Source organism: Sarcophilus harrisii, chromosome 4 (genome assembly GCF_902635505.1).
Source record: "Sarcophilus harrisii chromosome 4, mSarHar1.11, whole genome shotgun sequence".
NCBI lineage: Eukaryota > Metazoa > Chordata > Mammalia > Dasyuromorphia > Dasyuridae > Sarcophilus > Sarcophilus harrisii.
Genome location: NC_045429.1, coordinates 130,962,361 through 131,250,718, shown reverse-complemented (window position 1 = coordinate 131,250,718; position 288,358 = coordinate 130,962,361). Strand labels below are relative to the sequence as shown.

General features: G+C 35.2%; 2 protein-coding genes across 2 annotated transcripts; both read left to right on the top strand.

The window, feature by feature from the left end:
• Positions 1–72,931: 72,931 nt before the first annotated feature.
• On the top strand, positions 72,932–208,504 carry IGF2R (insulin like growth factor 2 receptor). The gene is made up of 48 exons (XM_031937531.1): positions 72,932–73,284; positions 108,405–108,541; positions 117,524–117,648; positions 119,156–119,254; positions 126,030–126,162; positions 128,628–128,748; positions 130,627–130,732; positions 134,143–134,305; positions 134,521–134,698; positions 137,508–137,611; positions 139,822–139,986; positions 141,122–141,262; positions 148,776–148,919; positions 149,761–149,898; positions 150,851–150,998; positions 151,556–151,733; positions 152,363–152,478; positions 153,489–153,657; positions 157,532–157,708; positions 161,010–161,108; positions 163,123–163,224; positions 168,606–168,801; positions 171,465–171,635; positions 172,883–173,026; positions 173,151–173,326; positions 173,746–173,833; positions 174,218–174,433; positions 175,522–175,652; positions 175,996–176,093; positions 176,598–176,734; positions 177,194–177,387; positions 179,281–179,407; positions 180,171–180,290; positions 181,521–181,777; positions 182,106–182,321; positions 184,165–184,314; positions 187,278–187,439; positions 188,855–189,062; positions 189,433–189,579; positions 190,141–190,375; positions 191,253–191,389; positions 193,273–193,387; positions 195,751–195,897; positions 196,851–197,038; positions 198,138–198,324; positions 201,443–201,592; positions 206,337–206,406; positions 207,101–208,504. The coding sequence occupies exons 1-48, from the start codon at positions 73,088–73,090 to the stop codon at positions 207,515–207,517; spliced, it is 7,524 nt and encodes a 2,507-aa protein (XP_031793391.1). The 5' UTR covers positions 72,932–73,087; the 3' UTR covers positions 207,518–208,504.
• Positions 208,505–232,261: 23,757 nt separating this feature from the next.
• LOC100927176 (solute carrier family 22 member 1) lies at positions 232,262–279,532 on the top strand. The gene is made up of 11 exons (XM_031937530.1): positions 232,262–232,853; positions 251,847–251,950; positions 254,972–255,126; positions 255,988–256,156; positions 258,299–258,413; positions 258,954–259,063; positions 261,569–261,783; positions 264,117–264,225; positions 266,920–267,032; positions 275,839–275,935; positions 278,490–279,532. Exons 1-11 carry the CDS (start codon positions 232,443–232,445, stop codon positions 278,554–278,556), a joined length of 1,665 nt encoding a protein of 554 aa, XP_031793390.1. The 5' UTR covers positions 232,262–232,442; the 3' UTR covers positions 278,557–279,532.
• The last annotated feature ends 8,826 nt before the right edge of the window (positions 279,533–288,358 follow it).

Below are 288,358 nucleotides of genomic sequence, written 5' to 3'. Positions count from 1 at the left end.
GTGGGTAGTAGTAATCAGGTCTGACGAGTCTTGTGAGGTTCTGTGCCATGTCCTGGCCCTAGGAAGAATGGAAACCTGCTTTGCTATTATTATTATCAATTCAGCAATCTGAGAGCATAGATAAACAGTCTCTGTATGTACTACTGACAGGCATAAAACAAGGGGCAGGAAGGAGGGAGGAGAAAGAGAAGAAAGAGGAAAAGGAAGAATAATTGGAAAGGAAAAAAAGAAAATAGAGAAATGAGAAAGAAAGTTTATGTAAGAAGGGTAATGAGAAAAGTGGGTGTGGTATTCTAGCCTTCAGATGCCTCAAGTATCATTCCCTAGTCATTATTGTAAGAAATTGTCTGCCTTAGTCCACTGATGACTGGGGAAAAAATAACTCTTTGATCTTGTACCTGGGCCACAGAACACTCTGTGACCAGCTTCCAAAGTGATTTTACTATTAATTTTAGTCACCACATTTGGAAATGATTAGAAGAATGCACTTAAATGGCACAGTGAATAGAATGCCAGGCCTGAAGTTAGGAAGAGTCATCTTCCCGAGTTAAAATATGGCCTGACATTTACTAGCTATGTGATTCTGGGCAAATTACTTACCTTGTTTGCCTCAATTTCTTCATCTGTAAAATGAGCTGAAAAAGGAAATGGCAAACACTATCTTTGCCAAGAAAACCTGAAAATGAGATTATGAAGAGTCAGATGTGACTGAAATGATCAAACAACTCTACCTCCCTTAAGAAGAATCATGCAGCCTTCCTTCAGAACTCAGATTCATGCATATAATACTAGCAATTAAGAATGACTTTGAATCAATGCAGACAAGATTAGAAGGGAAGCAATAAACTGGGAAAACATTTTTACAGTCAAAGGCTCTGATAAAGGCCTCATTTCCAAAATATAAAGAGAATTGACGCTAATTTATAAGAAATCAAGCCATTCTCCAATTGATAAATGGTAAAAGGATATGAATAGACAATTCTCAGATGAAGAAATTGAAACTATTTCTAACCATATGAAAAAATGCTCCAAGTCATTATTAATTAGAGAAATGCAAATTAAGACAACTCTGAGATACCACTACACAAAATGTCAGATTGGCTAGAATGACAGGGAAAGATAATGCTCAATGTTGGAGGGGATGTGGGAAAACAGGGACATTGATACATCGTTGGTGGAGTTGTGAATACATCCAGCCATTCTGGAGAGCGATTTGGAACTATGCTCAAAAAGTTATCAAATTGTGCATACCCTTTGATTCAGCAGTGTTTCTACTGGGCTTATACCCCAAAGAGATACTAAAGATGGGAAAGGGACCTGTATGTGCACGAATGTTTGTGGCAGCCCTCTTTGTAGTGGCCAGAAACTGGAAACTGAATGGATGCCCATCAATTGGAGAATGTCTGAATAAATTGTGGTATATGAATATTATGGAATATTATTGTTCAGTAAGAAATGACCAACAGCTATCTGCCATATTACCTAGTTGTGTCACAAAACCTTAATAAGGAAAATAGTTCCTTACAAAATTAGAAATCGATAAGTGAAACATAATGACATAATGAGATGTCAAAAAATCATAAAAAGTGAAAAGAATGAAAAAATTAAAGAAATTGTTAAATTTTTTTTTGGAAAGCCAACTTACTAAGGAAATGGGTCAAGCAGACATCATTTAAAAATTGTTGGACTGCCTGCATTTTTTATTTCCTTCACAAGCTAATTGTACAATATTTCAGAGTCTGATTCTTTTTGTACAGCAAAATAACGGTTTAGTCATGTATAATTATTGTGTATCTAATTTATATTTTAATATATTGAACATCTACTGGTCATCCTGCCATCTGGGGGAGGGGATGGGGGGAAAGAGGAGAAAAATTGGAACAAGAGGTTTGGCAATTGTTAATGCTATAAAGTTACCCATGCATATAACCTGTAAATAAAAAGCTATTAAATAAAAAAAAAAAAAAAAAAAAAAAAGAAATGACCAACAGGATGATTTCAGAGAGGCCTGGAGAGACTTACACGAACTGAAGCTGAGTGAAATGATCAGGATACTATATGATGATCAATTCTGATGGACCTGGCCATCCTCAGCAATGAGATGAACCAAATCAGTTCCAGTGGAACAGTAATGAACTGAACCAGCTACGCCCAGCGAAAGAACTCTAGGAGATGACTAAGAACCATTACAATGAATTCCCAATCCCTATATTTTTGCCCATTTTGGATTTCCTTCACAAGCTAATTGTACAATATTTCAAAGTCCGATTCTTTTTGTACAGCAAAATCACGCTTTGGTCATGTATACTTATTTTGTATTTAATTTATGTTTTAATATATTTAACATGTATTGGTCATCCTGCCATCTAAGGGGGTGGGAGGAAGGAGGGGAAAAATTGGAACAAAAGGTTTGGCAATTGTCAATGCTGTAAAATTACCCGTGCATATAACTTGTAAATAAAAAGCTATTTAAAAAAGAAAGAAAGAAAGAATAACTTTTTTTTTCCTTTTTTTTTTTTTATTTAATAGCCTTTTATTTACAGGATATATACATGGGTAACTTTACAGCATTAACAATTGCCAAACCTCTTATTCCAATTTTTCACCTCTTACCCCCCCATCCCCTCCCCTAGATGGCAGGATGACCAGTAGATGTTAAATATATTAAAATATAACTTAGATACACAATAAGTATACATGACCAAAACATTATTTTGCTGTACAAAAAGAATCAGACTCTGAATTATTGTACAATTAGCTTGTGAAGGAAATCAAAAATGCATGTGTGTGCATAAATATAGGGATTGGGAATTTAATGTAATGGTTTTTAGTCATCTCCCAGAGTTATTTTTCTGGGCATAGCTAGTTCAGTTCATTACTGCTCCATTAGAAATGATTTGGTTGATCTCATTGCTGAGGATGGCCTGATCCATCAGAACTGGTCATCATCTAGTATTGTTGTTGAAGTATATAATGATCTCCTGGTCCTGCTCATTTCACTCAGCATCAGTTCGTGTAAGTCTCTCCAGGCCTAAGAAAGAATAACTTTGAGCAACTAAGTCATTTTAATTATTATAAGTATACAAATTAAATATGAAGAACATGTGAAGAAAGAAACTATCGATCTACAAAGAGAACTAATAAATAGAAGTATATTAAATAACTTTACATATATTTGTGGTACATAATTGACTTATAAATTCATCAATAAAGATGATTTTGAATCCTTTGGCTACAAGTGGGGATCCCTGAATGATACCCAGATTGTCTTATGCTTCCTGCTTCTTTATCCATTGGTCACTATCTTTACCAAATTTCTCACATAACATCAACAAGTAATGTCACTCTGTAAAACCAAATGCCACTGTATTTTCTGCCTGTATGTCCTGCTGGTGATACATGCTGAGAGGCATCTGTCTGATCTTTCATTCAATCTTGTTCTAATGCAGCTATTACAGGAACCCACCACCATTCCTGTTTTTCTTCTCTGTTCTCTTGGTGAGTCTATAAGAATAATTTGAGCTTTTATTTGAAATCTGAAAATAACATAAATAATAACATAAAAATCGTAAGAGCTTAGAGTTTGAAGGCATGTTAAAGGTCTAGTCAATCTCCTTTTTTAGCATACTAATGCTTATACATAATACTTTAAAGTTTGTAAAATATTTTACCTTTATTATCTTTTCTTTTTTGAAAATTACTTCTTATAATTCTGATTTTAAACATCAAAAAGGGCATTTTTCCATAAGAAAAGCAGAAAAAAAAATCAATTTTATACCACTTATTTTTTTAAAGTATATAATAAATTCCATGATCCTTTCATAACTGTTTACCTTGTTTGTGCTTCGTTAAGAATGTACTTCTATTTTTTCTGTGCATTTTTCAAGATATTTAAATGCTTCTTCTTTTTTTTTTTTTTTTGCATCACCATTACAAACTATTCCTTCCTTAATTAGATACCAAAAAACACAAACAAAACAAAAACACAAAAATCCCCAAAACTTTGTATTATATATGATCACATTTTGCCATTCCTTCTCTGATTCATTTTATAAATGAGGAAACTGAGACAGAGTTAAGTGACTTGCCTAGACAGTGTCTAAGTTCATATTTGAACTTAGGGCTTCTTGACTCCAGGCCCAGTATCTACTGGTTCACCTGGCTGCCCCTCAGGCTTCCCATAGAAGGTGGCAAGTGAACTGAGCTTTGATGGAAGCAGAGAAAGAGGCAGAAGAATACCTTCTAAGTACAAAGGGAAAACTTGTTCAAAGATAGTGATGAAGCTGTGTTATATATAAAACATTCAATGTTACACTAACATACTTTGTTTAATAAAATGACTAATCTCAGAGGTGCTGTACCATGGCTCCAAGGTTTCCCTTTCATTTCAATTATCTTAAGAGTGTACTTTTTGACTCCAAGTTGTATTTAGAAATATTGTATTAGTTTATGATTATACTAACAATAAAAAGAATGCTGGTTTTTGAAAATTATCCATGCATATGTTTTGAAAATAAAAAACTTTAATTAAAAAAAAAAAAAAAACAAAGAATGGTGGTTTGGAAGGAACTAAAATCTAAGCCATAAAATTAGCATAGCAATAGAATCCTGGAATTGATCTATTAGTAGCTTTCACAAAATTAACAAATCAAAGACTTTCTTTGAAACTAAATTCAAGCCATTGAAGTTAGTACCCTAACACCCTACTCTAAACAAACCCCCAAACCAAAAAACTTTTACCTCAATGAATAGTTTCCCCACTACTTCACTACTTTCTCTTTTAGAATCCAGCCTGTTGCTAATTATGTAATAATAAAATCTTTACCTCTTGATTTGGAGATGGCTTAAACCTACAAATTCTTTTGAGACAACTGGCGACACTGGACTAATACTCTATAGTATTTTGGGATTCAGCTTCTGGACTCCAACAAATATATTATCAAGTTGCATAGTCTGCTAGCTCGAATAAATCCAACCCTTGGTTTAAATATCCTAGTGTTAATATGAATTCATTGGAATTTATTTAGACTGTTTCAAAAGACTCTACTTGAAATTTTGTCCCCAGAACAGGATTCAATTTGTTCCTGTAATCAGTCCTTGTGATAATTAATTAAAAACAAAACCACAAATGTTTTCATCTTATATTTAATCACTTCATTCCTGATCTCTAAGAAATTATGTTTCTTTTGAATCTAAATTAGGATCATCATTCAGATACTTTGATTCAAGCACCCACACAGTTTGTCTGGAAGATGGAATATGCTGAATTTGGGGAACAGCTAGTTTGGTTGGACTGTTACAGGGTACGAGGGGTAATAACGAGAAATGGCTTTTCTTCAAGTAGATGGATGATGCATCACAACAATCAAGCTCGCCAAATTAGAGCAGCCAGTGTATGGGAAGCAGTAAGATGTGGAACTAAAAACCTAGACCTAACTCATTTGTGTGACAATTAGACAATCAAAACCTTCCTGATCTTTATTTTTCTGTTCTATAAAATGGATTGGATTAAATTAAAATAATGGTTAATTAAACCATTAATTAAATTAATTGTTGGATTAAATAAGCAAGTTTTCCAAACTCCCTTCCGGTACCAAATCCATATGAACTCAGCGAGTTAGCATCCCAAAATCTCCGCTCCCAATTCTGTAGTCCAAGCACAAGGAGAAATGTACTCATTTGGATAGATAAGAGAAGGATGGGTTACTCAATTGTCGTAGCACCTTCAATCTTTTTAGAAAATCCTGTCCTCCTAAAGGAAGCAAAGCTGTATGTAGCTAACCTGTTGTAACAAATATGTTTAATTTCTAACCCAGAGGTTCTCAAACTGTTTAGTCTCAGGATCTATATATGCTTAAAAATCATTGAAAATCGGACAATTCCAATAGACTTGTGATGGAAAATGCCATCCACACCCAGAGAGAGAACTATGAAAACTTAATATGGATCAAAGCATAATATTTTCACCTTTTTCTGTGTTTGTTTTTCCTTTCTTGTGTTTTTTTTTATTTGATTTTTTGTTTAGCATGATAAATATGGAAATATGTTTAGAAGAACTGCCCACATTTAAACCTATATTGGATTGCTTGCTGTCTTGGGGAAGGTGAGGGAGAAATATTTGGAACATAAGGCTTTGCAAAAATAAATGTTGAAAATTATCTTTACTTGTACTGGGGAAAATAAAATTCCATTAAAAATAAAATTAAATAAAATTCTTGAAATCCCTAAAGAGCTTTTGTTTTAATGAGTTTTATCTATCAATATTTACTACATCAGAAATTATATTGTCTTAATATTATTATGAAAATAGTTTTGACTTTGAGCCCTTTGAAAGGATCAAGGACCCCCAGGTGTTCCCAGACCACAATTTGAAAATTCCTATATTCAGATTTTTACTCTGTAAAACCAGAGAATTGATTGCTATTTCCCTACAATGAGTATTGTGAGAAATTATTTCACTCTTATATTAATAAAAATTATTGAAATTAAAATTGTAATGCCAGAGAAACTGAGGCAAGATAGATATTAGAGAACAATTTAATAGTTTATTAAATGAAGAGATTTACTGGGACCAAATGGATCCATGGTTTGGTCCCAGGGCTGAATGAATCATCTCCAAGAATCCAGCAGTGAATGTCGGATACAAAATTCTTTTATAGGGTAACAAGAATGATGACATAATGGGGGAGATACCTAGGATGAAGATGACCTAATGGGGGGAGGCACCACAGAAGCTCCTGATATTCTGATGATGTTTAAGATATAAGACCTTAATCTTAGCAAACATTAAGAGGGAATGGTTATAACCTGAGGCAGGGTAATTGAATAGGACAATTAGGGAAAATGGGTCAGGACATTAAAAGAGAACTGTGGCACAACAAAAATTTTCTTTTTTCTATTTTCTCATTCAGAAATCAGCTCCTTGTAGGCTATTCAATCAGCATCTGAAGAAGAAGGCTGGTGATGAGATTGGATTTAAAGTTCTCTTCTATCCAGATCCCACCCAACTGGGAAGTTTAGTTCTCAATAAAGAGTAAAAAGAGTCTAATCTGGGTAAATTTCTGCTCCATTGTGTCCTACTTAGACAGACTTGGATAGAAAGTTGATCTTTTTTGTATAAATTGCCCAGGGGAGTAGTTGAGATGAGTTTTTCTTTGTCCATGAGTAACATGATGAAAGAAAATCATGTACCCAAGTCCTCATTAGAATAGACCCACCCCTTGTTATAACATTCATCATCTAATTAATTAATTTCATCATATCAGGTTTTATAAGTATCAAGAAGCCCCCATGAGGGATTTTTGGTTTACTAAGAAAAACCAAATGACCATCTTTTTATTGATTATTCACTAATTATAATTCACAAAATGATTAATGACCCAGAATTATGTCTCTCAAACTTTGCACAGTTTAATAAATACCATGCTACCTCTCTACACTCTCCCAACTGCTTTGACCTTAGGTCCTATTTTTTTTTCAACTTTTAATTATTATTATTATTTTTATTTTAGATTGTCTACATTCCACCAAAAATAGTAGACAAGACTCCAGGAAGGGCCAGATCAATGCTGAGGATAACAAAGCTTACTTCTGATTTTTGTAGGTTATGATACACAAAACTTTCATCCTGTAATAAATAAGGTGCAGAAATTTCAAAATACAAATGGAGCTGCATTCTCAAGGATGCAGGTGTTTCCTCCAATTATACAGAACAACCAAGAATAGCATGCCTGTCCAATTCTTGTCTGTGTCTCTCCCAAAGTCTGACTTGGAAGATCTTCCCAACATGTGGGAGGCCTTCCTCATCTATTCCTGATATAGTCATGTCTTTTTCTGTCTTATATAGGCGAAGCTCATTTTTTCTGTGTTTTCCATCCTTCCCAGTTTTGTGAGAATAATAAGTAAACTTTTAAGTCAATAACCATTGATTAAGCACTTACTATTGCTAGGGATTATGCTAAGTGCTTGGAATAGAAACAAAAGCCAAAAAAAAGTCCCTATTCTCTTTTTTTTAATGCTTTTTTATTGGTTTTTATTTTAGCTTTTTATTTTCACAACATGTACATAGATAATTTTTGACATTCATCCCTACAAAACCCTGTGTTCTATTTTTACCCCTCTCTTTCCCCTTCTTTTTCAGTCAGCAAGTGATCCAATATATGTTAAACATGTGCAATTCCTCCATACATATTTCCACAAATATCATGAACAGTCCCTATTCTCAAGGAACTTTCAGTCTAAGAGGAGAGAACATATGAAAATAATTATGCACAAACAAGATAAATTGCAGCTTTCCCCATAGCAGTTTTGATATTATTTTGATCAATTTATTACTTGTAAAGTGAATAATGGATTGTAATAAGTAATAAATCTGCAGTACAAATGTTTATGAGTAGCTTCAATATGCAAAGCTGACAATTTCAACAATTATGGATAATAGAGGAAATTGTGCAATGATTTGGATTAAGAATGAGAAGAGGAAATGGAGGCTCAGGACTAAAGAGTTTTTTCCAGGTGTTGTGTTAAGAAAGGGAAGAAAGTGATATGAAAATAGCCAAGATGAGTAGCTTGTTACTAATTTTTTAAAAGGAAAACTTAATGATTAATCAATTGGTTTTTCTTTTTTGGCATCTTTACCAATCTGTAGTTCAAAATTGTTTTAATTTTTATTTTTCTAATTAGTAATTTGGAGGATTTTTGTATATGTTTTGTGGATAACTTGAATTCTTCTTTTGAAGGCTTTCTTCATTTGCTTAGAACATTTATCTACTGGGGAATGAATCTTGTTCTTATAAATTTGTACCATTAATCAACATGCATCTATTTTTTTTTTAAACCTATCATGTGCAAGGCATTGGGAATACAAAGTAAAAATTAGACAGTCCCTGCCCTTAAGCAGTTTACATTACAAGTGGAGAGGGAGAGACAATGCATGTACATTTAAGTATTTACAAAGTAAACATGAAATCAGGAGAGGGAACAGAGGCACTAGTACTGGGCAAATCCAGGAAGAGTTTTAGTGATAAGCCTCAGGGCATTGATCAAAGAAATTGAACACTTTCTCCTTGCTCCTCCCCTCCCATCACTGGGGAAATTATAAGACTTCCCTGGAACTTAATCGATTTCTAAGTGGTTCACTGTGAAGATTTTTAGTGATTAAGGAAATGAATTCTCTGTTCTGGCTAATGAGATTGTTCTCCTGTCTCCCTCCTCCAGCCCACCTGCTGTGATTTAGTGTGTTGTGGTTAAACTTTACTAAAGAAATGGAACAGAGCCTGTTCCAATGTTCTCATTCCAGTTTTTTAATGAAGATTCAACTTTTAGTTTCCCAGCTGCCTGTAGGATGCAGGATATGGGCAAAAGGCGAGACAGGAACAATGTAGTTGTTCTGGTACTTTGATGCTGCTTTTAGGGTGTTTCCAGGAAGTCTAGCCTTATAATCTTTCTTTGAGTTCAGATTGAAAACCAGGAAATAAAGTATACTGAAATAAGAATTCTAGTCCAGAACTTGATGATTTGTAGGATATAGATTAAAGACAGATGGGGTTAGAAATATGAAGGACAATTTAGCAGCATAATGAGACAAAAAAAAGAAAAAGGCAATTTGTAAAGGCTAAAAAAATTAACCTAAAGGATATGATATTCAATGAACTGAGGAAGTTGCTTTTGCTTGGAAAGTATAAAAATAAAAGGGTAGGCAAAGAAGTGTATGATAACATATAATAGGTGCTTAAAGTACACATTGTACAGAATAAGGCAAAAAGCAGAGTCCCTTCCTGAAAGGAGCTTAAATCATTAAAAAATAAATGAAATTTCTGTAAACATCAGGGTGATTAAAAACACACATGACTATAGCATTCTTCCCCCATGGCCTACAGACACTTAGCCATAGCGCAAGCCCTGTTACCCTCAGACCAGTTATTGCCCATTCAAGGAATTCAATAGGGAACTGCTTTTCAGACTGCCTTTGGCTTAATATCAGGATTCCTACTGTTGATATTGTTGCTGCTATTTAGGGTCCTTGCCAAGATGAATAAATCCCTGCTGCCATTTCTTTGTTTGAGTCACTGATCTCTGCTGTTCAGACCAATTACCTGTCCCTTAACCCATGCCTTATTCTGGACCTTAGCTTAAATGGAATTTATTTCCTAACCTCAGCTAGCTTTACCTCTAGCCATGGCTATTCCAGGCTTTTCTGTTTCCTCCATAATCATCCATGTCTTGCCACTGCTCATAGCACACATACCAGAGAGAGAGACATAGAGAGAGACAGACAGACAGAAACAGAGAAAGACAGAGACAGACAGACAGACAGACACACACACACACACACACACACACACATAGATGAAGAGAGGAAGGGAGGGAGGAGACAGGGAGGGAAGGAAGAAGAGGGAGAGGGAAAGGGAGAAGATAAGAGAAAGGGAGAGGGAGAGGGAAAAAGGGAAAAGGAGAGAGGGAGGGAGAGGGAAAGAGAAGGAAAGAGAGAGAGGGAGACCAATTACCTGTCCCTTAACCCATGCCTAATTCTGGACCTTAGAGTAAATGGAATTTATTTCCTAACCTTAGCTAGCTTTACCTCTAGCCATGGCTATTCCTGCCTTTCCTGTTTTCTCCATAATCATCCATGTCTTGCCACTGTTCATGGCACACACACTAGAGAGAAAGAGAGAGACAGAGACAGAGACAGAGAAAGACAGAGAGACAGAGAGAGACAGAGTCACAGAGAGAGAGAGAGCTGAAGAAAGGGAGGAAAGGAGGAGGAAGGGAGGGAAGGAAAGGAGGGAAGGAAGAAAGGAGGGAGAAAGAGAGAGACCAAAAGAAACAGAGACAGAGAGACAGAGAGAGATGGAGAAACGAAGACAGAGTTAGAGAAAGAGAAAGGTAGAGACAGATATAGAGCCAGACAGAAATAGAGAGACTGAGAATAGGGTAGACATTTTCCCAGTTTTCAAAAAGGGGTTAAGAATAGATTTTGCCAACAGATTGGTGAATTTGACCTAGATTATTGCAAAATTTTAGAACATAGGGTCATGATTAGTGAACATTTAGAAAAGGAAGGAAGGGTCCCAGAACAGCTTCAAGAACAGGTCATGACATATTACCCTTATCTTTAGCAAGGTATCAATCTGGTAGATTAGGTGAATCCTGGATATATAGCTGATGTTGATTTTAGTACAGTATTTGACATGTTTTTGTGGACAAAATTGCTTATGAGGATTTTCAAAATTGTCCAACCTGCAAGGAAACAAACTCATTGAGGTAGATATCTAAGCCAGTGACATTTTACTAAAGGATCAATAGTCCCTTCTAAGGAAGTGGACCTAAGATTTTCCTCATGATCTGAGTTGCCCTCTTCCTCCAGGGATTTAGTTTTATAGTGTCTAATACCCAGACAATACAGGTGGAACAGACCAAAAGATTAATAGACCTTGCCCTTGACCCTTCAGGAGAGCCTACACAAAATGCAAAATCCCATTGGTTGACAATTGGGCTAATGAGCAGATTTTTAACAAACCTATCTTGACCTTTTAGGAGGTCTTACCAAAGTAAATGTACAGACTAAGGGGGTTGAGCTGATGAGTGAATGTTAAAACAGATACATGGGCCAAGGAGAGATGATAACATTGCTGTACTCTGCCCTGATCGGACCACAGCTTGATGTCACTGTCAGTGCACATTGCAGAATGGTATTGATAAGCTGGAGAGTACACAGAAAGTCCAAGATAACATTTACTTGTTTAAGCTATAATTTCACACCATTGATTCATTTTGAGCTTTCAGTCCAATAAAATTCCTAGCTCTTTTTTCAAAGGAATGATTGCCTTGCCATGGTCTTCTCCCTTTGTGGACAGAGTTGATTTGATGAATTCAAGTGGTGACTTTGCTCTGATGACTATTAAAGTTGTTTAATTTAGTCTAATCTGTCAATGGCTTTTTGAATCTTGCCTACTGTCAAAATTCCATTTTGCACATTTAACTAGCGTGCCAGCTATACATTTATCCAAGTTACTGATAAAACTAGGAAACACAAGCATAAATTCCTGGGATACTCTTTCAAAAGACTCCCAAGATGATGGTGAACCATTAATTACTAATTTTTGAACCAAGCTAGTCAGTCAATAAATATTACTTAAGCATTTATTACATGTCAGGTGGGCAACTAGGTGATACAGTAGATGCTGGATCTGAAGTCTGGAACACCTGAGTTCAAATCTCACCTCAAGTACTTATTAACTGTGTGACCTTGGACAAGTCACTTAACCCTCAGTTTTCTCATCTTAAAATGAGTTGGAAAAGGAAATGGCAAAGTACTTTAGTATCATTGCAAAAAAAAACCCCAAATGGCTTGTGAAGAGTTAGACATTGCTGCCACAACTCTCAGCCATAGTACTAAATGCTAGGTATACACAAAAAAGTAACATTTCTTCCAGATTCTCTTGGAGTCTTTGTGGCCAGGATATTCTTTTCTCTATTGGAACTTGCTACGGAATTACTATCTTTTTCTTTTCTTTTCTTTTTTTAATTTACCTCTTGGGCTTCTCTCAGCCCTTAGTATTTTTTTTTGCTGAGACAATTGGGGTTAAGTGACTTGCCCAGGGTCACACAGCTAGGCAGTGTTACATGTCTGAGATCAGATTTGAACTCAGATCCTCCTGACTCTAAAGCTGATGCTCTATCCACTGCACCAGCTAACTGACCCCATCCCCAGAGTATTTTTTAAATAAAAAAATAAAAACAAAAACAAAAAAATGCATGCTGTCCTCAAGGAGCTCACTGTCTAATGGAGGAGACAACATGTTAGCAGTTCAGTAATATATGCAGAATAGATGGAAGTTAATTCAACCAGTTCCTAAATCTTCCTAATTGTATAACTATGATAGTTGTCAAATCTGAGACCAGATTTGAATTCAGGTCGTCCTGACATCAGGGCTAGTGCTCTATCCACTGCGCTATTTAACTGTCCCCCTCTTCTTTTTTTTTCCTCTATACTACTTCATCTGGTGGTCTCATCAACTTCCATAGATTTAATTAACATTTCTATGCTGAAAATTCTCGAGTCTACCTTTCTAATCCTGATCTCTCTGCTGGTCTCCAATCTCACAAATCCAGTGGCCTTTTAGACTATTTCAGACTGGATGTCCAGTAAGTAGACATCTTAAACTCAGTATGTCCAAAGTAAACCTCATTACCTTTCCCCCTAATCTGACCCCCTTTCCCCATATTCCTTATTGTTATAGAGGGCAACATCTTCCTCCCAGTCTCTCAGATTCTCAACCTAAAAGTCGCTCTGGATTCCTCATTATCTTTCCATATCTAAGCTGTTGCCAAGGCCCATCAATTTCACCTTTACAACAACTCCTAAACAAGTTCCCTTCTCTCCTCTCATACTACAACTACTCTAGTGCACGTTCTCATCTCCTCACTCTTTGATTGCAATAGCTTGCTAATGGGTCTGTATGTGACCCAAATCTCTCCTTCAGTTCATTCTCCATTCAGCACAAAAATAATTTTCCTAAATTACAGGTCTGATCATGTTACTCTCCCACTTAATAATTCCAGTGGCTCCTTATTATCTTCAAGATTAAATACAAAATGATCTGTTTGGCATTCAAAGACTTTTATAACTTAGTCTCCTACTATTTTTTCCAATCTTCTTATACTTTACTCCTCTATATTTATTTTCTGGTCCAATGATATTGGACTCCTGGATCTTCCATGAACAAGACACTCCTACTCTTGGCTTTAGGCATTGGCTGTCCCCCATGCCTGGAATACTCCTTCACCCACTTTTGATCATTGATCTCCCTGGCTTTCATTTAAGTCCCATTTAAAATCCCATCTGGAGTGTTCAATGAGGACTACTGTTTTCTTTAACATTATGCTTTGTATCCCTTGTTTCATTTCTTTTAGATTCTCTTGGAGTCTTTGTGGCCGAGACATTCTTTTCTCTAATGGAATTTGCTATGGAATTACTATATTTTTTTGGATTTATCTCTTGGGCTTCTCAGCCCAGCATATTTTAAAATTACTTTTGGCATTTTTTTCTGTATATTCATATCTACAATCTTAGTTTCTGGATTGGGCCTTAGCTCTTGAATCAGAAATTCTGCTTTCATTCTCTTGAAGCGTTTGGAAAAGACCCTGTTTGGTCTTGGATATAGTGGCTAAGAGAAGGTCACATCTTTTGCAAGACTGAAAGGTTACTTGTGAGTTAGATATTATTATTCACTCTTTTTTTTTTTAACCAATGAGGAAATGAGTTCTGAGAGCTTTAGTGATTTGCTCAGGGTTACACATCTCTGGGCAAGACAAATTGTAGAGAAAACACCTGCTTCTTTCAGTGGAAAGAATTTCCCCAGTGGATTTCTTCGACAAAGAGAAGATCTAATTCAGTTTCCATTGATCAAGGATGGACAGAAGCAGCTACACCCAAAGAAAGAACACTGGGAAATGATTATAAACTGTTTGCATTTTTAAAAAAAAGAAAGAAAGAAAGAAAGAATTTCCTCATCCAGGATTTTCCCTCAGCCACAAGTTTAGTTTCTTAATATAGTGTCTTGTGCTCAGTAAATTGCCACTTAATAAATGCTTTGATATATTAGACCCCTACTCACTAATCACCTGAACCCTAGGTTATCTCTAAGGGAATCTGAATCCCAGTATATGAGAGGAAGGAGTGGAGTCTCTCAATAGGGTATGGACTAAAAAAGCTACTAATACAAGAGGAAGAAGAAGAGGTAATTAAAACATTCTGAGATTACTTCATTTCCTGGGAATTGAGAGAGAAGTTTGTACACTGGACTAAAAGGCAGTCTCCCCAAGAGGCAAGTAAGGTCAGGAATCAAGGCCCCAGGGTCAAGTGAGAGGTCCAAACCCTGTTCCCAGGGCTTCAAAATAAAAGGGCTAAATAGTGCTGATTGCACGCTTCTTGGTTTGGACAGTGAGCAGCACTTGGAGAGAAGTTCAAAGGTTAGAATTACAGAGGGAATGAAGCAAGATGAGGAAGAGGGCTGATGAGTCATGGAGCTCAGAAGGCCAGAGATAGTTTATTGACACTAAAAATGGAAACAAGGTCAAGACCAGGAATCCAAACAAAGTTGAAGATAGAGCCTAGGGAAAGTAAATCCCCTGGGTTTGGGCTGTTCATATTTGGCAGTAGTCAAGCAATTGAGTTGTTTTAGCTTAGTGCTACTCAGTAGGTCTTGGGGCAAGTGCATATATTTACACTCATTGACTGCAGCTGCTCCGGTCATAACTTCCTTCTGATTGTGGCAGTGGATGACCAAGGCCTTTCTAAATTAAGGTCTTTCCTAGGCCTCAGTTTGTCTGAGCCATCACCCATTCAATGAGAGAAAATGGTCATCATTTACCATATCAATCTGGGAGGGGAAGACCCTCAACATTCTGTCCTTAGCAAGCAACAATCCTACTTACACTCATCCTAAGCCATCCTGGGCCATTGCCAGTTGTCCTGACTTGTATTTTTGTGTCAAGAAAAATACAAAAAAAATACAACAAAGTGTTGACTTAGTTTGACAGTTATAGCAGTTATGGTTTCACTCAGGAGTACAATGGCTGTTCAAACCCACTCTTACATAGCAGACAGAATTAGAGTAATAATAGTTAGCATTTATATACCACCGACTATATACCAAGAACTGTGCTAAGCACTTTACAAATATTGTCTCATTTTCTCCTCTTAGCAGTCCTGGGAGTGCTAATAGGTGCTATTGTTTTTCCTCATTCTACAGTTAAGGAACTTCAGAGATTAAGTGGCATACAACTAGCCAGTTTCTGAGGATGGATTTGAACTGGGTCTTCCAGGCTCCACTATACCATCTAGCTGCTAGAATTGGACTCAAGGGAGATTTGAATTTGAATCCCACCTTGAGGTACTTCCTAGCTGTGTTATTCTGGGTAAGTCATGGAACCTCTCAGAACCTCAGTTTTCTCATATATAAAATGGGGTGAACAATATCAGCATCTCATGCTGTTTATGAGGATGAGATGAGGTAATATAGGAAAGTGTTTTGCAAAACTTTAAATCTTGTATAAATGTCAATTACTACAATAATTATTATCCTGCCTCCCCAACTGCCAAATCCATTTATATTCTGCATCAAGAAGTGCTGCTGTTAGACAAGATTAGAAGGAAAGTTATAAACTGGGAAAATATTTTTACATTCAAGAGTTCTGATAAAGGCCACATTTTAAAAAATATATAGAGAATTAGCTCAAGTTTATAATAATTCAAGCCATTCTCCAATTGATAAATGATCAAAGGATATGAACAGTTTTCAAATGAAGAAATTGAAACCATTTCTAGTCATATGAAAAGGTGTTCTAAAATTATTATTAGATAAATCCAAATTGAGACAATTCTGAGATACCACTACACACTTCTCAGATTGGCTAGGATGACAGGAAAAGATAATGACAAATGTTGGAGGGAATGTGGGAAAACTGGGACACTGATGCATTGTTGGTGAAACTGTGAACAGATTCAGCCATTCTGGAGAGCAATTTGGAACTATACTCAAAAAATTATCAAACAGTGCATACCTTTTGACCCAGCAGTGTTACTACTGGGCTTATATCCCAAAGAGATCTTAAAAGAGGGAAAGGGACTCACGTGTGCAAAAATGTTTGTGGCAGCTCTCTTTGTAGAGGCTAGAAATTGGAAACTGAGTGGATGCCCATCAGTTGGAGAATGGCTGAATAAGTTATGGTATATGAATGCTATGAAATACTATTGTTCTATAAGAAATTACCAACAGGATGATTTCAGAGAGGTCTGGAGAGACTTACATGAACTGATGCTGAGTGAAACAAGCAGAACCAGAAGGTCATTGTATGTGGAAACATCAATATTTTACAATGATCAATTCTGATGGATGTGGTTCTTTTCAATAATGAGGGATTCGGGCCAAGTCCAGTGGTCTTGTGGTAAAGAGAACCATATTCACCCAGAGAGAGAACTGTAGGAACTGAGTGTGGACCACCACATAGTATTTTCACTTTTTTTATTGTTGTTTGCTTGCATTTTATTTTCTTTCTCATTTTTTTGATCTGATTTTTCTTGTGCAGCAAGATAATTGTATAAATATCCATACATAAATTAGATTTGACATGTATTTTTATGTTTAACAACAACAAAAAAAAGAAATGCTGCTGTTTTTTCATAGATGTATGTGTTATGGACACACAACAAAGTAATATAAATCAAGAAAATATAAAAGGAAATGGAAAAAATTAAGAAAATCTTTCAATACCAAGGTAAAGGCATAGGATACTAGAAAATATTAAAAAATTGAAGGTGTCTGTAATTAAATATGTCCGATAAAATAAAAAACCATAGCATATCTTAGGAAGAGAATATGTTAATCTACAAAGTTGAAAACTCATATAAGAAAGACTCATAAAAAAATAATTCATTTTGGGAAACTAGGTGGCACAGTCGATAGAGCACAGGCCCTGAAGTCCGAAGGGCCTGAGTTCAAATACAGACTCTGACACGTAAGAGCTCTGGACAAGTCACTTAACCCCAATTGCCTGCAAAACAATAATGATCACTTGAAACAAACATTATGTCTACTCTGTGGCAAAGCAAACAGTCAAGAGAATGTTTATCATTGGATGTATATTTAAAAAATAAATACTTTGAGAATTTGAGAATAAATACTTTGAGAATCTATGGTTTCATAGATGTGAGCAGCTTGCAACCTCTCCAGATGTTCTTGCCACGTCCACTTTACACATTTCTATAAGAGGTACAAACTATGTGCTCAGAGTTCTCTTTGAGATGTCTGAACACTGGGGAAGCACATAAGTTGTCCTTGGATCAAATGAGACAATAGTAAGGTACTTAGCACCATAGTAAGCACTACATAAATGTTAATTATTTATTACTGTTATTGTTATGTGAGCCCTTGCTTTTCCTATGTGACCAGATCATCACTTTTGTTGATTTTTTGTATCCCAGAAGTCCTTTATCAGCCAGACAATAACAAGTGACTGGATCTTCGACTTTCCAGTTACTTGTTTTGGTGAGATAGCCTAAAACTACAGAAATGCCAGTGGGAATATTTAGGGGTATCTATGCCATGCAGAGACACTGATTCTGACAAATATTTATAATGATTGCTGAGGCTAAAAAAAGGTCTTCATTCCTTCCTTTAAGAACTTATTAAGATGACAGGAAAAAATAATGATGATTGTTGGAGGGGATGTGGGAAAACTGGGACATTGATTCATTGTTGGTGGAGTTGTGAATGAATCCAACCATTTTGGAGAGTAGTTTGGAACTATGCTCAAAAAGTTATCAAACTGTGCATACCCTTTGATCCAGCAGTGTTACTACTGGGATTATATCCCAAAGAGATTATAAAGAAGGAAAGGGACCTGTATGTCACGAATGTTTGTGGCAGCCCTTTGTAGTGGTTAGAAACTGGAAACTGAATGGATGTCCACAGTTGGAGAATGCTGAATAAATTGTGGTATATGAAAATTATGGAATATTACTGTTCTGTAAGAAATGACCAACAGGATGATTTCAGAAAGGCCTGGAGAGACTTATACAACTGGATGCTGAAGGAAATGAGCAGGACCAGGAGATCATTATATCTTCAACAAAATACTAGATGATGACAGTTCTGATGGATCAGGCCATCCTCAGCAACGATCAACCAAATCATTTCTAATAGAGCAGAATGAACTAACTAGCTATACCAGAAAAGAACTCTGGAGATGACTAAACCATTACATTGAATTCCAATACCTATATTTATGCACACCTGCATCTTTGATTTCTTCACAAGCTAATTGTACAATAATTCAGAGTCTGATTCTTTTGTACAGCAAAATAATGTTTTGGTCATGTATACTTATTGTGTATCTAAGTTATATTTTAATATATTTAACATCTACTGGTCATCCTGCCATTTAGGGAGGGGTGGGGGGTAAGAGGTGAAAAATTGGAACAAGAGGTTTGGCAATTGTTAATGCTGTAAAGTTACCCATATATATATATCCTGTAAATAAAAGGCTATTAAATAAATAAAAAAAAAAAAGAGATTATAAAAAAGGGAAAGGGACCTGTATGTGCACGAATGTTTGTGGCAGCCCTTTTTGTAGTGGCTAAAAACTGGAAACTGAATGGATGTCCATCAGTTGGAGAATGGCTGAATAAATTGTGGTATATGAAAATTATGGAATATTACTTGTTCTGTAAGAAATGACCAACAGGATAATTTCAGAAAGGCCTGGAGAGACTTACATGAACTGATGCTGGAGGAAATGAGCAGGACCAGGAGATCATTATATACTAACAACAATACTATATGATGACCAGTTCTGATGGACCAGGACATCCTCAGCAATGAGATCAACCAAATCATTTCTAATGGAGCAGTAATGAACTGAACTAGCTATGCCCAGAAAAAGAACTCTGGGAGATGACTAAAAACCATTACATTGAATTCTAATCCCTATATTTATGCACACCTGCATTTTGATTTCCTTCACAAGCTAATTGTACAATATTTCAGAGTCTGATTCTTTTTGTACAGCAAAATAACGTTTGTCAGGTATACTTATTGTGTATCTAATTTATATTTTAATATATTTAACATCTACTGGTCATCCTGCCATCTAGGGGAGGGGGGGGGGTAAGAGGTGAAAAACTGGAACAAGAGGTTTGGCAATTGTTAATGCTGTAAAGTTACCCATGTATATATCCTGTAAATAAAAGGCTATTAAAAAAAAAAGAACTTATTGATGTATAAATATGTTTACACATATTGAATTTAACATACATTTTAACATGTCTAACATATTGGATTGCTTGCCATCTAGGGGAGGAGATAGGGAGAAAGAAGGGAAAATCTGAAACACAAAGCTATGCAAGAATCAATACTGAAGAATTATCCATTCATCTGTTTTGAAAATAAAAAGCTTTAATTAAAAAAAAACCCTTATTGAGCTAGTGCTAGGACAAAAGTATGTTATAAAAGAAGGGTAGCACAGGATTTGCTAGCCTGCAGGAACTAATAATTGAGTTGTAAAAGAAAGACATCTATATATAAAATAATGCAAGGCAATATCTAATTAAGCAGCAGAAAAAGTGACCTACAAAACAACTGTTCTACATGGCTCATGTGGAAATATGCTTTGCACAACTTCATGTGCATAATGAGGATCATATTTCTTGCCTTTTCAAGGAGGGACTAGAAGGAAGAAAAGAATTTGAAACTGAAAAAAAAGCAGAACAATAAAAAAAAAGAAAATAACTAATATGGGAGATAGAGGCCTGGGTGTAGCAACAGAAATGCAAAGAGTCTCCTCCAGAATTATGGGTTTGAGGCTTATAGAAAGTTCAAGGTAATTTTGCATGGGCCTGAGACTTACAAACAAGACTCAAGAAGAATGAATTTCAAATCTTCCCTCTCTTTCTGTCTGATGAGAGATACCTCCCCCTGGAGTAATTCACTTACTTCATTTGTAAACTGAGGAAATTAGACAATATGATTTCTAACGTCCCTTTTGTCTCTAAATCTAAGATTCTATGATGCATTTATCAGAAGTATACACATTCAGATCACCAAGTGGCAATATATTTTAAACAGTCAAGCATTTTTTTTTCCTGAGGGAATCTAGTATTAATTTCAGCCAAGAGAAAACTCTAAATGCTCAGTCTCTCAGGGAATAGAAGCAAAGATTTTTCCCAAATAAGTATGGACTTCAGCTAACTCTTATCAAGGTTTTACTTTTTTTTTCCCATCAGAATCTCAGAGTTGGAAGAGACCCAAGAGGCTATGTGGTCTAACCAGAATCCAAAAAAGGAATCTTCTCTACAACATACCAGGCAAGTGCTTATCTAATTTATTTGAAGACCATTATTAAGAGGGATCCCACTACCTAAAATCTCCATTAACCTTTGAGTTCCTTGAGAGAAGGGACTATTTTTTGTCTCTGTATTTTCAACTATATAGCAGTGTTTGAGCTACATGTGTGAATATGTGATGATATATATATATATGATCTATGTAAATATGTGATGACATATAGATATTATAAACACACATACACATACTACTGCTACTGCTGTCAGCCTTTGCTTTTCCAACATGACCAATCCACCTCCTTTGTATCTCTTAAGAGGTCCTTTATCACCCAAACCATAAGAGATGGCTCAATTTTCCATTTTTCAATTATCTGTTTTGGAGAGAAAGCTTAAAACTACAGAAATGCCAGAAGGAATATTCAGAGCATATCTATGCTACATAGGGACACTGAATATAACAAAGTATAATATGATTGCTGAAACTAAAAACGGTTTTCATTCCAGGTTCAAATCAGGCCTCGGATAATAAATGTGTGGTCCTGGGCAAGCCGCTTCTATAAAATGAGGATAAGAACAGCACCTACTTCTTGTTGTGAGGACAAAGTGACTTAATAATTTGTAAAATGTTAATTACTCTGTTAGCTTGCATTCTCTTGTCACAAGTTTGTCTTTATATTAAGCTTAAAATCATCTCTACATCACTTTCAACTTCTCGAGGTTCTCACCCAAGGAATCCTTTTGCCAGATGAAAACACTTTGAATAAGTAAAATAATGAAATCTTGGGGTTCTGACAATAAGAAGTTTTATTTGGCTATCAGGTAAAGATGATGCCTGATAAAGCAATTGTTGCACTTCAGCCTTTTCTTGAAAAAAACATAAATAGCATTTATAAGTTCTGCTTATTGTCTTTTGCATATAAAGAACATTAACTTTTTTCTATAATTTTTTATGAGACAGCATTTCTAAATATTAGCTGCAAAATAAACAAGAGGAGTAAAGGATCAGAGATCATGCTCCCTCCTATTTGATAACTTGATCCAGAAAATTAAGCTATTTTAAAAAATGATACAGCTTTGCCCTCTTCTGATCTAATTTATGTTTGTGCTTTGGCAACAAATCACAGAGTTATATAAGAGTACCACCCTATTTCTACCATGTAAGAGCTGGAAAAATTCTTTATTTAAATATAGAAATATAGAGTACTTTGTTAGGATGAATTTTTTTTTTCCTTCCTGATAAAATTTTAGTGATTTTGTACCATGTATAGTCTATGTGTCTTGCTCATATCCATAAAGAAGCCCCCCTTCAACACAGTGGGTAGAACTCTTGTGGTAACATGACAGGATGTAGATGAAAATCATAATGGTTAGGTAGGTGTGGCTGTGAAGAAATAGTTACTCTATTGAGATTATAGATAATTGAAATGTTACTTGTAAAGGAAAAACAGGCAACATAAGGCAGTATCCTCATTATTGTGTTTATTTAATAATCATAAAAATACCTGCAGTGGATAGAACACCAGCCCTGAAATCAGGAGGACCTGAGTTCAAATCTGTCCTCAGACACTTAACACTTCCTAGCTGTGTGACTCTGGGCAAGTCACTTAATCTCAATTGCCTCAGGGAAAAAAAAATAAAAATAACTAATATTTGCATAATTCCTTTTATGTGCCAAGTATCGTGTTAAGCACTTTGCAATTATTGTCTTATTAGATCCTCACAACAATATCATTATTTCTCAATTTATAAATAAGGAAACTGAGGCAAGCAGAGTTAATAACTTATTCAGACATAGCTAGCAAGTATCTGAGACTGGATTTGAACTGAGGGCTCTCTTATTCCAGGTCTAAATTCTATCTACGACACTGCTCCCGAGTTTTTTGCTGAAAGGAGGTAAAAAAGATGCCCTATAAAAGGAATGTTAAAAATCATCATTTAATAGGTGGGACATGTGTCTCTGCTCTATCTATGCAGACAAACCAAGAACAGGATCTTGGATGACAGATCCTAGGAAATTCCCTACCCTGCCATGTTCCAAGTCCCATTTTAAATTGGGTCAGAAAAGCTTAGAATGTAAAGACAATCTTTCCACCCACCCTATCACAACATGTCCCTGGGCTTTTTATAGGGCTGGGAATGAAATTTGTGAGGATGAGTGACAGGATTGATCAGAGTCAACTGCTCAGACTAGAACAGGAATTCTAGACTTTTTCTCTGACATAGACCCCATTAGCCCCTATAAACCCCCTCTCAGTATATTTGTTGCCCATATTCATATTGTAAACAAACACTAAGTCTTATTTCTAAGTTGGAAATATGATGCTTTTTTTTTCTTATCCAAGTTCATAGACTCCCTTGAAATCTAGGGATCCACAGATCTAATAATGGGTTAGTAAGGAACAAAGGACACGTGGGGTTGAACAGTAAGGCAGCCCAAATTAATAAAATAAAAATGATAATTCCACCTAAATTAATTTACTTAGTCAATGTCATACTAATCAAACTACCAAGATATTTTATGGAAATAGAAAAAAATAATAGCAAAATTCATCTGGAAGAACAAACAGATCAAGAATATCAAGGAAATCAATGGGGAAAAAATGTGAAGGAAGGTAGCCCAGCAGTACCAGATCCCAAATTGTATTACAAAGTGGTAATCATGGAAACAATCTGGAACTGGCTAAAAAATCTGGAACTGGACTATTGGAATAGTTAGTGGAATATTAATACAAAGTAGTAAATGACCATAGTAATCTAATTTCTGAGAAGTGCAAAGATCTAAGCTTTTTAAAGAAAAACTCACTATTATTTGACAAAAATTACTGGGAAAACTCAAAAGCATATTGGCAGGACCTAGGTATAGACCAATATCTCAAATGAGTATATCTGATATTATAAGAAAATTAAGGGAACCTGAAATATCTTATCTGTTAAGTCTATGGAGAAGGGAAGACTTTATGACAAAATAAGAGATAGAGATTATTATGAGAAGTAAAATGGATAATTTTGATTATATTAAATCAAAAAGGTTTTGCATAAACAAAATCAATGCAGTCACAATTAGAAGGAAATCAGAAAATTGGGGAAATTTTGTTTTTACAGTAGCTTTCTCTGATATATATTCTCAAATATATAGAGAACTGAGTCAAATATATAAAAATACAAGTCATAGGATGTGGCTTCAAAGATATCAAAGATAGGCAGTTTTCAGAAGAAGAAACCAAAGCTATCTATACTCATATGGAAAAAATGCTCTAAATCACATTGATTGTAGACATGCAAATTAAAACAGCTTTGTGGAGTCACCTCATACTTATCAGAATGACAAATATAACAAAAAAGGAAAATGACAAATGTTTGAAGGGATGTAGAAAACTAGGGACACTAACACACTGTTGATAGAATTGAGAATGATCCCAATTATTCGGGTAAGTGATTTGAAATGCCCAAAGGTCTATACAACTTTGATACACTTTGACCCAGCAATGTCATTACTAGATCTACATCCCAAAGAGATTATATAAAAAAGGGAAAGGATCTATAAGTACAAAAATATTTATGGCAGCTATTTTTGTGGTGGCAAAGCTCTAGAAATTGAGGGAATGTCCAACAATCGGGAAGTGGTCGAATAAGTTGTGGTATATGATTCTGGCAGAATACTACTGTGATATAAGGAATGATGAGCAGGATGGTTCCAGGAAAACCTGGCAAGGTTTAAATGAACTCATGCAAAGTGAAATGAGCAGAACAAGGAAAATATTGTATGCAGTAACAGCAATATTGTATGACAATCAACTGTGAATGACTTAGCTATTCTCAACAATATAAATTTGAAGGACTTGTGATGAAAAAACATTATTCACTTTCAGAGAAAGAACTAATGGAGTTTGAGTTCAGATCACTTTTTTTTTTTTACTTTTTTTCTTGTTTTTTTTTTTTGGGGGGGGGGTGTCTGAGTTTTCTTTTGCAATTCTTTTGGCTAAGATGGAAATACTTTTTGCATAACTGCACATGTGTAAGCTATACCAAATTTCTCCTTCTCAATGAGGGGAAAGAAATGGGAAGTGAGAGAATTTGGAACTCAAAATTTTAAAAAACTAATGTTAAAATTTGTTTTTATATGCAAATGGAAAAAAGACAATTTTTGAAAAAGAATTATTTTGAATGAAAGGGGGGGAAAGAAGAACAACAATGAAAAGCAGAAAGGGCAAGTAATAGGAAGGCCCTAGTTTATGAATTCCAGAATTTTATCTTTTGCTTTTAATTTTAAATAGTTGCTATAGACACTATGGTTTACACTGAATATGGAAAATTATATCTATTTTAGCCTGATAAAAGCTTTTTTGGAGGTTTGGGAGAATCAGGGCCATACTACACCACGTAGATTGTCTGATATTGCTTTTTTGAAATACCAGATGGTTACTCTTGACCTTAGTTGCTGAATTAGTATTTAGTATTTGCTCATATGGTGACATGAAGCAGTGTTTAATTTCAGTATTTTTTTTTAAATTTAGATAATCACAATATGTGATTATAACATTTTTAGGAAGAAAATTGACAAATTAGAGCATTCCTGAGAGGAAGGCAACAAGGATATCAAGAAAATTCAACCACAATCATGAATATTGGGTGAAAGAACCAGAGAAGAGAAAACTTTCAAAGTGACATGACTACTATTTATAAATGCTTAAAATGCTATCATATCAAAATAGCTTTAGATTTATTTGATGTGACCACAGAAGGCAGAATTAAAAATCAACTATCAGATTGTAGAGATCTGGAGACACCTCTTAAATATTAGACTGTCCAACAACGGACATCTTAGGTAATAAGTTCCCTGTCACTTTAAGTATCCAAGCACAGGTCACATGGCAAGTTGTCAGGGATGATGTAAAAGGACTCCAACACTCTGTTCATTGTACCACCAAACCAACCATTATCTTACCCAATCCTATCCCTCTAACCTTACAAAAAGATTATTGTTTAAATTAATTAATTAATTTTTATTAAAGATTTTTAATTTTCAAAGATATGCATAGATAAGTTTTCAACATTAACCCTTGCAAAACTTTGTGTTCCAATTCTCGCCCTTCTCCTTACCCCCTCCCCTTAGATAACAAGTAATCCATAAACATGGTAAAAATATATGTTAAATCCAATATATGCATACATATTTCTACAGTTATCTTGCTGCACAAGAAAAATCAAATCAAAAAGGAAAAAAATGAGAAGCAAAATAAAATGCAAACAAACAACAATAAAAAGAGTGAAAATGCTATGTTTTGAACCAGACTCAGTTCCCACAGGCCTCTCTCTGGGTGTAGATGGCTCTCTTCATCACTGAACAAGTGGAATTGGTTTGAATCATCTCAATGTTGAAGAGACCCACGTCTGTCAGAATTGATCGTCATATAATATTGATGTTGCCATGTACAATGATCTCCTGGTTCTGCTCATTTCATTTAGCACCAGTTCATGTAAGTCTCGCCAATCCTCTCTGAAATCATCCTGCTGGTAGTTTCTTAAAAACAATAATATTCCATAACATTCATATACCATAACTTATCCAGCCATTCCCCAACTGATGGGCATCCACTCAGTTTCCAGTTTCTTGCCACTACAAAGAGGGCTGCCACAAACATTTTTGCACATGTGGGTCCTTTTCCCTCCTTTATGATTTCTTTGGGATATAAACTCAGTAGAAACACCTTGCAAATAGATTCTAAATGAAATCCTTTGGGTAGACTAAGTTTTGCCCCAAAACTAGGCAAACAGGTTATTAAGAACTTTATGTCAGTTGTTCCCTGTCTCAGCAGTATCAGTCATGTTTTTGGTATTGTTCTGAAGTCCGTATCTCAATAAACAAGTTCTTACCATGTCCTCAGTTTCTCCTTTGGGCCCAGAAAGTACTTTCCCCTTTTTGTCTCCTCCAGCTTCATCCTTACCAATTCTTGATGACTGGGCTCTTGTCTGGTACTTTTACACCATTCCATCCAGAGCTGGCGAGTCCTCTGTCTCTGAATCCTACTCTCCTTATATTAGTGAACCTCAGAACTTTTTTTTTCTTGCTCCCTTTCCACTAGCTTGGAGGTTTCCCCCTGAGTTTAGGAAGTGAGCTAATGCTGTGGATTGACCACAGTATAGAACTAAGAAGTTCACATCCCACTTTTGACATTTATTAGCTGGTTGATTTTAGGCAAATCATTTAATCTGTTTTCCTCAGTTTCTTTTATTGTAAAATGAGAACAATAACCTACCTCCATTATTTAACAGATGTGGAAACTAAAACCCAGAAACATTAAATGACTAATTAAGGTCACAGAGGCAGAAATTAGTAGAACCAGGATTTAAATCTAGATCCTCTGACCCCAAATCCAATACTTTTAAATCTATTTCATGCTGGCATTAGCTTCTGCCTCCCCTTAAATCTCCAAACCATACAGCAGGTTTGTCTTCATTCCCAGTCATAGTATCCCCAGTCTAGACTCTTCTGTCTCAGCTTGAGCCCTGGCTTTTGGAAAAACATTAATTAAAGACTTTTCTAGGTTATCTCCAATATTGTAACTCAATATTAAAAATATCACAGTGCTGTTTTCCTTCAGGTAACTGATTAATTTAGGCAGAAATAAAATAGATTATTTAAAATAGGCATGAATGTAGAAATTTGCAGTGAAGTAACACTGCTTCCTCCAATTTCCTGCCTATTTTCCAAAGTAGGGACAAGATAGTGTGATGTAGTGAATAGAGAGATGGACTGGGATCCAAATTTATTTAGGTTCAGGCTTATTGTCTAACACACGATGGCTTTTGTGACCCTGGACAAATCATTTAACTCCTCAATGCCCCTAGTAATTCTCTAAAATGATGACCTGCATGAACTAAAGAGAATTTCCTCATTTAGAAGTTCCCCATACCAGAGAATCCATTTTTTTCCCAAAAAAGTTATTAATTGTGGTCCAACAGAATCATGCCCTGGGAAAGAACAATAGAATATCTCAGTTGTGGATTATTTCCCATAACCATCAATCGTAAACATTGGTTGTTTTGGGTTCCCTTGAGAATTCTAGAGGTAATGCTGAGAGGGCCAGAAGTATATTTTCTAGTATTGTTGATCATGAAACCATCTTGTATATTCTCCTCAATATCCTACTCTCCCATTGCATTTTTTTTATACTGACCTATGATTACATTAGGACACCTTGGTAGTAAAATGGATAGACTGCTGAGGTCAGAAAGATTCATCTTCCTGAATTCAAATCCATCCCCAGACACTGTTGTGTTACTGTGGAGAAACTTAAACCCTTTTTGTCTCATTTTCCTCATCTGTAAAATGAGTTAGAGAAAGAAATGGCAAACTACTCCAATATCTTTGCCAAGATCTGGTTGAAGATTCAGTGAAAAGGACTAAGAAGGAGCCCTAAGACAGGTATAAGAACATATAGCCACAAGAAGAGGAAAAAATCATCACAAAAACTTCGAGCGAAGAGAATATCAAGAAGAGATTAACAATGTGAAAAAGTTGAAAAAACTGAGGATTTAGAAAAGGCTTTTGGATTTGACAATTAAGAGATCAATAATTTTAAAGAGAGTAGTTTTGGTGGAATGATGAAGCTGGAAGCCAGTTTTTGTAGATTTTAGAAAAGAGTGAGAGGAAAGGAAGTAGAAGCACTTCTTGTAGACAGCCTTTTCAAGGATTTCAGCTACACAAGACTGAAAAGATATGGGCCAATAATTAGTGGGGAGCTTTTTAAGGAAGGAGTAGATATGGGCGTGTTTGCACATAGTAGGGCAGCAAACAGTAGACAAAGAGAGATCTAAGGTAAGTGAGATTGTGGAAATGATAGATATGTCAATCTTCTGTATATCAATAAAATAAGATATTCTTCTAAAAGAGAATTTCTACAATTGTCAATATTTAAATTAAAAAGACTTTCCTAGTCATCATCTTTGTGATTTAAAGAAGTAGATTAGTTTGTTCTCCTTAAGGAATGATAGTGGGCAACATAGTATGGAAATAGGATAGAAATAAGATGGAAAACTGATCTCAAGAAGATTGGATTCAGATCTTACCAACTCAAGGTAAGTGAAGTGATTGTGAAGAGATCACTTAACCTTTAAGTGCTCCAAGGCAACTCTGATGTTAAATCAGACTCAATAAACATTAAGTGTCAGGTACTGTGTTAAGTGCTAGGGATACAAAGTAGGCATAAAGCAATTCCTGTTCTCAAAGAATTCACAGTCTAATTAGGGAGAAAACACATTAAAAGAAGCTGAGAAATGGGAAAGTTATCTGTTCTGGGAGGTTGGAGATGGGGCATGAGGAATTAATGCAGCTGGGGTAGGAAATGATCTGAGGAGGTATGAGTTTATGAGTTGATTTCAACTTGCAGAATAATAAATTTCTGGAAATGATGAAATCCAGAAAGCCAACTGCATAGGAAATGAGAGAATTCCCTGTTTGCCCTCCTCAGCTAATGGAAGATCAGGAAGGAGCTCCCAGATGTCCACCTTTCAACTCTTCCAAGCAGAGGGTGACAGGGACCCAAGAAATAGGGGTTGCTGAGGAGATGTGAGTTTCTGAATTGATTAATCTCACAGAATAATGAGTTTCTGGAGATGACAAAGCATAGGGAAGTGTCTGGGTGGGAAAATGACAGGGAGAATTCCCTGATATAAAAAAGTCACAAAGAAGATGGTGACTTGCATTGGTAGAGGAAATTTTGAAGAAGGGAGTTCCCCACATTCAGAAAATATTTGCTACTTCTCTTTCTCAGATCTTATTGGCTAATCTGGAAGAACAAAAACTTTCCATTTGCAAAACCAGATAATCACAATGGGAGGGGGCGGGGATGAATTTATTCCTTTCTGTCTACATTTGAATCCTGGACTAGGAGAACCTACCAGGGTCTTAAAAGACCTTCTGAGAAAATCAAGGAAGAAAAAACATCACCAAAAACCCTTATCCTGTTCCTAACAATATAGCCTAAATCTGACTTGGAGAAAAGGCAGCCTAGATCTAGCAGACTGCCTACCACTTGGCTCAGCTCCACAGATCCTGATTTCACAGATGCCAGCTATGTTGGAGGAAAAGTACAATTCCTCCAACTCCACCTCCTCCACCATAATCCTACTAGAACATTAAAAAAAAAAAATCTCTGTGCCATAGTTAATTCAGTTTGGAGTGGAATTATTTTACAGGTACTTTACCTTTCCCCCTCAAAGCCTTATTGGCACATTAAGTTAATTTGAAGGGTCTATCACAGTGAAAGATCTAGGATCATAGAAGTAGAACTGGAAAGCCACTTAAAAACCCTCTAGTCCAAATCTCTCATTTCCAGATGAGAAACCTGAGACCCAGAGAGTTTAAGTAATTTCTGAGGGTCATGGAAATGGTATATAGTAGAACTGGGGCTTGAATGGTGAACTTACATCTGGTGCTCTATCCACTGCAGGAGGTTGACTTATTGGTTCCTGGAGCATTTTCCCTTCCAAATGAGGGGTTTCTTCAAGCTTCCCTTGCCCCATCAGTAACCAAGGGTAGGGTAAGACTCCCTCCTGTCCACATAATCACATGCTTATATATATAAAACTAAAAAGTATTGTTACTATAAGATAGATCATTAACATCCACATGTGCAAAAATGTTTGTGGCAGCCCTTTTTGTAGTGGCAAAAAATGGAAACTGAGTGGATGCCCATTAGTTGGGGAATGGCTGAATAAGTGATGGTACATGAATGTTATGGAATATTATTGTTCTATTGGAAACAACCATCAGGATGATTTCAGAGAGTCCTGGAGAGACCTCCATGAACTGATGTTGAGTGAAATGAGCAGAACCAGGAGAACATTGTACATGGCAACAACAAGACTATACGATGAACAATTCTGGTGGACGCGGCTCTTTTCAACAGTGAGAGGATTCAGGCCAGTTCCAATGATTGTGCTGGAGAGGGCCATCTACACCAGAGAGAGGTGTGGGGACTGAGTGTGGATCACAACATAGCACTTTTACCTTTTTGTTTTCTTCTCACTTTTTTTTCCTTTTTTTGATCTGATTTTTTCGTGTGTGTGTGCAGCATGATAAATATGGAAATATTTATAGAAGAACTGCACATTTAGCATATATTGTATTACTTGCTGTCTAGGGGATGGAGTAGGAGGAAGGGAGGGAGAAAAATTTGGAACACAAGGTTTTTCAAGGGTGAATGCTGAAAACTATCTTTTCATATATTTTAAAAACAAAAAGCTATTATTAAAAAAAGAGAGATCATTCACATTGCTCACTGATTTTAAGCACATAGTCTATATAGGCTATCTTTTGTCATCTCTTTCTGCTGTTTTCTTCTGGTTCCCCAAAAAATTTCTCTGTCATTCTGCCTTATTCCTAATAACAATTAATCTTAACTTTTCATCTTTCTCAGCATATAAACCAGAGTTCTATATGTTAAAAAAGTTTAATACATTTTTGTCATATGAATGAATAGCCTAATGCTACTCCCCTTTATCTACCATGGAGTTATGACTATTCTAGAGGATGTACATCAGTTAATTAATTAATTGAATTAATTACCTATGCCTACATAGGTTGTCTAAATATATGGATGTGACTTACAGATAATGTGAACAGATATGCCCATCATCACCCTTGTGGAAAGGAGAATATACTAACTAAAGCAGGAAGCAAAGAAGTAGGCATCAGAAAAATAGCTAAGACTCCTTTCCTCCCTTAGCCTCTGAGAGTGATATTGGACTCCCTTCAAATATAAGTAATCTAAGACATGATAAATTCAAAACAAAAAGTCTTATTATTCTAAAGGGAGGGAGGAATCTGTAGCTTACCTTTGTCAGTTTTGTTCCTTCTCATCAAATATTAGTTACACAAAAGATCATTACAAATAGTGAATATCAAACAAACACACTTATTGCAAATAAAATAAGAAATAGAAACTGGAGACTAGAATATACCAAAAAATAGGTAGAACATGAGAATAGATCCTAAATTTTCAAGGTGACCTTTTTTATCTTAGAAACTGATAAATATTACAAATCAGGGTTCTGGTTTTTTTTTTTTATATAATTTATTTACTGTTTTATTAATTGTCTAGATTTAAGAAGTGATGAAAATATTAATAATGCAGATTATACTTACAAGTATGTCAAACACTTCCCCAAGAGCTGGTTGTTAAACATTTACCAGAACATCTCTGATGGGGGTGGGATAGAATTTACTTTGAAACTGATCTTCCTTTGAATTGGAAAAATTGTCTATATCAAGAGTCAGAAAATATGCCCAAGGCCTTAGCTAGTGGTGCTCCTAAAATGACCTGCATTCCTTGCAGTGAGCTCCTTTTGTCTATGTTCTCAAAAGCACCTTTCTCCCATACTTCATATCTTTTACCCCAGTTGACCATTAAATAGTTGTCCCTCCTAGGAAGGAGCACTAGTAAGCATAGTTCTTCTGAGTTAGCTCCCTCCAAGTGCCAGTAGTTCTTCCTCTAAGGGCCCATTTCCTATCAAATCTCCAAACTTCTCAAGCCCTTTCCTCTCTGTTCTTAGCAATTTTATCCTCCTCACCCCTTTTCTCTTTAGGGCTTCATTTTTTTCTTCATCTCTTCACACACACACACACACACACACACACACACACACACACACTTCCTAGATACTTAAAAATACTACTGATTAGACTGATTTCTGTGCTTGTCTCCAAGATTAAATAAGAACTGAAAAAAATGGAACAAAACATTTTTTTTTAAATTTATGGAAGAATTGAACACTGTGCTAAAAATCACACTTCAAATACCATTATTTCAGTAACATCGATCAATAAGTATTTATTAAGCACCTACATTTGCCAGGTCTAGCTTGTGTTATCAAGACATGATATTCCTGCCTTTGAGGAGCTTTCATTCTAGTAGTAAATGTACATTTATAAATAGACTTGTAACAGACATGTAATTATAGGTGTCATTGTGGAGATATAGTTAGTCACCTTGTACTCCTTACTTGTTTATCCCATAAGAGATTTAATCAGCTAAAAAATGCTATAACAATTAGCCTTCATTTTTTGTGGGGTTTTTTAGCCTACATTTAGCAATGTAATGGCCCTTTGAATCCCTGTGATTCTTTCTTCTTTTGCTTCCTGAAGTTTATATTGGATAAAAAATTGGTTGTAAAAATCAAAATAGCTCTGATTATTCAGTTAGCAAAACCCCTAACATCCGGGAAGAAGTTTAGCTCTCTGCCTTCATTTAAATGTATATTTATCTCTGTCTATTACCAGACAGGAATTAGAGGGGAAGTTGGGGAAAGAGCAGACTTTTTCTTGGCATATCCCTTGGTCTTTGAAGATGTGTATTCAACGGTAGCTTCAGCCTGAGCCTTCTGCTCAAGATGCCTAGGAGATGGGGCCAACAATTCTTTTCATTTTCTCCTTTTGCCATTTTGCCAGCTGACTTCCATGGCTGTTGCTGCAGCTCAATTCTTGAAGTCTACACTCCTTTCTCTCAGCTTGTCTGCAGATCAAATAATACTTGTAAAACACTTAGGACTTAATTCTTCGCACATAGTAGGCTTAATAAATAATTATTCTCTCTCTGTCGCTCTTTGTCTCTGTCTCTCTAGTTCTGTCTCTCTGTCTCTGTCTCTGTGTTTCTGTCTCTTTCTATCTGTTTCTGTCTCTGTTTCTGTGTGTGTGTGTGTGTGTCTTTCTATCTCTGTCTCTGTCTCTATCTCTGTTTCTCTTTCTCAGTTCTCAAATTCCTAAAACATATGCATAATGAATACAGTATAACTGGAAGGGGAGCAGGAGAGAAGGAAGCAAGCAGTTGGGAAGATCCAGAAAGGCTTCCCATAAAAGATGATGCTTGAGTTATCTTGAGGAAAACCAAGGTTTCCAATGGGTAGAGAAGAGAAGAATGTCTATTGGTTTACAGGATAGGAAACCCCAGTGCAAAAAGAGGGTAAATGGGAGCTAGTCTTGTTATCCAGCCAGATGGTGACTATGTTTTTCCCATGGCTCCCTCTTCTACAGTAGCTGTTCCAATAAAACTCCAAGGGAGAAGAGAAACACTTTATTGGATCAGAAAGGCCATTCTTTTTTGTGCAGTACCACTTGAGTGAAGCCTGCCCAGCAGTCAGTAAGGAAGAAAAAGCTAACACAAAGAAAGGAAACATTACAAGCAACCCCACCTATCCACCTGCTTCCAATTCCAAGCCCAGTAGGAAGGAAACACTCATTAAATACTTGTTGATTTATTTATTAAATTTTAAAAATTACATTTAACAGGGAAGAAAGCAAAAAAGAGAAGTGGAAATTAAAGACTTAATTCTTTTGTTTTCTTTCTTTCTTATTAATAGGTTCACATGTGCTTTTCTGATGTTCTTGACTGTGGGAGTAATTTAAAGGACTAAGCATGTAAAAACCAGTTGGAGGTTTTTGAAAAGGGCAGCCAAATGGGAGTTTCTCTCCTTGTGCCTTGCTGAATGACAAATGAAAACTGTTGATTATTTCTTTTTTTTTATATGTACAAATCTTCATTCATTATTGCTTTGGTAACTTTTTTAATACTTTAAAAAATATGGTCAGATAGGTCTCAAGGACATTAGGCAATGTGCTATAGAAGAGAGGATTCCAGATTGGGATTCAAGGGACCTAGTTTCTCTGGTACTGGATTTCAGCTATGTGACTTTTGGCAAATCATTTAAATTGTTCTAGGACTCAGTTTCCTCATCTATAAAGTAAGAAGCCTGGATAATATGATTTCCAGTGTTTCTTCGAGAGCTAGTCTTCTTTCTATGATTCATTATTGTTTGTGTGTAGAGGGAAGCAGCAGTTATACCACTGGACTGTGAAAGGCCCTAAATTAATCATTTAAATTGTTCTAGGACTCAGTTTCCTCATCTATAAAGTAAGAAGGCTGGACAATATGATTTCCAGTGTTTCTTCGAGAGTTAGTCTTCTTTCTATGATTCAGAATTGTTTGTGTGTAGAGGGAAGCAGCAGTTATACCACTGGCCTGTGAAAAGCCCTAAATTTGCACTGAGGTTGTCCTTTTTGGTTGTTTTTTTTTTTTTTTTTTTTTTTTCTAGTGACTAAAAGCTTTTGAATGTAGTTCAGGAAAGAATGACTACAGATATCCTTTAATCTTGGAACAGTAGGAACTGTGGATATTGTCCCTTTTCTCCCCTTCCTTTTGGAAATATTTTGTAAAGCAGCTTTGGAATGATTTTAATTACAAAGTCCAGCTGCCCTAGAAGAATATAGGATACAGAAAGACAAAGGGGAAGAAAATGGGATATCCCTCCAAATTATTTCTAAGATTACAGGAGTTAATGATATAACTGGGTAGCTACTACATGGGGACTTTGGAGTCAAGGAGGTTTGCCTTATCAATCAAAAACAAAACTCATTTCAGTGGAGCAAGAAGGACTATTCCTATAACCCAATGAATGAACTTTTTGGTGTGTGCGGATAGTAGTTCTGTGATTCTTTTAAGAAGAGGGTTTCAAAAAGAAGAGAGAGAAACACTCTGACCTAGAACCAACCATGTTTTGAGCAGGTAAGGAGGTCCAGAGTAGTCCCTGTATACAAACTTAGGTTTTCTCTTGGAGAAGGTGATAATGTTATCTGTCAGACAGTTGAAAAACATTTATAAATCACTTACAGTGTACCAGGTCTTGAGGTAAGTGCTAGAAATACAAAGAAAGGCAAATAATGGCCCTTATGATGATTAAAACACACACACACACACACACACACACACACACACAGAAAAGATGAACTGATACAGAGTAGAGTGAACAGAACTAGGAGAATATTGTACACAGTAACAACAACATTGTGTGATGAATTGTGAATGACTTCGTTATTCTCAGTAATACAGTGATCCAAAACAGTATCAAAGGACTAATGATGAAAAATATCATCCACTATCACAACATAATATTTTCACTCTTTTTGTTGTTGTTTGCTTGCATTTTGTTTTCTTTTTCATTTTTCCCTTTTTGATCTGATTTTTCTTGTGCAGCAAGATAATTGTATAAATTATTTAAGACATATTTTAACATGTTTACCATATATTGGATTACTTGACATTTGGGGGGAAGGAGGGAAATTTTGGAACACAAGGTTTTGCAAGGGTCAATGTTGAAAAATTATCCATGCATATATTTTGAAAATAAAAAGCTTTAATAAAAAAAAAAAAAAAGAAAGAAAGAAAAATACTATCCATTTCCAGAGAAAGAACTGATGGTTTCTAAAAATAGACCAACATATTTTGTTTTTCTCTTTTTTTTCCTTTCTTCCTATCTTTCTTATTTTTTTTTTTTTGCTATCTTACCTCCCTTGTTCCCTCCCTTCCTTCTTCCTTTCTCCCTTCCTGTTTTGTTCAAATTTTTTTCACAAAATGATTAATATGGAAATATATTTTACATGATTGCACATGTATAAGCTACATCAGATAGCTTACCATCTCAGGGAGGTAGAGGGTAATGAAAGAATTTGAAACTCAAAACTTAAAAAAAAAATGTTAAAAATTGTTATTGAGGGATAAATAAAATATTATTTAAAAACAATAATAATAATAAAATATATTAAATAATAATAATAATTTCCCTGTGTCAAGAAAATCAGTCTAATGGAAAATGCCTATTTGCTGTAGAATGTTAGAAATCAAAGAAACTGAACCAGGAAAAGTAATGCTACAATAGTCAGTGACTAGTAGCAATTGATAATTGCTGCTAGAGAAAGAGCAACCTAGCACAAAGGAGTCTTTGAGACCTCAGTTTCCTCATCTGTAACATGAACTCATTGTTCAATGTTTGACTCTTCATGACCTCATTTGGGGTTGTTTTGGCAAAGATACTGGAATACTTTGACGTTTCCTTTTTCCAACTCATTTTAAAGATGGGGAAACTAGGGCAAACAGAGTTAAGTGACTTGTCCAGGGTCATACTGATAATAAGTGATTGAGAGGCCAGATTTGAACTCAAGAAGGTGAGTTTTCCTGCCTCCAGGCCCTATCTACTTAGCTACTCAGTTGCTCCCAAAAGGCCCCTAAAGTTCTTTCTAGTTCTAAATCTGTATTCACATGATCCTATCATTTCCAGCTTCCACCTACGTGGGGACCATGAACCAATAAGTGAGAGGTTCTTAACATGTATTTGGGTCCTTTTAATCCTGAGGGAGCCTTTGACTTCCATGACTCAGGAATCTACAGGCAACAGGAGCTGGATGCTTTGTATTTGTTATAGGAGAAAGAGTGCTGGATTTAAAGTCAGAAGTAAAGCCATGGAATACTTGTGTGAGGTCATCTCAGTTCCAGTTCAATTTGAGTTGAGGTCACACAAGTATGACCTTGAGCAAAGTTATTTTACCTCTCCAAATTTCAGTTTCCTCATTCATGTATTAAACTAAGGGTGAATTAGATGACCTCTACCATACTTTCTTGCTCTTTCACTCTTGTTCTATGCTCCTCTTTAATATCTATGTTTCTGGTTGGCTTCCTTCTGTGTAAAGCAGGTTCCCTCGAGTCACAGTGAACTAGTTCACTGGAGTTATCTCGGTCCTGTGGACTTCGTTTTTCTCTTCCCTTTGAGCCAAATGAATGAATTTCAGTAGTGTTCTTTTTACCAAGAAGCCTTGAACACTCAATTGGTTATCTTTTGAAATGTGACTAGATGTTGACAGAAGGTGGTGCTCAGGAATTTTCAACTTTCATTTCTAAAATGTTTTCCATCTTCCTCAACCACTGATCACCTCCTAATTCTCTACTTTGAAGACTTTCTCAATATTTTAAATTTTTTCTCATGTGTGATTTAACCAGGAAAGATGACACGAACAAGGTTGAAAGGGAGTGAGAAACAGATGGATGGGTGTCTGGAGAAAAGGCGAGGTTGGGGAATCACCAAAACAAACCCACTTCTGTTTCATGGATGAGTCTTAAAGCTATTTTTTTCAGCTTGTACAAAGAATTGTTTCTTTACTAAATTAAAAAAAAAATCATCAAACATATCTTGTCTGAATAACTGAGATGTTCAAAGCTCAAAGTTGGGAAGGAAATAATAGACAAATGCAAATGGTATCCTTTAGAACTGTAAGAAGTTTTCTCCTTTGCATTATTGTTTCTGTTGATATTTCCCAAGTGCCTACTTATGTTAATTAAAATGCAAATCCTATCAATATCATGATCCTTGGTTTGCACAAGAAATGAAATCTTACCCACCATCTCCTGCCCCATTTTAAAAAGGTAATCAATTATTAATTTCCATTATTAAGGAGATGTAAAGAAATACTATCCATGTATTTTCAGTACAAAATAACATTTTAGTCTTAAAGTTCAATCACTACTTCACCACACCTTTGATCATTCATTCATTTAATTATTCAACAATTATTCAAGGGGTCTCTATTTTGGGAGAGGCAGCCTAGTATCACTCCTCAGATCTATACTGCCCTGGTGACCAGAATTTTCTCACTGGGAGTTTATTATGCCAATGACCTTATAAGTCTAGTCCAATAATAATACTCATCCATTTTTGGAAGCAACTTGGAAAAGAAGAATGAATGCTAGATTTGGAGAGAGAAGGCTCAGGTTTGAGCCTTGGTTTCAAACTAACCAACTGTGGAAACTTAGGTAAGGCTCTTTCCCTTTTTGAATCTCATTTTCCTCAATTAAAAATCATCATGCAAAGAATACAGCAAAGAATAACATAAGGTCTGCTCTTGTGGAAACTAATAAAGGAGCTAAGAGAGTACAGAAATGTGTTTAATACAAGGTGTAATATATGGCAAAATATTGTTAATATAATGATAAAACTAGTTAATACCAAAGGTAATGATCCTAGTAATGTCAGAATTTCAGTAATGTCCTTACATTAAGATACTCTTGATTAGATTAAACTGGACCATGACCTAATTAAATCCCCTTATTTTGGGATTTTACCTTGTAAAGGAACTCAAATTGAACTGGATCTCAGTTCCTAAAGTCCTTATCCTGTACATTGAGATTTGTGGGGAGTTAGATCACAAAGGATAAATTTACTAGAAGTAGGTATTCTTGCTCTGATTGTCAAAGGCAAATGGGATCTCATGACCAGATCTTGCTATGTAAAGTGATCTCTTGCTTTCCTTCTCCTAAAAGTATAAGAACCATTTCCTTTGATTCTGCTGATTAGATATTCCCCTCAGGGTGGCAGGATGACCATCCTGTTTTCTCAAATAAAAATACTTTATTTCTTCACTTAAGAAGGATTTGTTGAATTCTATCAGCACTGGTGGCAAGTGACTAAATGGATTGGTTGATATTGGAAAGTGAATACATAATAAAGCCCTAGGAGGAAAAACTCCTCTCTTAAAGTAGCTTGCATGTTTAGATTACTTCTTGAATTAAATCAATCCAGAAGTACTGGGTGACTATGATTTGGCCATTGCAATATTTAGCTCTTTGTATTCAATTTCTGCTTGTCCCACAGGTTAGGAATCTTTTTGCTATGGCAGATGGGAAATTCTTTAAGGCCATCTTAGACACTTTGGGAGCAAAGAAGATTGGGGCAGAGCTTGTTTTCACTTCAGAATGGAAAGAAAGAATCAAGCTTAATATCTCAAAAACAGAATAAGTTAGAAGATGCAAAAACACTTTGCTCTTAAGTAAGAAAAGATTGTGGAAAATTAGCAGATATGGTTTTCGCATGGAAAAGAATTATTTAATGCTTTGAGATTTGCCAAGCATAGCACTTTATACATGTTAATTCATTTGATTCTCACAACAATCCTATAAGATGGATGCTACTATTATCATGATATCACAATTAAGGAAACTGAGGCAGAGACTGGTTAAATGATTGGCTCATAATCACACAACTAATAACTCATCCAGGTTTCAAACTCAGGTCTTCCTGACTCTGAATCATAGGCTTTAGAATTAGACCTGTATTGAATTAGCTGCCTCTATGATATCACAGTGGATTAAGTAGGAGGATATAGATACAGCAATTCTAGGTAGTATGATCAAGAATCTCAGATAAAGAAGGAAGAAGGAAAGAAATGCTTATGTGACCTAATATAAAAAATCACATCATGAAAAAAATATATAGGAGAATGAGATCACTGAAACGAGATACTCAGGTATCAATGAATGGTGAGAGCCAAAAGAAGAAAACATTGAAGAACACTGAAAGAGAATTAGAAACACTGAGAGAAATGTATAAGGGCCCTATTTAACATATTTTAAATAATTTTTTCACACCATCTGGATTTTAGCAAGTTCATGCTTCAGTTGAAATAAGGTCATTTCCCCAGATCTACAGATATGATAATAACTTGAGATTCTCTTCCTTGGAGCTATCCAATAGAAAAAGTGCTGAAAAAGCACTTTTCTAGATAGTGGTAGAGGTACAGAGTCAGGTAAGATAACATATGAGAAATTTTCCACTTCTTGGATTCAATCATCATTCTGTTTTCATCATCATAGGAATCATTGGTTACTGAGAAGTAAAGAAACCACTTTTTTTTGCAACATGACTTACCTAGGTGGAACAGAGAAGAATGAATGACTCGTGGCAGGATTTGCAAACAGACACATTTGCTCCTTGAGAAAGAACAACCACAGTGAGGTAAGAAGGAGGGGACACTCTAAGGATGCACTCAGCTCTAAATGTGGTAGAACTGTGGTATTCTGAGGAACCACAGATGGCAGATAGACCAGAGTAGCACCCATCCTTTCTAAGATAAAGGCCATCCTTTCTAAGAAAGGCAATCTGGTGAACCAAGAAATCCACTCACCCAGAGCTGTTGCTGCCCACACCCAAGACTGGTTTCCCATGAAATTTCCAACCATTGCCACACTTTAGGATAAGTAGTCAAGGCTGGCAGTATCATTTTCAAATACAAACAGACAATATGTAGGAGCTTGTTAGGGATTTTGTAGAAGATATATATATGTTTCCTGTAGGAGTTGGACTGGAAAAGGAAAGGCAAGAACACTAGATTTGGAATGAGAGAACTTTGGTTCAAGTTACCAATTACAAACTGGCAAATTACATAACCTCTCTGGGCTTCAGTTTTCTCAGTTATAAAATTAAGCCCAGAGAAATTCTATGCTTTCCTCAAAAAACTATGATCTCCAAGGTCCTTTCTGACTTCACATTCCTATGATTCTTTGACTCCAGTTATGTAAAATGCAGAGGATTAGGGAAGAAGCTCTTAGATTTAGGATCTGTAAGTGTTTTGAGGGATCTTTTCTCTCTTTGCAGCAGCTTAAAAATAGAAAATATGGTTTGGGGTGATTTAATTAGATCTGCTTTTCTTTCTCTTTTTCTTTCTTTCTCCCTTATTCCTTTCTTCCTGTTTTTCTTTCTCTCTTCTTTTCTTTCTTCCTTTTTTCCATCCATCATTCCTACCTTTCTTTCTCTCTCTTCCTTCTTTTCTTCCTTCCTTTCTCTATTTCTTCCATCCTTTCTTTTTATATTTTCTTTTTTTCTTCCTCCTTTCATCCCTCCTTATATCCTTCCCTCCCTCCCTTCCTCCCTCCTTTCCTCTCTTCCTCCCTCCTTTCCTCCCTCCCTTCCTCCTTTCCATCCTCCCTCCCTCCCTCCCTCCTTCCTCCCTCCCTCCCTCCTCCCTCCTTTCCTTCCTCCCTCCTTTCCTTCCTTCCTCCCTCTTTTCCTTCCTTCCTCCCTCCCTCCTTCCTTCTCACTCCCTCCCTCCCTTCCTTCCTTCCTTCCTTCCTTTCCTCCCTTCCTGCCTCCTTTCCTCCTTCCCTGCCTCCCTCCCTCCTTTAATTAAATTTTATTCTGTAAAAGGGTCTTAAGGCTTCACCAGATTTCTGAAAGGTTCATACAAAAATAAATTAAAAACCAGCTATAATTACGGTTTTTGCTACTTAAGATACTTCAGTTTGAGGTGTGGTTTTCCTACAGAGACCAAGACCTAGGGTTGATTTTCCTTAGTTGAGACTTCAGGACATTATAAGGCTGCTTCTGGGGAGATCATTATAATTGAGAGGAGTGGAACAGGATGGGGTTGGCCAAGAGTAACAACTAGGATGTAATCTCATCCAATAATTTCCCATTTAATTCATTTTTCATGCTAACTAGGTGTTCAGTTAAATTATTTCTATGTTACCAAGAGTTCAAGTGCTGTCAGATTTCTAAATTTCAGTACCCTACAATAAAACTCTAGTTGCTCTGTCCTAGCTATGCCTTTGACAATATTTTCTATATTTGACATTCTATAGTTACCAAAGTCATATAATAAAATCACAAATCATACATAAAAGAAAAAGTTTTGCAATATTGGAACTGAGAGGGACTTTAGAGTTTATTTCAAACTTCTTGTTTTACAGAACGAGGAAAGAATGCAGAAAAGAGGAAGTAAGAAAAAGGGAAGCTAATGATTAAGGAGAGGGACAGGAAGATCATATCTGCTGGTGTTAATCTCTAAAGACCACTAATGAAACAGGTAAGTAGGCAGGTCCCTAGAAGATAGGTCTTCGCAGGGGCTAGGCATGGAGTGGGGTGATGAGGAAACCACTAAGAAGGAAGGAAAATTTTTTATCATTTTGTGGTGGGGTCTTGTGGTATCTGAACTTGAAGTCATATGACCTAGGTCACAGTCCCATTTCTACTATTCATAACCTTGTGACTTTGAAACATTACTTAACCTGTGCTATGTCAACATTCTTAAATCTTTTTTATTTATTTAGATTTTCTTTCCCTAACTAGAAGCTTCCTTGTATATTTCATTCTTTCTTCACTCTGATTCTTACTCTATAGTATGGGACAGGTGCAAAATTAACGATTATTAGCTGACTAATTCCTATTGTTTTTGGCAAAGTAATACACATCAAAAAGAAAAAAATGTTAATTAAGAGAAGATAGCAGAGAGAGCCTGGTTATGGTATAAAGAATGTATTTTAAGGATATTATTGGTCTCCTGACCTACAGCAGATAGGGATGGAGATGGCGGGGAGAAGGTGATTAAGAATAGTTTAAAGATATTTATTTTTAGTAAAATTGGAATTTTTTTAAAAAAAACTGATGTACAATGTTATAATTCTGCCACCTTGTGGTCCATGATTTTTTTTTTTAACATTCTGGTTCATTGTATATATACTAGAAATAATAATTCACTTAGAGTCAGAAGACCTTGGCACAGTGCCTGGTTCATAGTAGGCACTTAATAATTGCTTACTGATTTAATTTGATTTGACTTGACTTGTATTCAAATCCCAGCTTTAATACTTACCAGCTGTGTGTCTATAGGTAACTCACTTGCCCTCTCTGAGTCTCCTTTTTCTCATCTGCAAAATGAAGATAAATAATACTTAGACTATTTGGCTCAGAGGGCTCTTGTGAGGAAAATACTTTGTAAATCTTAAAACTCCATGTAAATTTTTTTATTAATGTTATTATTACAGAGTGGGAATATTTCACATTTTTCTGATGAAGAGCAACTTTTGATTGACATAGTCTTATGATTTAGCAAGATCAACCATTTTTATGATGATTAGTGTAATTAAAGTGATTAAAGAGATCTTTCATATTATAAAAGTTTGGTGTGTAGTTGGTGAGATCCAGTCTCTCAAGACATCCAAGAGGTGGGGGTAGCAGAAGAAGAAAAAAAATAAAGAAAAAGGAGATTAAAGGAATTTAAATTGGAATGGGAAGGGGAATGAAAATGAGGACTCCTTCTAGAATGAAATTTGATTAATCTGTTCCCTCTTTAATATTTACCTAATCTAGGTAAATGGTGGAATTTTTCAGAGTCAAATGATTTGCCTCATTTTCATTTAAAAGTGTTTAAATTATTTTTATCTTTTATTGTTTTAATCTAGAATTGAAATAAAGTCCTTTTTTGTGGACTAGTTTTGTGACTGAAATTAATCTCTTAATCTTTGTTTTCTCACCTATAAAATGGAGATAACTTTTGCTTTGGGGATTTTTTTGTTTGTTTTTAGATTGAGTATTCCTTTCTTGCCCAGGTTGGAAGGGCATTGGTTACTTACAGGCTCACCCAATTTCACTACTCATAGATTATACGAACTTTGGCCTGTTCTGTTTCCAATCTGCACAAGTTGCTTAGCAGCCTGGTGGCCCATAGTTCCCAGGAACCTACCATATTAGTGCTGTACTCAATGAGGACACCTGTTTGGTTTAGAGGGGGGAGGAGAAAAGAAATCAGAGATCAACTAAGAAGATTAGTAGGAGAGAGGAAACGTGGAAAGGAGATGTACTGGATGTAAGACTGAACTACATAGTTTCAACTGCAGTTATTAGTAGACAGTTTGGGGTGAACCAAAAGATCTGTTAGCTAAAAATGGCTTTCTCTAGGCTACCAAAAGTATCTGAATATCCAGTTCTTTATTATAATAGCTAAAAAAGTCTCATATTGTAATGCCAGAGAAACTGTGGCAAGATAGAGATTAGAGAGTTTTTAATATTTTATTTGAAAGGGAGAGATTTACTGGGACCAAATGGATCCATGGGTTGGTCCCAGGGCTGAATAAAACTATTGTTTCCAAGAATCCAGCATCCAACCAGCATCCAGCCACCAATGTGAATTCTCAATGACATATTTCTACACAGTAGCTAAACAAAGGCAGGGGGTAGAGTCCAAACTTTGGTGAGCAGAAATCTCCAGACAGGAACCATCAATTTGATTCTGACAGGTTAGGGGGTAGGACCATAAATTCTAACAAGCTGGGAGTTAAGAAAGTGTCTGACTACAGACAGAAAGTCTAGATTCCCCCTTTCTGAGTTTACACATTGACAATTTATAACCTTAGAGCAAATAGTCCTGAATTATATCAGTCTTCATGAACCAGAGAGGGGTTTGAAACTAAGGGGATTGAGGCATAACAATTAGGGAAACTGAGGCAGGACCAATTAGGGAAACTGAGTCAGAACAATAAAAGAGAACTGTGGTATAGCAATATTGGTTGAGATGAATCCAAGTTGGATTGATCATCTAATTAATTGTGTAGAGGCCTGATCTTTGTGGTCAAAAGGCAAAAGGCTAGAATGAGAGCAAGGTAGACTACCCTGGCTGCTAGCTCCTTTTTCTTTCTACATAAATATAAATGTTATTCAAAGAGACTCTGTTTAATAAAGGGTCTGGATATTTATTTATTCAGTAAGAAAGGGTAAAATCTTTGTTGATGTTTTTTTTTTTTTTTTTTTTGGCTTGGGGCCCCATAATGAAAAAGATTATCTTATGAGCATCAGAAGAAAAGGGGAAGAGGAGTTTAGATTGAATTATTTCTTTTACTGAGTTAAAATAACAATTATAATATTCTTTCTTATAGAAACCTGTGGCATTTTTATGCCCTGTTATGAATGAAGAGAAAGATATGACTACTGGTTGGTAGGCCCATACTGAGCTGGTTCCAAAAACATTCCTTGGAGGCATTTCTTGGGAAGAAAACTGGACAGAGGCTACTGCAGGGAAGAGGGAAAGACTTTGGAATGGCAGATATATATATGAGAGACTGGCCCTGTTGGGTCTCTGGATTTGATTGAAATTCTAGAAATTACTAGAATGGTTCTCTTTGGATGAAATTACTCCTTTTCCCTTTAAGTTATCACATCCCTCCTAGCTGAAGAGCTTGTTCATTCTTGGATATTCTTTACTTGTAGTCTAATTTATGTAACATCTTCAATTTGTTTACTTTTTGCTTTGGTAAATGTATTTGCCTACTATCTGCTCTTTGTGATCATCTTCTGTGTAACCAGCATTTGATAGGAAGGAGTTAAGCTGGTTAAGTATAAACTAAGAGCTACTCTATTTTCTTAAAATGTTAATAATAATCATTATCCATACAAAATTATTCATATAATATATAATTATCCTATATAATATAATTAGATTACTAATATGCCATTATAATAATTATAGTGTAGTTACATATTATAATTTATATATATATATAAATATTGTATATATTAAATATATAAAATAAAATTATTTTTATACATTTATATAAGTATATCTATTATTTTAAAATATTATACTTATATTTTTATTATACAATTTTACATAAAATGACATATAATGATATAGAATTTGTATTATGTTTTATTAACAATTTATATATCATATAATCTTATTGTATATTACATAGTAATACTTAAAATAACAACTTGTTACTATTAATAGCAAGTTAGACTATAATATTAATAACAAGTTTTATCCCTTGAAGAATAGTATCTCCTTTGTCCTAAATTTTGTAATCCTAAAGGAGATAGATATATGGGATATAGTAGATGGATATCATTCTACCTGATACGAAAAATGTGTTTGGCCCCTGGAGATTTCCTGGAACTTACTTGCTGCTACCCAGCTATTGTGTTGGTGGTACAAGCACTGTCCTTGGCTCACTTTGCAAAGAGATAGAACTGGCTTCAAATCATATCATTCACTTTCAAGACATATCTGTACATTTAGACACATTAAATACTTTATAGTCTTGAGAGAGGAAGGATTGTGACAGTGATTACTAGAGCAGCTACATGGTATGATGCAGAGAATACCGTGCTGGACCTGAAATCAGAAAGATCCCTCTTCCTGAGTTCAAATCTGGCTTCAGACACTTACTAGCTATGTGACCATAGGCAAATCACTTAATCCTATTTGCCTCAGTTGCTTATCTGTAAAATAAGCTGGAGAAGGAAACAAATCACTATAGTATCTCTGCCAAGAAAACCCCAAATGGAGTCATGAAGAGTTGAACATGACTGGAAATGACTAAACAAAAAAGGAATGTAAGAGAATCAACTCAAGTCCTCCAGAAACTGGGGGATTTCCTGATTGACTGAAAGTGATTTTGTACTGTAAAACAAATCATCTCAGTCCAATGTCCCCTAATGAATGAAACCCAAATTAATGAAATTCATTGTGAAATGAAGATTGGTTTTTTGATTTTGAAGCCTTCAGGAAATGGCAAGAGGGTGTAGGGAGACTCTTAGACCACGTAAAATTAATTAAAATTTAGCTAAAGAATGGATAGGCTTACCAAGTTTGGGTACCATTTTGTCTTAGAAATGGACTCAAACATTCAACAGGAGAAGGGAGAAAAGTCTAGTTAGGAAGGATACATTCTATAATATTTGTAAAATGTTTTCAGATGCTATATAAATGCCATCTATTATTAAATCATAGAATTTCAGGACTAAAAGTGATCTCAGAGACTCTTTAGTTCCACTTATATTTTACTAACCCTATGCCACATCCTTAATAAGTTTTATCAGCATCAAGATGAAGACTTTTACTAAAATGTGGTACTCAGAACTGGGCACAATACTCCATATATGATCTGACACAGGATGGAATACAACAGCATTATTACCTTCTTTTTCTTATAAATTATGCTTTTCTAAATGCAATCTGTGATTATATTAGATCTTCTGGTTCTCTATCACACTATTGCTTCATATTATGTTTGAAATCTATTCTACCTCCAGATATTTTTAGACAAACTCCTTCTGTCAATAAAAAGTTATTAAAAACAAACAAAACAAAAAAAGACAAACTCCTACGTAGTCATACTACTTCCAGATTGTCCAGTAAATTGATATTTTTTCTTTCTAGAGACACTTTAGGGTATGTCCAATTACTGTATGGGATGTTGTGAAATTCTCAAGATGATATTAATTTCAGTTCAACTAAATAGAACACATTAATATTTGAAGGTGGGGAGGGAAGAGGAAGGAGTCATGAATCTGAAAAAACAAGGATAGGGTGTTGTCATTCTCAAAATAATTATATACTACATCTCATTGCTCTTTGTAACATATGTGTTGATCTTGTCTCTACAATTAAATTCTCTCAGGGCAGAGAACATGCCTTGGACTTTCTTTATTTCTCCATAGTGCTTAACATAGTGTTAGGAACTGGGTAGACTCGATAAATATTTATAGATTGGCCAAATTCCTTTATTTGGAACCAAGAAAAATCTAATTAGATAATTCCCAGATTGACAACCTCAACTCCACAATAGATATATCATAAAAAATTGTTCTAATAATCCCAGTTTAGAGCAGTCCCTAAAGTCAAGAAATTCTCCCAAATGTTTACTCTAAATCCCTCATGGTAAAATTTTCCCCTTTTTACTCATTCAACATTCATTCTAAATATGCATAGAAGTGTGCTAAATAATGTTGAACTTGGAATGGTAGATTACCCAGGGATATGACCTCACTCAGGCATTTGCTGCGTGGGACCCTTGTTTCATGACTTGTTTCTGTTTTCTCTTTGGTTACATTTTTAAATGTACTTCTTCCTAATATATCTATTACATGTAACTACTCCTTTGGTTGCATAACTAGAAAAATTTTGCATATTTTATGCTATCTTACATGCTTTTGCCAAATTAACAGACATCAAATCAAATGCTTTTACACTACACTATTGTGGTAGAAGGAATTGTGAAAAATCACCAATGGACTCAATATTCCAATTTTTAAAGATTTATAAATTAAGCAATAATCTATCAATTAAGATGTTTCATCATTCCTAATACATGCATTCCCAGACACAAACACAGTCATATACATAGTATGTAATGATGGAAAGAGTATTAGATCTGGATTTGAATCTTGGCTTGGCTAGTTACTATCTCAGTGACATTGGCAAGTCACTTTTTCTATGAATCCAAGTTTTGTCATCTGTAGAACAAAGGGGATTAGACTTATTGCTAATATCCTCTCTAGAATTAAGTCTAAAATCTGTGAATACACATATAATACTACTTACTTAGGATCAACTAGAGGCCATCTAATCCAACCCATTCATTTTGATTCATGGTCTCATTGGCTTGGAGGAGCTATCCACTAGAACAGATTATATAACCCATTCATGTCTTTTCATCTCATCATGTAATCCCTGCCTATGTTATTCTATAAATCCTCCTTAATGGATCTACCAAATATACTGGAACTTTTCTTTGATCCTTTCATCTTTTATGAAGGTGATTTTCATATCATAATGTGTGATGACTGCGTATTTAAAATCAGCCAAAGTCAGGAATTCAGGTTAAGGGAAAATCTTCGATCTTTATTCTCTGTGGAGGTGAAGAAGGATCAGAGGTGAAGGAGACTCAGAGGTGAAAGGGGGATCGCGATAGCAATGTGAGCAGCTGTGACAAGACGCCAGCCAGCAGTCTCTCTCTGCCTCTCTTCCTGCCCTTCTGCCTCTACCCACCAAAATCGTCATTTCCTATACAACACATCAGGACTTACACAAAGAGTGAGCGGGGGCCATTCTTTCTCCAAGCATATATATTAATATAGTCCAATTACTATTTAGCCTCACATGCTTGGGACCTCAGTGCATCAACTCGAGCTTCAGCCCATTACATCTCCCGCTTTCTTTTGTTTTAAAACACAGGTGGTCATGCCATCCCTGACTCCTCAGGGAGGTCAGGGCCCCCAAGGGGAGGTGATCACACCCTCCCTGACTTCTCAGGAAAGGAGGTGGAAGCACTGAAAAGGAGGTGATCATGACCCCCCCCCCCGACATCTCAGGAAGGATGATGAAAAGCACCAAAGGGAAGTGGGGGTTGCTAGTGGGGGGTCTTATTATGTACAAACCCATCAGCATGGGAGATATTACACAAGCACATATCAATAATGCAGAGGCTATTAGTAATGACCCTCCCCTCAGTCAGTGCAGGCTCGATGTGGTGTAACAAACATGAATTGTACACGCAAGTAGCAGAATAGCAAACAATATAAATCCACATGGTGTTGTAAAAGATCGCCAGAAGTCCTAGAAGGAGGGTATGTAAACAACAGTCACACATACACCTTCTTCAGCAGCCAAGAGATAGTCCAAAACCAATCTATTGTCCATTGCTTCACATGTCAGGGAATCCAATGATCCCCCTGAGTTTTTGAAGTCCTGCAAAAGTCTTTTTATGTGTTAGGGAATCCAATGATTCCAGCAGATTTTGAAGTCCTATAACAGTTTTATAATTTCTCAGAGAATCCAATGATTCCTGAGGGTTTTCAAGTCCTATGTCTCAGAGAATCTAATGATTCCTGAGGGTTTTCAAGTCCTACAACAATCTTATGTCTCAGAGAATCCAATGATTCCTGAGGGTTTTCAAGATCTACAACAGTCTTATGTCTCAGAGAATCCAATGATTCCTGAGGGTTTTCAAGATCTACAACAGTCTTATCATGTCTCAGAGAATGCAATGATTCCTGAGGGTTTTCAAGTTCTACAACAATCTTATGTCTCAGAGAATCCAATGATTCCTGAGGGTTTTCAAGTCCTACAACAATCTTATGTCTCAGAGAATCCAATGATTCCTGAGGGTTTTCAAGATCTACAATAGTCTTATCATGTCTCAGAGAATCCAATGATTCCTGAGGGTTTTAAAGTCCAGCAATTTTCGATGTCCATGATTCAAAGGCCATAACTGCCACACTCTTTCAATGGTGAGCACAATCAGTGCTCTGTTACAATCAGTAATAGAACCACCCAGTGTTTCTTGGGTCTCCTTTGTTTCAAGGGTCTGCTCCGTCTCTCTGCGATGGACAAGGCGAATATGGCTCGTTGGCACCCATCTGATTCCTTTTCCACCTGTAGAGATACAAGCAAACCCTCTTCCCCAAGCAGTTAACCTATCTGGTCCCTTCCATTCCCACTTTCTGGGTCTCTCCACATCATCTGGCGATTATCTAAAGATAGTGGAGCTGCTCGCATTGGATACTGCCCTTCTGGTGAGTTATAAAACCTGTCTGCCGGAGCCAGTGCATCTTTGTCAAAAATCAAGAAGTTAATAGTATAAAGGGTTAGATTTAGAAGTTCTTTAGGGTTACCTGTGGTCGTGCTTGGTACCTCAGTGCATCAACTTGAGCTTCAGCCCATTACAATAATGTAATGTGAAGACCTTTCCTCTTCCAAGCTCTCACCAACTCTGCCCCTCACATAGGGAAGGAACATTCAGTCTCCACCAGAGGGATGAATTTTATGCAAATAGGCTTAAACACAGTAATATATATATATTTACACACACACACACACACACACACACACACATATATATACATACAATTACAATATATCCAAAATTAAACCTATCATTCCCCTCCCCCCACCAAAAAAAACACTTTACTTCCAAAACTTTCCTATTATTATCCAAAGTATTCTTCCTCCCACTCAACCATGCTTGCAACTTTGGCATTATTATTCATTCTCACTCACCCCAGATATCCCATCCATTGCCAAGTCTTGTTTCTATCTAGAGAACATTTCTCATATACTTCTTTGATCCATTCATAATTCTGTTATCACTAACTTTTGCTGCATAATCAGATCATCTCCTCTTCTGATTATATATGGCTTTTTGGATGTCTTTTGTAGTATTTTTTTCTGTGTATGTCATCTTGGGTTATACATTTTAACTTGCTTATACTCATCCTCTGTCTTTTAACACCAGCCTTGCATTTTTTAATCATCTGCAATTATACTTTTTCTGAAATGATGGTATTCCATGTTTTGTGCCATGTGACATCACTAGAATATTATAGATGTTAAAAACAGAAAAGCTTTACAATTTGGAACTATACTCAGAAAGTTATCAAACTGTGCATACCCTTGGATCCAGCAGTGTTACTACTGGGCTTATATCCCAAAGAGATTTTAAAGAAGGGAAAGGGACCTGTATGTGCCAAAATGTTTGTTAGCAGCCCTTTTTGTTTTGTTTTGTTTTTGTTTTTTTAAGCAATTTTTTTTTTTATTTAATAGCCTTTTATTTACAGGATATATGCATGGGTAACTTTACAGCATTAACAATTGCCAAACCTCTTGTTCTAATTTTTCACCTCTTACCCCCCCACCCCCTCCCCTAGATGGCAGGATGACCAGTAGATGTTAAATATATTAAAATATAAATTAGATACACAATAAGTATACATGACCAAAACATTATTTTGCTGTACAAAAAGAATCAGACTCTAGAAGCCCTTTTTGTAATGGCTAGAAACTGGAAACTGGATGGATGCCCATCATTTGGAGAATGAATAAGTTATGGCATATGAATGTTGTGGAATATTACTGTTCTGAAAGAAATGACCAGCAGGATGATTTCAGAGAGGCCAGGAGAGAGTTACATCAATTGATGCTAAATGAAATGAGCAGAACTAGGAGATCAATTTAGAGGGCAACAATAAGATTACATGATGATCAATTCTGATGGACATGGCTCTCTTCAACAATGAGATGATTCAAACCAGTTCCAATTGTCCAGTAATGAAGAGAGTCATCTACACCCAGAAAGAGGACTATAGGAACCGAGTGTGGAACAGAACATAGCATTTTCACTCTTTTTGTTATTGTTTGTTGGCATTTTTGTTTTCCTTCTCAGTTTTTTTTTCTTTCTAGATCCGAATTTTCTTGTGCAGCAAGATAATTGTATAGATGTATATACATATTTTGGATTTAACATATAATTTAATATATTTAACATGTATTGGACTACCTGCCATCTAGGGGGTTTTGCCAGGGTCAATGTTGAAGAAATTACCCATGCATATGTTTTGTAATTAAAAAGATATAATTTTTAAAAAAAGAAAGAAAGGCTTTAGCAGACTCAAGCAACTTGGGAATTGCTGACATCACAAGAAAATTTCCCCAAAGTGATCCTCTTCCTTTTGTTTAATCTGGTTTATTTTATTCTCTATTTTATAGCTCCATGGTACATATATTGATACTAATTCAATGCTCAGACATTATGGCTGTATATCAAAATCCAGACAATATATGTTCTTTAGCCATTTTGATTTTTCTATGTAGTTAATGTAATCTCTTTTAACTGATGATATACCCTACAGTATTCTAGGACACAAAGCAGTCAACATAATATACTTCTGCAAAAGGACTAGTGTTCCCCATTTCTCCATTATAAAGATTGTTGTTGTTGAGTAATTTCAGTTGTCTGACTCTTCTTCATGACCCCTTTTGGAGTTTTCTTGGCAAAAATACTGGAGTGGTTTCCCATTTCCTTCTCTAACTCATTTTACAGATTATGAAATTGAGGCAAACAGGATTAAACGACTTGCCTAAGATCACATAGGTACTAAAATTGAAGCCAGATTTGAACTCAGGAAGATAAGTCTTCCTGACTTTAGGCCTGTCACTCTATAAACTGGGTCACCTTTAGCTTACCCTAAAGACAGGGTTCTTTATTAGCTCTTAACTTCCTTATGTAACTTCAGATTACCTAATGATATGAAAAGTAACATGGAAATTGAGTCCTGACACCTCTGACTTGGTAAATGTCTGATGACCAAATAAATCACTCTACCTGCCAAACAGATAGATATATTTGCATATGAATCCAGAGAACCTAAGTACCACTGTATCCTTGTTGCATATCTTGCTGTTTTGGGGCAAATTAAATCTCTTTTTGTTTGCTCTCCAATGATTTATGAATGCCTCATTTTGTCCTCAAGTTGAACCTGAAATAACAGGGTGTTGGTGTTGGGCCTGTCTCCAACACCTTCATAAATAGGAACAATTGTAAAGCCTATATTTCAAAGCTGTCTACAACTGGTATCTTCATTTCCTTTCCTTTTACTTTTTTCTAAAAGAGTAAATCTCAAATTTCAGTAAATCTGAAATCAGATTTACTTCATCATTCAATTGTCACTACCCTCTCTAAAGAAACTAGTAGTCTCTTAATTATAAATTCTAATGGCCTTTTTACAGTATTAATATTTTTTTACTTCTCTGTAATATGACACAGTTGATCACCTTTTTCTCCTGGACCATCTGTCCTCTCTAGCTTTTAATGGTTCTCAGCCTATGCCTGTAATCATTCTTTCTCAATCTCCCTTGCTGGTCCTTTATCCATATCATGGCCACTAAATGGTGGTTGCCCCCTAAAGCTCTGTCCTGGCCTTTTTCTCTTTTTACTCTATACCCAATGGTTCTTACTTTCTTTAAGTGTCATGTTCCCCTTTGGCAGTCTGGTCAAGCATGTGAACCTATTCTCAGAATTGTTTTTAAACAACTGAAGAAATGCTAAATTTCAGTTAGAAACTTAAGAAAAAGAAAGATATAATTTTTTCTCCCATCTAACTTTACAGATCCCTAGAGGGGATAGGGTCAATGGTTCATGGACCCGACCCCCTCTAGGGATCTCCACTCTGTATTATCTCATTTTGAATAGACATTGGTAAGCCAAGGTAAAATGTAAAATGATTAATTAGCAATTCTGCAAACTGCTTTATGTTTTAATGTGCTTTAAATATTAACCCCCCCCCCAAATTGTAACAATAGTTATAAATTAAGTTACTGAATTGTTAGTTTTGGTTAAACTTAGAAATGAGGTTTTTTTTTTTTTTAGTTTTCTTTTCTTTTGTGTGTGAAAGTAAATTACCTGTTTCACATCTGCTTTGTATTACTCCCCCATTTTGAGGAAATCCTTGACCTTTGAACCATAACTGAAATTATAAATGAAAACCATCCCTAGGGTCACCAAAGTGGGAGTTTCTTAATAAAGCAAAGAGTTTTAGAAAAGGGAGCTTCACTCCTTTACATAAAGGCATATTTTCTAGAACTAAACTTGGTCCAAACCACATGCCTGATTATAGAACAGAGAGCTCCTCAGTTTCCTAGCTGTTTTAGTACCTATAGCATTTCCCCATTGCTTATATTATGAGGCTTCATCTGGAATATATCCAGATCTTATATACCTTTGCAGGTATTCTCTAAAGAGATTGTATGATTCTTGTTCTGGAATATTCTTGCTTTATCTGGCTTCTTAGGGATACATCAGAGAGCAATTATATATTTTTTCTTCTTTCATTTAAAAAAAATTAATTGTTTTTCTGGGACAGCTGGATGGCACAGGGTATAAAATGCCAAGCCTAAAGTCAGGAAGCTTCATCCTCCCAAGTTCAAATTTGACCGCAGAAACTTGCCAGATGTGTGACCCCATTTGCCTCAGTTTCCTCAACTGTAAAATGAGCTAGAGAAGGGAATGGCAAACCACTTTAGTATCTCTGCCAAGAAAACCCCAAATGGGAATCACAAAGAGTTCAATTACCCTGAAATAACTGAAGAATAACAAAAAGTCTTTCAGTGTGTTCCTTTTTAAATCAGAGAAGTTTCTTTGAGACAACTTTTATTTATTTGAATATTTATGTACGTATATCTGTTGCATTACTGTATCCATTAGAAATATAGAAGCTATATGAGCAGTTTGATTTGTATCCCTAGAATACTAGTATCTAGTAATTTGCTCAAAGAATACTTTGGGTGCTCATTCATATTATTTTTGTTCAGAACTAGACTTTATTTGTGATATAAGTTCAGATAGTTTCTCTGATGTCTATATAAATATCAGATTCATATGATTAAGTTTATCTGCTGGCTTAATCCCTTTTGGGGAGTCCTATATCTCTGGGCCTTTCTGAGTTTGTTTTCTTTTTAAGATAACTGCTTATCCTGATGATTGATTTTAGAAACTTCATTTGGATTGGTTTCTGTATTGGCAGGAATGTTCCAAGGATATTTCAGATGTCCTGTGGTGCAGAGATCCAGAGAAAATGATTGTCTATACGTCCAGTTGGATTGCCCAATGTTTTCAGGGATCCCTGAGACATTTTGGTATATCCTATATATGAAACCTGAAGATGTTTTATCTGTATCTCTAGTGGGATCTCTCTATTTGTTAAAGAGAATCACAGAAGAATTTTTGTGCATCAGAGTTTGGCTTCTCACCTAAAAGTGAGGCACATAAATCTCTAATCCCTATGGGAGAGCCTCATATGCATTCTCAGAGCTCTGTAGGTTTTTCTAGATTTTTCTCTGAGTGGGAAAGCCCAATTTCCATTTCCTTTTTCTTTTTTTTTTCCCATTGTCTTTGGGTTAGAGAAGGCTTTTGCAAGTCCCAAGGGAGGCAGATGACATCTGTTTGTTAAATTGTAATTCCATGTGCTTGGGAGTATGGAAGAATGTAAATTTCTAATTATTTGGGAACAGTTCCACATGGACTCTTCTAAGACTCTTTAGTACAAAGCTCTGGGAGAAGGCACTCAAACAGACAATGCTTGAGCCTTCCTAAATCAATTAATCTCTATCCAGACTTGAAACTGTGGACTTTGCCAAAAGTACTCCAGGTGACTTGCTAAGAATAGCAAATATTTATCTGAGGAGAAAGCATAAGAGATAGAGTTCCCTGTCCTACTTTACAAAAGATCTAGAATGTAACTAGAAAGTATGAAGATGTTTAAAAAAATTTCTCATAATTCTACAATAATGCTTGAAACAATTCCTTCTATCAGCTTGAAAGGATTATTAGGGACTTGTTCATTGGCTGAAAGTGACTGACATCAAAAAGAAAATATCTTGTGATTGGTTAAGAGAATCAGTTATAGGGGCAGTAGGTGGTGCAGTGGGTAGAGCACCAGCCCTGAAGTGAAGAGGACCTGAGTCCATATATGGTCTCAGACACTTAATACTTCTTAGCTGTGTGACCCTGGGCAAAAAAAAGAAAAAAGAGAGAGAATCAGTTATATCTCATGTCTGAATAAATAGATGAGTTCTATCTATCACAAATTGAGCCATCCAGCTGTAGAGGATTACTTATTCTTCAGTAATGAGTCATCCATTAAATTAGACCCAAAGGTCAATTGTAACCAGTAAGGACATCCCTGAGCATGATTTATATGTAGGAAAATAACCCCTACTCCACTCACAAAAAAGGTTAATTTACATTCATCTAGTAACATATACTCATTCATTTTTATACAGGGCTATTTACCTGATGACCATAAACTCATATTTGCTGGAAGCAAACCCTGATTATAGTAAGAAGTAGAGGAATTTCAGGGATAAATCAGCTTTCGTTATGTACCTGGTGAAATCCTCAGAGAACTCCATTTTATGGGATCATCTTATATAAAAATTTCCTTGAAGTTTTGCTTCAGACTGTCATATTTATATTTTTTCCAATTCCATTGGAAATGCGAAGTCTGGGCCAATCAGCCCCCTCTTTTTGAAGAGTTTTTGTTTTCTTTTCCTTTGTTGATATGTGTGTTTTCCTTATTATGTGATTTATTTTATTCCTTTATCTGAGAATCTTGATAATATTGCTTTTCTTTTATTTATTTATTTATTTTTCTTTTCTTTTCTTTTTTTATTTATTTTTGATAATATTGCTTTTCAAAGATTATTATCCTATAAACTAATGTGAGCAAAATCATTGTACAGTTACCACAACACTCTAACTTCAATAGATTAAATAATACTCTAATTTGCCCTTGTGCTTATTTGCTAGCTTACTAATATGTTTAATTCTATGATGATTATAAAAATTCATTGTTGATGCAGTGGAAGAATAATAATTTCATTCTACTGTTATAATTGATTCATTAGTTATCAACTTATCATGGTCAATCACTTTCTATACTTATTTAAATATCTCAGGATCATATTTTCTCTATTGGTAAGTTACCTGAAAAGTTACCTGCCATTGTCCCAGTTGGCATCATTTTACAATAGCATTCTTACTGAAGTATTTTCAGCTAATCATCCATTTATAAAATTATTTTGCCACACTCTTAAAACTATGTATTATGAGCATTCATGGATAGTTTTAACTTCAATAGTGAGTCAATTGACATAATTAGCTTAAAATAAAGGCATTTATTAAAATAGCAAAGCATGAACATTAATAACAAAACATTCCCCTATCATTCTGGGAGTACTCTGCAATAAATGCACACAGCTGCAGTGGGAAGAATAGGTATACATTTAGAATACACTGATGAGAGAGGAATACATTTAGCCCAAAGTAACTATGGTCAAGGAAAATAATACTTCGAGTGCTGATGGGCCTTGATGGCTTTCCTTCTATTTTCCCCTCTAGGTGCAGTGGCTGTTTGATAGGATGTTCAGTGTTGGTCCTCTATCAGCTTAATTCCTGATTGCTGGGCTAACTCTTGACTCACTCCCATAGCTCCTTCTGTACTCTGCATCTAGATTTTGGGGGCCTATTCCTCAAAAGTATTTCCAAAGCAAGATATCATTGATTTGGGGAGGAAGAGGCAATGGGGAATCTCATCCTTACTGCTTTCCTCTTTTTCTTCCATTATTTGAGCTCACTCTTTCAGAACTGTGTCCCACCTTTTATGGTTCCTGGGATATGACAGATCTTTCAATCAACCAGGGATTGGCATCCTATAATTCTTTCAAGAACTTCTTCAAAAAGTTCAAGATTACCTTTCCTAAAGTAGTAATAGTATAAACACTTCTTTAAATTCCCTTTAAAACCTTAAAATCTCATTGATTCATAATCTTTTTTTCTTGCAAACTATCATTTCATTAAGTAGAACTGGAAAAACTGAACCCCCCTGTCCCCCTCCTAAACACAATTTAGGTTAATTTCAATCTCTGGCTGAATAATCAATAAAATCTCTAGGATAGACTTATAATTATTTTCTCTGAAGATGTAACTAATTTTAAAAAATTTAACTTGGAGTTAGGTGTAAAAAAACAATCTTGGAAATCAAGGTTGGTGTTTTGCCTTCAACAATAACCCATGCAAATTTCTGTATTGAGAAAATCATGGTATGGCCTACTTTCTTCATTTATAAGTACAAAAGGATAATCTCTATGGTGATTGCTTGAATCTAAATAAGTTATACCACTGGTGCATATGAACCTGGTCCTAAATTTCTTGGCTTTTCCCTTGCACACTTGTCCATGAAGCATGGAAAGCCACATGTTCTGCATTGAGTCAGCAGACAGTTATGATGCAATAACCTACAGACAATTCTCCCAAACTCCACCCTGTCTTTTCTAACATCCATAGTTGCTGGAGAAAACCCTGGGGAAAGAGGAAGTCACTATAATTGCTACCCCATAATTAGATCATAAATATTTCACAAGCTCCTAAGAGAAGTAAAGTACAACTTTTGTCTATGGCAAGGAGAATAAGTACCCAGATAAGGAAAACAATTAAAGCAGCTTATTTCCTGTGGTTTTGCTGTACTGTGGAAGACTGTGATTGTGAACGCTTTGGGAACATCAAGCTCATAGCTGAGCATATGCAACTAAACAGGCTGGCCTAGGAACTGAGTTCAGAAGATCCCCATTTGAGTCCTAGTTTAACTGTATATATTACCTATGTAACCTTGGGAATAGCACTGTCACTCTGGAACTCAGTTTCTTCATTGGTAAAACAAAGGGGTTGAATTAGTCGATTCCCACATTCTTTTCCAGATCTAAATCCTATGATTCAAATAGCACATCTTCATATTTATAGAGCACTTGAAAGTTTGTGTTCCAAACCTTGTGTTCCAATCCTATCCCCCTTCTCCCCACCTCCTCCCCTAAATGGCAAGTAATCCAATATATGTTAAACATGGTAAAAAATATATGTAAATTGATTATAGGCATACATATTTATACAATTAGTTTACTGCACAAGAAAAATCTGACCAAAAAGGAAGAAAAATGAGAAAGAAAATAAAATTCAAGTAAACAACAACAAAAGAAGTGAAAATGCTGTGTTGTGATCCCTCTTCAGTTCCCACAGTCCTTTCTCTGGATATAGATAGCTCTCATCATCACAAGATCACAAAACATACATATATTTCAAAATAGTCCCATGAGGTTAGCTGACCACTGCCATTCACAGGTACCCCATTTTTTGTTTGAGACAAACTGTAAGCCACTTTCTGCTGCTCCTACTCTGTAGGTTTTTTCCTGATTTCTATCCATACCAACCTCCTTTTGGCATTGGTCTTGTTTCTTTCAGTCTAAGTTCATGATTTTATGACTGGCTCTCTGCATTGGCCCCTTTTGTGAGCTCCCAACTTTGACCTCGACCTGATTTTCAATTTGTCCATTGGGATCCTGGCTTGGTCAACTTCTTTCTTTAATCAGGCACATCTCTCACTCTAGCTAATTAAGTGTTGCTAAACTCTAGCATTTGGAGGCCAAACTCTCTTAGTTTCCCCTGAAGGGAAAGCATGGCAAAGAGATAAAATATTTATTAAGATACTTAAAGGAGAGGCTGAACTTTGAGAAGATGTTGGGAATAGATTTTTGTAACTGTTTTTGTAGAGCAAATTAAATTTTAAAAATTGTTGTATCACTGTTGGCAACACATCTGAATCATACATTTTAGTGTCAGAAGACATCCTTACCTTTCTTTCATTAAACACAATAGCTAAGAAAGTAAAAATCTTACAGGAAATACAAGTATTGATATGAAGAAATGTGAATACTGATTGATTTCATATGTAAATATTTCTTAGCTCCTTGCTAGTACAATTCTGGTAGAAGATTCTTGTATCTAAGAAGTACAATGGATAGTGTCAGAACTAAAAAAGGATTTCAGATACCATTTAGATAATAGATTTAGAGCTGGAAGGGATCTTAAGAAGTCATCTAGTTCAGCCTCTCCCCTCCCCTCCCCCGCCCCCTTTTTTTAATAGCGGTAAAGAGAGGTGAGTTGATTTGCACAAGGTCACATAGGTAGTAAGTAGTAATTTGAATTCCTCTTAGGGTTCTCTTATTCCTAATCAATTTTTCATGTGCCACCTGCTCAGAGATTCTCTGATTTTCCCACCATACTCCAGAAAGCCCATTATTGGGACAACTTTATCGTCTTTCAAGATGCTATCAATTTTAGTACTCATTTGTTGCTGTTCAGTCATTTTTCAGACACGCCCAATTCTTTGGAATCCCATTTGGGGATTTCTTGGCAAAGATACTGGAGTACTTTGCTATTGCCTTCTGCAGCTCATTTTACAGATAAGGAAACAAGCAAACAAGGGAAAGTGACTTGCCTAGGGTTACATAGCTGTTAAGCATCTGGGACCAGATTTGATCTCAAGATGAGTCCTTTGGCTCTCAGATAGAAGGCAGAGCAATGAATGCCAAAATCTCCATTTAAAGGGAAGGCAATCCAATGATCTCTTCATTTTCCACTTGGTTGTACTATTTCAGGACTTCTAACTTCCCCAAAATGCGTCTCCTGGGATACTTTCCTCCTTTCCTGCCTTTTCAACTTCCTTAGATTGTAAGTGCCTTGAGGACAGGGAACATCTTTCATTTTTTATAAATATTTAATACAATGTCTGGCACATTGTAGTTGTTTAATAAATGTTTATTGACTATTGACAACTGATTTTCCTAAGGTCCGTAAATTGTGGATATTGGATTAGAAAACAGGTCTTTTGACAATTTTTATTCGTCAGTGTCTTTTTTTTTTTTTTTTGGTAACATTGAACTACTTTACATTAGCTTAAAATCTCTAATAAGAGTAAGGCGATTTGACTAGCAGATTTTCCTTAATATGGAAGATGAAACCTGCCTTGGGGGTGAGAGATTTGAAGAGAAGGATTGACCTTTATGGCCAAGCAGGAAGAGAGGACTAGAGAGATCTGAGATGAAAGTAAGCAAATGTTGAGAGTTAAGCTATGAAAATCTGGCTTGCTCCTGTCCTATTATATAGTGAAAGTGGGAGAATGCATAATTTTGGGGGAGAGCCAGTCCAATGGGTAGGAATGTTCTGAGTGTCCTTTCTCCTTCCTTGCAATGTTACCTTTTCTCTTTTCTGGCTATCCAGGTATGCTAACTGGTCTGATCTGTTTCTGTTGCTTTCAATACAGAACTTATTTACTTAATCTAAAACACTGTTGGATTGCAGATACATTAATCTTGTGTGTGCTTTATTTAAAGCTCGTAGATAGGGAAAAGATAAGGGAGACAAAAGATTTGGTCAGTGGTAGCTATCTAATCTTGGGGCGTGGTACCATTAGGATTAGAGTGATATAGGGCCATAAAAAGCCTGGACAAAAAAAAAAAAAAGAAAGAAAAAGAGAGAGAGATTCACATATTCTTAAATATATGAGCTAATGAGAGTGGCAAACTGTGAGGGAGCAATTAGAGAAGAAAATTCTCCCTTCTCCCTCGCACATTGGCAGCTTAGCCTACCTTTGCTTGACAGTGCCATCTGCTGCCGATAGAAAATAAAGTGGTCCCCCTTTTAAAAGGGCAAAAAATATATATTGAGGGATCAAGTTATTCTGTATTTTGAACAAGGTAGTTGTAAAACTGAGGGCAGGTAATACATAATGTAGGACCTGGGCAGTCTCATCATATGTGGTGCCTTCAGATTAGTTGCCCCAAATTCAAAGACCCAAATACTTGTGGGTCTAAATCTACTCAAAATTATAAATCATGAATACCCCCTGCATTTTTACTTTTTTTCCCTAGTTAACCAGAGAACATACAAAGCCCATAGAAAAGACATTTAATGAAGTAGCATAGCAGTAAAAGCCACAATAGAACACTCCCTCCATAAATTGGGGAGGTATTCTACCAATATACACACCATTAAAGGACAAAGTGGCACATATAAATATCATTGATGTGGGGCATACATATGGGGAACATCTGAAGCCAGACATCTGAGAGGAGGGAATAACTCCTTTCTCCCATACTGCAGGGCCATCCATATTGTCTGTTGATGTCATTGCCCTTTTCTTACTGAGTCTGTTCTCCACAAAATATAATGTTACTGCTGAGTACCCCTGGTATCTGTAAAACAACTGTCGTGATTTCTTAAGTTTTGATGTTCTTGCCATTCCTTCCACATAAGCACAGTGGAAGTGCTTCTCATCAACCAGCTGATATGCTCCAAGACTTTTCAATGGACAGAGGCAGAAGGCACAGCCCATCATCTCAATTACAGTTATGCTATAAGCCTTATCTTGAGTCCTTCAATTTTTAATACTCTAACTCCTCCACTTCTTTTATTTAAGTTTTGGATTTACGTTTAACTTTACATGCTATTTTCTCCCAGTAGAATTTGAGCTCTTTAAAGGCAAGGGTAACTTTTCTTTTGTTAGTTTATCCCAAGAGTCTAGGATAATACCTAGCAAAGGGCAGATACTTAATAAATGCTTGTTAAAGTGAACTCAGTTTAATTGAATCTATCTAACCTCATAATAATGGCTCATCATAAAATCATAATAATCTAGTGTTGCCCTTAGGCCCATCTTTTCATGGGCCACCCTGACTTTTATGCCCTGGTCCAGTTCTGTCTGAATCTAAAGATGGAATAGTTCTCACATATGAAAGGAAGTCAGTTTTTTAAAAAATGTTTTTTATTTTTCAAAACATATGCATAATACCCTTTCATCCAGCAGTGTTATTATTGGGCTTACATCCCAAAGAGATCTCAAAGAAGGGAAAGGGATCAGTATGTGCAAAAATGTTTGTGGCAGCCCTCTTTGTAGTGGCTAGAAACTGGAAATTGAATGGATGCCCAATAATTGGAGAATGGCTGAATAAACATTCATAAGAGATATGAATGTTGTGGAATATAATTGTTCTGTAAGAAACGACCAGCAGGATGATTTCAGAGAGGCCTGGAGAGACTTACATGAAGTGATGCTCAGTGAAATGAGCAGAACCAGGAGATCATTATACACTTCAACAACAGTAATATATGCTGATCAATTCTGACAGACATGCCTCTCTCTTCAACAATGAGATGATTCAAACCAGTTCCAATTGTTCAGTAACCAAGAGAATCAGCTACACCCAGAGAGAGAACTATGGGAAATGAATGTGGACCACAACACAGCATTTATACTCTTTTGGTTGTTGTTTGCTTGCATTTTTGTTTTCCCTCTCAGGTTGTTTTTACTTTGTCTAGATCTGATTTTTCTTGTGCAGCAAGATAACTGTATAAATATATATACATATATTGTATTTAACATGTACTTTAACATATTTAACATGTATTGGATTACTTGCCATCTAGGGGAAGGTGTGGGGAGAAGGAGGGGAAAAGTTGGAACAGAAGGTTTTGCAAAGGTCAATGTTGAAAAATTATCCATGCATATGTTTTGTAAATAAAAAGCTATAATTAAAAAATATACATAGATAATTTTTAACATTCACCCTTGCAAAATTTTGTGTTCTCCCTCCCTTCACCTTCCCCCACCTTTCCTAGACAGCAAATAATCCAATATATGTTAAACATGTGCAATTCTAAGGAAGTCAATTTCTTTATGAGCTCCTATACATGTGTTCACATTCATATATTCTTTTGGTGGTGCTAAATGGATAGCTAAAATTGTCCATGTAGAATTTATGTGAAATCCTACATATTATTAGCCAATCCTTTGGAGGCCATAAATGCAACATTAGGACTGCTTTTACTTCCATTCTTATAAAGTATGATTTTAGGGCCAAGGACCCTGTGGATAAGCTAGCAGGCTTGTTGCTATGTTTAAACGACTCACTTCTCTGTTCAGGGCTCTAAACTTTATCAAAAACCTGCCCTCTTCCCAGAGATATGACTAACACACCTAATACTGTTGGTTTTAATAAATAACAAATCAGAAGTTTCTACTTATATTTTTCAGATGCTAGGGAAAGAAATGATGGACATTTATGAGAGGCCCACTTTCTCCTGAAAATCCTTATCCCACAATTTCATTCTTAACCCACTCAACTTTTTTCTCAGCATGTGGAATCTCATCACACCCACAATGACTATTAGAATACTGTTTCCACATCATTTTGACAGGTTAATAATCACTACTACTTCCCACACACACTGGTTTTTCTTTGGTGTGGGTTGGGGAATTCAAACTAAGACACATAATAAAGACAATTTTGTGACTTTGTTTTTGTAATTGGAGAAAGAAAGATGTTAAAATATCCCAGTGGAATATAGATATGGAACATATAGTATGATTGTATTTGCTCCCCAGTGACTGGGTTGGGTTGAGAGATTTCTGATGACAATTCCCTAAGGTCACTTATGAGGTGCATAGGGTATTCAGGGAGGACTAGCATCTCTAATGTGAGGGTTTGCTGAACTCTTTTGAGGACCAATGATTCATCTTTGGTATCTACCTTCACCAACTCTCATCCATGGCTCCAAGAAGCTATAGAATTCACGGCTGCTACGACCAAATACACCTGAATCAGCAGATAGACTAAATCAATTTGAGGGAAACTAACAGACTGCATCCTGGATTATCTTGACTTTTGTCTTGCCAATGGATTTCAATGACTCTGGAAGAGAGAGTGAGGCTGATGACTTTGTCTGCCTCCCTTAAATCCAACTCACTGCATTTAAATAAAACCCACTGATGTCACTGGTCCTCTTCTAAACAAAGTACAAACAACAATCTCTCTGGTCTTCTGTACCAAGAAATGAGATTTCAATAAGTTCCTCATGGTGTTCTTAATATTGCATAAAGACTGAGAGCACCTCTAAAGTAGGTCAAATAACAACTAGATGGTAAGTTTGTTGACAACTGGATTTAGGGTCCTAGGATCTGGTTCAAATCCTAGTAATGATGCTTAAATCATTCCTTGCATGTCCTTGAGAAAGTCATAATATCTCTAGGTCTCAGTTCCTCATTTATAAAATTATAAGGGTAATAGGTGATCATTTTAAATTTTTTTGCATTCCCATAGTGCCTTGCACAGAACTCTATGAATTTTAAGAACCTTATAATGGTACTAATAACAGAGAATCTCAAATCCTATCCACAAGCTACAGAGCTCCATGGAGCTTTCCAAAGGATCAAAGAGGAAACAATTCTACAATTGGGGAGTCAGGGATTGAATGCTTCTAAAGCTTCTCTATATTTCACAACCATTCCCTACTTTAGGACTTCATTTTCTTAGCTGCTAAATGGGCCTATGTTTTCTCAGACTTATTTTTGTAAGGAGAGGCTTGGTAGAGATGAATGAAAATGCAATTAAGTGTTTATCATGTGCCAGGCACTATACGAAGGTATGAGAATAATTATAATTATAAAAAACTCAAGATAGTTTCTGCTCTTAAGGAATTTCTAATAGGAGAGGCCAGTAGATAGAAGGGAGGAATGAAAAAAGAGAGATGTTTTGGACTGGAGAATTACAGGGCTGGTGAGTTAAACTATAGAGAAACTAATTAATATGTTTTCTCTAGGAATGGTAATGTTAATTTGACTTATGTTCCCTCCTAGGAGGGGAAAGGAGGAAAGAAGGTACATTCAAGAATATTTTACATGAAGATGGTTGGAGAACAGCTGACAGAAGTTGGGAGTCTGAGAGGAGCTAATTATGGAGAACTCTCATAAATTAAGAGAAAGTAGAGCCCCAGGGTAGGAGCTGGTAGAGTCTTGGAGGCTAGAAGACATTACATGAAGATTGCTGTAGAGAATCAAGCAATAAATGTAGTTGATTTGGATTGAGCTAGTCTTGGAGTAGCTTATCAGGATAGAAAGTTTCTCCTGACTTCAGTGGTACTTCTCCTCTATCCAAGTGGAAGATTATATCTGCTTTCAAAACTGGAAGTTCTAATGAGAGAAGTTTCTCAAAGGCCTCTATCTTACATGTCTTTCTGAACAAGTCTCAGATTTTTACATTCTTTTTAGGTAAAATCTATAGCCACATCTTTGATGTCATTAATATTTCTCAACTGTAGCTAATTCTTTAAAATTGTCTTTATATTTTATTTTAAAAAATATTTTGTGGCATTTTTATTCACCTTTTTCAAATATATTTCCCCTTCCTAGAGAGCCACTTCTTGTAACAAAGAAGACTGAGCGGAAAAAAAGAGTTCAGCAAAACTTATAACAAGTCTTCATATTTTAAAAAAAATGTATTATAAATAATATAATGATTACTTCTGCATGATGCAGATTAGCAGAGCCAACTTGTTTATTTCTGTGTAGACTAAACATTTCTGGGGATTATTTCTTGATTTTTGTTTTTATTGGCAAGCTCTTTTTTTTTTTTTTTTTTAAAAGAAGAGCCTATTTTAAAGGTATGATCATAGTAGTTGGAAATCTATGAGATATGATTTGAAGGATGCTACTGCAAAATCCCATCTGTCTGTAAATAACAGAATCACAATTAGAAGAGTCTAGAATTTCAGAATTGGGAGAGACCTCAGTGGCAATCTAATCCATTTCACACCAGGAAAGAAATCTTTTCTATAATTCATATACAAGTGGCAACCCAACACATATAGAAGAGCCCATTTACTTTTGGACATCGCTAATTATTAGAGAGTTTTTCCTAACATCAAAACAAAATTTGCCTCTTTGTAGTTTTCACATGTTGGTCCTGATCTGTCCTCTGTGACTAAACAAACCTTTCTTTTACCCATTTCACTCATCAAATACTTGAAGACAGCCAGACTTGGGTCTCCTCCAGATCTTCTTTTCTCTAATTGAAATTTTTCCAGTTCTTTTCAGTCATCCTCATATGACAACTCCAAAGCCTTTCACCTATCCTTGTTTCCCTCTTCTGGACCCTTTCCAGCGTTTTAATGTCCTTATTAAACATAGTGCTCAGAATTGTACTGTTCCAGATGTGGTTTGACTGAGGTGGAGTCCAGAGAGACTTTCACTTCCTTATTCCTGGAAGCTTTGCTTCTCTTAATGCATCCCAAGATCTCATTAGCATTAGCTTTTTTGGCTACCACATCACACTGCTGACTCATGTTGAGTTTGTAGTCCACTAAAACCTTCAAATCTTTTTTTCAAAGAGCAGCTTAAGAATTCTTTTGTATGCTCCTTGACCTTGTTGTGTTGCTGTTCCTGGTGTCCCACTGATGGGGCTTTTGGGAATTTCAGCAATTGTCAAATAACCTGTTCTATCCATACAAAATTGCTAGTCAAGGAATTTAACACACGTGAGCCAAAAAGTTGTATAAAAGCCACTTGCTAGTGTTACTACTGGGATTATATCCCAAAGAGATTATAAAGAAGGGAAAGGGACCTGTATGTGCACGAATGTTTGTGGCAGCCCTTTTTGTAGTGGCTAAAACTGGAAACTGAATGGATGTCCATCAGTTGGAGAATGGCTGAATAAATTGTGGTATATGAAAATTATGGAATATTACTGTTCTGTAAGAAATGACCAACAGGATAATTTCAGAAAGGCCTGGAGAGACTTACATGAACTGATGCTGAGTGAAATGAGCAGGACCAGGAGATCATTATATACTTCAACAACAATACTAGATGATGACCAGTTCTGATGGATCAGGCCATCCTCAGCAACGAGATCAACCAAATCATTTCTAATGGAGCAGTAATGAACTGAACTAGCTATGCCCAGAAAAAGAACTCTGGGAGATGACTAAAACCATTACATTGAATTCCCAATCCCTATATTTATGCACACCTGCATTTTGATTTCCTTCACAAGCTAATTGTACAATATTTCAGAGTCTGATTCTTTTGTACAGCAAAATAACGTTTTGGTCAGGTATACTTATTGTGTATCTAATTTATATTTTAATATATTTAACATCTACTGGTCATCCTGCCATCTAGGGAGGGGTGGGGGGTAAGAGGTGAAAAATTGGAACAAGAGGTTTGGCAATTGTTAATGCTGTAAAGTTACCCATGTATATATCCTGTAAATAAAAGGCTATTAAATTAAAAAAAAAAAAAAGAAAAAAAAAGCCACTTGCTACAAATGAAGTTAGCACACTGGTAGAGGGTAGGTACTAGGGGTCTTCCCAAACTACACGTGGGCCTTTCTCAACCAGGCCATGCCATTCTTCTTCCTTCAGCCAAAGACTCTCCAGTAGTTGCTTTACTGTTTTCCTGGGTCTCTAGCTTGATAAGATATTCTATCCTGAATTCTGAGGTCTTCCTAAAGGTCTCCTCTTTCCTGTACTATGTTTGTTTTAAGTTAATTCATAGAACATTGTTCACCAATTACAAGGGAGCATGCCCATAGTAGTTTTTCAGGGTGCTATATCTTGGTAATTATCATTGAACACTCCATATTTGAGCTGTGCCAGCTTATTCAGTTGGGCTTGTGCAAAACAAGAATGTCTCTTTCTATCCTTGAACTATGAGCTTATAAATTCCACACATACAGAGGCACTGGCTTTCTCAATCTTCCAAACCTCTCAACCTCTATAAATTCTCTTATGCTTCTGAGAGTCTATAAAGGAGCAAGACTATAAAGGAAATGTTTAGGAGTTCCTTTAAATAATCCTAAACAACTCTACAATCACCTATGGGTCACTGCGAAACACTGACTAAACTGAAGAAGTTCCTCAATGAGCTTGAGCAATTATAAGACATTCACCATTGGATAAAGGCAACTGACATAACACGGGGAATGTCTCATTGGCTGACTCAAGGATTAGCTTTACTTTCTATGGTTTTTAAAAAGCAAGAATAAGGTCCAAAGAGTTTGCCTCCCATCTTTTTCCTTTGTGTCTCTTGAAAAATTTAGTAACCTGGGGATGTGGGTAGGGAAAAGAAAGTTTAAGGACATTGCTTCCTGAACTACAGTCTACCATGCAGAAAAGTGAGGATTCTTTGAGCAGAGGCAAAAAGGAGAGATTTTCAGGCTAGTACCAGATTTGAGACTTGCTTCATGCATAACTCCAAGTTCAAGAGTTCTTTAGTTCAAGTTCCAAGTATTAGATCTTCTATAGTGAGAATTCTTAACATTTTTGTGTTATAACATGACCCTTTTATCAGTCAGGTAAAGCCTATGAACCTGTTATTGAAATAATATTTTTAAATGCATAAAAAAATACAAGCTTATAAAAGAAATCAATTATGTAACAATAATAATATTAACAATAGCTAATGTTTATACAGCTCCTACTATGTGCCTGACACATAAAACACTGTTGTTTTTTAATAGCTTTTTATTTTCAAAATACTTGCAAAGATGGCTTTCAACATTCACTCTTGCAAAACCTTATGTTCCAAATTTGTCTCCTTTCCTTCCTCCCCACCCATCTCCTTCCTCTAGACTGCAAGTAATCCAATATAGGTTAAATATGTGCAATTCTTCTAAACATATTTCCATATTTATCATGTTTGTGCTAAGTGTTTTACAAAAACTATCTCATTTAATACTCATAATAATTCTGGAGGTAGGTGTTATTATTATCCCCATTTTACAGTTGAAGAAACTTAAGCAAAGACAGCTAGTCAATGTCTGAGACCAAATTTGAACTCAGTTATTAAGAGATAACTATTGAAATAATTATCAGAAATACTTTAAAAAACAAGTTCCCAGATCCTAGGTTAAGAACTCCTATTCTTAATGTGTCTTGCTCCTTGGAGAAGAAATAAGACAGTTGACATGGTTCCTATGCAGTGTTCTTGAACTTGAAGGATTTTGGCTAAGCCAGAAGCTTGAGACAGTCTCAACTACAGCCAAAAAATGTAATATGCATGGGAGTAACATAAAACAACATCCTGGGGAGCATTGTCTAGCAGTGACTAAGAGTAGCATCCAATAGAAACTTTGAGATCAAGATCAAAAAGTACAGATATTTGCGGGCCTTCATCTCTGCAGCATTAGAGGAGTGAAATGGCTCTTCTGAACTATACCTTCAAATATACCTTAATGTGAGTGCTCCCTATATGTCTGGCTACTTTTCACTTCTATGAGTAACAACTTTTCCTACTGATTTTAGAAGTATTTATTTGAGAATGAGCCCTAGATTTATGGGATATATTTTTACTGCTATTTTTAAAATAATATGGTATTTAAATAAATGCCCTTGTTTGGGGCTTATTGTGATCTCTGGTTAATTAGTAGAAAGGAAGGAAGACCTATCAGTCAATCTCATGAGCTACAGTTTCCAGAGTCTCAATCTCCAGAGTACCTTGAAGTTTGGGGTTGTTTGTTGTCTAGGTTACTCAGTCTGAGAGTATGAAGTGGGGAATAACCCAGAGAGGGTACTACATAGATATCCCTATAATAATTCATAATTCACATACATAGTTTACTGCCTTATGTATTGAATCTAAATATTTCTTTTCTACTTGGCATAGTCCTTATGGTGGGAGAAATATCTGTATTTCAGGTACACTTTTCCTTAAGAAGAATTGAAAATATTCTTAAATTAATTATGGGCCTAAGGCTTAGGCCATTGACATAGTTTTCTGGTTGCACAAGCACAAAAATCAGCCTCCCAAGTTACTCTGAGAGGACTCTAGCATAGCCAACATGGAAAAAGGGATGCCGTGTTCAACTGAATCAATACTATATCCTTACTGAGTATCCTTTCCATGCCACAGGCTGAATAAAGGTCCTTTTTGTTAGCTTCTCAATAGTCTACAAGTGTCTCCTCTTATACCACTTCTGAAGCTAAAGCACCAGACTGAACTTGAGTCAAACTCAGACAACTTGTTTTCCTTTTCTCTCCCCCAAATATTTTAACTGAACTTTAAATTAAGTCGTATTTAACTAACACAGCTAGAAGCCCATGGGGCTGTCATTTGCTTGTTAATTCCATAAACTGGCTCCCAGGAAAATTTCTCGATTCAGGCTTCCATATGGTCAAATGCCTGAGATTTCACAGTGTTGCAGCTGCCTCCTCACAACCCACCCCAGTTAGTAAGAGAAAAATGCCTGAATAACTAATGACATGAATCTATTCTTTTTAAAAGTTCTACCAAGCAATAAAAACATGATTCAACAGGTATCTTTTGCCACATCCCAAAGCCTTTTCCAATTCACACTTCTATTTCCCTTTGATACCCAAATATGTAATAACAGGCCTAGTAGGAGGCTGAAGCAACAATTGTTGCATCTTATCTGCTTTTTTTTTTTAATCCTTCCTATCTCTCCCATCTTCCAAGATCTTCCCAAGTTCACTGACATTTGCCAGTTCTTTCTGTAACAAGGGTGCAGTATATCTAGATCAGGTGACACTCATCAATGGTGTGGTGCTCTCATACCACCTCCTTACTTATCTTGGTTAATATCCCCCAATATGCATTTTTAAAAATTCTCTTTTCTGGTCCAAAGATCATTCTCCTTGGCACATAAGAGGAGGTAAATCAGCAGTGGGGCAATTCTATCTTTTCTTTTTCATGTCATTGCTGTCCTAACCCAGACATGGCTCTATCCCTTCTTTGTTCCTCCTCTTTCCCTCAATATAGCTTTAAGTAGTACAAACTAATTAAATTGAGTTGAATCCAGGATACTATTTGAACAGGGCAGACTTTCTTGTTCTGGATACTTTGTTTCTGTCACTGAAACCTTATATCCATATTTTTGGCTACCATACCATACAGAATTCACAGAGTGGGCGGCCTTAATTAAAATCCTCAGATCTTTTTTTTAATCCCCCCGAAACCACGACTCCAGGGTGCCTTTCTTATGGCTTTTTGGTAAAGTTTCCTATTTATTATTAAACCGCACCTTGTAAAGGTTTGCAACTTGGCGTTTATAACTGGACGCACGCTGAGAGGCCAGCTAACGCCAACCGGACACTTGTTAGACCAGGAGGGGCTCGGAGGGATTAAGCGGAGATAACTTGCCCACTTTCTCCCAGGGAGCCCCTAGCACGCGTGCCTCCGTTATCTTTCGGATTCCCGATCCGGTTATCCCTTTGTTAGCCTTCCAGATAGGCTCACGGTGTGAGGAACGAGCTTCGAGGTCGGGCTGTTTGGCTACAGGGGATAGAGACGCAGCCGGCCCGCAAGCATTTCGTAAGCGCTTCCCGTGCGACAGGCTCGGGCCATACAAAGAAGCCATAATAGCGCTTAAGTCGTCCTGTCAGGTTTTCATGCATTACCTCATCGCATCCTTACAGCATCCCCGGGACGTAGGGGCTAACCCCCCCCACGCGATCTGCGACTTCCCGGGGCCGGGCGATTACAAGCAGGGCTAGCTTTGGCTTCTAAGCCTGGGCCACGGAAGCCCCTCCGTGCGGCGTCCTGAGGCATCCTGGGAGGCCCGCCGCGAGCCATCCTGGGAGGCCACAGGAGCGGGGGCCACGCCGTTCCTCCATCCTCCCGCCCGATCGGGACTCGGGCGGCGCCCAGGTGCCCCCGGCTTCGCCTCGGGCGGGCCACCAGGGCGGCCCACGCAAGGCAGGACCTCTCCCCTCCTTCCCCGGGCTCCGGCCCCACGTGACCGGGGAGGCCCAGCACGAGCTAGGGGAGTGCGAGGATCACCTGAACAAGGCGGTCATGTGAGGCTGGTGGGAAGGCGGGGGGGGGGGCAGGGGAGGAGGGGAAAGAGAGGGGGCGGTGCCCAGGCGGCTGCGGGGTCATGTGACGCGCAGTTGCTGGGTCTCCGCCGCAGCCGCTGCTGCCGCGCTCTCCTCCTCCTCCTCCTTCACCTCCTCTTCTTTCCCTCCCTTTCCGGCCCTGGCGGCTCGAGCATGACCCGGGAGCAGCCCGGAGCCGTTGCGCGCCGCTAGCCCCCGGCCGCGCGTCCGAGTGCCCGATCCCGCCGGACCCCTGAGCACCATGGGAGGCGCCGCCGCGGCCGCTGCAGCCCTCTCGACCGTCGCCGCCCCGGCTCCCAGCGCCCACCTGCGGCCCTGGACTCGGCGTCCGCCTCGGCCGCTGCCGCCGCCGCCGCCGCTGCTGTTGCTGCTGCTGCTCCTCGTCTCGGCCAGAGGGATCGCCGAGGCCCAGAGCTTCGAGTTCCCGGAGCTGTGCGGGTAGGAAGGAGGCGGGGCGGGGGAGGGTGGGGGAGGGGGCATCGGCCGGGGGTGGGGGGGGCTGCTTCCAGGGCGGCCCTCCCCCCCCCCCCCCCGCTTCCCCGGGGCTGCGGGGGCGCGAGAGGCGTCTCCCTCCGCCGCCCCACGGCGCATCCTAGCCGAATTCACTCCTTTTTTACCTTTAAGTTGTAATCTTTGAGGATGGAGGTGGGGGAGGGGGAAATGCTGAAAATGTCTCTCCCCCAGCCTGGGGAAGAGGCCGAGTGCTGGAACTAGCTGCCCTGGGGCCCGGCCACTTGTGGCTGTCATTAAGTGCGGGGCTGCTTTGTGTGTGGGGGGAGGGGGGCTTTGGTCCGGCTGCCAGGGCCCATCTGGATGACAGGCGGCTGCTGTGTAGCTCCTGCTTTGCATCATGGTGCATCTGGGAAACTTGCTTCTTTGTGTGTGTGTGTGTGTGTGTGTGTGTGTGTGTGTGTGTATGTACGTACGTATGTAGGAGAGATGGGAAGAAGAGGGGGCAAGGCGAAGGGAAGAGTGTGCGTGTGTGGGAGAAGGAGGGGGGGAGGCAAGAAGCAGGGAGGAGTGTAGGAGGGGGAAGAAAAAAGGGGGAGGCATAGAGGGGGGGAGAAGGAAGAAAGAAGCTAGGAGAAGGGAGGGGTATGACTGTATGTGTGTAAGGAGAAAGAAGGGAGGAACTTATTTTCGGGGTTCATAAGTAGAGGCTCTGACTAAGAGACCAAGTTCTACCACAAATTCGTAATAGCTGCTTTTTGTTTCAGTTGCTCATTGCACCATGGATTTTTTTTTTTTTTTCAAGTAATTGGTGGGTTTCCTGTTTTAAGTGTGAAAATGGGTGAAGGAGGGCAAGAAGGAATCATTCTATCTGAACTCTGCCTTTCAGAAATTGTCCTTCATCCATCTGACAGCTATTTTCTTGCATCATGGCCAATAAGTCACTTGTTTAGATGAGGATTATTCAAGTTAGGGGACATTTGCCCTAAGAACTACAAATGTATTACTGACGTATCTGTTATGTGATGTTAAATGACTTGCATATTGGTAGGGTCTTTATTTGGGGTGATTTTTAAAATCATATTTCCCATTTGGGGCTCAATTTTTTTTAAACCTTGTTAAAATAAAATGGTATGAAGAGTTCTGAAAGGGTTTATGTAGTTTGAACCCACAAATGAGACCATTCTATTTATTCAGCAATTACTTATTGAGCACCTTCTATGTGTAACTTTTATACTTTAGTGATTGTTATTTGAAAAGGAGTTGGAAGGCTAACTGTAAACATAAAGTTACTAGGAATTGAGCATAATACAAAGGATCTGTGAAACATGGTCTTTGCAACCTGATAGAACTTTTCATCATATTAGTATTCAAGCTCCATTAGCTGGCTGCAATCTATCTTTTCCATTCCTTTTCTCTCCCCAGTTTTACCCATTACAGGTATTCCAGCCAAATTGTACTACTGCTCATTTCCAAATATTGTCCTGCTCTCTTACCACAATGCCTTTTTTTTAGGGGGGGGGGGGGAGGAGCAATCTCTTTTGCCTGTAATGGCTTCCTTCCTTTCATTCAGTTGATATACTTTCATTCCATTGGGATTAAATTTTTTCAGTTGAGTTGTTTCCTGTCTTAGAAGTGGTTCCTCTCTCCTTGAATCTCCATAGACATTCTATACTAAATTAGCTAGCTCTGTGTTACAGCACAGTAGGAATTTTATGAATGCTTGTTAGATCGTGGACTGTATACTTATGTATTGCTCCCTCCCTAGTGGATTATAAACTTGCCAGTAAAGATTATGCTATAGCCTCCTGGGTTCCATAGCTCCTTTCTAGCCTCAATTCAAGTATCACCTCCTCCTACAAAATATCTTTAATCTTCCAGTTGTTAGTCCCCTCTGTGTTTTTATTTTATATATTATGAGTTTGCTTATCTATAAAATGGGGATAATTGCACCTACCTCCCAGAATTGTTATGAGGATCAATTTGAGATATTTATAAGTACCAGATACATTTTAATTAAATGCTTCATAAGTGTTAACTATATTATTATTGATCTGTAACCAGGTATGTTCCTCATATAGATTGTAAGTTCCTTGAGGGAAGGGACTATCTTTTTTGGTTTGGGTAGTTGGCTCATTTTAAGGGGGGTAGAAGTGATGTAATTGGAAGGAACTGCTGAGAAAAGCTGGGTTCAAGTCCTGTCCCTGAACACACAAAGACTGTAGGATCTTGGGCAAGTCACTTATTTATCAGTGCTTAAAGAGTCAACTTTCTAAAATAAAAAAATTGCAGAGAAGTTGCTGATTAGCATTGGTACATAGAATTAGCCCTACTAGGGAGTTTCCTACATTGATGAAATTATAGGTACAATTTCTATTTCTATCCTGGCCTCTTAAGAGAATCTCACTCATAGTAAATGCTTACTGAGATTGTGATTTTTTTTTCTGAGCACCCATAACTTTACTTGTGGGAGTTTTCTTGTACAAGAAATCTTTCCTGGTCTCTTTAAATTCTATTTATTTCTGATTTCTGATTTATCGTGTATATATCTTGTTTGTACATAGTTGATTAAATGTTATTTCCCCCAATACATTGTGAGCTTCTGAAGAGCTGGAGATGATTGTTGTTTTTTTTGGGGGTTTTTTTTGGTCTTTGTAGTCCCAGTCTTTGTCCAAGTTCTTAACCACGGAGTAAGAGCTTAAGATTCTTTTGTTCATTGACTGACTTCTATTTTAGAAAGAATAGCGAGAATACTGTGGAGAAGTTCATTTCTGTTAGAGGCCATTATTTTATTGAGTTTATATTAGCATTTAAAGAAGTAGCTTATTGCTGACACAAAAATGCATAATGTTCTGTAGTGTAAGTACAGAAGATATATCTGAAATACTAAACAGTATGATATCATACTGCAATATATACATACATGCAAGGTCATGGTATCATTGGGATCATTGTAGTAAGAGCCTTAGACTTATCAACTGGGCAACCTTGAGTAATTAATTACTTTAGGTCCTTAGGTCTTGGTTTGCTCCTCAATCTAATGACATCAGGCTCAGTGATCTCGGATCTCTATAGCCCCTTCCACTGTGATTCTGTGACTTTGAAAGGAGATTAAAAAAAAAAAAAAAAGCCCAAGGCATTGTAATCTGTTGTAAACTGATTTGAAAAAAACCAAATACTTAAAAAGCTACTTAAGACTTGCTCACTCTAATGAATTTTCTAAGTTTGGATTTGGAAATATGCTAATGAATTTGAATCCTAAGGCCTGATAATTATACTTTTTTGTCTTGTAAATTTATAGGTGCATTTTTAGGGTAAAGCTCTGTACCATGTGTATAAAATACTTGATTTTACGTTGTGAGACTACCTTCTGCCTTTGGTAAATGAGATACTTGTTTTTACATTGTGATAATCACATGAGTGTATTAGCTCATACTCTTCTAGTGTTTCAATTAAGTAGGAAGTAATTTTTTTATCTTTAAAGGCTTCTGGTTACAATCCGACTTGTGCCTAAATTGAAGATCAGACTGTCCTGTAGATAAGTTTTATTAAAGTGTTCACATGATGAAAGTTTTAAAAAAAAATATTAAGTAAAAATTGAGTAAGCTATGTTATTGTTTTAGAGGTGTTCATGCATTTCTGCATGTCCACCTAATGTGAAAAAGAAAATAGCAATCCCACTAGCTTTCCTTACATTTTTCCATCCCAAAGAGTTTAATGCATATTTAGACAGCATTGTTATATATACACGTCCTGAGGTTATGGGAACATAACCATGAGAGACGAAGGTTATCCATTTTATATAAAAGTCAACCTTCAAAACAGAATTGTAATTAAAGGTTAACTGGCTTTGGCACTGACTTCCTATATTTTCCTCACTTGTTAAATGAGGGAGTTCACTAAGGATGATGCCTAAGGTTTGCCCTCACTTGTATGGCTTTTCTGTACTTACTATGGTGACTATTATCTCTCTTTTCCTTTAGCTTTGGACATGTACTCCATTTTTTTCAAAAATTAGTTTAGTTTTTCAGTTAACAAACATTTTTTATTCTTACCATTTATTGAATATTAAAAAGAAGAAAAATAAAATTTATAACAAATGTGCATTGTCAAACAAAGCAAATTCTTTCATTAGCTGCATCCGAAAATGTATGTCTTGCTCTGACTCCATCATCTCCCTGACAAGCAGTGGGGAGCATGTTTCATGTTCTGTCCTCTGGAAATAAGGATTATTATTTCATGGAGTGAAGTTTGTCAAAGTTGCTTTATCATGTTAGAATTCATACAACATTTTGTCTGACTCCATATCTCTCCAATATACGTATTTCATACCCCTGTGATATTTTGATTCTGGTAAGAAATGTTTGATCTTCAGGTTGTAGAACAACTAAGAATTTTTAAACTGCAATGTATTTTTGAAGAATGTGATCAGATGAGTTTTTTTAATCCAGGTGGCAATGCTGAGTGTTTACTGTACTGCTAAAGCAGGATGTGGTAAGATAGCTATTTGGTATAGTGATACAACGATGATAGTTGACATTAAAACATTTCGTACTTAGACTGCTTCTCATCTCCCAAACTAGCTACTAACTGTGGTTGGAAAGGTATCTTGCATTCTGCAAATGCCAAAATTGTTTCTGCAACTTATAATTTATGATCTGTTCCCAGTTTATTAATATATTCTAAAAGCTAGATAATTTGTTTTGCATTTGATATATGTGGACTCTTAATCTTCAGTCCTCATATTAGCCTGTAGTCCTCCTCCTTTGCCTTGCTGAGATAACAGTTAAGGATAGGTCACTAGCTCTGTAACTTGGAGGAAATAAATGGTAGAGCCAGCTTCTCCTCACTATCAGGTTATTAATCTTTCTATTAGTACATTGCATTTATAGATAAAATGAGACTTGAATTGGATATTGAAGGACTGATAATACTATATTTTCTGAGATTATAAAATACATTTTCTTCAGTCACTAAAAAGCAGGGTGCCAAGGTGCAGGTGTGTTGGAGTTGATAATCCACAATCAGCTATGTGTGGGTTCAGATGACAGTGTTGATGTGGGAGGGGATAGGATTTCAGAGTTTATAGTACTTTAGTAGTATACTGCTTCCTAAATGGTTCCTTAATGAATTGTCTCTTTCTGTACATATTCATTGAACCTTAAGGTTCACCTACTGAATTCTCCAAAGACCGGGTATCTACCTGAGTCTTGGTTGGGCGGACCTTTGTTCTATCTCCAGGGGAAACAGATCAGATATGACCTGTATAACTCCAGGAACTATACAGCCAACAAGTTTTTTCCATTCTCTCACTTTTAGAGTCTGTATTATACATATAGTACTGCATGTCTTGCACGTAAGGGAAATTCCTCTTCCTTAGGATAAGAGGAAAGTGCCCCAGTAATACTGGGCAGGAGAGAACTATAACTGCTCAGCCTTCAGCATGACCTCTGATTAAGAGATCATATGATACACATGAGTGCTCTGAGAAGTGGAGCCTGGGAGCCCCTGATGGCTTGCCCTTGTTATGTACAGGACCGGTTTTGCCAGTCCCTCATTCTTCAAGTTCACGGAGCTGGCCAGTGCTTTTTTATGTTTGTTGTCATCCCACAAAGATGTTCTGCTCCACAAGGTTGGCCTTTGTTAGTCTCTCTTTTTTGGTTTTAAACTTTTCCTTTAATTCCTTAAGATAGACCTCCAAATTTGTAGTCTATGTAATCCTTTAGGGATGACTTATCTACACTTAGCTAACCTTGTACCTATCTAGCTCTACTTTCTTTATGTTTTCTTCCTGCTTATTTATTCACCACCTAAACTCTTACTGTAATTGAATTTTACTATTAGAACTATAATTTCCTAGACCTGTGGAGGAAAATAGGTCTTGCCTACCTACATCTGGGAACTGAATAAACTGTCAATGTCATTTAGTAGGGTGTCTGGCATATAGTAGATACTGACACATTTCCTGACACATTTCCTCAGCCTTGAACTTCAGGAGCAGATTCCTTCAGTAGTGAGAGAAGATTCCTTCCTTCCATTCTTATAATATGTACAGATGTGAACCCCCAGTGGGGGAGAGGCTGTTGGCTCCCTGAGGGGTTTTGGCTGGGAAGGAAGAGGTATTAGAAGATAGGCCAGGAACTCTAGGACATTGGTAAGAAGATGTTTGAGAGTTTGTTGGCCTCTGGCAGTGATGGTAGGTGGAGGAGGGATGAGAGTTTCTGCTCCTCATATTGGGAAGCTGGAGCTGTTTATAGGAACAGAAGCTCTTAGCATTGCCAATTTAGGTGATGGTTAGAGACGTTGGTATCCCTGGTTGCAATGGTGGTGGGAAGGAGGGAAGATGTTACTGCACAATGAGTTCTCACAACCATGTCTGCCAGTTTATCAATAACAGATGCTGGTGAATGATTGAATTTTAGAGTTGGAAGGGACCTCTTAGGCTACTTCCATAATGTAGTTGACAAGTATCCAATCTTTGGTTGAAGATCTACTATGAGGGGGAGCTTCCTGAGGGTCTTTGGACATATTCCATTATACTTGTGGTTAACTCTAATTGTTTAGAAAATTTTTCCCAACATGAAACATGTTTGCCTTTTTGAAACTTCACACATTGTTCTTGTTCTCCCCTTTGGTACAAAGCAGAACAAGTTTCATTCTATTTCACATGATAGCCCTTCAGAAACTTGAACATAGTTATCATATTCTTTCCTGAGCCTTCTCTTCTCCAGGCTTAACATCCTCACTTTTTTGGACAGGTTCTCATTGCGTGGACTTGACTCTTCTTGGGGTGGGAGAATGCATTATGATTAATCGGAAATCAAAAAAAAAGTTTTCCTGGAGAATGCCTGACTTTGTAATACATAGATTTTGAATGTGTTTAATCTTTTAAAAGTAAATAAAAATTCTGCAGACTTTATTTATTGTTAAATACTATGCCCTTTAAGAGAATGATAATAACTAAGTAACATGTAGCTTTAATGCCTGCTGTGTGATCAGCACAATGCTAAACGCTTTCTCAGTGTGTGTGTGTGCGTGTGTGTGTATGTGTGACTGTAACTGTATGGTGGTGAAGATTATTAGAGGGGTAAAAGATAAAAAAAGAAAAGTATAATATCTCTAATTGTCAGGAGCATATACTAGTTAGGAAGGTAAGATTAACAATTAGAGCAATCCAAACTAGTATATAATTGAGTACGATACTGTTTAATAGGTGTTCAGAGAAGGAGATTTCAATGTGGGCTGAATGAATAGAATCATGAAATGCTAAAATTAGAAGGTACTTTCAAAAACTGTGCTGTATCCTGATGGTAACTCCATAAGGCAAATGTTTAGCTGATTAATGGTGGCGTGGGGATTTGAACTAAGGTCTCCTGATTTTCCATGTAAGGTGGAGAGAAATAAGCAGAGGCTTACTAAATTTATAAACATTTAGTTAGGAGCCACTATGTACCAGATACTTTGCTAAATGTTGGAGATAAAAAATGAAATAGCCTTTGCCTTCAAAGGGCTTATATGTTTTATGAAAGAGAATATGGACATCTAGATAATAAGAATGTTGAGGAGGAAGCACTGTTAGCTAGGGAATATCATGAAAGGCTATATATATATATATATGTATATACATATACATACAGTACTTGTGCTGAGTTTTGGAAGAAATTGGGAATTCCAAGATCTATGAGTAAGGAGTCTAGTTAAAGGGGACAGCCAGTACCTAGAGCAGGAAGAGGACATGATAAGTGTGGAAAGCAGGTTAGTTTAATTAGGGTAGGTAGCTTTTGATAGACAGCAATAAAGAAAAAAAGGAAGGAACAAGCAAGGGGGAACTATGCTAATCACTTTACAAGTATTATCTCATTTGATCCTTGAAATGTCCTGGGAAGGATGTCCTATTCTTATCTTCATTTTACAGTTGAGGAAACTGAGGCAGGAAAAGATTAAGTGACTTTGAACTCCCCTGATCTTTGTGACTTCAGGCCCACAGCTTTATCCATTGGCCCATCTAGCTTCCTCTAAAATACTTTGTAGAGTAGTGATAGGATGGTGGTTCTGTGTTATGGGAAAGTAATTTGGATATGTTTATGTAGATTCAAATAATTGCCAGTTCAACAAGCATATATTAAATGCCTACTAAAAAAGTGAAAAAAAAAATTGACAAATAGGGTTCTGTGTTTAAGTCTAAAGGTAATAGGGAGCCAGTTTGAATATTGCAGAAGGTACTTTCCAAAAATTGTTACTATTCAGGAGGGAAGGAGAATGTATAGGGTTACAAATTTACAACCAGGAAAGATTTTAGAGGCAGTCTAAACCTTCATTTAGTAGATTATGAAATTGAGGCACAGGAAAGTGGATCAAGGTCATAGAAGGTAGTAAAGAAGTGGAATTTGAGCCCATTTCTTCTTGATTTCAGATCTGTTTTTTCCCCTATTACAATTCCACACTGCATCAAAAGCTGACTAGAGGTCAAGGAAGATGAAGAAAAGGCCATTGGATTTACTTTTTTGGTGATTTTTTTTTTTTTTGGGGGGGGGGTGTTTTTAAAACCTCAGACAAATTATTTCCAAATTCCTTGTGAATTTTGGTATGTGTGGGAGCCTTCTGTCTTTGACCTTTTGGTACAAAAGACTATCAGGTTTAGCAATTAAAAGATCCTTTGATAACTCTGGACAAAGCTGTTTTGGTCCATTGCTGGAGTTAGAAGTCACATTGGAGGCAACTGAGAAATTTGTGATGTATGAGGAAAAAGGAGTTTGGCAGTAAATGAAAAGCTCACTTTCAGAGTAGAGCTTTTTGGGAAGGCCAGGACAATTTAAAATTTTATTTTTTTTATTTTTTATTATTATTATTATTTTTTTTACAATATATGTGTGCAGAACTGAACAGTTCTCTTGTTGCACAGGAAGAATTGGATTCAGAAGGTAAAAATAACCCGGGAAGAAAAACAAAAATGCAAACAGTTTACATTCATTTCCCAGTGTTCTTTCTTTGGGTATAGCTGCTTCTGTTCATCATTGATCGATTGAAACTGAGTTAGATCTCTTTGGAGAAGAAATCTATTTCCGTCAGAATACATCCTCATACAGTATTGTTGTTGAAGTGTATAATGATCTCCTGGTTCTGCTCATTTCATTCAGTATTAGTCCATGTAAGTCTCTCCAAGTCTCTCTGTATTCATCTTGCTGGTCATTTCTTAATAGAACAATAATATACCATAACATTCATATACCACAGTTTACCCAACCATTCTCCAATTGATGGGCATCCATTCATTTTCCGGTTTCTAGCCACTACAAACAGGGCTGCCACAAACATTTTGGCACATACAGGTCCCTTTCCCTTCTTTAGTATCTCTTTGGGGTATAAGCCCAGTAGTAGCACTGCTGGATCAAAGGGTATGCACAGTTTGATAACTTTTTGAGCATAGTCCAATTTAAAATTTTAAAAGAACTTAGTACTTGACTCTTTGCTAACAGTTAAAGAGAAATTGAAGATGAGAGACTTGAGTTGATCAAAGGAACTTGAATGATACTGAGTTGATGAGAAGGGTAGTGATCTGCTATCTAACTAGAAGGTTGGCCTAAATAAAGAAAAGGGCTATCTGTTAGATTGGTGCAAATGTTGAGCAAAATGGGCTTTTTTGGAAGTATGTAATGGAGAGAACTCACAATGGCTAGTTTGACTCCATTTTTCTCAGTAAAGTAGGAGGCAAAATCCTTTGCTCATAGGGAAGAGGGGCTAGTGGAGGGTTTGGAACAGCCTTGGCAGAGAATCAAAGAAAAAGAATTGCTCCGAAGTGGAGATGGCACAGTTGAAGTTAGATAAACTTTTATAGACCCAATTGGCAATTGACTTCTTCCATCTTCTTTGGAAAGCGGATTAAGAAGGGATGAGGTAGAGATAATACAAATGTTGAACTTTGCTATGATATAAATCATGCTAGGGCAAGAGATAAGGGACTCCAGGATGAAGATCTTTTTCCAAATTTTTTTTAAAAATGTATTTTATTTTATTTTATTTTATTTTTTTTTGCATTGTTTCTTTCTTTCTTTTTTAAAATAACTTTTTATTGACAGAGCCCATGCCTGGGTAATTTTTTTTTTTTTTTTTTACAACATTATCCCTTGCACTCATTTCTGTTCTGTCTTTTCCCCTCCTTCCCTTCACCCCCCTCATTTCTGTTCTGACTTTTTCCCTCCCTCCCTTCACCCCCTCCCCCAGATGGCAAGCAGGGGTGAAGATCTTGTATAGTTTAATGAATTATTTTATTAAGACTAAAGGAGTTTGAGGCTAGACTAGGAGTGATAGCCAAAACTGGGGGGAGGGGAAAAAGGGAAGAGGAGGGAGTGGCTAAAGTTGGTAATAAGGACAAAGAATAATTGGGAGCCATGGTTCTTAAACTGGGGAAGGAATATATTTAAAATTCTTGTTAAATTCTTTGATATATGGGATTACTCTTTGGAAGGGGAGAAGAGAAAGGATGCAGAGGGCACTTTAGGCAGCATAAAAACAAAAGATAAAAATTAAATAAAAAACTTTGCATTTTGTACTTTCTGGATATAAAGCTCTTTTGAGGAAAGAGAGAATGACCAAGTAAATGTCCCCACTCATTTTTATGAGATTCCACTGGCCTTTGGAAGGAAATTGTGATAGTTACAAAAAGGCTAAAACAATCAAAGTTTTATTTGGGCAGTTCTCAAAATACCTTTTTGGTTTCAGGCTTTTGCTGTAGTCATTTTTAATAAACCTTCTAATCCCCTTTTAAAATTTGTTTAGTCATTTTTTGCCAGGGTAAGTATTAGAAACATTGAAAATTGTCATGCTATTGTGAAAGATAAAATTTTACACAGACATAAATATATATTTAGTTCCTAAACAATATATATATATATATATATATAAAATGGGGGGAGGGGGAGGAAAACAAGAATTGGTAAAATACCTTGATTTAAAAAAAACTCATACTAAATTGGTCAGATTTCCAGTTCTCAGATGCAGTTATTGGAGAGCATAGATTATTTTTTTTAAAACAATTTGACCAGCTTTACTTGATTTTAACACTTTAGTTTGCCCTCATATAATTGAGTATAATTTTTGGACAAATAAGGGTATGCCTGGTTTATCTCGAAAGTGCATGGTATCCATCTTTACTACATTTAGACCAAACTGCTCTGATTTTTCAAGGCCATTTGTAATCTAGCCTTATTTAATCAGTCCAAAAGTTATTATCACCCTTGTGCCCTCCAGTATACTTTGTTTTGGGTCAAGCTCCTTGTTTCACATTACATCAAGGCACTTGTCTTATATTGTATCCCACATCTAAAATGTCTTTTTTTTCCTTTGTTGCTCTAGTTCTTATTTACACATCTTTTATACACACAGTAAGTAATACTTAATTATACAGTTCATGAATTCTCTAATTGTTGTCAGTTGAGGGGCAGTGCAACTTAATGGAAAGAGCCCTGAATTTGGAAATTGGAGGTTCCTGACTCTGCTGTTTACTTTTTCTATGACCTTGAGAAAGTAATTTTCAGTACTCTATAATGAGCTGGGTGAATAAAGCCCATGGGCCTGGACTGTGAAAGATTGCAATTCACATTTGGTCTCAGGCACTTAATAGCTCTGTGATCCCGGGCGAATCGCTTAACCACTGTCTAACTAGTTTCTTCCTCTGGAATTCAGAAAGCACTTGTCTTCCCTATGTCATTCTTTTGACTGACTATCCATCCAGCATTTCTCAGATATGTGGTAAATTGGAGAATTTTTCTGATTCTTTTAAAAGTTATGAAAGAAAGTTGCTTTCTGCAGTGTTCACTAATGCAAGCAATGATCAGATGCTCAATTTTGGAGAATACTCCTAATCTCTGGGATTTAACTATTGGAGAAAAGATAACACTGGTGAGTTTATAAGAAAAGACATGAAAAATCTAATTAGTTTGGAATTATGTCTCCCAGACAACATTTGAATGCGTGTGCAAATGTTAATATATGATGTTCCTTTAATATTTTGCTAAATTCTTATTTTATAATTTAAAAACATTTTTATGCTATCCCAGCAGAGGCATCTTAAGTTGTGCCAATTTTGGCTGAGTTCTTACAAAAAGATATTGGGGTTTAAATTCCTTAGAACTGAATTTTAAAGTATGGAAAAATTGAGCAGAATCCTAAGGATGTGAGAGTTTATTAAAATCATTATGTATTTGACATAGACATAAAATGAAGCAGAATTGAAAATTTCTAGGTAAGGGGATGGGAAGTAATTGAGAAGAGGCCTAATGGAGTTTGTCTAACATAGAAGGTGAAGTAGAGTAGAAAAGTTTGGCTTGGTTTGGAGTCCTGTTTTGGAAATTTGCTGGCTCTTTTATTGAATTATTTGTTTTACCTCTCTCAGCCTTAATTTTTTATTTGCAAAATAGGGATAATTATTTGATCCAGATTCAGTGAAGAAGTCACTTTGAAAACTTTAAAGAACTATGTAAATATGAGGCATTAGTTTTGTTTCTAGTCTCTTATTAACAACTAGTTGTATAACTGTGGGCAAGTTATTTAACCTCGCTGTTCTTTAGTTTCTCACCTGCATAATAAAGGGTAGGATCTGATAATTTCTAAGGTGGTTTTTAATTTTGAAATTCTTTGTTGTTTTCTTGTCTGTTGACTAAGACACTGTACTTTCCATTAAGGACCTCTCTGGTATGCCTGGAAGGGCTGGAGACAACGTTGAGTTGAAAGCACTGAAAAACCCATACAGGATTCAAGAAATAAGAAAAGACCTCCTTCAGTTTTCTATGTTAAATGGAACTAGATGCCATCCTTTCCAGCCCTTGATGTGAATAGGACAGTTTCTATATAATTTCTACACCAGAAGTTAATGGTTTTAATCCAAGACAGTTGAGTAGATGCCATAAACAATCCTTAGTTTGGACGGAAGGCAGTGTGTGAAATTATTATTCTACTAGGGCTTCTATTTGCTGTTTGTGGAATGAATTAATGACTAATTTATTATTGAAGTTACAAAATGCTACTTCCCCCCCAAAGTGCTTTGTTCCCCCAAAAAGTTTGGCTCTTATTTAGTGGTGACTGGGCAGTGGAGGTGGGGAAGGACTGAGGAGTGACCAATTCTTTGAATCGTCTGGCAGAATAAGTAACAGACTCCAGTAATTAAAAATTACTAGGTAAGCCAAGATTTCCCCCCCCCAACTACATATTATGTATCATAAAAAGCAAAAACAGACATTATGATCCATAATGTAGTTGGGAAAAACTTTACCCTACCTAGTAGTTTTAATTACTGGAGTCTGTTACTTATTCTGCCACTAACTTTAAGATTGAGCAAGTCACTTCATATCCCTAGATATGTTTCTTCACTTGTCAAATGAGAGGATTAAACTAGATCCAAAGTAAAGTCCCTTCTAGAGCATAAATGACATTGAATGACATAGGTCATTTTTTGGTTTTGAGAATGCCAGAAATCCTTTTAAATCAAGGTATTGATAAAATCTTTAATGAATGAGGATTTAATGGGGCTTATTATTTAAAACAAAGAGAATGTTATAAAGCCTATGCTTAATTTATATGAATTAAGCACATTTACATTTATTGGGGTGGGGGGATTGTCCTTTAAATTTTTTGGGGGAAAATACTAGAAGAAAATCTTACTGTTGTGAAGATGAGAGAATAAGTAATTCAGCTGGGAGTTGAGGTTGGTTTAGTTGTCTTCTCTGATGATCTCAGGACCATTTGCAAGAACAATGCAAGCATGTTGAATTTGAGCCACATGTTGAATGTGAACCACAACCTTTCATATATATGTTTCTTTAGAAAAGACTAAAATTGGTAATCATGGGTTCATTTACTCTGTTCTGATCCTCTCAATGAGTTTTGAGAACAGCTTCTCAACAATTCCCAACAGATTATTCCCAGTCAGACCTTCTTTCCCTTCTTTCTTTTGGAGAGGGAAGAGTTTTTATATGAGCAAAGTGGAGGAGAGAGACACTGGGAGGGGAATCCCTTGTAGAGATCATAGAGCTTAATCAAGTCCTACCTTTTACAGATAAGGAACTGCAGCTCAGAGGAAAAAAAACTTTACTTCATATCTCCTTGATGTTAATGGTAGCCTAATTGGAAGGGGAAGAACAAGCAAGGATTTCTAAATTTGGAAGGTTTACACAGAGTAGCTTAGCCTATCCTTCTTACCCAAAGTTCCCTTGGCTCAGTGTTGTCTTAGTGGTTTGCTTTCTAAATTAAATTATTCTGCTCTCCCTCCACAATTCCTTACTATGACTTGCTTTTCTACCCTTAGGTTCTATTACAGCCTTTTTGGGTTTCACCAGCTTTCATCTCTTCATCTTTTCTCTTCTCAGGTTCATTTCTTTTTTAATCGCCATCACCCTAACTTCAGGGCTGTAATTTATGCAGAGAATTATAAAGCATATCCAAATTTTTTGCTATGGTCACCTTTTTCTTCTGATAATTAGTTCTTTTTTCCACTGGTGAATTCTTCTTGAAACCTCCATTTTGAGGAAGGCTCCTAAACCAATCATTTGTGCTTCTCTGGGATTTATTCACTGTGTCTTTATTTGGGCTCTTTTTTTCTTTCCACTGTTCACTTTTCACTCTTTTTTATGAGTGATTGTCACTCATTAGAATGTAAGCTCTTTAGAGGGCAGGAATTGAATTCATTTTAGCTTTGATTTGTGCATCCCGCATTTAACCCAGGACCTGGCACTTTATATATGCTTCTCCAGCATAATCCTTGGGAGGGAAAAGAGGAATTTCTGTTTAATTGAGGTAAAGTGACAGAGTACAAAGGACTCTATTTCCAAAAATTTCCTCTTTCCCTCCCTCCTCCCCAAGACAGCAAGCAATATGATAGAGATTAAATATATTATTATGCAGATATTTATTATTTCTCTATATACTGTCTGGTGGAGATTAAGCATATTTCATATTTGTGATGTTAAACAAAACAAAAAAAAAAAAACAAAAGGGAAAAAAAACCAAGAAAGAAAAGCAAACAAACGAAAAAGGTGAAAATACTATATTTTGATCTACATCCAATCTCCATAGTTCTTACTTTGGATGCTGATGACATTTTTCCAAGTCTGTTGGAATTGTCTCAAGTCACTGCTGAATGTAAGTTTCTTAGAGACAAGGACTATCTTCTTTTGTTTGTGTCATAAGTTAGCATAGTCCATACCACATAATCACTGCTTCATGTATGCTTCATTATTCATTCATTTGCTATGTTTTGACCTTGTTCAAGTAACTTAATGCCCCTGAGCCTCAGTTTCTTCAGTTGCAAAATGGAAATAATACCTACCCTCCCTATGTCACAGTCTTGTTCTGAGGTTTCTGTGAGGTAATGAGTGTCAAATAAATGCTGTTCAGACATAAAGTTTTATTATTGTGTGTTTTCATTAGTTAAGTCAAACTATGGAGTCAGTTTTACTGAGATAAGGTATTTATTGTACTTTTCAGGATTGATAATCTTGAGATTGACAATTTCCATAGAAAGATCACATTATATCTCAAGAGATTCTTCATATCAAAGTGCCTACCCTCTAGGCAACAGCTGTTCAGGATAAGTTCATTTGAGCCAGTGATGTGATTTCCTATTCTCCTTTTTTTGTTTTCTCTACCAATGCTAATGCAATTCTTCTTTCCTAACTACTTCATTTATTGGCTTTATGTTTATTTTTTTATTAATTTTGTATCTACTTTGATGTATATATATATATATACATGTATACATGATGTATACATATGATGTATACATCATATACAAAATATATATACAATCTCATATATATATATATATATATATATATATATATGAGATTGTATATATATTTTTCCCTTTCATAATAGAATGTAATCTCTTTGATAATAAGGATAAAAGAAACTTTATTCCTAGTACTTAGCATAGTGCTTGGCACATAGTTAATGCTTAATAAATGCCTGTTGGTTGCAAAGAAGCATGGAAAGACTTAAACTGTTACAAAATGAAGTAAGCAGGGCCAAAGGAGCGGTATGCACAATGACATCAGAATAAATGGAAAGAGCAGCAATCAGATCTTTAAAATTTTTTTTTTTTGTTATCTATGTACATTGTGAATTATTGGAAGAGAAAAATCAGAACAACAGGGAAAAACCATAAGGAAAAAAAGAAGAAGAAAAAGGAAAAAAAGTGACTATAATATGAATTCATTTACCAGTCATTCTCCATATTTCTTTCTCTGAATTCAGATGGCATTTTCCATACAAAGTTTATTGAAATTTCCTTGGATCACTGAAATGCTGAGAAGAACCAACTTTCATAGTTGATTAATGCACAGTCTTGCTAGTGTGTGCAATGTTTTGGTTCTGCTTCACTCAGCATCAGTATGTAAATCTTTCTAAGTCTTTCTAAAATCAACTTGTTCATCATTTTTTATAGAAATAATATTTCATTATTTTTATATAGTATGTATTATATTCAACATGGGCATCTACTTATTTTCTAATTTTTTGCCACCACAAAAAGAGATTCTACAAACACTTAGCAACTAGATCCAATGAAGACAAATACTGCAATACTATAAAAAACAAGTTTGATTCTCAAAAGGAGTTTCAAGAAAATATTTTTTTGCAGAAATTGGGGATCATTGGGTATGACAGTGCAGATAATTTTAGATTCTTTGGATGCATGATTTGAATTGGGTTTTTTCTCCTTTTTTTTTTTCCCTTTAAGTGTCATAAGAGATGGCTCACTTGTAAAAAAACAAGGTATAACTACAGATTTTTGAAAAAAATATTTATTGATTTATCTTCACTAACTGAAATATTGTATGTAGGTGTGTGTATATTTATATGTTAAGGACCATGCCTAAGTTTGAAGGGGCAGATCAGTTCTCTAAAAGCCCCCACATCTGTGAATCATAACAACCCTGAAGGAATTGCAAATCAGCCTTTACTGACACAGATGTTGCTTGTGGATTGGGAATGAAATAAATTGGAGGCAAGAGAGAAGAGGAGACAGGTTAGAGACAATTGTCTCTCAGTCTTGTATCATTATCATCCTCTCACATGAAGGGATCCATTTTGCTGGGCTGAGTTTGGATCCTTAGCCACTGGCAGGTGGCTCCCATAACATCCAGCAGCCACTAGCAGGTTGCTCCTGTAACATTTATATAGTTTTTATATGACACATGATATCTAACTCAACAGATCCAGAACCAGATTGCAAATCCATTACATCTTTTCCCTAACCACCTTTGCCTCTAACTAAAGTGTTGAAAGTTCTTTTAGCCCTCCAGGTTTGAAACTGTTTTCAATTTTTTTTCTCTTTTATAAACATTTACAATTAATTGCAAAGTCTGGCTGTTATTACCTATGATATCTTTTACATCTTTGCACTCTTCTACTGTAGTTTGGACATTCATCATTTCTTGCCAGGACTATTATAGTGGGGCTCCTAATTATTCATTCTGCTGGAGAGATCTACTCCAATCTATATTCCAAAGTGTTTTTTTTTCCTAATGTAGCTATATCATTTTACTAATCTGCTCAACTTGTATGGCTCTTTATTGCCTCTAAGATAAAATGTAACCTCACCTCTGTCCCCTTCACTTAATAAGGATTTGTAAAAAAAAAAAAAAAAACAAAAAAAAAAAAAACAAAAAAACCCAACTCCATTTCTTTAGTTATTTTTCAGCATTAAAATTTTTTTTTGAGAGGGTCTAGATTCTCTGCCTCTCTTCAGCCATTCTCCCACCCATTAAAAAGGCAAGAAATATGACACCTATTAATACATGTGAAGTCCTGCAAAACATTTTTCCATATTAGCTGTGTTGCTAAAAAAAAAAAAAGAAAGAAAAAGGTGAAAAAAATGTACTTCAACTTTGCACAAGAATTCATCTGTTATCTTGCTGGAGGTGCATAGCCATTTTCTTCATGAGTTCTTTGGTATTATCTTGTATCATTGTATTGATCAGAATAGTAATGGTGAAGTCTTTTGTTATTGATCATTGTTAAAATATTGTTTACTATGTCCAATATTCTTCTGATTCTACTTCAGTGTGCATTAGTTTGTATATCTTTCTAGTTTTTATGAAACCATTCTACCCATTATTTCCTATAGCACAATAGTTTTGCATCACATCATATACTATAACCTATTCCACCATTTTCCTGATTGATGGACATCCCTTCAATTTCCAATTCTTAGCAACCAGAGAAAGAGCTGTTATAAATATTTTTGTACATATGGGTTTTTTTCCTTTTTTCTTCAATAAGCATGTATTGAATATTTATTGTCACATGCTGGAAACAGTGGGAAGATACAAAGAAGTGAAAGACATAATCCTTTTCCTCAAGAAACTTTTAGTTGGTTGGGGCATTATATATATTCCCACTATTATTTCTTGAACATAATAGACATGTAATAAAAAATTGTTGAATTGATCGATCATAAAAATATAAGCAAAATGATAAATCCAGTAAATGCTGGTGAACTTTACTTCAGTGATAACAGAGCCCTATTCAAATTTCAGGAGAGATTTCTTGTCCATAAGCCAAAAAAATCTGTAGCATTTAAAGAAGTTGATTTTATGTTTTCAAGGATCATGTGACAGAATATAAAAAGAACTTAGCTGAGTAAATATCTTAGTAGATTTCTGTTATGAATCCTATTTCAAATTGCAAATTTGGGGTTCATGGTACTTCTCTCTGGTCCTGGAACTATAAAAAGTCAAAAGTCTGCAAAATCAGAATCTTTGCAGTTTTCTTTCTGTTTGTCTTTACATTTTCATCCTTAAGTGATTTTGGATGACTATATAAATTCTATATATATTTTTTAAACCCTTCATTCCCTGGGCCCAACCTATTTTTCCAGTGTCTTTATACTTTTTTTCTCTCACTGTTCAGTTCAGCCAAATTGGCCTCCATTCCCTTCACATGGCACTCTTATTTCTTATGTCCATACTTTATGTTGGCTGTGTCTCATATCTGGAATGTACTTTCTTCTCACCTCATAAAATCACTCTTTCCTTCATGACTTCACTAAAGCACCACTGTCTTATACTGGAATATTTTCTTGATAATTCCCATTTCTATTGGCCTTTCTCTATAATTACCTTATCCTAAATTATCTTCCCTATATACATAACATAAGTCTGTGATCTCCCTTGATAGAACTTTAAGATATTTTAGAATAAAGATTGGGTTTTTTTGGTTTGTTTTTATGTTTGTGTTGTGTTGTGTGTGTTTGTTTTTTTTTTTCCTCCTAATGCCAGTCATGGGACCTTGTACTCGGGTACTCAGTAAATATTTGTTGATTGAATATAGTGCAAAGAGAAGTGTATTGGGAATCTGGAGACCTTGTCTTAGCACTTGTGACCCTGGGCAAATCATGGCATAATGTAGGGTCTGTGTTTCCAAAGTTCCTTCCAGTTCTGTCATTCTAATGATTTTAAATTACTCCTTTCTGAGTCTGTTTCCTCATCTATTAATCTAGTCCATCCAATACATCTAGACTATTAAAATAGTCATCTATTTTACATATAAAATTTTAGAAAATACAGAAATTCTTGGCTGATAGTGCTGCTGTTTGATTCTTTTCTTATATTTATTGGAGTAATTTAGTTAGCTTTGTTCCTGTCATACTGATTTGGGATCTTGATAGATGCCTATCCTTTGAAGAGAAACTCCTTAAAAATACTTTTCTTTATGTGTGGTCTGGGACCTTTTGAGTCTTCTGTAGTTTGACAGTTAAAAATGGGGAGAGTGTTCTGTTGTGGGGAGGAGCCAGATGCCTTTAGTTAATGGTATTCATTGAGTTGTAGAGGAGGGTAAGAGCCTGAGTAGGGTTATTTAATTGGCATACTTTAGGGAATCTTTGTGTTTGGATAGGAAAATTTCTTTTTATTTTTATTTTCACCAACCTTTGATTTTTCTTTGTAATTCGTTGCGTTTTATTGTGTGCATTTAGAAACATCTGACTGGGGGAGGCTGAGGAGACTTAAAAGTGTCTCTTGATGCAAAAAAAAAAAAAAAAGTTATTAAGGAAATATAGAGATTGAGTTTGTGTTAATGAAGCATTGGTTTGAGAGTAGGGGAAACTAATTACTATGCATCTGAAGGAGACCTTTGTAATTCAGATATCAAAAGGAGACTTTGGCTGAAAATTTAGAAAGTGCCAGAGTAAGCTTGTAACTTTTGTCCTCTAGAAGTGGATCTTAACTTGGGATAACTCCTCCAGAATTAATTATTGGATTTTGAAAGTTGTCTTTTTAAACCTCAATTTTAATTTTTTGAGTTTTTTTTCCCCATTAAAACTTAAATATTTTCTTTAAAAACATTAGGAAGGAGTTGTTTTTCACAAATCCATTCTGGCTAAAATTAGTCATCTTTTTTTGTTGGTATGAGGACTTAGTTTTTCCACTTGTCCTTTAAATATTTCACTCACAAGACAGATGTAGATTTTAAGCCTTCTTTTGGTATTCTTTATAGAGCAAGCTCAGCTTTGGCAAGGCTGGTCTGTTAGTTTCATGACAGCTTTTGATCGTTCCATTATACATTTAATAATAGTAACTGTAATAGCTGGCATTTTACGTTGCAAATTAAGATTTGTAAAGCATTTTATGTCATCTCATGTCTGCCCTTACCACAACCTTGTGAGGTAGGTGCTACTAATTATCCCCATTTTACAGATGAAATTGAGGTTGAAAGGCTAATTGCTTACTCACATAGTTAATGTTTGAGGCAAGTTTTGATCTCAAGTTTTTCAGATTCCTAAGTCCAGGGCCCTATTTACTGTGCCTCCTAGTTGCTACCAAATCACTTATCTAACTTTTAAGGTTGAATTATAGATTTCAAGTTAGAAGTGTCCTTAAATTACTTAGTTCAATAACTTCATTTTATAGATGAAGATACTGAAATCCAAAAAGTTGAAGTATCTGGTCACAAAAATAGTAAGTGGCAGAATGGAATGTAAACTTGGGTCTTCTAACTTCAAAACTTGTTCACTTTGTTGCCTTCTAAGAATGGCTCTATTAGTAATCCAATACATCTTTTTCTGTTAAGGTTTATTATATGTTATTTGTTTATCTAAAGTCTTGTTAGCATGGACATTTGTAAGTGTATAACTGTTTTAAGGCGGTCATCAAATGACTGTAATAGCTGTTTACCATCAGAGCATCTCCTCTTGTATTTTGCTGTGGTTAGCCATCCATGTTGTGTTGTCCTCCTTGTGAACAACCTACTTGCATGGAGCGGAGTTTTTCTTTTCTATGAAGCTAATTGGGCTTTATGGAGATAGAGCACCTGACCTGGGCCTCATTAACATCACTCTGAGCCAGTTGGTCCAGAGAGATAACCAAACCTGATATTAGACATGAAAAACAGAAAAGTTAATGGAAAGGTTGTGTCACAGAAGAGGTCCTCATCTTCCTCTTACATGATTTGTTGTCAGATTGGTCATTGTTTTCCTTTGCCTCAGTGCTTTTATTGGCACACTGGGGTATATTTAGCCACTGGGCCAAATTAGTTTCTTGTATGTTCGTTTCTTAAAACTGTTGAAACTTTTCTGTTGTCTGGAAGGAAAAATTGGTTATTTACATTACTAACGTGAAGAATGAAAGACAATCAGGAGTCCTATATTAAGGTAATAATAGATAGCATTTTTTTTAGATTTGCAAAAAATTTGTGTTTTTGAACTCATGATTTTCACAACAATCTTGTGAAGTAAATATTGTTATTTCCTTTTTACAAATCTGGGAACTGACACAGAAGGAGATTAGATGTCTTCCTAATGGTCACATACCAACTAATTACTAAGTGTCTAGGCAGGCTTTGAGCTTAGGTTTTCACTACTGGTCTACTGCTCCATTCACTGTGCTACCTAATCAGAACACTAGTCTTATATTTTTGATTACCAGCTTGATAGTTTACCTGAATGTGATTGGTTCCTAAGGAGTTAATCATCTTTTTTAACCTTGCTTTTCCCTTGGTTCGCTTTTTTTTTTTTTTTTTTTTTTTTTGTCCAGAGGATAACCTCAGAATTATGTTTGCCTCTTTGTTTTCCCTTACTTCCCATATACATTGAGTTCACTTTTCCATTTCCATTGCAAGCAACTTAATTCAGTTCCTTAAGTCTTACCTAGATATTTATAGTCTCTATGTGAATCTTCCTGCTTCAATTGTAACTCTTTTTCACAACACTATGATATATCATTATGATCACTTACTTGTCTTTCTAAAAACATTGTTTGCCTATCACATGAAGTAGGAATTTCATATCTTTGATATTCAAGGTGCTTCATTATATAGGAATACTCTAACTTTCTAAATCCAACTAAAACGGATTCTTCATCTTCTTTCCTTGTCACCTTCTATTCCATCTTTGATCCTTTCTTTACATTGTATCTTTTCCCAATGTCTGGAAAGAATGACCTTTTCTATTCTTAATCTCCCCAAATTCTACTTTTTGATGGTATTACCTTCCCTTGACATTCAGTTCAGATGGCAAGCTTTTCCATGGAGTCTTAACTGATTCTACTTGAAATTTCTTTCTTTCTTTCTTTAAGAGATTTATTGTAACATTTTACCTAGATCTTTCCCTTATTTATCACCTCATCCTTTATGTTATCATTATTTGTGTCATTCTTCTACATTAAATTTTAAACTCCTTGATACTATGGTTTATTTGCCTTTGTATTCCAATTGCCTAACCCAGCTTCTTGCCCATAGCAGGTGCTTGATACAATGTTTTAAATTGATGAAAAACTCATTTCATAATTACTTTTTGAAATATATTACCATAAAAATTATATAATGAACTATATCTTTAAAAGAAGATATTTAAAAAGAAGAAAAACAATTTTTACTTATTTTCTTTGTTCTTACACTATATTTGAAGGTAATTTCTGACTTGGGATTTCAAATCCTGGTTTACACTACTTATGTGTCCCAATTCTTGACTCTGCATAGTTTCCCATGGAAATTGAAGATTAATAATGTCTTATGTTTCCTTGCCTTTCTCTTTAGATCATATATCTCTATATTCAGCTTTGTGGGTTTGTTTAAAAAAAAAAAAAGGAAGTGAATTATTTCCTTTATGAGTGTTGTTAGCTGCTGTTTTGCATTGTTTTCATAACCCCCAGATCAGGGCAGAAATCCATCATTCCCAATAAGGTAGTTTTTTTTTTCCTCCTCCCTGGGTATTATTCTTTTCTCTCTTGGCTCTTTACTGACAGCATTGAATATATCATGACCTGGACACAATGCTGTAAATGTCTATTCTAGCTCTCTTCTCTCTTTTTCTTCTTTCCCTGGAATCTTCCCTTGGAAGATTCATCTGTTCTTTTTCTCTCTCCATTTTCCCTTCTCTCCCTTTCCCTTTTCTTCTCTGTTCTCCTCTTCTTTTCCCCTCCCCTTCCTCTTTTCTCTCTGTTCCTTAAGCCAGTAAGTTGGAAGACTAAATGTGAAAAAGGGCAGCACTAAGCAAATTGCTTTGATGAGTAACTTATTTCACTAGCTTATGTAATAAGGAGTGTCAAAAACTTAGGGGATATTCAAGTGAAAATTAAAATTCTAAACATTTAGATTTATTAAATAAGATGACAAGATAATCTTGGCACATAGTTTATGTGGAGTGCCCTCTTTTTTTTTAAATTTTAATAGTATTTTATTTTTCCAAATACATGCAAAGATAGTTTTCAACATTCATTATTTTTTGTAGGACTTTGTGTTCCATATTTTTTCCCTTTATTTTCCATGTGCATATTTTCCTCCACGCATTTCCATATTTGTCATATTGTGAAAAATCGAATCAAAAGGGGAAAAAACCACAAGAAAGGAAAAACAAACAGAAAAAAAGGGTAAAAATACTATGCTTTGGTCTGTATTCAGTCTTCATTGTTTTCTCTCTGGATGTGGATGACATTTCCCATCCTAAGTCTATTGGAATTGTCTTGAAATACCTCATTGTTGAGAAGAGCCCAGGCCATTACAACTCATTATCACATAATCTATTATTACTGTACACATTATTTTCTTGGTTCTCACTTCACTCAGCATCAGTTCATGTAAATCTTTCCAGACATTTCTGAAATAATCCTGCTGATCATTTCTTATAGAACAATATTAAAATTACATTCATATATTTATGTATAACTTATTCATATATATAGCTTATATATGTAATATATATATTATACAATACATATAATACATATTATATAAATTATATATATATATATAATACATATACAATACATAGAATATAAGTCCAATTGGTGGACATCTATTCAATTTCCAGTTTTTTGCCATTACAAAAAAGGGCTGTTGCAAACATTTTTGCACAGATGGGCCCTTTTTGCTCTTATGATCTTTTTGGGGTACAGATACAGTTGTAGAGTGTCCTGTGTGAATTTACTTAATAGACACCTGGGATTGTATGTTGTTTTGTGACCTAAGTGTTCATAATTTGACATTCTATATCATTAATAATTGTTTCCTTCTTTTATGTCATTTTTCTTTTCTTTCTCTGCATGTTGCTGGAATAAGAACACACAAGTTGAGAGGCATAAATAAGATACATTTGGTTCTTTTTTTTTCCCCCCCAGATCTTTGGGACAACTCACATTTATTCGAGTTTTTAGAACTGTGAGCAGTGGTGTACAGAATGTTATCAAGTCTTGTTCATTCTATCTTTTCCACACCTCTAGTATATATCTTTTTCTCTCCTTTGACACGGCCACCACTCCTCAGATTCCCATCATCTCATGATTAGACAACTTTAGTAGTCTACTGATGTTTGCCTGCCTTAAGACTCTCTCTATTTCATTCCTTTCATTCCATCTTCCACTCACCCCTCAAATTAATTTTGCTATAATGTAGATCTGACAATCTCCCTGTTCAATAAATTTCATTGGTTCCCTATCACATCCAGGATCTAATAAAATCCTGTGTAATCTTTGTAAAGTGCTTAGCACTGTGCCTGGCACATAGTAAGCTTTTAGCAAAATACTTGTTTTCTTTCCTTCCCTTTCCCCTTACATTGAATGAGTCTTGTTATGCAGCCATGTTTTTATATTAAATATGGTATCCAGGTTGTGGCAATATCAAGAAAGGAGTAACTTTTTCCTTCCTCTAAATTGGTTGTCAGTGTAGGACTTGTGTATTTCCATCCACTTGGCATTCTCCCAACATCGTCAGGATGTTATGAAATTTAAACTAAATAGGATTAAAATGAAACCCTTGTGCTCTGCACACAGATGTTGATTGGCAATCACACCTACTGGGACAGTTTCAGCAGAAGTAAGGAAATTGGAATTGGAGAGGAAAAGGTGTTACTTCAGAGCTAGCAAGATTTAGAGAAAGCTTGTTGGCTTAGGTTGCATGTGAAATGATGTCTTAGAATACCTTTGCAACCACAAGACTTCTGGATATTAGAGGAGCTTTTAGTTACATTCCTCTTTTTTTCTTTATTTTTGAACTTTTGCCTCCTGTGCCTGATGTATTGGCCAAAAGGAAGTTTCCCAAATTATTGAAGACAGTTGTGACTTGGCCCATTAGGTTGGACTTATCAGTTAGTAGCTAACCAGTTATCTTTCTGCAAAGTGAATTTGAGATGGCTAAGGTAAATTTGGATATGTTCTTCCCTCTAGGGCTCAGAGCCTAAATTTGGATGCAAATGATGGTGAAAATGCAGTCAGTGAGAGAAAGGGAATAAGCTATTAGTTATTTTAGAGAGGGCAATTATGGGTTAGTAACAAAGGCCTCTCTTAAGAGGTTTGGCTATTTGAGGTGTGAGGAGAAAGCAAAACTGCCTCAGGAGCCAGTAGTAAAATATGCTGTCAGGGGAAGAAAGAACTTGAGAAAAAAATAGCATGTGATCTCTAAGTCAATATGATCTAATAAGGTTTTCCTTTTTTTTTTTTTTTTTTTTGCTGAGGCAACTGAGGTTAAGTGACTTGCCCAGGGTCACACAGCCAGAAAGTGTTAAGTGTCTGAGGTCAAATTTGAACTTGGGTGCTCTTGACTTCAGGGCTGGTGCTCTAATTGCAGTGCTACCTACCTGCCCCTAAAGTTTTCTTTAAGAGAGGATTTGTCACATTGAACCAAGCCAGTGTTATTTGCAATCTTCTCACTCAAGACTTTGAAAGGATAGAGAAGATCATATATCATAACAAACTCTGAAGAATTGGCCTAATTTTTGCCATTGCATAGGAATTTTATTGTGGTAACCATTTGTTACATTCTATCAACAGAGTGGAAATTGCTTCTGCTGTATAAAAAGTTATGGTATAGTGGAAAAAGTGTTGGATTCTGAGTCAGAGTCTAGGTTCAAAGCAAAATAAAATGAATTTGAATCGGGTGATTAATCAATAAGCACTTATTAAATGTCTTCTATGTACTAGGTCCTGGGGTCTATGATTCTCTCTAGCTCCAGACTAAGATCTTCATGATATCTCACCTCAGTTATATTATAAATTCCCATTTGGAATCTGTCCAACACTTTGAAATTATCAGAGCTGTTGGTGAGATTTTGTCATGTCAAGTGTCCCAGCTGTTTGTTTGTTTTTTTCCAATTCAATATTATTAAAAATTTATCGAACAACTTCTGTGTTCTGGGTGCCATAGGAGAAAAAAAGGTAATGAAACAATCATACATTTGAGGAGTTTTATATACATGAGAAAGATAATTGAGTACATGAGGCAAATGTATAGTGAGGGATATTTAGAGAGCAAATGCCATAGAAAAAGGAAAATTCAAGTGACATGAAGAGATATGACCTGTTATCTGTTTGAAATAAGCAGGTTCAGTTTTTGGAATAGGCTTATGTTTTTGTGTGCTTAAATGTGTTCAGTGCTGGGCTACAAAAATTTTTGCTTATCTTTGTGAATTCCAAAGCCAGGCTCACGCAACAACTCCTTGAATAGGTCCTTTTAAGCTCAGGAGAGCAGGGTTTCTAAAAAGTTTATTTTAGGTTTTTTTTTTTTTTAATTTAATAGTTTTTTTATTTTAAAAATATATAAAAAGATAGTTTTCAGCATTCACCCGTGCAAAACTCGGTGCTCCAAATTCCTCTCCTTCCCTTCCTCCCACTCCCTCTCCCAGACAATAAGCAATCCAATATATGTTAAACATGTGCAACTCTTCTATACATATCTCTATATTTATCATGCTGTACAAGAACAAGTAGACCAAAAAGAAAAAAGAATGAGGGGGTGGGGGTGGGGAAAGGCAAGCAAGCAACAGCAATAAAGACGAAAATACTTTTGTGATCCACATTCAGTCCCCATAGTCCTCTTTCTGGATATAGATGGCTCTCTCCAACACAAGTTTATTGGATTTGACCTGAATTACCTCATTGTTGAAAAGAGCCAAATCCATCAGAATTGGTCATCACATAATCTTGTTTCTGTGTACAATGTTCTCTTGGTTCTTCTCCCTTCACTCAGCATCATTTCATATAAATCTTTCCAGGCTTCCCTGAAATCATACTGATTATCATTTCTTATAGAACAGTAGTATTCCATAACATTCATATACCATTCCCCAGCTTTTGGGTAATCCATTCACTTTCCAGGTTCTTGCCACTGCAAAAACGGCTGCTATAAACATTTTTGCACATGTGGGTCATTTTCCCTTTTTAATGATCTTTTTGGGAATACAGTCAGTGGTACAGTTCTAATTAGGATTAAATTACTACTGGATAAATTGAGCAAAATTTCATAGTCCTAGGGCACTGGACAGGATTTGGAGGAGGAATGGTAGATTGAAAAGGAGGTTTTAAAATCAAACTGTCCTAGCAGTGTTTGCTATGTATATGGGCATTTGAGAAGTTGTTGCTTCAATTTTTTTTCTCCAATTTGAGGTGGGGGGTGGAGAAATTATTTAATTTATTTAATACAGTTACAATTTTAATATTTAAAAAATTTAAAAATTATTTAATTTAATACAGTTACAATTTTAATATTTAAAAAATTTAAAAAAATCAATAATATCAGGATTTTACTTCTTGTGTTTCATATCATGTTTCAGTTCCTTTATATGTTGGTTAGATATTTTTTCCAATCATTTCCCTTTTGCCTGCTTATGTTGTGACTCAGATAATGTTTGCATAGATGTCACCCTCATCTATGCAGTTTGTGGCCATTGACTAGTAAGCAATTAAATTGCACTTGAGCAAAGATTTGCCTATGTCAGAGAATAATAGGATTGAGAACTAGAAGACTCAATAAGTTCAGTTCTCCCATTTTCTAGATGGAGGAAATTGAGGTTCAAGAAAGGTGAAGTAAGTTATTGAAATTACTGGTCTTTTAATGAGCTAACAGGGCCCAGGAAAAATAAGGGGAAGAAATGATTTCATGAAGAAAGGGAAGCAGGAGAAAAACTGCAGCAGCCATTTCCCAAAAGCATGTCCATTCAACTAGAAAATATTACTAAGCAGTTTTGTCACTTTGAAATCTCTCCTTTAAACTCCCTCACTTTTCATTTCCCAAACTAAGACTAACACATGAAATGATTTAATCAAGGTTTCTCCACCTTGTGTCTGGAGCACAATTTAAACTTAGTTTAATTTGTAGTTTGACCCACGATGTCACTAGAGACTAGCCAAATTTCATCATTTTATTGCTTCCCTGTCCTGGGATCAATTTGGTATTAGTTTCCCTTTCTTTTCATTTGATACCTTCCCCAATTCTGAGGCATTAGTACTTCTTGTATGTGTTTTAGTCGAAAATTGTCTATGTGCTTGTTTGAATAGGCTTGTTTCCTCTTCTAAAAAGTGTAAATGTCACAGTAGATAATTGTCAGGAAGACCCAATTCAATTTTTCCTACTAGCTAGACTTGGGGTAAATCACTTAACATGTTAGTCTTAGTTTCCTAATCAGTAAAAATCTTAAAATGTTAACTACCTCATAGAATTGAGAACAACAACAAAAAAAAGGATAACATGCAAAGCATTTTGCAAATTAAAAAAATTTTTTTCTTTCTCTCAAATGTAAAGACAATTTTAAATACTAATTAAAAAACAAAAACAAAAAAACCTTAGTGAGACTAACTCAAGAACTGCATAGCTTTTTAGGAGATCTGCTTGTTGTTGATCCTCTATATTCAAGTTCCAAATTCTTTCTTCCCTTCAGTTCCCCCTCCTTGAGATGGAAAGCAATTTGATGTAGATTATATATGTTCAGTTATGCAAAACATTACTATATTATTGTGAAAGAAGATACCCAAAGGAAAAAAAAAGCCCCACAAAAATACAGAAAGTGAAAAATTGTATGCTTTGATCTTGAGAGGTTCCATTAGTTGTTTCTTTTTGGAGGAGGAGATAGCATTTTTCAACATGAGTCCTTTGGAATTGTCTTATATCATTGTACTGCTGAGAATAACCATGTCATTTTCAGGTGTTTATCATGCATTATTGATGTTAATGTGTGGAGGGTTCTCACTTCACTTTGCATCAGTTAATATAATCTTTCTGGGTTTTTCTGAGCTCAGCCTGCTCATCATTTCTGATAGCATGGTCATATTCATCCTTCTCCAGTTGATGGGCAGCTCCTCAAATTCAAAAAAAAATTTTTTTTTTTTTACCATTCCAAAGGAGTTGCTTATGAATATTTTTGTACTAATAAGTTCTCCCGCTTCTTTTTATTTCTTTGAGATACAAACCTAGCAGTGCTATTGCTGGATCAAAAGATAGGCAGTTTTATAAAGCCTTTTGGACAAAGTTATAAATTGCTCTCCAGAATGGTTGGATCAGTTCACAATTCCACTAATTAGTACTTAGTGTACCAATATATCTCATTTATCCCTTCCAACATTTATTGTTTTTCTTTTCTGTCATATTAGCCAATCTGATAGGTGTGAGGTAGTACCTGGGATATGTGTTAATTTGCATTTTTCAGATCAATAGTGAATTAGAACTTTTTTTTTCATATAACTTTGATGTCTTCATCTGAAATCTACCTGTTCCTTATCCTTTGACCATTTATTAGTTGCTCCATTTTATACATCCTAAAACACAGTGTAAATGCTTTTTTGTTGTTATTCCTTTCCAGTCCTTTGGCTCTAGATTTTCCATTCAGGAGCTTCACGGCTCCTCAAGGAATGAAATGTAGAGTAGACAAATTTAGGGGGGGGGGGGATCAGATATCTGACCAGGGAAATAGTATCTTGTATGAGCATAGCAGTGACTATTTCAGTTTACCAGGTTTTATATATCAGTTGATTTGTCTTTGTTCATTGCTTTTTCAGTGAACTTGCCCTCCAGATTTTTGGGGAGAGCTTTTTCAGATGTCTTGGATATGACATTCATATTCCTATACAAATATGGATTAGTACATAAATCTATATATCTAATGGTGGGCCCAGACCAGTGATTTCATTGGTGCAAAGAGAGGAAGCTATCACTAATAATGCGTATCTGCCACATTTAGTTTTAGGTGTGTAGGGGCACTGAATCTAAAGGACTTGTGTGTGTTAGAGGTGAGATTTGAACCTAGACCATTGAGATTAGCTTTCTAACCACTACATTGTGTTTTCTATCTGTAAAAAAAAATCTGTAATCTGACGAATTCTAGGACAGTTGAGGCATTTTATGGAATAACTTTTCAGTATTGTCTGTAGGAATCATTTTCTTGCTGAATTTCTGTTTCAGACATAATTCATAAGTGCTGTCAATGATATCATTTAGGTGTTTGTTCTCCATGTAGCTATTAAATGTCTTGAAACCTTCCTTATTAATTTTTCTCATATGACTGTGGTCTGGATTCATTTTCATCCTCCAAGCTACATGACATGACAATAATCTACTTCCCAAAAGGAAGTACTTTTGCCATCTCTTACAGAAAAGCATCCCAAAGCCAATTTAATGAGACCCCTAAAAACCAGGAATTTTTTGAGGGGAAATTTTTTTTTTTGATGATTTGTACCTTGTCTGCTTTCAAAAAGATGAAAGTTTATTTAGAGTGTTTTAAATTCAAATAGTGGTAATGTTTATCCTTCTATTGCTCAGTTTCTGTGATCAGAGTTAGACTTCTTATCCTCTTCTCCCCTAATCGGAGTAATCTTTATTGCCTTCTGCCTCCCCAGCTATGAACACTGACTAATCAGTCAGTTCTAAAAGATTGTCTTTTCACTTGTTCTGTTGTCATGCATGTAAAAAAATACACATGTTAATATACATAATATATTAATATTTGCAGATTGATCAGAGATTTCGGGGCTGTGTATAACAGCAAGATTCTAAGTTGTAAAAGGGAATATATACATGTATATGTAGAAATGTTATGTGTCTATACATTTTTTTCTTGCTCTGGCATCATCTGTTTTCTTTAAAAAAAATTTTTCTGTCCTAAACTTAAATGCCAAGAGTTTTGCCCATATATATCTATATCTGTGCATCTCACAAGTTAAAAAATAATTGTATTTCAAACTGAATTTCATGTTGCTTGCTTTTTAAAAAAAAATGTAATAACCATGTATTACTTATAAAACTGCCCTGCTTATCAGTGTTTCCTTCTGTTCTGTGCATTTAAAAAAAAAGATTTTACTGTCTCTTTTGACATCACTTTTGATACCTCTCCTACTTATCCTGCCATCACGTTACAAACCACTCATGTACCTTAAATTGTGTAAAACAATTTAGTGATTCAACCCTCTAAAATTTTTTTGTTTGTTAGGAAGTTGCTTCCTCCCTTCTCCCCTCTCCCTCCCCCCCCCCCCCCCCCCCCCCCCCCCGCCCCTCCTTAGTTTGTAAGGATCTTAATATTCTTGAAGTGCACATGAACTTTTGAATATTAGTTTTGGTATTCCTTGAGGATTATTCAGGTTCAGCTAATTGGGCAAATGTTTTGCCACTACAATGTCTAGAGTGTATATTGCATTCTTAAAACTTTGCTTATGATGTATTTTTCTGATTGCCATCTAAGTCTTCTTGGCTCCAGGAGTAATGCTTGGAGTACTCCCTAGCTTAACTAACTATTGATATTTAAACTCACTGCTCAGTATATTGGTATAGACAGGGACTAGGTATCTAGATGATGAAGAGGATGTTGTTGCCTGGTGGCTTTGCACCAGGCTTAATGCTAAATGAAAGATAGGTTGGGATGGGACACCTGGCCAGGGGTATCTAAATTAGGATGTTGAGTTAAAGTACTGCCCCACCCCAGAAACTAGTGTGACCCTGTGCAATTAATTCATTTACTCTCTCGATGCCTGAGGCAACTGTATAAGATGTTGATTGACTTTTTTTTTTTTTTTTTTTTTTTTTTTTTTGTGAGTGGGAGTTGCCTAGGCTGATAAAGATCACAGGTTTAGATAAAAAGTATTATTAGATGACTGAACCCTATTGTTCCCTAGTATCTGGAAGTGGAAGGTTGTAAATTAGAGAGCTTGGAGAAATCTCAACTTTTGTTATTCAGTAAACATTTATTAAGCTACCTGTATTTCCACCAGGCTGCATCCATTTACTGGGGATACCTAGAAAAAGTCAGTCCCTGCTCTCAAGGACCTTTATCTAGTGGGGGAGACCACATACCAATAACAGTAAGCACAGCTCTGCATAGGATAAATTGGAATAAGTATCACATACACCTTTGTTCATTTCCTATTTTTGGATAGGCTTGCTTTATTTTTTTCTTTAATTGAAACCTCACATCCTAGCTGCCATTGGTAGGTACGTTTAATTAATCTTGGTAAATAGAATGGTGTTTTTTCCCCCCCTTTCCTGAAGATGTTTTTGCTATTCTCTTTCAATGTTTCTGTGGTAAATTCACAGATGCTTACTTTGGGCTGCTTGGTGCTTATGTCATTAAGCATTAAGAACCAGCTAGTGCCAGGCATTGTGCTAAGCATTGGAGAAAGGCAGGATCATAATCCTTGCTCTCAAGGAGCTCACAGTCTAATGGAGGAGACAACACGCAAACGTCAGCTATATACTTCTCAAGAAGCTGAACACAGGGTAAATTGGAGGTAATCAACATATGGAAGGCAGTAGCATTATGGGGGAGAGAATGGGCTCAGATAGAAGGTGGGATTTTAGATGAGATTTCAAAGAAGCTGTGAGGTAGAGATGAGGAAGAACAACTAGTGAGAAAATACGTTTCAAAGATATTATGATTATGTCTTATTTGAGTAACTGAGAAGGCCTATGTCACTGGATTACAGTATTATAGAGAATAGTGAGAAAACTGGAAAAGTAGTAAAGGGGTAGGTTATTTAAAAAAAATAGCATTTTATCTTTTAAACTATATTCAAAGATAGTTTCAACATTCACCCTTGTAAAATGTTGTGCTTTAAATTTTTCTCCCTCCATTCTGCCACCCCCTTCCCTTAGACAGCAAGTAATCTGATAGATTAAACGTGTATTTCCTCTCAACATCCTAATACATTCATCATTGCTGCACTAGAAAAATCAGATCAAAAAGGAAAAAAAATGAGATAAAAAACAAGCAAGTAAACAACAACAAAAAAGGGTGAAAAATACTGTTGTGATCCACATTCAGTCTCCATTGTTCTCTATCAGGATGTAAATAGCTCTCTTCATCACAAGTCTATTGGAATTGGCTTGAATACCTTATTATTGAAAAGAGTCAGGTCATCACAGTTGATTATCACATAATATTGTTGCCATGTACAATGTTCTTGGTTCTACTCATATCACTTAGCATCAGTTCATTTCTCTCCAAGTCTTTCTAAAATCATCCTGCTGATCATTTTCTATAGCACTACATTCATATACCATTACTTATTCAGCCATTCCCCAACTGATGGGCAGCCATTCAATTTCCAGTTCCTTGCCACTACAAAAAGGGCTGCCACAGACATTTTTGCACACGTGGGCCCCTTTCCCTCTTTTATGATCTCTTTGGGATATAAGCCCAGTAGAGACACTGCTGGATTGAAGGATAGGCACAGTTTGATAGCCTTTTGGGCATAATTCCAAATTGCTTTCCAGAATAGTTGGACCAGTTCACCAACAATGTATTATTGTAAATGGGTATCTTATAATGGATTTTAAAAGCCAAACAGGATTTTATATTTATTCCTGAAAATATGTAGGGAGATTTTTTTCATAGAAGCATGGCACGATCAGATTTGTGTTTTATGATTAGTTTGGTAGCTCAGTGGAGGATGGATTGAATGGAAAAAGGCAGGTAGACCAGTTAGAAAGTTCTTGTAATGGATGAAGAATGAAATGATGAGGACCTGAACCAAAGTGGTAGCTATTAATTATTATTTTGTAAAGGGAAGCAAAGATTTAGATTATAATATTATAAAGTAGTAATAAAACCAATGAGTATCATAACTTAAAACCAGTCTGTATCTCTTATTGGTCATGCATATCTTATACTTTTGTCTAAATTGAAATTTAAAACATTACTATTTATTACTTAACTCTTCAACACAAGATATCATTACTGTTTTTTTTTTTTTAACCCTAATTTTAAGGCATTATTATTGTTATTTAACTGTTCTTTGTTTCCCTACTTAGATGGTATTTTCTTTGTACTTACACTACTTCTTTCCTTTCCCCTCAAAGCACTTCTTACCTACATTCAATAGGTTCCCAGTAAGATATTTGTTGTTGTGTAAAAACACTGAATTGAGAGTCCAGGAAACTGGATTCTAATCTTGATTTTGCCTTGAATCTTTGTGACTTTAGGGAAATCATTTAATCTCTCTGGGTATCATTTTCCTTACTGCAAAATGAAAGACCTTGGTCTAGATTTCCTTGACTGTTGCCTTCAGCTTTGTTATTTTTTGATTTTTGGGCTAGTTATATATCTGATCCTGAAGATGAAAGTAATGTGATGAGCTAGAAATGTACAGATTGTGATTTTTGGAGGACTATCATAGTAGTCTTTATATAAGCTGTACTTTTTCTTAAATCTAGCCAGTATAAATCCACACATACTCATGTGTTTTTCCCCTCTTAAAGTTTATCATTTTAGGAAGTGTAGTTAATTGTTCTCTACTTGCAGTCAGAACAACAGTATGGTAACTTTGGAAGAATGAAGTGCATTTATTAATTATAGAGGCTTTCTTAAACAAAATTGACTTGTAAAATTGTTTTATTTTTACTAGAATGTAATGATTATTTTTTCTTCTTCCTAGTTATACATGGGAAGCTGCTGATATTGAAAGACGTATACTTTATAAAATAAATCTCTGTGGAAATATGAGTTTTCCCAAATGTGAGTCTAGTGCCATCTGTGCATATGATTTGAAGAATTTATCTTATCGTTCAGTAGGTAAGTTAATCTACTTTTAAAAAACCTGTTAAAAATAAGTTCTAAAGACTCTTCTTCATTATAAACTTTTGCAGTGATTATATCCTAAATGTGAAGTTGTTTATTCTCCCTGTGGCTTCTATATTCTTTAACTATTTTAAAGTTGAGATTTTTAGGATTTTTTGTTTGTCAAATGTCATTGGGTGGAAAAGTTGAGATGGTCCTTTTAAAAAGGTCTAGCTTTGTAAGATTTTTGAATATTTCATTAACATTCTTTAAGCTACCATATTAGAGTATTTTTTATCACAACTTCATTTTCAAAATTAAATTTGCTTGTTATGAAAATCTGCCTTTTCTCCCTCTCTTACTTAGAATGCAAGAAAAACAAAACCATTGCTACAGATTTGTGTAGCCAAGTAAAACAAATTGCCACCTAGTCCATGTCCAAAAACAAAAACCAATATTTTGTACTTTTGAGTGTATTGCCTAACTCAGGTAGTGGGTACCATGTTTCCTTATGAGCCCTCTAATTATCATTGGTCATTGTGTTAATCAGAGTACCCAGGTTTCTCCAAAGTCATCCCCTTCATAATTTCTTAATTAAGGATAAAAGTATCCTACTATATTCAAAAATAAATAAATTGTTCAGCTGTTTTCCAGTTGATGAGCACTTTCTCAGTTTCCAATTCTTTGGCACCACAAAAAGAGCTTTTACATAAATTTTTGTACATGTGGGCACATTTCCTCTTTATCTTTTAGGGAGTTCTAGTGGTATTTCTAGATTTCAAAGAGTATGCACAACTTAATAGTTTTTTGGGAATAGTTCCAGATTGCTTTCCAGAATGGCTGGACCAGTTCACACTCCACGGCAGTGCTGTAATATACTTATTTTTCTCATAGCCCCTTTAGCATTTGTCATTTTTCTTTTTTTGTAAACTTTACCATTTTTTTTGATAATAGCTTTATTTTAAAAAAAAAGTAAAGATAGTTTTCAACATTCACCCTTGCAATTTTTCTTCCTCCCTTCTTATCCCCTCCCCTAGCCAGTAAGCAATCCAATATATGTTAAACATGTCCCTCTTTCCTCCAAGTTAAAAATATAAACTCCTCTGCAAGGCACTTAAAGACCTTCCCACAGGCTAACCCCAACCTGTCTTTCCAATCTCACTATATATTTCTCTCCTTTGTGCCTAAAATAGCCTTCTTGCTGTTACTTACATTTAACCTCCATACTTCTCTCATCTCTGTGATTGTGCAATGGTTGTTCCCAACTCTCTTTTACCTATACTTATCTTCCTTTTAGATTCACCAAAAGCAATCGTTATACTACAGGTAGGGAATGTCTAGCCCATGGGCCCTAAGGCTCCCCCAAAATCATTTGTAAAGGCAACCTCACATAATGATTAGCTGAAAACTAGGTACAACAACTTCCCATTTATAGAGTTCTCTTAAATTCTATAAGTTGATAATTTTTTATGGCCCATGAATGATATTATAAATATTTAAATGGCCCTTGGCAGAAAAAAGTTTTCTCACCCCTGACCCACATAAAAGTTTTTTTGATCTTCCCTTGGCTCCTAGTACCCTCTCACTGAAACCTATCTTCTAGCTGCATAGATAAATAGATAGATAGTCTACACTTCCATGAATTAATTAATGAGCATTTATTAAGCACTGACTCCCTACCTTATTAAGCACCATGTTAAACAATGTGATAAGAATTATGCTTAAACTCTGTGGATATAAATAATTCTTGGGCAAGGGAAAGAAGAGAAGCAAGGGAAAAACTGGATTGGCATCAAACCCAGAGCACAGCTGCTAAGAACATCTTCTTTATAAAGTGGAGGCAGGGATGAAAGAAAGATATAAAACAGGACAAGATGAAAGCAAATGATAATAACAATTCTGAACATGAATAACACATTCACTCATAAAACAGAATATCAGAATGGATTATAAAGCAGAATCTAACAATACTCTATTTACAAGATATTTGTGAAACAAAATCACACAAAATTAAAATAAGAAACTAAAAGAAAAACTATGTTTCAGCTGAAATGAGAGGTAGCAGTCCTCCACCAAGAGAGGCAAAACAAATTTAATTAAAAGAATTAAACAGGAAAATACATTGTGCCAAAAGATATCAAAGACAGTTAATTATATATATAAAACGAATTTATGAAACACAAGGAGATATGACAAACAACTGTCAGTGAACCTAATGTACAAAATCAGATTTTCATAAAAGACAAAACTAGATTATGATTTGCTTTGTAATTGGATTTCTCTTTATAGAATGATGAACTATAAGATTCTTTATTTAAAATTTTTTAATTGATATTTTTTTATGTTGCCCATTTTCAAACATATTCTGCAGTCTACTTCAACAGAACCATTTCTTTTAACAGAAATTGGGGAAGAATAAAAACACCAGTTTAGCAAAGAGTACAGTGTATCATATATAGTGTCCCACTTTAGTTATTATTTTATTTTTATTCTTAATAAGCACCAAATCAATGGACATTTTCATGAAATTATACTTTTATTATGAACAGCTTGCTATTAATAAGTCCAACCTGTAGCTTTCAAAGCTGTCTGGTTTGTCTGCTTTAAAGTCATGGACTTAACTTTTTTCTTTCCTTTTCCTTCTATATTATCATCCCTTATTCTCTTTAATAACTTTTTCCCACCTTACCATCTCAAAAAAAAAAAAATCCTTCAAACCACTATACGTAATCTGAAATAGATGGCTTATTCTGCATCTTGAGTATCATCTCTCATTAGGTGAATAGCATGCTTTATCACAATTCCTCTCTAGTTTTGGTTGGTCATTGTGAAATTTAGAGTTTTGAAGGAGAGTTGTTTATATAATATTAGTGAATACATTGTAGTTTTGGTTTTGTTCACTCACCATCAATTCATACGGATTTTCCTACAAACCTCCATATCACCACATCTTTCTTTATACTAATAGTCTATTATATTCATAAAACAAAATTTTTTAAACTACTTTCCCATAGTTGGTATCATCTTTGTTTCTGGTTCTTTAGTAATTTTTCCCTCTTTCTTTGAATTTCTTAAATATAGTGCTGGTATCACTGGATCAAGAAGTACACACAGTTTAGTGATTTCAGGTGGGAGTAGTAGTTCCAAATTGTTGTTTTGGTAAAAATAATTGCACTACATTAAGTTTTGTTTCATTATTTTTCTGTTCGCTTTATTGCTATGTATATATTTTTTCTGTTTTTTTACTTCTGTTACTTCATATAAGTCTTTCTCTGCCTTTTTAAATTCTTCGTGTACCACAAATGAGAGGCTTTCTGGCATAGGAGATAGATTTTTCCAAGTCAATCTTGATGGATTAATTTCTTTCCCCTGATATACTAAGAAGCTCTCTCTAAGAATATTAGTTGCAAAGTGGGTGAGCCTATCCTGCGATACGTTTCCCTTTGGAGCTTCCTGTACCAGTGAAACAATAGATCTTGTCTGAAAGCCAAATTCCTTAAATACTGGGAATCTGCTCTTTGCAGGTTCCCTGTTCCTTGTTATAAAAAATGGTGATACAAGTGGGGGAGGAGGGAGAAGGAATACACACATAAACACACATTATCCCCCTACCCCCAACTTCCTTTCAGGTTTAACAGCTACCTCTTCCAGTGTATTTACAGTAAGATTTAAGTTACAAAAATTTATTTTCTTATATCTCAGGAATATATAAAATTATTTATCTTTTATATAAAAGGAAGAATTCAAAATAATCTGAATAAAATAAAAATTGTATCTGTCATGGTGAATCAGTTTTGTAGATAGCTTCCTAATTTACTGAAAAAAGTGTAGGCAAAAATTAAATTCTTGAGTACTTTTCAGAAGAACAACATGTAGGGGAGAGGGTTAATAGAGTAAAAATTCTGTCATCCAGACTCTAGAAGAGCAAATATATAACACTCTTGGGTTTTCCCTTTTTCTATACAGCCTAAGTATGTATTTATGAAATTCATTTTTATTCTGTGATGTTACCAATTTCAGAAATATGTACATGTGTGGGAGAGTATGCAGATCTTTGGAAAGACTGGATCTTGCCTGTGACTCAAGATTTTTTTAGGAAGAAAATGAGTTGGTTTTCTTAAGAGATTGCATTTCTTGGTTGTCCTTGGGGTTAGAGGTCTGGTTTTAGATCTCTAGTTGTGGTTTCTAGCTTTAGAAACAGGCCAAAATTTATTGTTTGTATTTATTGTGATCCAAGGAATGTGAATCTATAGCCTGAAAATGATAGCATATATCGCTTTTAAAGTACCTTTTTTAGCCCTAATTCTTACAATACTTATTTTATGGGATAGTGGTTGGCTACAAATGTGTTTTAAGTATTGACTTTCTTTCATGTTAGATGAGGCCCCCATCATTTCTTGTTGGGGGTATCAGCCTCTTAACTCATTTTTTTTTGGTAGTCCATCCTACATATTTGCTACCTGCTGAAACTAATTTTTCTACTTTTATATCATATGTCATTGTTCTAAAGAACTTACAGCTCCCCATTTTCTTCTGTTTTGGGGAGAGTCAGCCTGTAAACATTGATATAGGGAACACTTCTGCCAGTTCAGGTCATAAAGTTGTTGATTAGGTCCAGTGGAACAGAAAATATTGCTTTAGGAATAAGTTCCTGGGGCAGGTAGGTCGCGCAGTGGTTAGAGCACCAGCTCTGAAGTCAGGAGGACCCGAGTTCAAATCTGGTCTCAGACACTTAACACTTCCTAGCTGGGTAACCCTAGGCAAGTCAATTGCCTCAGCAAAAAATAAAAAAAATAAAAAAATAAAAAAAAAGAAAGAAGTTCCTGAGGAAAGAAATAAATATGCAAGTTGAAAATAACTATATATCTAATATTATATAACAAAGAAAAGTGATGAGAGCTATACATTATATGGGAGGCCTTTTTTTCCCTATTTCTTTGAGATTTAGTCAATGGGGTGGGTGGGTGGGAGTTTAAAATATTCTATCAATGTTGATAGAACTACTAGAACATGAAACACTTGGTCATACCTTTTATTTATTTTGTATTTATAATACCTTGTTTATATTTTGTGTTCTTTATATACTTATATATGTACATATTGGATTTCCTTATATTGAACTCCTATGAGTAGGAGGTATTTCATTTTTTTCTCTTTGTATCCTCAGAGCTTAGAATATTGTTATAGTAAGTGGTTAGTAAAAACATACTTGATTTATCATAATACCTCACATCATGGATGTATTCCTGTCAATGAAGAGGAGAAATAAATAAATAAAAAGAAAAAAAAGAATTAGGTTTCATAAGGCCTTGAATCTGGAGAATATTATAATTCAGCTGGATAGAGATGAAAGCATTGGGAAGAAGACATAGTAGGAGGGAAGGTTTTATGCTTAAGGCACTGCTTGTTATTCCACACATTCTAATGAATGATCTTGTCAGCACTATAATTCCAAAAATGCTAACTTTGTGCAAAATTTTGGGTTTCCCCTTCTGAAACTATCTTTAGAACTTTGTATTCTGTCAAGTGTTGTCTGTGGAGGTAGAGCCAGGATGGTGAAGGAGCGGACACAGTAGAACTAGCCCCACTGTTCGACAATGTATCATACCAGTTTCTATCTGGGAAAGGCAAGAGAGAGGCACAGTCATTTTTTCTGCCCAGGGCAGCTCAGGAATAGAGAGTACATCTGTGAGAATTGGGTTCAGGGTTTGGTCAGAAGCATTCATTCCATTAACCAGGAACTGATTAAAAGTTGACTAGCAAGTGCCATATTAGAAAGAGATTAGAGACTCCTGAACTAGTACTAGGTGCAGGAATAGGTTCCATCTGGCAGCTTTGTTATCTGTTTCCATAGTATGGATTGTATCTGTAAGATGGAAACGGGGAGTTGTGAGCATGGGTTCTAGTTGTGTACTGAGTAAGGAACAAGTTCTAGGAAAAAAAAACATGCATAGCTTTGTGACTTTGATCCCAGGAGCAGAGTATTGACTCAGTTCTAGCCTTCTTTTAGCTCAGCATGTGATTTTGCAGTTCAATAAACAGGATTGGAGTCGCAGACCTGATGGGAACCATCACATCAGACACTCTAAATTTGCCCAGCATTCCAGTGGGATAACAGTGACTGAGTCCATTAGCAATTTCCTGAAACTTCCAACCAAGGAAAAGCCAATAGTTCCAAACCTGGGTCAAGAACTTATACTCAGACAAAGAAGATAGTGAATAGACTTTTCCCCACATTGCACCACTTTTGGAAATCTTGCAGGCCTCTGTATTAAGCTATGAAAGCAAGAGAGGATGTAAAAGGACAGAACCTGAGAATAGATGTTCTACTTGCTTTCCATGGAGTATACTGAGCCCAGCATTAAGATAAATTCCAAAGTTAAGAAGGTTGGCAGACTGAGTGAATAAATAAAAAGAAAAACTAGATCAAAAGCTACTATGGTGACAGAGAAGCTCAAGATACAAACAGAAGAGAATGACTTTAAAAAAATCTACATACATAGCTTCAAAGAAAAATTCAGTTTACATAGAAGTACAACAAGAATTCCTAGAAAAAGTTGAAAAGCAAGATTTGACAGGGGAATAGGAGGAGGAGAAAGAGCCCAACAAAAATTTAAAACCACATGAGAAAAGAAGGAAAAAAAAATGAAAAAAAAAGTTTCTCGAGCTATTGAAGAAACATGTGAAAAGAGAATTAATAGCTTGAGAAAAGGGGTAGAAAACCTTAATGAAGAAAATGACATCTTGAAAATTATTGTCCAAGTGGAAGCTAATAAAACTCCATGAATTATGATTATTGACTGTAGCATCAAATCTTCATCTTTTAAGGGTAAATTGGAACTTTGGAAACAACCATGACTAAGGTGAAGTTTAAGAATGTGGTAAATATAATGTTGAGTGATTAGTTTGAACTTAAACCTTATAAAAATCTATATTATGTGCTGCAGTATTTTCTCTATAATGTCAGTTATGGGGCCACATATAATTTGTTCTTTTCCATTGCTCAAAAGCTGAGGAATTAATGCATAGTAAAATTGCATTGAGTCTTTGACCCCATGGATGAATTCTCTGTGTGCATTGTCATTGCTGACAAAGAAATAAATCAATACAGTTTTATGTTTTTTGACACAAGTTTCAGAAATGTTGCCATTTTCCCATGCAAGTTTCATTTTTATGTCATACTGGAAACATTGTTTCATCACTGGTTATGATCTTTTCCAAAATGTGAAAGACTAAAATGTAAGGTATTTGATGTTTCTTTCATCACTTAATAATTTAACATTTCTTTTCAGAAACTTGACATATTTATTTTCTTTCTACACAAAATTGTTTACCAAAATTAATCAACTGTCATTTTCATATGTCTGGTTGGTTGGTTGTCATGCACATTCTTTATTACCTTAAAAAAAAAAATTCTTGAATTTCTCATCCTTGATATTTCCTTTTTTTTTATCCCACTCCCCAAGCCTTGTTTGACTATTATCAAGCATCTCATTTGCCTATTTTACTTAACAGAATCTGTTCAAATCACCACAGATGCTGCCATAAGGATAAATTAAGAGTATTCATACTTGTTATTTATACCTTAATAATCTTTGATTATATAGTCATATTTCTTTAAGAGGGATTTATAAAGGAAAATCAGAGAAAAACTTTAATAGTAAATGTGTATTCTGTAAAGTTTTGAATCTTATGTAATGACTAATTGTTTTCTATATAGTAATTTGCAATCTTTGTGATTTTTAGCTAGGTTGTCTTCTCTTTAGGCTTGATAGTCACATCATAATGGAAGTAAGCCTGTTTTACATGTTTCCCATGCCAGCTTTTAAGCCCTCAGATAAACATTTGTAAATTACTGTGTGAGGAATAGTCTATAGCAAGTTTCTAGAATGCTATTTCCCAGTTTTCCCAGTATTTTTTGTGAAATGAGTTTCTGTTCCAAAAGTGTGGATGTTTGGGTTTAACATATATCAGATCACTCTGGTCATTTATTATAATTTATTCTACTGATCCACCTTGCTTTTTCTTAGTACTAGATTGTTTTGATAATTACCACTTAATTAAAAGAAATAAGATAATTACAACTTTATGATTTTGAGATATGTTATGGGTAGACCACCTTCCTTCACATTTTTTTTTCGTAGATTCCCTTGAAATCCTTGATATTTTGGTATTCCAAATGAATTTTGTTATTTTTTCTAACTCTATAAAACATTTTTCATAGTTTTGTTGTTATGGCACTGACTAGATTAATTTAGGTAGGATTGTCATTTTTGTTATATTTGCTTAATCTTCCCATGAACAATTAATATATTTCCAATTGTCTAGATCTGACTTTATTTGTGTGAAAAATGTATTATGGTTGTGTTCATAAAGATTTTGACTTTGTCTTATCAGGTAGACTCCAAGTATTTTATATTATCTACCTTGTTTATCTATTTTCTCCTTCTATTTCTTGTTGCTGGACTTTGATAAAAATGGGAATACTGATAATTTTTATGTGTTTTTTTTTTTTTTTTTTTTTTTTTGCAACTTTGCTAAAATTAATAATTTCAAATAATTTTTAGTTGATTTTTTTGTGGTTCTCCAGGTATAACATATCATCTTCAGAGTGATAGTTTTGTTTCCTCATTGCCTATTTTAATTTCTTCATTTTCTTTTCCTTTGATATTATTATAAATAACATTTTTAGTACATTATTGAAAAATAAGAGTAGTAATGGGCATCCTTGCTTCATACCCTTGTATTAGGAAGGTTTCTACTATATCCCCATTACAAGTAATGCTTGCACAGTAACATTTAAATCAGGAACTTCAGAGAATTAATTTTAATGACAGTACATTTAGAAACACTTTGTTGCATAGTTTGATTGTATGTTTCTATAAGTTGCTAAGTAAAACTCAATTAAAAAATCCTACAACCGTTTTTGTATTTCACTGGAATTATGTTTGAGATATATCTATTTTATAGTTGACTTTTTCTTTTTCCCCTTCATAGGAGACTTAACTTTGAAAAATGGAACCAAATCCTTGATGGAATTCAATACAGAGGATTCCTGTCTCCAGCAAGATACAGGGACAACAGTGCATAGTAGTATTGCCTTTTTATGTGGAAAAACACTGGTTAGTCAACATAGATTCATTCTACATCTTGGCTGTTATCTTGTAACAAGTGTGTTTAGTTGTGTATTCTGGTCAAAAGTGAAAAAATAAGCAAAACTAAAAGGACTCTTTTTTACTGAAAGCTAAATATGACTCCTATACTACCTAGTGAGACTTGAAATTATCTAGAGAGTGATGAATTAGAGTAGGTAAGTTAGTTGTAGGGGAATTGTTGTGTTCTTAAGTAGCTTCCTTCCTTCCTGGGGGAGAAGAAGATGAAAGAAGGGGAATGGAGGGGGAAGAGGCAGTAGAGCTTATAACCCCTGAGAAACTACTAAATGTTAAAGTGGATTTGAATGTATAAAGAAATTAAATTAAAAAAAAAAAACTGAGCATACAGTCATTTGATTAGTCTGTTGCCATCAATGGTAATTAATAAGAGGATTTTTTTGGGAAACAACTTTCTTTTGAGAAACAGCTTTTTGTATTTGAGGGGTTAAGGGCTGTTAAGAAGTCCCCAAGCTCATTTTTATGAGCAACTGTAGTGATGTTGTGATTGCCTATTGATAGGATAACCAATTTAAATCTGCCCAAAGCACAGCAGATAACCTCAGTGTTCAGAAATATGGGGTGAGGAATATTCTCATTCTCTTGTCTGTGTCTCTCTCCGCCCCTCCCCCCCCCCCGCCCTTTCTCTATGTATGTATGTATGTATGTATATGTATATATATGTGTATATATATATATATTTAAATTTTTTTAATTTTTAATTTTTTAAAATATTTAAAAGTACTGATGCCATAATTTTTCACCTGAAGGAATTTGAAAGTAGAACTCTTATTAATTTTTGATCAATCTGGGTTACTCAATTGTCTCAATTCCTTGTAATGCTGTAAAATCCATGCTTTATGAAAAGCACCTAACAATTAAATTTTAGCTAATTGGCTTCTTTTAATTAATTCCATCTTTGGTCCACAAGAAGCTAAAAGTCGACAAATAGGAGATGCATCTAGTCTTGTGCTTTCTTCTGAGACATATTACTAGGCCATTTGGAGTTGATCATCCTGAAACCTGTTATCTTCTAAGACATCTGAAGATAAATTATATTTGCATTTATTCTGAAATTGAATATCAACATAAGTAATTCTTCATGGAAAGAACCAAAATTTGGATTGAGTTTAAAGGGATAAGAGTCTTCCAACTCAGCTTATGGTATAGAACTTAGCTTTGATATAAATGATTTTTGATTAATGGGAAAAATCTGCAATTCAAGAATAGAAAAGACTGCATGGCTTAATTATCACAGTTGTATGTTAACATATTAACAGTGGTACAGTTGAGAAATCTATAATGCATTGAAGGTTGTGACAAAGTGATTAAGACAATGCCAAGTGACCCTTTGATATAGAAATGGACTAAAACCTTTAAATCATCTTGATTTTATTTTGAAGAAACTTTAAAAATTTTAAAGAATCTCTAAAAACCATTTTATTATTGTGGTTTTGATTTTTATAATTTTTTAAAATAGGGAGCGCCTGAATTTGTCACCTCAACAGAATGTGTACATTACTTTGAATGGAGAACTACTGTGGCCTGCAAGAAAGACACATTTAAAGCTAATAAAGAGGTAACAAGTAAAATTTTGCATGTTTACTAGATAAATTGTAGTGATATACAAGGGTTGAAATGCTCATTTTGAGAGACAAAGATCATTTTAATTATCACACCCCAGTTTAACAAAGCTAGTATATCTTAGTTGCCTATTTAAAATAGTTTTGAACAGTATATAAGTAGAATGAGATATCCTAATTTTAAAGGGCATAATACTTAGATTGGTAATTTTAGTTTTAGGCCTTTTTACATATATGACATAGACTATAACATCCTGGGCATTATTTAATAAATTGTCTTCTCAAGCTCTATGGGTTAAATGTTATACTAGTTATGACTAAATTATTCATTTTAAATAAATGAGTCATCAGGATAAAGATCCTGGATTATTACATATGTCTCTGCATGAACTTGTAATCTCTATGTATTCTTCATCATAGATACCTTCTTTACCTGCTTTGACTATTTCATTTTTTTTTTTTAAAATAACACAACAGCTATTTCTAATTAAACTATGCATAATGGGATCTAATATTCTTACTGTTGCTTTCAAATTCTTCTCCAGGTTACTTGATTTTGGCCTCTTTTGTTTCCTACTGGTTTCCCATTTTATATTTCGGGCAAACTCATTCAAAGCCCCTTTATCTTAATATTTTGCTCATACCTTATTATAGAGTATATATTCTTCACTAATGTCTGTAGTCTTGCTTTTCTTTTTATCATCTAATTATCTCTGAAATCTACCTTCTATGAAAATGAAAGAGAAGTGATGACTGATGTCTGTTCATATCCTGTTTTTGACACTTACTGGCTGGGTGACTTTGTGTTAGGGACTTGTCTCAATTTCAGTTTTGTTAGAATAGATCAGTGGATAGAAAGTGAGCCTTGGAAGACCTAGCTTTAAGCCCCACTTTGGAAACATACCTGTAGAGCAAGTCACTCAACCTCTCACTGTTCTACACGACTATCTAAAGCTAAAAATTGTAGATTTTCTCCATTAGGGATTTACCTATGTAGTTCTAGACCAACAGAAAAAAAGAGAGAGGCAGAAAAAAATACTTATTCTGTCTATCACAAGGTTATAGAGAGACATATACTTTGCATGATTAGAAATGACTAGAATGACTAGAAATGACTAGAAAATGTGAGATATATTATTTCTAATTCTCGATTCTGTTGTTTTACTGCTATGAAAAATACATTTAACTTATTTTTTTAAAAAGAGATTCTGTTTCTTTTGATAACATATGTTAAAGGACTGCCACAGATAGTAAAGAAAGCTGTAAATACTGTAAAAAAATTTAATGCTACCTTTTTCAGCCTTGTGAAGCAGTTAAAAAAAAGAGGCAAAAAGAAGACATGACAACAGAGAGGCAGAGGAGAGACAAATAGCTCCATTCTTGAATGGAGTAGAACAGATAGAGGGAAAAATATTGGTTGAGAATGACGAAGCTTGTGAATTTTTGGGCAGACGATATTTTGAGATGGAAATCACTGTTAATTCTCCAGTTACCCTACTTTATCTGAAGGGAATACATAAGTGATATCCCTTATCTCAACCAAAGTTTGTATGTCATACCCATTCTTATTTTTAATTTAATAGGAAATGAATGCTTGAGTAAAGAATCTTAAAACTGGATGGATCCTTAGAAATCATCTAATCTATTTGATTTGGAAAAGAGAAGTTTGAGAGACTTGATGATTGGTTTAAGAGATCACAGAGGTCTAAAAAGATCTGGCACTGCAACTGAAGTCTCTAGGTTGCCAGTCCAGTCTTCTTTCCATCATACTAGGAGCTCAAATATTTTCTTAAGGGGAAATAATTTCCTTTTAAAGTAACTAATTGAGATATTCTTGAAGTTGCTTTAGAAATAGTCATAGCTGTGTCCTTTAGCAAACTAGTCACATCGTTTTTAATTTTCTTTTTTGGACTTCTGACCTAGTTTTGTTCTCACACTTCTCCTTTTTGGTTTTCATTTTCTTGTTTTACCCTGCCATTGGTTTTTATTATCTAAATATCCCTCTTATCTTCCTTCTGCTAAGGAAAAAAAAAGTTTTTTCAAAGATATTGCTAAGCACTCATTTTCCTTCTCTGTTTTTCTAGATGATGTCCTTTTTGTTTTCATTTCTTTCAGATATAAATCTCAATTCCTTTTTAGAACAATTTCATTGTAGTATTAAATCATCTCATCTCAGTTTTGAAATTGACTTTAAAATATTAGTCTATTAGTACACTAATACTGAATAAGTCACCCTCTCTATGTACTGAAATTACTGATCTGTTAGTGAGCTTTAAAAAATCTTGTATAAAAGAAAAATAAAGTATATAGGAGTATAGGAGAAGGACAAAAGCCTGCTGAACAAAAGGGAGAAGGGAAAAGGGGATCTGAAAATTTGAACCAAATGAACTTTGAGTCTGAGTCAATTTCTGATAAAGTTGAGAAGAGATTTTTGTGAACCTTTAGAAAATGAAGGTTACTCAAAGCCGTCATGGCTTCATCAAGCAGGTCACGTCAGATTATGCCAGATCAAAATGATGCTATAGATATAGTCTATCTGGATTTAGCAAAACATTTAGCAGAGTCTTGTGCTATCCTTATGGACAAGATAGGGATATATATATTAAATATTAAAACAGTTAGATGGATTGAGAATTGATTGTGTAAACTAAAGAAGTGCCTTTAATGATGTATGATGTCAGCTTAGAGAAGATCTCTAATGAAAAGTCTCATTGATCAACCCTCAGTCCTATATTGCTGAATTTTCTTATGAATGACTTCTTTGAGATATAGATGGCATCTGTCACAAAGCTGGTATAGCTAGCTAATATAGTGGATCCAAAAACTAGTGTCCAAAAGTATTTTGGTAGCCTAAATGGTGAGCCACATTTAATAAGAAAACAGTTCATGGGTACACACACACACACACACACACACACACACACACGTCACTAGGATTAAAAAAAATCAAATTCACAAATACAAGATGAAAAAGGCATGGTGAGAGCAACTTTGAAAATTTTTTAGGAATTTTGGTTGACCGAGCTGAATCAATCAACAAAGAGGTAGGATTAAAAAAAAAAAAAAAGGCCACATAGACACTGGAATATTTCTAGCAGCACTTCTTGCAGTATCAAATAACTTGAAACAAAGATACCCATCATAATGGGAATGCCTAAGTTGTGGTACCATACCATAATTTATTCAGTTATTTTCCAATTGATCTCTATATACTTCCTTTTAAATTTTTTGCTTCTTTAGGAAATATTTCTTTAAATATTTCAGCATACATGAAGCTTTTCTTTCTATTTTTGACCTCTTTGGGATATATGTTCTATAAAATAAGGGTTCTTAATCTATGTTTCTTGTACTCTTACTTTCAGTGGGTCTGAAAACTTTGAAAGGAAAAAAACCCTTCATCTTTCTTTTCACCAATATGTAGCTTAAACATAGTATATCTTTCATTTTTAACATTTTCCCCAAAAACATTATTTTGAGGAGTCTGTAATCCTTACCAGACTGCAAAAGGAGATTTGTGGCCAAAAGAACATTTAAGAACCCTTGCTATAGTATGGATTCTCTGGGGTTAAGATTGACTAGCTAAAGGACATTTTTTGTATAATTCCAGCCAGGTTGTTTTCTATTTTAATTGAAATTCATAGCTCTGTCAACTGTATTAGGTTTTTTTTCTGCAATCTGTCCAGTATTGAATTTTTAACTTTTATCACAATTGCCACCTTAGGATGAAGTAAAAGCTGAGTTTTCATATGCATGTCTCTTATTAGTAATTGGCAACATATTTATATGATTGACAATAGTTTGAAATTCATCTTTTGAAAACTGTTCTTTTGACCATTTACGATGAGGGATAGTTCTTGATCTTACTAATCGAGGTCAAATTTCTATTAATAAGGTACTTGAGGAAAAGCTATTTCCCTAACTTCAGTTTTTCTTGCCATCATTCTGACTGAAACAATTTTATATTTTGCAAAAAACTGCTTGATTTTATTTAAGTGGATTTATTTTTTTTTTCATGATTACTTCTTTTCTCTTTTTCAATTTCCATCTCAGATAATCCAACTTTTCTGAATTAATAGTCACAATAATTTAGTATGTGAAACAGATATTTTACCTTAATTTGTCCATATTATGGGTGCAGTGACCTTTAATTTTTTATTTATTTTTACTAGGTGATTAGCTCATATGATTTATATATGAATAAAGGATAAACAGGCCCAGACCTAAGTTTTGGAGGGCTTGCAATGTGATCCCATTCTTAGCTAGCTGTCAGAAACAGTTTTTCTATGTCATCCTAACTAAGAAGTAAAAATTTTAAAGAGAAGAGAATATTACAAATTAATATCAGTAAAAAGATACAATTTAAATTCATTTATTTCCTCATTGACCTTATACCCCTTGTTACTCTGAGAGATTTATTCTCTTCAAAGAATCACTGACTAGCATGACAAACACTTCCTTCATCTCTCAGGCTTAAGGGTTTTAACATGTTTTTAGCATATCTGTCATATATGATTATAAATCTAAAGCATTAATAGGTCCAAATTCATTAGTGGGACCTTGATCTCTCCACATGTAATTGGCATAGTGAAAGGCAAATTTTTAATTTGTGAGGTCTTTGCTTTAACAGTATTATTGAAATCATTCAGTATACTATCTGATCTTATGAGAAGTACAGTTCTATGAAGTTGTATGACCCTATCTATGGCAAATCTAAAGGAAATCTCTGAAAAAAACAGAAGTAGAGGAAAAGGTTAGTGGGTTAGAAATTTCCCACAAGCCTTAAGTTATGAAAGTCAAGTATAAGGTTAAGTAACTGGATTTTAAAAATAGACCTGCCTCTGAACATTATTTTAGTTGAAAAAAAACAGAAAAAAAAATTTTTTTTAAGTGGGAGATTTAGGACAACCAGGAGGCACAATGGATGAAGTTCCAGAACTAGAACATATGCATGGGTAATTTTTTACAACATTATCCCTTGCACTCACTTCTGTTCTGACTTTTCCCTCCCCCCCCCTCCCCAAGATGGTAGGCAATCGTATACATGGTAAATATGTTATAGTATATCCTAGGTACAATATATGTGTACAGAACCGAATAGTTCTCTTGTTGCATGGGAAGAATTGGATTCAGAAGGTAAAAATAACCTGGGAAGAAAAACAAAAATGCAAACAGTTCACACTCATTTCCCAGTGTTCCTTCTCTGGATGTTCATCATTGATCATTTGGAATTGAATTAGATCTTCTCTTTGTCAAAGAAATCTACTTCCATCAGAATACATCCTCATACAGTATTGTTGTTGAAGTGTATAATGATCTCCTGATTCTGCTCATTTTACTCAGCATCAGTTCATGTAAGTCTCTCCAAGCCTCTCTATATTTATCCTGCTGGGAAGATTCATCTTCTTGTGTTCAAATCTGGCCTCAGACCATAGCTGTATGACTCTGGGCAAGAAACTTAACCCAATTTAGCTTAGTTTTTTCATCTGTAAAATGAACTGTAGAAGGAAATGGCAAACCACTAAACCACTAAAGGGAGTCACAAAGGATTGGACATAATTGAAAAGTAAACAAGAAGAAGAAGGGGAGATTGGACATTATGAGCACAATGAGTTGAAAGTGATTTATGTACTGGCAGTATTTTACTGTCATCAGAATTGACATGACTTAGTAAAAACTATGGACTTAATATATTCCTTAGAAGGGTTGGATTAAAAGGATGCTAATGTATTTCAATAATACATTGGTGACAAATGAAAACTTGAAATTTGGCTTCAAACAGAAGTGTAATTATGGACGTATGATTGTATTTAGATGACCCAAAGACATAAGATGACACAAAGAAATAACCAAAAAAGCCTCCCCTGGATTTTGGAAGAGTTGCATTGTCTAATGAGTTTAATGACATTTTTATCAAACTTCATCTGCTGAGAAAATTGTGATTAGGATAGTGTTATTCCTAAGAAAAATTAAATATGTATGGATGAAAAAAATTTTCATGTTAATATAAATTCTTCAGAATCTGGGAAAAAGCTTTTAAATATCATGGCCAGGTAGAATGCACAAAGAGGAGAGTGGCCTCACATAAAGAGCAACAGTTATTCACCTATGTCATATTCATCAAGACACATGTGAAAAATGTTACTATCCTTTCTTCTTTCTCTGTATAAAGTTAACAAATGATTTTTTAATAAACTGTATAATAGGATGTCTTAAGGAGAGGCTGCCTGGCCCAGTGGATAAAAGCGCTGGCCTTCAAGACAAAAATGCATTTGTTCAGGGCCTGCCTCTGATGAGGCTTCATTAGGAACCCTGAGCAAGCCACTTACCTTTTTAGTGCCCCTAGACAACACTCTTAAGTTGGTAAGATGCTAAGCACATGCTAATTTGCATTGGAAGTTTATTCTTCCTGAGTTCCCTATACCAGCTTAATCATAAACATTCTCATGTGTGCTTTTTACTGCATTAAGATATGCGACTGTGTGTTTTGTGTGTGTGTGTGCGTACACACATTTATTTTTCCTGTATTGCCGATGCCCCAAAATTCATGTTTGTGTGTACTTTTTCCTTAGAGCTATTATATTATTATATTTTTGTTTCAGATTTGCTTTAATTTATGTACATAGCTTTTATAATTACAAAGTAATAATTATACTGATAAATCAAAGGAACCTGAATGTTATGAAGTGTAAAATTCTTAATACCAGTTTAGTAAATGAAATATACTTGTTGAATAACTTTAAATTATTTATTGACCTTTTTTCTTTTTTCTAGGTGCCTTGCTATGTGTTTGATAAAGAGTTAAGAAAGCATGATTTGAATCCATTGATCAATACCTCTGGGAACTACTTGGTGGATGATTCTGATCACGATACTTCCTTGTTTATCAACATCTGTAGAGACATAGGTCTGAATCTGTGTTTGTATGTGGGGAAGTAATGTTCTGGATTTTCTGAAGACTCAAATCTTGGTTTCTGAAGCTACTTTCTCAGACTCTTTTCTGGTTTGAAATCGACAATTATAATCAAGTCTTATTAAAACACTGTAGCAGTTTTCTACTGTAAAATGGGTATTTTACCCCTTCTCCTTACTCATAATCTAGTGGTTTTCTGTTTTTCATTTCAGTCAGTGCATGTTCTTGATCACACTGATCAGGCTGGAGCTCTTGTGCTATGTTAGCTTTCTGCCCAACAGGACTCTCATAGGTAGATCTTAATCCCAAGACTAGTATTGTAGTGTGTTACTGGATATTGGGCAATAGGGAAGTTGGAATAGGGTAGGGGTCCTCAAACTATGGCCCGCGGGCCAGATGCAGCAGCTGAGGATGATTATCCCCTCACCCAGGGCTATGAAGTTTCTTTATTTAAAGGCCCACAAAACAAAGTTTTTATTTTTACCAAAGTCCGGCTCTCCAACAGTCTGAGGGACAGTGAACTGGCTCCCTATTTTAAAAGTTTGAGGACCCCTGGAATAGGGTATAGTGACTTTGCCCTATTTTCTGGTAACCTTTTGAAAATGTGATCCACAAAAGGATCAAATTAGATCTCCTAGATGTGCCCTGTGCCCTAAGGGGAGAAGATGAGTAGGCACAGCTGTGACTCCCTTGTATTTTAGGGAAGAATCCTGGTGGGGAAGTTTTGTACCTGCTGACTCATGTAGTGCTTCATTTTCTGATTGTTGAGTGTGTTCCAAGACATCCTAGAATCTGTTGACAGGAGCCCTAGGATTTTTGCCAAAAATAGTTGCCATAAGTTTTGAGCCAGTTGACTAACTTTTAAAACTCTAAAGGCCCAAGTCCCTAGTACAGTCTTGTTCTTGGCTCTGTTTTAATTGATGAGTGTTATGCTCTTCTATCAAGGGCAAGATGGTCAGTTCTTCAAGCCATGGCTTTCTTTGGAAAGATATTGAAAACCAAGAGCCAACTTTCTTTAATTGTGGTAATCTAGAAGAAGACCCTCTATTGAATTAGCTGAGTACTTGTGTGTTGTGTTCTTTAAGTTGTATTTTTTATTAATTTATAAACTGAAAAACAATTTTTTTAATAGCCTTTTATTTACAGGTTATATATATGGGTAACTTTACAGCATTGACAATTGCCAAACTTCTTGTTCCAATTTTTCCCCTCCTTCCCCCCAGCCCCTCCCCCAGATGGCAGGATGATCAGTAGATGTTAAATATATTAAAATATAAATTAGATACACAATAAGTATACGTGACCAAATCGTTATTTTGCCGTACAAAAAGAATTGGACTCTGAAATATTGTACGATTAGCCTGTGAAGGAAATAAAAAATGCAGGTGGGCAAAAATATAGGGATTGGGAATTCAATGTAATGGTTCTTAGTAATCTCCCAGAGTTTTTTCGTTGGGTGTAGCTGGTTCAGTTCATTACTGCTCCATTGGAACTGATTTGGTTGATCTCATTGCTGAGGATGGCCTGATCCATCAGAATTGGTCATCATATAGTATTGTTGTTGGAAGTGTATAATGATCTCCTGGCCCTGCTTGTGAAAAACAAATTTTAAAAAAATTGATAATTCTACCCCCAATTTCCCATTTCTTATCTTGGTATTTCAGGTTTTGGACCTAAAAAAGTTAGACTAATTTTCAAAAGCTTTTTTTTTTTTTTTTTTTTTTTTTTTTTTTAAATTTTCCAGTGTTACAGAATAATATTTTATCTAAACTAATCCAAGATAATTTTCTTTTTTTGGTATTAATTTATGTTGAGATTTTTCTTGTTCTAGGGGCATCCTGTTCAAATGCATTCCTTTGGAGAAAAACAGTTTTTTATAGAGTGGATTTTTTCTCAGATGCATTGAAAACTAAAATTCCTTCATGGTCAACCAGTATCTTGTGTTTTATTGTGTATAGAGTTCCTGTTGTCAGGAAAATCTCGTCCAAAATTTGCCTCTGATATTTATTTTCCAAGTAACCATAGAAAAGCCAGCTGAGTTCTCTGATATTTAAGACTAAATCAGAGGCGTTAAACAGATAACCATAGGTCATGTTGGGGTTAATAACACTCCTAAGGACTGCAGAGTGTGTCCCTGAATATACTAAAATGAAAAAACTAAAATGTTTCTATTGGAGTTTGATGCCCACTGCTGTGTTATGACTGAATTACAGTTTTTATGAGGGAGAGAATTCTCACATCAAAGTCGCAGGTCCTTGATTTCTTGAAATGGGCAAAGTTGTCTACTTTAGAGTAGTTATAGAATGAGTGTGGTATGAAATATGGGAAGAATGGGAAGTTTGGAGGTAACAAATACAACATGCATGAAAAAAAACCTTGATTCCCAAACTTAACCTTGTTCGTTGACCTACTCTGTAATCTGTCACTATTGATTTTTTTTTTTTTTTCTTTTAAATTAGGTGGCTCAAATCAAGAGACACGATTTTGTCCCTCAGGTAGTGCGGCATGCCTGGTGAAAGAGAATCAAGCTTATGATGTTGGAAGGCCAAAAGAAGGTCTGAAATTAGCAGGCAAAGACAGGTTAGTCTGTAGAAGTAGTCTTCCCTTTTGTGTTATTACTTTAGGACAATCTAAATGAAAAATTCTGCCTCTGTATAGAACTGAAAATTATTGACATTTTGTTAATCTGGTGCTTACGTTTCAGCACCAAAAACTGCCTTTGCTTTTACGCTTATCAGTGGCTGCTTTGGTTGTACAAATCTCCTGTGCTACTTTTAGGATTGTTTTCTCTCTTTGCTTCCTGCAGGAGTGGGTAATTTGCTGAGGTCAGTCCTAGACATTTTTCATAATTCAAAACTAAGTAGATTTAATTTTTTGTTTGTTTGTTGAATTTGTATTCCATCACCACTAATAAATATTAAGCTCTTACTAGGTGCCAGGCACTGAGGATGTAAAGAATGAAACCATATGTATTCAAGTTGGCTATGTACTCTTTGGGGATTATAATAAGTACACATAGAAGCGGAGTAAGTGTAAAAATATAAAAATAATAAGTATAAAAAGAAAAATAGAAACAAATATAAGGAACTAAAATAGAAGTGAGGGAAAGAGAGGGATTTGGGAATGGTATCACATAGATGGCATAAAGGCAGTAGTTGAGCTGCACTTTGAAGGGAAGGAGGGATTTTTCAAGTCAAGATAAGGAAAGAATATTTTCGAAATAAGACCACCAGCACAAAGCCTTGCAGACAGAATATGGACTATTATTATATATGAGAACAGAGACAGGCAGTTGATTGGGTTGCATAATTCAGGAAGGGGGATTGATGATGTGCCTAGGAAAATATAAGGCACTCTAGAAACTAAAAAAGTTCCTGTTTTATCCCAGACTCAAGAGAAGAGTCATTGGAGTTGATTGAGAATAGTGTCAAAGAAGGAATGGCAAATAATATCCAGTGTAGAAAATGTTGTTATTTTAATATTATCTACTGTGAATATTTTGTGCTAATACTGTACCTTTGTGGGGTTCATTCTGCTGTTGGTCTTGTTTTTAAAAAAGAGCCGAGATTCAGTCTAAGTGTATGGATTGGTGTTTTTCTCCCCCCTCAGTGTCTACAAGTTTAGGATTCTCTAAAAGTCTACAAGTAGTAGACTTTCAGGAATTTTCAGTAATCTGGCATTGCTGGTATATATTTAAAAAAAAATTAAAACATTATTTACTGCCATCTGTTTCTCAGATTGCAACTGAAAGGATTTCAATAGTATTGAATATAACATTTGAAGTAGAAAGATAACTGGGGAACACATTATAAAACAAGATGGGCTTTTGCCTTTTCAGTTGTTTGTTAATAAACTGTATTCACATCTTCAGTAGAAGGGGCCCTCAGAATATTTTTCCAGATTTCAAGGTAAGATCTTTAATTTGGATTATATATGAATCTGGCCATTTAATGATTTTGTGTGAAATTTTGTGGCTTCTTTACTTGGAAAAATCCCACTGAAGAACTTAAGAGCTTTTAAATCAGTGATTTATTAATCCAGTGGTACTTATTGCCTTTTAGTTGGGGGGGGGGGGGAAAGCGGGTAGTTTGCTAGGGTTTCTCCTATTTTGGTTTTTTGCTTGATTATAGGATAAGAGTTTATGTACTATTAAAATTTAAAGTTGAGAACTGTTTCTTTTATTCTGAAGATTTATATTATGTCTGTGAAAGGAGGGTTACTTTTTATTTTTTAAAGGGACAGTTAAATGCTCTAGCCACACAGTACTCATTCAAAATCAACATGGATTTTAGTTTTTGGAAATAAGGAAAATAATTTTTAAGTGAAGTTATTCATAATTTTTTAGTTAAGCCCTAACATTGATAAATATGAGTAAATGTTCTAAGCTCTGGAGACATAGTTCTTTTTGAAATGTAAATTTGACTTTTAATCTGTTATTTTCTGTTTAATTTGTTTTAGGCTTGTCCTTAGTTATGTGAAAGAAGGGAAAGATCACCCCACTTTCTGTGATGGTCATATTCCAGCAGTGACTATTACATTTATATGTCCATCAGAGAGAAGAGAAGTAAGTTATTCTATTACATAGTTTCTTTAAAGTTCTTTAGAACTGCTGATGAATTATCATGCAGCTTACATACCCTGGGACTGGCTATGTTTTTGCATTATTGGATGTAAAGGGAAGAGCAATGAAGGATTAAATTTCTATATAAGTAAACATATAAATTGAAATGAGACTTGTAGAGTTAAGTTTGGCTAAAGAAGCCATTGCAAAAGTACAAGCAGTTTACTGATTGATTTTTGTTTTTATTAATCCGAGAGACTTCAATGTAGGGAATTTTCTTATGAATTAGGAAATTGTATTTGCTAAGTTTTGATTTGTACCAAATTTAATAAGCTCTTCAGCAAGACGCTGTTTTAGATAACAAGATACAGTTAATGTTTATTTATGTTTGTTTATTTTTATTTTTATATATTATATATGTATTTATTTTAATATATTTTTTATTAAAGCTTTTTATATTCAAAACATATGCATGGATAATTTTTCAGCGTTAGCCCTTGCAAAACTTTGTTTCCAATTCCTCCTCACCCCCATTCCCTCCCCTAAATGGCAAGTAATACAATATATATTAAACATGCTAAAAATATGTTAAATCCAATATAGGCATACATATTTATATAATTATCTTGTTGCATAAGAAAAATCAAATCAAAAAGGGAAATAAAATAAAACAAAATGCAAGCAAACAACAACAAAAAGTGTGAAAATGCTATGTTGTAATCTACACTCAGTTCCCACAGTCCTCTCTCTGGGTGTAGATGGCTCTCATCATCACAAGATCATTGGAACTGATCTGAGGCATCTCATTGTTGAAGAGAGCCACGTCCATCAGAATTGATCTTAGTATAATCTTCTACAAAAGGCCGGTTCTGCTTAATTCATAAGTCTCTCCAGTCTCTCTGAAATTATCCTGCTGATTGTTTCCTATAGAACAATAATATTCCGTAACAAGAATACAGTTTAATTGAGGTTTGTTTGCTGTTAACACAGACAGATTTACTTATTTATTTTTTGATTTTTATGAGAACAGTGGCTACGATCCTTATCATTAAAGGTAATCTCTTATCCTAAAAATTTCATATCCTTATTTTAATTTTTTTTAGGTATAGACATAACACTGGGCTGGGTCCCCCTAATCAAGGAACCTTAACTGGGAGGAGGGAAAGGGAGTAATTTTTTCTTTTTTTAAAAGCTGAATTGTAATATGGCATGAGCTATAGCAATGGCCTCTTGTGTCTGGGGAGTGGCTTAGGTAAGTTGGAAAGGAGAGCTTCTCTCCAGAAAGTTAGCTATCAGATATGTTTTTGTTGATGGTAGTAGTTGTTATTTACTATAAGAACTTATCTAGACAAATATCAAGGAATGATTTACCCACATCCATGCAATTAACAATTTTTACAATATTATTACATTATCTTTGTATAATGTGTTTAGCAAAAAGCAATTATCTTTTAGGCTTGTTCAATTTAGCAAGCATTTACTGTGTGCAAATTGGATGTTTGTATAACTAAAGAAAAGTAGGGAAGGTCTTACTGTTTATTGGGTAGAGACATTTAATATATAGATTTGTAAATTTTCATTTTGGCTTCTATTGGCTAAAGACTTGTAACAAAAACAGGTATGTAAGTTGAAATCTCTGAAGATGGTACATGTCCAAGACTTACTTTCCAATTGTTAATTTCTTTTCAAAATCAATGTATATAAGGACAGCTACGTGGTGCAGTGGCTAGAGCACCAATCCTGAAGTCAGGAGGACCCGAGTTCAAATATGGCCTCAGACACTTCACACTTCCTGGCTGTGTGACCCTGGGCAAATCACTTTACCCCCATTGCCCCAGGGGGGAGGGGAATCAATTTATATATTGATTTTAACTTAGTAATACCTACATTATCCTTATTCTCCTGCTCTCCTTTACCATGTATATCAAGAATTTTAGTGGTTATTGTTATCTTTGACCACATCATTCTAATCAGTGTGTTTATTGTTATTTTGATTGAACTATTACTTTTTAGACATCTCCTCATAGAAATCTTTCCATATTTCTTTGAATTCTTAATATTCATTGTTATTTCTAGTGAAATATACAGTGCACTATAGGTATATGCTATTTACTCAGCCATTACATGACATCTAGTTTGTTTCCAATTTCTTTTCACGTCTGTTGAGCCTGTATTGAATTTTGTCAATTCATTGTCTTTGCCAGTTTTGTAGGGTTCAGGTAAAATATAGGGCTTATTTAATTTTAATTTCTCTTGTTAGCATTCTTGGACTTTTTAGTGTGATTATTGATACTTTGAACACATTTTGAGGCATCAGTCAAATCCATATTAGTGGAGAGGTTTAATTTTAAACTTATAGTTGATATAACATGACACAAATAGATAAGTAAGTAAATAAATTTCACAGGCCAGGATTCAGATTGAATCTTTATTTTGAGTCTAGTTCAGTGATACTTTAGATTCTTGATAAATGTTATCAAAGCTTTTAATAATTTTGAAGGTTTCTTTAGGTTGTGAGTTGACTGACCATATTTGAATATTTCTGGAGGTATAAGTTTCCTCTGAAAGCCCATATGGGAAGCCTATGATGGGCACATGGAACTTCGGCCATTTGTTTTTAGAGTTAAGTAAATAAATCCTCTTTAGTCTTTAGATTGTGGATAATGGATTTGTAGACTTAATGAGCTGGAAGGTCTTTGATGTTATGTAGCCCTTCATTTTACAGATGAGAAAGTTGAGGCTTAGAGAGGATAAATGAGATCTGGGACAAGGGACACAGCTAATTTCCTATGGCACATTACTGCAGCATTCTGGGTTTCACAAATATGAGGAACCATCCAAGTCTCTTTAGTATATCTTTATGCAGTTTTACTTTAGTCTTTGAATAATGCCTTTTTTTTCCCTTTAAAACTTATTAATAAAATTTTGATCACCAAAAATGTTTCTTCCCCATTTCCTAGTATTCAGATTTGGCTAGTAATTGTTCATATGTGTTTCTATTTTTGTGTGATTAATTTTCTGATACTAGTTAAATGTTCTGATATGCATGCATATTTGCATGTGTATGCGACTTGTCTCTCTAGTTTAATTCTCTCCATAGCATATATTTAATATGTCTTCTGTAATGTAAAGTCTATTTATGCCTTATAAGATACTTTGTTCTAATTTACTCATTTCTTGGAATGTTGTGTCTAAATTGAAGTGTTACATTTTAAATTCAGTCAGGGAGATGAATATTTGGGGAATCCTCTAAAGTGAGCTAAAATTTCTAAATTAATCTTATATATTTGGTCTTTTGTTTGTTGAACTGAGAACAAAGCAAACCTCCCATTTGGCTTGTGGTGTGTGCTCATCAAACATGGATGGAGCTTTGTGTTTTTAAATAACTATTTTTTTCTGTTGGGTTTTATTAGGGCACAGTTCCTAAGCTTACTGCTAAATCCAATTGTCGATATGAAATTGAATGGGTAACAGAGTATGCTTGCCACAGAGATTATTTGGAAAGTAAAACTTGTATTCTGAATAGTGAGCAACATGATATCTCTATTGACCTTAACCCTCTCACCAAGAAGAAAGGTATGTATACTATGATCTCCATATGCCCTCCTCTTTATTAATTAGTAAAGTTGTATAATCATTAGGCATATCATGTCAAACTTAGTTTGGGACCTAAATGAGAAATTTTGAATGACATGAAATGAAGGAAAATGTTTCTTTCTGATCCCTGAAAATGTAAGGGAATTCTTATTTGTAAGTAATTTATTTCATTTTGATTTATTTTTTATTTTTAGGTATTGAATCACCATACTTTGCTGCAGATGGAAAAGAATATTTTTATTATATGAATGTATGTGGAGAAACTGATGCTCAGGTTTGCAGTAGTAAAAGAGAAGCTGCTGTTTGCCAAGTGAAGAAGGATGAGTCAGGACAAGTCAAAGTGGCTGGAAAATACCAGAACCAGACCCTCCGGTGTGTTATCATGGCTTCTATGTGATGATGATACATACCTCTGTTTATTTGCTTAAAAAAATAATAATAAATTTGAGAACCTTATTATCTCCTCATGTCTCTCCTCCCCAATCCTACAAAGCAAACAGAAAACTGATCTTAAACCAGCATTTTTTCTTGGTACAACTAGGCTTGAAGTTTTTGTAGAGCTGTTTTGATATCAAATCACCCAAATGACTAAACACTGAGTTTTGTTTTTGTTTTTTGACAAGATAATTGGTTTTAAGTGACTTGCCCCAGGGTCACACAGCTAAGAAATGTTAAATGTCTAGGCAAGATTTGAACTCAGTTCTTCCTAACTTCAAGGCCAGTTCTCTCTCCACCCTGCCATCTAGCTGCTCCTTTAAATACTGTTAAGTTGGAAATCTATTTGTGTGGTATGGATGAATGATACTGTGTATTAAAATTGGTATTTTTTAAAAGAAGTAGTTATCATTTCAATAGAAGCAACAGAAATATTAATTAGATTAATGTGTAATTTACATTGTTAGTACTACAATTAAATTAGTATGAAATTATGTCCATAAATTCAAATCTGTGGGTTTTGTTTTTGAGATAATATTTGTTGACACTGAATTATAAAAGTATTAAGGAAGCATGCAATAACTACAGGTAAAGCACAACTTCCAAAAGGTAGCTTTAGTGCAACTTTTGAATTTAAATGAACACTTTTTACTTTTAAAAATGTTGTGGATCTGTATAATTTTGTGAGATTATATGTTGACTTTTACCACTATAGCTAAATTTCCAACATTAATTTAGCCACATAATACTGTCGATAGAGTTCATAAATGTCTATAAACATTTGTTTGTACAGTTCATAATATGTCTATAGAGTTCATAAATGCTGGCCTAGTGACTAGCAGTATGATATGTCATTACTAAAGCATATTAGGGAAACATTAAGCAAAATATTAAGCCAATTTCTTAATTGCCATATATATTTTTCCTAATGTCAGCTGCTGCTATTTTCAGCTGCTATGACTTAGGGAGAAGTCTAGCCTTAGTGACTTGTTTCAGATTTTAGAAGTAGTAATGTTACCTAACATTGAGCTAAGCAAAGACTTGGATGCTTCACTTGCTTCTCAATTGAGACTGATATGTCGGTGTTTTCTTCTCATGATATATGGTCTGAAAGCGGTTTGCTTGCCTGTGAGATTCTTTGCTTAAATTTGGTCACAGCTATGTCTTTGACTTATGCTAAGACCTTTATCTTGTCTGAGGTCAGTATCGAACTTTCCTATATTGGCCTTTTAGCAGGACCCTAGGATCTACTCACCTCTGTGCTGTACTCTGAGCAACTCACATTCCATACCTGATGGTTAAAGCCACTCCAACCCATAAGTCTTATGCTCCAGTCTTATTTACTACTCTACTTCTTAAAGTGTTGCTTGGTTATCTCTTGGAAAACAAGATAATCAAGTCTACAAGCATTTATTAAGCACTTACACATGCTAGGCACTGTGATAATAAGCACTGGGAATTCCAAGAAAGACAAAGATCTCAACAGAATAGAGAATATTGAGCTAGAGCAATTCAGGTGAAGTTGACCAGGAATAAACATTGCAAAGTCTCATAATTAAGTTAAAATAAAAGGTGTTATAAATATAAGATGGAAGAGACATAGTTAGATATCACTTTCTCAGAAAAAGGTATGGATGTCTTAGTGGACTTAATGGGTTCAATATTGTGTCATCTATTTGGTAGGACCACCAGTAAAACGAATATTGTCATTACATTAAAAGAAAAGCATAGTGTCCAGGTTTAAGGAGTTGATGTTCTCATTGTAGTGTGTCTTAGAGAGACTATATTTGATCTTTAGGGTTGTAGACAGCACATTTTAAAGGATTCACATTTATAATCTGGAGGGTATCCAAAGGAAGACCAGCCAATCTGGTAAAGTCCTGCTTGATCATGATGTAGAAGGATTAGTTGGAGGAACAGGCTGTATTTAACTGAGAGGGGAGAAACTCATGTGAGGGAGGGAGGTTGGGAAGGATATAATGTAATAAATATAATATAATATAATATAATATAATATAATATAATATAATATAATATAATATAATATAATATAATATCTTGCAGTATTTGGAAGGTTGTTAAGGAAAGGAAGTGTTATTAGGCGAGTTCTTTTGGCCTTAAGAGGGAGGAACTAAATAAAATCATAGTTGAGAGTTTGAGGAAGGTAAATTTAGGCTTGGTGTAAGAAAACAATTTCTTAACATGAGAGAGCTCAAAATGAATGGCTTGTCTTTGGAAGTTAATTGATTGTTACTTTGAAGACTTCAAGCAAAGGCTGATTATAGAACGTGTTGGAGTGGATCCTTGAATTACTAGTTTTAGGAGATACCTTTTGAGGTCTTTGCCAATATTGGGAGTCTGTGTTTTTTTCTTGTCCCCTAGAAATAATCAGTGACATCATAGTTCTTTAGAATATTAGTATTTTGTAGAACATTGTTTGAGAAACTGCTGTACTTTGACTTTTCTTTATGAAACCCAGAAGTTTTTAATTTAGAAAGAGGAAAAATGTTCTACCACTTATAGCAAAATATCTTTTAATTTTTTTTTTTTGCTTAAATATACTTCTTAACCAATGCCAAAATTATTGAAAGAGTTGATACCCCTTTAAAAATGTCAGTCATTGAATAGCTTGCTGAATATTGGGAAACTGATTGGTTCTTTGTGTGTCGAAAGTCTTAATTAAGGGAGTGAAAGTAGCCAAAATAGAGAATTTTGACAGTAAAATAAATTTGTTAATGAATTCTAGATACTCGGATGGAGACCTCACCTTAATCTATTCTGGTGGAGATCCGTGCAGTTCAGGGTTTCAGCGAATGACTGTCATCAACTTTGAATGCAACAAAACAGCAGGTGAGGTTCTATTTGATATACTTGCTGCCATTTGAATTCATGATCTTGTGCTCAAAAGAGTTTTCTAGAGTGGTCCTTTTCTTGGGAACTAGGCATAGGCAACCCCTTAATCACTAATGCAAAACCTTTTCTCTATTACCTTTAAGAGTGGTATATCTAGGCATTCTGTTCTGTGGCCCTACAGCTTACTAGAAATGGCAGTTTCACTTGTTCTGTACTGATGTAGTGTAGTAGCTATAAAAGTAAATCCTATTATCTTAATCTCCTTGGAAGTCTTTTTCATTCAAGATTCATCTCAAGTATTTTTTCCTATAAGTCTCTTCTGGTGTTAACCAGGTGATAGTGATTTTTTTTCCCTTACCAGAAGCAACACTTTCCACACTTAAAAGTACCCTTTAATTCACTTTGTTTTAATTTTGTTATTTGTTTACATTTTTATCTTGTTTCTCCTTCTTGATGGTAAACATCTTAGGAGGCACTAACTATATCTTATTTATGTGTGTATTTTCTTCCCTTCATTTAATACTTAGAATAGTGCCTTTTCCATAGAAGACATTTAATACTGACACATAATGTTGAATAATTATTCGACTGTTGGATTTAAAAAAAGTTTACAAGTTACATTTAGAGGTTAACTTAGGTACTTAAATTGTGCAATGGTTAGGTCATTGGACTTGGAGTCAGAAAAATACAAGTTCAAATCTGGCCTTAGATACTTAGATAAGTAATAAGTAATTACTTGTGGTCTTGGGTAAAGCAATCCTCTTTCTGCTTTGGTTTCCTCATTTGTAATGGGGCTGATAATAGCATCTTTCTGCCATGGTTGTTGTGAAGACAAATGAGATGCTTTTAAAGTATTTTCAGTCTTTAGAATGCAGTGTAAGTTTGTGCTGTCATTGTCATGATCTCGGATGTATAAATAAATGGTTAAACACTCTTATGACATAAACATTAACTTTAAGGAAACTTTAATGGCAACAGATTGTAGGAAGATATTAGATGACTAAGTAATTTTTTCTGAACTTATTCAATTCTAACGTATGTGTGTCATTAGAAGCGTTGTTTAGGCAAATATTTATGCAGTTTTCCCCTCCTAGCACTTTTTTTGAGGCACTTGGGGCTAATTGACTTGTCCAGGGTCACACAGACAAGGAAGTGTTAGGTGTTTGAGGCCAGATTTGAACTCGGGTCTTCCTGACTTCAGGAGTGGTGCTCTATCACGACATCAACTAGCTGCCCTCTCATCATTTCTTACGGCATAGTAGTATTCCATCACAAATATATACTACAATATACTACAACTATTCCCTAATTGATGGACATCTCCTCAATTTCCAGTTCCACAAAAAGCTGCTAAAAATACTTTAGAATGTATAGATTCTTTCCCCTTCTCTCCACCTTCTTCTTCTTCTCTCCCTGTGCGCCCCCCACTTCCCATTACTTTGGGAAACAGATCTAATTAGTGGTGTTGCTGGGTCAGAGAAAAGTAAATTAGACCAACTTCAGGATGATAGGCTTAAAATTTTCCATTAATCTTTCAAGAAACTAAACTAAGAGTCACACTTTTTTGAATGAAGACATTGGCATAACATAACAACCTGCAAATCCAAATATCATGCATCATCAGGAGAGAGATTTGAATGAAAGTATCAGATAAAACGGTATAGTAGAATACTTTGTAATCTTTGAGCCTAAGGAAAATACATGAAGCTATAAGATAAACTGAAATAATGAAGGGGGTTGAAGGAAATATAATGCAGATAAACTTTGGGAAGAACAGATACGATGGAAGTCTTTAAAATCAAGAATAATATGTTTAGGGTGGTCATGATGTGTTCACATTGCATTGGACAGTGAGGGAATTTGGAAAGTGGATGATGAAACTGTACCTTCAGAATGTTAGTATTGGCAATAGCATTGACCTTAGTTTATATCTGCTTATTATGCTTTTAATATAATAAGATTTTAGATTTCACTGAACCTTTTCCAACTTGTGTTTTTTCTATATTTGTATCATATACATATCTATGCTATTTGTTACTTGGTAGAATTATAACTAAGATACAGATTTGAGACTGAGCAAGAAATAATTTTTTAAAAAATTATTCGAGATCCTAAGATTTTGATTGTAATAATCACATTGTATGTATATGTTGTGTGTGTACATGTATGCACACATATATGTGTGGTGTGTGCATGTTTCCCCATAGGCAATGATGGAAAAGGAGCTCCCGTATTCACTGGTGAAGTTGACTGCACCTACTTTTTCACTTGGGATACAAAATATGCCTGTGTCAAAGAGAAAGAAGATCTTCTTTGTAGAGTCACCGATGGGAACAAACGATATGATTTATCGGCATTGGTTCGTCACTCAGGTATAGTTCTTTGGGGCATTTCCCCTTCTCCTAATTCTTTCAAGTGAGTGCTATTTTCTGATTATAGCCATAATTGAATCATATTGAATTTTAGGAATGAAAAAAGATATTAGAAAGCAGAAAATTTAGGTTGTACATGTTGTAGGGAGGAAGTAGGTCTAGAGAATTCAAATTACATGCCCAGGGTCATTCAGTACTTTAGATAATTGAATTGAGAAGAAGTTGACCTTTAAAGTACCTTCCATAGCTTCTTGTCTTGAGTTCTTAGGCTTCTATAGATCTTGTCACTACTCAGATTTTCACTCTTATTTAATTTTTTTATTTGTTCTTCATAAAACTCTTAGTGTAGATATAGAGTAGATATAATTGCAGTTTTAAAAATGAATAAACAGACACTCCATAGCTAATCACAAGCCTATAATCAGAATCCTAGGTTTCTTTTAAAAAAAATTTTTTTTGGAAGGATTTTTGAAAAAGATACTGCATTCTATTATTTATTATACCTCCATTTAGGTGTATTACTGGTGGCTTTATCATCTTATATTCTTTTAATGCAACTCACTTTCAAAAGTGTGTAATAAAGTATTTAAACTTGCTTTTTTTTTTTTTTTTTGCTTAAAGTGCTTTTTTTCAAATTTTCCTTTAATTTTCTGTTTCAGAAACCTTTGTCACCATATGTCCAATGTGTATACTGTTGAATGTCCAATGTGTATTTTTTATTTCAAGATTATTGCTATTATTGGTTGGTTATTTCTATGTGATTGTCAGATCACTGGAAATAATTGAATTCCCTCCTATGACTTAATTAGCTAGATGATCTTTGGTAGTAGTTCATTAAAAATCTCTGAGTCACTATCCTTATCTGTAAAATGAGGATGATATTTAATCTCAAAGTTGTGAAGAACTTTCTAAACCCCAAAAGTGCTAAATAAAGAGACTTAAAATTCAATTTCACTGATATAATGTATTTCAAAATAAAATCCTGAAAAATCTCATCTCTTTTTTTATTTGGATTAAATTTATTTAATAGGCTACCAAAATTTAACTCTTAATTTTGTTTAGATTAGTTGTCTGTGGTGATAGTAGACTTAGTAAGACTATTGTTTTCGGCTGAATGCAAAATTTTCTGTTTTAGAACTGGAAAAAAATTGGGAAGTTGTGGACAGCAACCACATAGAATCAGGAAAGAAACACATTTTCATCAATATCTGTCACAAAGTACTTCAGGAAGGGAAAGCTAAAGGCTGCCCAGAAGATGCAGCTATATGTTCTGTTGGTGAGTATAATAAGCAGATAAAACTGTAGTAACTTTTCTTCTAGAACTTAAAAAACTCGATCACTTTAAATGCAGAGACATATATCTCATTCATGAGCTATAAAGTTGTGTTGCTTAATGAACTTTGAGTCTCAAAGAGAGCTTCTGTGACTAGGCTGCAGTTCAGGATCAGAAATAAAGATTGGCTATAGGTAACGTGAAGAACCACTAAGAAAACACTCTGTCTTGAATACTCTTGTGTTTTGTGAATTTAACACAGTATTGTTGACAATTCTTTAAATTAACTATGCTTTTATAGTTAATTACTCAGGTCTTGAAGTTGTGGTTTAAGGAAAAAAACAATTAGAAGAACCTTTAGATGACCATGTAACCTCTGATTTGTCTGGAATAGACATAGCTTCAAATAGCCTACAAATTCTAATGTTTCAAAAATTAGTAACTGATTGAATTCAGGCTGAATTTTTATTAAAATATTCTTAAGGTCAAAACATGTAAAATATTTTCTGTTTTAAATTGTAGACTGAGAAAGCTCTGTGACTCCTCAGAGATCTAGCCAAATTGTCTGGTGTTTTATGTGTTTATAGCTATATACATATGTAGTCTGACTGTTTGTGGTGTTCTTGGCAAAGTGGTGGGAACAACTGGCTACCACTTTTCCCGATATAAAAATTGAACATTACTTCAAGTATTAATGTGTAAAAGCCTTAGTTATTATGGCTCCAAGGCAAAATACATTGACTGCAGTGAAAGGCAAAATGATGAAGTGGATAAAGAGCCAATCTTGGGGTTGAAAAGACCTAAGAAAGTCCTGCTTCTCATACATTTAATTCAGTTTAAACATTTCTAAATGTTTTCTGTATATCAGCACAATGATAGGTAATGGGATGCCAAGGCAAAAAGAAAACAATTCCTGCCCTAGAAGAATTTAACTTCTACACATGTCTCTGTGACTGAACAAGTCTCTTAATCTTGTCGTGCCTCAGGTACCTCTAAGACTGAATTACCTATGTTGATGCACTGGTAGAGGGTATGTACAGTATTCTGAAAAATACAAGAGTAATTGCTGATTGGTTCTTAAATGTCAAACATATTACTTTAGTGAAGATAGTCAAATATCTAGACCACAGTTAAAAGGTAGTTATGAGCATTGGTCATGGGAAGAAATCTGATATCACTTTATGGTCATGGTCAGTGAAATGTCGTTGTCTTTATTAATAAGTGTATATTTCATTAGCTAAATGTAGTAGAACATACCTATAATCCCAGCTACTAGGAGGCTGATGCTAGTGGAATTTGGTGAAGGTAAGGAGTTCGGAACTACAGTGGAACTATAGTTAATTGGTTGGTTGTACTCAGCCCAGTACCAATATGGTTGGAGTCCTTGGGAGTGGAAGGATTTGAATTGGGGGTTAAGAGATAGGGGACAACCACTAGGCTGCTAAAGAAGAAAGTTCTAAAAATTAGTTCATATAAAAGTTTCTGTGCTGGATAGCATTATGATCAGGCTTATGAGTAGCAATGCAAGATAGGGAGACATGATTTTCATAAAAACAAAACAAAACAAAACAAAAAACCAGGTTTTTTGAAAATGAAACTTTTTGCAAATAGAATGGTATTTGTATATTACATTAGGAAGATGTAATCAGAATTTTTTATCTCTAGAGTATTACCCCATGATAATATATACATTGTTTGAACCAAAACTTTTATCAACAAGAACAAAAATAGTAAAGCAGTTACCGAACAATTTGTTATGAAGTAGGACATGATAATAGTGCCTCTTCTAACCTCAAAGATTGAAAAGTTTTTACATCTTAAAGAAATAAAATGCTGGGAGTTAATGCCAATGTTTTTTAACTTTTTCTTTCCAGGTGAGACAAGTTGATTATTAATGATTTTTCTTTGTTTAATGTTGTAGCGTATTTATTAGTAATTTTGTCAATATGTCAACTGGATTGTTTATCAGTTGAGAATACTAATGTAGTTTCAAAGAATCTTCTATGAAAAAGGAATTTTAGCAGCAGTTACTCAAGTGATGCATGTTTATGACACTTGCATATATATATATATGTGTGTGTGTGTGTGTGTTTATTTATATATATATATATATATATTTCGCAATTACATATTAATGTAATTTGCGATACACCCTAGGGTGTTTCAAGACACATGTGTGTTTGATAACTCTGATGTAGATGATGCTCTTCCAAATAATGTGGAAGAAATATAAATTTTTTTTCCCTTATTTTTTACATTGTGAAGGGAATATATAAATGTGATTTTTATCATACAAAAAGATATTTTATTCCACTTGAGCATACTGTATTACAGAATTGTCTGTTTTTGAAATGTTTCTTTTAAACATATATTTTATCCTTCCGTTATTTTTACATCACCTTTATTCCTATATATCTTCCTCTCCTTAACCTGAAAACTTATCCTCTTAGTAAAGAAATAAAATGTAAACAAATGGATTGACAGAGTTCATCAAAACTCAACAAAATTATCAACCGATTCTGATGGGATTTTTTCATCACCAATATTCTCTCTTTATGGTAGCTTGTTTTATTTATATTTCCTAACATAATCTACTTCCTTCTGTATACTTCCTCTATTCTTTCTTCCCTCTTCCCCCCATATTTTCCCTGAGAATCATCCATGGCAACATACAACATTAAAAAAAGGGGGGGGGGACAATTTGGGAATATTAATCCACTCCCCAAGTCCAACATCATATACGGTGTTCGATTCTCATAGTTCCATCATGTCTGAAAAAGATATCTTCTTGTATGTCTTCTTTGGAGGTAGTAGTGCTCATTATTACTTAATATCGTTCACTTTCTTTTTCTTTGCATTTAAGTTAATATAGTCATTGTGTGTTTCGTCCTGATTCTGCTTATTTCATTACATTAATTCATGTTCCTTTGATAATTCTTAGGGCATTATATTCACTTACTACTATTTGTTTACAGTTCCATAGTGGATGGAAATATATAGATTGTGTCAAAAGTCTTATCATGGTTTTAAGCTTTTAATAGCTTAGTTTTATTTTCTTTGATACTTTTCAATCACATTAAGCTTATTTATTTATTTTTTTTTCTGATCAAAATGCTCTCTATTCTGAAATTTTGGGATCCTTCCTTAGAATTTTACTCTTGGATCTAAAACGTTATCATTATCTATTTTTTAAAGTGGAAGACCATTCATGTATTGGTACGGAACGCTGCATATGAAATATATGTTTATATTTCAATAAAAAAAAAAAGTTAGGCCTTTTGTTTCTCAGAATTGTGGAAGAAAATTTGTGTAGGGGATTGGAGAGGGATCCTGGAAGAGAGGTCTAGCCGTAGCAATGACAAAAGAGGGTAAGTAAAACATTTTTAAAAAATGAAAAGCAGCTCAGATGGAGCTGGTCAAGAAAGATAGCTTTGAAACTAATATATATATTTTTAAAAGCAAGTTGTAAACATCATGGTTTCATATAAATATAACTATACATGTTATGTATATATATATGTAAAATCTTTTTTGTTCTTTGAATATGAAAATGCTTGTGTTGAATTTGAAATAAAAAATAAAAATTATTAAAAAAAAATGACTGCTTTTTTTTTTGTGACTTGTAACCACAACTCCTGCATTCTAATCTGATCTGAGGCTAAGATGATGAGTTTAATTCTTCTACTTGACAACTTTCAGAAATTTGAAGACAGTCGTCATGTTTATTCCCAGGTCTTATCTTCTCTGACTTAATAAATGACTTCTGTTATAAATGTTCCCTGTTCCTTTAGGCAGTGCTCACATGCAGGTGACATCTGTGGTTTGCTTACTATCCAGATCACCCTCTGGATGTTCTAGTTTGCCGTTATCCTTACTAAACTATGGCATCAACCTGAGATAGAGTACAGCAAGGATCTCCATGTTGTGGATACTGCCTACATTAATTTGTGTTTTTGGATTAGATTATGCTAATTTAGTTTGACCTTCTAGTTTATTCATACTTTCTAACAATTAGGGTTTACGATTAATTTTTTTTCCCCTATACCATACTGTTAATTTTAGTCCAAGTTGAAAATAGTGAAATAGGTCCAATAGTACCCAATCAATTAAGTAAATTCAGAAAGACAAATCTTTTAATATGGATTAGTGTAAAGAATCCCTAGTGTCCAGAACATGGAGATATCATGGCAATATCTTGATGTTTTCTACCTTAGTCACTTAAACAGATCTAGAATTTTGTACAGTGCTAAGGGGCTATGTGTGTTTTTTTGGGATGGGATGGTGGAGAGGGAGGTTCAGAAAGGAGGAGAAACATTCTCTATTATTGAAGCATAGTAATTTGCTTTAAAAATATCTTGTGTCCTTAAAAGTTCTTCCCCTTTAAAGTAAGTTTCAGTAATAATAGCCAGCTGACTTTCTATAATCTGCTGCCAATCCTATTTTTAGTTCTTTTTAACTTTTAAATGTGTAAAAGTGTTCTACATTAATGTCTCCACTTCATTATCTACTTAATCTTGCATGTTTTGGAATGTGATTTCTGCTCTTATCATTTTAAGGTTCCCAGTAGTTGCCTTATTCTCTTGGTAATTACCTATTAAAAATTTTGACATGGCTCAGAGTTTCATCTTTCTAGTTTCTTTTCTCTATTGCAGATCTCTGCTTATTCTCCTGGCAACTTCTCTGGTTCTTTTCTTTCTGAAGTTGATGTTTATCTGTGGCAATCACTCTGAGCTCAACTTTACCTTTATTTTAATCATTTATTTATTTATTTGAGGCATATCGCATAAAATTATCTTTAATCCCTTTGTTCAAAGTTGCTGACCACTGTCTCCAAATTAATAATAGCAGATCTATATGAGAGAAACTGCATGGTATACTGGACAGGGAATCCATCTTGATGCCAGGAATATTTGCGCTCAGATTTTGCCCTTGTACTGTGTACTGGTGCCTTATGATATATATAGGGCAAGTCATTTAACATTTAACATATCAGTGTTTTGATATGCATAGAATGAATTTCTTCATTAATGGAATGAAGTGCCATCTGTACTTGTCTACCAGAATTTTTTCCTGATAACTCAAAACTTCATCAACTTTGCCAAACCTTTGTCATTCATAAAATGAAGTTGAATACTGCCTCGGATGTCATTCAGATAACTTTTGAAGAGTCAGTTCATTGGAAATGATCTCAGCAAATTAGTCCCCTCAAGCACGGGTTCCCAGTGAAATGCTGTACTGTGTAAGGAGTGTCTGGGCTAATATAATGATTTGGGTCCGGATTCTCAATAACAAATTAATTTGGTGCAGTGACTTTTGAATGTACTGCTTCTCTGCTGTTAAATATATTTGGGATGGAGCGATGAGAGGAATAAATATTTCATATATTTGTTATTATGGATAGATTGATACGGAGATAGATCTCCATAGATAACTGGTAGTAAGATCTGTTCGAAAAAGAGGGAAAAATAGGAAAGAAATTTTTTCAGTAGATTTGACTACTACAGTAGTCGCCCCTCCGACCTCCCTTTTCTTCCCAGTATTCAATTCCCCATCTCGCCAAGAAATAAAAAGGCCTACCAAACCCAGGCTGCTCAAGGTAGAAAACGAGAAGTCACCCTTAGGGCTTTCTGCGCTTTTGCAGGAAAGCGGCTGGGATGTGGGGAAAGTGGGCATTGCGCAGTCTCGCTACCATGCGTAAGAGCGGAGTCACCGATCACGTCCCTAGGCATAGCGCCGCCTCCCCTTGGCTAAAGCCAGCACCTCATTATGTGGCCTTCGGCAGGATTATGGGTAGTCCCGCCCTCTTAGAATTTTGCAAATCTGTGCATCACGTGGCAATGAGGCAAGATGTGGAATCCCGTCGCAAGGTTGTCGCATGCGGATATGACGATAGACCCCGTGATATCCCGCAGTCCGGTGGTTCGCTCGCTTGAACTCGCCCCCAAACGAGACGTAGCTTCAGGGGCAAAAGCTTCCCTGAGGGCACCTGCCTGTTTTTGTGAGGGTTCAGACTTTGTGGTGAGCATATGCCCGCCCATCGGCCTGGCACTTTTTTTTTTTTTTTTTTGGTCGGCATTTCAGTGGCGCTTTCTGATACCATCAGCAGAGAACCGGATATTACGCACTTGCAGTACCCTTCAGGACAGAAATTGTGATTAAAGCCTCATTGTGAAGCCCCGCCCCTTTTGGAAGAACTTTTTGACCAATCTGAAGACCCGTCTAGATAAACGTTTGACTACGTATGGTCTACGTGTTCGACATTTACATGCACAGGCATACATAGGTATACCTGCGCCCACATACGTCCATGCTCAGGGCCACTAGGAGGCGCTCCAACACCACGCCTGAAGTAAGCCCGCCACACAAATGCTCCTCCCACTTACTCACTTTGCTCCCGATTAAGATCCTTCATACGTACATACATACACACACGCGCACGCACGTGTGCTTTTATTAAGGACACATATAAAACTTTAGGAGTATTAAAGAGAAAAGAAAGGAAATGGAAAAAAATTCCATATCGTATTGTGCGGACATTCGGCATTTTAATCCTTTCCCAGCTCGAGAGTTGGAAAGGACCTGGGAGACAGGCTGGCATATCCCCATCACGCTACCGATGCAGATCCTAGCTCCTACATTCAGATTTGGAAGCAATGTAATTGCCTCATTTTGAAGACGAAGATGCGTCCCTGCATTGGGTGCCAAGGGACCTTAAGAAGTGTAAATAACCCCTGGTTTTATAGTTGAAACTAATGAAGCCCTGAAAAGTCTGACAATGACCCACGTGATTTACATCCTGGCTCTCTCCATTCCAAAACCACCGTGCAATTAATTATTGTCTATTTCATTCCAAAACCACCGTGCAATTAATTATTGTCTATTTCTTCTGTATCTGTACTGAACAAATTAAGAGTCCTGTTTAGCCCTCAAGGAGTGAGGATTCCCTGAGACGACGTATAATAACTCATACTCGCCCCTAGATTCGGCGTTAGGAAAGTCCTTGGCTCTTCTTTATCCTGTGTCATAAAATAATAGAAAAAACCCCCAAATATAAAAGAAACTGCAATGTGAGGAAGTCTTTATGTAGCATTTTTACGTTTATAAGGTGTTATATCAGTATTATTACTCAGTATTTCTCAGTATTATATCGGTAGTATTTCACTACATGTAATCCTGGAAGGTGGGTGCTATTATTTGCCCCCTTTCATAGTCCAGGAAAGTGAGGCTGACAAAAGATGTTTCTTGCTTAGTATCATAACAGATAATAAATTTCCAAGGTGAGATTGTGAACTCCCGTCTTCTTGACTCTGGGTCTATCACTACTCAAAGGTACCACCTCACCACAAAAGAATTACCAGTTTTGCTGGTAAGGTACACTTTGAGTTATTAGGGAATATCACTAGTATGTTCTATTTACATTTATTAAACTATTTGATTAATATGTTTTATTTAATTTTTACTTAATATTTTGTTTAATATGTTCTTAACCAGGTCTTCTCCCCCTTTTTCTCCCCAGGTGATCAAAGTTTTAAAAATCTGGGCAAGTTTATGTCTTCTCCAATAAAGAATAAGGAAAATATTCAGATTTCTTATTCTGATGGTGATAATTGTGGCTCAAACAAGAAAATCACAACTATCATAACACTTACATGCAAGCCAGGTAAAAATGTTTTAATTAGTTCCCTTGACTTTTGTAAAATTTACATATTTCCTTCATTCATTTTTTATTGTCAGCCACTTGTGACCCCTTTTTCATCCAAGAGATTTTGTGTATCCTATAAGTATATAAAATAGGTATACAAATTAAATGCTGATTGATAATAAGTCATAATTTCATGACCCCCACAATCAGTGAGAAGATACCTTAATGGTCACAAACCACAGTTCAAGAAGTTTGGTGTAGAGTTCTGACCTGTTGCTTCAGTGGCTTAGCTCAGGAATTGTATCATTCATAAAGCCTTTCCTGATTTCTATACCCTCAACTTCCTTTTTATAGTTATTTTGCATATATTTGACTTCCTCCTAAGTATCAAGGTCTCTGTCTTTAGAATTTCAAGTACTTGAGTACAGGAAGTATTTGTTTCAATTTTGTCTTAATTTATCCCACATCTAGCATATCATTTAGTAGGTGATACACACTTGTTGAGATTTGAGAGTAAAAGTCTGTAAACTAGGCATTTCAGATTTTAAATTTTCTGATTGGGCTCAGCATTTGGATTTTGTATGTTTTCTCTTTTAATTGCTATCCTGATAGTTATTCCCTTTTAATGCATCTTAAAGCAACGAAAGCTTGTCATTTGAAGTAGAAAGCTTCTGGAGAATTTTCCAGATAACTTAATAAACAAAAAATAATGTAAATTGATCAGTACAAGAGCAAAAATCATTTTGATTATTAAACTTATTTGGAGGTAGGTGATAGGTAATTCTGGTTTATTAGGATCAACAAAGGAAACTTTTTGACAATGGAGATTATTATGTTTAAAAAATTTTTTTATTGGTAGGTGATCTAGAAAGTGCTCCTGTTTTGAGAAATTCCGGAGATAATGGCTGTTTGTATGAATTTGAGTGGCATACAGCTGCTGCCTGTGTTTTGTCTAAGACTGAAGGCGATAATTGCAGAGTTACTGATTCACAGGCAGGTATGTATCCGAGCAGAATCCATAATATTGTGAATGCTGTCTTGTAGTTGCGGTAATGTAACACTTTTTACTTTCTCAATTAGCTTTGTACAGTGAATATTTATAGTTATTCTCCCTTTTGATCCATGTTAGTACATTTGAGTTGAAACTACTTTTAAAACTCTAAAATATAAGCTTTAGACTTTTGGCAATCCAATTAAATTATATGATTGCGGCTTTTTGTCTTTGTGATGTTAGAAATAAGGGCTTGACTCTAAGACACAGAGTTTTAATAAAACCTAACTTCGCTTTTGCTCATTTTAAGAAGTACCCAAATGGGAACCAACTTTTTCCTATCCTAGAGTTTACCCCCAATATTCCTAGCAATTCATCCTTCTGCCTTTCCTTCTTGGCCTGTTAATTTATCCCCATTTTAATGGAGAGAGAATCTCTTCTCCACTATGATTAGTAAGTAGATCTACTTTGCCTGCCTACCGTGATGGTCTGCTTTGGTGGATCAGGCATTTTCTTGCATCTTAAGCACTCCCATTCCTTTTCTATCTGCCTACAGCTGAACTCTCCTATGCAGGGTTGTCCTTCTCAGTTAGAGAATATACTTCTTGAAAGCAATGAGTATCTTTATTTTAATTGTATCTCAAGCACTTAGTAAGCATAATCCTTGCCAAATAGTAAGCACTTAATAAATTGTTTTCATTTACTAGCCTACTATGAATAAAGTGATGATCAAGGAAAAGCAATTGAATATAGTCTTTGTGATGATTTCATATCATCATTAATTGAAAAAATTAACCCATCAAACACATAAATTTGTCATTTTGATGACTACTTTGTTTTAAATTTCGCCTGTAAAATAAGTTCTTTGAAATAGGTGGTAGCTGGGCATAAAAATGAACACAGTAAGGAATATCTATTTTAATTATTACATATATCTTGTCTTTTTATTTACACTTAGGGTTTTCTTTTGATTTATCACCTTTGACTAAGAAAAATGGGGACTATTTGGTTCAAACAGAAAAATATAAATTCTACATAAATGTTTGTGGTGCTGTCTCTCAAGCTGTTTGTCAGCCAAATTCAGGAGCATGCCAAGTGGAAGAAAGGCAAGTAGCTTCTGTTCTGTTCGATGTGTTTTTAAATAATTGATGCTTCTTAAAGATTTTGTATTGCAAAATATAACAGGAGAAATTTTAGAGCAGGTTGTAGTCTCCTAGGAAAAACTGAAGCTTACCATATATTTAAAATATGGTTTTGATTGTATTAAGAAACTCTGATGAGGTAATTAAAATATTCTGATAATTTATTTTTTAGTATTACAAATAGAAACCTTTGTAGAAGTGTGTGGTTCAGATTCTGGTCTTGGAGTGAAGACTTGAAACTGTCGCCTTATAGGGTTTTGGTAAGAAAAAACCCAGAAAATTGATAATAATTGTAAGCTGTTGGCTATTATCATCATTATGATTAGTGAAATTCTGCTTTAGCTACCTCAGCAGCTCAGTATAGGTATCTAATGTGCCCCTAATGTATAGTTCTTTACTATTGGGAAGCATTCTTTTACCTAAAGAGAATCATATGTTGAATAATTAAATTTTTTTTTTTTGGCAAAAATATTATTGCTTTTAATTTTTTCTTTTGAGATGACTTTGTGCTTTTCTTTTAGTCAAAGGAAAGCTTGGAATCTGGGAGTGAATAGTTCTGCCCTTTCATATTATGATGGGATGATTCAGTTAAGCTACAAAGGTGGCACAGTTTATAATGATGAAAAACGCACACCACGAACTACACTTATTACTTTCCTTTGTGATAGAGATGCTGGAGTAGGTGTCCCAGAGTACCAGGTAAGAACAACATCTTCTATATGAAAAATAAAATAACACTAAAAGAGGGGGAAGACTATTGTTTAATGAAGTTGATATAACATTTCTGAATTAAAAGGGAAATGTCATGAATAGTACGGAAAGTATGAACCACAAAGTTCTTTATACATAACCTATGATGCTAACTGCTGTATATTTTTTCCCTAAACTTATCCAGGAAGCTGTCATGATGTTTTTCTTAGAAGTAGAGCTATTAGTCTGGTTTCCTGGCCAAATTCTTGTCTGCTATGAATCTGAATTGCTTCTTTTAGTTTTGCCAGAGTACACTAGCACTATTCATTTTCTAAATCGTTTGGTGTCATGAATGCCTTCACTTAAGCTCCAGATGGTGTTAGTATAGTATACTAAGTATGGTGCTACAGAATTTTATAGCATAAAACAACAGGCTCCTATGTTCTCATTCTTTTTGAGCAATGATGATATGAAGAAAATCCTGGAATTCATGCTTAATTTGTGATAATTTAAGAATAAAACAAATTTTGCTTATTTTATAGGTTAATAGGAAGCTTGGTCATGTTCGCTTTTGCCATGCTTCACGCTGAGAAGTTTTCATGTTTTTTTCATTTTCTGTCCCCATTATGGTTTCTTAGGAGGAAGATAATTCCACCTATAATTTTAGGTGGTATACTAGTTATGCATGTCCAGAAGAACCACTGGAATGTATGGTGACGGATCCCAATACCCTGGAGCAGTATGATTTATCCAGGTAGGGGAGTTCATGGCTTTCCATTGTTCACTGGAATGAGTGCAGATGACTGTGCCTGTTTTTTTAGAAATTATTAATGAATGATTATGTACCTGAGTTGATGTTCAAAAGTAAATTTTGATGTATGTGAACAAAATGGGGATTTGGATCAAAAGATTGAAAGTTTAGATAGAAGGATCTTGAGATCACACATTCCCCTCACTTTTAAAGTTTAGGAAATTGAGAAATAATAAGGCTAAAATTAACTTTTCCAGAATAATCTAACTAAATGTCTGGGGTGAAATGTGAATCCAGACCTCCCTGACTCCAAAGACCAGGATTCTATTTTTTCACTATATGATACGTAGGTATGGTATATGGTAGGAGAAGTGATATATTAATAGCCATTGAATGTCATAAGGAAGATTCAGTGTAAGGATCCATTTCCTATCTCTGCGTAAAGTTTTTCCTTCCTGAAACAACTCGGGTATAACTGCTTCCCTTTTAATGCCTTATTTCTCCCCATTGAACTAGATATGATATCTCCCCTCAGCCATTTTTTTTTTCATTGTTTTGCCTAGACCTTTTATTTGCTTTCAACACATTTTTCCTTGTATCATAATAAGTAATTTGTCTACGTATCTTTTTCTCTTTCACTTCTCTGCTATTAGATTGTGATCTTCAGAACAGGGCCTAAACTTAAAAAAATCTTCTATTCATTATATACAGTTGATACTTAATAAATTGCTGATTTTAATTGAATTAACTCCATAGATTTGACATACATGATGATTTTTTGTGTATTTTTCAGGTTAGTTGGTTTTCCTACATTCACTATATCCTTATGAAACTTTTAAATAAAAAATAGTTATTTGTAATGGTAGGAATCAATAGTTAACAAAATAGCATATAATTAATCCAATTTTACTAATTTTGATAGGGGACTTTCTGAAATTGGGCATATTTTTTCTTGTTTATTTTAATTACATGTTACATGTTATTTAAAGAAGTGTTTTATTTTTAAATTTTAGTTTAGCAAAGTCTGAAGATAGTAGTGGCAGAAATTGGTATGCAATGGACAACTCGGGAGAACATAGCACGTGGAAGAAATACTATATAAATATTTGTCGACCTTTGAACCCAATTCCTGGCTGTGATCGAAATGCTTCAGCTTGTCAGATGAAATATGAAAAGGAACAAGTAAGCCTTGTACTCTAGTGGCTATTTTATTTCTTTAACTTATTCTAGTAATTTTAGCTTCACTGTAAATATGAATATAATAACTTAGTCACAAGTTATAGGCATAAACTTTGAATTAGATCAGCTTGCTGGCTGATGAGATTTTATTTACATTTTTCCTATTTAAAATGTTAAAAAATTAAATTAAAAAGTTATAATGTTAGTGACTTTATTTTTGAAGGAATGGAGGTAATTAGTAATTCTAATTCAATGACTTATTTTTCTGAAATATGTGAAGTTACTTCAGTATCATCAAGAAAATCTTGCTTTTGGATTATTTAAAAAATCTGAAATTTAGATAATTGCTTTTTAAGGACACTAGCAATTTAGTAGTAAATGAATTCAGATACTGGAAAAACTTCTGCATATTTCCATAGTTGTGCTTGAATATGCTAATTCTTGAATGAAAGATACATTTGTGCTCCTGTAAAAGATACATTTGTGCTCCTATAAAAAGTTTTTTATAGATCCTTTGCGATTTACTTTTCTTGGCTTTCTTTATGTGGCAGTTTGAAGGTTGTTTAAAGAAGGAGGAATGTCCAGCAGGGTATAGCATGAAAGACTAACTCTAAGCCTAGTTCTTGTCACCACTTCATAGCATGAAAGATAAAAAAAAAAAATAAATGGCAAGAGAAAGGAGGGAGACACTTTTACATAATATAATTCCTTCTAGGAAAAACAAAACAAGACATCTGATCAATGTGTTTTCCCACAGACTATTACTACTACTGCATTTGAACTTGAAGCTTTGTGTAGTTGTAGCACCATCTCTCCTGTCTTGTTGGAATTTTCTCTTGTCCCCTTATCCATACTAAGGAGAGAGCATTGAACTTGCCCAGTCCTAGTGTTCTGGGTGGATGAACTATGAAAAGTTCAGCAGTATAGAGCCATTTAGATAGTATATAATATAGAATAGAAAGGGGCTTCTGAGAAGGCTAAGGAAAAGGTGGGACATAATCTCAGTTGCAGCAGTTTTTCCCTTGGGTGTTTCCCTTATACAGTGATCTAACTAATCTTTTCCCCATCCCTGGTGAGCCCTCCCCACCTTTAATAAGAGGAAGTTATTGCAACCAACCAAATGTAGTGGATCAGATAGATTAAAGTAGTTCAGAAGAGAGGACAATAATGAATAAATATGACAAAATAAGAAATAGCATTTCAAATCCTAGATAAAAAGGACATAAGGCAGTCATATCTGTAGATTCTTCTTGTTCCTCTCCTGTCTCCCCTCATGATAATAAGGTTGTAACTAGAAATTCTAACATGATTTATACAAGAAATAAACAGAATTATTAAAAGAAGAAACTAAGGATCGAAATTGGGGTGAGAATCAGAACATTCAAGATATAAAAGAACAAATGAAAATCAATTTAGAACTTAACGCAGAAAAATCTCTTTATAATAGAGGCTCTGCAACAAGAAAACTGTTCGGTTCTGCACACATATATTATATCCAAGATCCACTGCAATCTATTTAACATGTATAGGACTGCTTGCCATCTTTGGGGAGAGGGCGGAGGGAGGGAGGGGAAAAATCAGAACAGAAGTGAGTGCAAGGGATAATGTTGTAAAAAAAACTACCCTGGCATAGGTTCTGTCAATAAAAAGTTATTAATAAAATAAAATAAAATAAAATCATATTGATCATTCAAAAAAAAACCAAAATTAAAAAAAATAGTTTCTACTTCTAGAATGCTGATGTCTGATGAAGCAGCTCCTTATATTATTTCTCTTCTTCATGATGTTATAAAATTAACATTCCAACCTTCATCTTTTCAAAATAAAGTTTTAATATTTTCAAGTCATTATTCTTAAAAAAAAATAATAGAGGCTCTGAAAAGGGACATAGCAGATCTTGAATTCAGAAATATAATAGAATGGAAGAAAACTTGACAGAACAGGATCAAAGGATAATATAGGAAGAATACATATATTCTATATTAGCCAAAGTGATTAACCCTGGAGAAAGAAACCATGGAGATAACCTAAGGTTGATTGGTCTGGATAAACATAATGATATATCTTTTAAAAGGCAACACAAAAAAACTGACTATCATTCAGGAAACTGTGGAAGTAAATTTAACAGGGAATAATTTAAGTTTTTCCTTCAAGAGAAACCCAGAGATTACATGCAACCCTGAAATAGTTGAAGTCAGTGATCTAGGAGTTGGCTTCATTTATTATTTGAAGACAACAAATCTTGGATTGTTGGAGACCCCGAAAGAATATCCAGGGTCAAAAGGATCCTGAAAGAAAAATATGTGAGAGAGAGTGGGAAAATGAGGAGAGAATGTAAGGAAAAGATAATTGTGTAGGAATGGGGAAAAAGCTAAAAACAATCTGAAGGTGTTAGGATCTATGTTCTTGGAATTTTAGGGGTGTGTGGCACAATGGGGACTTGAAATATGTCCCATTTGGGAGAAATAGGTATTTTAGGAAAGTTTTTCTTAAGGAAACGTTGTGTTTCTTGAGATACAGTTCTGGGATGGGAGTAGAAGGGGAGGATTGGCTGGACTTCTGAGAGCTTCTAGTACAGAGGGTGGGTAAAAAGAGGCACATAGGCTGAGAGATAAAATATATGATCTTGGCTTAGGTAGGTGGTGATTGGAAAGGGAAAGAAAAATGATTGGGGGCCCCTGTTTACACAGGCTTCACAAAGGAATTTTTAACATGACACACTACTCCATTAAAATTTTTATGTTGGTGGGGAGAAATTTCCTTGTAAAACCTTAAAAAAAATGAGAAAAATTATGAGAGTCTTGAATAGGTTTGTAAATATACTGTGTGTATGTATGTATGTATATGTGTGTGTATGTATGTATGTATGTATGTTTGGGTTGGATAAAGAAGGCTTTTGTTTTTTAGATGCCCCACCTTGTATAAGTAACATAAAGTAAAGAAAGAATATTTAATCAGAAAACCCATAAATAGAAGGTTAGATTTCATTGTAACTAGAAACAGGAAAGGAATGTTGAAGGAGATGAATTAAATGAATACTTTTGAAAGGGATACGAGTTTGAATGGAAATGAACCAGGGAGTATTCTGAACAGTATTTACGTACAGAATGGGAAAACTAAGAGTAAGTATATTTAGTGAATCTGAGATAAGTCTTACTTTGTAAGGACTTGCAAATAGAATGTCATGGAATAATTTTAAATCTGAATAAAGGGGAGTAGCAGAAAGGACTAACAAAACTAATTTCAACTATTTGTTTCACATAAGAAGTAGGTTAAAAAAAAAAAAAAGGAATGAAAATGAGCTGGAACTTTTTTTGTTACTGTTTCCAAAAAACAGAAGTTAAAATCTGACTTCAGATAATGAGTAAAATGACAGAAACTGCATTATATTTAAAGATCCTCCCAAAAAATGAATGACTAATATTCATAAAAATGTGTGCATAAGGTTAACATGATAATTACTGAAAACCTTAATGATCCTTTTTCAGTGTGAGATATGTAGGACACAAAAACAACCATTAATTATTCATATTCTTATGAAACCAGTACCCAAATCAGAAAGAAGAAAAAGAATTAGAGGCCATTTCACTAGTGAATGTTGATACAAAATTTTATTTTATATTTATTACCTTCTTTCATTTGATGAATTAACATGTACATTGCCCTGCTCACCGGTTTCCTTTGAAGGAATATCTTAATTCCTTTCTTTTTGTCAAAGTACACTCTCCCCTCTTATGGAAAACTTTGTTGTAATTTTCAAAAGATTGTTCTATAGTATTACTGATGAATTAGATTTGGTCGTGTGGGGTATGTTTTTTTTTGTGTGTGTGTGTGTGTGTGAAGAAAAACTTAACAAAGCTTTTTGTTTTGTTCCTAGGATTCATTTTCTGAAACAGTGGCAATCAGCAACTTGGGCGTTGCAAAAACGGGTCCTATAATTGATGGCAGTGGTAGCCTCATTTTAGAGTATGTGAATGGTTCTTTATGTTTAAATAGTGAAGGAGAAACTACGTATTCCACAAGAATCCATCTTATCTGTTCTAGAGGAAGTCTGGTAAGATATAATGAATTGTTAATGATTTTTTTATTAGTAGTTTAAAAAGCAAAGCTGCAATACTGTAGTCACTCAATTGCTATATTATGCATATGAAACTTAAGACCGTGAGAGTTTAATTTTCCTACTCAAAGTTACTGTGGGACTAGTAAGTAGAAAAATTAGGGTAATTATCTTTAAAGATGTCTAAAAGCAGTCTTTGCATTTAGTATTTACTGTGTTCTAGACCCTGGAAATACAGAGACAAAAAAATTACCCCTCCCTTCAAAGAACCTACTTTCTTTTGGGAAAGATGATACATAGGTATTATATTGAATAAAGACAAGGTGTGTATATGTGTGTGTGTGTATATATATATATATATATATATATATATATATATATACACATGCGCGCACATACACACATGGGGGGAGTGCGCTAACTGTTGGGAGAAGAGTCTAGGGCAGGTTTTATGTGGAACAAAATTTTGGGGGAAATAAGAGGTAATAAGAGATGAAAGTAAGAAGGGAATGTATTTTAAGCTTCTTGGACATCCAATGACATGATGATGGGAGATGAAATGTCATTTTGGTGGGAGCATAGGTTAGATCGTCCAATTTGAAACATTTAATAAGCAGTTGATGAAATTGAACTGGAGGACAGGAAAGACTGGAACTTGATTTTTAAATGTATATATATGTGTGTGTGTGCACTTAATGTACATTTGCATGTATATATACACATATCTGGGAATCCTCAGCACAGAGATGACAGATTGATTCTGGAAGTTAATGAAGTCACCAAGTAAGAGAATATGTAGAAAGTAAATGTACATCAATATACATCTTACCCATAATCAGCAGGTGTGTGGTGATAAGAATGTTAAACCAGCAAAGGTGACTGAAAAGAGGAACAAATGGGTAGGAAAACAAAATTTCATGAAGCTATATAGAACAGAATATCTAAGAAGAGAAGCCCAGTCAACTGTATCAAGATACTGTGACAATTACAATGCAAATTACAAAAAGTACTGAATTATGATGTAGGATGGAAGTTAGATAGTCTTTTCTGAATGTAGGAGAAGTGAGTTATAGAATGATAGCTTGAGGAGATTGTAGAGTCTCTTGAGGGTTTTTTTTGGGGGGGCTGGGTGGGATGGAGGGAGACTTGCATATTTTTGTAGGCATCATGGAAGGAACCAGTAGATAGGAAAAGATCAAAGACTAGGGGAAGTAAGATGTGATGATGGAAGCAGTTTGATGCAAGGGCACAAATAATGTGGATAGGTTGATCTTTGGGAGAAAAAGGGTGATCTTATCACCTTTTAAAAGTCTGGGGTAATAGGAAAGAGAATAAGGGGTGGTGATAAAAGGGATGAAGGTTGAAATGTAGAAAAGGTGAGAAGAGAAAACTCATTGGATTACGAGAGCTTATCTGAGAGGAACAACTAACTTAAAAGATTTAAATTTCAAATTTTCTTCTATAAGAACATCATTCATGTTCTATAGAAGGCTCTGGTATGTATCATATATGCAGCATATTTACATGGAACGCTCAACAAAAATTCTTATGTAACTGTAAAGATTCAGCAAATTTTTAATAAAAAAAATTAAGGCCTTTATTGTTATTGCTGCATGCTGATCATTAAAGCTTAGTTTCAGAATTGTAAAAACAGAATGTTGGAGCTAGTGAGCTCTTTTAGTTCAACCCTTATTTTACATAAAAAGAAATTCTTGGTAATTTTTTTTAAGATTCCACAATTTCGGTGGGCAAGTTACTTATAAGTTTCAATTTCTTCATCTGTAAAATGATAGAAACTATACAACCCAAAGAATTTGGTACATGATCTGAGATTTTCCCTTTATCCTTTCCCAAGGATAAAATATTTTGATTCATGATTAGTCCAGAAATGATTTCCATTAATTAAATCTTTAGATAAGTTAAAATCAGAGATATTTGATAAACTAGTAATTTTGATTTTCATAAGAAAATAAAATAAAAATTTATGTTTGAGCTCTGTCTTAAGTTATTTCAAAATAAAAATTCAGTCGTGATTCAACAGTATAATATTAAGTTATACTAAAATACTCATTGGGCTTTCCATAGGAAAATCAAAAGTATATTTTTGATTTTAAGCCAAATACCTTTTTTGTAGGTTTTATTTCCTTGATGCTCAATTGTGTATTACAGAAGGGAAAGGTAAAACCCATTCATTAGATTGGCATGTGGGCTGTTCTTTCTCTTATACGTACAACATGAAAGAACTACAATAAAGAAGGCCCTTTTATTTTATTTATCCTGTGTATAAGGAAACCCATTTGTCTTTTACTTTCACCTGTAATCATATAGGAGTTTATATAGCTACTTGCCCCTCTTATTTCTGGGATTATTTATACTCTTGACTCTTACACCTGTACCACCAAACAAAAATGATGATATTTAATAGTGGAAATAGCACTTCATTTGGAATAAGTATATTCTGGTTTAAGTCTGTTGAACAGCAAGCCCTGTTACTTGCTGTCTGGGCAAGTCTCTTTGACTTCCATTTGTATAATTTCCTGATCTGTAGAATGATAGGGTTGGACTACATAAAGTCTTAATTTCCATTTTACTTCTAAATCTTGTATTTATTTTCTATTAACTTGGATATGTACACATCCATTGTCTCCCCTCCGTCCCCCTATTAGAATATAAGGTTCATGTTCATGAGCTTGAGATCATTGGTTTTTCCCTTTGTTTTTTTAATCTGTGTTCCCAGCCTCTGGTACATAGGAGGAGTTTAGTCTGTATTTGTTAATTGGCTAACACCTTTTGAATCTTTTATTTTTACTTCTCTTGTCAAATTACAAAAGTACAAGCAGGTAAATATTATATATTAGTTGAACAATACCTGCAGGAAGGAGGTAAATCTAAGAATCTGTCATCTAAAATTTCATCTATTTCCTTATGCTTCAGTTTGATTCAGTGAGAATTTACCACACATTGACTGTGTGCACTGCTGTGCCACATACAGTGGAGACAGACAAAACCATCAATAGTTCCTTCCATCTAGGTACTTGCATCTAGGCCTGTTGACATATAGCATCTTGTATTTTTAAAGCATTTATGATTTCATTTGATTCTTATGTAATCCTATGGGGAAGACTGGGGATGGCATTTTCCTTTTTTTTTTTTTTTTTAAAGAGGGAAAAGTAAAATCCAAACAAGAAAAGGGACTTTTCTAATGCCTTGTTTATAGTCTAAGGGATCGAGACTAGCACTGTTCAGTGTCTCTTATCCAGTCTTTATGTTTTCTGTTGTCTTGGATTTGATTTCTCAGAACACCCACCCAGTATTTTCTATTATGCGGGAATGCACTGCCACTTTCTTGTGGAATACAGAAGCTGCCTGTCCAATTAAAACAACTGATGAAAATCAGGTGAGTGTTTTCTCTACCTTAAATCAGAATATGGAAAAGAAAGAAATAGTTGCAACATTTGTGATAAAGCTAGTTTTTTTTTTTTTAATAGAAGTTTTTAATTCTGTCTGATTTGTAATCAGTAAATTAAATCATTATAGGCAGATGAAGTCAATCAGGTAGTCTGCCTCCAGAAGTGGATCAGTAGTCAATGATAAGAATTCTTGTTCAGTTTATTGAGTATATGTTGAATACACACACACACACACACACACACACACACACAAGTTTATAGAACTAAAAGGGGTCAATAAGATGGAAGATAAACTTAGGGCTTCAAGCCCTATTTTGTTCCTTCAGCTAAATGCCTGAAAAAAAGGAAAAAAGGGTGGAAAATCATTGTGGAAGCATGTGAAAAAGGGGCAGGAAAACTTGTGATTAGAAAATGCAGTTGCATTTATAAGGAGGCAGATGATGTCTTTTAAGTAGCAGTAAGCAGTTTTAAAATTGTTATCTTTGGGAAGTTAATAAATTCATTTCTTTTAAAAATTCACCCTGAATTTTAATTTAGTATTAATATTTTAGGGGCAATCAAAAATTAGTAAATAAAAGATACTCATATATCCTCAGAATTATTTTTTATAACATTGTTTTAAATTAGTAGCCCAAGACTTAATTAACAAAAAGATGTGTTTTATCACAAAACTATGATTTGAAGATTTATAATTAAATATTTGACATAAAAGTGGGACACAAAGCTGCTGTTTTGAATTTAAGAAAACCATCCTTACCTGCACTACCCAACACTAAGTGGCAATGTACTAAAATTACTGGAGATATTCTTAGACCCAGAATCATAAGTATTGAAAACATGAAATTTGATTCATAGAGGAAATCAGTTTAGTGATAATATATATATTAAGTCCTATGATCTTTTTCTTGACCTTTTGTGGCTTGATTTCCAGAATATCTCCCTTGCTCTAAAATTGGAATCCCATTATGCCCACCCCATGTTTAACTTTGTATGATATGCCATAGTGTCTAAACTTTTGCAGTATCCATGTTCCTGTGAGTAGAGAGTATTCTGTTATCTGCCTTAAAGCAACCATTGGAAATTGTTTGGTTTTAGCTAGACAAGGAAATGGATAAAACTTTTTGAATGGGTCAGACATGACAGTTCTAGAGTTGTTCATGTTTTCTCTACCTTGTCTTCTTTGATCCAGCTGATAAATATTGCCCAACCTAAATCCAGAGCTCCATTGCTCACATCTCAGAGGTTTATTTTCCAGGAGCTTGGTACTGTGTCAAGTAAACTGGAAGCTAGAAAGGAAAAATCTGAATTCTTTGTTGGCTAGTTAAGATAGAGTACAATTTACATGGCTCTTATTCAGTTACTGATTTCTGACAGGGCCTGCATGTGGTGAGGAAAGTGTAGTGAACCATAAACCTGGAGACCAAGAAGTCAAAGAACTTAGTTAGCTTCATCTTTTGGAATGTAATATTTTGGGCATGGGTTAAGTTATAGAAGGGTTAAGGAAGATATTAGACATAAGATTTGTTAAAAATTTATTGGAAAAATAATTTATGGATACTTTTTTGTTAAAAAACCAACTTTCTTTCCATATAATATATCCCATATGCTTTTCTGTAGGCATTTGGTAATAAACCATTGGATCACATAAATATGCTAACCCTGTAGTGTATTGTCAATAGAAACCTATGTACTTAGGATTGTTACTGAAGGGAGTATAAGAATACTCTTTGGATATCATTGAGATGTCAGGGAGTAGTAGATGTCAGTTCCCATGCTGAACATGCCTTAGTGACAAATTTATTTTGTACTCTATTGTGATTTTTAAAGTTAACTTCCTTCCTGCCAACTATTGACTTGCTTCAATACTGATTGTGAGGAAATAAAAAAGTTTTATAATATGTTGATGAGAAATTCTTTCCAAGGGAATTAGTAATTTGTTTCTATGGAATTTTTGCATGCATGTGTTTATCTGTCTCTCTCTCTCTTTTTTTTTTTTTTAAGGCCTGCTCTGTAAGGGATCCAAACAGTGGATTTGTGTTTAATTTTGATCCATTAACTAAATCAGATGGATATATAGTCTCTGGTGTTGGAAAGTCTTTTATGGTAAGAGTTATGCTCATCAATTCTTCTGATTATGAATTATTGAATTGTTTTAAAATGATAATAGCTAACATTTATGTAATATTTTACTTTTACAAAGCACTTATGGGTATTATCTCATTTAATAACTCACAACTATGAGAGGTAGATGCTATTTTACAGATGAGAAAACTGAGATAAAGAGCAGTCAAGTGACTTGCTTAGGTCTCACAGACAGTGAATATGTGAGACCAAATTTGAACTTAAATCTTGTCTTCCTCCTTCCTTTTTTTCCCCCTCAAAAAGATGTATTTTAATTTATTTCATTAAATATTTTCCAATTACATATAAACATTTGACATTCATTTAAAAAATTCCAGAATTCTAAATTATTTCTCTCCTTCTGCCCCTTCCCAATCCCTTGAGAATGCAAACAACAGTTTAATATTCATTATACATGTGAGGTCATGCAAAACCTATTTCCTTATTAGCTACATTGCCAAAGAAAACATTTACATGCAAAACCAAAAAAAAAAGAAAAGCAAAGCAAAGCATGTTTTTCAATTTGTATTCAGAGTACATCTTCTCTCTCGAAATGTGTCCTTTGGAGTTATATTAGATTATTATCTTGATTAGAGTAGTTAAATCTTTCATACTTAGATCATTCCTACAATGTTGCTACCACTATATAATCTCCTGGTTCTATTTACTTCACTCTTTATCAGTTCATGTAAGTCCTGATTTTTCTGAAATCATCATTTCTTTTCCCACAGTAGTATTCCCTCACAATCATATATCATAAACTTGTTCAGCCATTCAGCAATTAGTGGACTTCCTCTCAAGTTCAATGTTTTTGCTACCACAAAAAGAGTTATTATAAATATATTTTGTACAAATAGATCCCTTTCCCTTTTCCTTAATCTCTTTGGGATGCAGATCTACTAGTAGTAGGATAGCTGGGTCAAAGCACTTGCCTAGTTTTCTAACCCTTTTGGTGCAAACTCTAGTGTTCTTCACTCCAAGTCCTGGGTCAGAATGGAAGAAGAAGTGAGAGTTGCTGTGCTAATTAGTAGTGGGAGTGGACCTAAAAATAGCCATTTCACTTCAAGTCTGGGTGAGATAGGGAGACCTAGTCTTGCCTTTTACATCTTTCATTTACAAAGTTTGTCTTTTAGTATATTTATGTATGAGCCAGTGTTCTGTTATTGAGAAACTGTGGAGTCCAAAGGAAATAGTAATTATGTTACTCAATTAAGGAGAAAAAGGAAACACCCTGCTTGATTATGTGCCATAGAATCTTCTGAACATACTTCCCAAATGTATGTGCATGATGTTATAACTGGAAAAAAAGATCAAGGTTTATTTATATTTCCATTGGAAACTGGCATTTAATTAAAAGGGGAAAAATAACCACCCACATGTGGATTTCTTGCTAGCAAAACCAGATGTCCAGAAGAGAGAAGTTTCTGTTTGAAAATAAGTGAACTTTTCTTATTTGATAAGATGGTTTAATAAAAATCTGAAGCAAAATAAGCATGCCATTACTATACCGAGTGAGAAAGGGGAACAGAGGGGAACAGTTTAAGGACAAGCTTGTGAAATAATGAGTGCCTAAGGGGATCACCATTCTGGAGTTTCCAACTAAAGCTGTGTTTGCCACAGTCCCCTCTGAACAAGGAACATAGTGGTTAATGTGGAAGACTTTTCAAGGCATTTGGACTGTGAATAAGACAGTTTAACAAATGGAGAAATTCTGAGGTGAAAGGTCACTGCTTATATTCCTTGGTTGCCAATAGAATTAGAGAAAAAGGGATTAGATACTAATGAAGATTATTGTGTTAGAAAGCACAACCTGGATTAAGACACAGGAAAGAGTATCTTTTGGACAAATGGAAGTTTTTAGAATGTAATAGAGTACTTATGACTTTTAAGAGTAGTTCTTAACCCTTTTTGTCTTTTGGACCTTTTAGATATTCAGGAAAGACCTATTTATGTGGACTCCATCTTAGAATAATATTTTTTAAATGCACAAAACAATGCATAGGGTTACAAAGGAAAATGATTATATTGAAATAATTATGAAATTATTCTTTAAAAATTTACAGAAACCATGAACCCAGGTTAAAAACTTTCGTTTTAAATCAGTATTCCTGAAGCCTGGTAATTTGTTAAGGAAAGGAAACAACTTTAATGTATTTTTTTCCCTTTTCTTTGGTTGAACCAATGGTTTTATTAATTCTTTAAATAAAATGTATTGATATCATGTTTTTATATCCCCTAAATTGTCCCCTCTACATTTCTTCTCTTTAACCCTTTCAAGAGGGTCATCTCCTATGAAAAGTAATATTTTTAAAAGAAAAAAAAGAAACAGCCAGAAGAGACAAAAAAAAAAAAAATCAGCAAAACTGATCAATATAGTGAAAAAAATAACCCACCCTGAAATTACATGTAATGTTTGACACCTATGAATCTCCTACTTCTGCAAAGGTGTGAGGCGAGGTATCTTTTCATATCATAAAATTTTAAATCACTATTGAATAGGGAGGCACAAAGATCTCTTTTATACAAGTCAAAGAAGTGATTGATTTTGTTTAATGTTTAGTTCCTGTTGATCTTTCTTCAAAAGATATGTCAAGTCAATAAACAATTGTTAAATGCGTACTATATGTCAGGTAGTATGCTAAACTCTGGAAATATAAACATAAGCAAAAAGACAGACCCTTTTTATTTTGTGAACAGGTAATTAGCTTTATTTTTTTCTCAATTTTATTTTTCCAAATACATGTAAAATAGTTTTGAACATTCATTTTTGTAAGACTTTTGTGTTCGAAATTTTTCTTCCTCTTCTATCTACCCTTTCTCCAAGATAGCAGATAGGCTAATATAGCTTATACATGAACAATACTTTTTTTTTTTCATGTTTCTATTTTTATTTTTTTCATAATTATAACTTTTTATTGACAAAACCCATGCCTGGGTAATTTTTTACAACATTATCCCTTACATTCACTTCTGCTCCGACTTTTCCCCTCCATCCCTCCACCCTCTCCCCCAGATGGCAAGTAGTCCTATACATGTTAAATGTGTCACAGTATATCCTAGATACAATATATGTGTGCAGAACTGAACAGTTCTCATTGCACAGGAAGAATTGGATTCAGAAGGTAAAAATAACCCAGGAAGAAATCATTTCCCAGTGATGAACAATGCTTTTGAAAAAATTTCTGTATTTGTCATGTTGTGCAAGAAAAATCGGATCAAAAGGGGAAAAAAAATCTATGAAACCGAAAAAGCAAACAAACAAATAAAAAAGGTGAAAATATTATACTTCAATCCACATTCAGTTTCCATATTCTCTGTCTGGATATGGATGGCATTTTCCATCCCAATTTCTAATTGGAATTATTTTGGATCATGGTATTGCTGTAAAGAGCTAAATCTATCATAGCTAATCATCACATAATCACATTGTTAGTGTGTATAGTGTTTTGGTTCTGCTCACCTCACTCGGCATCAGTTCATGTACATCTTTCCAGGCTTTTCTGAAATAAGCTTGCTTGTCATTGTTACAGACCAATAATATTACATAGCATTCATATACCATAACCTATTCAGCTATTCTCCCCACTGATGGGCATTCACTCAGTTTCCAGTTTCTGGCCACTACAAAGAGGGCTGCCACAAACATTTTTGCACATGTGGGTCCCTTTCCCTCCTTTAAGATTTCTTTAGGATATAGGCCCATTAGAAACACTGCTGGATCAAAGGGTACACACAGTTTGATAACCCTTTGGACATAGTTTCAAATTGCTCTCTAGAATGGTTGTATCCATTCACAAAGGAGCTTACATTCTAATGAAAGAAGACAACAAAAAAGATGAAAAACAAAAAGGGTAGGGAAGATGGAACTTGGAAAGGACTGAAGACATAGCCATCCTCTTCCTCCTTTAAATGAAGATTCAAAGGAGCCCTTCTGTTTTCCCTTCCTCTTTCTCCCTTCTGCCCATCAAAGACAGAAACTGTAGGGCAGAGAATACCTGTATTTTGTGAAGTCTACAGCTAGAGTGATTTTCCAGTAGGAAGAGGTTTCTGAGATATGGTAGAGAAAATCCAGTGTTAAGAATGTGGCCTAGAGAGAATTGAAGACATGGTTGATATGAATCACCTCCTTCAAATGGTGGTTCTGGGAAGAACTAGCCATCAAAGGGGAACCAAGCCACAGGGGCTGGGGATATTTGTATGAAATCAAGGATGGTGTGAGCTTCCAGAGTGAAGATGTTTCTAGGGCATTGTAGAATGCAACCAGATATATTTGCTATTGTCTTGGAAGATGTCCATTGCAGAGTCCAAGTGGAAGAAGTATTTCCTAAGATGATGAAATCCTTAAAATATTCTTCTTTGTAGATAACAGTGTGATCATAAAAAGACTTAAAAAACACTTTTTATGTATTTTTTGCTCCCTAGTATTCAAGTTTTTAGTGAAATTATTGTCAAACATTGTGGAAATGATTGACTTCTATATTTTAATATCCTAAATCACATCCTTTACAAAGGGGGGAAGGTAGTATATTCAATGCATATATTTCTAAAAATTTAACCAATACTTAAAAGTTACAAATAGGCTCAATACATGCAAATAGATTCTTGTCTATATTCTGTAAGTACACCAAATGGAGGGCCACTCACTGGACTATAGACCTTCAGCTGTTGATTCTGACATGAATATACCAGGTGAACACTTGAGCTGTACACGCATTGAGATCTCTCATTCTTGTGTCACCATTTTCTCTTCTCCCTCTCTCCCCAATTCTTTTTTTGGGGGGGAGGGATGGTGGTGGGAAATGATATGCCTTTCTTTGAGGAGTAACAACTTTAGTCTTTCTGTGAAGTTCTTAATTTTTCTGTCATATCCTTCTAACCCTCATCATGAACTGCTTTATTGCCTCTTGTGTGATATTCTCTGTTCTTCAGTAACAATTAATTGTGCTCTATGTACCTCAAGTACACTGTTCTGCAACTTATAAGATAATGAGAAAAGAAAAAAAAAACAGTTTAAAAGCTCTAATTTATTAGTACTGAAATGTGCAGTCATTAAACTTTTTTTTTTTTTTTTTTTTTTTTTTTTTTAAAGCTCAGAGGACCTTATTTCTGGAATGTATATGTTTTGTTCAGTGTATAGACAGCAAGACATTGAGTCAGGAGAATCTGAATTTAAATCCAACCTCAGACACTTGACACTTAGTCACAGGGTGATCCTGGGCAAATGATTTAAATCCCCCAATTGTCTTGCAAAAAAAGCAAACAGTGAACAAAAACAATAAAAAACTAATGAAAGAGTAATACAGCAATAAATAGCATAATGTAGCTAATGTCTGCTGTTTTTATAAATGTTTCTGTCTTTCCAGTTCAATATCTGTGGAACACTGCCTGTCTGTGGGACTATAGAAGGAAAGGAGGCTTCTGGATGTGAAGGAGAGATCAGATCAGGAGACCTAAATAATCTAAAACCAGAAAGGAGAGTTGGAGCTAAAAAGAGTCTTCACTTAACTACAGAGGGCTATATAACACTTACTTACAGAGGAGCCCTTTCACCATCTAAAGGTAAGTTTAAAAGCCATCTATATCTCAATCATTGACATAAGAAGTGAAGAGTGATCATATGGGCCTTGCTTACTTTTTAACCAAATCCTGTTTGTGTATATCTTGTAGATTTTACTTTTGTATTCTTGAAAGAAAATGTGCCTCTATTTGCTGGTAAAAATTATAAAAAAATTTTTAAAGCCATTGTTTGTGTTTTATTAAATCTAAAGAAATTGTTTTGCTTTCCAGTTTCTCATACCCCCCTCATTCTTTTCATTTTTGACTTAAAGTTTGTGTGTCAAATTTCTAAGTCTTACAGTTTTTCTTTTGTTTTATTTTTAGGTGTTATAGAGGACCATACCAAGGATATTAAAGATTATTTAATCTGAAAGGGCAAATTATAATTCTTTCTGTATCTTGCTAAGCTAAAAAAAAATTAGTTTTTAATATTTTCTTGCCCAAATATACAATGTACGCAGCCTTTCTTTCTCTCTCTGTTTTTTTTTTTTTTTTCTTTTTGCTGAGGCAATTGGGGTAAAGTAACTTGTGCAGAGTCACACAGCTAGGAAGTGTTAAGTGTCTGAGACCAGATTTGAAGCCAAGTCCTCCTGGCTTCAGGGCTGGCACTCTATCCATTGTGCCACCTAGCTGCCCTCTGCCTTTCCAACTCAAAACCTATTCATAGCTCATGTTTTCTTTTTTTTCTTGTTGCTTTTGCGGGTACAGCTATTTGGGGGTATAGCTGCTTAGGGGATATTGTTATGTTGTTTCCTCTTGAGAAATATATTATTGAGATGAAACAATAATTGTAGTTCTTACAGTGAATATTTGGATGCTGGGGTACTACTATCTTCTGTGTTAAAATGTAAACTGAAGTCATTCTGAATTAGGGAATCTTTATCAGGTCTGTGCTCTTCATGCCATTTTGAAAGCATTGTTTTAGAACTCTTCTGTTCACCTAAGAATTTGTGACATCAGAAGTCACTAATTGTTTTTTTGGTTTTATAATTGGACTTGTGATTTTATTTGTATAGAGACTGCCTGGTGAAGAGCTAATTTTTATCAAGGTTAACTCATCTTTGCTCTGCCAATTAGATTCTTTCAGGCTTCCTCAGTATTCCCTAGCCTGGATAGCTGAGAAGCAGCTCTGGATCTAAGGTCTTCCTGAGTCTGAGTCCCACCCTTTATTCTTGCATCACACTGCTCATGGTGTCTCTTAACAGTACTAAGTATTACCTCAGTGTCCCTATCTAACTCAGATTTAATTACTGTGGAAGGGAGATTCATAGTTTGTCAAATGGTCAAAAATTTTTTCAAAAATCCTAATATTTCCATTAATTCAGTTCTAAGTCTTTCTAGACTGAATCTGTACCTACAAGCCCTTCTGTTGTGAGAATAGAAATCTCTTTTATTTTTCACTTATTTGAAATTTGTTTTGAAGAAATGAGCATGGTTAGATTTTTAACCAGTCTAGCTTTCTCAAATACTAGGTTCTAGTATGAGTTTTGCTTAGACTAAAGTAGTTCTAAAACTTACTTGCCTTTTTATGTTTTCTCTGATATTCCTTTTTCAGGGCATTTTTTTTAAAGATATAACTGGTGGAGTCCTTGTTTGTCTGTACTTTTCTTTTTCCTTGCCTATCACAATTTATCCCTTTTTCTTTGTGACAATTTGGAATTATCAGCAAAATTTCTTTACAAATTGCTGATGTTCATAGAATGACTTCTATCCTAGGAGCTAACTGCTTCCCTCTCTACCACTCCAGAAAATTCCCCAGCAAAACAAAGCTTAAATTTTTAAAATTGATTTAATCATCACTTTCAAATTCTCTTAAGATACCCCAGATTGACTGTTATAAGACAAACTGATTCAGTGAATCATTTGATCTTAATTGTATTGCTGTAGTTTTTGTGAACTACCACTTCCTACCATTTCTCCCTTGCTTTTCAGTCATTTAATATTCTCAATGTAAACGCCCCCCCCCCCCAAATTACATTCCTCCCCTCCTTTCCCTTTTTATGTAGGTATAATTCATTGTAATAGAACACTAATTAGATCCAAGTTCCAGTCCTGCCAAGACATTTACTACTTTTGTTATCTTGGCCTAATCATTTAACTTCACTCTGTGTTAGCTTTTCTATCTATAAAATGGGATGACAATCCCTAGCTCACAAGTCTATTTTTTTCAGATGAGATAATATATGTAAATCACTTTGTAGACAAAAGTGTTTTATAAATGTTATTTTTAGCTATTATATGCCAAGTTTAAGTCAAAGAACTTTAAAATATTTTCTATTAGAAATTTTTTGTGTTGTAACAAGAATTCTATTCATTGATATATGGAAGATATCTGAATGACACTTAAATTTTGTTTAAAGGAGCTAGGTAAGTTAAAGGAGCAATTAAAAGAAATAGAAGATCGTGGAATATTCAAAATGTTGATAGAAAACATGATTTGCTTATAGCTTGAAACTAGTCATAATATGGTACATTCTTGTATAAATTAATAAAATCATATCCCCTGAAACATGATGGATAATCTTGTACAATCTTTCAGATTAGTTTTATTTCCTAACTCCGAGCATCAGCGTTCTGAAGGGATTCCATTGTTTTTCTAGCAAATGTTTGTATACCCTTTTGCTTCTGTTTTTCAGAAATTTGACCTTTTTTTTTTTCTTGTACAGGTGCTTCAGATGCTTTCATCATACGTTTTATCTGCAATGATGATATCTACCCAGGAAAATCCAAATTTCTACGTCAAGACATTAATTCTGAATTAGGAATCTATGATACTTTCTTTGAGTTTGAAACAGCTTTAGCCTGTGTACCTTCTCCAGTGGATTGTCAAGTTACTGGTAAGTTCCTGAGATCAAGGAAATAGAAAGTGTGTGTGTAAGGTAGGAACAGCATGTTAGTTAGCCCATTGTTGCATTAGAAGTTTTCACTAAAGTTTTGGTATTTATGAAAATAAAGTAATTTACTTACATTTTGCAAATGTTGATCATACCTAAATTTTTAGTGGCAATGGAAATATATTTTAAGATCAATTCCTGATTGGAAAACATAGTAAAAGGGGAAAATGTAGTCTTAAGCAGTAGTTTTAGAATTGCCATGTGTAAATTATTTTCAATTGGTTTTTCTTTGATGTATTTACATAGTTTCATTGACAATACATTTTTTTATACAGAAATAATAATTTCAGGGGGAAAGAAAATCATAATCAGTAAAAGCTTGTGTCAAAGGTACTGGGATCCATAAATCTGAAGTACAAAAAGAACAAGATGTGGTCCTGGCTCACTAGACTAGTTGGGGGAAAAAATATGGACATAAAATGATAAAAAGAATGATGAAAGATCTTGTACATAGTGTGTCATATTTACTTTGTATGTAGTAGAGGTCAGGCAACATCAGAATCTTTTTAAGGCTTTGTGACTTTAGTGACAAAGTATAGAAAAGACCATTGGTTCTGTATTTTTAAAAATAATTCTATATGTACTATATTGCATAGTCTATGTAAATGCATACTAAAAAAGCAAAGGGTCATAGTTTCTCCAGAATCTATTGCTTTCTACCTAAATTTAACCTTCAGCATGTCTGAAGCTTTCTGAGCCTCAATTTCCTAATCTGCAAAGTGAGGAGGAGGGGGTAAATTGTGGATGGCCTTAAGGTCCTTTCAAGCCCTAAATCTGTCATCTTTTTCACAATACTTTTTTGTGAGTTTGTTTTTATTCTGAAAACCTAAATTAAAGTCATTAACTACAAAGAATATTCTTTAATCCATTAACACAGTGCACTTTGAAAAAGAAAGTACAACTATTTCAAAGTCTGATTCTTTTTGTGCAACAAAATAACTGTATGGACATGTACACACACACACACACACACATATATGTAAAACACATACTTTAACATATTTAACATGTATTGGTCTGCCTGCCATCTGGGGGAGGGGGTGGGGAGAAGGAGGGGAAAAATTGGAACAAAAGGTTTGCAATTGTCAATGCTGAAAAATTACCCATGCATATTTCTTATAAATAAAAAGCTATAATTAAAAAAAAGAAAAAGAAAAAGAAAGTACAATGTGTTTCAAATATCTTTTCAGATCTTGCTGGCAATGAATATGATCTAAGTGGCCTGAGCAAAACAAGAGAACCTTGGATTGCACTTGATACTTCCACAGAAGGAAAAAACAGAACTTTTTACTTAAATGTTTGCAATCCTCTACCTTACATTCCTGGATGTCATGGTGAATTCTCTTTTATCTTTTTATTTTGGTCTTCTTTTATCTTTGATAAAGTGATTTTAAAAAACATTTGACTTAGAATTTTAAAAGCACTCTACTGAAATGCTAGTCTTTCTTATTCCTCTAGGTAGTGCATTGGGATCTTGTGTAAAAACTGGTGACATAGGCACGAACCTAGGTGTTGTACAGATCAGTCCTCAAACTGCTGCTAATGGATCCCTGAGTATTGTTTATGTGAATGGTGACAAATGTGAAAATCAACGGTTTTCCACGCGTATCATCTTTGAATGCGATCAGACACCTGTAAGTTTCAGGACAAATGCTTTGCTTGTTTAAGAACAAACATTTCTATGTATTTATTTTAATCTTTCTGCTTTAAAAAAAACAAAACAAAACAAAACCTTTTTGGGAACTCATTGGAAAGGACTTCACATAGAAGATGTCTTTTTTTTTTTTTTTTTTTAATTTTATATTAAGGGATTTAAAGCTATGGATGGGATAGCATTATGCTCTGGAATCCTCCAAGAAAGTTCAAACATTAATTCCTTAATATTGAAGAAAATCATGTATTTGGAGCCAAGCTAATTTTGTAGTTAAATCTTAGGTCTTTTGATTAATGCCTTTCTAGAAGGCATTTGAAGCTACCATTTTATGTTGACTGCTTTTGATGAATATAAAAAGAGCATCTTATACCCAAATGAAATGTTTGCTTGTGTTTTTAGGGATCACCAGTGTTTCAACATAAGGATGATTGTGAATATGTATTTGTCTGGAGAACCATAGAGGCTTGTCCTATTCGCAAGGCAGAAGGTGAGATCTGTGGCCTTTTCCACCCCCAAAATTTTCTTTTCCATTCATCCAAAATTTCATATTAATCATTGCAAACATATTAATGTGATACATTTTAATATTTCCTAGCCTAAGGCTTTGTTTCTCAATACTTTAGTATGAAGAACCATTGAGAAGCAGAACCTGTAAGCAAACTCTTAGAGAAAATTTATCGTAGCTTCCAATTTTTTCTAAAATTGATTTTTAACTTTTATAATGGTAAAATAATATAAAATGTCTTGTATAAAATTATGCATGTTCTTTTTTTTCAGTTTTTAAATCATAAGAAAGATGTATATGAATGTTATATATTTTCCTCTTTGCACTATCACTTAAATTTTTTTTTTCTCACATATGTCCTCAAAGGAGACAATTGTGAGGTAAAAGATCCAAGACATGGCCACATTTATAACCTGAGGGCCCTTGCTGTCAATGACACAATAGTGACTGCTGGTGAATACAACTATTACTTCCGGGTTTGTGGGACCCTGTCTTCACATGTGTGCAAGTCAGCAAATAGCTCTAAAAAAGTTTCATCATGTCAAGAAAAGAAGGGTCCTTCAAGTTTCCAGAAAACTGCAGGTGGGGTACATTTGCTTCTTTTCAGGATAATGTTAAATAGTGAACTTAAGACATGATATTTGAGTTGGATAAATTACCTCTTTTGTGGATTTAATTTGACTTTTTAATCCCCCAAAGCAATAACAAAATGTTAGATTGGTTTGACTTTATTTTTTTAATGTTTTATTAGTGGTTTTTAGATATTGTGATGTAGTTGTGTATGTAACAGTTGTTTTCCAACATCAAAAGATATTGTGTAACAGAAAAATAAATCCAAAAAACTGATGATGTTTGTAACATTTTTGTTCCATAATCTTCCACTTTTGTATCAAAAACAAGAAAGTGTAGTTTATCATTTGTTTTCTGACAGCAAGATTATTTACTCCAATTGATTTCTTTCTGGTTGCCTTTTAAATTTTGTTTTCATTTAAATTGTTTTAGATATTGTGGATATTGTCTTATTCTGATTCACTTTACATAAATCTGTTTCTCTGATACCCTAATTTATTTCTTATGAGGATGAAGGGAGAGGAGGAGAAGAGAATAAGCATTTATATAGTATCTACTACATTTATACACTCCTAAGTGCTTTTACAAAAATTGCTTCTTGACAATGAGCTTGATAATTTGTTTAAACAAAGTAGGAGTGGTACTCAGTTAAAGAGCCAAGAACTGGAGAAACAGTGTTTTTGTGGTTGTTCTTCAAAATTAAGTGAAGAGCACTCTTTTCATTTGTTTTGTTTTGCCACTATAACCATGAAACACTGAAATGACTGATATGTTTTCAGGATGGTCATTTATATTTTATCTATCTATCTATCTATATCTATATATATATAGATATATATCATGAAATAATGGTGAGATCACAGTTATTGGATTCAGGAATATCTGTATTCATATCTTTCTTTTGACACTAGCTATATGATCATATGGAAGGCCAAGTCTTTAATGTATGAATAGCGAATTGTAAACCTTAAAGTACTATATAAAACTAATTTGCAATGATTATTGTTACTTAAAAAAGGACTGATTTTCAAGTGCAAGAATAGATTAATGTATCTAATGTGTTTTACTTTTCTTGTTTTTCTAATTTTCTCTTAAAATAGGGTTACTTACCCAGAAACTGACTTATGAAAATGGGTTGATAAAGATTAATTACACTGATGGGGACACATGCCATAAAATATATCAGAGATCTACAACCATATTTTTTTACTGTGATCGCATCACTCAGAAGGTGAGTATGTTTAACATAGTAAAAGAGCCCCAGGATACTATCTAAGTAGTTTGTTCTATTAGAGAGAAGAGAGAAATTGCCTCTATAAAAATAAATTAATTTTTCATTTAGTGTTCTGCCATTTTCTGGTTGTGATATACCATCATTTTTCACCCCTCTAACTTCAATTGTTGAGCTTGCTTTGGATTGTACAAACGAAAGCAAAGCATATCAGAGTTCACTGAATCTTGCTTAGATTTTTGATGAGCATAATCTCATTTTAAGATTGCCTTCATTTTACAATGACCACATCCAGTGTTTCATTCTCATAGTGACACTTATATTTATTTTTAATCTTCTTTAGCCAGTGTTCTTGAAGGAGACTTTAGATTGTTCTTACTTGTTTGAGTGGCGAACCCAATACGCTTGTCCACCTTTTGAGTCCATTGAATGTTCATTCAGGTAAGTCTGTATTTTTACATTTCCAGATCAAAAGAGAAAGTCATACTTAAATTATCCCAGTTAATTTATAGTTAATTAGAGTTAATTTTTATTTATAGTTAATTAAAGTTAATTTATAGCATTTAGACATTTTTAGAGGCTCTCAGGAGTGGTATAGTTAGTTAAATATATTCTTTTCATCATTAGTCTATATTGAGATGGCTTATAGACACAGAGTTTATATGTCATGATGCCATTTGAATAACTTTGAAAGGCAGTGATGGCATTTTGGGTATGTTTGTCTAGTCAAGAGTTGAAATGATCATGTCCATCCCACACCATACCTTCTTTCTGCCCCCAATCATTTTTCAACACTATATCAATACTATATTGTTGCTTTTGTACTAACTGAAGATCCACAGATAGGATGTTTATGGTATTAAGGTAAACTACTAATGTCTGATTTGGTATATGGTGAAAATATTCTTAATTGTGGTTGAATTGAATCCCTATCCTTCAATTTAGAGATCATGAAGGAAACTCCTTTGACCTTTCACCTCTGTCACGATACAATGACAACTGGGAAGCAATTACAAGAACTGGTGCCACAGAACGTTACTTCATCAACATCTGCAAGTCCCTGGCCCCACAGGCTGGCATTGGTGAGGAAAGGGTCACTAATTTATCATGACTTGTTAAGAGTTCATTATTTTCATCATTATGTTAGGTTAGACCACATTGAGAGAGAATGAAACTTATAAAACTGAGTAATTTTTCTTGCAATAATTGGCAGGTTTGGTCATTTAATAGGATGAATAAAGCATTGTTTGGAAACAAAGGTTTTTATAGTGGCATTTGATATGTTGTTACTGCTAGATAAAACTAAGGTTCAAATATAATTTATATTGAAGGTGAAATGCTTTATAATCTGTTTTATAGCATGGGTACAGTAGTTAAAGCTGGTAATCTTCTGATTACTAAGCTAGGAAGGAGTAGAGTGTTGAGGAAAACCTCATCCTTGACAAGGTGTCTGGACATCCTACTGCTTTATTGGAAATCTCAATATTGTACAGTGTCATAGAAGAAAAAGAGGAGAAGCCATTCTCTGTGTTATGTTTCAGGATCATGCCCTCCTGACGCAGCTGTCTGCTTGGTGGAGAACTCTAAATATACAACCCTGGGCAGGGTGAGTGATGGTCCTCAGTGGAGTGGTGAAGGCACTTCCATTCTGAAGTATCTCAACGGAGACTTGTGCCCAGATAAGATTCGTAGAAAGATGACAACAATCCGTCTGAGATGCAGTGAAAGTCATGTAGTAAGTGCCATTGCTTTGGTTAATAGCTGCCAACTGTGTCTTATTATAAATGGGAATGTCTAAGCTGGAGCAATCATATAGCCCTTTGTGGGTGGGATAGAACACTGCCAAAACACTTTATGTAGCACTTTGCAGATAGCTTTACACATATGCTTTGGTTCTCACAATCTGATGAAGTAGATGCTATTATCTCCATTTTGTAAGGAGGGCATTGAAGTCCAAGATAGGATAAATGAATAAGTAACACAGCTACTAAGTGTTTTGAGGCAAGATCTGAATTTGGCATATTATTCACTAAGCCAGCTAGTAACCTCACATAGCTCATCATATGATTAAGACAGCAAAAGATGTATAGTGTAATCAATGAGAAAAATTTCTTGCTCAAGAAATATCTACTCTGAATGTTTTAAATTATTTAATCATGCTTGTGTTTAACTCTCATCTTGAGTATATTATGCTGCATAGAATCCACATGTGTAGTGATTCTCTGTCATTCCCTTAATTTGTATCGACAATTGCCTTTTGTAACTAATTGGTATATGGTACCAAATTAGTTTTTTTCGGCATAAAACTGCCTTGCATACTGTAAGGTACTAAAAAACCCAACTGAACAAATTAATAAAAAAAACTAGGGGTGTTTTTTTTTGTTTGTTTGTTTTGTTTTTTAGTACATAACAGATTGTGGGGCAGTTCTATACCTATAGGCTTAAGTAAGCATTGTTCTGGCTGCCTATATGAGACTATAGTTTAGGGATCTAGGAGTCAGGCCAGGATGAACTAGCCTCTTGGCTATCAAGGTAAAAGGCCCCTAGGAAGCAACCCATTTTTATATTTAAGAAGTAATTGTCTTGAAGTCCTAGAAGATTGAGTTAGGAAAAGGCTCTTAATCTTGAAGTCTCTCTGTTCTCCTTGAATAGAAATTAAACTTTGTGTAGAAGTGGCATAGTTAGGAATTTTTGGCAGCTGAAAGCCTTCAAAGGTGTTGCTTATTTCTGTCCCATGTATCCAAGTATGGAATCATAAATGTCAACTGAGAAGATAAAGAAAGAGGGAGGAGGAGGGGAAGAACAAGAAGCATGCCTTTGGGAGATCACAAAACCCTATCTAATGAGAAATAGAGAAAGAATATGCAGGGTCAGTAGGATTTTTGACCTCAGAGTAAGTGTATTGCAGAAGAGAACCACTTAATTTTCTGTATTAATTTCAATATGAATAAGGCACAATAGAAATGTAAGTAAGAAAGATGTTGTGGGAGTTAGGAAGACCTAAGCTGTAATCCTACCTTGAGACTTTTTATTAGCTTTTGCAACTTTAGGTAGGCCGCTTAATATCACTCAAGCTTAGTTTTTTCCTCTGTAAAATGGAAATATTAATAAAGTAAAGGATAAAACCCACTTCATAGGGTTATAAATATAAGAGGAGATAATATTCAGAAAGTGTTCTTGCAAATCCTAACTCATTTCTTTGTGGTTTTTGTTTTTGTTTTGTTTTGTTTTTTATTTTTCGTCTACCAGATTAGAGACACAATGTCTTGTAATTATTACTTGGTCTCTGACATCTTAGACATCACAGAACATGGTACACAGCGAGGCAATTAATTTGTTGTTTCTAATCCTACTTGAAAGCTCTCACTCTTGTGAGACTGTTTTGTTGCTTGTTTTTTCAAATTTTTATAGCTTCTTCCAAAAGTTAATTCAACCCTAGAGTTTAGTACTTGGAGTCTACTCTGTTTTAGGAACAAATTCTTTCTCTACTCTATAATCATGATATAGCACTAACCCTTCTCCTAGAGAGGCATTGAATATGTTTTTCCCATGTTCAGAGCAATTTGATGCAAGCTGGTATTGTTACAGCTCATCATAATACTGGAGTCTTTCTGTATTTTGCCTATAGGATTCTAAGCCCATGTTTATAAGTGCAGTGGAAGATTGTGAATATACTTTCTCATGGCAAACTTCAGCTGCGTGTCCTTTAAAGCGCAATATACAGGATAACTGTCAAGTTACTAATCCTGCTACAGGTAAATCCTCAGAGAGATTCTGTGACATCTACTTAAGAAGCAGAGGGTGGTGGTGGTGGTGGTACTAGTCCAACTTGAACAAATCTGTATTTTTGTACATGCATCTTTTCTTGAGAATGGTCCAGATCGACTGTTTGGACCAAGAAGAAGAAGACATATGAGTAAGTGTCTAGGCTATAGTGATACCCTTCTACCTTTTCGGGTTCTTGGCTCAACTCTTTCTCCTTCGTGTTGCTGTATTGGGGGGCCTACCTCTGTTAAGTTCATCTGAAAGTGGGACATAGACTTCTCCGATATGGTTTAAAAGAAAAGAGAACCTAGGAGGTTCTCAAAATGTTCTTATGTTTGGAAACTTAAAAGTGCAATAGTTGGGAGAATCCAAGAAACTAAGGTTTTAGGGGTATACATTTGGGAATAAACATCACATTTGCAGATTTTGCTTATTGTGCAGCAGCAGGAAGGAGAACATATTTTGAGCCACTTGACTCCAGGAAAATATCAGAGCCTTCAGTTAGAAATTCAGGGATTAAGTGACACAACCTAAATAAATGTTTCTATGTTGTCAGCTAACTTTTTGGTCACAATTTTTTTTTTTTAAAGTCCTTGCAGTAGAAGAATTTTGATAGATTTTAAAGTTTAGCATCAATGGCCATTACATATAATGGTGTTCATAAGAATAGAAATCTGCCCTGAAAATATTCTGATTCCCTATCTTTCAAAATGTCCATTATTTAAGAGACTAAAGTTTTTCCTTTTCTTACAGGTCATCTATTTGATCTAAACTCTTTAAAGAATGACTCTGGCTACTCAGTTTCTTACAGTGAAAAGGGATTAATTTATATAGGTATTTGTGGAGGGACTAAAAACTGCCCTTCTGGAGTTGGTAAGTGGCAAAATAGGTTTCCTTTTTAAAGTTTTAATGTCTTAAAACACCAAAATCTTTCTGTGCTTCCTGTTCTTTGCTGTGAGGGAAATTAGAAAATGAAATATTTTCATTCAGCTATTTTATCATTTTGGCGAAAATTAAATTCTGAACTTAAACATCTGTATATTAAAATTTTTTTTTTACTCTTTTTCTCTTTTTTTTTTTCATATCTCAGCGTGTACAGTGCAAATTGGCATCTGTTTACAATTTAGTGTTGCTTTGCCTAGAGACACTGAGAAGTTAAATTTGATAAGAACTTCTAAATTAAGTCAAACTATGCTTTTAATACTCAGTGATATATACTTGTCTAAATTACTTTTCACACTAATGAAACTCACAACATTGCATAGCTTCCTAAATGATATCCTTAGTCACTTAAAAGGGTTTGACATAACTCTTAGTCTCCATGTATGGAAACCAGAGTCAGATTTACATATTGTGTATATGTATATGTACTATATGTATATAATGAGGGCACACTATTGCAAGACTGTAAGGTAGGCACAGAATGGGGTAAAAAAAAGATAGACTGACTTACCTTTGAGGAATGATTCAGGTTTTTCCCTGAACTCTGAACCATCTTTTAGAAGATGTAAATATTTTTCTTAAGATGCTATTTGAGAATCATGGAATAGCACTTGATAAAAAATTGAAATTGTGGATCACCCAAGACACGAATAGGTAATTGTGGCATGAGTAGGCCTTGATATTTTACCAATAAAGAATTGCACAAAAAGTGCCATTAAAGATGTCATCAGAAATCTATAATGGGGCTTCAGTCAAATAGTGAGAATAAGAGATAATTATTGGGCAACTGTTGTGCTCTATTAATAATGTTACATCAGAAGATTTAAAAGAAGTTTTTCAATAATGTTTCTCAGACCCTTTGTGGAGGGTATAAAAGAAGACATGAGATAAAGTAATAGTTGTACAGAATAAGAGTGTATAGATAAATTACAATTAATATCATTGGAAGGAATGATATTGCAGATCTTTTGATGGAGGTGTGATATACCTGGTGAATAAATGATACAGTGGATAAGTGATACAGTCTTAAATGTACAGCATTATAGTAGGGCTTTTAAAAATAAGTGTGAAGTTTAAATATAATCTGGATTTAAGGAATACTTGAGTAAAAAAAAAAAAATAGGTACCTTGTATTATGTTTTTCCTTTCCGTCTGTTTCAGGTGTTTGCTTTGGATTGACCAAAATAAATGCTGGAAGTTGGAATAACAGACTAATTTATGTAGATCAAGTCTTACAACTTGTTTATGATAATGGAGCGCCTTGCCCTTCCAAGAATGCCCTAAAGTATAAGAGTGTAATCAGCTTTGTATGTACACACAATTCTGAGACAACCAATAAGCCTGTGTTTGTTTCCTTGGATAAACAGACATGTACTCTTTACTTTTCCTGGCACACCCCATTGGCTTGTGAGAAAAAGGTGAGTCCACTGAAATATTGTTAACTCTGAAAGAGATTTTGCTTTGGCTCTTGGTATCTGTTCTGAATTTCTCATGTCTTGTCTTTTATATTACAATTGTATCATTGATAACTGATATCATTGATAACATTGGTAACTGAATCTACCTAGATTGGGCTAGCTAAAACACTTGATGGAAGATATCAGGATAAATATAATAAAATATTTTTTTAAAAATTAGCTCAGCAGTTGTGCTTGTTGTATAGTTTGCAAGTCATCTGACATAAATATGCATCTTTGTGTCTTTTGAGTATGCTGATATGTGACATGACCCAATTTCCTACAATAGGAGGAGTGCTCAGTAAAAAATGGAAGCTCTGTTATTGACCTCAGCCCTTTGATTCATCGAACTGGTGGCTATGAAGCTTATAATGAAAATGATGATCTATCTGATACCAAGCCAGATTTCTATATTAATATCTGTCAGGCTATTAATCCCATCCACGGAGTTTCTTGTCCTGCTGGGGCAGCAGTGTGTAAGATTCCTGTTGATGGTTCTCCTATAGTAAGTATCACATGTGAAAGTTTGAAAAACAGTTTTGGCAATAACCTTTATGCACAATTTTTCCTTTTTTAAGTAAAGGTTCTTCAAGAAAAAAGAATCTGAAAATAAAACTTGTATTATACATACTGTCTTTTGACATGGAAAGGCTAAGAAACCACGTGTGTGTGTGTGTGTGTGTGTGTGTGTGTGTGTGTGTGTGTTTCATTATCCTTGAGTAGAGATTTTTATATCAGAGTTAGAGGAATAGGAAAGTGTATTTGCTGACCCTGACTCCTTGGTTGAAGTACAAGACTTGTACAATTCAAAACACTTGTGAAATGCAAATGCTTATTTTTAGTTAAGAATTCTTATTAAAACCTTTTAATAAATCACACAGGAACATCATATGTTTTGATTTTTTTTATAGTATTGCGCATGTACAGATTTTTAATATTGAGAGCATTTTTAGCAATCATTTTTTGTATTTATGTGTTTGAGAGAATAAATGCCATTGTAAAAGGTGGATATAAAAGGTGGATTCATTTGTGAACTGAATTGTATACTCGATATATCTAAAAAACTAACTTCTTACCTTGCCCCCCAAACTTGTACCTCTTCTTAATTACCTTTTCATTGTCGAAGGCACATCATCCTCCCACTTACATTAACTTATAACCTAGATACCATCTTTGCCTCCCCACTGTGTCATTTCTGTTATAGCATCTTTGATATAGTCTCCCTTTTCTCCCTTGACCTTGCCATGCAGGGCAGGTTTTCATTTCTTTACACATGGACTATTATAGTAGGTGCTGTTTGGGAAGAATGGAGACTTGTCTCTGTCCATTCCAATCCATCCTCCAGATAACTATCAAAATAATCTTTTAAATATACAGGTCTGGATCTGACCCTGTCTCTCTTTATCTTGTTTGCATAACACAAACACACACATACACACACACACACACACATACACACACACACACACACACACACACACACACACATACCACACTCTTCTCCCCTTTCCTCCTGCAGTGGTTCTTTGTTACTTGTTCCTTGTTACAGGATCAAATAATTGACTCTTTTCTTAGGTGTTTTAAACTCCCAATTACCTGATCCCTTTCTCTGAGACCAGATATTAGGAGCTACAAGCTCACTGGAGATTCTTTGAGAATGAGATACAAATGGAAATGATTAACAGTTATGCTAAAACTTATTATAATTATCACAAATAATTTCATATTCTCGTAGCATCATGTAACCTCTGTGTGGCAAATATTTTGGTCTTAATTGCATATAAGTTCATAGATGTATTTTTTTTTTTTTGCATTTTATTTTAATACTTAATCAGCTATTGTTGGAATTCTTACAAGGTATTAAGTCAATGGAAATAGATAGAGACAATAATTATCTAATTTAGCATGGTACTTAACAGTTCTCTAATTCACTAATGTACTTAGTACTTATTAGAGTTCCACACCTTTAAGAGAGGAGCCTTTAACACACAAGCCCACTCTTAGAGGCAGATTCATTCCATATTCCATCTTTGTGCTGGCTGGAGATTCCGAGGGAGGTAGAGGCTGAAGCTGGCAGAGGCAAAGGAACTAAGGAGAGAAATAGGCCTCTAAGAAAGCTAACTAGGCCCAAGGAAGGAGACAAGACTTGGAAAGAAACAGTAAAGAATTTGGACTTTAACTCCTGGCTAAATTTGGGGTGATCACTCTTAAGTGAAATTAAGGCTGCCTCCAGAAGCCCCTCAAGAAACATGCTCCCAGAGGAACATTACACTTTAGAGAAGAACATTACAAACTATCTCTTGAAAAATTGTTTTCCTATGCTAATTTTTTTTTCTTTTATCTCTTAGGATGTTGGACGTGTCACTGGACCTCCACAACTTAATCGTGCAACTAATGAAATTTATATCACTTTTGATAGTTCTACCCCATGTCCTTTAGATAGAAATGCTAATTATTCCTCAATTATTTTATTTCATTGCAAGAGGGGAATAAATATGGTAAGCAGTTTCTTTTCATGAATTAAATGTTAACATTTTATTTATTCATTTGGCAAAAGCAGGGTATGAAGTTTATTGTCTAAGGATAATATTCTTCCTTTTATTTAAAAAAGAACCCAATAAAGCTGGTCTTTTGTATAAATCTAGTCCCAGCCATTGGGTTGGGAGTCTGCAGACCTGAGAAGTCTGTTAACATTAGCTCTGCAGCTGTTGGGGGCACATTGGGATGGGTGGGTACTAGAGCTGAAGTCAGAGAGTCTGGGGGTGTACTGCAATTGGCAGTAATCTAGAAGTACAGTATCTATAAAATGAAGGTGTTGGAAAAAAGACCTCAGAGTTCTGCCAGCTCTAGGTCTGATTCTTAGGATGACATTGGCAAGTTATTTAACCTCTCCTCATTCGGAATTGAACTTCTGATCTCCAAAATCTCTTCCAGTTCCCAGTATTCGTGATTCTAAATCAAGGATGGAAGCAATAATTAGTGGGCAACAATGAAGCTTAACAATAAAAACACGAATATCACTTTTTTAACATGCAGAAAGTAGTAGCAGCAGTATATTTTAGAGTATAAAACCAGGAGTTTAATTTTAGCCCAATATAAGGAAAAACAGGGCAGTGAGGTGGTGCAATGGATAGAGCACTGGGTTTGGAATCAGGAAGATGTCTCTTCTTCAGTTAAATATGGGCTCAGACATTTATCATCTGGTGAGCCTGCAAGTCATTTAATCCTGTTTGCCTCAGTTTTCTCATCTGCAAAATGAACTAGAGAAGGAAATGGCAAACTAATGAGGCCACAGAAAATCAGACATGACTAAATAGAAACATAAGGAAATAGTTAAGGAAAAAAAACCCCCAAAACAGAACTCCTATACAATTATTGTGCTGCACAATTTGAGCATTTCCTATCTCCAATAATCTGCCTATAGAAACTATAGTATTACTTTTCAAGGATATTCTTAGGATTCATGTTTTGGATGGGGATTAAATTAGACAACCTTTAACATTCTTTCCAACTCTACTTCTGTGATTCTTAAGCCTCTCCATAGCCAATAAACTCACTACTTGACCACTAACCAGACTTTGGTCATTTGCAATAATAATGAGCAAACATTTATAAAAGACTCTGAGATTTACAAAATGTATTTCTCACAACAGCCATGGGAAGTAGGTTTTATTATCCGTCTTTTGCCCATGAGGAAAAAGATGCTTAGGTAAATTGACTTGTACACAGACAGTCAGTTTATGGAATAAATCCCCAATCCCAGAAGGAAGGAAAAAAAAAAAAAGCAACATTCTGATGGCAGAATTAGCAATTATACAGTCTGTGTACTTTCAGGAAAGGCTATGAACCCACTGATGTAGATAGATCTATTGTTTCATCCTTTACATCCATTTTAAACAAGTTAGGCTATTAACTGGGAATTCAGAATGGATTTAGGCAAGACTCTCCAGCAAATTGAAGTGGGAAAGGGTGGTGATAAGGTTGAGGAGTGTATCAAGATTTCTAGACAAAGGTACTGTAATAATGAGTCCAAAAAAAACTTTAAAAAAAATCGAAAAACAGAATAATTTGGGGTCCATTTAAGGTAGGGACAGGTAGGCTCATATACCTCCTGAGGTTCTGAGTATATTTCAACTTAGTTTAAAAATTGATATTTATAATATTGAACATTTAAGAAAATGTTTGATTATATTTAACACATTTTGAAGAGAACCATACAGAATGATATTATAGAAAGATTTCTATAAAAAAAAATTTCTATCAAAGAAAAAATATGAAAAGTTCCTTTATATAGAACATTCTTTCTCTCTCAGTGCTAGGTAAATGAAGTATTATGCTTCATTTAGGATTACACATAGGAAGAGAGAGTGTACTCAACACCATGGCTGAGTTTTGGAGTAGCTAGCTACATGTTGGCAACAAGTCAGTGTTTGCTTGCCTTTGGAAATCTGGCGACTGACTATTTCCGATTTGTGGGGCTTATTTGAAGTATTTTTCCCCTTGTGGTTTCTTTCCTTCCTGAGTGGTATGTACCATGTAGGAGCAATTGAATATAGACCATGTGGAAAAGAAATCTTTAACATCAAACAGAAAATTGACTTTTTGGCCTAAGGAATATATTTCACCCTTTTTGCCTGTTTTAATTGGCTTCAGATTGTAGAAATAATGAATGCATATATTTTGGCAGAGGTGGTAACTTTAGTTGTACACAGAAGTTAGCTGTTGTGACAACCTCTAACTGTATTTCAAAGCTGTTTTTCTTTTAACCTTCAAAGACTATTTAAAATCTTAATTTCGTGATACGGATTTGCAGAGTTTCTGGGGTAGTATGACATAATGGAAAGCCATTGCTCTCTTAGGATTTGGTGGAACTGGGTTGGAGTGCTGCCTGCCATTTAATGGCTAAGTGATATTGGATAAGTAATTTAGCGCAAGGTTTACCTATTTTATAGAATTATTTTGAGAAACTAGTGAAGTTTGTGAAAGCCCTTTCATTTCATAATGCATTGAATAAATATAAAAAAAACACTTAAAAATATTATTAGTGATTATCAAGAGTTATGTAGATAGTTTCAGATAACTAAAAAACTAGCAATTTTGGGGGCCCTTGTCCTTTGCAATAGTCATGTCTGATTTTCTGGATTTCAGAGAAGACCTCTTCTAGATAGCCTGCAGCCTTGGAAGATTGCTTGTGTCTGGGCTCTTTAGAGCCTTTGTCTCCAGTAGCATTTTGCTATTGCTGATATGCCAGATAGGTATTCTTGGTACCCTGAAGTACAGGTGTATAGTGTCTTGTGGTAGGTCTTCTCTTTTAACCTTAGGGACCATTTCAGGATACAGTTAGGATATCTTAATAAATCAGATGCTTACATTTTGTTTCATCTAGAATAATAATGGCATTTTAAGAGAATTATGACTTCCTATGAAGTTAAACTTTTCTTTCTTTCTTTTTTTAAAACAGGGATCACCAAAGATGATAAGAACTAGCGGTTGTGATTATGTGTTTGAATGGGAAACTCCAGTTGTATGCCCAGATGATATAAAAACTGTGGGCTGTTCAGTGACAGATGAACAGCTACACTATAACTTTAACTTGTCTAGTCTTTCTAAAAGATCAGTTAAGGTAATATTTAATTTTTAGCACAACTAGCTTTATGTGTGTGTGTGTGTGTGTGTATCTATGCATGCGTATTATGAACTCAAATATTTTTTGAAAGAGCTAAAATTCTACTATAAAATGCTTTGGGATTTTTAAGTGTCCTCTGTACTATAATGTATTTAGTATTTTTAAACAAATAAATCACTATAGGTAGCAAAACTTCTCGTTATTTTTTTGCTGCAGAGCTGAAATAGTATTAAATAATTCTGTGTTTGTGAAGATGGAGGCTAATCTTGATGTAGGGTCTATGGGAGTCAAGCTACTATTAAGGTGTTAGGATGATGAATAAAGCCAATTTCCTGCCCTTTCTAAATATAGGACCCATGATAGGTATTCATTTGATGTATAATTAGGTATATCTGTTATACTGTAATATACTTTCCTTCTCAAATTACTGGTCAACTTTTTTGAAATGTGTATTTATGTGCAAATTAGTGTAACTCTTTGTGTGATGTAAAATTTTAATTGTTCATTAGATACTATTTATAATTAATGTCATGTATGGAATATTTCAAATGTTAGCTAGTAGTTTAATATGTTAAATTCTTTGACGTTGACTTTTTGTCTTATTTGCAAAAAAAAGATTAAATAGATAACAATCAGTTCACCAGAAAGTGAGGTTACAGGTAAGAAAGGGAATCCAACTTCATTGAAGTATCTATGCCTGGACAAACTACTTTGTAAGCCCTGCTGTGGTTTGCCAGTATCACTGATATTTAGGTTGTGGTGATGTCTTCCAAGTGATGTATCTGCTTAGTGGGAGCCTTGAGTGTTGTGATCAATTCCATAAACCTAGAGTTTGCAAAATTATATCTTTAAGATCAACTTCTGGAACAGAATTCTAGTTTTTTTTTGAGGTCTGAACGTGTGTACATAGCCTCCTAATCACTGTTGCTCAGAAGCCTCAGTTAGGTATAATGGAACTTAGAAGGTGGAATAATCTTAGCAAGTGTGTGAAAGTGTAAAAAAGATAATATGAGTAGCAGATTTAAAAGGCTTTAGTTGTGGATAGTCAGGCCTGCCTATGTATGAAGTCTAGGGCATTGGACTGGAAACAGAGCAAAGGAAAGGAGGAAAAATCAGAGTGATAAAAATGGAGGCAGAGACCCTAAATAAATAGAGATTCTTCACAGACTTCCTAGAGTGGGATGGCTGATTAGACTAAGGGTATGTGAGTGGCAGTGACGTATCTATATAAACCTTTACCGGGAAGAAAGAAAGGTATGAACTCAGCAAAACTGACAAAAGTGAGAGGGATGTACATGTTAAACAGTTCAAAATATGTGGTCTTATTTAAAGACAGATTATTGAATGGTAAAATACTAATAACTGATGATTTATATTCATAATAATCCATGAAGTATTATTTGTCCATCTAGGTAACTCATGGACCCCATACTTACAATGTGGGTGTGTGTTCTGCAGCAAATAGTGATCCTCAAGGGAGCTGTAAAGATGGAGGGGTGTGCTTGCTCTCAGGTAGTAAGGCCTCTTCCTTTGGACGACTAGCATCAATGAGTTTAGATTATAGACATCAAGATGAAACGGTCATTTTAAAATATCTAAATGGTGATCAATGTCCTCCAGGTGAGTCATTATGATGTGGGTATATTATATCTTTAATATGAATTTTGGGAATTACTAGAAAACTGGGAGCTTAAAACATCAGACACAGAAACCTATTGAAATCTTTGCCTTGAAATTGGAAGACAGAACATATAATTCCGTGGAATAGTCATAATTAGTATAGGCATTTAAAAATCATTTCAATAGTCATATATCCTGAGGAATGTTTTATATTTAATGACCATGACTTGTAATTATCATTGTCTGAGTCAGTGAATTATCTAATGGGTGGTTACATTATTAATTCCTGCTTTATATTCTAATCCATGCCTAATCCTTTGACAAGGGCAATGTACAACTTGTATGATATATATGTGGTACTTATTTTCAGAAACTGAACAAGGTGATCCCTGCGTCTTTCCTTTCATATATCATGGAAAGAGCTATGATAATTGTATTAGAGAAGATAAATCAAAACTTTGGTGTGCTACAACAGAAGACTATGACAGAGATCAAAAATGGGGATATTGCAGATTTTGTAAGTAGCAGTCTTGGCTATAACTTTGAAAGAACACTAGTACACACACACACACACACACACACACAAATTTTGTCTTAATTCAAATTGTTACAGGTGAACCTTTTACAGTCATTATGAGAAGAATTTCTGTAATGAATTCTCTATGCTTTTTTGATTTAATATTTTATTTTCCCCCCAATTACATGTAAAAAATTTTTTTAGCATTCATTTTTAAAAGAATTTTTGAGTTCCAAATTCTTTCCCTCCCCTTTTTCGCTCTTCCCTCCATTGAGAAGGCAAGCAATTTGATAGAGGTTATAAATTTTTATATACTTGTGCAAAAAATTGTTCTTGGTGCCATTAAATCTACTAAGAATAATTAAATAATAAAGTTAAATAATCCAAGATTACATAATGAGAAGTAGGGAGACTTTATTTCCATGGCATTTTAATGACATAGACTTTTGTGTCTTCATGATTTAAAGAAGAGAGATTCTGAATTTTGTCGTGAATTTTAGTCATTTTTTAAAATCAGGAAAGCCCAAACATAATCTGTTTCTTTAACATTATTTTCCATAGCAAATAGCTATCGATCATCTACTATCATATTCAGCTGTGATGAAAATATTGACATTGGGACACCGAAAGTCTTCAGTGAGACCCATGGATGTGAGGTGACTTTTGAATGGAAAACAAAAGTTGTCTGTCCCCCAAAGAAGATGGATTGTAAATTCATCCAGAAACATAAAACCTATGACCTGCGTCTGCTTTCTTCTCTAACTGGGTCCTGGTTGTTTGTTCATGATGGTACCTCGTGAGTAGAAGTTTCTGTTTAACATCTGCCAGATAGTAGTAGTGAGAGAGTATTAGGTGGACTTTAAAAACTTTTGATCTGGAATTCATTAATTGGTAATACAGCATCTTCTCTCTCCCTTTCCTGCCCCTAGTTTAAACTAATTTTAGTCTCTTTGGGTTTAAGTAACTTCAGATATATCAAGTATTTGTTGTCACTTAATGTGTGCAAAGCACTGTGCTATCTCCTGATGGACATAGTACTTGAGTTAAAGTTTCTTCTCCTTATATTGTTGGGAATAAATACTGCTTAAATTAATGGGGGAGCTGTTCTAATAGGTAAAATATGAACCATTGCCCTCAAATGAAAGCCATCAATTGAGTCATCTGGAGGGTATTATTTAAATTTATTGTAGGTATTTTAGCTTTTATTGTCCACTGGGGTGTCAGATTGTCTTTCAAATTGTGTGTGTGTGTGTGTGTGTGTGTGTGTGTGTGTGTGAGAGAGAGAGAGAGAGAGAGAGAGAGAGAGAGAGAGAGAGACAGAGACAGAGGGAGACACACATAGACAGAGAGACAGAGAAAGTTAGTTATACGATGTCCTAATATCTACTTCCCAAACTATTTTATTCCTATTTCATGTGAGAATAACAATTTATTGAGTTCTTTTTTTCTTTAAAAACGTTTGATCTTAATTGATTTTTCTGAATAATTCTCATTTATAATAAATTTATCATACAAATTTATAAAAATTTATATTTTTAATAAGAACTTTAGTTTTTGAAAATTCAGAAGAGTAACATTTTAAAACATTTCTCAGTGCATTAGAATAGAGCATTAATGTCTTTAGAATAATCATAGTGCATTTTCCTCAATGTTCTTCTCCTGTTGATTTCTAGGTACTATATTAACTTGTGTCAAAGCATATATAAAGGACCCTCTGGCTGCCCTGAAAGGGCTAGCATTTGCAAAAAAAGTATAACTGGTACTGTCCAGGTTTTGGGACTTGTTCATACACAGAAGCTAGATGTGACAGGTAATGCTATTGTATCCGTATAGTGATTGATTAAAGTTACAGTCATTTTTCTTTGGAAAATGAGAATTCATTCTCTTGAGTTTGACTTATGTCTATGAACTATTTGATGAATTGCTTGTAAAAGTTGTACACTTGTGCTTCTACACTTTGACTCTGAATAGTCCCTATGCACATCAAATAAGCCTCTGTTGACTTTTAGCCCATTTGGGTTACTGATCCAATCTGGCCCCATGTTCAAGGTTTAGTAGCCCCAAGTATCTTGGAATCCGACTTTGGCCAGACGTGGTGAGAGCCAAAATTGTTCCATAAGTGGCATCTATGATGTACTGTTAATCTGAAATCCATATTGTTTTTATTTGCTTAACTGGATATATGCTAGTATGAGATGTAAAAGTCTTAGAACTGTTTCTGCAAATATATACTTGTTTTAGCAGTTTAGAAAATTGCCCAGAAATCTGCTGAATATTTATTTAAAGATATATTTTTGAATTGTCTTAGTTTATTCAATTTGATTACTTCATAAGTAAGCAATTTTTTGTAAGTAATGTAATTTTTATCTGTAAAAAGTTCTTCCACCAATGCAGATTATAATCTTTCTAACTTTCTACATTTGAATTGCTGTGACCAAAACCAACAACAAAACAAATCACATGTTAAACAACACTTCCTCCACTGATGAGCTTCTTCAAACATAGCTAAGCTTATCCTCCAGTGACCATCTAATGCTGGGCCTGCACTTGATCCTTTCAAACTCTGTAGGCACTGCCCAAGTTTACCTTCTGCCCAGTATAGCTTTTGCAAATCTGGTTGCTTCTGATGCTCTGATACATTATCATAAGAGGACTGTAATGGAGAGAACCACCTTATAATATTTCTAAAATAATTCCCTTTTAACTTTACAAGGCTTCTTAATATGGGATCTCTGAACTTTTTTTTTTGTTGTTGGGGGAGGGGAGGGCAAGGCAATTGGGGTTAAGTGACTTGCCCAGAATCACACAGCTAATAGGTATTAAGTATCTGAGACCTGATTTGAATTCAGGTTCTCCTTCAGAACCGGTGCTGTATCTTCTGTACCATCTAGCTGCTCCCAGGATTTGCTTTTAAAATATTTTGATCACTGCATTTCAATATGATTGCTTTTCTTGATAATTTTATGTATTTTACTTTATGTAGTTAAAAACATTATTCTGAGGAGTACAGAGGTTTCACCAGACTGATAAATATGTCCATTGCACTAAAAAACATCTAAGAAGGAACCCCTGAATTTGCACTGAACTTGGATGGTTGTAATTAGAGAAGTTGTAAACAAATATACATTGGGAAATGAGACTCGTGCATGTTTTGTCCAGTAGAATAGAAAAATAATATAGATTAAAATATTTTATGTAAATCCGGAAAAATAATGTTAACACCATTAAACTTGGACCTTTTCCCAAAGAGGCATCAAATAATGGTAGCTAATTCAGAATCTTCTAATTTTTAAAATAAAGACAGACAAAAGATTTTAGGTGGTATATTGCATGGAAAGAAGATTTGAATTCAATTCAGATCATTGACATGAATCTTTTCTCTATATAAATTAATAGGCCTCTGTATAAATTAATAGCCTGTATGTTAAAAAAATAGCTTACTTTCCCAAGACACTTCAAAATGAGCAATTAATTTTTCATCTTTAGTAAAGATTTCAGTATGGTATAGTGATGTGAGTTATTAATATTATGTTACCTAGGACTTTTTAAACTTATTAGAGCAATGGTTATAAAGTTTCTCTTTAGCATACGAGAATTTTGTTTTAGACTTTAATATTGTATAGATTTCACTAAAATTCTTTTTATTTCAGGATACTAGAACTGTTATTTAATTAAATTATTTTTGTATTGCAGGTGACAAAGTCCTTGTAACATACTCAAATGGCTATGAGTGTGGACGAAATAAAACTGCAACCACAGTTATAGAACTGAAATGTGCAAAGACAGTTGGCAAGCCCATGCTTAAGAGGTAAGGATTGCTTTGATTTGAATTTATCAGATTTGGATTGTGGAAATTGTATACTGACAAGAATTTTTCTCAGTGGTTCTAGACCCTACATAGTTGCCTTGGGTCCAGAAAATAATACATTTTATAATTTTATTTCTGAAAAATATTTTGTACTTTATAAAGTTTATCTACTTCATATCCAGGCCCCGCCCTCTACCCAAGCTCTGGGTGTAAAGGCAAGTATTGGATTTAATGGTTAACATGCAGAAAAGCTTTGTGTAGCAAAGTGTCTCAGATTCAAATACTACCAGTGCTTTAGCACAGAGCTTATAGCACATACGTGTCCCTTTGTGACATTGGGCAAGTCATTTAGCTTCCTTGGATCTCACTTTTTTCTTCTGTAAAATAGGCAAGTTGCTTCCAAAGTCTTTAAGACTATGACATGTTGACAGGTCAGTAGGGCATTGAAACAGAAAGTTTTTAGGCAACTAATGGTATGATTTCACTAAGCTTCCTGATCTATATATAAATTGAAAGAGTTGGAATAGAACTGGACTGTCTTCCAACTCTTTCTCTATGATCCTATAAGTTTTATGTATGCACAAATCTATATACACAGTTCTGGTCTTTCTCCTGAGCTCCAGGAGCTGTAACACTAATTCCCTATTGGACATTTCTCACTAAATGACTGGCCTCTCAAAATCAACATTCTCAAGGCAGAACTCGTCTTTTGTCCAAATCTACCTCACCCCTTTTCTTCTAATTTTTGGGCACCATCATTCTATTATCCAGATTTTCAATTTTATAGATGGATCTCCAACTCCTACTTTCTTTCCTCTTTACTTCTATATCCAATCAGTTGCTGATTGGAAAAATTAAATACACATGTGTTAATGTCGACTATGTTCCAGGTGCTAGTAATAGAAAGACACCCTTCTCCTTCCCCAAATATCATTCCCTATCTTCCATGAGATTACGTTCTATCAGGAAAGGCAATATATACACATGAATATAAATAAAATACATACAAAAAGATTAAAAGGTAATTTTTTTTTTTTATGAGGACACCAATATGAGAAAAGACACCAATTTGGCAGAATTGGGGAGGGGGAAAGAATTACAAAAAGTCTCATGTGGTGGTCCCTATTGCCTCAAGGTTCAAATACAAATTCCTTTGTTGGCCATTTAAAGTCTTTTGTGGTCTGTCTCCTCTATCTTTCCTGGCTTATTAGACATCATTCTACTTATTCTGGGTTCAGCCAAATTAGCTTTCTTGCTTGTAAACTATATTTCATCTGTCTAGGTGCTTTTACAAAGGCTGTCCCTTAGGCTGGGAATATATTCCCTGTCCATCTCTGCCTTTAGAAATCTCTAACTTCTTTTAAAGTTCAGTTCAAGTGCTACTTCTTACATGAAGAAGTCTTTCTTGATTTCTTTTAGCTAGGATTGCTTGTTGCTAAGAATTTTTTTTTTTTTTTGGACCAGGAATTTCCATTCCCTCAAATTAACATGTATTTACTTTAAATAGGTCTTCTATAATCCTAAATATGTCCATGTTTAGACTGTGTCTGCCAATAAAGTATAATTTCTTTGAGGCCCTGAACTTAGGATTTTTGTCTTTGTCTTTCCAATGTCTGGTACAAAGTTAAGTACTTAAATGTTTTTTGAATGATTGATTTACCATGTATGAATTGTCAGGAGGAAGTTAGCCAGCAGAGGGAGTATGTTAGCTAATGTTGATATATAGATATATCTGCTTCCAAAAAGCTGGAAAAAATAAAGTCAAATAACTTAAACTTGACATGCCTTGAATTTCTGTGGGTTTGGGAAAGGGAAAATTCAGAAACTAGCAATGGATTAAACAAATTCAAAGGATTCAAATTTCTGAAAAGTTTGCAAAAACCAAAATCAAGAATTCTAAAAGCAAATAGGCCTTCATCTTTTAACTTTTTTACTTAAAATTTTTTAAGTATATATTTTTATAGGTTTTTGAAATATTTGCATATTTTATAATAATGCCCACATACCAGGTAGTCTCCCTCCCTAAATATCTCTTATACAGCAGGAATATTGTGCCACTAATAGTTTTTACCAATCTATCATTAACTTGATTTCACTTTGATGTCAAAGATATGAATTAGTATAGGAAACTCCAGGGATTATCTGGGTGTATTTGTGCCCAAAAGAATATGACAAGAAAGATAATCTTATGCCTAAACACTGAGAAGTGACTTGTTGCTTAGTGTGTTTTTGAAAACAAATGAGTTTGATTTATGGAATACCTAAATTAATTTAGGTATTCCATAAACTGTATTTTAAAAGTTAACAATCTCCTAGACTAATGTGTTCATCACAACTCAAGATATATTCATTCTCCTTTATAGGTTTGATAGAGAGAGCTGTACATACTACATTATGTGGGAAACTCGAGCAGCTTGTGCAGTGAAACCACAGGAGGTGGAAATGGTGAATGGGACCATCATCAATCCTGTGAATGACAAGCGTCTCAGCCTAGGAGATATTTATTTTAAGTAAGTAAAATATTTTTCTTTTGAGTACCAAAATGTGTTTAAAATTAAACCACTAATTTATCAGCATGGGGCAAAGCAAGATAAATTTAGTGTTGTGTTTTAGTTACTGTAGCTAGGGGTAGCTATATTTTTCCTTATTATGGGAGAAAGTATTACTGAACTATTAAGTTTAGCACCAAAGATGGTGAATTTTCCAGTGTGCAGTTTTCTGTCCCTCCTCTCCCTCCTTCAGTCTTTTTTAAAATAAATTTTTATTGATATCTTTTGTTTTTACATCACCGAAATCCACAACCCTTTACCCCCTTTTTCCTTTTCACTCTCCCCAAAGAACCATTTCATATAACAAAAATATTTCCCTTAGTATTTGTAGGTTTGAGGAACAGAAATTTTTTTTTTTTAAATAACCTGATTGGAATGCTAGGAAGAAGAGGATTAGTTCTTTATGCTTAATAGTTTGTAGAAAATTTGTTTTTTGTTGCCTGTTTTAGTTAGAGATAGTAATCTTCTGGAGGTAATTAATAATGAAAAGGGTGTTGGCCAGAGTGAGGGAAGGTAGACTGTAAACACTTCCCAGGTATATTTAAGGTTCTAAAAATGGCTATGTAGTAACAGAGTACTATATACTGTAAAAAATCTCATGCATTCAGAGAAATTTTTTTAGATGCTATTTACCTCTTTAAGTGTAAAAAAGGCAAAGTAAAGTGGTATGGCTCTAGAACTATCTTTTTCTACTTTGAACTTTCATTAGGAGAAAGAGAGGCATCCCTGAAGCTGGTCACAAAAGAGCCAAGTTTGGATAAGACACAATACTCTATAAGTATTCTTGATCATGTATGAAACTGTTCGCAATCATTGTATACTTCATAACAAAACTAGAAGGCAACTTCTGTGGTGTAGTTGGTGTGTTTCAGAGATTAGAGAGGCTATAATGATATATTTTGTTTTTATTTCAGGTTATTCAGTGCTTCTGGGGATATGAGACCTAATGGGGATGCTTATATGTATGAAATCCAGCTTTCTTCTATCACAAATTCAGCAAATCCATTGTGTTATGGAGCTAGTATATGTCAAGTTAAGACAAATGATCAACACTTTGGTAGGCAAGTTGGATCTTCAGATAAAACTAGATATTACATTCAAGGTAATTACTCTTAATTCTTCTGGGTATCTTCTTCCCAAAATGGGTTTAAATTCTTAAGAGGATTCCTTTCACTCTTAATTTTTGATTAAACTTGTGAATTAGAATTATAGTACTTAATAAAATACTTTGCTATTGACACTAAGGTAATAATATGTTCAGAAGAAAACTTATCAGCAAATAAGCTAGCTCTGTAGGTAATATAAAGTACATATTATGCTTAGTCTTATTTATTTCCATTGAGGGGAAGGGTTGAAAAATATTTTTGTTATGATATTTTTGGCATTGATCCTGTCACAGTAACAGTGCCAAGATGATGGTCTGCCATATGCACTTTTTTTTTTTTTTTTTTTTTGGTTTCCAAAAAAATCTAATAATGTTGATGCTACAATTCAGATGACCTCAACAGGGCTTTCACAGATATTCATGAATTTTTGAACATAATACTTAAAATTGAACAGGATATGAAGAGGGTCTTACCTAGTAGAAAGGAATATTTTTACAATATTTTTTATATAAAATCTTAGAGTTGTAATGTAGTGAATCTTAAGAGACTGATTTCAGCTAGCCCATTTTATAAGTGAGACAATTTCAAGTCAGGAGAAACTAAAGGATTTGCCCAATATTGCATAAGGTTAGGACTGGAATTAGTTCTTGACTCTACAGTGGTCTTTCTGTAGCCCATACTTTCTTTTAGTTTATGAAATATAGAGTTTTGGGGAACAAAGATTAAAAATGATACAATTCCTGCCCTGAAAGAGTTAATATGCTATTGAGTTCTAGATGTTGGATTCAAGAACTTGTTTTTCAACAGTTACTCCCCAATTATGGAAGGCAGCCCAGAAAAACTGAGAATAGAATATAATGTTTAAAGTTTGTAATGATAGCTATAAAAGACCAATAGGGCTGGAAAACATGAAATGATGTCATCAATTTTATACCCAAAAATATAGATATATTTCAGAAGACTAAATCATTTTTTATTTTTTAACAAATTTTATTTCTTTTTTATTTTGAATCTATGCTAAATAAAGTGAACATAATGAAATTATTTTAAAAGTTGTTATGGAATTTCAAATTATGTGTTCCTTTCTTTTCGTAGATGATGACCTGGATGTTGTATTTTCCTCTTCCTCTAAGTGTGGAAAAGATAATACAAAATATGTTTCTTCTACCATCTTTTTCCATTGTGATCCATTGGTGAAGGAGGGTATCCCTGAATTTAGTCACGAAACAGCAGATTGTCAATACCTCTTTTCATGGTATACCTCTGCTGTTTGCCCTCTGGGGTAAGTACTTTTTTTTCTTTTTTCCTCCTTGTAACTCTTAGATGATCCCTTTCTAGTTCTATTTACTTAGAAACATAAGTCAGTAAATAATTGAGCACTCTACTGTATGCAAGACCCTATGCTAGGCATTATTGGGGGATTCAAAGGAGAATAGAAACTAGATCTTTGTCTTAATCAACATAGCCACTGTAGGATTTTGAGAGACGAACAGAAACCTGTCCTCCTGAGTGATTTCTGCTATTTAGTGTTACATAGACAGTGGAATAAGAACACTTTATTTATATTGATCCAATTCACCCATATCCATTTCTTCTCTATGGTAAAAGTGCATATCAAGGTCAGAGGAGATTCATATCCCTTTTAGATGCCCTCCAGACCTAAAATTGACAAAACATTCCATATTTGTAATTGGATATGAACATATGATAAGAGGAGTTAAGTTTAACTTGCTGTTTCTGATTGTTCCTACGTTATGATTACATATTGCTTTCCAACCTCCATGTCCCAAAGCCGTCAGCTTCATTGTCTGGTGCAGATTTTACCTTACTATATATTCAAGTCTTATTCAACGTCCCACACATTTCCATAACTTATTAGTTGCTACTCTTGTTGATTCTTTCCAAGAATTAATATATTGTAAAGTATATTTAAAAGTTCATTAAGAATTCAGAGGAAGAAGAGATTACTATTGAGAACCTGGGAAAATCGGGATGATTTAATGGAGGAGATAGTTTTTATTTTGAGCCTTGGAAGATGAGATAGCACTGAGAAGAGATTATTTTGGGCAGAAAGAACAGTGTAACATGAGATAGGAAAGGGCAGGATTATATTCAGGGAATGTCTGGTAATTAAGTTTAGGTCATAAAGTAAGTGTGTGTGTGTGTGTGTGTGTGTGTTGTGTGTGTGTGTGTGTGTGTGTGTTGGGGGGAAATAAAGTTAGGGGTTAGGTCTTTGAATGCCAGATTTGGGCAGTAGAAAGTTTCAGAATTTTTGAACAAGAAAATGGTATTATTAAGATGGTATTCTTTAGGAAACTTAATATTTCAGTCATCATGGGATGAAAGGTAGTAAGAAGAAACTTGAGGGAAGGAGAATCAATTAGCCTGTCAGAATGATAGGCACTGAAAACTTTGACTAGGATGGTGACAGTGAAACTGAAATAAAAGGAAGGGAAGGGAAAAGGATTTAAGAGGGAAGACTTTGTGAAGGAAAAAGCAACAGAATTTAAGTGATTAACTCCTCTCCTTATATATCTATATCCATTTATATCAAGATATGACCCCAAGAACAAGGGTACCATTCGAAATCCAGGAGCAGGTACTGGAATAATAATTTTCCTGAAAAATTTGATTTGCCTTTTTTTAGACAGCCTAATCTGTCCTGTCTCCCTTTTCCCAATCCCCATATTCCAGGGGTTTAACCATATTAGTGATCTTGGGTTTAGTGCAGATACTTTATTGATTTATCCCACTGAATTTCAAAATTCCTTGCTTAAGAGAGCTACCAGTCTCAGCCTGCCCAGTAACAGGGTCCATAGGCACGTGCCATCATATGCAACCATGGATGTCTTTGTGAGATGTTCTGACAAAACTGTCAACACCCAGTTGTCAATCTGGTAATGAGTTGTTCTGAATTTAATTAGACTAGTTCTTGGACAGTAACAAGGATTATACTTGTTGAAGCCTTTCCATCTTAGTAGTATCTATATGTATGTGTGCTCTGTTTACATAGACTTCAAAAGAATGGTTATATAGACTATGATGAAACCTTACAGTAGGGCTTCAGTAAACTGCCAGCCTAATTTATTTGGGGGGAATTAGGAAACAATTACAAAAAATGCTTTTAACTCTCTGCAATTAGGGCATAGGATTTAGAAATGGAAAATACTTTAGAAATCATCTTCCCCAATCCAAATACTCTATACATGAAACTGAGATGCAAAAGATCAAATGATTTTATTTGGGAAGCAGAAGCAACATTGGAATACTGCTCTTAGCTCTTCTGACTCTAAATTTAATGATCTTTTTGCAGTACTATATTTCTTGTAGAAAATGGAGTTTTAAAAAAGTAATAACTATGTGGATATCTGCTTTTTTTTCAAGACTTTTTTCCTAATTGCCTTTAAACAGAATTTTTGAACACACTTTGATTTTTAGATTTAATTGTGTAAAATTCTCCCTCTTTTGAGGACTGCAGTCTCTTGAGGGTTAGGGCTTCTTCACTGTGCTCTATTAATGCTGGTAGCAGTGACTGCTTAGGAGGCATAAGGTACCTTAGGACTTAGGATTTTCTTTTGCTGAATCTTTTCATAAATTTTTATCAGAGACGAAACATTTCAACCCACAGTTATGGGTTGCAAATTTTTAGATGGTAATTGTGTAATCCATAACTATAAAATGATTGATGTTCCTGAGTTAATTAAAACTGCTTTTGGAGATAGAGCCATGCTTAGCTAGATATATATACACCTATACACAAACACACCTACACACACATAATACAGAATATATACAAATGAGGCATAAACATAGATAAGCATGATAATGTGTTAAGAGGAAAGGATCTGTAGAAGCAACTTTGAGGAGGAAAAGAGGATGCTTTTATCTGGAAGGAGGTGTATACTACTTAAACTCTGCCTTGAAGGCAGAAAAAAATCTCAACTGAGGGAAATGTGGAGAAAAATTCATTCTAAGCTTTTTCAAGAGAAATGCCTTAGCGCCCTGGGACAGCTAAGTACCTGGATTGGCTTTATGTTGCCTCTTGGAAAAACTAACCTGACCCATGTGATGGTGGTAGGGGAAATCTTAAATAATGGTCCTATTAAAATAGGAAAAGGTATATAGTGAGAAAGGAGGAAATAAAGGTAGATGGAACTTAAATTATGGAGAACTTTAAATGACAACATAAGTAATTTTTTTTTATCCAACAAACAAGGAAGAGCCATTAAAGATTTTTTTAAATAGGGGAGTAGCATGGTCAGACTTGTGCTGTCATGTGAATACTAAACATTTCCTTTAGGAATCAAAATGAAACTGTTTGTTGGGTGGAAATGCTTAGGGTAGACTTCTAAAAAGCGAAATAATATTTAAGTGATGACACCTTTTTTTTTTCCTTTTAGGATGGAAATTATTAATGATAGAGATGAAGATGTGCTGAATCACAAGGGTCTTTCTGGAAGAAGCCAGGCTGTTGGGGCAATTCTCAGTCTGCTTCTGGTGGTCCTTACTGCATGTCTCTTGATTATGCTATTATACAAAAAAGAAAGAAGGTAAGGAGAAAAGAATTGAGAAGGATCAATATATGATTTGGTTATTAGGGTTTGAGAGGAGCTAGTGACAATAGGAATACTATTGTCAGTAATGGCATCAGAGTTTTAAAATCTCTCTGGGTGGTAAATGTAAATCTTTAAAATTTGAGAAAATGGATTCTGTCATTTCTGGGAGGAGAGAGTGCTGATATCAACTCAGTGAATTCAGAAATGGTTGGTGTGAAGAAGTTGGACACTGTTGAATCTGATTCACATCCTGTTGCAGCTCTTGATATCCTGCATGTTGAAAGTGATACATTTATCAACCACTTTCCTATAATTTCTATCCATTTTCAGCTTTGTTGTTATTGTTCTTATCTTTTCTGCCTAAGACTTAAAAGGAATTAAGCATATTGCCAAAAAATGTCTTTCTGTTCAGATGTTTGTCTGAGGTCTACAGAAAGGGAAATCAAGGTCTAGGAAATGTTGCCTTTGTTCTTTTGATCAAGAGCAATCTTTTAATGTCCCTGTCCGTTTAGTAATTGAAATGTGAAAGTTTATAAATGGAAAAAAATGTTTTCTGCCCATTGCTTCAACCTTGGGAATATATCAAGCCCATAGTCCACCTGAGGAACAGAATGGTACTGGTTAACCTTGGTACATAAGATGACTTGGGTTCAAGTCCTGCCTCTGATGCATTGACTATGTAACCCTAAACAAGTTGATTAATCTCTCCTGGTGTTCTAAGCAATTCCCTTAATATTTTTATCTGCATATTTATCTCTGCAACTCTTTGTTACAGAGAAGGTACTTCACTGAATTAATAGAAGGGAATTTCCTCTAAAGAATTCTTGCACTAATGAAATCACACATCTAGTACCTGTCCTCTTATTAGAGGTCCATTTGGATTTCATTTGCCTCACATAAACTTATGTATATCATAATGTCAACATCTCCTTGTATAGTTCCAGAATGTCTTCTTTAAGCAACTACTATTGGTATAGAAGGACCTGTGCACATTATATGATGATTCCATGTAAAAATTGTTCACATAAGTTGCATGAATATGCACTTGATAACCTTATATGTAGTCTACATTGAGTAAAAAGAAGACAAAGATGTTTGTCATGACTTCTACTTTCAGCATCTTTGGGTTTAGGATCATAGCTTTTGAGCTACAAAAGAATTCATCTAGTACAATCCCTTTTATTTTATAGGGAAGCAGGTCCATAGAGAGATGAAATGACATGCCCAAAGTCCTAGACGGTTTTTTGGGCCAAGTTATTCTTAGTTGTAAGCCTTTATCTTTAGCTTTTGTAAATATTGTATTCCAAGCCTTCTCCTTTTTAGATCTTGCTCTCAAGTCTCATGTGATATTTGTAGCTCCTTGGTACGTGATCTCTTAATAATTGATCATGATGTTCCTGGGAATTTTGAATCCTATCCATTTGTCTTCTAGTTCTGATAGGTTTCAGGTGTTATTCTTCATGACTTCTTGAATATGACATCCAGACTTTTTTAGGTGGTTGGGAAGGGGGGGAAGGTAACATGGATTTTTGAATGGGAAGGGAGGGTGATTTTAAGGAAGTCAAATGTTTCTTTATCTTTACTTTTCTATTTTTTCGGTTACTTTTGATAAGAAATAATTTATTTATTTTCCAGTCTTTTGAATTTGTTCTAATGTCTTTTGCATTGAGTCATTGATTTTTGCTTGATGCATTTTAATTTTTAGGGTGTTTGTTACTTGTGTAAGATTTTTTAGTTCTTCTAGAGAGGTATTTATTCTCTTCCCATGTCTTTTCTCTAAAGTTCTCATTTCATTTATATTATCATTTTAAAACTCTTCTTTCTATCAGGAATTCTACATAATATACATATTTCTTTATCTTCATTCCTTCTGTTTGTTTTTTTCAATTTTTCTGAACTGGGTTTAGGCTTTTTATACTTCTGGAGAGTAAGATGAAAGGAAAGGAACAAACATTTACTAAGTGCCAATTGTGCACCAGACATTATTCTAAACACTTTACAAATATTATCTTATTTGATCCTCACAACAATTATGTAAAATAGGTATCATTGGTATTATTCTTATCCCCATTTTACAGATGAACAAGCAAAGGTTAACTGATTTGTTCAAGGTCACATAGTAGTAAGCATCTGAGAATGAATTTTAAGTCAGGTCTTAAAGCCCAGACCCAACACTCAATCCACTGTGCCATTTAGTTACCTTGTGAGTGCTTCTCTGGAATCCTGCCACTGCTTCCTTTGGCTACTGAGAACTGACTTCTAAGATTCGGGGCTAACTCAGGCTAGTGAGTTGCAAACTTTTAGAACAGTTAGATCATTACTTTTCCAGCATGAACTTCAGGTCTAGCTTCAGGCATTCCTAGCTTCCATGCATTCCTAGCTTCCATGTATTGTGGTCCTAGGTTGGGCTTTTTGGACAGGCTCCCTTTCCTAGAATCTATAGTCCACTGGCTAACCAGTGTGGCTATAGTCCACACTGGTTAGTGTGGACATGAACTGGGGGGGGGGGAGGGCAGAAATATATATATATATATATAAAAAAATCATTATATATATATATATATAATGATTTTTACTTTTCATTTCTTAATCATTGTTCAGTCTATTGTTCTTTTTTCCTTCATCCATGCTAGAATTTTAAGAAAGCTAGACTATTCTTACTTTTCCACCTTAGCCAGAAATCTCAAAAATCTACACTTAAAAACCATGGAATGAAATTGTTAGCCATTCACCTTCTAACAAAGAGAGAGGATGAACTAAAATACACAGAGAGAGAAATTTTCAGATATAATTAATATGGAAATTTGTTTTGCTGGATTGTGCAAAATATATTGAGGAATTTGTTTTTCTTTTCTTAATTTGCTCAAGGGTATTGAGAAGTAGTGAGAAGATCAAATTAATAGGGCTAAGAGACTGAAACAAGGTTTGCATCTTATATATTTGATGTACTGCTTCTTTTTCACAGGGAAATGTAGAAGAGTAGATATTAGGCAGATAAATGATGTTACGGATTGACTAGAAGGGAGTTAGGAAGACTTGATTGAATCCTGCCTCAGACTCTTAACTCTGAGACCCTATTGCCTGTAATATGGGAAATAAAAATAACATCTCATAGGGTTGTATAGTTGTTTGCCCTTCATAATTTTCTTTAATTAATTATTTTTTAATTTTCAGTAGTTTTATTTTTATTTACAAGATATATGATGCATGGGTAATTTTTCAGCATTGACCCTTGCAAAACCTTCTGTTGCAACTTTTCCCCTCCTTTCCCCACTCCTCCCCTAGATGGTAGGTAGACCAATACATGTTAAATATGTTAAAGTATATGTTAAATACAATATATGTGTACATATCCATACAGTTATTTTGCGGCACAAGAAAAATCAGACTTATAAGGTAAAATTAACCTGAGAAGGAAATAAAAAATGCAAGCAGACAAAAATAGAGGGAGTGGAAATGCTATGTTGTGGTTCACACTCATTTCCCAGAGTTCTTTCACTGGGTATAGTTGGTTCTCTTCATTATTGAACAAATGGAACTGATTTGGTTCATCTAATTGTTGAAGAGAGCCATGTCCATCAGAATTGATCATGATATAGTATTGTTGTTGAAGTATATAATGATCTCCTGGTCCTGCTTATTTCACTCAGCATCAGTTCATGTAAGTCTCTCCAGGCCTTTTTAATCATCCTGCTGGTCATTTCTTACAGAACAATAATATTCCATAACATTCATATGCCACAATTTATTCAGCCATTCTCCAATTGATGGGCATTCACTCAGTTTCCAGTTTCTAGCCACTACAAAGAGGGCTGCCACAAATGTTTTTGCACATACAGGTCCCCTTCCCTCCTTTAAGATCCCTTTGGATATAAGCCAGTAGTAACACTGGTAGATCAAAGGGTGTGCACAATTTGATAATTAAGCATAGTTCCAAATTGCTCTCAAGAATGGCTGAATCCATTCACAATTCTATCAACAATGTATCAGTGTCCCAGTTTTCCCACATTCCCTCCAACATTCAGTATTATCTTTTCCTGTCATCCTAGCCAATCTCACAGATGTGTAGTGATATCTCAGAGTTGTCTTAATTTTGCCCTTCATTCTTGAAGAGGGCCATGACATCAGGGGAGGTGATGCTATAACAGTTGAGTATTTGGATTTAAGTGAGGGAGGGCTGTACAAAGTTATCAGCCTCACTCTCTCCTCAGAGCTGTCTGGGGTCAGTGACAAGATATAAATTAGGACAACTGGAAATGGCCCTGAATACAGTGAGAGACTTAGGCCTTTTTAAGCTGAAGTTTTTTCCAGGTTTCAGTTTGACTGAGCCAAAGCCCATTCAATGATTAAGGGTTGTTGTGAGGATCAACTGAGATAACATACATGATACTCTTTGCAAACTTCCAGATATATTATATAAATGCTACTATTTTAAAACCATTTATTGCTTGAAATTAAAAAAAAAACCTTAGGTTTTTAAAAGAAAGAAATGCCTGACAATATAATTCTAGGACTTGGAGAAATTGTATTTGAAGATAATGTAAGTATAAAATTCTAGTAAATATATCTGATAATGACTTGCTATTGTGCCTGGTTTTAATCCTTTAAGGGCTCACCACAAAGCTGGGACCAGAACCTTGGTCTCCTGAATTCTATTCTACTTTTCTGCTGTTTCTTTTAAGAACAAAGAGAAGTTATTAATTTATTCTCACCATCACATATATGTGTTTTTCTGTAGGGAAACTGTCATGCATAGAATAAGCAGCTGCTGTAAGAGAAGCTCCAACGTGTCTTACAAATACACCAAGGTAATTTTCTAGACTCTCAGGAAAAGAACTTTACATTCTCAGATGTGGACACTTAAAGGAATTCTTTTTCTGGTTTAGCTGCACTTTATCCTATCCCCTTCCTCCCACAATACTGTAAATACCTGTTATCTTAAATTCTATTTTTTGCTAAAAAGGAAAAGTTCTGTCAGATTACTGGTCCAAAGAGTAGAATGTACAAATTTTAACTGCAGGGATGTGGGAAGTCCTCCAGGTGCTTCTGGCTTGGGAGGATAATTTATGAAAGGTGCTTTTCTCCTTTTTCCCCCCCAACGATTGCAAAAAGCTTGTCTAATTGATCACATGCTACATTCTTGCTTTTCTACTCCTGGGTCTGTTTGGTTCAGACATTGCCATGAAGCTTTAGGCTAGAGTTCCACTCTAACTTGTGCTGTTCATACCAGCCTGCTCTTTCCCAGTCTTTAGTAGAAAGGGGTCAGGTCTTGCCAACTGCTGTCTTGTTGTCCTCCCAGTTAGCCATAACCAGAACTGGAAAAATAGCAGAATTGGCACTATGGGGAATTGACCTAAAGGAAATGACTCTGACACTGAGAACACTTTCTTCAATGAGGTTTCATTTGAGGAGTGGTGAGGAGGAGGTTTAGAGGGGGGAATGTTAGAATTGTAAACAGGATTTACAAAAACATGTTTTTGCTATGCTGCTGTTTTTTGACAGGTAAACACAGAAGAAGAGGCAGATGAAAATGAAACAGAGTGGCTTATGGAAGAGATTCAGCTGTCGGCTTCAAGACCTGGGAAGGAAGGGCAAGAAAATGGCCACATTACCACCAAATCAGTGAAATCGGATGCCCTAACTTCTCTGCATGCAGATGACCAGGATAGTGAAGATGAAGTTCTGACCATACCTGATGTGAAAATTCATTTAGCAAGAGGCACCCGGCCAGGAGGAACAGACAAGGCTAAAAATCTGCAACGGAAGACATTCAAGCACGGCAATGATGATACAGTTGGTTTGCTTAAAGGAGAGAAGGAAAGAAAAGGAAAACCTAAGTCAGGACAACAGAAAGCAATGGATTCTGCATACCCCATGTCATTTCATGATGACAGTGATGAAGATCTGCTCCATGTCTAAAATTCCCTCTCGTGCCTACAAGAGAAAATTTATTAGTGGGACAGAAAGCATCTCCAACCAAATATGAAGACTTCACAACTTGATGCTTCTATAATTTTTTGCCTTTAACAAGAACTCATTCAAAAGGGAAGATGTTTTTGTGCTGGTGACGGGGAGGAGGGAAACGATGGCTTGGCTTATTCCTGTTTGTTTGCAGGTGATGGAAAAGTCCTTGCCTAAGTTAGCCAGATAACATTGGTACTCTGACTCCAGGGTTCTGTCCATGTCTGCATTTATAAGCATAGCCATTAGAAGCTTATTAGCTTTTATTTAGTGCAAATATACTCCCAGAAGGCAGGGTTTGAATTAAATGAAGGGGAAAAAAAAAAGCCCTGATACTTTTAGACCATTTAAGATACTTGATTATTAGCATTTTAATTCTCTCTCCACCCCCTATTTATTGACTTTGACTTCTCAGGTTTGCTGAAATAACAGTAACAATTTCTTCCTGCCGGCAGGGGGGTATTCTTTTGATTCACCCATTGTAGGAGAAAGAAAAGGTGTTAATCCATATGCTGGGATGGTCTGAGGTGAAATTTTTGGACCTGGTATTTAATTTTATCTTTTATGTTAAAATATTTCATTTCTGGACTTTGGATTTTTTTTTTTTTCTAAGAAACAAAATGCTCTTTAGTTTCTTGGGTGCTTCAAAAGGTTCACATTCTGTATATGACTTTAGCCAAAAACAGCTGCTGCTCTTTGCATGTTATTCTTGGTCCTGGTCATATGAAGCAAATCTATCAGTATTTTGCTAGACTTCTGGTGAACCCAAACAACTGACCCAAAGATTGATTTCCTATGGAGTTGAGACTTGGTGCCATACCACAGAAAATAACCAGGTTTCTCAGGATTGTGGGTATAGGTCATCTCAGTATCATCTTCACTGTCTAATCCTATTTTTTAAAGAAAAAAAAAAAGAACTTTGTAAACATTGGACCTACAGAAGCCTTAATTTGCACAATGTGTATCTTTATGGAACTAACTGCATGAAAAAGGATGGGCCAAAATCTTTTCAGTAGTATCATACTTCAATTCATCCTCTAACTGGAGATCCTAATTATTACTCATAGTATTGCCTATATAGAATGGAAATAATGGCATTCTTCCTCTAGCTCTTAACTCCTTTCTGAAAGTGTTGTTGAATTACCTTCAGGGGGATTAACCTGATATTGTAGAGTTGTATATAGCTATATGGTATTCAAATTCTTAAAAACAAATAGAAAAAGCATAGTCCCCTGATTTGTACCTGGTTTGGCGGGCTTATTTGGTTTCAACATGAGTGTATTTTTAAAGGTTGATTTCTCTCCCCATTTTTCAATAAAATTTACTGTAATATAAATAAAGTATTCTTCAATTTCAATAAAAGGTAAATTATTAATTTGGTACTACAGTTTATTCCCCTCAATGGAGAGAGAACTTCTAAAACTTTTATCTTAAAAGAAAAATGTCTTTTCAATATAGTGTCCTAGCTCTAATTTATGAGTCTTGGTTTTCTTGATGCTATTTTCTCTGTAGGAGGGTACCAAATCTTAATAGACCTGATATGTTCCTTTCCTGTCTTTCATTTCCATCTCATATTTTTCTCATATGTTTCTGATTTCCCAAATGGTGACTGGAGTCCCAGATAAATAACAATACAATGGAACTATATAGAATTTAATAGAAATCAATCATTAAAAATGAATTAACATTGATCTGAAGGAAAAATTTCAAAAGTGGGGTTTATTGTGTGTATGTGTGGTTTTCTTTTGTTTGTTTGTTTTGTTTTGTTTGCCAAAGAAGGAGACTAGTTTTAAATCAAGAATGAATATATTAACATTAAAGCAAAATGAATACAGTCTGTACCAAGAGTTGGCTCATCTAAGTAAATTTTATTTTGAGAATATGCTATTTTTGATTTTATAAATTCTGAAAGGAGCTGTCTTTCTAATTAGTAGGTTTGAGTATTACTAAGATAAGCTTAGAATAGTGTTACATATTTAGAGCATATGAAGAACTGGAAAATGATAGAGGAACGGGTAAAAATGTTACATTTTTCTCTTCTTTCTAGCCAACATTGGGGTAAATGCTTGAGTTCTATTTATGTTTGCAGAATTACTTGAACTTCTTTTCCCCTTTATGTTTCAAGTTAAGGGAAAATATATTTTATAATAAATATTAGATGTTTTTACTTTTATTTTTATAGATATCTTCTTTTATCACATTTATTTCTGAATGTGTCCCTGCCCCTTCCTGTTCCCACTCATTAAACCATCTTTTTAAATAAAGGTTAAAAGAAGAAGGAAGGAAAAAAGTTGAGCAAAACAAATAGATGCTAGACTAGATCTTTTCAAATAGTAATTGCTCTAAGCTTATCCTTTCTCTGCCCTAGATTCTGATTGTAGATTCTGAATCAGATCATTTACCTTTTGACAGAAGATTGGAATGCATTTTCTGTATATTTCCACTCTGCTGATTGACATTATTTGACTTATGCAGTGGACTTCTTTAGTTTGCTTAGATAAGAGAAACACAGGTTAGATTGATTTAACTTTTAGAATCTCATAATATTCATGACTTAGATACCCCTGATACTGTAAAATCAAGACATAATCAATGGGTTTTAGTACCTTAAGGCCATAAATGGCAAAAAGAAGAAAAGGACTTTAGTATGTTTTCCTGTTCTTCTAGCTTTCAGGAATATTTACCTCAAGATGGAAAGATAACTTGAATTCAGAGACTTAATATGAGATCTAGGATGTTGTTTCTAGGTTGATGTTTCAATATTTTCTTCAAAGAATTAAAAGAATAATTTTGTTTCATTAAGAAATTTTCATATTTTATTTTTTCCTTTTATGGTTTTCAAGAGGTTTGCTGCATCCCTAATTAAAATTTTTATTGTCTTATTGTGGGATTCTCCCCTTCTTCCTCCCCCCCCCCCAAAGAAACTAGCGAAGATTATAATTCACTGAAATTCACTTTTAGTTCTCTGTGTTGTAAAATGAGGCTATTACTGTATATTCATTTGTTATTTCTATAAGGTAACAGCCTTGGATAGGTAACTCATCCAGAGAACTGGTGAATGGAGCTAATTATACTCTATCTTATAGACAGAAATCTTCTGAAAAGTATTTTAAAGCAAATGAAAAAAAGGTTAGATTGTATTTTCAAATGTTTAAAGAAAAAAAAAGTTTGGCCCCTTTCCAGGCACAAACTGGCTTAAACAGGTTAGGGAATTATTGAGTTTGATTTATAAAGATTTTAAGAAAAAGCTGTTTTGAAACTTACCCAGGGGCAAGATTGGTTTTTCTGGACTTGTACTAGAGACTTTTTGGGAGGTTAGAAAAAAGACCAACAGTCCCAGAATTTTCAGTACTTGTGAATCAGCTCATACATTAGAGAAAAGGACACTCAAAAAAGCCAAAGCCGAGCCATAAGGGAAAAACTGTTTATGTTACTTTTAATTTTGTTCTTCATTATCTCATTATAACTTTGAAGCACAGTAGAGATTAATTACATGGCTCTTTGAGTTTTTTTCTTTAGAAAAAGCAATTATGTTTTAAAGCAAACACTACAATTAGTAAAGAAGCATTCATTAAGCACTTAGTATGTCAGGTACTATGTTAAGTCCAGAGAACAAAAAAGAAAGACAAAAAAAAGCAGGCTCCTCCTCTCAAAGACTGTCTTAGAGGAGGAGACATCATAAATATAAATATATACAAGTTGTATATGAAATAAATACAAAGGAGTTTGTGGAAAGAGCTTGAAGGTTCACGAAAGACCTCATGGAGAAGGTGATGAGCTGAGCTTTGCAGGAAATGACAATTTTTAAGAGGGAGTACACTTATCATGAATGTAAAGGCGTGGAGTCAGGACATGAAGTATTCTTGTGAAGTCGAGAAGTACTCTGATTTGGTTGAACCAAAGAGTATATGAAAGGGATTAATGTATGATAAAGGTGAAAAGGAAGGTTTAAAAAGAATATTTGGTGAGAGGAACAGCATATAATGTAGGGCAAAGATTACATTTGAAGTCCAGTTCTGCCATTAACCTGATGTATGACATTGTTGGATAAGGCAAACTTGGTAAACCTAAATTTTCCTTAATGACAGATTAATGATGTAATATGTAAGATAGCTTCTACCTCTAAATGTCTCTAATTGTTTAACTGACACTTATTCTAAATCGGTGTTGTGGAAAAAGAAATACACCAATTACTTATTACCATTTGACTGTGGTCTTGGGCAAGGTGCAATTGACCTTGAATTTGTTTGGAGGTAATTCTTGTACTACCTACTCCCCTTGGGCTAGGTGGCACAGTGGATTGAGTACTGAGTCTAGAGTTGGAAAGACCTTAGTTCTTGGTGTGTTGGAGGAGAGTAAAATATTAAAAGATTAGGGGGAAAAAAACAGGCCAGGTCCTAAGGAACTTAGAATAGTAACTTTTATCACTTTCTGTTTTTAATCTTGGGATAACAGGGATTCATTGGAGTTTATTTGGTAGGGAATTACATGGTCAGATCTGCACTGCAGGAAGATCATTTTGGCAGCTGAGTGGAGAAGGATTGAAGGAGAGACAAGGGAAAGAAACCACTTGGAAGGCTATCATAGTAAGGGAATGAGATAATAAGGGCTTCCACCAAAATGATGGCTGTGTGAATGGAGAGTAGGGAATGTATTCAGGAAATGAAAAGGCAGGAACAAACATCTGGAGTGTCGATTGTGAATGACTACCAGGTTAGTGATAACCTTCATAGTTCTAGAAAAGCTAGGAGGGGCTCTGGGAGGGAAGGCTGATGAATTGAACTTGAGTTTGACATAACATATGAAGTATCCAGGCTGAGGTACCCAAAATGTGTTTTTGTGGGATTGGAATTTGAGAGAGAAACTAGGACAGGAATCATCTGCAAAAATATGATAACTGAACTCGTGTTAAGAGAGTTAAAGACGAGCCTTTGGGGACATCTGTGGTTAGACATAACCTGAATGAAATCCAAAAGAAGATTGAGGAGCAAAGAGACAAGTGGAAGCAGTGTGGAGAACTCGGGGTCACAAGTGTAGAGTCCGAGAGCGTACCCAAGAGAAGAGGGTGAGTTAGCAGTGACAAAGGCTACCATAAGGCCAAGAAAGATGAAAACTGAATGAGAACCATTAAGTCAGGCAATTAAGAGACCAGTGGTAAAAGAGCATTTCAAAGGTGGTGACTAAATACTATCTTTTATTTCACTAGCAGTAAGAGCATAGATTGAATGCCTTTGCTATTTTCAGCATTGTTTTGATCAAAGTAAAAAGATACAAAAGGAAAGTCTCGCTTTCTTTGTTTTATATAAGCTTATACAAAAAGGATTTTGCTTCCTGAACCACTGAAGTCATGGTTATACCTAATTCATTCATAAATGTAGGGGAGGGAGTGCCTGTTGGGTCCAAAGCCACATATAATATAAGTAACATAAAAAAATTCAGTTTTTTTCCTTTAAAGCATAACTCACATTTATACAAGACTTCAAAGTTTAACAAAGTTCTTCTCCTGAAGGAGAGGAAAAACAGACACGAGCCAGTCTGATTTTCAAACTATTCTATAATTGGCCAAGTATTTTTCCAAAAATGTAGGTCACTTCCCTGCTCAATAAACCAGAGACTCCCTGTAATCTCTATGCTCAAATATCAAATACTCTTTGGCATTTAAAACCCTTCACAGTCTGCAACCTGTCCACTGTTACTATCCTCTTAAACTTTCCTCCATATAGCCTTCGATTCAGCCATACTGCCCTACTTGCTGTGTTCCTCAGATGAAGTACTCCATCTCTCATCTTCATGCCTTGTACTAAATGTTCTTAGGTCTGGAATGTCCTCCCCCACCTTCTCCCTACCTTTTAGGATCCTTAACTTCCTTACAGATACCTGAAGCTGCCACCTAATGCAGGAGGTCTTTGTGAAGCCTGACAGGCACTTAGAGCCTTCTCTTCTAAGACTACCTTGTAGAGACTTTGTATATGTTTGTTATATGTAGCTATTTATCTACATGTTGTATCCCCAATTAGAATGTAAGCTTCTGCTTGAATGGTACTATTTTTGACTTTGTATTTCTAGCACTTAGAAGAGTGCCTGGCATATAATGAGCTCTTAATAAATGCTTGTTACATGTTGTCGTTTTTGTCTTTGTTTTTCAGTAATGACTGACTCTTCATCACCTCATTTGGGGTTTTCTTGGCAAAGAACCTGGAGGGTTTGACATTTCCTTCTTCAGTTCATTTTACAGATGAGGAAACTGAGGCAATTAGGATTAAGTGACTTGCCCCGGGTCAAGTAGGTTGGATTTGAACTCAAGTTCTTCTGACTCCAGAACCATCGTACAATTTAGCTGACTAACATGTTACATAATAAACTCTTAATAAATGGTTGTTGATTGATTAGAAGGAAAAACCTAGCCAAATTGAGAGCATTCCAGGAGGGGGAAAGGCATAATAACATGTTCAAAAGAGGGGAAAGAGCAACATATATAAGGCAATAGGAATGGAAATAGCTAGAGAGAGTTTGCAGTTGGTGGCAGTTATAATAGTCTCTGAAAAGTGAACAATGACATCTTTTACTTTGAAATACTCATAACACTGGCTAAAGAGTTGACTTGCCTTTCTGCTTTACAACTCAAATTATTTTGCTTTTCCCCCAAATGTGCTTAATCTATGTTTTCATTAACTCGATTTATAGGAATAGGACCAAGAAATTAAAACAAAAGCAAAGGAAAATGGCTCCACTTTTGCAATTTACTGATGTCTAAATAATTTATCCAAGCAAATCTACATGTAAATAAATGTTGGCAGGTTGTTAGTCTGCAGAGGTATGGTTGGGAAGGACAACTTTTGGAATATTGTACAAATCAATCCAGCTTTTATTGTGCTTCCCATGTATCAAGCACAAGGATTGCAAATTAAAATGAATGAAAAAAAAACATACTCTCAATAAAATTATATTCTAATGTAGGTGGAAAGTACTATATGTCAAATAAATATGAAAAGAATGCATTCAAATAAATACAAATTGCACTAGCAATTAGGGGGTCAGAAAGGGCTTGAGTAGAAATTAGTGCTTGAGCAATCCAATGAAAGGCATAAAGATGATGGGGGTCATGCACAAAGAAGAGAACAAGGGTCAGATTGGTTGGATCACAGAGTGCAAAAAGGAGTACTTAATATATTTAATCTCACAGTTGGGAACTATTGAAGTTTAATAGGAAATGACAGATCTGTATTTAAAGAAAATTACTTTAGCAGTAGCACCAATAATAAACTGGAGTGTGGTGAATGTTTTAAAATAAAACTGCTTAAACTGTGTGTTGCAAACTTATATGGGGTCATGTATCTGAATGTAGGGGTTGCAAAATGGATCATTTATTATCAGTAAAATTTAATTTATGTGCCTGTTTTCTATATCTATATATAAGGTCATGTAAAAATTTCATGGGTAAAAAGGGGTTATATAAGTGGAAAAACTTTAAGAAACCCTGTCATAAGATAGAATCCAATTAGGAGAATTACAATAATATGCAAGAAGAGATAAGAGATGGAACCACCATGTTGACTACATGAATAGATAGAGGTGTTGAAACAGCAAGATCTTGCAATTCATGAGTATCTAAACTAAGAAGTTGGTAATATTGAAGTTACAAACACAGGAAACTAGAAGAGTTGTGGTTCTGTCAGCAGAAAGAAGGAAGTTGGTGAAGAGGGAGCAAGGCAAGGAATATATTTTATTTTGGAAATCTCGAGTTTGAATTATCTCTGGGACAATCTGTGTGTATTTTCCAAAAGACATCTAGTGATCTGGTCTGAAAGCCTAGATTGGATGTGTAAATCTATGAACCATCTATAAAGAGATGTTAAATCCCTGAGAACTGATGAGGTGACAGTTTAGGGAGAGAATAGGGACCCAGAATCATCATTAATCAGTATAATATGGAGGATAAACTAGGAAAGGAGACTGGGGAGGAACAGTTAGTTAGGAGGAGAGCCAAGAGAAAGCACAGTTTATAGAAAAACCAGAGAGCAGAGAGAATTAAGGAAGAAAATGGGTAAGTGTCAAAAATGATGGGTTAAGAAGAATGAGGATGTGAAAGACCTCCAGAAAGAGTAGAAGGGTGAATGAGGAAAAATGGAGACAACAAATTTAGATAATTTTTTTGGTAGGAGTTTGAGAATAGGAGAAAAATAAGGTGAAACCTTATTAGAATAAGATGGTGGGGTTTGAATAATTTTAGGATAAGGAAAACAAGTATTTTAATGCAATAAAGAAGAGACTAGTAGCTCTGGAGAAGTTGAAGATAAAGAGAAAAAGAAAAGAAGGAGATGGGATCAAGGGTATAAACAGGAATTGGTCTTGGCAAGAAAAATGAATAGGTCATTTCATTGTCAGAAACTAGGGTAAGGGAGGGAATATTGATATAATGTTGAGGAGTTTTGAAATAGAGCAGGGGAGAAAAGTAAGTTCATGTTAACTAACTTGTCTCAATTTTGTAAGCAAAGTAAGAGGCAAGATTTTCAATGTCAGGAAAATACTAGCAGGGTGAGGAAGTTGGGAAAGTTTTGAAGAGAGAAGAAAAGATTTGGAGTAGATTCTATGGCAATGAGATAAGAGAATCAGTTGGGAAGGGATGAAAGAATTGCCTTGATGCAGGGAAGGGTTTTTTGAAGTTGGATAACATGGAAATGGCAAACCATTCCAATATCTTTGCCAAGAAAACCCAAAATGGGGTCATAAAGAGCCAGGCACAACAGAAATGACTGAACAATATTATAAATAGTAATTGTGAGTTGAAAACTAGTTGCTAAGACTTTGCTCTCTTTTTCTTGAGAAATGTACAAGTTGGAGTAGGAGAGGAGGGAACTGAAGATCTTGTAACATATAAAAGAAGGGCACTTGGAAACCTCAGAGGCTTTCCAAGAAAGCAGTATCAAAGGGCATATTCTACCTCACATCAGCACCTTTGCTACCCTGTTAAAAATGACAAACATTTAGTATTCCTAGTATTTGCTTGTTTAGTCTAAAGTGCTTTTGAAGGCATAGAATCATAGAGCTGGAAGGGGAAGTCTAGTTTAGTGACTAATTCTTCATTTTACAGAAGAGAAAACCAAAGTTCAGAGAGCTAAGTGATTTCACTAAGCTCACACAGAGGTAGTATTGAGCTTCAGAGCCCAGATAAAATCCTGTATAAAATCCTAACTCTAGAACTCTTTATCTTAAGATTTGCTATATGTTATGAAGCAGTGTTGACCAAAGCTGAAGTCTTTAAAAAAGATTTTTTTCAAACTTTTAAGAACAATTAGTATCACAGCCAAATTATTCTTAAAAGTAGAAAAAATAAAACACCCAAATCTTTTATTTTTGGACAAATATAATTCTAACACCTGAACTATGGGAATATATATATATATATATATATATATATATATATATATATATATATATCAAAGATTAGAATAGTAATTTTCAGGTTTGTGAATTTTTTTCCCTTTTTTAATTGGAAAAGAAATTTTGTTTCAATCATCTGAAGAATGGAAATGGGTGGGGAGTTGAAACATCAGCTCACAATACTTACAATAGCAGACCAATAAGGTGCTTACATAATGCTCATTTGACAATTTTGACCCACTATTTATCAGCTCCCTCTTGTGTAAATTCATTAATGGAACAACCAGCTGGTGTGTCATTCCTAGTGTTTAGTAGGGGGAGGGGAGGAGAAGGAAGCAAATTATCTAAGTAGAATAATACCTTCTACTGAACATATCTCAAAGACTTTAGCACTTATTGGCAGTGACAAACAAATTGTGCTTCAATACTTAGCATTCTACTCAAAAACCTTCAGTGGATCTTCATTGACCTCCCATAAAATAGAAGTGTATTAGATTGGCTTTTAAGGCCAGTCTAACTGCTTTCAGCCATCTTTTCAGTATTACTGTTGAGGTTGAGAAGGTGATTCCAAAAGTTTGGAGTCACAAACTGGTATCACGAGGTGTCTCAAAAGAATTTGCAGGCTTGAACCCACTTCCTTTTCAAGAGACAAAGTTTATTGTAATTGTAATGCCAATTACAAGCGGACTAAATTCCAAAAGAAATTAGCAGAGAAACAGAAGCAAGGAGACACATTTATCCAGCTTTCTATCTCTGACATGCGAATTCTATGGCCCAGAGAAGTGATCTCCAGAAGTTGGTTCCCGCTGATCAGATTAACACTGACCTGTCAGCAGTAAATCGAGGAGTGGTCTCTGGAATCAGACAAGATTGTCAGGACAATAGTATTCTTAGGTTGGCTGGGGAGGGGGGGTCAAAGCCAGAGGACTTTGAAATCAGATTACCAGAACAGAAGCCCTCCTCCTCCCCCAATCATCACTATATTTCCCTAGAAGTCATTTCATTCCCCTCTCAAGCAGTTTGTACCCCAAGTTTATTTGGGACAAAGGGAAGGAGATCTCACCTTCTGGAGCTCTGCTTCAGGATGATAAGAGGAGAGGAGCTGTCCCTTTGCCTAATGGAAGTCCAGACTAGGGGAAGGGAGGCAAGATGACAACAGCAACATTCAGAGAAGTTCTGGGTGTCAAAATCAGTGAGCTAATGATATTTAGGGTGAACAAACAGTTGGGAGTTCATAGCTTGGAACCTGGAGGAAACAAGTCTCACAAGTAGGTTAAAAATGCAGGGGCCAAATATGAGAAAAAAAGAGTAATTAAAAGTAGAGGTAGTAGGGACAATAGCCAGGGAATCCACCCAGGGGAAGAATGAGGGGGGGATGAATATATCATGAATGCCTCTCATCCAAAGAGCTTTTCCTAGGCAAAATGCCAAAAAAACCCGTTTTCCCCCAAATCCTCGCTTTTGCCTCCTTGAAGGGGTGGAGGCAGTGTCTGAAGCAGTGGAATTATACACAGTGAAAAGACCACTCAGATGACCTAGAGTGCAAGAACCATAATGTTTAAAAAGGTATTAAGCATTGGGTAGACAGGATGACATGCAGAGTGGAGATAATTAATCTTAAATGAGTTTGATCTGCTTTAGCAAAAACCAGAGTCTTCAGTCTTACAAGGGAAGGTTTTTACCCAATTAATAAAGGTGACAACAAAAACCAAAAAGTCGTTTGAAGCCACTGGGAGGGGGCATATGTGTAAAATCCATCTGCCAGTCCTACCCTGGGTGTGTACCCCTCCTCCAGATAGGCTTCAGGATGGGGGTTAGCACCTTTCACAAGCTGATCATATTTGACAGATCTGTTTAATTGTCTCTCCTAGCTTGTGACCAATGAAAATAGGTTTCACAAAGGATTGGAGAGCATTTTTTTTTCAAGTGAGCAACTTGGTATAAGTTTTAGATAAATTTCCATGGGTTGACTTTGGAATTCAGAATATTAGTTCACAGGAGGTTATAAAGAAGCTTCAAGTAAAGAGGTGTAGAAGCACTATGAGTGAGTTTGCCAGAATGTTTTTGGAATGGATAGACTACAATTATTTTGTGTAAGAGATCCTTTCCAGCAAGAAAACAGGATATTCAGGTTAAAGTTATTCCTTGGGGGGTAACTAGTACAAATGGGGTGACATTCAGAGTGGGGATGGTGACATCTGGGAATGGGGTCTTTGCAAATAATACATCAGGTCGAATATATGGGCTGCCTTGAGGATGCTGAGGGCACACCCAATAATCCTGAATGTCTCCACTGCCCACAGAGTTCCCTTGCTGGACTAAGGACTATGCAGGGATCCTCAAACTTTTTAAGTAGGGGGCCAGTTCACTGTCCCTCAGACTGTTGGAGGGCTGGACTAGAGTAAAAACAAAAACTTTGTTTTGTGGGCCTTTAAATAAAGAAACTTCATAGCTCTGGGTGAGGGGGAACAAATGTCCTCAGCTGCTGCATCTGGCCCATGGGCCGTAGTTTGAGGACCCCTGGAATGGAGTTATCTCCCCACTGAAGGGGGCCACAGAGTGATCCTGAGAGAGCTTGGAGAAAATACTAAGAGCAAAGCTCTCATCCTTAGAGTGTTGTTAAAGGTACACCTGGAAAAAAGTGGAAAATAACAAGAAAGGAAGAAAGCTAATCTTAAATGTCTCAGTCACCTTTTGAGTTATTTGAGAAGTGAAGGCTGGGCCATTGTTGCTCTGCAAAGAATTGAGCAGACCTGAAAGAAGTTCCCACTGGTTTGCCTCTGGGATTAGAAACTGGCCTTCAGGTACTTGTTTGAGACTATTGGGAGAAAGGGTGTATCCCCTTTCTTCTGACCTGGGGAAGTAAAGGTACCATGGTCAGGGCCAAATGGGCAGCAGCACAGGCAGCTGAATCTGCAAGCCTGTTTCTCTTGCATGTTTAGTAGATTTTTTTTCTTTTTTGCTGTCAAAAGTCCCTTTTCTTTCCATATAATTCCATGAATGTGCAAAATATGAAAAGCCTATTGGAGTCAGTATAGATGTTCACTCTCATTCCTTTCCCCAGTTCCGGAGGTCCTAGTAAGGACAATGAGTTCAGCTTGTGACTTAGGCTCTAAGGTGCTATTGAGGCTCACCACAGAATAACCTGTCTTCCTTTCTCCATTTTCAAGAAAATTAGACCCATCTGTAAAGCATTCACCATCTGGGTTGTAACGTCGCCTGATTGAGTGCTCTCAAGGAGCAGAGAGGCAGGTTAAGGGTATGGCACACTAGGAGAGTCAAGTCAGGGGTATCTAGCAGGAAAATCTGCTATGAACCTCCCACTGATGCTCTTTGGTTTCCAAAATGATCTGGGAGTTAAAATCTCTAATGGCTGACCTAGGGTGAGTTTAGAGGCTTCCTCAATTAGAAGGGCTCTGGCAATCACAGGCAAGAGGGCTACCCTAAGGATACTGAGACGTTTCTTTGAGAAACAGGCAATGGGTCCTAGTCTGGGATAAGTCAAGGTCTTTAGGGCCTGGCCCTGCCTTTCATCACCATATAGTAAGGCTTTAGGTACGGCTATGGCTGGGGCTTAAACTTTCAGGGCCCTAATCAGACTGATAAAATTGTGAGAACCTTTAAACAAAGACACTTCATAGCCCTGCGGTGGGAAGGGGGGTTGGAAGTTAAGGGTTTGTATGGCTGCGGCCAGAGAAGCCTCTCAGGTGGGCCTGCAGATCAAGATACCATCTACATATTGGCCATATGCATTGGTGAGGGGTTCTTGTTCCTCTGAATTTGTCCCTTCAAAGGCAAAAAGAAATTGTGAATCTTTATGCAATGGTATACCAAGGAAAGCATCTTTAAGATCTAGAATGGAAAACCATTGTGTCCCCTGGAATACTTGTATTGGGCTCATGACTTCTACTGACCATTTACTATGAATATAGAAATTTGTTATAAAAGGAAAAAGCAGGGACTTAATTATAATAGCATCAAATCAGGTCCTTCAGACTTCAGCCTGAGAGCACATACATGACAGGATAAGACATCCTTAGTTAGATCTGTTTGGCAACTGATCATATAGTAATAACTCCATCTTGTAGCCAGATTCAGGAATAATCAGGTGGGAAGCAAAGAAACAAAACTGGGAAACTGAGTCAGAAGGTTCCCACCTTAAGCAGAGGCTAAGGTCATCTTCCTAACTCTTGCCCAGAGAAGTCGTCCTCCTTACATTTCAGTAAGGCATTTTCTGAGTAATTTATGACATTTCTCTCTTAAATGGTAGGCTACTGACTTAATGATCAGGCAATCAAATTCAGGACTCAAAAGGATATCAGTTACAGTCTCAAGAGATTTTATCTCTAACAACAAATTCTACCAATCACAGTTTAGGGCTAGATAGCTTATTTTAAAAGTTTACCAGGACTTAAACCCATAGGAGACTCTGTTTATCATGTTTTATATGTTTTATATGTTTAAACTTATCCTGGTACAAAGGATCAATCATTAAAAAAGCTTATAGATTCTTAATAAAAGCATTTCTTGTTGAGAAATTATAAATTCTAGACAGGCTCATTTCTCAGGGCTGATAACCTTGCTTATCCTGACAGTTTCAAGAAAACTGGCAAGCTTATAAATTAAGGGAGGTTGACAGAGATCCCAAGGGAGGAGCTGAGCTTGCAGTTGCCTCCCTCAACTATTCTTTGTGTTTTTGTGGGCTGTGCTGTTTGATACCTCCCCCCACTCTGAAGAGGGAAAGGAGTTGAACACCTCGTACTTGGAGGTAAACTGATAAGGTTTAACAGGATGACAATAATTCCAAGTAACTTAGTTAACAATTTTAGAATTTTCCTAAGTAAGTGCCAAATAGTCTTAGTTGTAATTTTCTGTTCCCTTAAATGAGTTTCCCTTTTGTTTTAGGGAGAAAACAAGATTAAAATTGAGATAGAACAGATTTTACAATGACAGCTTTAGTTAATGAGATTGCCTAGATTCTGATTAAATGTTCTAGACAAACTGAATTGCAATTTGGTTATTTTCCAATCTACACAAATCATTTCTCTTTTTGTGGTGCCAATTTTTACTGACAGGGCCCTCAGAAGTCTGACTCTAGATAGCTAGAGTTTTTAAAGTAAACTGCTTTTCTGTTTTCCTAAAGTTCCAAAACTCTTCTGTTAACACTATCTGTGCAAATAGATTACAATTGACATATCCCTTTAGTGGGCTTTAATTAGAACTCCTTTAAAATTGCTTTTACTATCATCAGATAAATTTCCAAATTACTTTACACATACATAGAAATCATTTATCTGTTGGTCACATTTGAAAAAAAACCCCCACAAAGTTATCAAATATGAAGCAATTATATGCAATAAAGTAGTTAAAATTCATATAACATGTTTTATGTTAAGCACTTTTGCAATCATATGGTCTTCACAGCAACAATTATTATTTCTCTTTACAAATCAGAAAACTGGGCAAAGATAAAACAATTTGCCATAAATTACATAGCTAATACATATCCACAATAGAGATAGAGATTGGTGGTCTTACCAAATGCAGAGGCTGACAGCTTTTTCACCTCATACTACCATGCTGGGAGGTTCCAGGGGTACTCGAATTTTTCCCAGGCAGTTCCTGGACAAGACTGGCTGAGAGCTGGGGTGACCGGTGTCAGGATATCCCTTTGATGGTAGTTTCAGGTGCCAGGATTCAGGGAATGCTGACCATGGAACCTGACCCCCACTCTATCCCCATTTCCCCCAAGCTGGGTTAACCTTGTGGGGTCTCCATGGCTGCTTCCCTGATTTCCATAGGTGAGGCAGAATTTGAGTTTTAATCTGATCTGAGGTGAAAAGTGTTAGTAAACAGAGGGACTAGGGCTTTATTGATCTTGCTAGCAATCCCCACAACTGAGATATAGTCAGGACCACTCTGTGGAGAGGGTCCCTTAAAACCTTGTGGGGTGCTTTCCCAAAGGAGTAGAAGGGGGACTTCCAACAAAATAGGAGTCAAGGAAGGGCTAGCAAAAAGTTGCTATTTACTTGATTTGTTTTTCCTTTTTCTTCTAGAATGGTGTAAATTCCTGGAATGATTCTCAATGTTCCAGGAATTTTCCTTGCAATCTAAAAATTACTAATTGCCAAATTTCTTAATCATTGCTTTCAAAATTTTAAGAATCTAAAATGTTATTTTAATTTTAAGTAGCCAACTTTTTTGTGTAGCCCCAAGCTTGGCCAGAGCTGAAGTCCACAGAAAAAAAAAGTTAGACTTTTAAAGAACATTTCCCAGCATTCTAACTACAGCATAGAAGGTTTTTTTTTTTTTTTTGTTTTTTTTTTCCCTTGGTTTATGTTTTAAATCTTTCCAGGTAACAAAATCTAGCTCACAGAACAAACACAACACAGACATTGTGCATGGAGAAGCAGACACAAACAAAATGACATGAAAGAAGACTGTTCCATCTTTGCCAAAAACCATGAAAATTTTCCAAAAGCTATTCTATAGTACTTCCATGCTCTCTGGGGTCCCAGAGAAGGTGAAAGGGTGTCAAGGTTAACTTTGCCAAAAATTGCGAGTATTTCCCAGTCAAGGAAAACTTGCTAAGCGTGGAGCTCATGATGACCCAGATGAGCCTTCTCCCAGTGATTTGGGGTGTCCCTCTAGGTGATTGTGGGAGAAAAAAATGAGGGGCTTACCTTGATAAGGAGGGAATCAAGCCAGGGGAGGCCAGATTCTCTCCATACTGGGCTACCAAATGTTGAGGCTGGGAAGGGGACCCCAAAAGTTTGGAGTCACAGACCGGTGTCACGAGGTGTCTCAAAAGAATTTGCAGGCTTGAACCTATTTCCTTGTCAAGGGGCAAAGTTTATTGTAATTGTAATGCCAATTACAAGCAGGCTAACTTCCAAAAGAAATTAGAGAAACAGAAGCAAGGAGACACATTTATCCAACTTTCTATCATTGACATGTGAATTCTATGGCCCAGAGGAGTGGTCTCCAGCAGTTGGTTCTCGCTGACCAGATTAACACTGACCAGATTATCACTCAGCAATGAATTGAGGAGTGGTCTCCAGAATTGGACAGATTATCAGAACAATAGCATTCTTGGGTTGGATGGGAGGGGTGGACGGTCAAAGCCAGAGACTTTGGAATCAGATTGCCAGAACAGAAGCCCCCCAAATCACTGCTATATTTCCCTAGAAGCTATATTCCTTCGGTACTGTGTGCAACTGTAAGGGCCATCTCTGGAAGTACCTCCATGCTCCTGAGCTCCTTCCTTTCTTTTTTTTTTTTTTTTTTAATTTAATAGCCTTTTATTTACAGGATATATACATGGGTAACTTTACAGCATTAACAATTGCCAAACCTCTTGGTTCCAATTTTTCACCTCTTACCCCCCCACCCCCTCCCCTAGATGGCAGGATGACCAGTAGATGTTAAATATATTAAAATATAACTTAGATACACAATAAGTATACATGACCAAAACATTATTTTGCTGTACAAAAAGAATCAGACTCTGAATTATTGTACAATTAGCTTGTGAAGGAAATCAAAAATGCAGGTGTGCATAAATATAGGGATTGGGAATTCAATGTAATGGTTTTTAGTCATCTCCCAGAGTTCTTTTTCTGGGCATAGCTAGTTCAGTTTTACTGCTCCATTAGAAATGATTTGGTTGATCTCGTTGCTGAGGATGGCCAGGTCCATCAGAACTGGTCATCATCTAGTATTGTTGTTGAAGTATATAATGATCTCCTGGTCCTGCTCATTTCACTCAGCATCAGTTCGTGTAAGTCTCTCCAGGCCTTTCTGAAATCATCCTGTTGGTCATTTCTTACAGAACAGTAATATTCCATAATTTTCATATACCACAATTTATTCAGCCATTCCCCAACTGATGGATATCCATTCAGTTTCCAGTTTCTAGCCACTACAAAAAGGGCTGCCACAAACATTTGTGCACATACAGGTCCCTTTCCCTTCTTTATAATCTCTTTGGGATATAATCCCAGTAGTAACACTGCTGGATCAAAGGGTATGCACAGTTTGATAACTTTTTGGAGCTCCTTCCTTTCACATCTTCTGGCATTCTGTATCAAATACAGAGAGAGCTGGTGACTAATGTCTAAATATTCTCAGGCTCATCTTTTTTTTATTGCCAGCTAAAGAAAGGACTATGATTTGTAATCAGAAGGTCACTGTAGTAAAACTAAGCAGAAGTACTGGCTTATTAGTCCTGGCCTGACATTTTAAACTTTCTGAACCTCGTTTTCTAAATCTAAAATTGAGGGGATTGTAGAATTTGGATTCCCATGTTGTCTCTATCTACCTGTGTGACTTCTGGCTTTAGTTTCCCAATGAGGGGGTTACACTATATAACCCTGAGGCCTATGTGTTGCTTATAAAAGTTTAACAACTGGCTCTCCTAAAAATAAAAGAAAAAAAAAAACAGTACTTGACCTACTTGTAAATTCAATTTGCACAATTAGCAATTTTTTTCCATTAACCTAATCAACAAAACAATAAATCAAGCCCTGATATGCAATGTTTGCAGAAAACTGACTCTGGTGCACCTTTGCCCAAGGTCCTCTGAGTCTATGATCCTTAAAAGTCTTTCCTGATTAGAGATTTATGTGATTTTGTGATTATGGGAAGCACGATACTGCCAGGAGCACCATATGTCAAAGGGGGATCATGGGGAGCTGAGAGTGGTTTTTAGAGAGCTGATAGAACTCCATTTTGTCCTATATTCAGCATTTGACTAAGTGTTACCTTAGAATATAAAATGAACTGATGATGCAGTGGATATAATGCTGTACCTGTAACAGTATAACCTGGGACATTTACTGCCTCAGTTAGGTACTGTGTGATGCTGGGCAAGTCACTTAACTTTTGCCTCAGAAAAAATTGGGGATAATAACAGCCCTTCCCTTAAAGATTATTGTAAGGTCATTGTATCAAATGAATTTTTTATAAAGCACCTAGCTCAGGGTCTGGCACAAAATGCTTAAAAAATGATTGTTTTCTTCTTTGAGTATATCCTTGCTCCTCTAATTGCTGAAGGGACAGGAGGTGACACAGTGAGTGAATAGGGTGCTGGGTCTGGAGTTAGAAAAACTGAGTTTGGACACTCGCTATGTGATCCTGGACACCCTGTGCTTTTGGTTCATTTGACAGATGAGGAAACTGAAGCAACAGGGTGCAAAGATATTAAAGTTGTTTGCCATTTCCTTCTCTGGCTCATTTGACAGATGAGGAAACTGAGAAGAAAATGGCAAACCATTCCAGTGTCTTTGCAAAGAAAACCTCAAAGTGGGTCACAAACAGCTGGACACAACTGGAAAAAAATAACTGAACAATGACTAATTGTTACCAAAAGGTTTATTATACACAGAAGAACTTTGGTAGCCCAAAGAAGTCTGTTTAGCAGGTTATCAAGTACCTTTTATCTGATATGAATAGTTATGCTAACAAGAACATATTCTTTCTTTTATAACAAGTGATAAACATCTTTTGTTATTACAAATATACCTATCTTCCCTGGGTGATCAACAGGGACATCTTCCTTTTTGTTGTATTCAACAAATGGGTAGAAGAATAAGAGACAAGAAAAAATATCACTAGTTGAATTGTAACACATACATCTCCATTATCTGATGGTGGAGTATGAGCTCACTCTGAGTCTGTCTCCTGTACTGGCTTATTAAGGTAGTGGCTAATCAGAACCTGAAAAGAAACAAGCAATATTTATTAAATGCTTACTGTCTACTATGCTAAGCTTGAGGACATATAAAAGTGTCCTTAAGACATAGTCCTTTACCTTAAAGAGCTGACAATCCAACAGAGGAAGGGAGGGAAGAGAAAATATGCAAACAAATATATACAAACAAGCTGTCTATAGGATAAATATTAAGGGAGAGGAGCCACTAGAATTTAGAGAGAGTTGAAAAGTTCCTATAAAAGATAGGATTTTAATTGAGAAAAAAAAGGTAGGGAACTCAATAAGTGGAACTGAGGAAGGAGAGAGTCTTCCAGGCATACGGAATAGTCAGAGAAAATACCCAGAAAGGAAAGATGGAATGTCTTGTTTATGGAACAGCCAGAAGTTGTCATGGAATTGAAGAATATATGTTAAGAAGTATGATGAAAAAAACTGCAAAAATTGCAGGATATTAGGGGGTGCAGCAGATTAAGCACCAGGCCTGGAGTCAGGCTTAATCATCTCACTGAGTTCAAATCTGGCCTTAGACACTAGCTGTGTGACCCTGGGCAAGTCATATCACTGTGCCTCAGTTTCCTCATCTGTCAAATGAGCTGGAGAAGAAATTGGCAAACCACTCCTGTTTCTTTGCCAAGAAGACTCCAACTGGGATCATGAAAAGTAGGATGCAAATGGAAAATGACTAAATAGCAAGAAGATTATGAAGAGTTTTGATGATGACGGAGCCACTGGAGAAAATTTATGTATAGAATAGTATGTACCTAATAAAACTGAAGTTTGTAAATCAGTGATATGTAAATCTGTTATGAAGAACCTAATTCTAATTTGGTCTCATATATACTGTTTGATTCTGTTCAAGACACTTAATCTCTTAGTGACCCAGATAATTCTCTAAATCTACATAATAATTATCAATCTATATTAGTGTTAGGATTGGTGAAAAATTTCCCACCTCCATCCAAAACTCCAGGCAGAGATGATTCCTTACCTGATATTCCACACACAAAGAAATATCCAGATCTAGATGCACAGGAAAAAAACAAGATTCTATGTTCAATTGTTTCTAAGATACTCAAAGGATAACAAGTGCTTTCAGCACCTTCTCAATTTTGTCCTTATGGAACAGAACTCCAGTCATTCTGTTCTAATAATGACTCTGGATATGTGGCTTGTTTCTTAAAAAAAAGATTATCTCATATTTTTATATCATCTTTATTCTTTATCATAATACTTCCTGCCTTTTATTTCCCTTGACTCATGCCTTCTATCAAAGAATTAAAAACAAAAAGAAAAAGGTCAATTTAGTAAAACCAAGGAACACAATCTGATTGTGACAACACATACAATGATCCCCTGCCTTAGTTGTGGAGTCTCTCTCTTAATGGAGCAATTTACAAAGCTAACACATAGATTGTGTGAATTCTTAACAATCTTAAATCATTATATTACTACAAAATAACTCAATCTAACAGTATAGATAAATAGGTCAGGCACTGTTTAAGAGGAAGAGATATAAATATAAGCAAAAAAAAAGATGCTCCCTGTCCTCAAGAGGCTTATATTGTAATGGAGGAAGACACTTATAACTGTGTGGGGTACACAAAAAGCTTAAATAAATGCTCATTGACTGAATAATTAACTTAGGACTCCAGGTAGTTCTTTTAAATTGCAGAATAGTTTTGGATCAGTTATGGGAGAGATTTTCAGGACTTAACAGCCCAAGCTTTAGCTGCAGACTCACCTAAAACCTCCTGAGGCACCTTGGGCCCCTTTACCTGGAACATTCATACATCTGCCCACTTTGGCTTTTTTCACAATGGAACATCTCTCTGCCACGTTGGCCCTCTTCCCTCACTGGTGAATTCCTCTCAAGGGCTTCCATTTTGGGAAGGGCTCAGGTAGTCCTTCCTTTCCAGGTATTTCTGACTTTTTGGACTGCTCTTTTTGGTCTTTCTTCATTAAAATATAAGCCCTTTGAGGACAGGAACTGATCTCTCAGCACATAACTCAGTGCCTGGCCTGCCTGGCCCAGCAAGTGATTAATAAGTACTTGTGGCCTCCTAGTTTGCCCTATGGGAATGAAAGCACAGGTCTGGACAAAAATGAGGTAGTAGAGGTTGGTGTCCACTCTTCTTGTGAAATCCGGTTCTACCACTCATCAGCAGTTACACTTTTGGATAGCTTTCATCACACCATCAATGAGCCCAGAGGCAGGACATTCTTTATGCTACTGACAAACATTAGAAACCTAAATACTTCATCTCTTGGGAACACTGAAGCTACTATACATTAAAGTGATCAGAAGCTGGAGAGATCAAAGACAAATCAATGAAACAGTGTCCTTCAATCAATATAGCCTAGATATGAATGATCACAAAATACTTAGAATCAACAGATGTACCTGTGTACTTATCTGTACAATTAGGGGATTAGACTAGATCAGGGATTCTTAATCTTTTCTCTGTCATGGATTCTTTTGGCAGCCTGGAGAATTTCTCAAAATAATGTTTTTAAATGGATAAAATAAAATATACAGGATTGCAAAGAAAACCAATCATATTGAAATATAGTAATTGAAATATTTTTTTAAAAACAAGCTCACAGATTTCCAAGTTAAGAACTCCTGGTCCAGATAAATTCCTACTAGCTGTCTCATTTTGGACTTCTCTTTATCTCTCATCCAATATATCCAAATACAGCTAGTCCATTTCACCTTGGCAATATCTCCAAATATGTTTTCTCTCCCCTAATACTACCCCCACCCCCTTTAGTGTGGCCAGTTATTGCCCCATCCCTAACAATGGCTTGACTGTGGTCTGCGTGCCTCAAATCTACCCAGTACAATCCATTTTTCATGTAGTCAGCAAATTTTCCTAAAGTTCAAGTCTCATCATTTGATCTCCTCTCCCCTCAGAGAAAATTACAGTGGCTCCCGATCACCTCTAGAATCAAATGTAAAATTTTCTGTCATTTAAAGCTCCCCATCAACTTTTCATGCCTTACTTCCTTACCCATACACGTCCATCCAGTGACATTAAAATCATGGGTAAACCGTGATTATATTTCTTGGCTCTGAGCATTTTCTCTGGCTGTCCCTCATTCCTACAATACTCTTCTTTCTCTGCTCCAATCATTGACTTCTCTGGATTCCTTCAAATCTCAATTAAAAATTTACCTTCCATGGGAAGTCTTTCCCAAACCCTATTAATTCCAACGCCTTTCCTCAGGTAATTATTTTATATTAATCCTGAATATAGTTTACTTTGGATATACTTGCTTGCATGTTGGCATTCATTAGTTTGTAAGCTGGTTGAGGGCAGAAATTGTCTTTAGCCACTTTTTGTATTTCTAGTGCTTAGCACAGTGCCAGGCACATAATAGGAGCTTAATAAATGTTTATTGATTAATTCAAGTCTATGATCCAATTTTTAAAAAATAAAGCTTTTTAATTTTCAAAGCATATGCATAGTTTTTAACATTCACCCTTGTAAAACTTTGTTTCAAAACTTTTTTCTCCCTCTTTTTCTCTCACCTCTTCCCCTAGATGGCAAGCAATCCTATATATGTTAAACATATGCAATTTTATACATATTTCCACAATTATCATGCTGCACAAGAAAAATCAGATCAAAAAGGAAAAAATGAGAAAGAAAACAAAATGCAAGCAAATAACAAAAAAGATGAAAATACTATGCACTGATCCATACTTAGTCCCCACAGTCCTCCCTGGGTGCAAATGGCTCTCTCCATCACAAAACCACTGGAACTAGCCTGAATCATCTCATTGTTGAAGAGAGTCATGTCCGTCAGAATTGATCATCGTAAGTCTTGTTGTTGCTTTGTATAATGACCTCCTGGTTCTGCTCACTTCACTTAGCATCAGTTCATATAAGTCTCTCCAGGCTTCTCTAAAATTATCCTGCTGATCATTTCTTACAGAACAATAATATTCCATAATATTCTTATACCACAATTTATTCAGCCATTCTCCAGTTGATGGGCATCCACTCAGTTTCCAGTTTCTGGCCACTACAAAAAGGGCTGCCACAAACATTTTTGCACATACTGGTCCTTTTCCCTTTTTTATGATCAAATCCAGAGAGACACCTTTGGATCAAAGGATGTGCACAGATTAGTAGCCTTTTGGCTATGATCCAATTCTAAAGGAATCTTATTTTTGAGCAAAGGCTTTTAGGACAATTGTAAATGTAAAAGGCAGAATAACCTAGCAACAGGCTGCCCAGTTTCTTACCCTGAGAACTCAAGCACTTCACTTACCTGGACCTCAGGAGTTTTCCTTGTCCAATGGAGATAAGTGGATTATTTCTAAAGCTTCTTCAAAGTTTTAATATTAAAATTTAATATAAATAAGTTAAATATTAAATTAATATTTAAAATTAATTAATTATTAATATTTAATAATTAATTATTTAAATGCATTATTATTATGTAATTTTTATTGTGTAATTAATATGTAGTATTCTAATATTCTGTAAAGGTTTAGGTGGGGTTATTGTAGTCCACCTATTCACTTCCCACCTTTCCTGAATTCTTACCTTTACTCCCTCTATGATCCAGTGCCATTGGCTTTTTTTTTTTTTTTTTTGCTGGTCTATCAAGAACACTCTCTATTCACCAACTTTTCACTGACTGTTTCTGACACATGGAATGGTCTCCTGGTTTTCCTGGCTTACTTCAAGAGTCAGATCAAATCCTACCTTTTGAAACAGTCCTGCCTTCATCCCTTCCCTTAATGGGTCTGCATTTACCTTCAATTTACTCTGTAGATATCTTGTATGTGCAGAGCTATTTGCAAATCACCTCTTCTCCTAAGGGACTCCTTAAGAATTGGGGCTGATTTTGCCTTTCTTTGTATTCCCAGCTCTTTACATAGTGCCTCATACATATTAAGTACTGATCAACTGTGAACTGACTACTGATGGAGGCTCTTGGAAGGAGGCAATTTGGAGGAGGGGATTTAGATCTAAGTTCATACCATATATTAGCTTCTCTTCTTACAAATTCCCTAGCAGATAAACATGGAATGATAGAAATCACAGATTGAGCTAGAAGGGTCTTCAGAGACAATTTAGGCAAATCTTATTTTACAGATGGGGAAACTCAGGGCCAGGGAGATTAATGGGCTCAAGGTCATACAAGCATACATACATACATATATATATATATATATATATATATATATATATATATATATATATAAAATAAGGAGTTAAGTTGAAATTTGAACTCAGATTTTCTAACTCTAATGGTCTTTTCACCCTACCATGAATAAGGGGGCCCCAAGAGTGAATGTCGAACTGATTAGAAATTTTGGCAAAGAGCCTGTGGCTAGATAAAAGAATAGTCTTTGATAATTAGTGGCCTTTGGTATGTCTGGGTAATAAAGAAAAATATCCAAAGAGATAATGTCTTCAGCACTTTTGAAGTGATTTGAGGATTGATTTTTCCGTTAGCTGTCAGGGTGACATGGAGTTTTTTTAATGTCTCTACCTTATTGACTTTTCCCCCAGTAAAACAAACAATCCAGCCCACTGTTAGTCTCCAGCCTCCCCTTTCCCCACCCTTGCCCTGAAAGAGTCACAAGGAGGTGAAAGATTATTTCTGCTTGGTTGTGTTCCATGTTTATCATGCCTGAACTTATTTTGAAATGGTGCAATCTGAATCAACTACTAATAGATTATTCGATGCTGTTAATTTAGACTCTGCAGTTTGGAGCACATCTAGCAATGAAGTTTATTAGTTGTCTGAAAGTTATTGCCTGGTCCAGTTATGCCAACTTTAGATGACATTTTAGAACACGTTGGGGAATTTGATTTATTCCAGAAACAAGCCTTTTTTTTCCTATGTCTGCTCTCGGCTACTTTTGCACCCATTTATGTGGGAATTGTCTTCTTGGGCTTCACTCCGGATCACCGCTGCTTCAGTCCTGGTGTTTCAGAGTTAAGCAAGCGATGTGGCTGGAGTTTGGAAGAGGAGCTGAATTACACAGTGCCGGGTCGGGGCATACCGGGAGATACTTTTACCAGCCAGTGCCGGAGATATGATGTGGACTGGAACCAAACAGCCCTCAGCTGCATGGACCCTTTAGCCAATTTTACTGGCAATAGAAGCCACATCCCTCTTACCACTTGCCAGGATGGCTGGGTATATGACACTCCAGGCTCTTCCATTGTGACTGAGGTAATAGCAAACCAGAATCCCCAGGTCTTTTCTGGTCTGCTGATGGGGACCAGTGGGAGGGTCAGGTTTCCTGATAGAAGGGAAAATGAGCTGTTTGCTTGCTTTGGTTTTGAGAGAAATAGCATAGCGTAGATAGCTAGGTGGCAAGGTGAATAGTAGGCAGAAAGATTCATCTTCCTGAGTTCAAGCTGTGTGACTGAAGCAAAAAAAAAAAAAAATCACTGTTTGCCTCAATTTCCCCAGATGTAAAGTGATCTGGAGAAGGAAATGGCAAGAAAATCCCAAAAGGAGTCACAAAGAATCAAACAACAATAACAAACAGGATGGTGTAGTGGGTAGAAAACTAAACTTGAGACATACTGACTGTTTAATCCCAACTAAGTAACTCAGGAACTCAGTGTATCTATCTAAAGAATACAAGTTGCAAAGAAGGTGTTAATCTGCATTGGCAGAGGAATTCCCAATGTGAATGAAATCACAAGTCCAGTTCCTGTCCCTTTAGGATACTTTTCCATCTAATGAACAAGGCTGGGAGTATAAGGATGATTGTTCCCATTTTATAGATAAGACTAGGAGAGAGATTGACTTGCCAGCAAATCTCTAGCTATTAAATGCCAGAGGCAGATTGGAAAACAGGTTTCCTGACACTGAACTTTTTTTTTTCCCAATTGAGTTATTGTTATTTTTTTTTGGCAAGCCATTTGGGGTTAAGTGACTTGCCTAGAGTCACACAGATATTAAGTATTAAGTATCTGAGGCCATATTTGAACTCAGGTCCTCGGTTCTCCAGGCTGGGACTCTATCCACTGCACTATCAAACTACCCCTGCTTTTCACCATTGGAGAATTAGTAAAAGTAGACATACATAACTTGTTGCCTAGTCACACATGGACCGAGTTTGTGTGTTTATGTTTCTGGATTTGTGTATATGTGATTTGACTACTTGTCAAAAGGAACTGCTTTAAAAGATAAAATGCATTTTGTAAATTTCAAAATCCCAGACAGCTCAGTCATAGAAGCGTTTGCTTCCAACATATTTTTTGGTTCATCTGGAAATTTACTCCTAAACTCTAGTTTACTCTAGTATCCATCACTTCGAGTGTCAAAGGAGTTTGAGATTGTGAAATCTGGTTTTTCATTTCATAATCAACATGAATGACTGCCTCAGCTCTTGAATCAGAGCCACTATGTACTATGGTAACAGGTTTAGAATTCTGACAAAAACAGACAATTCAGCAACAGCCTCCTCCACAAGAAAGGATAATACCTTAAAGGGACAGTGCCTTGCCCTATGTTGACTCTAGTGAAATTTCTGTTCTGATCTCAAATTTTCTAACATGTTCAACAGCATACAGTTGAAATGCTAAGGCTATGAGTGATTCTACTTGTGTATGTTATTCAGTTATTTTCAATTGTTTCCAATTCTTTGTGAGTTTGGGGTTTTCTAGGCTAAGATTCTGGAGTTTTTTTTTTTTTTTTTTTTTTTGCCATTTCCTTTACAAGCCTAGATGAACACACTGAGGCAAACAGGGATAAGAGATTTTCCAGAGTCACACAGCTAGTAAATATCTGATGATGAATCTGAACTCATCTCTCGATGATTCCAAGTCTGGTGCTCTATCTACTTCATCATCTTGCTATCCCTCCTTGTGTATAGGAATGTGTGTTCCTAGACGTCTTGATACCTGACAAAGGTGACACTTCCTTGAGTGGTTTGCTCTAATAAGAATGAATTCTGGTAGGGATTCCATACCCTGAGAAATAATTCTCCCACTATATTTTAGTAACAGTGGGTGATCTCCAGCTCTTGAAGAACCTTCATATCTTTTGAAATGATCAGGAATTGCTAAGATATAGCTGACATTCTTATTATTTTCTTTAAGCAATAAGAATTGATAGTCAAGTTCCAAAGTTTTGCTAGTGTTTATCTTCTCCAGATATATAGCCTAGCCTGACAATATTTTTCTTTGCACGTATTAAGCAGAAGTTTCACACTTAAAAATATCTGCTACCATCTTGGGCAGCTAGATGGTGTAGTGGTTAGAGCACCAGACTGGGACTGGGAAGAATCATCTTTCTGAGTTCAAATCTGGTCTAGTTGTGTGATTCTGGGAAAGTCCTTTAACCCTTTTTGCCTCAGTTGCACATCTGTAAAATGAAATGGAGAAGGAAATGGCAAACCGCTCCAGTATCTTTGCCAAGATGATCCCAGATTGGGTCATGAAGAATTGGACGCAATTGAAAAAAATCATTGAACAGTAACAAACCATCTTGGTTCAGTAAGTCTGAAGGTCCTCTTTTGACCTATATATCTAAAGTCATCTTATAGTACTATATGTTCTTTCATGATCATATACTGACTTCCTGGTAGTATGTGTGAGATCATTCACAGTCCAGGCTGAAACTCCATTCTACAGAACTAACTTTTGACATTATCTCAACAGCAACCTTTAAGTTATTGAAACTTAAGCCCTTTGACGTTACTTCCTTACTTCTTGGTTCGTATCACTTCTTTCAATTATTTATCTGCCACCTACTTTTGCTGTCAGATATCTATAGACAACTGAAGTAAAGAAAGTTGGTTCTAATTAATGAGTTTCACTTATATTTCCAGCATGCCATTTCATGAAGTCCCAAGGTATCAGCCAAATTTTCACTTGATTGTGGCTCAGGTACCACAATCTTTACATCTTCCTTCAGTATCTACGTGGCTTTGGAGATAGCTTTCAAGATAGGAGATTCTTTTTCATATTAGTCTTCTCTGGCCTTCAGCAATTGTTTTCCTAGGTGCCCATTTTTCATTGAATCCAATAATTTCTTTTGGAAACTTTAAGATTATTAGGATATTACCCAAATAAGTATAATCCTTCTCACTCAGTACACCAATTCCTAGTCTATTCATAGATCACAATCCTCAATTATCTCTAAAATAATGATTGAAATGTAAAGGTAACTTGAAATCCTCTGTTCAGGACTGATATTCCATATTCTCAGTGAAAGGATCACTTCTGAGCAGAGGGTACTATGAATTCTATATGGGGTAGATCCATAAACAACTGATTAAGATGTTGTGGTTACTATTTGGGGATCCAGGATGATCTGATTTTTTGGTAATTATTTCTCAGTTGTGGTTCAGTAAGACTAAGATTGCATTCTCTCCATGAATAAGTCCAACATATGGCCATCCAATACACAATCATAATAGAAAATGAGTCTAGTTTACTTTTCTGGATAGGTCTTGGTGGTGGTTTTAATATATCAAATCATTATGGCCTTTGTTCCTTGACCTTTATCTTAACAAAGGGTATATATTTGCCCACTGTTCTATCCCTTACTTGATCCTTTGTGGGCTTCTGTTTTCTGCCTCAGCATCTTTACTGATACTTTCACTGTAGATAAGACCAAAGCCAGATCCCCTAAGCTAGTGACACAATGGACCCAAATTGGTGAACTTAGAACCATGTCTCCAAAGGGGAGGCTACCTTTCTTTGATTTTATGGCTTGAGAAAATATTCCTGGGTCAATAAAAATTGAGCCTTTCTTTGCAAAAATTATGGTGTGATGAAGATCTCTGTTAGTATTTGCCTTCCCTTGGCTAATTGTGGCAATGGTCATCAGTCAAGACTAGTGATGTGCAGATGTAGATCATAGTTGCATATCATTGTTCTGCATAGCTATTGTCTACTTACATCCAATTTCTTAGGAACAACTGTACTCTCTGTATTAGTAGATGTAAATGGAAATTTTAAAGTGAGAAGGATCTTCTTTCTTCCTTTATGCAGAACAATACAGTTGGTAAAGAATATATGTTTTCCCTGAGGTCTCAACATTACTACCATATAATGACATTGTTTAGTTGTTTTCAGTCATGTCCAATTCTCCATGATCTAATTTGGGGTTTTCTCAGCAAAGACATTGGTGCAATTTGCCATTTCCTTCTCTAGCTCATTCTATAGATGAGGAAACTAAGAAAACAGTTTCCTCAAGTCAAGTAACTTGACCACAATCACACAAAAAGTAAGCATCTAAGGCTGAATATGTACTCAGGCCTTCCTTTCTCCAGACCAGGCACTCTATCTATTGTATCACATAATCTCCCCATATAAGCCCTAAATTGCAAAAATTACATAGAGTTATTGGAAAGTTTAAACAAATCATATCAAAACCTCTCTCAAAATAGAAATGCATTTTACACAAGCTACAATAACCTCCTCAAAATAGAGAAAAAGATGAAGTAAAATTATCAAAGAGGAGAGGAAATTCCACTGGAGAACAAAACAAAGCAAAATTTACAACAAAAATTTAAACAGAATTTAAATAGTCACATTGGAAAACTATATCAATGAATGAATACCAAATACTTAAAATTAGGCAAATGAGATATAAAAAGTCCAGGAAAAGTGAACGAGACAAAATTTTTTCCAGCCAGCATCAACAAAAACTGGGTTAGGAAACAGTTTAAAATTCTAAGCTATCACTAAATCCCAATCATGAGAAAATATTAAAATAGCCCTAGAAATAATAAAACCATAAATACTTCTAATAGGAAAATATTAATCTTACAACAATTCATCCACAAATACCCCATTTTTTAATAGTTTATGACCGTTAGGGTTCTTATGATAAGAGGTGAGTGCCAGTTTGTAAAAGATGTCCTGTATAGTTTCTATAATAGCAAGAAAAGGGAACAAGAATATTAAGGACCCACAGGGTTCTCAGATAGGGTAATGCTTTGATTCTCCAATACCAAGATCAAGGGGAGGTAGGCTTAGAACACTACTCTCAAACTACTTATCCTGCTTGAGCTCTCATTTGCCTTAGGTTTTATCTTTCATAGGTCTAAATTATGCAAATTTAAAAACATATGTGAATTATGGCATCTTCTTATGTATTCTATTGGTGGGAAATTTGTGTTTGCCTATGGGTTTGATTAAAACAAGTTGAATGTCCAGTCTTCCCCAGAACAACAATTTATCCAAAACTTGTATAATGTCTCATCTCTATTTAAAAGGAACAAAACTTTTTTTTTTTTTTTAACAAATCTCTCTGCCAGCACTTTACAAATAACAAGGGTATTGGGGGCCACTAGAACTTTTGTTTATAATCCCATATAAAATCTTAGATGATGATGCAATAGAAGAATTCAATTGGGGGCAAACAATGTAAATAAACACTGGCATCTTTTTATGAGAAGAAAAGCTGATCTTTTTCCTCTCCTCCTGTTTCAATATCCCCTAATTGAAGAAGCAGGATGAGGCTGGTGGACAGCATCTCTTTAGTTGTGATTATTGCCATTTTGCAACAGCATTCTATCTTTGTGCTTCATTATTATAGCACAAGCCATTGTTCATCTATTCTTCCTACATGAAACAGATTCAGACTACCCATATGGCACAGGCAAAGGAAGAGGAGGGGGGCAGAGAGGCAGACATCCAGAAATCAGTTCAGAAAATCAATCTACAAGTCTTCAAGATCAGGTTCACAAAGATTCCACAAACCTGGTGAATTCTGAAAGAGCCTATAGGAGATTTCCAGTTTGACATCTCTATGGAAATGCTCTCTTAGCAGCAGCCTGGGAACCAAAGGTTACAGGAGAATTGAGATCAGCTTAATTCCTCTCTGTCTCTCTGTCTGTCTCTCTGTCTCTGTCTCTCTCTTTCTCTGTCTCTGTCTGTCTCTCTGTGTTTCTCTCCAGAATATAGAGATTAAAAGATCCTTTAAAGTAGGCAGAAAGGGAGGGGGATTAGCATTAACTTCTCTGGTTCTAGTTGGTTTCTTTAGGGACAGAAAGGTGGAAGTAAGCATATTTTTGTTCTTAGTTGGGGAAAAAAGGGCAATAGTTGAAGGTAAGTTCTCTCAGATAAGTTGATAAATGCTGCATTGGATTTGCTGAGGGAAGCTCAGGACATTCTCTGGAATCCTCTTAATTAAAGGAAAAATAAAAGTGTTTATCCCTGGTGAAACTCTGCCTGGCAGCAGGGCAATTGAGCAGACCCATTCCTTTCCAACCCCACCACTTGATTTAAAACTATTTAAACTAAATTTAAAACTGTTTAAAACTCTTGATAATAAACCATGTTTGCCCCTTAGAAACTTGGACTTTATCGTGTGTGTGTGTGTGTGTGTGTGTGTGTGTGTGTGTGTATGGAGTGGTCATTTGGTTTTAATTGGAAACAGCACTGCTCTGCTGCTTTTAATTGGGTCTAGAAAGAAAAATCTTTGTTTCTCCTTCTGTTCCTTCATTCCCTAACTGAGCAGGAAGCTGGATGAGGCTGGTAGCATCCCATCAAATGTGATTATTGTTACACTACAGCAGGGGTCTTTGGGAGCTGCTTGGGAATTAGGGATTTATTGGTAATGAGGGGAGAGAAAGGGAGATTATTGGATATACCAATTTTTATAGTCACACTTGTATAGCACTTTATGAGGAAAGGAAGGGGAAAAGATATAAACACTTACATAGCATCTAGTATGTGTCAGGTACTGTACTAATTGCTTTTAAAAAAAAATCATCTCATTTGATACAATAACCCTGAAAAGTAGGTGCTATTATTATCCCCATTTTATAGATCTCAGTTTTAGGAAACTGAGAAGTTAAATGTTTTGTCCAAGGTCATGTCTGAGATTAATAAAATTTAAACTTATTTTCCTGAATTCCTTCTTTTCCTTTGAAGACTTACATACTTTGACCTTAGAGACCCAAACAATTTTCAAAAACTTTAAGTTGTCAGGCAATGAATGATCTGCCTTGGCAGAGGGCCTTTACTTGCTGGGAAATCCTTATAGTATTCACAGTTCTATTCTTGTTCCTCTCTCTCCCCTTTGCCCCAACAAAAAGGGGCTTACAATGCATCCTATGTATTATATATAATATAGATAAACACACACCTATATATGTGTGTGTATATACATATATACACATGTATATATTACACACACACACACAAACACACACATTTCTTTTGCTAGTAAATGACATGAAAAGGTATGTGCCCTTAATCAGTCCATTTTACTGATAGACTCAAGGCCTCTACATGGCAGCTTAATGGTTTGCAAAATACTTTCCCACAATTACTCTATGAGGTAGTCAGTACAAATATTATTATCTCTGTTTTATAGATGTGGAAACTGAGGTTCAGAGAGAAATAGTATTTCACAGACCATCAACAACTGGACCTGGGGTCAGGAAAACGTGGGGTTGAATCCCATTTCAGACACTACCAAATTTGGATTTCTTAACCACAAAATAAGAAGAATACTCAATATTGAACACATATTATAATGCCATAATATGGCATATTATAAATACCATGTTATTAAGAATGTTAGGAAAATCTTCCAGAGGCACTGACTTTTAAAATTATGACATAAACAGTCAAAAGAAAGGATTGAGGTAAATTTGTGGTGGGTAGTTTCTTAAAAATAGAAATTAAATTAAGTTTGATTCATGGTCATTTTAATTTATTCCAAGGTCATTAAAAATAATAACTTATGGCTCTATAACTTGGAGCTTTCCTTAGAAAGGCCGCCCTGCATAGTGGGTAGAATATTGAATTTGGAGTCAGGAACACCTGACTTATATTCATATTCTGTCGGTGACAAAATTAACTGTAAGAACTTGTATGTCGAGGCAGCTCAAACAATTTTCAAAAGCTTCAAGTTGCCATAATCTGCATTGGCAGAGGGCATTTCCTCAGTGGGAGAGCCTTCCACTACTCATGGGTTCCATTATTCCCAAAAGGAAATGTGTAATGCACTTAATACATCATTTGTTTTGCTAGTAAATGGCACAAATAACCTTGTGACCCAGCCAAGACATTCACTCCTCAAGACTCCAAGTTTTTCCCATCTGTATAGGATGAAGGTGTTGGATGAGATGAACTATAAGAGCCCTTCAGGCTTTAACAATATTGATGGAACTTCTAAAATTTAAGAGAAACTCAAAAAATAACTGTAGTGAATCCACATGGTATAGTGGACAGAACACTGCTTATGGATCCAGAGGATCTGGATGCTTGCTGGTCATGTGACCTTGGGCAGGTCCACCTTCCAAGGACCTTTGGGTCCCCATCTGTAGAATGAAGGGGATTGGACTAGTGAACCCCCGAGGTCCTTATTGTGATCCAGTAGATATAACACATCACAGATAAGAAATTTTGAAAGAGAAGCAGTATAAATAAATAAAAACATCAGAGAAATAATGTCCACAAGAAAAAGATAAAAGGGCATTTGTCAAGTACCGGCCCATAGGTTCCACTGGTATTGATCCAATATCAAGAACTTAAGAGGAAGGCCCCCGGCAGTTAGATGTCACCCCTCTCTTCCCTGGCGAATTTGTGGGAGAATGTGGACAAGAGTCACATCAGATGAGAAGACCTGTTGGACTGTGATTTGCCTCATTGCAGTTGGAGAGAGCACCCATGTTGAAACCATCAATGTCTTATAATGGCAAACCATGTTGGGAAGATGTAAAAAGGAAATAGATCTTCCAGTCTCCATCCTTGTATTACTGTGAACAGAAAATATCAACCCAAAACAATGGGATCGTACAGTAGTTTGCTGTTGTGTATCTAGTTTGTGTTATGATTGATTCAACAAACTTGGAGAAAGAGTAGAGGAATGTAGGAATCAGCTGGGTTAATCAGGGTAAGATTTCTGGAAGAGGAGGTTTTAGTTGAACTTTGAAAAAAGGGAGGGCCAAGTTGATGGAGAAGAAAGGTGGGAGTGAGGGTAATTTTTACCTTAGCTTATGCTACAGTTTTGTGATAGGTTATAGGAAAGGGTCAGTCAGTCACTAAATAAATATCTTTTAAGCACCTACTATGTTCCAGGCATTGTGCTAAGTTCTAGGATAACAAAAAGAAGCAAAAGGTAGTTCCTGATCTCAAGGACCTCACGAGGAAGATAGGCAAATAAATGCCCACAAACAAACTATAAACTTGAATAAACAGGAAATAATTAATAGAAGAAAGGCCCTAGAATTAAGGGGGATTTGGGAAAGGTTTCCTGTACAATATTTTAGTTGAGACTTAAGGGAAGCCAGTAGGCAAAAATGAATGATTAAACACTGAGGGTCAGTGGATCGAGTCCAAGCTTGGCAAGGGTGAGGGTAATAAAAGATTTTATATAATATGCTAACTTATCTCTCTTTTTTTTTTTCTCATAGAAAACAATCTCCTTGTAAGATAACAGGGTGTATTCTAAAACACCTAACTAGAGAGAAATAACCACTGCCTGAGTACAAAGTCCAAGAGATCTAGTAATAATTGACTTTTAGGGGAAAAGAGAGACTATAGCACATTCTGATTTAAGAAGTATATTTACCAATAGGGATTAAAAGGATTTTAGAAAATAGATTTAGTCTTAAAGAACAAAACCAAGTAAATAAATACATATATGCATGTATATGTACATATGTACATATACATGCATATATGTATTTATTTACATTATATACATATACACCCATGTGTGTACATACATACATATATGTGTGTACACATATACATACAAAGCATAGCACAAAATGAAGAGTTTACCATGTTCTAAGCATCGTTAGCCACTGCAGATACACAAAAATTAAACCCTCCTTCAGTTTACAATCCACTGGGGGGGGGGGGGAGAAGTAAAAGGAAATAATGTGTCCATAAATCAGTATATTTAAAATATAGGATGTGCCACTCTAAATATTAAAAAATAAGCAGAAAGTCATTAGGAAGGGATTATGGGAGAGGGGATGGCTCTTATAACTGGGGACATTCAGGATAGACTTCTTGATGCTACTTGAGCTATGGTAGAAAGAGGCAGAGGGTAAGGAGAGAGAACGTTTCAGTGTCATGCAAAGGAATATCAATTATCTTGTATCTAGGAGTATCACTTTGGCATCTGCAGGGAAGACAGATTAAAAAGAGGGGAGAGGATAAAATAGAATCTTTTAATAATCTTGCTGAAAAGGGATAAGGACTGGGCTATGTAAGTTGAGTGGAAGGAAGCATAGATAAGAAAGATCTTTTGGAGGTAAAACTGATAAGATTCAACTACTCATTGGTTATATGAAAATGAGCTAGAATAAAGAGTTGAATATGACTAAGGCTGCAAATGGGGTTGACTAACTCAACAGAAATACGGAAGATAGGAAGAAGGGATGATCAGTGATGTCAAACTCAAATAGAAATAGATCTCTGAGACAACATACTGACTTAGGAAACAAGTTAGCATTATTTATATTGTTTTGTATTTGTGTTTATTCAATTAAATATTTCCTACTTATATTTTTATCTAGTTCACCACCCCCTTGCTGTTAGGACCTTTGCTTTGTCCCAAGGGTGACTTTGACACCTTTGACTAGCTTGTTGTAGTTCAGACATTTTTTCAGTTGTGTCCAACTTAGCTCATTTTAGAGATGAGGAAACGGAGGCAAAGATTAGGTGACTTACCCAGGATCACATATCCGAGGCCAGGTTTGAAGTCAAAAAGATTAGTATTCTTTTTTTTACATGTACAGTCATTTAAAACATTTTCATATTAGTTATGCTGTGAAAGAAAAAGCAGAACAAAAGGGGAAAACCATGAGAAAAAACTAACAAAACTTAACAAAAAAGGTGAAAATAGGATGCTTTGATTTTCATTCATTCTCCATATTTCTTTCTCTGGTTGCAGATGGTATTTTCCATCCTAAATCTATTGGAATTCTTTTGGATCTCTGTACTGTAGAGCTGAACTAAATCTATCATTATTGATTATTGCACAGTGTTGTTATTATATATAATGTTGTCCTGATTCTGCTCACTTCAATCAGCATCAGTTCATGAAATCAACCTGCTCATCATTTCTTATAGAACACTCATATTCCATTACATTCATATGTCATAACTCATTCAGCCATCTTTCAATTGATGAGCATCTACTCAATTTTCAATTTCTTGCCTCCACAAAAAGAACTATACAAATATCTTTGCACATGTGGGTCCTTTCCTCTCTTTTATGATCTCTTTGGGATATAAGCCCAGTAGTAACACTGCTGGATCAAAGGCTATAAAACTGGCTGACCCTGGGTAAATCACCTAACCCTGTTTGCCTCCGTTCCCTCATCAAGTTTTATAGCCTTTTGGGTATAGTTCCAAACTGCTCTCCAAAATGGCTGGATCAGTTCAAAATTCCATCAACAATATATTTGTGTCCAATTTCCCCACATCCTCTACAATATTTGTCGTTATCTTTTTCTGTTATCTTAGCCAATCTGCATTTCTCTAAGATTAGTATTTTTATACTAATGGACTCCAGGCCTGGTGCTCTATCCACCATCCTACCTTAGCTGCTCCCTCTGCCTAGGAAAACAGATAATGAATTCTGTTTTGGACATGTTGACTCTTGGATGCTCATAGACTATCCAACTGGAAATGTCTATGATCATTTGTGATCATAGATATAATGGATTCAGAGCAGGAAGGGCCCATTTAACCCTTTTATTTTTAATAAATGAGAAACTGAGGCGCAGAGAAATGAAGTGATTTTCTTAGTCCCACAAATAATAGGCAGCAGAACCAGGATATATTCCCAGATCCTCTGATTCCAAGTTTGCTGTTCTTTACATTGGGCTATGTTGTAACACTAGAATCTAAGGGAGAGATGAAGGCTGAATTAATACATTTGGGAGTGATTTACCAAGAGAAATAGTATAGAGAGTGAAGAGAAAATGGCACCAGATAGAGCCCAAGTGTATTGCCACTGAAGGGGCAGTCCAGGAATGATGATCTAGCAAAGGATAGTGAGAAGTATGGATCAGGCAGGGAGGAGAACCCAAAGAACTGAATGTCATGAAAACCTTAGAAGAAGAATCATGCAAAAGCTGCAGAGAGTTTAAAAAAAAAAGGGAGGTCTGAGAAACAGCCGTTGCTTTTATTTATTTATTTTTTTTTAGAAAACAATCAGGGTTTTTTGATAGGAGATCATCTTGAAATTTACAGAACTTTGTTTTAGCTGAGTAGTAGAAAAAGAAGAAAGATTAAATAGAGAGAGAGAGAGATGAGGAAAAGGAAGCAATAAGTATTAGCAGATTTTTCTAGGCGTTTGTGGAAAGGAAAAAAAGTTATTGGAAAATAGTAAATATTTAAAGAAAAAAAACAGGTAAAACAGATGGAGTCAGTGACCTTCGTCCAATTCCCATGAGCAACGCAACTATTTCCTCTCTACATTTGTCTCCTCAATATCATTGTCTTGTGCCACACTCAGTATAGACAGAAATCATTAGTATTTAGTTAATGATTTGCTGTAAGGAATGTGACTAGGAAAAATAGAGATGCAGCCCTTGGAATGATGGGTTGAAGGACAGGTGAGAGATACCCATAATCCCTTTCTAAATGTTCTTTGTTTTTCTTCTTTCCCTTCAGTATCACTTAGCATTTACACCATATTATCCTTGAAGATAAGAGTGAGGTTACCTTTTGGTCTTTTATTGAATCCTTGGTTCTTTGACCTTTGTCTATAGCTGCTATTTTCCACAACTTGAATTAGTTTTATAACAGTTTGAAACCTGAATAAATTATTTAATTCTCAGGGAAAGTACTGCAAATGCCATATCCACATAATTTTTCTCTCTATTGAAAGCATTCCTGCTACTGGATCAGAAGGGAATAGAATCTAATTCCTTTTCCACTCTGCCTCTGATATCATTGACTTGGCCAGTCAGATGTTTATCTAGGTTATACTTCCAAAGGAATATAGTCATTGATGTGGTGAGAAATATCCTAGGAATAATAATGGCTAATGTGATTAATGCCATTAAATGATAATAAATCAATATGGATTGATGTACTGTTTTAACAAGGACTAAGCCTTTGAAAAGTAAAGAGTTTATTCCAGTTAGAAACAAATGGTTTAATGAAAAGACCTCTGAACCAAGGCTTAAGTCTTCCTCTTGCCACTGACTATTTAATTTTTTGGGAAAAGAAAAAAAGAAAGTGGATTTTTATTTATTTATTTTATTTCAAGGATAAAGTTATTGTGGAAGAGAATAAAAACCAACAACACTAGTTTGATTTTAGCCTCTACTTAGGATTAATAGCATCTGACATTTGTTTCTCCAATAACAAAAAAATGTTCCACATGGCTAGGATTTATAATAATTCCTGATTATGCATCAATTGTGACTATGAGTTTAAATATATCCATTCAGTTCAATTCAACTAATTTCATTCAATTCAATGATTATGAAGTGCTTTCTATAGTAGATATAAGACATTGTGCTACTTGCATAGAAGGATTCAATTATAAACAAAATACCATTATCCCTGCTTTGGTTGCTTTCTCCTTCCTTCTCAATCTCCACTCTCAACAAAATGACAATTGGTTAACTATCTCAACTCAACACCACCATCTACTCTCAAATTTCTTTCCCCCTCATCTTATTATGGCTCATGTTTTCTTAAATCCTGTCTTCAAATTATTCCTACTATGTGCCTTCTCTGCTTGTGCTGCTGAGCAACTGATAGAATTTGTCCTTTCTATCTCTACCACATCTCTTTAAATATATACTTTTCTTTCTACCCACACAGCAATCACCCTAATCTGGATCCATATCACCTCTTACCTAGACAATTACATATTTCTTCTGAGCTAATTCAATTCTGCTTTGCTCATAGAGCACAACACCTTCTCTGATGAAGGTACATTATGCTGGGCTGTCTTGTGCTAATGTCTCCCATGTCATACAATTATGGGAGTTCTTAAGAGAGACCTTGAGAGTGTCCTTGTAATACTTTTTTTGACCATCTTGCCATATATGAGTTCTTCATAAAATAAACTTTTTGGCAAGAATACAAAGCACAATTGAATTAGCTCAGAAGAAATGTGAGATGTGCAAAGTTAAAGAAGCCATCTCAAATGTTCATAAGGACTATTTGTGTCCAACCTGTGGCAGAGCATTCTGGGCTCATATTGGTCTGATCAGCCACACTTGGACATACCGTAACTCAACTCTCTCTAACATGGTGATATTATTTTGGTCCTCTTTGAGAATGAAGAACAACAGACAGCCAACCAACCAACTAACCAACCAAGACTATTTTTTTTTTCTGGAGAAGATAGGATTTTATTTAAAAAATTTTTTTTAAAATTAAAACTTTTTACAAAACATATGCATGGGTAATTTTTCAACACTGACCCTTACAAAACCTCCTGTTCCAGATTTTCCCCTCTTCCCTCCCCATCCTCTCCCCTAGATGGCAGGTAGTCTAATACATGTTTTGTTTTGTTTTTTAAATAACTTTTTATTGACAGAACATATGCATGGGTAATTTTTTACAACATTATCCCTTGCACTCACTTCTGTTCCAACTTTTTCTTTCCCTCACTTTACCTCCTCCCCTAGATGGCAGGCAGTTTTATACATGTTAAATATGTTATAGTATATCCTAGATACAATATATGTGTGCAGAACCAAACAGTTCTCTTGTTACACAGGAAGAATTGGATTCAGAAGGTAAAAATAACCTGGGAAGAAAAACAAAAATGCAAACAGTTTACACTCATTTCCCAGTGTTCCTTCTCTGGGTGTAGCTACTTCTCTCCTTCATTGATCAACTGGAACTGAGTTATATCTTTTCTTGTCAAAGAAATCTACTTCCATCAGAATACATCCTCATACAGTATTATTGTTGAAGTGTATAATGATCTCCTGGTTCTGCTCATTTCACTCAGTATCAGTTCTTGTAAGTCTCTTCAAGACTTTCTATATTCATCCTGCTGATCATTTCTTACAGAACAATAATATTCCATAACATTTATATACCACAATTTACCCAACCATTCTCCAATTGATGAGCATCCATTCATTTTCCAGTTTCTAGCCACTACAAAATGGGCTGCCACAAACATACAGGTCCCTTTTCCTTCTTTAGTATTTCTTTGGGATATAAGCCTAGTAGTAACACTGCTAGATCAAAGGGTATGAACAGTTTGATAACTTTTTGGGCATAATTCCAGATTGCTCTCCAGAATGATTAGATTCGTTCACAACTCCACCAACAATGTATCAGTGTTCCAGTTTTCCCACATCCCCTCCAACATTCATCATTATTTTTTTCCTGTCATCTTAACCAATCTGACAGGTGTGTAGTGATATTTCAGAGTTGTCTTAATTTGCATTTTTCTAATCAATAGTGATTTGGAACACCCTTTCATATGGGTAGAAATAGTTTCAATTTCATTATCTGAAAATTGTCTGTTCATATCCTTTGATCATTTATCAATTGGAGAATGGCTTGATTTCTTACAAATTAGAGTCAATTCTCTATATATTTTGGAAATGAGGCTTTTATCAGAACCTTTAACTATAAAAATGTTTTCCCAGTTTGTTGCCTCCCTTCTAATTTTGTTTGCATTAGTTTTGTTTGTACAAAGGCTTTTTAATTTGATATAATCAAAATTTTCTATTTTGTGATCAATAAAGATCTCTATTTCTCTGTTGGTCACAAATTCCTTCCTCCTCCACAAGTCTGAGAGGTAAACTATCCTATGTTCCTCTAATTTATTTATAATCTCATTCTTTATGCTTAAATCATGAACCCATTTTGATCTTGTCTTGGTGTATGGTGTTAAGTGTGGGTCCATGCCTAATTTCTGCCATACTAATTTCCAGTTTTCCCAGTAGTTTTTGTCAAATAGTGAATTCTTATCCCCAAAGTTGGGATCTTTGGGTTTGTCAAACACTAGATTGCTGTATTTATTGACTATTTTGTCCTGTGAACCTAACCTATTCCACTGATCAATTAATCTGTTTCTTAGCCAATACCAAATGGTTTTGATGACTGATGCTTTATAATATAGTTTTAGATCTGGTACAGCTAGGCCACTTTCATTTGCTTTTCCCTCCATTAATTCCCTTGAAATTCTTGATGTTTTGTTCTTCCAGATGAATTTTGTTGTTATTTTTTCTAGGTCAGTAAAATAGTTTCTTGGGAGTTTGATTGTTATAGCACTAAATAAGTAGATAAATTTAGATAGTATTGCCATTATTATATTTGCTTGACCTATCCAAGAGCCCTTGATATTTTTCCAGTTGTTTAAATCTGACTTTATTTGTGTGGAAAGTATTTTGTACTTTCACTCATATAGTTCCTGACTTTCTCTTGGCAGATAGATTCCCAAATATTTTATACTATCAACAGTTATTTTATTTTATTTATTTATTTATTTATTTTTAATAGCCTTTTATTTACAGGTTATATGCATGGGTAACTTTACAACATTAACAATTGCCAAACCTCTTGTTCCAATTTTTCACCTCTTACCCCCCCCCCCCTCCCCCAGATGGCAGGATGACCAGTAGATGTTAAATATATTAAAATATAAATTAGATACACAATAAGTATACATGACCAAAACGTTATTTTGCTGTACAAAAAGAATCAGACTCTGAAATATTGTACAATTAGCTTGTGAAGGAAATCAAAAATGCAGGTGTGCATAAATATAGGGATTGGGAATTCAATGTAATGGTTTTTAGTCATCTCCCAGAGTTCTTTCTCTGGGCGTAGCTGGTTCAGTTCATTACTGCTCCATTGGAAATGATTTGGTTGATCTCATTGCTGAGGATGGCCAGGTCCATCAGAACTGGTCATCATATAATATTGTTGTTGAAGTATATAATGATCTCCTGGTCCTGCTCATTTCACTCAGCATCAGTTCGTGTCTCTCCAGGCCTTTCTGAAATCATCCTGTTGGTCATTTCTTACAGAACAGTAATATTCCATAATATTCATATACCACAATTTATTCAGCCATTCTCCAACTGATGGACATCCATTCAGTTTCCAGTTTCTAGCCACTACAAAAAGGGCTGCCACAAACATTTGTGCACATACAGGTCCCTTTCCCTTCTTTATAATCTCTTTGGGATATAAGCCCAATAGTAACACCTATCAACTGTTATTTTAAATGGAATTTCTCTTTGTATCTCTTGCTGTTAGATTTTGTTAGTGATGTATAAAAAATGCTGATGATTTATGTGGATTTATTCTGTATCCTGCAATTTTGCTAAAGTTGTAGATTATTTCTAATAATTTTTTAGTTGATTCTCTAGGGTTCTGTAAGTATACCATCATATCATCTGCACAGTGATACTTTTGTTTCCTCATTATCTACTCTAATTCCTTTAATCACTTTTTCTTCTCTTCTTGCCAAAATTAACATTTGTAATACAATGTTGAATAGTAATGGTGTTAGTGGGCAATCTTGTTTCACCCCTGATCTTATTGAGAATAGTTCCAGTTTATCCCCATTACATATGATGCTTGCTGATTGTTTTAAATAGATGCTACTGACTATTTTAAGGAAAAGTCCATTTATTCCTATATTTTTTAGTGTTTAATAGGAATGGGTGTTGGCTTTTATCAAATACTTTTTCTGCATCTATTGAGATGATCATATGGTTTTTGTTAATTTGGTTATTGATAAAGACAATTATGCTAATAATTTTCCTAATATTGAACCAGTCCTGCATTCCTGGTATATAATCTTACTTGGTCATGGTGTATTATCCTGGGAATGATTTTCTGTAATATCTTTGTTAATATTTTATTTAAGATTTTTACATCAATATTCATTAGGAAGATTGGTCTATAATTTTCTTTCTGTTTTCATCCTACCTGGTTTAGGTATAAGTACCATGTCTGTCCAACCAAGATTATTAAAAAAGTCTCCTAATGTATCTCACTGCCTTCAAGCTCCCCTCTCCAATTCATTCTTTAGACAGCTGCCAAACTAATTTAGAGACACTATATCAAGACGAGTAGTGTGAGTATAACATGAAAAGGGAAAGGGTATTGGTTACCTCCAGTGCCTTTTGAGTTACTTTGGCCACATGTAATTAGTATGAGTGTTTCTCTCTATTAGTAGTCACCATTTATGTAACCAATGTTTCCACTGATGCTGTGTGTAGTTGTGGGAGAGTACTCAACCACAATTTTATTGGGAGGTTATTTGTTGTTATTGTTCTTATAAAACCATGTCAATAACTGTCTCTGCTTTGAGTCATTTTTTTTTCTACTGGCTAACTATTAAAAGTATGTGCACAGGTGAAGGTTCATGAGGAATAGAATAGGAGTACAAACTTACCTTGAATTTTGTGGTAGTCACTCAACAAAACTTTCCTTATCCTCTGGGACACAATCTGAAATTATGAGTTGGGAGATAGTCCAAATGGAGAACTATATACATAGGTAGGCAAATATGAAACATATTCAAAACAAATATAAGATAACCTAGAATAGGAGCAGAAAGGGACTAGTAGCTAAGAATAATCAAGAAGGCCTCATGCAGAAGTTTGAACTGAATTTGAAGGAAATTAGAAATTAGGAAGGTTAAGAGGAAAGCACCATGAGGCAAACTGCCAAAGTCAATTGTGTAATAGATACAATTAGGGCAATTTCCAGTTTTCTGTCTTTCTCTTTAGCAATTCACTTCATCTTGCTCCAAATTTATTCCTGCTTCTTTTAATAAATACCCCATGTCCTTCCATCAAACACATTTGAAAAAATAAATGCCTCTTACATGACAAATGGTATGACAGTGGAAAAGGCACTGGATTTAGTGTCAAGGGACCCGAATTTAAATTCTGGCTTAGTCTTTACTAGTTATGTCATCCTGGGAAGGTCTTTTTGCTTTTCTAAGAGTCAATTTCATCATCTACAAAATGAGAGGGTTGGTGTAGATAATTGCTAAAATTTGTTTCAATTTAGAATCTAATGGAAAATATTGAGTTTGGAAAACATAAGATGACATATATATCAGAAGCAGAAAAATTCTTAAAGAAATATTTTATAATACCAATTACTACAATAAGATCTTTTCTAAGAAAAGAAAGATGAAGATAAGAAGAACCTGTGAGATGTGCCCAAGTGATGTGTAATGTTGGCTTTGAGTGAGCTCTGGATTACAAAATAGTTTTTGTTTCTTTGGGATTGTATTTCTTCTAATAATGGTTTATCTCCTCAGTTTAACCTGGTGTGTGCCGATGCTTGGAAGGTGGACTTGTTCCAATCCTGTGTAAATGTGGGATTCTTTCTTGGCTCTCTGGGAATTGGCTATGTAGCAGACAGGTATGTAGAGGCTTCATTTTCCCAATTCAGCTAAAGAAATATTTGCTTCTTAGAGCCATACTAGATGCTATGTAGAAATACACAACAAATTTGACATAATCTCTGAATTCAAGAATTTGTGATTACTATCTTTTAAACAGAAATAGTGAAGTCAATGGAGTATTGGGGAAAAAATAATGGATTTGAAGTCAGAAGAACTGGGCTCTGATATTATCATTGCCATCTTGATATTTAATAATATAGTGCTTTATAATTAATTACTTTTATTCCAGGGTAGGATTAATTTAGAACAGATTAGGTAATTGGCTTGCACTAGAATGCAATTAAATATTAATGGACCATAAATATAATTAAAAACAATTTTATTTAGAATAATTTACAAAAGAACAAATATCATTTCATTTCATCCTCACAACAATTCTAAGAAGTAGGTGCCATGATTATTTCCACTTTACAGCTGAAAAACCTGAAACATATGTGATAAGGAACTTGTCCAAGGTCATACCACTAGTAAACAAATAAATATTAGAGACCAAATTTGAATTCAGGCCTTCCTGACTTCCTGACTCCAGCTTTAACCACTGTGCCAGCTAGTTTCATGCTTAGGATAAGATTGAGAAGGATACATTTCAGACTATACCCCTCCACTTTTCAAATTCACCACTGCAATTCAGCAACATTCTGCCAGAAAGACAATTATGCTTATCATAAGATGCAATATGGTGTGATGGATAGAGAGCTGCACTTGTTTCCAGAAGCCATGGCTTCAAGACCCATCTCTGACCCATAGAGCAATATTTGGGCAGCTGGATGAGTATGGTTAGTCAGGAAGACTATCTTCCTGTGTTCAGTTCCAGCCTCAGACACTTCCTGTCTGTGTGATCCTGGGCAAGTCACTTAACCCTATTTGCCTCAGTTGTAAAATGAGTTGGAGGAGGAAATGGCAAACTACTCCAGTATCTTTGCCAAGAAAACCCTAAATGTGGTCACCGAACCAGACATGTTGTTCATGAGTGAACAACAAACAAACCTCTGAGTTCAGCACTCTCTCCATGGCACCACTTTGGGTTGAATATTTACCCTTTTACTGAGAGAGATCACAACCTTTTCATGGGCTATTCTTGTCCCCATTTCTCATAAATCCTGTAAAGGGGGTTCTGACTCAATGTGGGGAGATGCTCCTCTGAGGCAGTGACATTTCTGGGAAACTAGTGCAAGCTTTGCTCTATCCTTTTGTTATCCCTCATTTCACAAGAGTGTAATCTTCTTCAAAGACTGGTTTGGTTTAATCATCATAACCTCAGATGCCTTGGACATAATAATTGCTTAATGATGTTTATTTGAATTGAATTAAATTGCCATACAACGACTCCACCTTTGTTTCTAAGACTAAGATCCCTTATGAAGAGGCACAATGACACTGTCAAGGAGAGGGAGTCATTCTTGGTTTTGCAAAGACCTGGGTTTGATCCTGCCTAATACTAGCCGAGTATTGATGGACTCAGGCTAACCTTCTGTGTCTTCAGCATCTCTCCAAGATTCTGGGGATCCATATGAGTGGCTGAATTTCATTAACAAACTACGTTGATAAAATAATCAATCAAATCTACAGCTATATCACCCTGAACATGCACAATCTTGTCTAATTTCAGAAATAATCAATTAATCAATAAATCAGCATTTATTAAGCACTGCTAGGTCCTCTGCTAAGACCTCCAGATACAAAGAGAGGCAAAAAACAGTTCCTACCCTCAAAGAGCTCATAATTGAATGGGGCAGACAATATGCAAATACAAATCACAGAAGAAGCCAAGAAAAAAATCCCTTAGGCCACTCCTTGTGCCCCAATCATCTGAGTTCAGGGCAATCATAGAAAACTAACTACAATGCAGTCCTGGTTTCTTTGGGGTGGGAGCGGGGTATGTATCTGTGGACATATGCATACACATGTATGTCTATGTATATAGATTTATATCACATCAAATATATATCCATATATACCATACATCAAATATGCCATAAATTTATGTATTATATAGCAATATATCACAAATATATATTATATATACTATATATATCATAATCAAATATATCATACATGTATATATTATATATAGTATATCACAAATATATATATTCTATATCACATATATCACATCTCAAACATACTATAAATTTATAAATTATATGACAATATATCACAAATATATATCACATATGTAACACATATAACACACAAAATATACCACACATATATTATATATCAATATATCACAAATATGTGTCATATATTACATATATAATGCATAAAGTATACCATATAGGTATATGTTTTACAAATATAGCATATATATATATCCCATATATCATATATCAAATATACTACATTTGTATATATTATATATCAATATATCACAGATATATATCTTATATCAAATATACCACACATGTATATATTACATATTACTATATCACAATTACATATCAGATATGCCATACATGTATATGTTATATATCAATATATCACAAATGCATATTATATATATCAAATATAATATACATATATATTACATCAACATATCACAAATATATATCATATATCAAATATACCATATATTTATATATTATATATAAATGTATCACAAATATATATCATATATATCTCACTGATTTTAGTGTTTTTATGAGTAGTAATGAGTGGAGAGCTTGGATTCTAATTAAGATCCTTTGATTCCAAGTTCCGCACTATTTTTGGTAACAATATAGTTTTGATTATGCCCCTTTTCAATGGGCCAAATAACACTGAGAGATTAGTGCCAATGGAGCAGAGCAAAAAAAAAAAAGATTTTTCTCAATAATCTTAATGTACCTTTTCTAGATAAAATCACAAAATCCCATAGAGATGAGTAGTCCTCAGCTCTGCTCATACATTCTGTTGTATCTGCCATACTGCCCTCTCTTCAATTTTAAAAAATCTTTTATTTTGGTCTTGATTTCATCACTACATCTGTTTCTCTGCAGGTTTGGTCGCAAAGCGTGTCTCTTAATTACAGTCTTCATCAATTCTCTGTCCGGAGTCCTCATGGCCATCTCCCCCAACTATGTGTCTATGCTCATTTTTCGTTTGCTGCAAGGACTGGTCAGCAAGGGGAGCTGGATCTCTGGATACATCTTAAGTAATTATTGATGGTTCCATCAACTCAAACAAAGCAGAAATTAGAGAATATGATAAATTTGGGACCAGGCCAGAAAAGTTATTTTTGTTACTATGGATGAGGCATGGAGAAAGAGCTACTGTTGAGCACAGTTGCAAGATGGAAGAGAGGGAATCCAGTTTGAACCCAGTTTCAGACACTTAATATTTTTGAAATGGAGATATAGGAGGAGCTAAAGGGAAAGAACATTATTAAAGGGAACAAAACTCCTCATAAAAAACCCCACAACCAATATCTAAAACCTTAGGAATAGATAAATATTTCATATTTATATATAAAGTGTCCTTTAAAGATTGAGAATGAAACCCCTAAATCACAAGACTGTATAGGATCATTGATTTAGAACTGGAAAGGATTTTAGAAACCATCAAATCCAAGGCCTTAATTTTATCCATGAGAAAACTAAGGTGTTCTAGAAAGAGGTAGTCTAATTAATCTTACTTTGAGAAAATAAAAATAAAGATTCCAGAACCCTAAGTTTCTGACAGCAGAGGGTATAACATTTTCCTACTGGTTATAATCTGCATTGATGACCATGGGTGTCTCTATTTTGTAGGCAATGAAATGGTATAGTAGATAGATTTTGGGATTTCAGCCAAGAAAATTTGAGTTCAAATCTGGCCTCATACACTTACTAGTAGTATGACCTTGAGCAAGTAACTTAACCCAGTTTGCCTCAGTTTCCTCATGTGTAAAATGAGCTGGAGAAGGAAATGGCAGGCTAGTCTAGTATCTTTGCCAAGAAAACCCCAAATGGGGTGAGGAAGAGTTGGACATGACTGGAAATGACTGAAGAGTAAAAAAAAAAAATCTCTATTTTAGTCACAGAATTTGTTGGCCCAGGATATAGAAGAACCGTGGCTATTCTCTACCAGATGGTTTTTACTGTTGGCCTTGTGATACTCTCAGGAATTGCTTACATGATCCCCCATTGGCGATGGCTCCAGCTTACTGTTTCTGTCCCAACTTTCCTCTTTTTGCTCTATTACTGGTAAGTACCACATTGCTCCTTTTCATTTTCAATGGCAATAGAGCAACTTACCCAGGAGAAACAGACATGGATGGCTTAGGATCTGCATTATCCTTTTCCCCCAAACCTATACCTTTATTGAATGTCTCTATTTCTTTTGAGGGAAGAACTCTCCTTAATTCACCTTAATTCATATCTTTGGAGCCATCCTTAACTCCTCCCTCTCACTCCTTGTATCTAATCAGGGGCCAGTAATTCATAGGCCAAATACCACTAAGAGACAAAGACAAAACCCTCATTTAGGTCCCCAGCGTCTCTCACTGGGGCCAGTGCAATGGATTCCAGTATGATCTGATTTCCTCAAGTTTATCCTATCTAAGCCATCATCTCTGCAGCTGTCGAAATGATTCTCTTAAAGTACTGTTCTGACCATGTTGCTTCCTAGCTGAATAAACTCCAAGGATTATCTATTAAATATATAGGATGCAATACAAATTGTTGTTGTTCAATTGTTTCTTGCTCTTCTTGACCCCGTTTGGGGTTTTCTTGGCAGGGCTTCTGGAGTGGTTTATCATCTCCCTCTCCCACTCATTTTTCAGATGAGGAAACTAAACCAAACAGAGTTAAGTGGCTTGCTAGTTAGTGTCTAAGACTGACTCCTGTTCTAGTGCTCTGTCCATTGAGTCCAGCAGATTCTCCCTAAATAAAAGATTAAAGGAAAGAGATTAAAAAAGGATTTAAATATATATTTCCTGGCAAGAAGCCTAAGACTGAGACAAAGCTGGTAAATGATTATAATAAACTAACATCTGCAGGTTATTTGAATAATTCAGGGTGGAGGGGAGAGGCTGAGAATGTAAAGGCATGATACAATTTTGATCTGGACCTAATCCATGTGAGTTTTTTCTTTCTCTGTCTCTGTCTCCATCTCCTCTCTCTCTGTCCCTGTTTTCTCTCTTCTCTTTATCTCCCTCCTTCCCTCCCTCCATCTTTTCCCTGTCTCTCTCTGTCTCTCCCTCTCCCTTTCTCTATCTCTCTGTCTCTGTCTCCTTTCTCTCCTCTGTCTATTTCTCTGTGTGTCTCTGTCTTTCTGTCACTGTTTCTATCTGTCTTTGAGGACATACAATTAGTAATAGTCTGAAGTGATAATGGAAAACTCAGGTCTTCCTAATTCCATGTTTAGAATTCTATGTATTATACCAAACTGTCTCTTGACCAGAAGATCTGGTCTCTTTTTTATTCTTAATTTAATTTAATTGATCACATGTTTTAAAAGCATTTACTATGTTCTAAGGATGTTCTAAATAGTGTTCCAGGCATTGTTCTAGAGACCCAAATATTCTGGCATTTTCCTGACAGGTGTGTTGTGAGGATACAAGGGGATAATATTTGCAAAAAAACATTTAGCACATAGTAAGCAATATATAAATATTTATTCTCTTCCTTTTTCACTCCTATTGAATATCCTATTGGATATAACTAGCTTGAGGAAGTCTCCCTTGTTTTCATCCTGTTCTAAATTATATCCTATTTTATCTGCCTTCTAGTCATCCTTTCCCCCACCCCCATTAGACTATTAGATCATTGAGTATATTCCCCCAAAGGAAGCCCTTAATAAAGGCTTCCTTAGTTGAATTCTCTTAGGATCTCAGACTGTTCATTCTATATAATAACAATGTGGGCTATTAACACTGAGTGCTTTTGACATTAGTGTGACTCAGGCAATTCTCAATGTCTGAAGTAGTTTTTTAAGACAACAGTTGTTTTTAAGACAATGCCCTTCACCTGGGAGGCAAGGACCTACCATAGATAAATTTCATGGAATTGGTGAAGCTGTATGGCTTAAAAAATGACACCTTTATTTTCACTAAATAAAGTTTGTCTAAATGAACGTTAGCATCTCCTTCAATTATTCAAAAATATTATTCTGAGAAGGGGTCCAAAGACTTCCATAGGGGTCCATGCTAAAAAAATGATGGAGAAGAAACTCTTGATTTAAGAGTATAAATTGCAGAGCAGCTAGAGAGTTGTTTTGGTAGAGAGAATCTCTTCATTGGTAGTTCCCCATAACAATGAAGTCACAGGTCCATTTCCATCCACCCCCCTTTTTTTTACCCTTTAATTTTAATGAACAAGATTTCAAATCATTGATTATAACTACAGGTGTGTACCTGAATCTCCTCGATGGCTGTTGTCACAGAAGAAAAAAACCAAAGCAATAAAGATAATGGACCACATTGCCCAAAAGAATGGGAAACTACTGCCTGCTAATTTCAAGGTAATTGTTACTCAGTCATGAATGACTCTTCATGAACCCATGGACCATATTGTCCATGGAGTTTTCTTGGCAAAGATATTGCAGTGGTTTGCCATTTCCTTAGATTAAGGCTTGCCAGGGTCACTCAGCTAGTAAATTCATAAGGCCAGATTTGATCTTTGCTTTTCTTGACTGCAGGCTCTATCCACTGAACCACCTGGATGCCTCCAATCTCAAGGTAATAGAGATAGGGGGAAAAAAGATATTAAGTCTAGGAGTATAAAGCTATAATTGACTTTTAGCCTGTGTGTGAGATATAGATTTGCTTCACATTTGAATTCTTGCCTTAAAACTTCCAAAGGCAATAACGGTATTTCCTATTGAACAGAAGCCGTGTGTTGCACTGGAATTTCAGGTTGGATAACTTGGAGCATTTAAAGGTCCTTGGGTCAATCAGAGACTGGTTTGAAAGTTGACCCACACCTAAGCCATCTGCCACATGATCTTGTCATTTCTGGGACAAGTCTTCTATCCCAATCTGATGATATATCTCTTTTCTAGACCCTTTCTCTTGAAGAAGATGATGATACTGAAAAGCTGAGTCCTTCCTTCAGAGACCTATTCCGAACCCCACAGATAAGGCAGTACACTTTAATTCTGATGTACATCTGGTAAGGAAAAGTTCTGAAAGTTTTCAACCCAAAGACAAGGAATGACTATTTGGCAATTGGTTAAGGAGACTAGGACGTTTCAGACTGAAAAAGAAAACTAAATAGTGATTTGATGAATTGTGTGTATGAATTATTCTAACAAATAATACAGTAATGAGTTCCTCTATATATTCTGTAAGGAGTGCCTAAGAAGAAAGACACTTATAAGTCAGTGAGTGAAATATGTAGGTTACACACACACACACACACACACACACACACACACACAACACACACACACACACACACACACACACACACATCTGTGTAGAAAATACTCAGAGGCAAATTAAAAACAATCTACACTCTTCACTCCCTTGGGAAAATTAACAGAATTCATAGCGTCAGTGCGTCTTTGATCTTCCACATCATGACTCTCTTTTTTGCTCCTGCTCCTTGGTTCCAGCTCTTGATTTGATCCAGAAATTCCTCTGTTCAGCCCTCTTTTGATTGCTCAATGCACATTGTTCCCTGGAGGGATTTCATAAATGTGATGGCTTCCCTTTAGAGAACTGAATCCAAGTCAATGGGTTCTCCCTCTCCTTTCTGTATTCCTTTATGTCTGTCCTCAGATCCCTAGCCTTTCTTCCTACATGTATCACTACCCCTTAAGTTAAGTTGAGTAGCATTTATTAAGCACCAGTACTATATGCCAGATGCTGTGTTAAGTACAAGGAATGCAAAGAAACATTCTCTACCTCCCCCCAAAAAATTCTAGTCATTGTTCTCAAGGAGCTCACAGTCTATTTGGGTAGCAACCCACAAACAATTATGTAGAAATGATAAATATAATCAATTAATGAATATGGATTTATTAAGCGACTACTATGTTGTCTAAGCACTGGGGATACCAAGAAAGGCAAAAGGCAGTCCTGGTTCATAAGGAGCTCACAATCTGATATGGGAAACAAAATGCCAACAACTGTGTACAAAAAAAATACGTACAGGAAACTAAGAGATAATTTACAAAGAAGAAATTAGAATTAAGGGGGATCGGAAAAGTCTCCTTATAGAAGAAGGGATTTTAATTGAAATTTGAAGGAAGCCAGAGAAGTCAGGAGGCAGAGATGAAGAGGGAGGGTGTTCTGGGTTTGAGAGTCAAATAGTGAAAATGTCTTGAGTCCAGAAATGGAGTGACGTTAATGAAACAGCCGGAGGTCAGTGTTACTGCATCTCAGAGTATATGGAGGAATGAGATGTCAGAAGGCTAGAAAGGTAGGATTGGGCCAGATTATTAAGAGCTTTAACAGCCAACTTGTCAAGATTCAAGTTCCTAAACGAGACACAATCAGTCTGGTGTTCAAGATCGCCAGCCATTTTGCTAAGCCAGAAAATACAAATGAAAGACCCTGACTTTAAGAAACTTCATGATCTTGCATTTTTCTGTATTGACATTTTAGAGATTTTAAGTCAGTCTTTTAAAATGGGTTGATCCCATTTTGTTTCCTGGGTAGAAAAGTTGTCCAGTAACACACAGAGTAATGTGTAGGGGGGCAAATGGTCTGGGTAAGCTGGCTGCAATATATTACCAATCAGAAATGTAAAAAAAGAAATGGAATAAAAGAAGTATTATCAGTGAAGTGGAAAAAAAAACCAAACCTAGTTATGAGATGAGAGTAAAGGTTGGTGGGTCAAGAGTCTGAATACTTTACTGTAATCCCAAGTTGCTAGAAGAATGAAGGAATGAAATAGCACTTTTAAAATACATAAATGAGGACCAAACACATTTAAAAAATTCGATAGTTAGTTTCCTCTAAAATAATTTGGTGAATTTCCTTAATGTTTCTTAGAGTATCTTATCTGTTTCTATACTCAGTCCATATGCTATAATCTAGAGACTGCTATCTTATTTAGCACAAATATGAACACAAATGCTACAGGATAAAAGAGAAAACAGCTTTTAAAAGCACATTTGATCTTAAAGAGAGCCTGGATATATTTCACAAAATCTTATTTTGATATTCTTCCTGAAAACAACTTTAGCATTGAGAATTGTTTTAAAAATTCTGACAATTATTTTTAAATCTCCTCTCTGATTACTGTTATGTTCTAAGTAATATCTGATGCTAATTTTCTTTCCAATTATTCTCATAAATCATATTTATAAGCACTTTCTCTCTCTTCTCTGTGAGGAAGAAAAACTAGCAAATTATAGTAGATAGAGCACTGGGTCTGGAATTGAGATTTCCTGAGTTCATATCCCACTCATGCTTACTAGCTGTGGGACCATGGGCAAGAAATGTAATCTTTATCATCCTCAGTTTCTTTGACTGTAAAATGAGGTTAATAATAGCACCCACCTCACAGGACTGTTGTGAGGATCAAATGAGGTAATTTTTGCAAAATGCTTAGTTCAGTGGATGCTTCATAAATGCTAATTCCCTTTTCCTTCTCTCAAAAAAGGTCGCAAATTCTTCATCTTTCCAGAAGTCTAATTGTAACTTGAGGCATCATTTTTTTGTTCAGGTTTTCAAGTTCTGTGCTTTATCAAGGTGTCATTATGTACATGGGGGCCACAGCTGTTAACCTTTACCTGGATTTCTTCTACTCTGCTTTGGTTGAGTTTCCAGCTGCTCTGATCATCATCTTCACCATTGATCGCGTTGGTCGCCGCTATCCTTTAGCTGCCTCCAATTTTATTGCAGGGGTAGTTTGCTCTATCATGATATTTATCCCCAATGGTGAGTTGCCCATTTTCATTATTTTCCCATTTGTCCACTTGGGGAATGTTATGTCTTTGATAAGCTTTTGGAACTAGAATAGAGAAAGTAAAGTCTAATATCTTACTCATTGTTGTAATCCAAGATAAACAGAACCAGGCAAATTCTTCCCCAATTTAAGTATAGCAAATAAACTTCCTTCTACATTCCTTGTCAATTCTAATTCTTTTAAATAAACAAGAAGATAAAATTTATTATTTTCCTAAGTTTTCATGAACTCTTTACCTATTAGAACTCTGGGCCATTTGACACAGTTTCTGTGAATAATATTTTAGAAACTGCCCCATAAAATTTGGGTTCTTGATTATCTTGCTTATCCTGAGCTTGAGAGGCACTGTGGCATGGTAAATAGAGAGCTAGCTTTAGAATGAGAAAGATGTGGATCCAATTCTGTGATGTGACAATTTTTTAATGCCAAAATTTAAAGAGCAATTCGTGATTGTGTGTATAGAAGAATTTTCTGACCAAAGCTCCCTATGGTAATCATATCAATAGACCAAGAAAAAAAAAGTAGACTTGGAGGTGGGTGCAATTCATTTTCAATCCTTTCTCTGGCAGCTAGGTGGTAGAGAGCATTGAATCTAGAGTCAGAAAAACCTGAGTTCAAATCTATCCTCACTGGCTGTGTGACCCTAAATAAGTCACTTAACTTATTTGCCTCAGTTTTCTCAACTGTAAATGAGAATAATACCAACACCTACCTCCCAGGGTTATTATGAGGATCAAATGAAATGATATTTGCAAAGTACTTAGCTCAGTGCCTGGCATGTAATAGGTATTTTATAAATACTTATTCCTCTTTCTTCCCTTAGAAAAATTACTAATTCCTTTCGTCTTTTCTCCCTTTCAAATAGAAATCGAAGAAAACAATTCAGTAAGCACTTATTAAGCACTTCCTATTTACAGGACACTACAAAGAGAGGAAGCAAAACAGAGGGTTTCACAGAATGGTGATTACCCAAGTAGAAGTAAAGGAATGAGATTAAAGCCCTCTTAAAAAATTAGGAATGAATTTTCCTTGTATCATCTTTCTGTAGGCAAGGTAGTTTTCTCTTTGAAAATTATAGTGCAATCAAATATTCAGAATTTACTTTGTGGAGGTGTTGTGCTAGGTGCTGGGGAAAAGACAAAGAAAGATTAGTTAAGATGATGCATGCTGCCATTATGGCATTTATTGTCCTAGGTGACAAATTAGTATAGATTTAGAATTTACTACACATCAGAGAACTCTATAACAAAAGAAAAGAGTCTGCTTCTAAAGTTGTCTGCTTTTCTAGAGCGTGGGTTGAATTTGTATTAAGGATTCAATGAGTTTGATATTCTAGATGATAGTCTAGAATTTCAAAACAAACATCTCTCTGTAGATCCTAGATTTTAAACATGTTATTTCTGGCATAGGAGATATAGTGGGTTGCTGTTTTGAGTCTTTGTCTACTCCCAATCAAGAGTTCTCAAGTCCTTGATTTATCCATTAAATTTCTTCTCGAAGAGAAAGCTGAGGAAAGAAGGTAAGTGAAGTGAGAGTGCATTGAATTTGGCAGAGTAAAGAAATTCCTTAGACACCTATTTTCTCTCTTGAATGAAGCCTTGAGAAGAATGAGTCAAGTTTTATATCAACAGTGTGTAGCTGGGGTCAAGGATAAAGATCTGGTACCATCTCTACATCTTATGAATACTCTGTTTGATCATAGAATCAGGGTTATATGATACTTGAGTCCTGATAATAATTTATGGCATTTATTGTTTTCAACATAATCAATTTGTGATAAATAATTAATTGTCATTATATTTAGATATAATGAAAATTAATTATAGCTAATACTTATCAATTTATTATTAATATTAACATATATTATCTCATTTGGTCTTTACAACAGCCTTGAGAGAGATAGGCACTATTACTATCCCCATAAGATATCTATCTAGTTTCCTTTAAAAACACCAAAATTTGACTTAACTTAAAGTCTCTACAAAATTGTAGTTCCTACCAAAGTACACAGACTTGTAAATAATTGACAAAATATTTGAAATAGGTTTGAACTCAGGTTTTCCAAATTTTATATCCAACACTATCCATTATAGCTGCTTTGAATCAGTAGAGAAATATTTTTGGACTAATCAAAGAGACCATTTTTTTTTTTTTTTTTTTTTTTTTTTTTAGTTCATGGATGCTTAGGTTCTCAGAACCAGTTATGAAGTACTCTTAAAACATGACGATCCTGGTTTCTTAATGTAACACAAAGGGCAGAGTTCTTGCTCATCTTTCAAACAATTTCTTTGTATTTTCTTTCCAGATATACACTGGTTAAAAGTAACCGTGGCATGTGTTGGTAGAATGGGAATTACTATTGCGTTTCAGATGATTTGTTTAGTGAATGCAGAATTATATCCCACATTTATCAGGTGAGTGACTCTTTCTAAATCTGAACAAAGTTAGGTGTGGCTACTGAAATTGGTGGGTAAGTCAGATTTAATGTGAGCTAGACAGATTTAATTATTTCTCCTTAGATACTTCTACTTAGAAGTACTTCACCAAAGTGGGTCAGATGGCTTATATTGAGCTCTTTCTCTCTTTCTCCCCCTCCCTCATTCTCTCTTTCTCTCCTCCCCTCTCTCTGTCTCTCCATTATATATATATATATATATATATATATATGTGTGTGTGTGTGTGTGTGTGTGTGTGTGTGTGTATACATGTGCATATATTTTTTTCTGATCCACATATAGAGTACTATATGTAGGATGATCCATTTGTGGTTTCAGTGGACAAAATTGAATTCATTTGACAAAATTTGAGAACCTACTGTGTTCTAAGGCATATGATAGGCATTCCTGGCACATGTAATACTGAAGAAAATGTAGTGCCAATTTTGAGAGATCTTAGAATCACAAACAGGAGATAAAGCATACATATAAATAAACTTAATACTTTAATGTTCGATTTCTTAAACTGAGTTGTGATCCCACATGGGGTCTCATTATTGAATGAGGGGGATCACAAAATTGTGATTTATTATCAATAAATGTTTGATTTGTATATTTATCTTATGTATCTATATAGCCAAGGTCACATAAAAATTTTGTGGGAGAAAAGTATTTGAGGATGGAAAAAGTTTGAGGAGCACTTGTTTAATGGATCCATAATGTCAGCATTTCTTCCACTAATGAAGAGAGCAAGCTGTTTATACCTTCTCCTTCTGTATGATTTGTATCCATATTCTCCCATAGGTTGTTGTTTTTGTTGTTGTTGTTGTTTTTAAATAGAGCTATTCAACCCATCTCAAAATTTTCCTTTTTAAACCAGCTGTGAGAGTCATACTTGCACTGCTCATCTGTACATCTTGTTCTCAGTTCAGGTTTTGCCTGCTGTTTTTTCCGATCATATATGTCTTGTAGTATATAATATATGTCCATCATTAAAAATGTGCCATAGTGGACTTATACCTGTCACACAAATTACTATACTGCATAATAGATGGCATATATATCATTCTTTACAATGTGCCCATAATGCATTATATTATTTATGCCAAAATACAATTATTCCCAGAATTGCCCTGTGAGGGAGGTTATTCAAACATCATCCCCGGCATTACTGAAATGCAGATAGACTAAATGTCTTCTGCAAAGTCACATGTTGATCAAATGCCTGAGCTTGAACTTGGACCCAGAAAGGTACAAACAAAATCCTGTCATCAGTAAGGTTGTCAGTTTGGGGAAAGTCCATTTATACCCAATGGAACGAAACAAAACGTTGATTAGGTTCACATCTGCTATGTGATTCTACCATTTGATTAACTATCTCTGCTTTTAATTTTTTCCCTATTTATCTCTTCAATTCCTATCTCATTTAGGATAGTAATAGCATAGAATAGGACTTGTTGAGTCCAAATTCTGCAGCTGACTAGACCTTTGATTTTGCACATATCTAATGAGATAATATTTATAGGGCTTTGCAAATCTCTAAGCACCAGATAAATGTTATCTATTATTATTAATAAAATTATTTTTACTGTATCCCTTTGAGTTTCAGTTTCCTTGGCTATAAATTGGGAATAATAATATTTGATTAGTTACTTTGCAGAATTGTTGGGAGAGAATCATTTCACAAACTACAAAGTATCATAGGAATGTGAATTATTATTATTATTAATATTTTTTGCCTCTTCCCTATCCCTCTCTCAAGTGCTTGTGAGTGGGAGGAAACTGATTGGAAACTTACTTACAAGGTGAAAATTAAAGCACAAAGTTCTCTCTTGCATTCAGTGTCTCTCTTGCAGACCTGAACCAGACGTCTAAAAGTAGCAGAGCAAAACAGTTCCATTGTCATGGCCACTGGTCCCGAAGGGCTTGTTTAAATCTTAAAAATCCAAAGGTTCTGTGAGCTTGGTCTTATAAGGAGAAAAGTCAAGGAATATAGTCTCCTGAAGGACCTTGAACATTTGTGAAGAAAGTCTGTTGATATATAGGTTTAACAAGGCTTCTTTTTAAAAATATAGGATGATAACAATAAGAGTACTTTTTGCTTTAGGAAATATTTTTCTTCTACTATCTTGTTTTTCCTTTACCAAATCTCTGTGAATTTAGATCATAGGTTGCAGAGTTGGAAGGAACCTTGAAATTCTTCTAGTCTAAGTTTCTTGTCTCATTTTAAAACTGAATAAGGTAATGAATGACCAGGAGATTAAGGAAATTGTTCAAAGTCATACCAGATAGTAAAGTTGGGAATTGAGAGTAGGTTCCAGTCCTCCTTCTGCTACCTTCTATTGCCTCAGTAGTATATGTATTATTACTTTTACTTCCATTTTCCACATGTGGAAACTGAGACTTATAAAAATTCATTGTGTTGTCCAAAGCTACATAATGAAGTATATAACAGAACTGTGTAATACTCTGCCATTATTTTGGTGTAATTTCCCATGATCATTAGTTGATTTTTTAAATCAACTTTTCAGGTTATTTTAGTGGAAATTTCTATTAATTTTCATATATTCCATATATTTTCCAAGGTGTGGATGTTTTATTTACTATAGTATAAGTTTGACATTTGGGTAACTTAAAGAGCTTAATCTTTTTTTGTTCTTTTCATTTTATCAGGAACCTTGGAGTGATGGTCTGTTCTTCCTTGTGTGATGTGGGTGGAATCATAACTCCTTTTATTGTCTTCAGACTGACAGAAATTTGGCATGAGTTACCCCTTATTTTATTTGGTAAGATTCCATTCAATGCTATGGCAGATGGGTTCTGTCTAGTACAAATGACAATGCCTAAGGAAGTTTCAAGTACTCAGTTCAGTCATCAGAACCACAACTAAGGTGAGATGACAGGAGCTTTTCCTCAGGACATTGAAATTTAGAGGATGATAAGCAACACAGAAAAAAAAAACACCTGTTTTTTTCTAGCATCTAGTTAGCAAAAAAAGTTTCTCAATATAGGAGTTAACCAGATGTTATATATCTCTGAATAACTTGAGGATATCTCAACGTCTCCAGTTCAACAGGTCCAAGACAGATTTAAAACCTTGACTCTATCCTCAATTATTTACTCTTACTTAATCCCCACATTTATTTAGGTTTTGAATCTTGTCAATTCTATCTTCATAAGATGCTGTATTTGGTTCCTTCTTTTCACTCATACCATAACTAGCTTTCTTTAGTCCCTTTCCATCTCTGATTTTGACTGTTACAATGACCTCCTAATTAGCCCCACTGTGTCCAGATTATTCTTTCTGAATGCCATCCCCCACATAGTTGCCATTTTGATATTCCTAAAGCAAAATCTGATCATGTAATTCACTTGCTCAAGAAGCTTCTATAGCTTCCTATTACCCCCAGAATAAAATACAAACTCCTTTGATATTTAAAGGCAAGTCACTCAATTTATATATGCCTCAGTTTCCTCATCTATAAAATGAGAATAACTATTTTATTTGTCCCACAGGGTTGTTGTGAGGATCAGATGAGTTAACATATGTAAAGTACTTTGTAAAACTTAAAGTGTTATATGAGTGCTGGTTAGTAAAAATATTATCTTATAAATTCATTTAGCTATTCTCATTCAGCCTATATTTAGCACACAAAACTGTGCTAAAATTAAGATAACCTACAATATTTCTTGATCTGCCATTCTAATAACGCTATACATAAAAAAGAGACCAGAAGAGTTTGGCAACATTTATTCTTAGTGAACTAATTCTGGGTCCTGAGAATCACTGTCTCCTTTCCTCTAAGTGTTTACTTATAATCTCGAATTGTTTGTTCTAGAATTTTCCCAGGAATTGAAGTTCACCAACCTAGAGGTTCTGAACTATTGTGCATTTATTTTATGTTTGAAAATCAGGGAATTTGATCATCTTTAATTTTGTTGCACCTCTCTCTGTATAATTAATTTCCCCAAATTAACAAATAATAGATTCACAGTAACATTAGCTGGTATTTTCAGTCCCCTTTGATGTAATCCATTTATCCTCAGAGATATAAAAATATTTAAAGCAACTAGACCTTCTCTTACCATCTTTCCTATTTATCTTGAGCAGAAAAGGCTTCTTTAACTTACTTGTCTGATTAAGGAATAGAATAGAAACAATTTTCTAAAATTCTTTTTTTTTTTTTTTTGGTTGTCTTTAGCATTTTCCACAATCTTAGTTTGTTTTGGAAAGTACTCCTGGCATTATTTTTATGGGACTATGCTAGTATTCTGTATTTGTCCTTGATTATATGATTCTTTTATACATGTCCTTTCATAATTGGAGTACATAAGATAGCAAACTCTGTAGCTTTGATTTTTTTTCCCCACAATCTCAATCTCTCTCTCTCCTTTTCTCTCATTCCCTCCCCCCATCTGTATCTGTTTCTGTCTCTATTTCTCTGTCTCTGCCTCTCTGTCTGTCCATCTCTCTGTCTCTGTCTGTCTTTTTCTGTCTCTGTCTGTCTGTGTCTGTGTCTGTTTGTCTGTCTGTCTGTCTCTCTCTCATTGATGTCTTCTGTTTTATCATGCCATTTGCATATAAATGTCAGCAAGACAATGAGTTCAGAAAGATCTAACACAGCAACCATTTGATACCATGTACTACTTTCTGAATCCATAATCTCCCATATCTCTGAAGGAAAAAGGAAAATGTGAAATTTTCCTCTCCTTTTCTTATGGGTCAAGACCTTACATTTGTATAGTTTTTAGCATTTTTCCCCATCTTCTTTTCATCTATGTTGTTCTAGTCCTTATGTAAATAATTTTCTTGATTCTGCTTATTTCACTGTGTATCAATTTATTCAAATCTTCCCATGTTTCTCTAAATTCCTCATGTTCATTAGTTTTTAATTCAAATACTCTATTAGAGTTATATCATAGTTTGCTTACTATTTTCCAAACAATGAATGCCAACTTTGGTTCTAGTTAGTTTTTTTTTTAAACTCCCACACAAAGTATTGCAGTTAATATTTTGGTTTTTTCTTTTTGTCTTTGACCTCCTCAGGCAGGGATAGGAAGCAGGAAGAGAGGATTATATGCTTAACTATGAAATCTCTGGACCAAAGTAACAGTTCATTGACTTTTCTTACATAATTTCAAATTATTTTTTAAATTGATTGGACTACTTCATAATTAGATCAACAGCTTATTTGTGTGTGCATCTTCAATAGCTTTCCCAACACTGATTATTTCTTTCTTTTGTCATCTTTAACAGTTCACTGGTTGTTATAATTATAACAGTTATAATTTGAATGTGGAGCAATAGTTCATTTGGGTATTGATAGTTTGCAGATTTTCTTTTGAAAACTTTTAATTTTTTTTCTTATCTTTTGGAAAAAGGCTCTTGATCTTATATATTTGTGTCATTTCCCTATATGTCTTTGATATCAGGCTTCTATCAAAAATATTTGCTACGAAGAAGTTTTTTTTCCTCAATTGAAAGTTTCCTTTGTCTTGGTTACATTTGTTGAATTAAAACTTTAACTTTTATGTAGTCAAAATTTTCTCTTTCCTCTTTTATGATCACTCTTCTTTCTCTTATTTAAGAATTCTCTCTATAGTCAGAGATATGAAAATTATCTCCTTCCATTTTCCTCTAATTTTTTAATAATAAGATTTTTAATACTTAGATCATGTATCCATTTGGAACTTTGCATATGATATAAGATGATGATTAAAACCTTTTTTTTTTTTTTTTTGCCAAATTGCTTTTCAAAATTTTCAGATGTCCTTTCCCTACAGATTGATTTCCTTACATTTATTGAGCAGTAAGCTCTGATGTTAAATAGTTTCAAATTCTTCCTTATCTATTCTGTTTCTTTGATCTGCTTTCCTATTTTTAATCACTATCAAATAGTTTTCATGTTTATTACTTTATAAGAAAATTTGAAGGCTGGAAGAACTAGGTCTCCTTCTTTCCTACTTTTTTCATTATTTCCCTTAAGCTTTAAGAATTTTGGTTGCTTCAAATGGTTTTTTTTTTTTTTTGGTATAGGTCTATCAAATAACCCAATAGTAGTTTGGTATAGCACTAAATCAGCAAATTAATTGGCTCATTATCCTTTAAAAATAGCATATTGGTACAGCCTAACAACATGCAATGAATATGTCTTCAATTATTTACATCTTTCTTTCAGGTTCAGTATTGATTTAACAAACATTTATTAAAACCATGTCAAATGTGAAATCTTGTTCTGAGCTTTACAGATGTTAGAAATGTAAACAAGAAATGGTTCTGTTACTCAAGAATTCTTATTTTTCTTTCCCCGGATAAGTTTTTTATGGGACTGCCAAAATCAATAAGATTTGGCAACTGGTTGGATATGGAGAATTTAGGATGAAGGGCATGTGCACGAGAGAAAAGGAAGTATCAAAGATTAAATCCAAACTATGAAATTAGGTAACTATAAAAATGATGCTGTCACTTTTGCCAAGTTTGTGAATTTCTATATAGTCCTGAGGTGTCAGATATATTTACTCCTGTTACCTAGCACTGTTCCTTTACTTCTTTTATTGGATCATTTTATTTTGAATAAGGTATACTTTTTCATTGATATATTCCATTCAAGAGACCTATCTCACAATATTGATGATAATTATGAGATCAAATTTATATTCTTTTACTAAAATGTCAAGTTTAATTTGTAATTCTACATTTAGAGACACCAGATGCCATGAATAATGTTCCCAGTCCTTTTTCTTGTTATTTCTTCATGAAAATTGATGCCTATTATTGTTTTGAAAGGTGAGGAAACTGAGTGGTTGCGTGATTTGCCCAAAGTCACATAAGTATAATTAGTAGGCTCAGAACTTCAATCCAAGTTCTCTGACTCCATGATATGCTTTGAGTATTGCTAGGTAGGCTTCTTTATCACAAAATATCTTCCCAACAGGTGCCTGAAATTCCACCATTAACAATTCTTTCCTTTGTGTTTGTGGTCTCCTTTTACAATGGTACCTTCTCAAAAATGGATGATATCTTAGTGAAAGAAAACATAGGGCAATGGATAGAAATGGACCTGGCTTCAAGAGTACTGAGTTCAAAACCTATTACTTCCTGACCATGGGAAAGGCCATGGGAAAAGAGTTGCAGTTTTTTTCAATAAAGAATAGAATGGTTGAGGGCAGCTAGATGGCACAATGGATAGAGTACTGACTCTGAGTCAGGAGGACCCAAGTTCAAATGCAGCTTCAGACACTTAATATTCTCTATCTGTGTCATCCTAAGCAAGCCATTTAATTCAATTGTCTCTCAAAAAGAAGGAGAAGGATGGAGGGAGAAAGAAAAGGAGGAGAAGCAGGAGGAGAAGTGGGGAGGAGAAGAAGGAGAAGGAGAAGGGGTGAAGGAGAATGGTAGAGAAGAAAGAGAAGGAGGAGGGGGAGAAAGAGGAGAAGGAGGAGGGGAAAGAGGATGAAGGGGAAGAAAGGAAAAGGAGAAGGGGAGAAAGAAAAGAAGGAGGAGGAGGAGAAGGAAGAGGAGGGAGAAAAAGAAGAAGGAGGAAGAGGGAGAAGAAGTGGGGAGAAAGAGAAGGAGGAGAAGCAGTAGAAGGAGGAAAAGGAGAAGGGAAAGAAATAGAATAAGGAGGAGGAGGGGGGAAGAAAGAAGAGGGAGGAGAAGGGAGGAGAAAGAGAAGCAGGAGGAGAAGTAGGAGAAGGGAGGGAAAGAAAAGAAGAAGGAGGAGGAGGAAAAAGGAGGAGAAAGAAAAGAAAGAAGCAAAGGGAGGAGGGAGGAGAAAAAGGAGGGGGGAGAAAGAGGAGGAGAAAAAGAAGGAAGAAGAGGAAAAGAATAGTCGAGTGAGCACAGACAATTTTCTAGTGGGAGAACTATACTTTGAGGATTTTATTGGGTACTCTGGGGTGCTGGCTTAAGTCTTAGACCTCTCAGACCCTAGTTCTTAGTAGATTGTTTGACATCAAGTCCTTGCAGAAATGAGGGATGATGGAGAAAGTCCCTTTTGCCCTCATAAACTTAATCATTAGACATTTACCAATTCTAGTTGGATAATTACTGAGCTGTGGTCACTGTCAGCCTAGAGAGTTGTGACCCAGTTGGATTCCATTTTGTTTTTATCTATGCCCAGGGAGACAGGGATGATAGGCCGGCAAGTATCCTTTGGGTACCTCCTTCATCTTCTCCCTGTTTCTTCTCTCCCTTCTCTATAAAATAAAAGAATCAGGGTCTGGAAGCTTATAGTGGATTAGTTGTCCCTAGGATATTGAGAAGTAAAATTAGAAAGACACAACTCATTATGGTACAAAGAATAAGGAACTGGGAATCAAGAGATTCATGGGATCATCAATTTAGAACTGAAAGTGAACTCATGTATCATTGATCTTGACCATCTTCTTTTAAATATGAGAAAACCAAGCTAAGAGGTTAAATCATTTGCCCAGTCATACAAATAGTAAAAATAAAACTACAATTTAAATTCAAGTCCATCAATCCCAAATTCACCAATTTCACTCGGTGACTCTATTTTCATCTCTGTCCCAAACTGACTCTGTGGCTATAGACAAATTAATTAACCTCTTGCTTTCTTTATCTTATCCTTATAAAAAGAAAGTTTAGTTCAATATTCCTCATTCTCCCTCTCCATTTGAACTGGAGGTCCAGAGGTGTTAAGTGAGTTGCCTAATGTGACATGACTAGTAAGGGTCCTCTGTTTATATCATATGGTTGGGTTAAAATTGTATAATCTTATACTTACCTATAGGCTGAATCTGCCTTATTCTATTCCCTCTTTGTGTGGACAGCTTGTTCATTGAGATAGTCAGTGTGGGAGGAAATAAGAAAACAAATATTTATTAAGCACCTACTATGTGTCAAGCACTGTACAAAGTCCTTTACAAATATTATTAACTTAGTTGATCCTCACTCTAACTCAGGGAAATAGGTAATATCATTATCACCTTCTTTTACAGTTGAAGAAACTGAGGCAAATAGGGACTGAAGGACAAGCCCAAAGTCACACAGCTAGTCAGGGTTTGAGGTCAGATAATAACTTGGGTTTTCCTGACTCTGGATCTAGTTGTCTGCTTTACAGATGGCCCCACTGTGCTGGGCCACTTCTGCCTGCTCTGCTGAAGAGACTTGCCAAAGGGATTCATGTACTCACAGAATTAGCTGGAGGAACATAGGTCAGAAGTCACAGGAGCTTGGATTTAGAGTTGGAAGGGACCTTGAGGTCACTTAGTCCTATTCCAATGGGAAAGGGGTTGCCCAAGCTTCTTCAGGGAGAGAATGGTACAAGCCAGGATTTGAAACAAGATCCAACCTTTACTGACAAATCTATCCATCTTTTAGCATCCCTTCCTGCCTTTCCTCAGCCCCCACCAAAGCCCAACTGGAAGACAGAGCTCTTCTTACTTGGTTCATCCAACTCTAGACTTCACATTGCCCTTACTTGACTTTCTTATTTCCCTTTTGGCTGCCCTAGTGATTTTAACCTGATTTCACTGACATGCAAACATTCAAGGAAGGCACAATTCTACAGTAAGTGGGGCCTTGCAGAAAGCAACAGTTTTCTTCAATTACACAATATTCTTGCTGTTTACTTCACTATATTAAAATATTTGGTAACCACTATAAATTAAAATGTTAAAACACTAGCATCAACCTCACATTTAAGCAACTATTAACAATACAATACACAGGAGACCATTCATATATTCTAGTCCTCCCCACCAAAGCTATTAATGGGTCATCATCATTTGTGGTGATTATCTTTATCATGTGTTTTTCCTGTTAGCTGATACTAATTAAGAAAGATTGAAGACAAGTCTTGTCTTGTAGTTTTGGACTGTTTCTCTACCTAGTTGCAATTACCAATAAAATTTAATTTACTCACTCATTAATTTATTCATTTTTTATTTCTTTCTTTTTATCTATTCCTTCCTTCTTTCTTTCTATTCTCCCTGTCTATCTCTTTTTCCTTCCTTCTTTTCCCCTTTCTTCTCTCCTCTGTTCTAGTTTTCCTCTCCTCTACCTCTCTTGTCTTCTCCTCTTTCCCCCCTTTCCCTCCTCTCCTCTTCTTTCCTTTCCCCTCTCCTTCTTCTCTTTCCCCTTTTCTTTCCTTCCCCTTTCCCTCTTCTTCCCTTTCTCTTCCTTCTGTCCTTTTCCTTTTCCACTCTTCTTCTCTTTCCATTCCTCCCCTCTTCTTCCCTTTCTCCTCCTCCTCTCTTTTTCCCTTTTCCCTTCCCCCACCCCATTTCCCCCTCTCCTTTCTCCTCCTCCTTTCCTTCTCTTATTTGATTTACTTGCCAGGGGGAGAGATTAACTGAATTGCTCAAGGTCACACATAAGGTCATTGCCTGTCAGAAGCAGATCTTAAACTCAGTTCTTTCGGATTTCTGGGCTGCAGTCTGTTCACTACACTCTGCTACTTTGGGGAAGGACTTTGAAAACCTAGAGAACTTTAGAAGAGGAGGATCAGTCTGCTGATGCCGTATGAGGATGTGCAGAAGGATTTTTCAGTCTGTCAATAAGCATTCATTAAACATTTTGGGTACAAAGAAGGGGGGACATTTAGCTTGAGATGAGAAGACACGCCAGTCCATGATAGTTATTCTCAAATATCTGAAGGGTTTTTAAGGTGTAAGAGAGATTAGCTTTGTTCTGCTCAGCCCTGGAAGGCAAAATTAGGAGCAAAGAGACACATTTCACCTGAACTGAAGGGAAAACTTCACTGCTATTGCAATAATTCACATGTTTTTTGGGGGGGGGCTCAGCTTCTTTGCCACTTCTTGTCTGTGTCATAGACAGGAATGGTCTAGTCTGGAGAGCCTTGTAGATCCCTTCTGTGAGCCCTTATAGCCTCCTCCCCAGACCTGATTCTGAAATTTGTAAACCACTAGTCCTGTTCTGGAGCCTTGACTTTGTCCCTTTTTATTGCTTGCTTCGGTATCAGGAAAGGCCTGGGGCTGAGAACAAGGGCCAGCCTTTTTTTAGAGCTGTCATAAACCTTCTGGGTTTGAGCCTATCTAAATGTTAAGGTCAAGCATGCAAGGAACTTTCTTTACTCAGACGTGCCAGGCCTTTTATGCTCAACTGCCCTTGAGAGTAATGAATTACATTTGGTTGAGGACATTGGCTTGTCTGGCCTTGGACTTGTAAGGATGTCCATGAGGAATCAGACTCTGTGGGTTGATTTCCTAGTATTTAATTTGCCAGCAGCCGTCCTCATTATGTGGGAGGGGAAAAATAATATGAAATTGCCTCTTCTAGTCCTAAACTCAGTTCTCCTCCTGTGTGTTATGAAAAAAGGTCTCTTTTTTGGGGGAAGGAACAATTAAAAATTTCTAATCTGCTACATACCCTCCTCCCCACACCTCCTTGACTTGAATTCATTGGTAAGAAGTGAGTTCCAGGTCCCCTACCTTATTTAATTTAATACAATCAGTATAAAGGCCTGATAAAGCTGTAAATATCTAAACACTATGGTTCCCTTAATGTGATCTGCATCGTTATCATCAAATTTAAAATGACGTCAGAAATATCTGCTGCTCATTAGTTCTCACCTTCTTTTAATATAGTTTTTTTTTTTTTTTAAGCTTTGATTGGTGTCCTTGCCAGTGGAATGGTATTGCGTCTACCAGAAACAAAGGGGAAGATGTTACCAGAAACCATTGAAGATGCTGAGAAGCTGGGGTGAGATGCTGTTACTGCAGGGATAGGAAGCTTTCATCACAAACACCATCTGCAAAGGATCAGGCTTTAGGTTCTGCATCTTTGGCTCTCTGCTTCCTATATAGAGAAGCAAATCAGGAATTCCTAATTCCACTAGTAACATCGGGTGAGGGGCTGGGGAGAAGAGAGAGGGGACCTTTGTGTCAGGAAAGGAACATACATTTAGAGATGGCAATCATTGTTTGAAACTGAGGCAACAGAACGAGGAAGTTCTCTGAGAACGGGTATCCTCTCCTAGTGGAATAGGTTTCCTCCTTATTTATAGAGGACTATAAATCTGTGGGAAACCAAACAAAAAATCTCCAATCAAACTAAAACCTTTGATCTGCTTTGAGAATGATCCCAAATGTTTGTACTTCATGTTGTTTTCAACAGAAGCTTATTTTTCAGGACCCAGAAAAAATATTAATAACCTTGGTGCTTTTAGTGGTTCAAAGGAGAATACATTTGTCAAAGTGGGGAAAGATGCTATTTATGATGTGATTGAGATTGGAGAGATTATTATATCGATCAGTTTATTAAACTGAATGTAATATTATGTGTAATATTAATTTATTATCATCCATTTATTTATTAGCTGTGCACCAGGCCCTAGGGATTCAAAGAAAAAATGAAGCATTCCCTATCCTTAGGGAACTAACTTTCTTAAAAATTTTACATTTTTGAAAATGATCGTTTCAATTTTTAGAATTATTCTCATGTCTTTGTCTCTACTGATTGATTCCTTTTTAAAAATCTTCATTACTACTTTTTGGTTTTATGGTTATTAACCACAAAGGACCACCTCCTTGTCACAAAATATTTACTGACTAGCAGATACAGTGACATCTGATGTGGCATATATCATATTCCACACCTCAATCCTTTACTTTTGAAAAGGATTTCTAAAAATGAGGTCATTCATTACAGCTGACAGATTGAATTTTATTGAAGAATGCAATAAATTCTCAACCTATCCATTAGAACAACATGTATCTAGTGATATCATTGGCAGGTCATTCACATTCTATGGTGAAATGTTGTGGGAGAATGAGAATAGAATAATATCTATTTTAATGATTAATTCACTTCTTTGCTTCTATTAATATATCTTTCTTCAGGTCTAATGTCTTTTTGTTGTAGATAATTTTAATGGCAATTGCTAACATATCACTATGAAGTTTGTAAAACACTTTACTATTTTATTTGGTTTTCATAATGACCCTGGGAAGTTGGTGCTATCTTTAGTTCCATTAGATAGATGAAGAACCTGTAAATGAGAGATATTAAACAACTAGCCCAAGACTTCTTAGTTAGTGTTAGAGGCGGAATTTGAACACAGATTGGATCATAGGTCTACCAGCTGGAAAGGACCTCATCTAGTCTATGTAGGTTATGTAGTTTAGAGCCTTTATTCTACAGATATGGAAAATCAGGTACTAAGAGGTAAAGTGACTAAAGTGCCCAAGGTCACAGTAAATTTCAAAACCAGAATTCAAAGTCAGGTCCTATGATTCTAACTTCATCACCCTTTCCATGGTACTTAATGACTTAGTCATTATTTCTCAATGTTTTAGAATGGACATTTCAGTCATTTATAGTCCCAAAGAACCAAATGATTGGTTCAATCATAGAAGAAAAAGTTCATATCAATTCTTCTCCACCTATTGCTAAAGAGATCATTTTCCATTTTTCATCTTAATTTCAAGGGAAAATGTCAAAGGAAAGGACATAAATATTTGGTAATTTGATTTGAAAGTTAAGTAAGGATATGTTTCATATTCTCTTGAATATGAGTAATTTCCATCAGTGTAACAATGTGCTGATATATGAAGAATAGAGTTTTCTAAATGTTGTCCGTTGATTCATGGTAATACTTCTCCTATTGTTCCTTTTTTCCTCCTTCTTAATGACATAAAAGAACATGCTCAATACTCTGCATTCCTTTTGGACAGGTTCCAGCTGAAAATGCCTCATTATGCTTATAAAGGACAAAGTAATGTCCGGTACTTAAAAATATTTAACGTTATTATTGTTTGTCTTTTGTTCTTGAATAAGACAAATGACATCACAAGAATGTCAACTTGATTTTTGTGTGAATTGTATTAAAATGAGGCATAGCTGACAAAATCATTATCCTTCCTCTTTCCTTCAAAGTGATCAAAGTTCAGTGGCAAGACAAAAATCAAGATGATGGGTGATGACTCAGAAGGCAATATGTGACTTTAGTCTTTCTAATTTAAGGTTTTTCCCAGTTCTATTTAATAAGATTAAAGTATATACCTTCAAATTCTCCAGAAAAACAGTTGAAAAAAATTGGGATTAGATGTATATAAAATGCTTTGTAAATCTTAAAAGCTTAATGTTAACTGGTATTATTATTATAATTTCCAAAACCATTCTAAGAATTCTATTTTTTCTGCTGTATTTTAGTTCTTTTCTTATTGCTCTCTCAATGACTCATTTTCCTAATTCCCAAACTACTCCTTTACTAATTGGTTGATTGAATTTGTCTTGTTTTGCGTTTTTGCTATAGGAAAAGAAAGCCCAAAGAAAACAAGATCTTCCTTCAGATTGAAAAATCCGAAGATGTGGACATCTGAAAGAGATGTGGCCTTGTTGAAATGATTTGTTGGATAAAGGAAGATTGATTAATCATTGGAAATGCATGAGGAGAAGCACACATTTTCTCTTAGTCTTGCTCCATTGGTGCTACTCTGACACTTGTCCATCAGGTTTTTGCTTAGAGCTCCAGAAAGCAGTGACAGTTTTAGAAAAATCATTTCTTGTTTTATCGGTGCTCTTCCACTAACCCACTGAAATCATCACTGACTTTTTTAAAAAAATCTATTTATCTTTTAAAAAATCAAGATCTTGTGATTGTGATCATATTATTATTAACAATCAATTAAAAAGTATGTATATACCAGGCACTAGCTCTGTGATCCAGCTAAACCATTTAATTCCCAGATTATTCTCTAACATTGTAAATCATCAGAGGAAATTATAATCTGCACTGGTAAGAAGAGTTGTTTTTTCTGGAGGTTCCTATACCAGTGAGGAAATCATAAATCTAGTGCTTCTTCATTTTTTTTTGTACCCTTCTAAAAATGCAGCTATTTTTAAATAAATGTTGTTAGATTATGAAATATTTTTGGTATGAATAACTCATAGTCAGAGGTAATGGAGATAATGATTCGGCAATATTATGGTTCTCCATTTGATGATATGAAATGGAATTTTCTCTTTATAATTATTTTGTCTTTAGTCTCTAAATGACCTCTGAAGTTCCCCTCTGGTAAAAAGTTTATGATCCTAAACATAAAATCTTCTGAGGTTACATGAAGGATATCTATTCTGTTAAGTTTTATAAGAATAGGGCAGATCTATTATGATGGGGCTTACAGTTATACGTTCACTGTGATTTTTGATGATGTTCTTTTTTTGTTAGGAATAAACATTCAACTCTCAAAACTTTGGATCTTTTTCTCTGATATGTAGTGAGTTTCAGCTTCCTTGATAACTTCAGCAAATATTTCTCTAATAATTTTTATAGATTTTTTTTGTTTTTATACTTCTTTCATTTCCAAATATATCCCTTCCTCCTTTCCAGTGAGTCATGTTTCTAAAAAAAAATAATAAACCAAAACTAATCAAGACATCAGCCCAGACTGATGGTATACACTTCTTCCATTCTTCCCAGGGGTACCTTTTGGTCATTATAAATACACACTGTTCAGGTTGGTTGCTGTTCTTTCCATTTATTTTGTTATAATCATGTGTATATGTTTTTCTGATTCTGCTTATTTTACTCTGTATCAGTTGACATAAGTCCATTTTTTTTCTGAATTCTTCATTATTTTGACAGTGAGATAATATTCCTTTACAATGACATATAACAGTTTGTTTAGGATTGGGCAATATTTCTGAAACAAACTTAAAAGTGTCTAGATATTCCTGGATATTATTTTTACATTAGGATTTCTTGCATTTCAGCACAGAACAAAAAAAGTTTGAGACTCTTTGTGGTTCAAAGACTCTCTAGTACTTGTTAATATGTTTTATTTTTTGTAAAAAAGATTTTGATTATGAACTAATATCTGCCTGTGCAATCAAGAAAGCATCAGATAGGTGGTAGTGGTGGGGGGGAGCTAGATGGCACAATGACAGAGCACCAGCCTTGAAGTCAGGAGGAATTGTTGAATTCGACCTCAGGTATTTAATGTTTACTAGCTGTGTGACCCTCGGCAAGGAAGAAAGAAAGAAAGAAAGAAAAAAAGAAAGAAAGAAAGAAAGAAAGAAAAGAAAAAAAAAGAAAAGAAAAGAAAAGAAAGAAAGAAAGAAAGAAAGAAAAAAAGAAAAAGAATCAAACATATTATGCCTCAATAGCCTGTGGAAGTAAAGAAATAGCCTTGAATCCTTTCCAAGGTGTTCAGTGATTCACTTTCCCTCAAAAAGGTCTAATGTGTAATTGCAGTTAAAGTGGGACTTAGAAGGATCCTTTCATCTCATTGCCTCTTTTCCTTGCTACTTATTTCCAGCAGACTGTTAAGAGTCCAAAAGGGCAAATCCTTCCAAAAACATTAATATGAAATTTGATTCTCTGCAGTTATCAAGAAATAGAATTGTCAGGGTGATATTTAGTGTGATAAATGCATTATGATATAGGCATTTGAAGGTATGAAAAACATTGGAGCTTTAGATATAACCATAATAATGAGAAATTGCAAGGAATTTATATAATAATGATGATATTAATAACTAGCACTTAACAATTTTCACAAAGCTTTACAAACATTCTCTCATTTGATTCTCACACCAACCCTGGATCATACAAAGCCATAACAGTCCCATGAAAAGTAGATAGAAGCTAGTCTTAATACACACACACACACACGGAATTTATCTTACCCTGTAGGAAAGTAGGAGAGAAAGGAGATATAAAAAGGAAGGAAGGTGATAGAAAAGAGAGCATATTAGGGAAGGGGGTGGTCTGTAGCAAAACACTTTTGAGGAGGGTCAGGTAAAAGAGAGAAAATAGAATACACAGGAAGAAACAATAATAGTAATTGGGAAAAGAAATTTTTCAAATTAAATTAAAATTTTTTATTAAAACTTTTTAATTTTAAAAAGATATGCATTGATAATTTTTCAACATTGACCCTTGCCAAACCCTGTGTTCCTCTCCCCTGGTTAGCAAGTAATCCAATAAATGATACTAAGTCCAATATATGCATACACACCTATACAATTATCTTGCACAAGGAAAAATCAAATCAAAAAGGAAGAAAATGAGGAAGAAAATAAAATGCAAACAAACAACAACAAAAAGAGAATGTTATGTTGTGATCCACACTCAGTTCCCACAGATCTCTCTCAGGGTGTAAAAGCCTTTCTTCATTACAAGATCATTGGAACTGATCTGAATCATCTCATTGTTGAAGAGAGCCACAACCATCAGAACTGATCATTGAATAGTCTTCTTGTTGCTGTGTACAATGATCTCCTGGTTCTGCTCACTTCATTCAGCATCAGTTCATGTAAGGCTCTCCAGGACTTTCTGAAATCACACTGATGTTCATTTGAGCAATAATATTCCATAACATTCATATACCATATCTTATTCAGGCATTCTCCAAATGATGGGTAGCCAAGGAAAAGATTTTTGAAGCAAGTTTCTCTGATGAAGTCCTCATTTCTCAAATGTATAGGAAATTGAATCAAATTTATTAAAAAAAGAGAGAGCCATTTCCCATTTAATATATGATCAAAACATATGAACTATGCCCAAAGAGATATAAAATTGTAGAGGGTCACAGTCAATGGGGAAACTCTGGGTGAGGTGTAAGACCCTTCATCCCAAAAGGAATCTGCTGACTGTCTGGTTTGGTTTCCCATCTCCCCTAAGGGCTTTTGGGCTTCCTAAGAAGTCAGGGGGCTGTGACAACCTGTGTTGTGATTGAAGCAGAGTGATACTAGGAGGCAAACTATGTACAATAACAAGTTGTTTACGTGGTCCCAGGTGTGCAATATATACTTAGCTCATGCCCAGTATTGTTTTGGTTACATAAGAGTATGAGGGTATAAAAAGGAGAAAGTCCTTGGAATACACAGACTCCATTTTTCCACCATCCTTAGGAGTCTCACCTCATGACTCCTCCACTGAGATAGTATGTTTTTTCACCCTAGCGTGGGGTCTCTAGAAAGTAGGGCACAACATAAAATTATGCTTCTCCTTTGACCTAACAATACCATTGCTAGGCGTGAATCCCAAAAGAGATTTTTTAAAAAGGGAAAGAACCTATATGTACAAAAATATAGCAGCTCCTTTTTCAGGGCAAAGAATCAGAAATTGAGGTGATTTCTATCAATCGGGGAATGGCTGAATAAATTGTGATATGTATGTGATTATGATGGGATATTATTGTTCTATTAAAAATTATGAGCAGGATGCTCTCAGGAAAACCTGGAAAGTCCTATATGAATTCAAGCAAAGCACTTTGTGGTAAATGACTTTGCTGTTTTTAGCTATACAGTGATCCAAGACTACTCTGAAGGACTTATGATGAAAAATGCTATCCATAACCAGAAAAAGAACTGATTGTGTCTCAATACAGACTGAAACATACTTTAAAAATTATTTTTCTTTATGTTTTCTTTTACAATATGACTTTTATGGAAATGTTTTACATAACTTCACATGTAATTTCTCAATGTGGCAATGATGAGAAAAAAGGAAAAGAATCTGGAACTCAGAGTTTTTAAAAGAAATGTAAAAAACTGTTTTTCATAAATTGGGGAAATATTAAAATTAAAAAATTGTACAATCAAGCCACAGGAAAAAAGATCTTTTTTGGTATTTGATAAGACTATGTTTAGCTGAGGTGAACTCTAAAATGACTAATTAGTATCTTTGAAGAGAAACCGTATCCAAAAAAAGGCTTGAATTATATGCTTAGTGATAAGTCATTGGATTTTGTTCTAATTGCTTAGGATTCCCATTTCTGTGTGGGAAATAAGCTATCTATTCCATATCTTATTTAAACTTAAGCACTTTATTTTTTTTTATTTTTATTTTTTTGCTTGTTCTTTATTCTTTTTTTTTTTTATTTAATAGCCTTTTATTTACAGGATATATACATGGGTAACTTTACAGCATTAACAATTGCCAAACCTCTTGTTCCAATTTTTCACCTCTTACCCCCCCACCCCCTCCCCTAAATGGCAGGATGACCAGTAGATGTTAAATATATTAAAATATAACTTAGATACACAATAAGTATACATGACCAAAACATTATTTTGCTGTACAAAAAGAATCAGACTCTGAATTATTGTACAATTAGCTTGTGAAGGAAATCAAAAATGCAGGTGTGCATAAATATAGGGATTGGGAATTCAATGTAATGGTTTTTAGTCATCTCCCAGAGTTCTTTTTCTGGGTATAGCTAGTTCAGTTCATTACTGCTCCATTAGAAATGATTTGGTTGATCTCGTTGCTGAGGATGGCCTGATCCATCAGAACTGGTCATCATCTAGTATTGTTGTTGAAGTATATAATGATCTCCTGGTCCTGCTCATTTCACTCAGCATCAGTTCGTGTAAGTCTCTCCAGGCCTTTCTGAAATCATCCTGTTGGTCATTTCTTACAGAACAGTAATATTCCATAATTTTCATATACCACAATTTATTCAGCCATTCTCCAACTGATGGACATCCATTCAGTTTCCAGTTTCTAGCCACTACAAAAAGGGCTGCCACAAACATTCGTGCACATACAGGTCCCTTTCCCTTCTTTATAATCTCTTTGGGATATAATCCCAGTAGTAACACTGCTGGATCAAAGGGTATGCACAGTTTGATTACTTTTTGAGCATAGTTCCAAACTACTCTCCAAAATGGTTGGATTCGTTCACAACTCCACCAACAATGAATCAATGTCCCAGTTTTCCCACATCCCCTCCAACAATCATCATTATTTTTTCCTGTCATCTTAGCCAATCTGACAGGTGTGTAGTGGTATCTTAGAGTTGTCTTAATTTGCATTTCTCTGATTAATAATGACTTGGAGCATCTTTTCATATGACTAGAAATAGTTTCAATTTCTTCATCTGAGAATTGTCTGTTCATATCCTTTGACCATTTTTCAATTGGAGAATGGCTTGATTTTTTATAAATTAGAGTTAATTCTCTATATATTTTGGAAATGAGGCCTTTATCAGAACCTTTGACTGTAAAAATATTTTCCCATAAACTTAAGCACTTTAAAGCTGAACTAAGACTTTGGGGACATCCTCCTCCCTGTTGAGTAATTAATTTACTTCTAGCACTTTGGGGGTAAGGTCCTGGATTTGGGACAAAGGTGGGAATTTGATGTGTACATGTTTGTATGTAGAGTTGGGAGAAGTCAGAATGAAGTACTGGGAAAGAAAATCCTTTTATGGAGAAGCTATTTAACCTCAGAACAATGAATTTAGGACAAAGCATTTGTATAATTACTTATTCATTCATATACACACAAAGCTTTTTATCTAAGCTTTATCTATCTAAGCTCTACTTATACTTCTTTCTCTCTCTCTCTCTCTCTCTCTCTCTCTCTCTCTCTCTCTCTCTCTCTCTCTCTCTCTCTCTCTCACTGTCTCGGTCTCGATCTCTCTGTTTCTGTTTCTCCCTCTGTCCCTGTCTCTGTTTTTCTCTTTGTCTCTGTCTTTGTATCTCTCTCTCTCTCTCTCTGTGTCTCTTTGTCTGTCTCTATCCCAATAGAAAATCTTCAATAGATTATTAGATATTAGAGAAACAGGAATAGAATAAAGTTAGCTACCTCTGAGGCTTGTTAAATATCATTTTTCTTGTTACATTATTGTTTCACCTCCCTTTCCAGTCATGCTTCTCTTTGATGCCTTTTACGCCATTTCAAATAATTGCAATATACTGTAACTGTCTATGTCCTTTGAGTAATTTTAAATTGAATTATTATGTGTATTTGAGAGAGGCAGAGAGATGGAAGGAGAGAAGAGTGGAGAGGGGATGAAGAATTGGGGAGAGAGAAAAAGAGAGAAGCAAATACAGGGAAAAGAGAGGGGAATGTAAGAGTTTCTGAGAAATAGCTGCTTTCTCCCTCATTTGGTCTTGCTTCCAAAGGTTCCTTTCGTGTGATCTAAAATAAACTTTTATTTCCCCATACTTTTATTTCTTAGTGCTATGTAGAAGAAAATGAAAGAAAAAAGAAAAAAAAAAGAAAATTACTCAAATAATCTTCTTCAAGGATTTTTTTTTGGATTAAAAGAACAAACAAATCCTCAATTCCAGTAAGCTTGAAGCAGGATATACTATAGGAAGTGCTGCTAATTCTTTAATGCTGATTTTATGTATTCAACTTAATGCTATGGAGACCAAATTATTTTTATTACCTGATTGTCCTACATCTTTTTCTGATCATACATATCCTTAAAAATTGGACTAGATCAGAGCTTCTTAACCTGGGATCCATGTATAGATTTCAGGGAGTCTGAGAACTTGGATTTTTTGGAAACATCATTTACATCTTTATTTTCATTACCTTCTAATTAAAATTTGACATTTTTTTCAACAACTTAGAAACATGATGGGAGGGGAGAGGAAAAGGAAGAGAAAAAGAAGGAAAAAGAAGAACTGATCTGTGATTCAGGAAGATCTGTGTTCAAGTCTTGCTTTTGTCACCAATTAGTCATTTAGCCCTAGACAAATCAGTGTCCTAGTCAATTTTTAGATTGTGTAAGTTATTGAACTTTTATAGATACAAAGAAAATCATAAAAAAATATGAATGAGAATTTATATAGTTCCTTAAGGTTTAAAAAGGGCTTTCCTAACAACAACTCAATTACAAATACTTTTTTTTTTTTTTTTTTTTTTTTTTTTTTGCAGTTGAGGTTAAGACTCACTGGGGTAATATGACTGGTCCCTAGTCATTCAGCTAGTATCAGAACCAGAACCCAACCCAAATCTCCTATTTCCTTTGTCAGTATGATGAGGAAGCACTGGGAAGAATGTAGATAATATAACATTTGAAAAAACAAGGGAATACAAAGCCTTGGAAAAACTTTGCTACAGAAAGTCAGCATTCCTTAAAAAGTGGCTTCTCATCTTGAATATTTTGAGTTTTTTTTATCCTTATTACCTATAACATGCTTGTTTGAACTTATTTCGGTGGATTGTTTTCCAAATGAGGCAATGTTAGAGTAGTTAAAACCTGTTGTAGGTCTATCTCATTATTCATTTTTATCCATTCTAAGGCAATTTCAGATGATGGAGGGTCAGGGATAAATCTTCAATTCATTTTGAGTTGTATTCAGAGATTCTGTGGCAGGAGAGTGTTCCAAGCGTCCTGTCCTCACTTGCTGTTTGTTCTCTCCAGGCTTAACAAGTATTCTTGTTCCTACTCCAAGTTCTTGTCTGAGTTTCCATCACTTTTTTTTAGTCTTGTTGTAAAAGGAAAGAAGACATTTTTTATATATTCATATAAAGGCTCATTTATGGGACTGATATTGGCTGCAATCTATTCTCCTGGATTCAGTTAATTATTCAGAGTGGGGATTTTTAAACTATTTTTGTGTCATGACAATCTTTTTTGACAGTTTCTGAACTTTTCAGAATAATGTTTTAAATGTATCAAGTAAAAAATATAGGTTTACAAGCTAAGCTAATTATATTGAAGTATAGTTTTATATATATATATATATATATATATATATATATATGTTCATGGACCCAGTTTAAGACCCTTTGACCCTTGATTTAATGATTCAGAAGAATCTACTTTCCTGTCAGTGTTGAAAAATGGAGATTATGTTGCCCATGGAATGACATGTGCCCAGGATTTTTCATTTTTCAAAGGAAAACAAGAGACTTATTAGAGGTGTGAGAAAAGCTCTTATACCCACCTCTTGTCTCATATGCCCAAGTCTGTGGATAGTTATAACAAATCTGGAGCCATATTTATTAGTCCTGGATCTTTGTGAGAAGCCATATATGGGATCCTTTATTCAGAATGAGAAGGGATCTTATAGGCCAATTAAATCCTATCATTTCACAGATGAAGAAATTGTCCAGAGAGAGATTAAATGGCTTATCCTTTAGGAAGCAAAAGGAGTGTCAGTACTATTTCTACTATACTATGCTGTCTCTGATCATTATTCTCAAATAATGTGTCCCTTTTCTATTAGGAATGGGTTTATCCCACCCAAATGCAAAAGAATGTGCATATGTGAGTATGTACTTGAATACAACCATCCTTCAAGAATAAAAGGATGGGGGCATCTAAGTGGCACATGGTTAGAGCACCAGGAAGGATCTGAGTTCAAATTTGACCTCAGACATTTATTAGCTGTGTGTCTCTGGGCAAGTCACTAAATCCCAGTTATCTCTCTCCAGAAATGGAAGGATGAAGAAAGGTGATAGGTAGGAAGAAAAAGGAGAGGGAGAGAAACAAGTCAGGGTAGATTTAATACAGTCTTGGGAAAAGAGATAATAATTAGTCTAAAACCAAAATATCCTGTTCATTAGAGATTTTGGACTGCCATTTGTTGTATGGCTGGAGTCCCATCCTCAGAGATCAATCTGTTTTTTGATACAATTGAAGGAGTATGACTCTGGACCATTTTGGATTGTCTTTTTTTTTTTTTTAATCAAATAACTCTTTCTGAATAACTCCTGTTTTCCAGTTTATTTTTTTTTTTATTTAGCACAATCTATTTTTTCCCTCTCATGTCCCCTATTGGGAAAAAAAGGAAAAGAAATTCTTAGAATAATTACGCTTTAATTTTTCAGTGAATAAAAATCTCCATTTGTTTTTACCCATCCTATTGGAAGCCTTTTCCTACTGAATTAAAACTGTTTCTTCCTTCTCTGACTCAACTTGCCCTCACTTATCCACCTCTGTTATTTTTGGTTTTTAGCCTGAAATCACTCTTCCCTGAGATAAATAGTGGATGCTTGTAAAATCAAGGAATGCAATTTATCTCCCTGCTTTCACATCCAAATCCCTACTTAATTTCTGAAAGCAGGTTTAATGTTAACCTGCTCTGGCTGAATCAGTTCAGGCAATAATAACTGTCGTTGATGCTGGACATAATTCCTACACCTAAGGAATCTTAAAATACTTTAAACTCTCTTATAGACATAGAGCTTCTTGAGATTAATTACAACCTTGTTTCTAATTTCCATTTTCTCTCCAAGTTTGTGGGACAGAAAAAATTGTTAAAATCCATATTTGGTTTAACTTGAACCTTGTTGAAAAGAAAGAATGAGGATAGGTTTTATCAGACACCTGTGACAGCTATTTAAGGGTCATTTAAATTACTTTTCAGCAGAGCCAGGAGAACATTGTACACAATAACAATAAGATTATATCACGATCAATGATGATA

Bases quoted from the DNA above. Each gene is read 5' to 3' on its own strand.
- IGF2R (XM_031937531.1), top strand. From the start codon at position 73,088: ATGGGAGGCGCCGCCGCGGCCGCTGCAGCCCTCTCGACCGTCGCCGCC. The intron at 139,987-141,121 runs GTATAGTTCTTT...TTTCTGTTTTAG, and splicing joins GGCATTGGTTCGTCACTCAG to AACTGGAAAAAAATTGGGAA. The intron at 180,291-181,520 runs GTAAGTGGCAAA...CGTCTGTTTCAG, and splicing joins AAACTGCCCTTCTGGAGTTG to GTGTTTGCTTTGGATTGACC.
- LOC100927176 (XM_031937530.1), top strand. From the start codon at position 232,443: ATGCCAACTTTAGATGACATTTTAGAACACGTTGGGGAATTTGATTTA. The intron at 232,854-251,846 runs GTAATAGCAAAC...TTATCTCCTCAG, and splicing joins GCTCTTCCATTGTGACTGAG to TTTAACCTGGTGTGTGCCGA. The intron at 261,784-264,116 runs GTGAGTTGCCCA...TTTTCTTTCCAG, and splicing joins CATGATATTTATCCCCAATG to ATATACACTGGTTAAAAGTA.